The sequence below is a fragment of the Bos indicus genome, chromosome 3 (genome assembly GCF_029378745.1).
Source record: "Bos indicus isolate NIAB-ARS_2022 breed Sahiwal x Tharparkar chromosome 3, NIAB-ARS_B.indTharparkar_mat_pri_1.0, whole genome shotgun sequence".
NCBI lineage: Eukaryota > Metazoa > Chordata > Mammalia > Artiodactyla > Bovidae > Bos > Bos indicus.
Window position 1 is genome coordinate 43,874,550 of NC_091762.1, and position 288,358 is coordinate 44,162,907.

Here is a 288,358-nt window from a genome sequence, read left to right on the forward strand (position 1 = left end):
ATGAATTTTGAAGAGCCAGGAGTGGAATCTTTGTGTCCCATCAAATTCATATGTTGACGCCCTAACCCTCAGTGTGATGGTATTTGGAAATAGAGACTTTGGGAGATAATTAGGGTTAGATTAAGTCATAAGGGTGGGGCCCTCAGAATGAGATTAGTGGCTTTACAAGAAGAGGAAGTGAGAGACTTGCTCTTTCACAGCAAGGGAAGGCCAGGTGAGGACATAGAAACAAAATGGTAGTCTGCAAGTCAGGAAGAAGGCTGTAATCAGGAGCCAAATTAGCTGGTACCTTCATCTTAGACTTCTCAGTCTCCAGAACTGTGAGAAATACATGTCCATGTATTATTTAAGCCATAGAGTTGACTCATTGGAAAAGACTCTGATGCTGGGAGGGATTGGGGGCAGGAGGAGAAGGGAACGACAGAGAATGAGATGGCTGGATGGTATCACTGACTCAATGGAAGTGAGTTTGAGTGAACTCTGGGAGATGGTGATGGACAGGGAGGCCTGGAGTGCTGCAATTCATGGGGTCGCAAAGAGTCAGACACAACTGAGTGACTGAACTGAACTGAGTCTATGGTATTAATGTTTTTATGCAGAGCAGACTAAGAGTACAGGGAACACTTACATTATATTGCAATAGGGAGCATAAAAAATTAGAATAGATAGGAGAAATGAAACCAAGGAAAATTTTGTCAAGATGGGAGAAATACATGTTTGTGTGCCAGTGGAAATGAACTTGAGAGTGAATCAAGCCCCTCTCTGAATGGATGTACTAATTCTAGGCACAGTGGAAAATAAGACTGATGATCTCTGCTGTCTTGACATTTACATTTTAATTGAAACATGATGTGTATGTGTGTGTGTGTGTGTGTGTGTGTGTGTGTGTAAGGAAGACAATGAACAATTAAACAAACAAAAAAACACCAAATGAGTTCATATCTGAGTAATGTGAATAATACTCACAAATCAGGCTATGTGATTCCAATAAATGGAATGAGTAAGAGACTGGATGATACTAAGGATACTGTGTGGAGTGCATTTACTTCTTTATACTGTAAGAAACAAAGAAGATTCTAAGAAACCCCAAGGCAAAACAGTGAAACATTAAACACTATGGAAAAGTCAATGCTCCAAATGTGAAGCAACACAGAATTGTCTGATTTATAACAATGGGTAGAGCAGTAAGAAAAGAGAGTCTGTATTGTACATTGTCATGCTGAGTGGCACTTGGATCAAGACTTTGGAGACATAAATTAGGAAATCTATCCTGAATCTTCAATGAAAAATGTTAAAATAATAATTGTAATATAGATGTTGGTGATGGACAGGGAAGCCTGACATGCTGTAGCCCATGGGGTTGCAAATAGTCAGACACAACTGAGTGACTGAACTGAACTGAGATGTCTTTATTGTTTTCAATTTTGAAATAAATTTACAGGCAAAGCAGGCAAGACTTAATTATGGTTACAGAATAGAATGTAAATGTTATTCACCTTGACCAAGTTATTAACAGAAGACAGGAGGGGATGGGGAAAAGAATGAATATAGCATGCTAGAGGTCCTATTATCCCCATCTACTATAGGAGAAATTCAAAGGATGATGTCTGTATTTGAGACTATTAGAATTTTATATATTAAGTCACACAAGCAGCCAGTGAAAGTGAAAAGTGAAAGCAAAAGTGATAGTTGCTGAGTTCTGTCCAATTCTTTGCAACTTCATGTAGCCCGCCGGGCTCTTCTGTCCATGGAATTCTCCAGGCAAGTATACTGCAGTGGGTTCGCAGGCTCTTCCCCATAGAACTAAAAATAGTAATATGAACTTATAGGGGGAAGAAGTGAGCAGAGTGGTAGGAAATTAATTAAAAATGTCTTAAGATATATCAAGAAATAGTAGGAAGAGTATATCATTAAGAAAAATGATATTAACCACCAGAAGAACCAAAGCAGATACATATAAAAAAGATTTTGCCCCTAGGTTTGGGAACTGATGGTACCAGACAGAAGAACACAGAATGATTGCTTTTCATTATTGTTGTTGCTGTTGTTCAGTTGTAAATCATGTCCAACTCTTATGTGACACCATGGAGTTTGCCCTCCAGGGTCCTCTGTCCATGGGATTTTCCAGACAAGAATACTGGAGTGGGTTGCCATTTCCTTCTCCAGGGGATCTTCCTGACCCAGGAATTCAGCCTGCATCTCCTGTTTGGTAGATGGATTCTTTACCACTGAGCCACCTGGGAAGCCCATTGCTTTTCATTCTAAGGCTTCTATACTACTTGGATTTTAAAAACCATGTTTTATTTTGATAAAATTTTAAGAACTAAATATGTACAAACAACTTGCTGCAATGAGAAGAATGTCTCCTTCTCTCTGAGTAAGCTGTTTACAAAGAACTTTTCTTGGGGTGGAGTGGTGTAGGCAGAAAACCTCTGAGTTAAAACTATACCCACCATGCGTCCATCATTTCTGTAATGCTGAATTAATATCCTTATATATTACCAAATGATGTCACAAAATGAAATTTCCTTCATTGTTTAAATCCTCACATATTGTTGGTTAGAATGAAAAAAAAAATGGTACAGTCACTTTGGAAAACCGTTTGGCAGTTTCTTGTTAAGTTAAACATACAGATGTAAATATTTATAGTGGCTTTATTTCTAATTGCTGCAAATTGGAAACAGCTCAAATGTCTTTCAGGTGGTGAATGGATAAACAAACTAGTATATACATACACTGGAAAATTATTCAGCAATAACAAGGAACGAACTTCTGATGCGTGTAACATGGATGAATCTCAAATAACTATGCTAAGTGAAAGATGCCAGATGCAAAAGGCCATAGAGGCTATGATTTCATTTATGTATGATATATATGATATTCTGGAAAAAGCAAATCTATAAGGAGAGAAAGCAGGTTAATGATATTATGTGTTGCCCCAAAATTCACATGTTGAAGTCCTAGCTCTGGGATCTCAGAATGTGACCTTATTGGAATAGTGTCTGTACCAGGGAAATCAAGTTAAAAAGAAGCCTTTAGGTAGACCCTCATTCAGTATCACTGCTATTCTTGTAAAAAAGAAAAATATGGACACAGAGACATAGCGGGAAGATGATGTAAAGAGACATAGGAAGAAATCAGTCATTTATAAACAAAGGAGAGAGGGCTGCAGCTGATTCTTCCCTCTCAGCCCTTGGAAAAAACCAAACTGGCTGACTACTTGATGTTGGATTTTGAGATGTAGATTTTCTATTCTTTAAGAAATTCAGTTTGTGGTAGTTTCTTACAGAAATCCTCACAAACTAATACAAACGGTTTTTAGGGTGGGAGTGTTGACTAAAGGGTCATAGAGGGACTTTCTGAGGTGATGAGAACGCTCTATTTCTTGATTGTGGTGGCTATATAATTGCATATGTTTCATGCATATGTCAGAAATCACAGAACTCTACACTAAAAAGGGAAAATTACACTCTTTTTAGAATTATACTTCTATAAGACAACTTGAAAAAATTAATAAAAATGACATTAAAAAAGATTACTTTAAAAAATTAAATATTGGAAAAGTGACCCAGAATGTATGTATATACAAAGATGTTTATATTAATGTTGGTCATAATAATGAAACAGCAGAATGAAACACAATGTCCAAAATAGGAGATTATTTGAACAAATGGTTAAAATCAGAGACGAAAGATAAACTCTTTCCCTGACAGATCTTACATTCTAGAAAATAAGATCGCCAATACACGAATAGAGAAATATATAGACATAATGTCAGGTAGTGATAAGTTCTGTGAAGAAGTTAAAGCAGAGTAAGGAAGGAGAGTTAAATGGAGCTGTGTTTTAGATACAGTAGTATGGTGTTTTGGAGAAGGTGATGGCACCCCACTCCAGTACTCTTGTCTGGAAAATCCCATGGGTGGAGGAGCCTGGTGGGCTGCAGTCCATGGGGTCGCTAAGAGTCGGACACGACTGAGTGACTTCACTTTCACTTTTCACTTTCATGCATTGGAGAGGGAAATGGCAACCCACTCCAGTGTTCTTGCCTGGAGAATCCCAGGGACCGGGGAGCCTGGTGGGCTGCCCTCTATGGGATCGCACAGAGTTGGACACGACTGAAGCGACTTAGCAGCAGCAGCAGCAGCAGTATTGTGTTGACTGTGCTAGGTTATAATCCCCAGTTATTCCATCAAATACTAAGCCAGACATTGCTATGAAGGTGTTTTGTAGATGTGGTTCAAGTTCATAATCAATTGACTTTCAGTGAGAGAGATTATCCTAGATATCTGGGTGAGCATGATGTAATGAGGAGCATGCGAAAAGAGCTTAATAGCAAAGACTTCCTTGAAGAAGGCGATATTCCAGCTATGGTGAGAGAGAAAACTTGAGAAATATTTATTATCTCTAAGACCGTGTTATCCTTGAGTTTTATTAATTAAGGAAGGGACTACAATTTTTTCTTTGTCATGGTTGCTGCTGCTAAGTCACTTCAGTCGTGTCTGACTCTGTGCAACCCCATAGACGGCTGCCCACCAGGCTCCCCCGTCCCTGGGATTCTCCAGGCAAGAACACTGGAGTGGGTTGCCATTTCCTCCTCCAATGCGTGAAAGTGAAAAGTGAAAGTGAAGTCGCTCAGTTGTGTCTGACTCTTAGCGACCCCATGGACTGCAGCCTACCAGGCTCCTCCGTCCATGGGATTTTCCAGGCAAGAGTACTGGAGTGGGGTACCTAAGTGTTTTTAATTGGAGAATAATTTAATTGGACGATTTATGTGTATATGTGCCTGTTCTTCCCAACCTCTAAACGTTAGTGAACTCCAAAGCTCATTTTGTCGGATCTCTTCTTTTTTCCATCCATGCTCACTTTGTAGTACCAATGACTCAAATGTTTATTTTCATACATGTCTATCAACAGATAGCTTCACTTGGCTATTTTAATGACATTTAAAACTTAAAATGTCCATCACTCAGCTCTTGCTTCCCAACCTTCAAATCTGCTCTTTCCTTTTCCCACTAATCTTCCCATACTAATAGATGCTACCACTTCCAATTCTTCCTCTTCCCCTCAAATTTCCTGTCTTGGGTTCATCAGTTTTTCTCTGTTGATCAGAATTGACTCAAGAGATACAGTTCTGGTTATTGCTTCCTTTGCTCTCAGAGAAGTAAAGTTATTAGCGATTCAAGTTAGGAATTTATTCGGTGTTCGAAATTTAGAGTCTTATTGTCAGCATCTTAAAAGCAAATATCTCATTTTTAGGCTACAGAAGAACAAACTTGGCCTACTGGGGGCAGCAGAGAACAGTGTGTTAAATATTTAGACCCAGAGAAGACTCTGGAAGCATTTAGTTACAAGCAACTCTCCCAAGCACTCAGATCACTGTGATCAGTAGTCAGCTCTTTTGTCGGATGATGGGAGGTAAGAGACCGGAGGGGAGTATTGGTGCACGTGTGCCTATCAGAGCTGGAAACCAATGGACAGACATGGCAGCAGTTTGCTCCATGGGGATTATCAAATTTCCTGGAGAATCCATAACCTACTGAGATTTTTATCTTTGTTGACTCCCTCCAGTTGTTCAATGGCACACTGTCCAGCCTAGCACACTGATAGTTAGCTACGAAAAGATTCACTATTTTTAGACTGCTTGGTGGTGTTTTTTTTTTTTCCTTTTTTCCATATTTGCTTTCTTTTACACGTTCTGTTTTTGCGTTTGGTCCTCGATAGTCTAAAGTCTGTGGAAAGAAGGCCTACATGTTAAGTATTATAGGGGTGAAAAATTTGCCACCCCGAAATCCTCTTTGGCATGAGGATTAATTTAGGTTGATCATTTTTAAGTAAGAGAAGGCTCAGGAAGTCTCTCTTCTACAACCTGTTGGCTGTCTAAATAATTTAAAGGGCCTGTTCCCAGAATAGAGCTATCGCCAGAGATATGGGGGGTGTTGAGGGGGAACTCAGCTGGGCCCAGGGGTCAGAGTCCACTCTGCATCCCACAGCTTCTACATGGCCCATTTACCAAACGTTTACTATTCTATCTCTATGTCAGTTACCTTCTTCCTCTTTAAAGTCTCCAACCTATTACTCCCAACATCCTCATTTGTCTTTAGCTGAAGACAGAATTCAAGGTGAGCATTTAGGTCATTTTGGCAAGTAACTCAGTTTTCCTGCATCTCTCCCAGGGGCACACTTTATTAAACTTTTCTTGTTTTTCTGTCTCATGTCAGTTTAATTCTTAGACCATTGTGAAGAATTTAGAAGGACAGAAGAAAGTTTTTTCATCCCCAAAAATATTGAGAAAGAAGGAACTGATAACTGGCTTGGGGAGACGAAAAGCAGTTGGTTTCAACATTTGGGGCTGTTACCCACAGTGAGAAATACATCTTATCTCACAAACCAGGACATATCTACTCATAATCAGAAAAGCTCATGAAACACCACTTACTTACCCTTTTCGTATAAAGGTATCTTCTCTGATATTTTCTATTTTATTTCCCTAACATTTTTTTTCTGATTGTGACCACTAAGATTATATAATCCACTAACAATTTGGTTGTGGCACTGAGATGAAAAATTCTGAGCTATAAAATATGAAAAAGACAAAAAGTTGAAAGTCATCTCCAGGTTTAGCTTGTGTGGTGAGGAAAATAGGTACTGCTAATTGAAAAAACAAAGAAGAAATTGGAAAGAGAAATTGATCAAGTTTCCTGTGGCTACTGTAACAGATGTGAAACGAAAATAAAAGAACGGAGTTGGTTTTGCTAAGAAAACTCTCTAAAGTGGACCAGGAGGCCACTGAGCAGGTGTGAATTGTGTGCGTCTTGGCCTGGATGAGATCTGGCCTTTTGATTCTTGTCCTACTCAGCATCCTTGTCGGACCATTGTTACTCTACAGGACTCTTGGCAGCCTATCTGCCTGCTGGGCCCTTGCCCTAGAGCAGCTCGTGATTCCTCGAGGACAGACGTTTCCTGCCTTGTGTCAGGGGCAGTCATGGTTCTTTGGCAGGCTGTGTGGCTTTTATGTTTGTGGGTCCCTGACTCTTTCTCTTCTCCAGAACACTGTTTTGGTTTTCTCCCAATCTGTGTCTCCCAAATTGAAGTTCCTCAGACCCCCAATAAAACTCTTTGTTCTTTGCAACCTCAATATTTATTACTGTTCAACACAAATTACCATAAACGTGGTAGCTAAAACAACAGAAATTTATTCTCTCACGGTTCTGGAGACCAAAAGCCCAAAACCAATACCAGCAGGCCAAAGTCAGGAGGTTAGCACACACCCTGCACAGGCTCCAGGTGAAAATCTGTTCCCTGCTTCTCCAGTTTCTGTGAGGCTGCTGTCATTCTTGAGTGTTTACTTCCAGGGTCACACTGTCTTCTCTCCTTTTGTGTGTGCTCTCCTGCCTCTCTTTCCAGGACATTTGTGATTGCAGTTAGGGTACACCTGGAAAATCCAAGATAACAACTCAGTGACATCTGTAACACTCCCACCCCCCGCACTATTTTTGGCCTTGTAACATTCATAGGTTCTGGAGATTTGCATGTAGATAACTTTTTGGAGACTTATTATTCAGCCGACTAGGAGAAAAATAGAGTGAGTTCAGTTTTTGAATGGAGAGATGCTCAATTAGCTTGAAAGCAAGAAAACAAGACTGAAATTGATTATTATATAAAAGATGAGGGCTATAATTATATTTGGGGTGTTTATTAACATCAAGGGAAGTTGAAAATCTAAGAATGCAGGTGTTTGTGGAAGCCTGAACCAAATTTATCTTCATAAAATATACAGTGTTGTTCAGTTCAGTCGCTCAGTCATGTCTAACTCTTTGCGACCCCATGAATTGCAGCACGCCAGGCCTCCCTGTCCATCACCAACTCCCAGAGTTCACTCAAACCCATGTCCATTGAGTCGGTGATGCCATCCAACCATCTTATCCTCTGTTCTCCCCTTCTCCTCCTGCCCTCAATCTTTCCCAGCATCAGGGTCTTTTCCACTGAGTCAACTCTTTGCATGAGGTGGCCAAAGTATTGGAGTTTCAGCTTCAACATCAGTCTTTCCGATGAACACCCAGGTCTGATCTCCTTTAGGATGGACTGGTTGGATCTCCTTGCAGTCCAAGGGACTCTCAAGAGTCTTATGGGACAAATTACATGCTCAGATGTCTGGAAAACTACAAGACTGCATGTCTACAGGCACATGCAGTTTTACCAGGTAATTGTGCCCTTCCCTTATTCCCTTTCTCCTCCTTTCCCTTCCTCTTTCCTTCCTTCCTTCTTTCTTTCTCACCCACCTAGGAAGACACAATATATTATAGTAGATTTAGAACCTCCTTATACAAATATAGGTTAGTGCCTAGTACAATCTTTGAGATACAGTAGGTTAGTTGACAAAATATTTGTTGGATGTGATAATTTTTTTTAAACTGACCACCTAAAAATCTAATATTTTTCTAGTCCGTTATGTGCCTCTTCTTGGCCACCAGAAACTGCATTCAGAATTTAATGTGACACCTTAAAGAATATATGATTCTGGTTGTAACCCCTCACTTTTACTTTTGAGGTAACAAGAGCAGAGAGGATAAGTGATTTGTCTAAAATGATCTAGTGCTCTTTTCACCACACTCCTTTGCCTTTTCACCTTCATTTTAAGCCAAGCTTCTCTCGTTTACCTGCCAACCTGAAGAAGCAGTGCATGCATGCGTGCTAAATCTCTTCAGTCATGTCCGATTCTTTGTTATATTATGGACTGTAGCTCACCAGGCTCCTCTGTCCATGGGATTCTCCAGGCAAGATTACTGGAGTGAGTTGTCATACCCTCCTCCAGGGGATCTTCCCGACCCAGGGTTCACACCTGCATCTCTTATGTCTCCTGCATTGGCAGGCAGGTTCTTTACCACTAGTGCTACCCGGGAAGCCCGAAGAAGCAGAACTATTACTAAAATGGGGTAATACTCTGAGTCTTTCCCCTGTTGGCATTTATTTTCTTCAAAGGCAAAATGCTTCATTCCGTTGGGATCGGGAGTGACTCATCTAATCACAGCCTTACACAGTGGAGTCACTCTCATACCTTATATCTTCTTCCTGCTGCAACTTTGGAAATGTGCAGTGGCATTTTTTTGATTATCATTAGTAATAGGTAGAACAGGGCTTCTATATTAATAGCTGGAGAATGGAAGGCTTAGACTTTCTACAAAGAGCAGTACAGTATAGCACAACAAGGAAATATCTCACTGGAAAAGAATTATTATCAGAAAGCAAAGTCCTATGCCACAAAGAGTTATCCTCTATGTATTTACATTGGAGTAGACTTTTTTGACTTCAGATCATCTCCAAGTTTTTTTATAGTGAAAAGAAATTATGGTGAAATAAAGATTTTTTTCAAGAGATTAATTTTACCTAAATAAGTCAAGACTGGGTCTCAGTAACAATGTTAGTTACCTTTTGAAGACACAGATAATTCTAGCCAGGGGTTGGGTGAAGTGGCAGATACTGTTCAGGATCATTGATCATAGAGAAGTCAAATTATGTTGAGTAATTTAAGGAGTAGGCTGTGTTTAGAGGAGCATACTGTGAAGTGACCTGGAACTGGTGGGAAGAAAAGTATGAAGAAGAATATTGCTACTACTAATCTAATGCTGAGAATGGCTTTGTGTTGTCAGAGAACACGTAAAATGTGGATTTAATGAGCAGAGTTTGGTCAGAAGTTTATGGGTAATTTTGGAACAATTTCTTATTGTCAGGCATGGGAAGATGACATGTTTCATTTACAAATACTTTTGTGGCAGGCACTGTGATTTACAGATATTATTTCATTTGACTGTCAATCTATGGAATATGGACATTCATTCATTCAGTAGTAAGTGAAGGTTTTTTGAGAATTACATGGTATGGGTTATACTTTAGGAAGATTAATATGATAGCATGTGGGATGGCTTGTTAAGTTAATGAGAAACTGGAGGTGCTTAGTAGATAATGACCATAGTCCTGCTGAGAAGTAATGAGGATGTAAGCCAGAATGAAGGCACTGGAGATAGAGAAGAGGGGATGAATTTGGATGAAATTTGATGAGATATAATTAAAGACTGAGTGAAAATAAGTTTATTTTAGACAGTGGATTTGGTTTTATGGAGTTGTACAGTCCATGGAATTCTCCAGGCCAGAATACTGGAGTGGGTAGCCTTTCCCTTCTCCAGGGGATCTTCCCAACCCAGGGATCGAACCCAGGTTTCCTGCATTGCAGGCAGATTCTTTACCAACTGACCTGTCAGGGAAACCCTTTATGGAATTGAGGCAGGGTCTAATCAATTGGAGATATTGTACCTGAATGTAATTTTTAATGACATGCTGACTGCAATAGGAAGATTTATATGTTTGGCCCATCCACCCTCATTCATACTTGGCAGTGGGACTCAGTATATGGAGAGTCAGTAGCTCTGGCTTAGATCCCTGTCGGCCACTTTTATCTGCCTGACTTTGGGCTATTTACTTAACCAGGCACAGCCTTAGCCTTCTCAGCTGCAGTATGTCCATGACAAATACCTTTTGCCTAGAGTCCTTGTGAGACTTAGATATAATTCATGTGCTTGTTCAAAATGGAAGCCTAATAGATGGTTATTATTGCTCATGCTATACTTTATTTGCCTTATTCATTCTCTCATGAGTGTGCAGTGGGTTTTTCCAGTGACTGCACGATGTGTTGTATTGGGTTGCAACAGACTGAATGGAGAAGCAGGTATGAGAATCCAGCTGTCTTTTATTAACCCAGGCACAGAAGAAGTTTGTAAAAATTTAAACAATACTACTCTTCTCACTGAATTCTTATATTTGAAAAACACTTATAACAGCAAGAGGAAAAAATATTAAGAGTAAAAAAAAATTGTATGTTATGAGTTCATTATTGTCATTTGTCCATAAATAAATATGTGGAATTTGTGAATAAGTATTTAAATATATCTCATTAAATTTTTTTAATACAATAGATATTGACAGATATCACCCCCATAACCAAACATCTCTTAGGGGCTGTAATGATTTTTAGGAGTTGCAAAAGGGTCCTGAAACCCCAAAATTTGAGAACTGCTAATTTAGAGACCTGAGAGTGGGATCCAATGGGCTGGTATCTACTTCTCAGAGTCCAGTGTCCATTGAAGACTCTAATAAATAGCGTTTCTTTTCTGGCAGCTGACAAGTAGTTCAAGAGGTGAGCTTCTGGGAGGGAATGATAAAGGGAATTAGGACTGGGGACTTTAAGGGAAATGATAAGCCTGGAAAAGGTGGTTTTAGATAGTGCTAAACCTCTCCATTCAGTTTTTTTTGCCATATCATACTGCTTTCTAAGATTGCTTTAGGATGAAAGATTGATAGCATATTCTAAGAATTATTTGTTTTATAGACTTTTTATCATGCTTTTGGCATGTAAAGTGTTCACTGGGGACTATTCCTGGAAAGAGTCTAATTATAACTAGAGAAAGTTACGTCACCACTTGACCCTTAATATGGGAGTACTGAAGTTCAACTGACTCCATTTATGTTCATTCACGTTCCAAGCAGCTTTAGGATAGAAAATCAGAGTCTTCTTTATTTAAAGCTTCTCTCTAAAATCCTGTAAAGGGGGCTTTTGTTAATTTGTGGCAAGTTCCTAAAGATTAAAGTGATGGTGTTCTTTCCCTACTCTTTTCCCTTTTAGAAAAGTTTTAGAAAATTTACTAATGTGATTGCCAACTAGTGATCACAAGTCAAGGCATGTGTGACAGTCTGTTTTTCAGTCTGCACATACTAGTCATCGTCTGAAGTATTTACTATTGTCTTTTCCTAGCCCTGTTTTTTTTTTTTTGACAAAAAAATCTTGGCAAAACAAAGCCTAAAGTCTTTAAAAAGAAACAAAAACAAACAAAACTCCTGAATTCCAAGGTGTGCATGCTCAGCCTGAGTCTGTCCAACTCTTTGTGACCCCCATGGACTGTAGCCCACTAGGCAACTCTGTCCATGGGATTATCCTGGCAAGAATACAGGAGTGGGTTGTCATTTCCACCTCCAGGCGATCTTCCCCCCCACCCAGGGATCCAACCTAGGACTCTTAAGTCTCATGCATTGACAGGTGGATTCTTTACCACTGAGCCTCATGGGAAGCCCCAAAGTAAAATTTGCGTAATAAAAGAATTATTTTGCATTATGTCACTTGCACTTTCAAAGGTGTCATTTTAATGCAGTCTGATTCTATTACACCTTTTGTAGTTAATTGCAATAGTCTGCTAATTATTGTTATTCCCTAGATAAGGTTGCCAGATAAACTAAGCTAAACTAAGCTAAGCTAAGTGAAAGTCGCTCAGTCATGTCCGACCATTTGTGACCCCATGGAATATACAGTCCATGGAATTCTCCAGGCTAGAATAGTGGCCTTCTCCAGGCGGTCTTCCCAACCCAGGGATGGAACCCAGGTCTCCCGCATTTCGCAGGCGGATTCTTTACCAGCTGAGCCACAAGGGAAGCCCAAGAATACTGGGGTGGGTAGCCTATCCCTTCACCAGCGGATCTTCCCGACCCAGGAATCAAACCGGGGTCTCCTGCATTGCAGGCAGATTCTTTACCAACTGAGCAATTAGGGAAACCCTGTCAGATAAAATAGAAGGTAAATTTGAATTTTAGGGAAACAATGAATCATTTTTTAATATAAATGTGTCATCAATATTGCATAGGATAATGCTTATATTAATGAATGATTGGTTGTTTATATGAAATTTGAATTTAACATCCTATGCTTTATTTTGCTAAATTTGGCAACCCTTACCTAAGCACAAACAGGTTCTCTGTCTTTACTTAACATTATACAGAGCAGGTTGTATTTCAAATGGTTTTATAGTTAAAGACAAAAATTTAATTTTCTCAGTGAAACAGTGATTAGTTGGTAATGGTAAAATTGTTTCTTTGTGTAGAACAGAAGGGTTAATTCTCAGAAACAGAGTCCTGAGACTAGTGCCGGTCTTGCAAATCCTGTTTTGCTGCTTAGTTTGGGAAACTCTCTTCTTATGGGTAAGCTGGCTCCACCCAGCTGCTGAGAAAGAGATACGAGTTGTTAACAAAACCGGAAGTTGGATAGGCTGCCTTTGCTTCTCAAGGTAAGTGTCTCCTGTTTTCTTTCTGCCAGAGCTTTTTGCAAGGCGCTTAAGAATTAATTCCAGCTCAGTGACTGTACTGAGAGAGCAGTCGCTTGTGCTGACCCAGGCTGTCGGATACGCAGGATGGATGTCTTAACGAACTGTGTTCTGGAGCTTGTGAGCTTGTGTTGAGCTAATGAGTGTTCACTAGCGAGTTAGGTTAATAATATGTTCCATGACTTTGACTACAGAGCTTTAATCCCATGAGACATGTTTGGGATCATGAAAAGCACTGACTTTATTCATGCATCAGTGTTTTGCCCTTAATTTTTAGCAATGGAAGCTCCCTTTTTACTTAACCTAATGGCATCCTTTATTTGATTTTTAAAGTGTCTTTTAATTTAGCAATCTTAGCTCCCCCACTCCCAGCTCTGGTGTGCCTTTAGAATTTTAGAGAGGCTCTGGGGTGACTAGGTGTTACCTCTGCCTTTAATTTTTTTTTAATATCTTGTCGTGCTGTCCTAGGGGTAAAGGGGGGAGTTTTCAGTTTGTAAATGTATTATCAGAAATAATTCTTTATAAAGCTAAACTTTTACTTCAGATATTTTCTTCTTTCTCTGAATTAGAGAAAAGGTGGAAGAAAGCTTTGAATGTTTACTTGAATAGTGCAGAGGTGGGAGGCTAAAACTTGGTCTGTTGATTTACTGAAAACAATGAGCTTAACTTTTTGAAGGACTTTTTTTTTTTTTTTTTATTAAGGGGAAGAGTTCTACTAAGTCTTTTAATAAGCCAATATGTTGATTCTTTTTGCTGACCGTACCTTCTGTTTCACACCTGTCCGCTTAGGTAATGTCAGATTCTCTGGAAATCACACTGTTGCATTGCGTTGAGTGCTGTTTTCAAGGTTGTCTGCTTAGTCATTGTGAAAGGAAATCAGGGAGTAGGATGCCTTTGCTTCCTTAAGACAAGTCAATCAGTTGTGGCAAAAAAAATGCATTAACGTTATTTATTAGCAAAAAACTACAGCTTTTGGAGCCTCCCAGAAGAGACAAGTTATTAAAAGTTGGTGGAATTAGGCAGTATTCCAAGGAAGAAAGGATTTTATGGAAGATCTGGTTTGTGGTAGACACTGTGCTAAATGTTTCACAGATGTTATTATATTTAATCTTCACCAAGGCCCATGATGTTGGTATCATAGTCTAACAAAATAAGAAATTTTGCCCAGTGAGATTAAATAATTTGCCTAAGGTCAGTCACTAAGGTGGTGCCTGCTGGATTCAAACCTAGGTCTATGCGATTTCAGAGTCCTTACTACACACTGTCTCATAGGACAGAGTGGTTGATAGCATTTTAAATGGACCTTGAAAGAGGCGTGGAGGTTTTATGAAAACAAAACAAACAAAAAACAGTAAAAGTAATATAGAATATTTGAAAATTGAAAAAAAATTCTAAACATCTTACAGTTTATTTAATGTTTCTTTACAGTCTTCACATATGCATGTTTGTAGTCTATTTTAAAATTACAAAGCACTGCATGCTTAAAAAAAAATACACAATTTAAAAAGGATTAAAAAGAAGTCCACTCCTCTTCCCATATTGAAAACACTTTCCTAGCGGGTAACCGCTATTGAGACTGGTTAAACGATGGTGTTTTTTCTTTTGTATGTAACTTAAGTATCCTTTTGTAGTATGTTTTTCATTCATCACTATGGCATGAGCATGTCTCCACCCAAGTGCATGTAGATTCATGTCTTAGGATTTTGTGAAAAAAGTTTATATTTGCAAAGCATTTAAAAGAATTCCTGCCTCCTAGAAAGCAGTCAGTAATTATTAGCTGTTATTCCTGTAATTATTTACTCTATTTCATTCTTTTAAATGGATACACAGTATTTTATTTTATATTTTATTAAAGTATAGTTGATTTACAATGATATGTTAATTTAAGTGTACAGGAAAGTGATTCAGTTATATTTATACACATATATATGTTTATATGTATCTATTCTTTTTCCTTATAGGTTATTACAAAAAATTGAGTATAGTTCTCTATGCTATATAGATATCCTTGTTGATTACTTAAGTTATACATAGTCGTAGGTACACATTATTTTAGAGTTTGGGGATAGCATAGAATAAGGGGCATCCCAGGTGACTCAGTGGTAAAGAATTCACCTGCCAATGCAGGAGACACAGAAGACACAGTTTCAATCCCTGGGTTGGGAAGATTCCCTGGAGAAGGAAATGGCAACCCACTCCAGTATTCTTGCCTGGGAAATCCTGTAGACAGAGGATGGGCCACAGTCCATGGGGTGGCAAATAGTTGGACACGACTGAGAGACCGAGCATGAACATGCATAGCATAGAATATTTTTGTAAACACCTAAATTGTCTTAAATTTTTGTTATTACAAATAATCCTTGCATAACTGTGTGGACTTTTCTTTTTTAAAAATTGAAGTATAGTTGGCCTACAATATTATATTAGTTTCAAGTATACAACAGAGTAATTAGAATTTATATAAACTATACTCCATACAAAGTTTTAAAAAAACTATTGACTGTATTTCCTGTGCTGTTTGTTGTGTGGGGTTTTTTTGGTAGGATAAATTCCTAGAAGTGAAATTCCTCAAAGGTTAAACATATTCTAGTTCAGTAGGAGATTGTTACATTTCCTCCAAAACTATTGCAGTGATGTAGACTCTTCACTGTATGAGAGCACTTACTTCTCCACATCCTTGCTTATATTGGATATTACTAGTCTTTTGCATTTTACATGAAATGATAGGCAACTTACCTTTTTTTTTTTTTAACAGTGTTCAGATATTTCTGTGTCTTTTTTTTTTTTTTCCATTTAACGTATTTCTGTTTTTACATGGGTAGGAATTGGATGTGTAGCATAATGGAGGTCCCAGTTAGAAGACAGAACAAGTGTAGAAAGAAAGTGAAGTACTTGCTCCAGAATGGTACATTGTTGCTGGAGCATGGATTGGGTTAAATACACATTAAATGCATAGTGCTTTTGTCCTTAATGGAATAAGTCCTGAGAAGCTGTAGAAGGTTTTTGGAGAGAGGAGTGATGTAATGAGAATTGTGCCTTGGAGAAATGATCTTGTGGTGTTTTGTAGGACAGATTAGAATGGAGATGCAAAAACAAGGAGGCAATGGAAAGGATTTCACTAATCTGGGTGACAGGTAATGAAAGCTTTATGCTTGAAGGTGTTGTTGGAATGGAAAGCAGCAGACAGATATAATAGAATGAAAGGTAGAAGAGAGAAGCTGAAGGGATAAGTAGGCGAATGGAAGAGTAGAGGTGGAATCTGCTGAGCTTGTTTGGAAATTGGGGTCTCAAAGAGTGCTTGGAGTCAGATCTTGAGAATTTGGGGTTTCAAATCTGTTGACTAGAAATGTTTATAGGCCATCATCAAAATAGGAAAGTCAGATGCAAAAGCTAGTTTGGAGGAAAAAATAATGAATTTCATTTCAGAAAAAAATGAGCTTATGGTCATCCAAACAGAAATCTATAGATACTAGGAAATCTGAGTTGAAGCATTATGGAAATGTGGGATGGGGGCAATTGAAAGATTTGGGAATTATTCAGGGGTAATAACTGAGGCTATGGAAGGGATAGCCTGTAGAGAAATGCAGGGGTAAGGGAAAAAGTCTTGGGGATGGATATCTTCCCAAGTGGCTTAGTGGTAAAGAATCTGCGTGCCAATGCAGGAACTACAGAGGACGTGGGTTCAATCCCTGGGTCAGGAAGATCCCCTGGAGAAGGAAATGGCAACCACTCCAGTATTTTTGCCTGAAAAATTCTAGGGACAGAGGAACCTGGTGGGCTACAGTCCATGGGGTCGCAAAGAGTCGGACACGACTGAGCAGTCACACACTGTGTGTCCAATGACAATGACATCTTCATGTAAGAGAAAAAGCCTTCTGATGATGCTGTGATTAGGGGAATCAGAATTAGACTGGAGAGCTTCCGGTTCTTTTTCTTCAGTGGTTTTCCTTTATCTTTTCTTTTACTTAAACTCTAAATTCTTTTCGACCATTTTAGGTTGTCATCACACCTGACAAATCTCAAATTGACTGTTAATGTGTCATTTTTTAAAATGCTCTTTGTTTTTTAGAACTTTTACTGAAAATGTCATAACTCCAATTGTTAATTTTAAAAAATTGTTTTTCTCTGTACTTCCTGCTGTGAAAATGGAGTCTGAAACATTTTTATCTGGGAAATTGGAAATACTTGACCTGGTTTTCAATTTCTCTAAAATTTGAGATTCAGTTATCAAAGTCAGTTTAACTCTTGATATGGAAGCTTTCTATGAAGGTGAAGTTAAATTACTAGCAAGAAGGGGAACACATTTTCTGAAATATTTCAAAAGGCTTGAACAAATTAAATGCAGATGAAAGAAACACATGGAAATCTCAATTGTTTAACCACAATGGTGTTCATCAGAAACTTAGCACATAATGGCAATATGGAAAGTGACTAGTGATAATAAATGATGACAATTATCATTTATTGATGGTGTTTTTAAGCATTAAACTAGTTGTTTTTATATCCATTGTTTCAGGGGCTTTTGTTTTATGAGAGAAATCTCTACATTGCTTCTTAGACTCATATAGTAGACCCAACATTCTGAATAAAGTAGGCTAATTTCGATTTCTCATTTGTCATAATATGCCCCCACTCACATTGTTTGTTGTGAAATTTGGATTCTCACTGCACCTTCCAGATCCTCTGTCTCCAAGGAGGGAGCAAAGATTTGAAGTGAAGAGAATGCAAATGTTGGAGTTAGATTTGGATTCTAATCTTAAAAGTGTACAGGATTTTGTGTACATTTCCTGGTCTCAGTTTCTTCATCTCTAAACTGATGCTTGTTGTAAGGATTATATTAGATGTAGTCTCTACTAGTTTATCACCAAATATATGTTTCTTTGTCTTCTTTTTCACACTATGTCCCCTTTCTTCCCCCCTCTATAGTAAAACTAATCCTTTCCTTTCTTATTGCTATAGAAATTTCATTGCTTTCTGTGTATCTCTTGCGCTTAGTCTTATCTGATTTTGTCAGTCTCCTTATCCTTCTCTGGTTCTACCTACTTTTCTAAAACTCTTCATGCCTAGCTCTGCCACTGTAAGGTGAACACCTATGGGTATCTTTAACCCCGGTCCCTCTAGCTTTTGGTCATAGGCTTAACAGTTTTGCCCTAGCTCCTAGATGAAATCCTGAAATTACACATACTGTGTCCCAAAATTAATTTATCATTCACCTTGGAATTTCAATTTCATTTTTTAATGGAAGCATTATTAAAAAATGGTGCTTCTGTTTCTAGGCTAAAACATAAACAAAAACATGTTTAACTTATAAGCAAATTGAAAATTTTTATACTTATAACAAAGTAAAAGAAAATGATGCCATTGTAATTTTAATTAGTAAAATAAAAGCAATTTTGAATAAAAAGTAGTTATTAATTTTAAACATTATGGAATGTGCTTGATGGAAATTCTGAAAGGAGCATTCAAGTGCTTTAGGGATTGCAATGTCTTTATATTATGGTTACGATGAAATAAATATTCATATTTTATGCCAGAGAAGTGAAAGTGAAAATGTTAGTCACTCAGTCATGTCTAACTCTTTGTGACCCTATGGACAGTAGCCTGCCAGGCCCCTCTGTCCATGGAATTCTCCAGGCAAGAATACTGGAGTGAGTTGCCAGACAAGGAACATTTAAACATAAACTTTTTCTCTGCCCCTTTTGGCCACCTATCTCACCTCTAGTGTGCACTGTGCATTTGTATTATGGGTTAACCAGACAAATACCTCCTCAACAATAAAGATCGATTTTTCTTCTGGCACCAGTCATGCTACTCTTTTAAAGATAACATTCCTTTCTCAATCCAGTCAGGAGTTGATTACCCAAGGTTGATTACCTTGTACATGCAGACATCTTTAGTGAACTCAGACGGTGAAGAATTCACCTGCAATGCAGGAGACCCAGGTTTGACCCCTGGGTTGGGAAGATCACCTGGAGAAGGGAATGGCTACCCACTCCAGTATTGCCTGGAGAATTCCATGGACAGAGGAGCCTGGTGGGCTATGGTCCATGGGGTCGCAAAGATACAACTGAGTGACTAACACTTTCACTTTTGTGTATGAAGCCAGTATATTATTTCTCCTAAAGACAGCGATTGATGTAAAACAAACTGGTCAGATGACCTGGGGAAATACTGGGTTGCACCTGATGAAAGTCTTTAGCTTAAATACTCACTGATGTCCTTATTTATGTTACTAGCTATATTATTTGTATTCTGCCTATTTTACATGATTATTGTTTTTTGCACTACCAAATGTGTCACTGACCTCAGGTAAATTCAGTGATGATTAGGAAACCTGAAATGATTGACCAACTATGTAGTACTATAAGCTCAACGATTATAACTAGTAGTGGGAAGAAGCAATGAAAAGGAACCATTTCTTGGACCATAACAGACTAGTAAGACAGGTGGTCTGGAGACTTTTGGCTACTGTTAACTGGGCTTAGTTCAGTAATAGCACATTGAGAGCCTATCAGTGAAATCTTTGCTGATCTGGGAATGAGCCTTCCTACTACTGGGGGGCAAATTTGTCACAAAATGCTTACTAAACCCTGGTTGAAGTTAAGATAGAAAGGGAAGGGATTGTAAAGAATGTTGCTCAACCTCGGAATCAAGTCATCAGCTGCTTCAGTCGCTGACCCATGGTATACCCTGAAAAAAGTTCACAGTGAAGACCAGCAGGAGGCACTCTGTGCTCTGGGGAAACTGGCAGGACAGGCCTGCAGACAGATTTTTCTAGGGGAGAATTTTATGAACCCAGTTTCTTTCATCTTCCCATACTTAGAGGAGCACTAAAACCATTCACTAAGATATCTCCTCCTTGAGAAAAACAGTACATTTTACCAAGATGTGTACTTGATTGCACATACCCTCCTCTCTAAAAATCATGTAATACTGATCTCTCCGTTTACCTCTTTGGAACAGTTTTCAGATATCTAAGGAAAGCTAATTTACTAGCCATATTTATAGTTTTTGTTCAGGTTTACAAATGATATAATACAGAATCAGACTTTTTTTTCCATTGAATAAGTCCATCTCTATCTCCAAAATCCTCCTTGTGGCTTGGCTTATATACTTATATACTCTTCTATAGTTCTGAGAACTCTCCTTTTTTTTTTTTACCTGAAATCCCTGATCCTCCTAAATTAGAACTTTCAAGACTGAACTTTAATGGTCTGGTCTTTATGTGCCATGAAATAATGTTTTCAAATTGCAGGTTAGAGTCATTGGTAGATTACGAAATAACAATTCAGTTGGATGTAACCAGGGCTTCCCTGGTGGCTCAGTGGTAAAGAGCCTGCCTGCCAATGAGGAAACATGGATTCAATCCCTGGGTCAGGAAGATCCTCTGGAGAAAGAAATGGCAACCCACTCCAGTATTCTTGCCTGGGAAATCTCATGGGCAGAGGAGCATGCAGGGCTATAGTCCATGGGGTTGCAAAAGAGTCGGACATGACTTAATGACTAAACAACAACAACAACAAGGATGTAACAGGATAAAAAAAAGGAAGGAATAGAAAATATATGAGTTTATCATGTGTGATACAAGTAAATGATGGCTCTTGAAATGTTTGTAAGGTCATAAAGATATTTCTTAACCTTGGGTGTGGTAAAAATATTAAAAATACCCACAAGATATAGCAAAAAATATATTTCCCCAAATTTTTATATTTTTTATAGTAAACTCTTCTGGTTCGGTTTTTACTTTTTTGTGACTTTTCATAATTGAGAAAACCTTTTTACTTCACACCTATGCTTTAATTAAGACTCTCAGTGCCTGCACTCATTTCCTGTTTGATGTGGAGTAGGTGTTACTGGCGACTTCCCACAGTTTTTTGTGTCTGGGTTAACTTTTGAACTCCTTTGATGCTTTCATTGAAAATAAATGACTGGTAATAAAAGCTAGAGCTTTAATGAAATATAACTAGGCTTGATTAGTTATTTGCTAGCTTACTCATCTCACATGGTTTTCAAAGACATGCTTTCCTCCGTATTTATTTTTCTCACATGTTCTTAGAGTAACACAATTAAAAGATGTTTAATGACTGCTTTATTTAAAAGTATCCTTAATTAACACATAATAATTCTTCTTACATGTATTTTCAATTGATTTCTTCTCATTTTACCTGAATTTTACTTTGTTGTAATAAATATGTTGTCTTGATTAATCTCTGTAGTTCACAGTCACAATAATAATAATTACATATTCATCCAGGTACAAGAGCTTAGTATTTAAATAATAAAGTTAATTTTCATGTGAGATGTATGTAGAGTGTGGTAAGTGTTAGTCGCTCTTTGCAACCCCATGAACTGTAGCCTGCTGGGCTCCTCTCTTCATGGAATTCTCCAGGCAGAAATGCTAGAGTGGGTAGCCAGTCCCTTCTCCAGGGGATCTTCCCGACCCAGGGATCAAACCCAGGTTTCCTGCACTCTAGACAGATTCTTTACTGCTGAGCCAACTGAGAAGCCCAGAGCATGTAAAGGCAGTCATTATACCTTTTTACTAAGTACCTGTCTTCCAGGCAAGAAAGAAAACTGTATAAATCTCATCAGGTTTGGTAATTTTTCAGTTAGAGAATCAGGATAATCTCTCTTTTAAAGGAAGAGGTCTGTCGTCCTGGGATGACAAAATCCAAGCTCTGGTATCTTTTCTTTTGTTCTCTATATCATACTCATGGTAGAATGTGAATATTAAAAACCTGCAAAAATCATACAAAATTGGTGGGAGTTTTTCCAGTGCTTGAAGGGTGGTCTTGTAATATAATAGCTCATTATCCGCCTTCCACACTTTTAGCTTAAATGTTTCCATATATAACTCTTTATTCTTTTTCATAACTATACAGTCTTGTTAGCATAGATTGGTTAATGGATTAACATTATTTTTAAAAAGTTGTTACTTAAATCATTAATTGGAAAATTGTCATCGCCCATTGGAATGAAAATAGACTTTACCTTGAATGGTCAGTATCTGACCAAGGACAAAGAAATTGCTGTTTTCTATTTCTCTGTCTGACCTTGTTATATTTTCCTAATGAATGACAGTAGTGAATGGTGTCTTAGTCACTTCCCTTTCTCATCTTGTACAGTGAGCTCTGATAATTCCCAGTATGCTTTTCCACTTTGCTTTCCTAAAATTGTAATGTTAGGATTGGACCTGGATTTATTCCAGTTCACTTATTGTGTTTTGCAAATGAAGAAACTGGAACAGAGATTAAATGAACTGATTGATGTTACTCAGCTACTAAATGCACGTGTGCTGTTGCTCAGTCATGTCTGACTCTTTGCGACCCCAGGGACTGTAGCCTGCCAGACTCCTCTGTCCATGGAATTTTCCAGGCAAGAATACTGGAGTGGGTTGCCATTTCCTCTTCCAGGAGATCTTCTCCACCAAGGGATCAAACCTGAGTCTCTTGGGTCTCCTGCACTGACAGGTGGATTCATAGCAGAGACTAAAAAATCTTGTTTCCACTTTCATCTGACACAAAATCAGTGACAAATAAATATTAGTTAAATCAAACTAACTGTTCACTATAGTGAATATATTCACAATATTCACTGTATTCACAAACTTTTCATTGTACTATTCTTTAGGTGAGGCACATTTGTGCATTTAATTTTCATAATAACTTGGCCAAGATCACATGGTTAATATAATGACCTTGATCCTCTCCAGTAAATCTTGTATGGCCTTAAAAGCTGGTCTGTCCTAAAAAAGGATCTGGAAGCCATGTTTGAACATAAAATTTTTCTACTGCTCTAGCAGTTGTTTTCTTAAATATTGTTTCCTATAGTAATTAACTATTTTCAGAGTTACTGCAGAAGATGACCGTAGCCATGAAATTAACAGACTCTTGCTCCTTGGAAGGAAAGCTATGACCAACCTAGAGAGCATATTAAAAAGCAGAGACATTACTTTGCCAAAAAAGGTCCATCTAGTCAAAGCTGTGGTTTTTCCAGTAGTCATGTATGGATGTGAGAGTTGGACCATAAAGAAAGCTGAGTGCCAAAGAATTGATGCTTTTGAACTGTGGTGTTGGAGAAGACTCTTGAGAGTCCCTTGGACTGCAAGGAGATCAAACCAGTCAATTCTAAAGGAAATCAATCCTGAATATTCATTGGAAGGCCTGACGCTAAAGCTGAAACTCCAATACTTTGGCTACCTGATATGAAAAACTGACTCATAAGAAAAGACCCTGATGCTGGGAAAGATTGAAGACAGGAGGAGAAGGGGATGAGAGAAGATGAGGTGGCTCGATGGCATCCCTGACTTGATGGACATCAAGTTTGAACTTGATGTCCATCCAAACATGACTGAGTTTGAACAAGCTCTGGGAGTTGGTGATGGACAGAAAAGCCTGGTGTGCTGCAGTCCATGGGGTCGCAGAGTCGAACATGACTGAGCGACTGAACTGAACTGATTTTCAGAGTTATGCTTTTCCTCTGAGTCTACAGAGAAATCTTTGCTGTTGTTGTTTAGGTGCTAAGTCGTGTCTGACTCTTTGCAACCCCATGGACTGCAGCGAGTCAGGCTTCTCTGTCCTTCATTATCTCCCGGAGTTTGCTCAAATTCATATCCATTGAGTCAGTGATGCTACCTAACCATCTCATACTTTGCTGTCCCTTTCCCCTTTTGGCTTCAATCCTTCCCAGCATCAGTGTCTTTTCCAGTGAGTCAGCTTGTCACTTCAGGTGGCCAAAGTATTGGAGCTTCAGCATCAGTCCTTCCAATGAATATTCAGGGATGATTTTCTTTAAGATTGACTGGGTTGCTCTCCTTGTGGTCCAAGGAGCTCTCAAGTGTCTTCTCCAGTGCCACAATTCCAAAGCATAGATTCTTCAGCACTCAGGCTTCTTTATGGTCCAGCTCTCACATCTGTGCATGCCTATGGGAAAAACCATAGCTTTGTCTATTCAGACCTTTGTGGGCAAAGTGGTGTCTCTGCTTTTTAATATGCGGTCTAGGTATATGCTTCTCTTATGATACAGAATTTTTCAGAAGCTTTTGATTGGTTCATTTGTCCTTTTAGCTTATCTTCAAGTGAGAATAATTCTATCTAGCTTCAATGTGTGTAAAGGATAGGGGTATAGAATTGGTTGCCAGGCTACCTAGTTGGTTACCACTGGTGTAACATGTAGGGCCAGTTAAAGAGTGTAGCTCCAACACAATTTCTTGTGTCTAGTAGGAATTTTTGTAGCTTAGCTCTGGTCCAGTGTGTGGTTGTAATTTACATGATTATAAAAGGATAATTTGTTCTAGTGATTGTAAGGGTGCTTTTATTTTATGACCAAAGTTACAGTATAAAAAGCTCCCATTTCTATGGAGAATGCACTGCCTCTTGAGCTCTTTTCATCTGTAGCCTGTCTACTTTGTGAACTTTGCTGCCCTATAACATTTCCTACCCATTTACCTCTGCTGTGCTGTGCTGTGCTTAGTCATTCAGTCATGTCTGACTCATTGGGATCCCATGGACTGCAGTCTGCCAGGCTCCTTTGTCCATGGGGATTCTGCAAGTAAGAATACTAGAGTGGGTTGCCATGCCCTCCTCTAGGGGATTTTCCCAATCCAGGGATTGACGCAGGACTCCCACATTACAGGCAGTTTCTTTTACTGACTGAGCCATCCAGGGAAGCCTAAGAATACTGGAGTGGGTAGCCTATCCCTTCTCCAGAGGATCTTTCTGACCCAGGAATCGAACAGAGTCTCCTGCATTGCAGGTGGATTCTTTACCAGCTGGGCTACCAGAGAAGCCCACCTGTCTACCTCTAGTCTTATTAAATACTGTGATTTTCAGGTTCTGAATGTATGCACAAAGTGAGTGGTTGATGTGGACTAGACAAGGGTGGGACTAGTTTTCTGTTAAGCAGGTGGTAAGAGGCAGATAAATTGGATGAGAGAAGAAAATTTCGTTGGCTAAGGATTCAGAAGTATCTGGACTATTGTTTAGTTGCTAAGCTGTTTACTGCTCTTTTGCGACCCCATGGACTGTAGCCTGCCAGGCTCCTCTGTCCGTGGAATTTCCCAGGCAAGAATACTGGAGTGGGTTGCCATTTCCTTCTCTAGGAGATCTTCCCGACCCAGGGATTGAACCTGAGTCTCCTGCATTGGCAGGTGGACTCTTTCCCACTGAGTCACCAGGAAAGCCCATTTGAGCGATAGGTAATGGAAATACTGTTTCTTACAATTGTTGTTATCCTCAGTTTTCAGTGCTACAAATAAAACTGTCATTATGAGTAGCTTAATGGGAAGCTAGGAGAATTCATATCAAAGATTTATTCAGATTATGATATTTAAATTCAGAAGAAACAGTTCTTATTTGTTTAAATTTTCTAGTATGAAATGGAGCAAAACCTTTTGCTTTTACTGGATTATTTTATTATTTCCCGATCATGCTAACGAAAGCTAACATTATCTTCCTTTTCAGACTTTTGGTTGTATCTATTGTAGATTTTATTAAAATAGTTTTGAAAGGAGAGTTTTCGTTTCCTTATTTTTCAGGTAAGAAAGGAGGCTTAAGTGATTTACCTAAAGTTTCACAGTTAGTAATAAGAAAAGCTGAGATTCAAATCCAGGTCAAGTTTCATACATCACATTCTTTATATTATATACTTTTGAGAATGTGGTTAAATGATTATTGAAAGCAAATAGTTGTCTAGAACTTACTGTCCTGTGATATGAAAGGTCTTGTATTTTAGTTACCTTTGAAAATAGTGTACTTTTAATCTTCTTTTTAAGATGACAGCTCCTGGATTTACCGTCAGTGCCTTCATCCTTCTGTTGCATGTTAGTTTTGTGGCTAATTATCCCAGTGGAAAAGTAACAAAGTCATGCGGTGGAATGATTCCTGAGCATGGTCATACCCCACAGTCTCATCCCGCTCACAACATTTCAGTGAGTCAGAAGACATTCAGGCCAGGAGATCAAATCAAAGGTATTGTGCTGCTATTAACAGTTTGCATTTTTCATTTTGCTTTTTTTACTATACATTGAATCTTTATTACTGCTGGATTGATATAGTTTCATTTAATTTGTTCATCTGCTTTCATAAGATACCATAATCTTACACTTCTCATTTTTGTGTTTAACTACTACTGATGACTATATTATGTAAGCAGTATATTTACTATCCATTCAGACTAGGTTTTTTTTTTTTTTGACCACACTATGAAACTTGCAGGGTCTTAGTTCCCCAACCAGGAATTGAACCCAGCCCTGCAGTGAAAGTGCTAGATGCTAACCACTGGGGAATTCTGCAGAATAGGTTTTAAAATATTTTTGTCATTATTTAATATCTTTTTATTAACAGTACTGTTTACTCAGTAGAAGAGGAAAATAAAGCTTAGGGATTTCTTTGGAAGGAATGATGCTAAAGCTGAAACTCCAGTACTTTGGCCACCTCATGCGAAGAATTGACTCATTGGAAAAGACTCTGATGCTGGGAGGGATTGGGGGCAGGAGGAGAAGGGGATGACAGAGGATGAGATGGCTGGATGGCATCACTGACTCGACAGACATGAGTCTCAGTGAACTCTGGGAGTTGGTGATGGACAGGGAGGCCTGGCGTGCTGCGATTCATGGGGTCACAAAGAGTCGGACACAACTGAGCGACTGATCTGATCTGATCTGATTAAACCCTTATCCTACTTAATATTGTATAGTTTCATATGTTTCCCTAATTCTTCTGGCACAAAGTAGGCTGAAACTTAAGGATGTATCTATAAGAGCATTTTACAAACTCCATTTTCTGCAATATTAGAAATGCAAAATATTAATAGATATTTTCTAACAAAAAGAGTTTATGGAAAAAATAAATTTAGAACACTTTATGGGTTACATGGATTCTATTTCTTAGAGCTTTATAGGATATAGTAGGTTGTTAAAACCCTGAGGATCTGCAGTCAAGACACAAGTGTACTTTAAACCAGCATTTTTCAAGCTACTTTGGCCCCGTTAACCACACTCCGACCATAACCAACCTTTTCTTCCCTGTGGAATAGCTATTACACCTCATGGAATAATGTCCTGTGGAACATGGTTTAGAATTTCTTTGACTATGAGATGATTTCTACTGTTTTCTCTCCTAGAGTAGTTTTGTATATGTACACCTGATTTTGTGACATGTTTCCTCTAACAGTCTTTTTGGGGGATGTTGCTAAACTCCTAACTTACCTTTTTATTTGTTTCTCAGTTACTTTGTCAGGGCCACCATTTAAAGGCTTTCTCTTAGAAGCACGTGACGCTGAGAATTTGAGTGGCCCTCCTGTTGGCTCCTTCACACTGATTGACAGTCACGTGTCACAGCTTCTGACCTGTGAAGATGTACAGGTTTGTGTTTAGTTTGAAACTGATTTCTATCAGTTTCCATGGGTCTTTTCACTGGAGTGGTGTTTGCAAGATAAACGATGACATTACCTATGTATTGCAGACATCTGAATAGAGTCACAATGAGCAAAGTTTCCACTTAATTTTTCTACTGGCAATATATTTTTATACATCAACATCCTAGAAAAGGTAGGCTCATAGTTTTGTTTATAGCTTTTGCTATTTTATCAAAATATTGTTTCTTACTGTACTGAATTTTGAAGGATGTTGATATTGAAGATAGAGTTCTAGAGTGAAACAGAGGTCTGGCTTTTGTAATTAATTAATTAATTAAATGAACATTTACTATACCAGGAACTTTCCTGCAAGGGATATGGTGATGAACAAGATTTGTTATTTGATGAGTTCAGAGCCTTACACATAAGCAAAGCATATGGACATATGCTATGTGACACATAAGCAGAACATATGGATATAGGACAGACACATTAGTAGGATAGTATGATGACTCAGATTAGAACCATACACAGGGTGGGTGAGAAGCATGGCAGAAGTGCCACACTGACTGTAGGGAATTGAGTGAGTGCATTTCGGAAGAGCTTATCTAAGCTAGACCTCAAAGGATGAGTATCCAGATAAATGAAAGTGGGAAATAAGATTGTTCAAGAGAAAGGAATTACTAGAAGATAATGCTACATATTTGGAGGCAGGAATTTTTTCTTTTGGTGAATATTCTGTATTCTATTTGTATATATTAATAGAAAACCAGAAGCTTACAGTATAAATGAAATAATGCTTCTGCTGCTGCTTAGTCGCTTCAGTCATGTCCTACTCTGTGCAACCCTATGGGCTGCAGCCTGCCAGGCTCCTCTGTCCATGGGATTCTCTAGGCATGAGCACTGGAGTGGGTTGCCATGTCCTCCTTCAGGGAATCTTCCCGACCCAGAGATTGAACCCAGGTCTCCTGTATTGCAGGCAGATTCTTTACCACTAAGCCACCAGAAAAGCCCCACATAAATGAAATAACCAGCAGACTCTATACAGCATCAACACACCCAATGTTTGTAACGCTCTTCAGTTCTTACATTTCAGCTGACTCTACAGCCAGCTACTAATTTGGTGTCAACCAATCAACATGTTTTTATTGAGCACCTGAGTCCTTGTGTTTAACAGAATACCAGAGTTGTACAGTGATAAATGGTTGTAGTTCCAGCTATATTGAGCTATTGAGTAACTGAATGGTAGTTCTTTTCCATTTTCTTTCAGGGATCAGCTGTAAGTCATAGAAGTCCATCAAAGAAAACAGAAATCAAGGTCTTTTGGGATGCTCCAAGCGGTGCCCCAAATCACATAACCTTCCTGTGAGTAGAAGAATTTGCAACTCTGTAACTAGTATAATTGAAATAATGAGAGTCTGCATCATTTTTTATAACTACTGAACAGTCACCAGTATGTCAGAGGTTTAGGATAGTAATGACACCAGTTTACTGATATAAGTAGTTGTTTTGTTTATTTTTTTCCAGCAGTATATACTGAGTACCTAGCACAGGACCCAGGACCTAATAGACACTTAATGGACATTTGTTGAGTGAATGAAGTGTGGTAGTGCCTTCAAACTAGTAAGAGCCATCAGTTAATAACTTGAGTCTGTATGGTGTATGGATGAATACTTTTAAAAGTTCTGTTCCTGTATTAGTACGAGAATATGAAAAAAAGCAGTCCTGAAATTTGAATGACTTTTTTCTCATTGTTACTACTTGCAGATTAGATTGTCAGAAAAGTAAGATTCTGTGTGTTCCTCAGAATTATGAAATTCAGTAGAATTAGAACAGTACTTCTCTCTTAATCTTACATGCAAAGAGGAAATGGACTGTCATAAAGGGGGATGTCATGAACGTCATTTAAGGGAAGAATTGCTCTCCTACCCTGTCTCTATTTTCTGCTTCACTTTGTACACAGAGTACACTTTGTACACTGATCTGTGTACACCTGTGTGTTGAGTGGAATGTGAAAAAGGAGATTTGACCCCAGTAAGAGCTGATGGTTGCTTGTGCAGCCTCTGTATAGCTTCTTTCTTAAGCTGCTTATTGCCGTTGCTAAGTCACTTCAGTTGTGTCCGACATTGTGTGACCCCATAGACGGCAGGCCACCAGGCTCTCCCGTCCCTGGGATTCTCCAGGCAAGAACACTGGAGTGGGTTGCCATTTCCTTCTCCAATGCATGAAAGTGAAAAGTGAAAGTGAAGTCGCTCAGTCGTGTCCGATTCTTAGCGACCCCATGGACTGCAGCCTACCAGGCTCCTCTGTCCATGGAATTTTCCAGGCAAGAATACTGGAGTGGGTTGCCATTGCCTTCTCCATAAGCTGCTTATTACACATGCCTTTTGGAATAATTTGAATGACCACTGTGAAAAGTGTAATAGTAGTATGTCATGTATATGTCAGGAGTAGAAGTCTGTGCACTTCAGTCCCTGGGTCTAGCATTCATAGCTGCTGTGAATATGCCCAAAGAACAGATAAGACAAGAGAGAGAGAACAATCAAAGTTGAAGAGAGGTTGAAGAGAGTCATTAGAGATTTGCCTCCTACAAAACTCTGTCAGGTAGTATAGGCATTGTTGTTTTATTGCGCTTTGCTTTATTTAACTTTACAGATAGTTTGTTTTGTACAAATTGGTTTGTGGCAGCCCTGCATTAAATGAGTCTTTGGGAGCCATTTTTCAAACACATTTGCTCAATTTGTTTCTCTGTGCCACATTTTGTTAATTGTTATAACATTTCAAGCTGTTCCATCAATATTATGTTTGTTATGGTGATCATTCATCAGTGGTCAGTGATCATTGATGTTACTACCGTAATTTGCTGACGTCTTCGATGATGGTTAGTGTTTTTTAGCCAGAAGGTATTTTAAAATTGGGCTTCCCTGGTGGTTCAGTGGTAAAGAATCTGCCTGCCAATGCAGGAGACAGGAGTTTGGTCCCTGGGTCAGGAAGATCCCCTGGAGAAGGAAATGGCAACCCATTCCAGTATTCTTGTCTAGGAAATCCCATGGACAGAGGAGCCTGGTGGGTTAGAATCCATTGGGTCGCAAAAGAGTGAGACACAACTTAGCAAATAAAACAATTTTAAAATTAAGGTATAGATATTGTTTTTTAGATATAGTGCTATTGCACACTTAATAGACTACAGTGTAGTGTAAACACAACTTTTATATGCATTTGGAAAGCCCATAATTCTGTGACTCACTGTATCATAATATGTGCTTTGTTGTGGTGGTCTGGAACTGAACCCTCAATATATCCAGGAAATACCTGTATCAGGTTGTATGTTCCTAGTTAGTTACCTTTTTTTGGTTCGCTTTATAATGAGCCACAATCATGGTTCTTTCTAATCTCGCTGGAACTGCATTTCAGAGCCACAGTCGTTGAGAAGTACAAAATCTACTGGGTGAAGATTCCTGGTCCTGTAATTTCACAACCAAATGTACCTCCTTTTACAACACCTGAAGCTACAATAGCACCCATGCCAACGGTACCGTCAGTCTCCCATTTAACAAGATCAGTAAGTAGAGTTTTTATAGTTTCATGAAATACAGTCTAAAGGAACAGCTTCCTTAGAAATTGTGGTTCTGTGCTTGCGGATGTTTGTAAAGGAGTGGCTGTCCTGGGTTATGGAAGCAGGTTTTTGAGTGCCTGTCAGGAAATCAGGAGGGAGTCTTCACTGCAACTTTACGACTTATAGGTTAGAATAAGAGGAGTGCAGGACCCTAGATGTTCAAGGTGTGGTTGTGACGTTCACGTGTAGTCTATACTAGCAGTGCATATGTTTTCATTTGAAAATAAATCTGAAGCAGCAGGGTTTATTTTCTTTTTTAAAATACAGCCAAATAGCAAACCTGAAGAGGGAACTTAAAGCTGAAGCTAAATTTAGGTTTCAGCTAAACTGGGAAGGGGTGTGGGGGTAGAATCTTGAAATGGTGATATAGTTCTTCACTTTTATTTCAACTAAGGCCAATGAGTACTGCAGAATTCTACAGGTTGAACTCTTGCAAGCTAATCAGCTAGAATTCTGTTTAGGCCCTCTGATTCAAAAGAAGTACAGTTAAAAAAACACATCTTGCAAAGGGTTATTCATATTACAAACATTGGAAAGGCTTTACTGAAAGCAATTCGGATGAATTAGACTTCTGAATTCAGAAGTGACGATAACAAAAAATGTCTTAAGGAAGGTTATTACAGTTAGAAGAACAAATTTGGGCCTGAATTCTGATTCGTCTAATTTCTGTTTGAGTTTGGACAAATTACTTAAATCTTAAAGTCTCAGTTTCTTCACCTATAAATGAGAAATAATAATATCTAATTCTTATAGAACCATATATATTACTGTGAGAACCAAATAGAATGAATATAAGATTTCTGATTGATTTGTACTTAATAGGTATTTAGTAAACATTCGTTCATTTTTTCTCTTCCTTCCACTTTCTTGTCTCTTTATAGCTCTTTTTTCTCGTAGGGAAGGCTAAATCTCCTATGCCCCTATACAGTGTCTTGTTTTGTTTACCTTCTTTTCCACATTATGCAATATGTGATGAGCCATTTGATTACATTATTATGAACTTTTGTTTGACCAAACAATTCGATTTGTTGTTTGCAGTAATTCTCAGGTTGTTTAGTCTCAATGTTTATGTATTTTAAAGTTGCTTTGGGGGATTCCCAGTCATTTTGGATCTGAGCTTCCCAGGAGGACTCTATTAACAATCTAAGAAAAGATTGTTATCTTTTCTTATATTCGTATAAAAGGCATTAGCTCTTGTTGGAGATTTTTTATTGTATCTCTGTACCAAGTTTATAATCTCCAATTATGGAGAGATTCATTCAGAGTCACAGGATGTTGGCACTTGTAGAGAGCTAGAGGAGGCCTCAGGGTCCCTGTTGCATAGTTAAAGATAAACAGACCCTGAGAGAGAAATTCTGCAGCAAACACGATGCAACGGTGGAGTAAAGGGGAGAACAGAGACAGACCAGACCCATGTTTCCAGGCTTCTAGTGGCTTATTCTCTCCGTTCTACTATACTTTCTCTTTAAGTTCCTGTGAAATAATAAACAAAAATTTATATATATATATATATATATATATATATATATATATATATATTGGTCTCTGCTTGGTTTCTGTTAATAGTTGGCCTTTTGACCCCAGTTCCTAATACAGAGTTGCTAAATCCCTTGGAATTTCCTGAATGATGGGGTATCTTTTGTTCTAATGAGGTGACTCTTGGGTGGACTCCTGTATGGGGGCTGGTCGCCCAAAACACTGAGCCATGATTAGAAGCTTGCTGCTTTCAGCCCACTGACCCCATTCTCCAGAGAAGGGAGAGAGGCTGAAAACTGAGCTAATAATCCTTCATCCCACATGATAGTGGTGGTGGTTTAGTCGCTAACTTGTGTCCGACTCTTGCGACCCCATGCACTGTAGCCTGTCAGGCTCCTCTGTCCATGAGATTCTCCAGGCAAGAATACTGGAGTGGGTTGCCATTTCTTTCTCCATCCCACATGATGGAGCCTCCATAAAAGTTCCAAAAGTGTAGGTTTCGGAGAGCTCCTGGGTTGCTGACCACATGGAGGTGTGGGGAGGCTGGTGCCTCAGAGGGGTCATGGGAGCTCTGCACCTGCCCCTTCCTGCATACTTTACGCAGCTCTTCCATCTGGCTGTTTGTGGGTTGTTATCCTTTTATAATATACTGGTAATCTAGTAAGTTCTGTGAGCCATCTTTATAAATCACCTAACTCAAGGAGGAGGTGCTGAGAACCTCCAGTTTATGGCCAACAATTCAGAAGTACAGGTGGCAACCTGGGGCTTGTGATTGGCATCTGTGATGGGCATCTGAAGTGGGTGCAGTTTTGTGGGACTGAGCCCTTAGCCTGTGGGATCTGACACCAATTTCAGGTAGATAGTGTCAGAGAAGAGTTGACTTGTAGCACACTCAGTTATGTCTGCAGAGAATTTCAGAATTGCTTATTGTGGAACATGCCCACACCTGTTTGGTGCCCAGAAATATTGGTAGAGTAGAAGAAGAAATGAGAATTTTTCTGTACAGTTCCCATTAAATCCTGTTACTTAAACTCATGTTTAGCTCTCTTCTGAAATGTGGTGTCATACCTCATTCTAACTCAGTATGACTGCTTGTTTGCTCTGTCAAATTGTAGAGCTGACATTTTTCAATAGTCTTTCTTATTTGCAATACCAAGAAGCTCTGAATTAAATAATCATAGATTGTTTTTGCTTCTTCTCCACTAAATTGTTATTACTATTATTTGGAGCAGTGGTATATATGGGAGTAACCATTTTTTTCTTACATTATTTTAATGTCAAACTTGAATTCTAGAGGCAGAGTCCAGGATCTAAATATAAAAACTTGCTAAAGGTTTGTTTGTTTGGTTTTAAAAATTCCATCTCTGAAAGCTAGAGGATATCCTTTAGGCAAGAATGTCAATGTGGACTTAAATATTCCCTAAGAAATTTCTCAAAGTTTACTCGAAACTTTGCTCCAGAACATAATTAATGTGAAGTATTCTGTGTATTAAAGGGATCTTAATACTCGTGTGTAATTATAGTTCAAGTAATGTTGTGTCTTCCAAATTTTAATTAATATTAATTAAATTTAAAAGTTTACAACCTAACTACTGCTTTGATAATTTTTAATTTGGGATGTGGTCTTTTTCCTGTCGTTTGAATCCTTATTATGAAAATGTATTCTTGTTAAAACCCATACTTCAAGGTAGAAGCTCTTCTGTCATTGGAGATGAATTGCCTGTTTGATAATTAAGTCTTTCCCCCCTGTCATTTTTCTAGTTCAATGCTTCAGACTGTGGGAACAAGAAGTTCTGTATCAGGAGTCCTTTGAACTGTGACCCAGAGAAGGAGCGTGCCTGTGTCTTCTTGTCCTTCACACGAGATGACCAATCAGTGATGGTTGAAATGAGCGGTCCTAGTAAAGGCTATTTATCCGTGGCATTTTCTCATGACCGATGGATGGTTTGTACCTCTCACTTACATCAGTGGTGATGAAAGGAGAGTCACTGGAGTGAGTGATAATCAACAGCAATTTAGCATTTGTTCCAGAGTCAGATTCTCATACTTAGGGAGGAATGGGAAGGGAGAGCAGAGAAACTAACTTGGATTCTCAGTTAAGCAGCATTGAGTTGAGCCATTCCATATTAATATCTCTAAGGACAAGGCTGTCCTGAGGAAAGTTAGGAAAAGCATTTTGTTTCCAGTGGATTTGCCACTTTATCTGTCTACCTCTGTCTCTGTGATAAAGCAGGGAGTGCAGTTAAGAAAAAGTTGCTCTTCATAAAATCTCATGCTGTTTTTGATGCTCTTCAACTCCTGGTTTTCTCAAGTGACTACAGCCTGGATTGCTGCTCTTGTTGTCCCCATTTTGATGGTCATGGCACATTTCCCCAACAGGGAATTAAACCTAGTGTCTCCAGGCATAAGTGGCTTCTTTACCGGGTCTACAAAATGTCTCACTCTCCTTGGGTAGTGCTGAATGGATTAAGAGATTCTGTAGGTGGCAGCCTTGTGCTGTGGTGCGGAAGAACAGAGTCCTGCATTAGCATTCTGATTTCCCAGGAGAGGAAGAAGGCTATTAAGGCCAGGACATGTGTCTATCCTGTTCCAGCGGAGCTGACTGTGGAGGGGGTTGGCTACAAATGGAGAAAGCCTCTCATTTCCACATTAACAAATGCAAGAAGTCTTTTCTTGAGAGTTTTCTTCCTGTTAGGCTTTAAACATCACTTTTTAAGGAAATCATTATTTTTTTAAAAAGAAAAGGAACTCTGAGATTCTGTGATAGAAGAACAAATATTTTCCTTCAAAGTGCATGCTAATTGCAGTAATCCTTGTTATGCTGGCTGCAAATATTTCAGGGAGCCAGGTGTGACTTTTTTGGGGGTGGATGACATTGCAATATGTGATATGACCTGTATATTTTAAAATGTAGTTTCACAATGCACTCATTATCTTTTTTCATTCAACACAGGGTATACCTTAAACCTATGAGATAGAAGATATTTAATAGGCTTCTAAAAATACCATAAAAGAAATTGTGACTCTTTCCCTTTTAAAGTTGCTTTTATGGCAAATTTTATACTTGATCAAATGATGTTGCAATTCCTCAAAACATTTTCCCCATTTTTCCTTTTATGATTACCATTATACTTACAGCATATCCTTTTGTTCTCAATTTTGGCAAAAATGAACCTTATTCATACGGTGCATGAGGAAGCTGGGTTAAAAATAAGTGTGACTGTAAAGCCATAAGGAAAGATGGTGGTAGTGCCTGTTATATGAGTGGAACTGGCTATGAAGGAAACTGATGAGTCCAGCAGGGGTTAACAATGATAGCCTTATTGGAATAAGTGTAGGTTTATTAAGGTGCATGTGTAAGGTAGAGTACACATTTAGATACGTACTCTAGTCACTTAAATAAAAGAATTCTAGCCAAACTCCCTGCAATAGTACACTAACATGTTTCCTTTCCTGGTCACATAAAATCTGTCAGCCAAAGGAAAAGACTATTGTTACACAGAGTGTTGTGATGAGGAGCCTGCAAGTACCACAATTAATTCTGTTCTAAGTTGTAGGCATAGATGACACAAAAATGTTTACCTCTAATTCAAGATATATTTATCTTACTTAGAAATCTTATGTTTCTAGTATAGTACTCATCAAACATGTTTATAAAAAGACTTAATTATACAGGTGCAGTTAATTTATGGAGCAAGCCTATTTGATGATTAAAATCATCTGTACACCTGTTTGCCTAAATTGAGGGAAATAAATCATCACCAAAAATATTTGTAAAGTAGTTGTTTCTATTTTTGATTATTTTTAAATTCTTAGGATATTTTTATGACCTGCGATTTCTTATTAGTATGTCATGTAAGTTCAAATACCAAAGGTATCTGATGTTATGAATACTGATTAGATAAGCTAAATTATACCTTTTTTCAATTTGGTTTGTACATGAATGATAGCAGTTCTGTTTTGCTATTAGACCTCATTACTAAAATTGAAAGTACAACTTTCCATATTTTTCCTAACAGTATTTGCTAATATCTGAATTTTAACTGAAACTCAGAATATGCACGTCTCCCTCATCTTAGATATTTTTTTGTTCTCTGAGATAAAGTATTCAAGTATACACACTGTATTAGCTGCTGTTCTCTGTTTCCCCACCCAGTGTTGTCTTATTCTGTACATAATTTCTTAACACTCCAATTCCAGAGTGCTCCCAGTGCTGGCCTCTCTTGTATGTCCAGTGTGAAATTTCCAGCTTCTGGGTGGTTACTTCCAGATGAGTGTTCTGGACAACACAGGCCATCATCTACCAACTGAATTTATTATCTACCCTTCTAACATCCTTTTGTGTTTCCCATTCTTGGTGATCAGCAACAATAGGAAAAAAGTAACTACTGTTATTGATCTCTTGCTTCTTTTCAGATACTGTCTGGGAAGCCTATGGACTGATTATCTCATTCATTGCTGCCACCATCTTCTCTGGTGTTCAAGAAAACTTTGTGACTTAGATTCCTCTCTTTTAGTCACCTCTCAGGTTCTTCTTTTACCCACCCTAACTTTTTGTTTTGAAAAGTTTTAAACCTATGTGAAAGTTGAGAGACTAGTATAATGAACACCAGTAAACCCTTCACCTGCATTTGTCACTGTCTCTCTCTCTTTCCTTGTGTGCATATGTGTAGATTAACTTTTTCACTGTATATTAACACACATTTTTTTCCCTGCACTATTTGAAAATTAAGTTAAAGCTATCATGACCTTTTATGTTTCCTTTTCAGCATGTATCTCCTAAGAAGGATATTCTCCTACAATTATCATAATATCACCATCAAATATATAATACAATAATTTTATTCAATGTAGTGTATATTCAAATTTCCCTAATTGTCCCAATAAAGTCATGTATAAAATCTCTGATCCAGACTAATCAGTTATCACTCAGTGCATTTAATTGTTATATCTCTTTAATCTCCTTTTCTTTAGAATGCTTACTCTTACCTTTTTTCTTGATTTTTTTTCTGGCTGGTTGTTTTGTAGAATGCCCTGAAATTTTTACAATAGATTCAGGTTATGATTTTAGACCACATTTGAGATAACCTCAATGCTAGCCCCCAAAGCATTGGTGAACCTTTAGTAGTTACAGGGAAATATTTTTTTCTTTAACGTATTTTTGAAACTTTTCAAAGTCCTTGTTGGTATTTCTGGCCTTGTCCTGTATATGTTTTAGCTTTGTGCCACCTGTTTCCTAAAGTTTCCATATACTTTTTATGTTTCTATATCTTTGGCCCTAGAAGTTCCTCAGTTTTAAAAACCTTTCCCTTTATTGCAGCTCTACCTTATCCACATGTATTTTTTATTCTCTGAAGCATAGTTAATGCTATCTTTTCTGATAAGCCTTTTTCAATCCTTTGACCCTACCTAATTTGTCTTTCTATAGCACTTTGTTTAAATCTCTATTTTATACATACTATTTTAATTGTCTCCTCTATTAAAACATAGTCTTTGATCATAAGAACTATGTTGTCATCTTTGTTTCTCCCTCTTGATATTTTCTTATAGAGTGCGTTCTAAATGCTGGAACTGAGAGGAGCAAACAGGGGCAGGAGGTTCTGTCTAATTCTGGGGTTTGGTTGGAACTTCTCATGTGTGTTCTACCATGCTCAAAACTTGGGGTGTCTACAGCTGCCTGAAGCATAAGGTCGTCATAGCACCTTCTCTTTCCCTCACTGTAGAGCCATGAAAACTGAGTGTTACCTCTCCTTCATCCTCATCACCTCACCAGTATTTGAGAGGTTTGCCTTAATGACTTAGTTGACTTACCATCAGTTTGCCTCAAATCAACCATTTTGCTATATTAAATTTTGTTTGAAATAACAAGAAAATTCTATCGTTTCATTGATGATAAACATTCTAGAAGATACACATTGTTTGTTTAAATCAGAGATCAGCCAACTTTTTCTGCAGAAGGTTAGATAGCAACGACTTCAGAATCTGTGGGCCGCCTGGTCTCTTTGCAGCTACTCAGCTCTTTTATAGTGCTAAAGCAGGCACAGACTGCTGTAAATTAGTATGTGTGGCCGTGTTCAGTCAAACTTTATTTATAGGCACTGAAATTTGGATTTAATGTATTTTCACTATCATGAATTATCATTCTTAAAAAACCATTTAGATATGTAAACACCATCCTCAGCTTGTAGCCTGTATAAGAACAGGCATCAGACTAAAGTTGGTCTGTGTGCCACAGTGTGTGGTGATTTAAATTATGATAACTCCAAGTTTCTTGAGTTGCACTAATTCTGATTTGAGCATAAGATGTGTAACAGGGAACTTCTTTGCTAATGTTATGTACTTGAGAGTTAAAACTGGAACTTTTTACAAGAAATTTCAAATTTTTTGTAAATTTTACAAATGTTAGAAAATCATATTGGTATTTTTAACAAGACTTTAATTATAGCTTGTTAGTCTTGGGTCTTGTTTAAGGAATTTAGTGACAAGAGCTGGTTAAAGACCTTGTTAGATAGTTTATGGAAAACAGTTTAGAATAGATGAAAGAACCAAAACTGTACACAATAACTTAAAATCCATATTATTTATTTGGTGGTGGTAGTGTTGTTTCGGAGAAGGCAATAGGACCCCACTCCAGTACTCTTGCCTGGAAAATCCATGGATGGAGGAGTCTGGTGGGCTGCAGTCCATGGGGTCTCTAAGAGTCGGATATGACTGAGCAACTTCACTTTCACTTTTCACTTTCATGCATTGGAGAAGGAAATGGCAACCCACTCCAGTGTTCTTGCCTGGAGAATCCCAGGGACAGGGAAGCCTGGTGGGCTGCCGTCTCTGGGGTCGCACAGAGTCAGACACGACTGAAGCGACTTAGCAGCAGCAGCAGTGTTGTTTATCGCTAAGTCATGTCCAACTCTTTGTGACCCCATGGACTGTAGCCCACCAGTCTCCTCGTCCATGGGATTCTCCAGGCAAGAATACTGGAGTGGGTTGCTATTTCATTCTCCAGGGGATCTTCCCGACCCAGGGATTGAACCCACGTCTCCTGCATTGGGAGGTGGATTCCTTAACCGCTGAATCACCAGGGAAGCCCTGTCATTCATTTGTACCATAACTTAAATGTGCTTTAAGGATACAGTCTGCTGTCTGATAATCACTGTAAATAAGATTTAATTTTTAGAGCTAAGGAATATTGGAGATTAAAGGAGAGATAAGAATTAGACTGACAAACAATGCTCCCTTGTTGAAATTCCCTTGACCTTTTTTTCATTTGTCATTGTTTTTCAGGGTGATGATGATGCTTATGTGTGTATTCTTGAAGATCAGATTGTTCACATACAACCTTCCCATTTGACAGGGCGAAGTCATCCTATAATGGATTTTGGGGTAGGTGTGAGGATTCTGGAATTGCCACCTGGCTGGTCCATCTTCTGGCTATACGACCAACAGTGCCATGGCTGTGGTGCAAAATAGCTTCCAAACCTGCAGCTAGCAGCAAAGACCAAACAGGGTCCTGGGAGCAGAGTTCCTATCTTACAGTCTGGGAGAAACCTTTCTGCATTTTATTATATATGTGTGTAAATTGTATGTACTTAAGTTGTATAGCATGATGTTTTTATATCCCTCTCCATAGTGAAATGATTGCTAAAATCAGGCTAATCAATATATCCATTGCCTCAGTTACTTTTTTCTTTTTTTGTGATGAGAACAGCTGAAATCTACTCTCTTAGCAAATTTCCAGTATACAGTCCAGTAATATAAACTACAGTTACCATGCCCCTTTTCTATGCTTTAGCAAGCACAGGAAAGTTTTCTTTTTTAGTAAAAGATGAATTCTTGTTTGTTTCACTTAAATTCTTTTTTATTGCATCTGTTAAAAATATTTTATAATTTGTTAAGAGGGTCAAAAAAGCTTGCAGACAGATTTTTAAGAGGTTTGTTAGTGACACAGAATTTCTTGACTGATGGGAAAGAGGTGGATATATGGTAGGTGCTGGTTCAGTGCCTTGGGCAATTGTCTTAAGTGCCCGATGTTGACATCTGTGCCAAATGTGGCCTATTTCTGGTAGAGAAGTGTCATTTTCACATGGCAATTGACATGAAAATGAATTCCGAAGGGGCAGTAGCTACCACCTCGTGACATGTTCTCTGCATAGCTTTCTTGTGAGGTTAGAGCTTCTCACAAGTTGCATTTTGGCTACTAGTGTATTACTTGCTAAGTATTTCTTTAGTGTTGTTGATTGTATATTAGGGGCCAGATGGAGTTAGTGCATCTGCCAAAGTTTCTAGCCTAGGTAGTAAAAATACTATTTTTGCCAAGTGGGATAAACACAAATAAACTGGGAGAATGTGTTTCTTGTCCTCTTCAAAGAGGAAGTGGAAAAACAATGACACTGCAGACAAAACATGCACAGAGGATCTTAGAGAAAGGAAATTGAACAGGTCCAGGATTTTGATCACATCTTATTTTTAGCAAATATTTGGAATGTGCTGAGAAGACCCATTGTGTGTGTTTGCAGGATCCTCTTGAGGACATGGCTTGGAGGTTGGTTGATGGTGTTATGCAGTGTTCTTTCAGAAGAAACATTACCCTTCCTGGGGTTAAGAATAGATTTGATCTAAATGCAAGCTACTACATATTTGTAGCAGATGGTGCAGCTGTTGATGGTAAGTATATTGAAAGAAAACTATCTTTTTAAGGTTTGTCTCTTATTTTTTTCCTTTCCCTCATTTTTTTGGAGAGACTATGGTAATTGCTCTTTTTTTGAGATATGCATTTGTGAATAAAGAGTTATCAAATTCTTTTCCATCTTTGCCTGACAGTTTGACCTCAGTTGACCTTCTAGCTTTGTTTCCCTGGAAACTAGGTAAAGGTAGTGTCAACTATGTTATCAGGCAGCACAATATATGTGATTTCTGGCTGGTAAACTGCATTTGGACCAGGGAAAACTGTAAATACCTGATTGGATATAGTGACTTTGGCAGTTTCCTTGCAGGGACCCTAAAGGCAGGACTGTGTGGGGTTTTTGCAGGACATATCGGCTCTTGTGGATGACCTGTCCAATACGAATCTCATCTCGTTGGACCTGAGCTTTCTCCAGGGTGGAAGAGAGGGGTAAAGGGAATAACCCTTAACAGCTGAGTAAGCTTCTACAGGACCTCCCTTTGAAAAAGGATGCCTCGTGGTGCCCTGCAGGTGAACTGTGTTTCCTGTCTCACAGCCTTCTAAGTCAGTCGGATGCTAGGTATAGCTCAAGGAAGTTTTATGAGTTTGAATGTTTAGTTTATCTTTAATACAGCCCCGGTAGGTACTGAAACACATTAAAAAGAATAAAGAGATTTTGTTTAAGGTCTTAGCTAATGATATTCTGAAGAATTGCAGGAAATGCCAAGGTAATGTTGTAGTTAGTGACTCATCTCCCAAACTTAATATCCTCAAACTTGGAGCATATGGCCTACTCTGAAAGTCGTGAGGCACTGGGCACACAGAATGGAAGAATGGGGGTAAGAGAGGAGGAGGAGAAATGTGGTGTGGGCAAAATTGTGAAAGCCTTGCATAGTCTATCATGTGGTTTATTTATTTTTAATTGAAGTACAGTTGATTTACAATGTTGTGTTAGTTTCTAGTGTACAGCAAAGTGATTCAGATATAGATTTGAAACTATACATGTATTTCTGAAAAAAAAATGTATTCTTTTTTAGATTCTTTCCACTATAGTTTATTTTTTATTTTTTTTAGTGTTTTTATTTTTTAAATTTTTTAAAATTTAAATTTATTTATTTTAACTGGAGGCTAATTACTTTACAATATTCTATTGGTTTTTCCATACATTAACATGAATCCGCCATGGGTGTACACGTGTTCCCAATCCTGAACCTATTATAAGATATTAAATATAGTTCCCTGTGCTATGCAGTTGGACCTTGTTAATTATCTGTTTTTGTATATAGTAGTTTATATTCTATTATGTTGTTTAGATTTTATCCTATAGGTAAAGTAGAGGTTCAAAAGGTTTTAAAGAGGATGAAATATCTACTCAGTGTTAGAGAAAATTTAGGAATATTTGCAGGTTTAGTTGTGGGTGATATGTTTGGTTATCTTAGGCAAATCGTGTATTCTTACTTGCACCAACAACAGCAAATGTAGCTTGAAAATAACTTTGGTTAAATGATAATAATGGGTAAAATTACTTAGTATATAATGAGGCCAATTGTTGGCTCAGCACTATCATTAAGGTTTTCATTTTATCTTCATAGAAACCTACACAAGATATGCGTTATTATTATCCCTATTTTACCTGGAAGGAGACAGGCTTCAAGAGGTTAGGTCATTTGCCCAGATAAGTAAACAGTGGAGTTGGAATATGAACCTAAACTCTTTGAGCTCACAGCCTCAGTGTTTAATACCTTCTAACATGGGAAATGTAGGAAATGAATTTTTAACGAGGAAAAACTCAAACATTTGCATTTTAAAACATATTACTAAAGTGCAGGTAATTGTATTATTGTTATCTGCAGCTGTCACTTACAATAAATTATATGTATCTCAGTATTTCTTACAGAAGTTTTTTTTCTTTAAACTATACAGTTTAAAAAATACAACTTATTAAAACTTTCTTTTAAGGTTTCTATATATATATTTTTAAATTTATTTATTTATTTACTGACTGTGCTGGTCTTCCTTGCTGCGTGGGCTTTTCTCTAGCTGTGATGAGCGGTGGCCACTCTCCAGTTGTGGTGTGCAGGGTTCTCACTGGGGTGTCTTCTCGTGTTGCAGAGCTTGGGCTCAAGGGTGTGCAGGCTTCAGTAGTTGCAGCGCAAGGGCTCAGTAGTTGTGGTTCCTGGGCTCTAGAGCACAGGCTCAACAGTTGTGGTGCACAGGCTTAACTGCCATGCAGCATGTGAAATCTGGGATTGAAGCCTGCATTGGCTGGTGGATTCTTTACTACTGAGCCACCAGGGAAGCCCTCACAGAGATCTTATGAATAGATATATTGCCCGTTTGTAGAGATAAGAGAACTAGAGCCTAGAAAGGTGAAGCAACTTGTTCAAAGTCACACAAGTAGCAGACTCAGGAGTTAAACTCAAGCTGATTCCAGTTACAAATGCTGTGCCCTTTTCATCATATCCAGCTACTTCCTTTAGTGCCCAGAATGTCATAGGTACTCCAAAAATGATTATCAACTTGAATGGATGACTTAAATTGCTAGAAGACTTAACAGTTTGCATTTATACTTTTAAAAAGTTCATACTTTAAAAGTGTCATTTATTTTTAAAATTTTCTTTATTTTTAATTGAAGAATAATTGCTTTACAATACTGTGTTGGTTTCTGCCATACATCAGCATGAGTCAGTCATAGGTATACATATTTCCCCTTCCTCTTGAATCTTCCTCCCACCTCCCACCCCTTTAGGTTGTCACAGAGCACCATTTTGAACTTCCTGAGTCATACAACTAAGTCTCACTGGCTATTTTACATCCATGGCACCCCACTCCAGTACTCTTGCCTGGAAACTCCCATGGGTAGAGGAGCCCAGTAGGCTGCAGTCCATGGGGTCGAGAAGAGTCAGACACGACTGAGCGACTTCACTTTCACTTTTCACTCTCCTGCATTGGAGAAGGCAATGGCAACCCACTCCAGTGTTCTTGCCTGGAGAATCCCAGGGACGGGGGAGCCTGGTGGGCTGCCGTCTGTGGGGTCGCACAAAGTCGGACACCACTGAAGCGACTGAGCAGCAGCGGCAGCAGTGTATATGTTTCCCTGCTGCTCTCTCCATTTGTCCCATCCTCTCTTTCCTCCCTGCATCCCCTGTGTCCATAAATCTGTTCTCTATGTCTGCATCTCCATTGTTGCCCTGAAAATAGATTCATCAGTACAATATTTCTAGATTTCATGTATATGCATTAATATATGATATATGTTTTTCTCTTTCTGACTTATTTCACTCTGTATAATAGGCTCTAAGTTCATCACCTCATTAGAACTGACTCAAATGCATTCCTTTTTAGGGCTGAGTAATATTCCATTGTGCACATGTACCACAGTGTCATTTAAATAGGTGAATTCCATTGTACTATAAGTTATGTGTGTTTTGGGGTGTACGGTGATTATATCTGTTTCTTCTTAGTCCAGCATTGTAGTAATTAGAATGCATTTTCTGATAGAAACAGTATTTTAATTAATTAGTATTTTCCTGGAAAAACCGAGTTTGTGGATGATACATGTGCAGAACAGAGCATTGTTTTATCTCCCTCTTCTGCTGGTGTTGCTATGCTCATGGCATGGTAAGGAGAGTCTCTATCATGTTTTGTGGTATTTTCCAAAGTGTGGGGATCAAATAACTTGCTTCAGAACCACCTGGAATGACTGCTGAAATGCACATTCCTGAGCTCCATCCCAGACTCACTGAATCTCTGTTGTTTATGCTTGGAATCTGCATTGTAACAAACATTTCAGGGGATTGTTCTGTATACTGTGGTTTGATAACTTAGTGCTCTAGGACAGTGTTCTTCCAACGAAGGTGTACATATTGTAAGACAGTCCAGGGGATACAGAAAACAAGCTTGAACTTTCTATTTAGATTTATTTTATCTCACTAAAAGTTTCTATTTTAATAGTGTTAAACAGATTAAAATAATAGTACATGAATATGTTTATTAACAAACATATACATAAATCATAGACTTTTTTTTTTTAACTGGTGGAGTGCAAAGCAACAAAACCAAACTGCAAAACAAAACAAGCCAACCTGGACATTATCAGTTCAGGGAATTTATTTTTTAGTTCCTCTGTTCAGTTCAGTTCAGTTGCTCAGTGGTGTCTGACTCTTTGTGACCCCATGAATCGCAGCATGCCAGGCCTCCCTGTCCATCACCAACTCCCGGAGTTCACCCAAACTCATGTCCATTGAGTCGGTGATGCCATCCAGCCATCTCATCCTCTGTCGTCCCCTTCTCCTCCTGCCCCTAATCCCTCCCAACATCAGATTCTTTTCCAGTGAGTCAACACTTTGCATGAGGTGGCCAAGATATTGGAGTTTCAGCTTTAGAATCATTCCTTCCAAAGAAATCCCAGGGCTGATCTTCAGAATGGACTGGTTGGATCTCCTTGCAGTCCAAGGGACTCTCAAGAGTCTTCTCCAATACCACAGTTCAAAAGCATCAATTCTTCATCATTCAGCTTTCTTCACAGTCCAACTCTCACATCCATACATGACCACTGGAAAAACCATAGCCTTGACTAGACGGACCTTTGTTGGCAAAGTAATGTCTTTGACTTTGAATATGTTATCTAGGTTGGTCATAACTTTCCTTCCAAGGAGTAAGCGTCTTTTCATTTCCTGGCTGCAGTTACCATCTGCAGTGATTTTGGAGCCCAGAAAAATAAAATCTGACACTGTTTCCACTGTTTCCCCATCTATTTCCCATGAAGTGATGGGACCAGATGCCATGATCTTTGTTTTCTGAATGTTGAGCTTTAAGCCAACTTTTTCACTCTCCTCTTTCACTTTCATCAAGAATCTTTCTAGTTACTCTTCACTTTCTGCCATAAAGGTGGTGTCATCTGCATATCTGAGGTTATTGATATTTCTCCCGGCAATCTTGATTCCAGCTTGTGCTTCTTCCAGCCCAGTGTTTCTCATGCTGTACTCTGCATAGAAGTTAAATCAGCAGGGTGACAATATACAGCCTTGACATATTCCTTTTCCTATTTGGAACCAGTCTGTTGTTCCATGTCCAGTTCTAACTGTTGCTTCCTGATCTGCATATAGGTTTCTCAAGAAGCAGGTCAGGTGGTCTGGTATTCCCATCTCTTTCAGAATTTTCCACAGTTTATTGTGATCCACACAGTCAAAGGCTTTGGCATAGTCAATAAAGCAGAAATAGATGTTTTTCTGGAACTCTCTTCCTTTTCCATGATCCAGCGGATGTTGGCAATTTTATCTCTGGTTCCTCTGCCTTATCTAAAACCAGCTTGAACATCTGGAAGTTCACAGTTCACGTATTGCTGAAGCCTGGCTTGGAGAATTTTGAGCATTACTTTACTAGCGTGTGAGATGAGTGCAATTGTGTGGTAGTTTGAGCATTCTTTGGCATTGCCTTTCTTTGGGATTGGAATGAAAACTAACCTTTTCCAGTCCTGTGGCCACTGCTGAGTTTTCCAAATTTGCTGGCATATTGAGTGCAGCACTTTCACAGCATCATCTTTCAGGATTTGCAATAGCTCAACTGGAATTCCATCATCTCCACTGGCTTTGTTCATAGTGATGCTTCTTAAGGCCCACTGGACTTCACATTCCACTATGTCTGGCTCTAGATGAGTGATCACACCATCGTGGTTATCTTGGTCATGAAGATCTTTTTTGCACAGTTCTTCTGTGTCTTCTTGCCACCTCTTCTTAATATCTTCTGCTTCTGTTAGGTCCATACCATTTCTGTCCTTTATCGAGTCCATCTTTGCATGAAATATTCCCTTGGTGTCTCTAATCTTCTTGAAGAGATCTCTAGTCTTTCCCATTCTGTTGTTTTCCTCTATTTCTTTGCATTGATCGCTGAGGGAGGCTTTCTTATCTCTCCTTGCTATTCTTTGGAACTCTGCATTCAGATGCTTATATCTTTCCTTTTCTCCTTTGCTTTTCGCTTCTCTTCTTTTCACAGCTATTTGTAAGGCCTCCCCAGACAGCCATTTTGCTTTTTTGCATTTCTTTTCCATGGGGATGGTCTTGATCCCTGTCTCCTGTACAATGTCACGAACCTCTGTCCATAGTTGATCAGGCACTCTGTCTATCAGATCTAGGCCCTTAAATCTATTTCTCACTTCCCCTGAACAAAATACAGTTCCCCCACACATCACTGTTGCTTTCGTTGTTTTTGTTGTTGTTTAGTAGCTCAGTTGTGTCCGACTCTGTGACCCCATGGACTGCAGCACACCAGACTTCCTGGTCCTTCACCATCTCCTGGAGTTTGCTCAAACTCATGTCCATTGAGTCAGTGATGCCATCCAACCATCTCATCCTCTGCCTCCCCCTTCTCCTGCCCTTAATCTTTCCCAGCATCAGGGTCTTTTTCATGAATCAGCTCTTTGCATTAGGTGGCCAAAGTATTGGAGCTTCAGCTTCAGCATCAGTCCTTCCAATCAATATTCAGGGTTGGTTTTCTTTGGGACTGACTGGTTTGATCTCCATGCTGTCAGGGGACTCTCAGGAGTTTTCTCCAATACCACAATTCGAAAGCATCAGTTCTTCAATGCTCAGCTTTCTTTATGGTCCATCTCTCACCTGCATACATGACTACTGACAAAACCATAGCTTTGACTATGTGGACCTTTGTTGGCTAAGTGATGTTTCTGCTTTTTAATATGCTGTCTAGCTTTATCATAGCTTTCCTCCAACAAATAAGCGTCTTTTAATTTCATGGCTGCAGTCACCGTCCTCAGTGATTCTGGAGCCCAAGAAAATAAAGTCTATCTCTGTTTCCACTTTTTCTCTATCTGCTTGCCATGAAGTGATGGGAACAGATGCCATAATCTTAGTTTTTTGAATGTTAAGTTTTAAGCCAGCTTTTTCACTCTCCTCTTTCACCCTGATCAAGAGGCTCTTTAGTTCCTCTTTACTTTCTGCCATTGGAGTGGTATCATCTGCATATCGGAGGCTATTGATATTTCTGATGGCAATCTTGATTCCAGCTGGTGATTCATCCAGCCTGGCATTTCACATAATGTACTCTGTATATAAGTTAAATAATAACCAGGGTGACAACATACAGCCTTGATGTTCTCCTTTCCTAATTTTGAACCAGTCCATTGTTTCAGTCCATTTGTTGTCTGGTCATATATGTGTGGATCACTTATATGCTGCACTCTGCTTAAAAACAGTGAGACTTTATGAGGCTGAAACCCTTTTTCAGAGCAATAATATCTCTGTAACCCATGTAAACATAAATAGAACAAGGTCATCCTGGGCAAATTTGACAAGCTCAGGAGACATTGTTTAGTAATGCAGACTGAAGGTCAGAGGGACTGTGATGCTGAATCAGAAGCTTCTGATGATTCTTACAGACTATGCTAAGCTCCAAAGGACACTACGTTATTAGCAAAAACAAAAATTAACCAGTTTCTTTATCCAAATATATCACTTCATCCAAAAGTGATTCAGCAAAAGTGATCAATATTAATATACAGATGAAATTGCTTAATGTTTTCAGATTTTCATTTTCTACTAATTTTTCTTGTTATCCTCATATTTGGTGTTAAGCTGGCATATAGCTATCTTTCTGTTCTTTTTCTGACTGCTGAGGTGTTTTATTTTTCTTACCTTTTCACAGGAAATTTAATTCTCTTCTCTGGGTATCAACAGTGATTGTAGATTACAATTTGAAACATTCAGAAAGCAGATACCTAAATATTGTCACATTTCTTTACATCATGATGTTCAGTAACTAAGTCAAACCATAGCTTCGACTATACGGACTTTTGTCGACCAAGTGATGTTTTTGCTTTTTAATACCTTGTCTAGATTTGTCATAGCTATTCTTCCAAGTTACTAAATCATGATGATTACATGACTGTTAAACATTCATGTCTACTAAATGCAGTGAACAAAATGGTATAAATGTTTACCCAATTCCCTTGTAAACAAGGTTGTTTTGCACAGTATTAACAAATGGAGTTAATGTATAACACAATGTCAGTGAGGAAAAAAACCTTCTCTGTAAATAAATAATTCTATTTATATAAATATATTCTGATTTTTTTTAGCACACATTTACAAACTGGATCAATGAAAAGAAACAAGATATATATTTTACTATAAGAAGAAAAACTTGAGAAATGACCCACAATGGGAGAAATCACCTAGGAAAAGGGGTCAGAAGCAAACAAAAGATAATTGAGAGTTAAAAGTATTGTCATATTTAGTAAAACCCATTTAAAACCTTGTTCTAACTACTATTTTACCCTCAGAAAGCTTTGTCTTATCGTGAAATAAGCCATCATGTGAAATGCTGAGTCCGAACTGAAAGACAGAACTCATCTGTGTGAATAAATTATTCACAATGAGAAAATCTACCAATTTAAATAATTAATGTAGAGACCCCATTATCACATGACCTGTTATTTTGGCAATTTAGGAATAATACTGCAGGAAGTGAAGTGAAAGCATTGTATGCATATGCTAGGTTCTGTCTGCCTCTTTGTGACCCTATGGACTGTAGACTGCCAGGCTCTTCTGTCCGTGGGATTATCCAGGCAAGAATTCTGAAGTGAGTTGCCGTTTCCTTCTCCAGGGGATCTTCCTGACCCAGGGATTGAACTTGCATCCTCTGCATTGCAGGCAGATTCTTAACCGTTGAGCCATCAGGATGCTAAACATGAACTCAATGTCCCTTAAGGCAAAACACCAAATTTATAATGGAGCCATGCAATGGAACACCAAAATTATATGGATTTCTGCTTTAATGAAGGTTACGTTCATGTTAGTCCATGGCTTCATGGTACTTCAGTTTTAAAACACTTTTCTTCCAACTTGATTCTCAGGCTGTTAAGAATGTGGTCTGGTTTTTAATACTACCACTGTACTAATCCAATATTTTTAGGTTCTTCAAAGCCTTCCTTGTCATTTTCAATAGTTTTTTTTTTTTTTCATTATCTTCTATTTGACATTTTTGTAGCTTCTGATAGCTATTGTCTCCTTTTTCTTGACACTAGTCTATAGGTATTCATTATAAAAACTTCTCATTTTCTGTTTTATCTCTGATCTTCTCTGGTATAACAAGACATGATATAATTGTATTCACCAAATGAATAACCAGGTGTCCAAACACTAGTTTTTGAACAGTCCATTTTTCCTCTGTTTCTAAAGGCTCTTTATCATACACTAAAAATCTGTCAGTAAATCACATTATTTCTAATTTATTCTTCCATTGATCTATTTGTCTATTACTATACTGTTTGAATAATAGGTTGTAAGTTTTGATAAAGCATGATTCCCCTCCTAGCTTTCTTTTTTCAGGAATTCTTGCCTCCTCTTTGTGTATCTGCTCTTCTAGATAGAGTTTAGAAATGATTTGTCAAGTTTCATTAAAAATCTTATTGGGTTTATGGTTGGAATTGAAATTTTAGATTAATTTGTGGGATAATCAACATCTTTGAGTCTTCCTATCCAGGAATATATTGGGAAATTGCATTGATTCATATCCTGAAGTATTCTTCATGTCTTCCTATAGGGCTTATTTATTTTTGTTACCTTGTTCCTAGGTATTTTATAAATTTCTAATACATACTATTGTGAATGGAATTTTTTTTCTGACATTTTCTCAATTTGTTGATGTTTAGGAAAGTTATTGATTTTTGAATGCTTATCTTGAAAGTAGCCAGCTAGTTTTCCAAATTAATATCTTGGATTTTCTAGATAAAACATTGTGTTTTGTGCAAATAATGATATTAGCAGCCCTCGTTTTCTTTCTTTTCTTGTTTCACTGCATTTCTTACTTCTCCCAGAGTAGTGTGGAATGATAGTGTAATATGGCAAATATTCTTGTCTTATTCCTGATTTTTATGGGATTGCTTCTAATATTCAGTGTTGTCTCATGTTTATTGTATTTTTCTGGGGGATATATTTTATTGTGTTTAGGAAGTATTCTGTTCCTACCTTTACAAAGAGTTCTTGTCATGGGTGTGTGCTGAATTTCATCTACTGTCTTTCAGGCAGCAACTGACATGACAGTTTATCATTACTTATGTATATTTCTGAACAGTGAACAATTCTCACTTTCCTGGGATGAAAGTGCTCGGTCATGTCTTGTTATTCCCTTAATGCAGATTAATATAATTCACTAATATTTTATTTAAGCTTTTTGCATCTATATTCATAAATGTTTTTGGTGTATGGTTATGGGATTGTGTGTGTTTTTGTGTGTGTGCATGCCTGCCTCATGTTGGTTTCAGTGTTATGCTAATCTTATAGAAAGAACTCAAGAAGAGTTTAAATAAACATGAATTTTTGAAGTTAAAAAAATTTTAAAGTTGTATGATAGAACTCATTCACATAACAGCCTGACTTAGGGATGGAAATATTTGACTAATTAAATAAAATTTTATTGTTATTATTCTCCAGATTTGCTACTACTTTGATCAATTTTTGTAATTCTAGATTTTCTCAGAAAGTCATCTACTTCAGTTAGATTTTGAAATATTTTTGGCTGACTTAAAGTTGTATATACCATTTTTATATAATTTTAAGGAATATCTTCATATCAGCAGCTATGTCATTGTTTTCATTTCTAATATTGTTTGTGATTTTTTTTTAATCTTGTGGTCAGATTTATCAAAAACTCAATTTTATTGGCTTTTACAGAATTAATTTTTCTCATTTTTAGACTTATTAGTTTGTTAATTTCATTCATTTATTTTTAATCCACCTTCTTTTCTGGTTTCCTAGGTTATGTTTTGTAATTTTAAATGCATCTTTAATTAAATTATTTACTTCAAAGTCTTCTTAAATTTTTTTAAGAGAATGCTTTAGAATGATTAAAAACTTTTGAATAGTACCTTGATTATATCACCTGTGTTTTGATATAAAGTGCCTTCATTGTTATTTGTTTAAAAAGGTTTGTAATTTTAGTTTTGACTTCCTATGTATCCTAAGGATTATTTAGAAGAGCTTTATAAGTATCTAGCTGGACCACTTTTTCCTAGCTTTCTTTTGTTAATTTTTATTTTGCTTAATTTTAGTTAGATAAATAACTTGTAAACATATTTCTTTTTGGAAGTCATTGAAGTGTAGTCTGTGGTCTAATACTTACTTGAGACAAAGATTCATACCATATCAAATTTCTTAATTATTTTAATTCTTTTTGACACTTGTATTCTAAAAATTATGTATGTTCCATAATTTGTTTACTCATTCTTCTAATGATGGACATTTAGCTTGATTGAATTTGTATGGCCAGTGTAAAGAAATGTTTCTATGAACATTCTTGTGTATATATCTTTGGTTAAAAAGGGAATATTTCTGAAGGATTGATTCCCAGAATGGACACACGTCCATTCATAGCAACATAAACAAACTAGCTGAAATAATTCTATACATTATAGATTTTATTTTATAAATAATGAATATTATTATAATATATTAAGGCTATATATATTAATATTATATTAATACATGTTGCATATTAATATAATATCAGTATATAATAGTATATATCATCTCTACTGAAATTTATTTTTTATTACCTTAAGAAATTTTGTTTTCAAGCCATGTCATTGTCTCTCCATTCCTTCTCTCCTGAGAAAGTAATTCATCTTCATTTTCTTAAAAAATTTCAGGTCGAATTCATAAGCATTCTCAGCAACCTTTGATTACATATGAAAAATACAATGTGACAGGCGATCCAAAGAACATAGGAGGATCCCATTCTTTACTCCTTCTGAAGGTTCATGGTAAGTTACATGTATATTATTACTACTTTGTGGAATAAACTTAACTTTGTGGGATAAATTTAATGCTGGCTAGATTGAGAAGGATAACAGGCACAATTTAGCAAATATCCATAAATCTAAGTTTAGGCAACAACATTTGCAGGTAGCATTATCTATCTTAATGTTTACTATTTTTTCACAAAAAGAGAGTAGGGATATTTCAGTGGTTTTAACCCTGACTTATATTAAAATCACCAGTGGAGCTTTTAAGGCATTTATCAATAGAATTTTTAAAAAGTACACTAGTTTCTAATTGCAGCCAGGATTGAGTATTATTGGGTGAATTAACTTTTATGAGACTTTAATTATGCCATTTATTAAAATAAATGGTAATAAATTAGTAGTTTGCGATTGTGATTGTTTAATTATAATAGTAGTTTGGTTTCAAAGCTTCCCTGGTGGCTTATATGGTAAATAATCTGCCTGCAATACTGGAGACCTGAGTTTGATTCCTGAGTTGGCAAGATCCCCTGGAGAAGGGAGTGGCAACCCACTCCAGTATTCTTGCCTGGAGAATCCCATGGACGGAGGAGCCTGGTAGGTTATAGACCATGGGGTCGCAAAGAGTCAGACACAACTGAGCAACTAACACTTTCACTTGGTTTCAAAGATGTAATTTTTGTTGTTGTTGTTGAAGAACTGGTCAATGTACAAGAATTTGAGGGTATACAAAGTAACTCAGTGCTATCATTATGTATCACATACTTAAAATGAAGGGAATCAAGTTGGAAGAGCAGTAGCCTAGAAATAAGGCTCTGATGTACTCTGGTTGTACAAGTAAAAATTGATTTCATTTGAAAAGCAGTCCAGTTATTGTTGAAAAATGAGGTTAAAAATAGGAGAATAGTGTAAGTGTATACTGTACTATACTCTACTTTTATAAAATATTAATACTGGCAGGGGACTTTCCTTAATTGGTATATTACCTTTATATACTTCAGAATTATCCATTCTAGTGGGAGTTTCAGTAAAACTTGAAAATATCTTTATTGTTGTTATTTCACTTCTACTAGTAGCTCTAGTTGAGCAGTAATTGGATTCAGAAATAATGTGCCTATTTGTTTTCCATTATTTTTAGGAGTAAAATGTGAGACGATTCTGAGAAAACTATAGATAGGTTGTATTAGTGTAATGATTAAGAGCACAATTAATTAAAAAAAGACTGGATTCAAATTCTGACTTATAACCTTGGGCAAGTTACTTAACTTCTCTATGCTTTCCTTCCCCATATAGCAGAACTGGAATAATAATTGTAAATATTTTATAGGAATTGTTGTTAGGATCAGTTAGATTAATATGCATAAAGTACTTGGAGACAGTGTCTGGCATGAAATAAGAGCTTTGAAAGTGTTGGCTATTAGAAGTAGTAGTGGTGGTAAAAGCATTGATCTTTAGGTTGTATTTATTATGTCAGCTGAATGTCTTGTTGATTGTTTACATTTTCTAAGCATTTGGATTGGTCATTTAAGAAATAGCTTGATTAGATTGTGTTGTCAACCATTGCATTTTCTCACCTGTAGGTGCCTTAATGTTTGTGGCATGGATGACCACTGTTAGTGTAGGTGTACTGATTGCCCGGTTCTTCAAACCTGTTTGGTCAAAGGCTTTATTTGGTGATGCAGCTTGGTTTCAGGTAGGTGGAGAAATAGTTTAATGCAATTTCCATATTACTTGAATGTTGCAACATGAAAACACATGAATTAAGTGGATTTTTGGATGGTTATAGTTGTAATTTTGGAATCCTTATAATCTCTCTTTGCCCTTTGGTTTCCTAACCAACTGAGAATAGACATAAGATACTTGATGGAGATAAAAATAAAGACAGCTTTATGAAGGATCAGGCTGAGTTGGAGAATGTATCATTACCATGTGTGTTTTTTTGGAACACAGACCTTGAATGCATGTAACGTGATCTTGAGTTACATGTCTAGTTGCAAAAGAAGATTAGAAGAGCATTCATCCACTGCACTGAGTACAGATGGGTCCAAGAAGGCAGTGCATGCATGCTCAGTTGTGTCTGACTTTCTGCGACCCCATAGACTGGTATCCCACCAGGCTCTTCTGTCCATGGGGATTCTCCAGGCAAGAAAATTGGAGCGGGTTATCATTTCCTTCTCCAGGGGATCTTCCTGACCCAGGGATCAAACCTGCATCTCTTGCATCTCCTGCATTGACAGGTGGGTTCTTTACCAGCTGAACAATCAGGAAAGCCCAGGAAGGCAGCAAAGCAGAAGAAAGAAACTGGTTGCTCACTATGCTGCAAAGCAGCGGTCCGTCCTCTGGTTGATGGGCTAGTGAAGGTTAGGCAATCCCTCACTCATCAGTCAGTTCAGCTCAGTCACTTAGTCGTGTCCGACTCTTTGTGACCTCATGGACTGCAGCACGCCAGGCCTCCCTGTCCGTCACCAACTCCCGGAGTTTACTCAAACTCATGTCCATCAAGTCGGTGATGCCATCCAACCATCTCATCCTCTGTCATCCCCTTCTCCTCCCGCCTTCAATCTTTCCCAGCATCAGGGTCTTTTCCAATGAGTCAGCTCTTAGCATCAGGTGGGCAAAGTACTGGAGTTTCAGCTTCAATGTCAGTCCTTCCAATGAACACCCAGAACGGATCTTTAGGATGGACTGGTTGGATCTCCTTGAAGTCCAAGGGACTCTCAAGAGTCTTCTCCAACACCACAGTTCAAAAGCATCAATTCTTCAGCGCTCAGCTTTCTTTATAGTCCAACACTCACATCCATACCTGACTATTGGAAAAACCATAGCTTTGACTAGATGGGCCTTTGTTGGCAAAGTAATGCCTCTGCTTTTTAATATGCTATCTAGGTTGGTCATAACTTTTCTTCCAAGGAGCAAGCGTCTTTTAATTTCATGGCTGCAGTCACCATCTGCAGTGATTTTGGAGCCCCCAAAAATAAAGTCTGACACTGTTTCTACTGTTTCCCCATCTATTTCCCATGAAGTGATGGGACCAGATGCCATGATCTTAGTTTTCTGAATGTTGAGTTTTAAGCCAACTTTCTCACTCTTCTCTTTCACTTTCATCAAGAGGCTCTTTAGTTCATCTTCACTTTCTGCCATAAGGGTGGTGTCATCTGCATGTCTGAGGTTATTGATACTTCTCTCAGCAATCTTGATGCCAGTTTGTGCTTCATCTGGCCCAGCATTTCTCATGATGTACTCTGCATGTTAAATAAGCAGGGTGACAATATACAGCCTTGACTCATCAGTCAAGATTATGTATTTCCTGTGTAGGTGGGAAAAGAAATTGAAAGTGTCCTTTTTCATGCTGTCCCTTCCCTGGGGGATGAGGAAGCAGTCTTTTAATAGAAACATGGGCAAGGGTCAATAACTGACCCTCAAAACAAAATAAAACAAACCTTACCTTTCATTTGTCATGTAGTACGGATATTTGCGTATACAGTGAAAGATCAACAGATATGTGTTGAGATAGAATGTGCATGTCTGCTTGTAGAAAAAAAATATTGCTTATTGTAACAGTTTTGACTTTAGAAGAAGGTATTATTGAAACTTCATATAAATTTGTAGCTTTTAAGATTTACCTTGTCTAATATCATTTCTCAGTTTTGGCTGGCAGTGTTAATCTGTTTTATTTGTTCTCACTACTGATTGTCATATGTCTTGCTCCTGTCTGTCTCTGCCTTTGATTGTTCGCTCTCTCTTTTTCCTCTTCTCACGTGGATATTCCCAACTGGAAAACTCTTTGTCTCCCTTTCAACCAGTTCAAGTCCTCCACTGTCTTCAAAGCTATAATATCTGCACACATTGCCTGACTATAGGTCCTACTTTCTGGTGACTATATATATGTGTATATTTATACTATATTTAGTGACCATAGGTCCTGCATTCTCTGGGGTAGTTTTGGTTTGCACCAGTTATCCTGGAATAATCCAGTATCAGTGCCCATTTTCACTCTCAGTATTCTCCTTGTTTGAATGATGAATTATACATTTCAAATATGTTTCTCTTATCTGCGCAATTAAATCCCAAGCTCCCCAGGAAACAGTACTTTCTGTTTCCTTGGAGTTTCATTGTATGTAACCATTTTGCTTGGTGGTGGAACTTAATAAATGTGTTTGGAAGGAAATGAGTTTGGCAGGTAGGTGCTCTCTGTGTGTGAAAATATCCATTCCCGCTGTTCTGTGCAGGTGAAGTCTTGGCAGATGCTTTTGAGTGATGAGGTTGGCAGCTTAGACTTTTCTTTAAAGTTCAATGGTATAGTAAGATTTTTTTTTTAAACTGACAATGAACTGTGGTTAGATGTCAACTGAATGGGTACCTTCTGTGGATCTCAGCCGGTGATCTTCATGGTTACACCAGCTTCTTTCTCTTTCGTGTTCGCTCTCTTCTCATTTATCATTTCACTCTTGCAGGTGCATCGAACTCTCATGCTCACTACTTCTGCCCTCACCTTTATTGCTTTCCTTCTGCCTTTTATTTACAGAGGAGGCTGGAACTGGGTAAGTAGATCTTACACAGAATGTTTTTTTATTATATTCATATGTTTAAAATTCATTTTGATGCCAAAGGAGATTGCTGCTTTTTTTCTCAAATGATGCATGAAAAGATATATCTTCATGTCCCTCTTTCTCTCCTTTTTGAATCATCTGATGAGTGTTTCACATGGCTGGTGTCAGGGATGGAGTTAGAATATTAGTGCAGATTACTTGGTAGTGGAATGTGTTTTTAGACAGTCTCAAATTTTAACTATATACTATGTAGCTTTAATGAGTTTTCTCACTATAGAACGGTGAAAGTTGAAAGCATGATATCTAAGGAACACGAACACTTTAAGTGGTTTTCTCTAATACTGTGACTATCACTGTTAACATTAGTTGTATTCCTACTATGTGAGCAGCTGTGCTAAGTGCTTTACATGTGCTATCAAAGTTAAACTTCAAATAAAGTCGTTACTGATGATAATCCCATGTCATTAAAGAAGAAATGGAGGCTTATTCTCAAATGTGGATCTCAAGTTTAGACCTTTACCCTGACTTGGAGACTCAAACATCCAGCTGGCTACTCAGAAACTCAACTTGTGTGTCCAAGACATCTCAAGCAGTTCCCTTCTTGGGCCAAAACCTTGGAATTATTCTTAACTCTGCTCTCTTGCACACCCTGTGTCAATTCCATCAGGGAATCCCATTGGCAATACATGTCAAATAAAAGCACTTTTAACCATCACTGGCTACTCTGTGGATTTGAGCCAACATCATCTTTTTGCCTGAATTGTTACAACAGGTACCTAGTTGGTCTCTCTACTTCAACCCTTGCCCATGTGCAATCTGTTTTCAATCAAGAAGCAGAGTGATTTTTTAAAAATGTAAATCAGATTATATCATTCCTATGTCCCAAACTGGTTTCTCTAATGTCTCAGTTTTACCCCAAGTTAAAGCTAAAGTCCTCTATCACTGGTTCCCAGTTACTCTCTGGATTGGTCTCCTCTTCCTTTCCTCAACCTTAGCTCATTTAATTTCATATTTGGCTAATTCTCAGCATGTTACTGATTTGTAGTCTTTACAAAGATTCTTTCTTTTTCCTAGGTCATGTGTCCTCTACTCCCTTACCTTCTGCAAGTCTTTGCTTAAATCATAGTTTCTCAAAGAGCCCTGCTCTGCTCTATTTTTTTTTTTTCTAAAGAAATGTTTACCTTATGTAATTTAATATAATTTACTTAAATAATGTATTTTTTCTTTTGTCTTCTCACACTAGTATGTGAACTCTGTGAGTGATGGGATATTTATGGGTATGTTTGTTAGTGTATCTATAACACTCAGATCAGATTCTGGTATGTGACATGTCAGTAAATATTTATCAAATGAATGAATGAGGCTTACTGAGAATCAGAGATGTACCTAAGGTCAGAGTCTGAGTTTCCAGTATACTCTTCTAGTTTAACAGCCAGTTAAATTTTGATATCAAAATTTGATATTTCAATTTGGGCTGTTGCCAAAAGGGTAAATATGGATGAATCTTGGGTCATAGATATTACTAGGAAACCTCCTTTCTGCTTTTTAAGTATTTTTAGACTGGTCAACCTATTTTTTAAAGGAAATTATGAAGATTTTCTGATATGACTTGAGACATTGGGACTTTATTTTCTCCAGGTACTTGTGACAAGTGTAATGCTTACTTTACAAACTTCGTAGCTTGTAGTCTTCATAGTTGTGACAAGGGTGGTAAAAAGGTAAAAACATAATTCTATAGCTGGATCCTTGGATTTGAATCCTTGTGTCATCACTGATTGGAGAAGGCAATGGCACCTCACTCCAGTACTCTTGCCTGGAATGTCCCATGGGTGGAGGAGCCTGGTGGGCTGCAGTCCATGGAGTTGCTAAGAGTCTGATACGACTGAGCGACTTCACTTTCACTTTTCCCTTTCATGCATTGGAGAAGGAAACGGCAACCCACTCCAGTGTTCTTGCCTGGAGAATCCCAGGGATGGGGGAGCCTGGTGGGCTGCCCTCTATGGGGTCGCACAGAGTTGGACACGACTGAAGTGACTTAGCAGCAGTCATCTCTGATTACCTGAGACATCTTGGGCAAGTTGCTTAACTTCTCAGTCCCTCAGTTTACTCAAATGAAGATAATAGAGTATCTATCTCATAGGCTTTCTGAGGGTTGATATTTAATTAACTGAATGCACTTAAAAGAGTTCCGGGCACATTCTAAACAAAATAATTTTGTTCACTGCTATTACTATTTTTTATTCAGTTGAGTTCAGTTGCTCAGTCGTGTCCGACTCTTTGCGACCCCATGAATCACAGCACGCCAGGCCTCCCTGTCCATCACCAACTCCCAGAGTTCACTCAGACTCATGTCAATTGAGTCGGTGATGCCAGCCAGCCATCTCATCCTCTGTCATCCCCTTCTCCTCTTACCCCCAATCCCTCCCAGCATCAGAGTCTTTTCCAATGAGTCAACTCTTCGCTTTAGCATCATTCCTTCCAAAGGAATCCCAGGGCTGATCTCCTTCAGAATGGACTGGTTGGATCTCCTTGCAGTCCAAGGGACTCTCAAGAGTCTTCTCCAACACCACAGTTCAAAAGTATCAATACTTCAGCACTCAGCTTTCTTCACAGTCCAACTTTTACATCCATACATGACCACTGGAAAAACCAAAGCCTTGACTAGACAGACCTTTGTTGGCAAAGTAGTGTCTCTGCTTTTGAATATGCTATCTAGGTTGGTCATAACTTTCCTTCCAAGGAGTAAGCGTCTTTTAATTTCATGGCTGCAGTCACCATCTGCAGTGATTTTGGAGCCCCCAGAAATAAAGTCTGACACTGTTTCCACTGTTTCCCCATCTATTTCCCATGAAGTGATGGGACCAGATGCCATGATCTTCGTTTTCTGAATGTGGAGGTTTAAGCCAACTTTTTCACTCTCTACTTTCACTTTCATCAAGAGGCTTTTGAGTTCCTCTTCACTTTCTGCCATAAGGGTGGTGTCATCTGCATATCTGAGGTTATTGATATTTCTCCCGGCAATCTTGATTCCAGTTTGTGTTTCTTCCAGTCCAGTGTTTCTCATGATGTACTCTGCATATAAGTTAAATAAACAGGGTGACAATATACAGCCTTGACATACTCCTTTTCCTATTTGGAACCAGTCTGTTGTTCCATGTCCAGTTCTAACTGTTGCTTCCTGCCCTGCATACAAATTTCTCAAGAGGCAGATCAGGTGGTCTGGTATTCCCATCTCTTTCAGAATTTTCCACAGTTTATTGTGATCCACACAGTCAAAGGCTTTGGAATAGTCAATAAAGTCTGCCATAAGGGTGGTGTTATCTGCATATCTGAGGTTATTGATATTTCTCCCGGCAATCTTGATTCCAGCTTGTGCTTCTTCCAGCCCAGCGTTTCTCATCATGTACTCTGCATAGAAGTTAAATAAACAGGGTGACAATATACAGCCTTGACATACTCCTTTCCCGATTTGGAACCAGTCTGTTGTTCCATGTACAATTCTAACTGTTGCTTCCTGACCTGCATATAGGTTTCTCAAGAGGCAGGTCAGGTGGTCTGGTATTCCCATCTCTTCCAGAATTTTCCACAGTTTCTTGTGATCCACACAGTCAAAGGCTTTGGTATAGTCAATAAAGCAGAAATAGATGTTTTTCTGGAACTCTCTTGCTTTTTCGATGATCCAGCGGATGTTGGCAATTTGATCTCTGGTTCCTCTGCCTTTTCTAAAACCAGCTTGAACATCTGGAAGTTCACGGTTCACATATTGCTGAAGCCTGGCTTGGAGAATTTTGAGCATTACTTTACTAATGTGTGAGATGAGTGCAATTGTGCAGTAGTTTGAGCACTCTTTGGCATTGCCTTTCTTTGGTATTAAAATGAAAACTAGTCTTCGGTGGGCTTCAAATGGCTGTGCTGGTGTTGCTGCGACTGCTGCTGCTTTTGCTGCTGCTAAGTCGCTTCAGTTGTGTCTGACTCTGTGCAGTCCCATAGACGGCAGCCCACCAGGCTCCCCCGTCCGTGGGATTCTCCAGGCAAGAGTACTGGAGTCGGGTGCCATTGCCTTCTCCGGTGCTGGTGTTAGCGGTCATCTAACGTACTGGTGGAAGGGTGCAGCATTCCGTGATTGGATTCCATCACAACCATTTATGCACTATGTGGACCTGGGTACATTACTCACCATCTTAAGCCTCAGTTCCCTTGTTTGTGGAAGTGGGATATTGATAACTAATCATTAGGCATCAGAGTGAGCGTTAGTGATAATGTGTATAAAGTATGTGCCTGGCATAGACACTCAGTGAACAGTGTTTATTATTATTATTAAATGTTTATGGCTAGAGAAAAGCCCTAAGAAACTGCTTCTGTGTGTATTATTTTTAATTTGCAGATTTGATGGGCAGGATTAATACCATTAAAATGATGTATCTTTGTTCAGCATGCAGGTTATCACCCATACCTTGGTTTTATAGTGATGGTTTTAGCAGTTCTTCAGCTTCTTTTGGCAGCTTTCAGACCACCTTTACATGACCCAAGGTACTTGTAGTCTTTATTTATTAATGCCCTTAAGGTAGATATCCTTAATTGGCAAGCCAATTCTTTTTTTTTTTTTTGCATTTTATAAAATTCAGTGATAAATTATATTTACTTAAAAAGGTTTTAAAATGTATTTCAGATAGCTGATGCCTAAGCAATAAGGGAAATTACATGCTTTTTATTCTCTTGGGAATTTATTGTAGTTCCATCACTTTAAAGAATACTGACTGGTTCTTTATTTGGTAGAAGGCAAATGTTTAACTGGACTCATTGGAGTATGGGAACAGCTGCTAGAATAATAGCAGGTAAGTAATTGTGATGCCACTTATTCATATATAATTGAAAATTGTTTATACTGCAAGTTGTAATTTGGCTTAAATGATTTTTAGATACATTAGTAACTGGAGTAATTGGTTGTTGAGGAGAAATCAGTCTTAAGCATTGAAATCCAGAAAGCAATTTCTAGAGGTAACTATTTAAGCTATTATTTCAGTTTCAAGGTTTTAAAAATGACTTTAAAACCCTCCTTTTAAGACTTCTTTTTAGTGTTTGCCTTTGCCAGCAGGATAAGTTATGCTGATGACCAAATATATAAGCAGCTCAGCTTGAGAGTCTGTCATGGATTGGGCTGAATCAGGCTTGGGGACCCAGCCCTCTGTCGCCAGGTTTTCTCCTTGGGAATGGTACCTTCCAGGGCAAGGTGTTTTTTAAACGTCAAGTATGATTTTGTAGTATTTTTTAAATGAATTAATTAATTTTAATGGAGGATAATTACATTACAATATTATGATGGTTTTTACCATACAAAAACATGAATTGGCCACTGGTATATATGTGTTCCCCTCCCCCAATCCTGAACCCCTCTCCCAGGTCCCTCCCCACTCTATTCTTCTGGATTGTCTCAGAGCACTGGCTTTGGGTGCCCTGCTTCAGCCATCAAACTTGCTTGCACTGGCCATCTATTTTACATATGACAATGTATATATTTTAATGCTATTCTCTCAAATCATCCCACCCTCCCCTTCTCCCACTGAGTCCAAAAGTCTGTTCTTTACATCTATATCTCCTTGTGATGCTTTATGTGATAAATACCTAAGCTGATCTCCTGCCCTCACATTTCTATGTTCTATAGAAATCGTGGAAGAGGAGGTATAGTCAGAAGTGGCTTCCATACTTTTCCCCTCTCCTTCATTGTAGACTTAAAACTTTGGGCACCTCTTTCTTAACAATTGGAGGATTGTAATTATAATTTCCCATCTTAGCCTTTCTAGTCTTACAATAAAGACTAAATTAACTACTTGTTCTTAATTATTAATCTAATTCATCTCATAAACTCTTTTAGTATATTTCACTTGATATAATTCACACATGTATGCACACACATACATAGTTACCTCTTGAATTGTATTTTAACATGTGTATTTTCTTATAAATGTAGTGGCAGCAATGTTCCTGGGAATGGATTTGCCAGGACTGAATCTTCCTGGCCCATGGAAAACCTATGCAATGATTGGATTTGTAGCCTGGCACGTTGGGACAGAGATTATTCTGGAGATACATGCTTACCGACTCTCTAGGAAAGGTAACCTGCTCAAAGAGCAGTGTTGTAGAATCACTTTTATACAAACTGTTGGAATATAATTAGTTTCTCAACACTAATGGTTGACTCTTACATAGTACCTTACTAAAAATTTATTTCCATCACTCAGTCTATGATAAAAATAGTGGAAATTTTCTGCCTTTGTTTTTTATATTCACTAGTATTAGAATTTGTGAGTAAAATGCAAGGAAAAGATGGAAGCTTTTAGGGAAGATGCCTTCTTTGTAAGTACTTTTTTACTTTGCATGCTGCTCTGACGTGGGGCTACAATGAACTGAGAGCCCTAAATGACTGGAGCTGAGAGACCCCTGAGACGGAGGAGGATGAGATGCTCATCCATAGTCAAGACAGGGCAAAGCTGCAGATGAATTTTACCTATTCAACAGACTTCCTGAGTGCTATCACTTAAGTTGCCATCTGCACTGTATATAGCTAGCTAACCAGCGTGCTACGTAAGAAGGACTTAATACTTTGCCAGTGCTCTCTAGTGGCAAGGTCCATTTTGGCCCCAGTGCCAGGCAGGGTAAGATACCTGTAGCCATTAGTAGTGGAGAGATTAGCAGAGAATCAGTGACATGTTAGCCTGGTTTCTAGGCTAACTTCCTTTGTGTCCTAAGGTGGCCTCCTAAAAACAAAACCTCTTTGTTGTCTAGCGTGTGTGCTCAGCAGCTTTTTTGGAACTGAGTAGTAAAAACTGTCCTACCGTTTTCTGGGTCTTGATAGGGTAACATACATAGGATTTGAGTCCTTTTTTTTTTTTTGATTGGTATAGTTGATTTACAATGTTGTGTGGGGTTTGACCCCTAAAGGGACTTTTGATAACCACTAGATTATGGCTTGCTATTTAAAAAATATATATGTATTTAACACTTGGATTGTTAGAACTCTGACTAGAAAAAAATCCTTTCACATGTATGCTGTAGCCAGCTTGACCTGATTTGTAAGAGCCTTAAATATGCAAGAAGTTTGCAACATTTGGTCACTTGAAATGCAAGAATGTACATCTTGGAAAATTGCCAATGCTTCAAATCAGAGCTTTCTTTGAGAATGAGTTTACCTGCATACACACTGGCCTTACAAACTTTTGTTCTCGTTCTTGACAGTTGAAATACTGGATGATGATAGAATTCAGATCCTCCAGTCGTTTACTGCAGCTGAAGCAGAAGTAAGTTCTTTCTTCTTATTTATTGGCACAAACCTTAGTGATCGGAGTTTCCTTTTTTCATATCTCATTTTTTTTTTCTTTTAGGGTTATGTTTTTAAAAAGGTGGTGTTAGCAATTTATGTTTGTGGGAATTTGACTTTTCTCACTATGTTCTTATCTGCAATCAACCGTCTATGAGTGAGTGAAGACCTTGGCTTTTGCAGACCAGGTGATAATCACCATCAAGCCAAAAAACGTGATGCCTGTCCTGACTGCCTGGAATGTATTCATGAATTCTAATTAGGGAAGATCAGATCATGTCTATAGAGAAATTCTGAAATCTGGTCTTTAGAGATCAACATTCAGTAGGGTCCCATGGACTATAAACTGATGTCAAGGTTTATATATTATTCTGAGTCTTAATGGGAAGGTTGTGTTTGAGGAGAAGTAACTCAAATATTTTTTATGCTGAAATTTTAAGAATGTTAGCATTTAAGAAAAGAACTGTTTTAGAAAAACAAAAGGATGTCATTAGGACAAAATGGAGACTGTATTAAGGTAAATATCTTTTGGACTTAATGGTGCTGTTGTACTTTAAAGAAAACATTTATTTTTTACTAGTTTCTATGAATGGTCTTTCTTAGGACTTTTTCCCTTTCCCCTTTCCTTAAGAATTTTTGAGAAACATATTTTTCAGTCCAGTTTTTTAGACATGTCCTTTGTTTCATGTATTTTGTTACTTCCCTGATAAAGGTAAAAGTGGGGTTAACACCATTTCATTAACATTTGAATATATTATTAATATTATAATTTCTTTCTTAGCAGTGAAATGCACATGTGCATCTTTTGATTGCGTGTCTTCATATATTTAGCTACATAGCTAAAATGACATTTTATATGTTAATTGTTTTGACTATGAGATAAAGTCTTAGTATTTGGAGATTGTAGACTGGCATTTCAAAATTAATAAAATTCTTGTTAGCATTTTAAGAGTTACTCTCTTTCTTTGTGCTACTAAAATAATACGGATGATTCTGTTTTGTTAGAAGTTTCTGATACTAACCATGAATTAGAATCATCAATATTATTTTCCTTCCTATTTCAATAATTTCTCTTTTATGATTGGCTCTCATATTTGCTATGGGGATTTCTAGCCAGTGGGTGGCACCGTAACACTACTGCTTTGTTCCTGTTTCCTTGTGCTGATTCATTTTCAGTACTTAATATCTCGGGGTGGCATACCCCTTAAAATTCACCAGCTTTTAATATTTATTTGAAAAATTTCTTCCTTTGAGGGAATGATCACAGTTATAGGTTAGAATTGAAATTAGGGACCAATGTTGTTATTTTCTGGTTCTAATTTGTTTTCTAACCATGTTATTTAATAAACCATTGTTTGATACTTCTGTTTACATTTCTGTGACCTGGTAACAAATGAACACAACTATGTTAGATAGATAAAACAAGCAAAACTCTATATTCTTAAAATAAAAAGTTTAGGGAAGCATAGTTTAAACTTTTTTATGTTAAAAAAAAAAATACGATTGGTCCAAGGACCTAAATTCTATCTGGTATAAATAATAGCCTCAGTGATGTATCTTACACCTTTTTCTGGGTAAAATGATATGTTTTTGTCCTTTATGTAGGTGTTTATCATAAGTAGCTTAGGGTTTGAGATGTGATGTTTATGTGTTCATGTTCTATAAGTGCCAGGCTACTTACAGTCTACGCTTTCTTTTTGAATGTCTTTATATAAAAGCATAGGGCTTCCCAGGTGGCTCAGTGGTAAAGAATCTGCATGCAGTGCAGGAGATGCAAGAGACTTGCATCTGATCCCTGGGTTGGAAGATCCCCTGGAGTTAAAAAAATGGCAATCCACTCCAGTATTCTTGCCTAGAGAATTCCGTGGTCAGAAGAGCCTGGTGGACTACAGTCCATGGAACCGCAAAGAGTTGGACACGAGTGAGTGAGCATCCCTTTTTATTGGCTCAGTGGTAAAGAATTCACCTGTAATGCAGGAGACTTAGGTTTGATTCCTGGGTCAGGAAGATCCTCAGGAGGAGGTATGGCAACCCACTCCAATATTCTTGTCTGGGAAATCCATGGACAGAAGAGCCTGGTGGGCTACTGTCCCTATGGTTGCAGAATTGGACATGACTAAAGTGACTGAACACGCATGCATACACATTTAAAGCATTTAAAAAAATATATAGATCACAGAGTTGGACACGACTGAGCAACTGAGCACACACACATAGAAATTTAAATGTATACTAAAATGTTTTTCTCTAATTTTCAATTATGAGGGGCTTAAAGGTTAATAAATTACATTTGACAAGGAAAGATTTAAGGGAAAGATGAACCTTGGTGTGTTTGGTTTTCAACTACATAATCTTACTGGATTTCCATTGCTGAGGCTAACCTGTTTTACTTTTCTTTTTACTAATTTTGTCTGTTGACACTGGAGATATCAATTGACAAACAGAGTTGTCCAAAGAAGTCTTTACCATTTAATTTTAGTAGACCAACAAACCTTTTCATTAATATCAAATTTATGATTCTTCTGCTTATGAATGGTTGATCTCTACAAATCGAAAATGCCTATTCTTTTTTTTTTTAAAGTAAGTATGGCATCTCTGTGCTCCAATAGTCTAATACATATTATTTTTTATTTATTTATTTATTTGGCTGCACAGGGTCTTTGTTGTAGCACACAGGATTTTCGATCTTCATTTGTGGAATGAGGGACTTTTTTTTTTTTTTAGTTGTGGCATGAGGGATATAGCTCCCTGACCAGGGATTGAACCTGGGGCCCCTGCTTCAGGAGCATAAAGTCTTAGCCACCAAGGAAGTCTCCAAAATGCCTAATCTTTACTCCTCTCAATTTTCCTTCATGTTTTTGTAATAAACAACCTATTTTTTGAAAAAAGGTATCTTTTTATAGGATTGATTATTAAACTAAATGCCTTTATATTTTAAACCATGTTGCCCCTAATAGCAAAGCCATGGATTTTGTTCTTCAAGATGGATTCTTCTATAAGATAAAAATAAGTTTTTTTCTGGAATTGAGCTGTAGGAGTTGCTTGTATATTTTTGAGATTAGTTGTTTGTCAGTTGCTTCATTTGCTATTATTTTCTCCCATTCTGAAGCCTGTCTTTTCACCTTGCTTATAGTTTCCTTTGTTGTGCAGAAGCTTTTAAGTTTAATTAGGTCCCACTTGTTTATTTTTGCTTTTATTTCCAATATTCTGGGAGGTGGGTCATAGAGGATCCTGCTGTGATGTATGTCGGAGAGTGTTTTGCCTATGTTCTCCTGTAGGAGTTTTATAGTTTCTGGTCTTACGTTTAGATCTTTAATCCATTTTGAGTTTATTTTTGTATATGGTGTTAGAAAGTGTTCTAGTTTCATTCTTTTACAAGTGGTTGACCAGTTTTCCCAGCACCACTTGTTAAAGAGATTGTCTTTTCTCCATTGTATATTCTTGCCTCCTTTGTCAAAGATAAGGTGTCCATATGTGCATGGATTTATCTCTGGGCTTTCTATTTTGTTCCATTGATCTATATTTCTGTCTTTGTGCCAGTACCATACTGTCTTGATGACTGTGGCTTTGTAGTAGAGCCTGAAGTCAGGCAGGTTGATTCCTCCAAAATGACCCAATCAAAAAATGAGCCAAAGAACTAAATAGACATTTCTCCAAAGAAGACATACAAATGGCTAACAAACACATGAAAAGATGCTCAACATCACTCATTATCAGAGAAATGCAAATCAAAACCACTATGAGGTACCATTTCACGCCAGTCAGAATGGCTGCGATCCAAAAGTCTACAAGCAATGAATGCTGGGGAGGGTGTGGAGAAAAGGGAACCCTCTTACACTGTTGGTGGGAATGCAACCTAGTACAGCCACTGTGGAGAACAGTGTGGAGATTCCTTAAAAAACTGGAAATAGAACTGCCTTATGACCCAGCAATCCCACTGCTGGGCATACACACTGAGGAAACCAGAAGGGAAAGAGACACGTGTACCCCAGTGTTCATCGCAGCACTGTTTATAATAGCCAGGCCATGGAAGCAACCTAGATGTCCATTAGCAGATGAATGGATAAGAAAGCAGTGGTACATATACACAATGGAGTATTACTCAGCCATTAAAAAGAATACATTTGAATCAGTCCTAATGAGGTGGATGAAACTGGAGCCTATTATACAGAGTGAAGTAAGCCAGAAAGAAAAACACCAATACAGTATACTAACGCATATATATGGAATTTAGAAAGATGGTAACAATAACCCTGTATATGAGACAGCGAAAGAGACACTGATGTATAGAACAGTCTTTTGGACTCTGTGGGAGAGGGAGAAGGTGGGTTGATTTGGGAGAATGGCATTGAAACATGTATAATATCATGTATGAAACGAGTCGCCAGTCCAGGTTCGATGCACGATACTGGATGCTTGGGGCTGGTGCATTGGGATGACCCAGTGGGATGGTATGGGGAGGGAGGAGGGAGGAGGGTTCAGGATGGGGAACACATGTATACCTGTGGCGGATTCATTTTGATATAAGGCAAAACCAATACAATATTGTAAAGTTAAAAAATAAAATAAAAATAAAAAAAAATAAGTTTTTTTTTAAGAAACAAATTCTGGAATGTTGTGGTTGGGATAACATTCATAACTGATGCTATTTTTGTTTGTATTGTTTTACTATCTTTGGAAATTATTCTTGGGGACATAGGTAACCTATGGCATAAGTTATTGAATAAATGACTCAAACTCACTTTAATTCCTACTTGGTTATCCAGATTTTGGCTCAAACATGTGTTAAGTGATATTCATCCCACCCACCTCCTGCCCCAGTACAGGCTGCAATGGGAGAAGACAGATGCAGCAGATGCCAACTAGGAAGCCCTAGGGGCACATGTAAATTTTGACTAAAGTTCTATTTATCTGTATATTCTGGTAAAGCAAGAAAAAACAAAACAAAACAAAGGTCCTTGTTTAAGATAATCCATTGTAGATGGGAATGAAAGAAAGATTTCTTCTAAACTCTTTTCAAATCAGATTAGGCTACATCCTGTCACTCTGTATATCCTGTTTCTCTCCTTGCCCAATACCCACCAGGCTAATCTCTGCACCCAGGTCAGATGGTCACCTGCCTGGAATGCCCCTTCTGTTCCCCTCTTCCTAGAAAAAACGAATTTATTAAGTTCTGGCTCAAAATGTTTCTTCTTTTTGGAACGTTCTTGACTGTTTCTTCTACATAGGTCTCTGCTGACCATCCTTATAAAGGGTGGGTTGGAAGGCAGCTAATCCTGTAACTACAAAGGACTGGGAGTTCGGGAGTGGAATTGGAAGACCTGAATATATACGTTTGGTTTATGAGACTCATGTTGTTGAGCAAGTCACTCATCTCTGAGCCTCATGCCTTCATCTGTAAGGCCCATCTCACAGGGAAGTTGTGAGGAAGAAATGAAGTGGTGCCAGCAAAAGATACTTTGAACAGGTTGTTGATGATGTCATTGCTTTTGATTACAGTGTTAAACTTTGGTAGCTTTTAAGCTATGAAATGTGTAGTTGTTATTTGGTAAAAGATTTGATGTTTACCTTGAAAGCATGATGCTAAGTGAAATAGCCAAACAAGAAAGGACAGCTATTATGTAATATTTACTTGGAGTATCCAGACTAATCATATTCATAGAGATATAAAGCAGAATGGTGACTGCCAGGGGCTGGGTTGTGGGGAGGGAGGAAAGAGGACTTATTGTTTAATGGATACAGATTTTCTGTTGATGATGAAGTTGTTTTGGAGATTTACGGTGGTGATGCTTACTTGTGATGATGACATTGTGAATTGTATCCATGCAAGTAGTTAAAATGGAAAATTTTGTGTTACATATATATTTTATCACAATAAAAAATTGATGTTTATAGGAATACTATCCATAATTGTCAATTGATAGAAACAGCCCATCTGCAGATAAATGAATAAGAAAGTTGTGATACATACATTCGATGAAATAGTATTTGGCCATAAAAAATGTATGAAATACTGATATGTGCTGTCACATGGATGAACCTTCAAAACATATGCTTCTCCATGGCTACCAGAGACATTGAAGGACTAGAATAAGAGGAACAACAAACAAACAACAAAAAACTATTATGCTAAGTGAATCAGACACAAAATGTCACATATGATGATTATGAAATATCCAAAATAGGTAAATGCATGGAGACAGCAGAGTAGTGATTGCCAGGGCCTTGAGGGGAGGGAATAGAGGAGGGAGTGAGAGTAAATGCCTAGTGGATATAAGGTTTAATTTTGGGGTGAGGAAAATGTTTTGGAGATAGATAGAGGTGGTGGTCATACAACATTGTGAATATAAGAAATGCTACTTTAAAATGCTTACTCTATCTTTTGTGAATTTCTCCCTAGTAAAACAAATAATTTATCTAATTACAACTCTTGGATTATACCTTTTGCTGGCCTTAAATTTGTTATCAGCTTAATTTCTTATTTCATTATCAAATAAGTTAATGTAATTTTATATTGTGCCTGGTTATGTAGCTTTAGTTTAAAGGAGAGGTAGTTCCTAGAACATATCTTTAGAAGTATATTGTCTTCATATGATATTCTTATTCACATGTAAAATAAATTCATATTACATTCACATGTAAAAGAATTCACATTAATATGTCTTCTTATTCACATATAAAAGAAATTGTACTGTACTCTGGGTTTCTGAGTTGGTGATGGACAGGGAGGCCTGGTGGGCTGCAGTCCATGGGGTCGCAAAGAGTCGGACACGACTGAGCAACTGAACTGAACTGAACTGGATTTCTTGCAAGAACCTAAAGAAATTTTTTGATTCCCAGTCAGATGCTAAGACATAGTAATCAGGTTCTGGGAATAAGAATTTCCTGAACCCACACATTCTAAATATGTGATTTCTACTGCCAGTAATGGCTAAGATCCTGCAAAATAGACTTTCCTTCAGAAAACTAGGATAAACTTCAAAAAGCAGCTATCTAAAAGAATAAGGAAAAATTTCGGAAAGAGAAATGACCAGAATCCCAAGGCCTGTTAATGATAGCATCTTCAGTATTATCTCAGGAGAGGAGGAACTAAGTTAATAATGACTGGAAAATCCCCAAATTTACTAAAGGCCTAACTTTACTGATTTATGATGCAGGAAAACAACTCAAGCAGGAGAATGTCGACAGTCATGCTTATACAAATCATTGTCAAACTCTTGAAAGCAAAAATTACAGAGCAAGTCTTGAAAGCAGAAAGAGAAAAATTAAGCATTCCAGACAGGGGAACAATGATTTGGTTAACATTTGACTTCCCTGGTGCTCAGACGGTAAAGAATCTTCCTGCAGTGCAGGAGACCGGGGCTCAATCCCTGGGTTGGGAAGATCCCCTGGAGGAGAGCCTGGCATCCCACTCAAGTATTCTTGCCTGGAGAATCCATGGACAGAAATGCCTGGTGGGCTACAGTCCGTGGGGTCACAAAGAGCTGGACACAACTGAGCAACTGAGCACAAGCACAGCACAGGGATCTTATGGAGCCCAGACAGAGTGGAATCACATCCAAAAAAGAAAAAAAGTCAATAAGAATTCTAGTTGCAGAAGAAATATCCTTCAAGAACGAAACAGAAATGAGAGGACATTTAAGAGAATTTGTTAGCACGTATGCACTACAAAATGCAAAAGGTTCTTCAGACTGAAGAGAAATGACAGCTGGACCCTGGGAAAGACATGAAGAAAACTCAAAATGATAAACAATTAGTAAATAAAAAATCCCTTTTGGACTTTTATGACCTAAGTTCTTTATAACAAATATGCCTGATTAAAGCAAAAAACAGTCTACATTTTTTTGTGGGGTTTATAATGTATGCAGATATAATGCATATAACAAGTTAGCATAAGGGATGGCAAGAGATAATGGACTCATACAGTTGAAAGGTGTCTGCATTTTATATGAAGTTATACAATGTTAGTTCTAAGTGAAAAGTTCAAGATGTATATTGTAATTCTTACAGAAATAAAAAATAAGACATATATAAGAAGCCAGCGGAAAAAATGATATAAAATCTCAAAATTATTTGCTGCTGCTAAGTCACTTCAGTCTTGTCTGACTATGTGCAACCCCAGAGATGGTAGCCTACCAGGCTCCTCCGTCCCTGGGATTCTCCAGGCAAGAACACTGGAGTGGGTTGCCATTTCCTTCTCCAATGCATGAGAGTGAAAAGTGAAAGTGAAGTCCCTCAGTTGTGTCCGACTCTTCGTGACCCCATGGACTGCAGCCCACCAGGTTCCTCCGTCCATGGGCTTTTCCAGTCAAGAGTACTGGAGTGGATTGCCATTTCCTTCTCCATAAGATAATTTAATTTAAAGGCTAGAAAAGAAAAATACAGGAGCAAAAAAACAAAAACAAAACAAAACAAAAAAACACAGTGGGGATAAAGAGAGAACAAGTAATAATATTGTAGGCCAAAATTCAACCACATTAATAATTACATTAAATGTTAATGGGCTAAAAACTCCAATTAAAAGCAGAGAAGGTCAGATGGATAAAAAAGTAAAACCCATGATATGATTTATTAAAATATAAAGGGACGGATAGGTTGAAAGTAAATAAATGGAAAAAAGCATAGCATGAAATAATAAGCTTGAGAAGGAAAAATGTCTGTTTCCAGCCAAAGAGTATCATCAGAGATAGACTCTACTTTTTATTTTTTGAGATAGACTCTTCTTAATTGATTATAGCATTAATATATTGAGAACTCAGTAAGTAACTCAAGAGTAGTGTAAACATCCATGAGCCCATACTGATTTAAATTAATGATTGAATAAATCAACAAATGAAGGATAATAGACAAATCTGTATAGAAGAATTTGAAATAATTGATACAGATACTCTGTCCTCAAGGAAAGTGAGCCTAACTTCCTATTACTTAAGTGTGGGCTGTGCGTAGTGACTTCCTGCCAATGCAGACAGCAAAAAGGAATGATTTTACAGTGAAGTAATCTGACTAAATTATATCAGCCAGTTTATCAAGGTCAACATTAACAGTGATAAATCATGTTGAAAGTATGTATCATTGACATGATCTGATAAAAATGGCACTTTACCTCTTTAGTCTTCCTTTCACAAACTTATGACCTCAGCTTAATCAGGAAAGTAATATCAGACAATTTGCAGTAGAGAGACATCTTACACAATACATGGATGGTAATTTTCAAAATTGTCAAACTTATCAAAAAAAAGGAAAGTCTGAAAAACAGTCATAGCCAAGTGGAGCCTAAGGAGACATGACAACTAAAAGTAATGTGGTTTTCCTTATACGATCTTGGAATTGAGAAGTACATTAGGTAAAAACTATGGAAATCTGAATAAACTATGCTGCTGCTGCTCCTGCTAAGTCGCTTCAGTCGTGTCCGACTCTGTGCGACCCCATAGATGGAAGCCCACCAGGCTCCCCCATCCCTGGGATTCTCCAGGTCCTGGAGTGGGTTGCCATTTCCTTCTCCAATGCAGGAAAGTGGAAAGTGAAAGTGAAGTCGCTCAGTCGTGTCTGACTCTTAGTGACCCCATGGACTGCAGTCTACCAGGCTCCTCCGTCCATGCGATTTTCCAGGCAAGAGTACTGGAGTGGGGTGCCATTGCCTCCTCCGGAATAAACTATGAGACCTTAATTAATAATAATGTATCATTTTTGATTCATTAATTATAACAAATGTACCATACGAATGTAGGATGTTAATAATAGGGGAAACTGGGTGAGGAGCATATGGGAACTTTATATTATCCTCTGAATTTTTCTCTTAATCTAAAGCTGTTCTTTGAAATAATGTTGAATATAGTTGACTGTAGATAAAACAACTCTGGAGCATGTGTCTCCTCATCTCGGGGAGAAGGTGAGTTCTTTGTATAAAGGATAACTGTCTCTTATTAGATGAAAACAGTTGTCTTTTTAGTTGCTTGAATAGTTGAATATATGTAGAAGGATAAATATGGAAGCTGAGTAGAAAAATGGCTGGACGGTGCCAGTTTAATGCCTCATCTTTATCTTCATCATTTAATGCCTCATCTCCATATCCACCTTCTTTGTCCTGTTTTGTTATGTAAGCATTTCTCCTTTGCCAGCTGAAGCAATTGTAGAAGGTGTGAAAGTGTTAGTCGCTTAGTCGTGTCTGACGCGTTGCTACCCTATGGACTGTAGCCCTCCAGGCCCTTCTGTCCAAGGGATTCTCTAGGCAAGAGCAGTGGAGTAGGTTGCCATTCCCTTCCCCAGGGGATCTTCCCAACCTAGGGATTGAACTTGAGTCTCCTGCATTGCAGGCAGATTCTTTGTTGTCTGAGCCACCAGGGCAGCCCATGTTACACTTTGTCAATAGAGAGTACTAGAGGGATGCTGCAAGGGCAAGGAAGCACCTCACTTCCATTTTCCAGTTTTCCCTCCTTTTCACTGAGTACAGGGACCAGTGGATGGGTGTGTGGATGGCCCAGTCTCACCCCAGCAGCTCTGACTGACCCGCTCCAGCTTTGCACTCAAGCCCCATCCTGCCTACCTGAGAGCCAGTTTCACAGCAACTCCAGCTTCATCCCCAGGCAAAAGGCAGCTCCTGCCTCCCACACCTTCTGGCTATGCTGGGCCACTTCTACATACAAGCCCTGGTCCATGACTCATGGTTAGTGGCTAGATGATCTGCCAGTCAGATTCTGGCTCATGTTGCCTAAGACCAACTGGTGTTACAAAGCCTCCCCTTGTAGATTACATCTTCCCCCTTCTGAACTGTTTACTGTATTCATTTGTTTGTTGACCACTTCCTTGGTGCTAAGCAGTGTTCTAGTAAATTTTTGTGTACAAAAGCAAAACCCAGTGATTTATTCACAAGCATGACAGAGCTACAAAAGAATGTGCAGATTTGACATGTCATTTATGCTAAAGCCAAAGGCATGAAGGGAAGGAATGGTACCCTTGGACCTGGGATAGGGGTGTTTCTGTGAAAGTGCTTCTGAAATTTGACCCTTCAGGTTTCCCAGAACATTTCAGGCCAGCTGAGGAGTTCTTTCCTCTTAGAGAAAAACTGCCCTTTGCAAACAAATCATCTGAGGTTGATGCTCCCCAGGTAAATTCTTGTCCTCATCAGGATCTGCTTCTTTTACTGCTCATTACCTCCACATCAGTAGCTAAGATAATTTCATCATGGACTTACCAGGGAAATTCAGTGTTTTCCCTGAGAGAGAAAAACAGACTATTCACTCAAAGACTTGGCAGGGCCTAGGTAATTTGCACTGGGGATCCAAGGAAAGATGTGTTTGAGTGGATTTTGGAGGCTTGTTGGATAGAAGACAGAATAAGAAGGTTGAGTAGGAGAGAACTGTTATGGGAGTATCCTTCAAATCATGATTTAACATCTTGGCAAAAAATACTTAGGAATTAAGTGTGGTACACTTTATTAGTAAGTTTTAGCATTAGGATTATGACTTATTTGTAAGAACTGGTCGAACATTAGACCAGATTTGTGTTGAAATTTGAGAAGTCCTCCATCCAACAGCCTTGGGCCATAATCAGTCTCTGTACCCTGGAATTCACATTGAAATGAATGAAAGAAGATATTTCAAGAAGAACGAACATATTGGTTATCAACTTTAAAGTCATGTACACTAATAATCTAAATCCAGTCCCCAAATAAGAGGATAATTATTGCATGCACCTTTGAAATGTATGCAAAGAGCTTTAAGTCTCAATTGAATTGTTCCTTGACAGGGGATGTAGTTGCCTGAGTCCTTGTTGCCTTGGGATGGCACATTTACTCGTCAGAGTTGAAGATGAATATTTCTGTGATAAGGCACAGTGACTTCCTATAATCTCTCAGTCTTTGTGTTAGCAAAATTACAATGTCAGTTAATAAAATATAGTTGGGCTATTTTAAATACCTTTATTTGTAAATTTAACAAGCTCTTATTAGAAATGCTTTGGTATCAATACAATAAAAATATGTTGGTTTCCCCTCCACTGAATTATATCAAGTAACTGGAAAAGTTAAGCATTTGTTCTCCCCAGCATTTTTTGGAATTTTTTCAAATAATGACTACTGCTTATCCACATGGCATAATATGGCTATAATTATAATTTTTTTGTATCTTAGGGAAAAGAAACAAAATATCCAGAAGAGAAATCTGCAAATGTTTCTTAGTTTCTTCTTCAATGGATGTTTATGTAGATGGTACACCTCTCAGATAACCTTTTTTCCCAGCTTTGCCATTCTCATCCTTAATGCTGTAAAATAAAGAAAAAAATAGAGAGTTATAAAAAGCTTTAATTTTCACTCTAAATGACCATTTCATAGATTGCAGGAAAGTTTGAAACATACCTCAGATGATTTTATCCAACAATGTGAGCATTGTTTTAGTAGCATAAAAAGATAGTAGAAATAATAAGCTATGGTTAACTTAGGGAAGAAGCAGGTTCAGAACTAGAAGGAACCTATTTCTACAAATATTAATAAAGCAAACACAGCATAAGTTGAGTAAATACAGGACTAGTGCACATTAACAGTATTAGCCATAGATAAATAGCTATGGGTCAACAACTGTGTTTTGTGCATATTTCTGAGCTATGTTCTACAAAAAGAAAAAGGCATTGATATAAGCCCTAATTCATAATGGTTGGGTTATTTTTTAACTCATCAAATCTAGTTGTCGAAAGGGGCTTCATCCTTAGGTATAGAATGGCAAGAACACATTTTTTAAATAATGAAACAATGTGAACTAGTAATTAGGAGTTGGAGTCATTATGAAATGTCTTTGTCAAGATAGAAGTACTTTCAAATGGCAAATTTATCTTTTTGAGAATATTTCACTCTTAATGATGTATTAGGTATAGAAACCATTTTTAAAATTTGATTTAAAATTCATAACACTGGTATCATGCTCTTAATAGTTAAGACCTGATTATAGCTGCCTCAGTCATGTTCTAAAAGTCGAGAGATGCTTTCAAGGCACCAGTCATTGCATTTACGTGTAATATTGCCCAAGCACCAGCTATTTAGCTGTTTGAAAAATTTTGCTTAATAAAAAAAAAGCAAAAAGGAAATCATATTCTCTCATTTCACAGTTATATATTAGTTATGTATTGAAAAATGAAGTGACCCTATTTCTAAGAAGCTCTTTTTCACAATACGGGAAAGTTTGGGATCCAACACTATAACAAGACCATGGTCAATTATGTTGTCACTATACTTATATGAAATGTTGTCATTTAAATGAAACCAAAGAGCTTTATTTGCCTGGAAACTTTAAGGGAAATGATTATTTTCAGTGGCAAGATCAAGAATATTTCCTTGAATTTAGGACCAGCTGAGATAATTTTCCTTTGCTCTGTAGCCAGGAAGAGGGTCCCAATTGCTGGGAGATGTTAGATGGTGAAACCTAATGACGGGAGTGTACCTCCACATCAAGAAGCCAACTGAAGGCAGAAAGCAAGTCTTTATAGTTTTTACTCTGAGTCTTTGGACCATTACCTTTCCCGTACCAAAATAAGAGCAGGGGCAAAGTCCATTTTAAGGGACTTTTTGAAGGTCTCTTTTAAGGCAAGGGCAAAGTCTCCTCCCTACAACTACTCCTCAACTTAGATTCAGTGAAGCAGGCCTACCCAGTTGCTATAGACCGTCAATGAGTTGTTACAGGACATCCTGGATGTATGCATCCTCAGCAGTGAGGCAATCCAGTAGCTCATGGTCCCATTTCTTAAGGTAAAAAAAAAAAGAATTCTAGATTGTTAGACTCTGCTATTTCTTTCTTTAGGCTTATGGTAAGTGAGTTCCAAGTAGCTGTGTGGGGACAGGCAATGAGAAAGCCCCTTGGTATAGCAGCTAAAAAAACCTGACTTATCACCTCTCTTTTTCCTTTTCCTTTCTATTCTTCTCTGAGCTCTATTTCCTCTCCGTATGGCAATCCAGACACAGTTTTGATTGTTTTTAACTTGACAGAAGAGAGCTTGCTTCCTTACTTTCAGTATCCCTTGGCTTCTAATGGTTGCCACAGGTTGGCAATTCTGGCACCAGTAGCTTGTGAATCCCCTGGAGCTGAGGTTCTCGACCTATTTATTCTGAAATACCACTGACATCTATAAGAGGGGAGAACAGAGCTAGAAGTACAAAAGTAGGTAGGTGAGGATTACCAAAGGGAGCCAATTGTTCAGTTGGTGGGGATAGTAATAAAGTCCCAGTAAAACATTACATGGCCACTCATTGGTGGATGTATTTGGCATTGAACCAGATATTTTAAACATGACCCTGTGTTATACTTACTTTAGCAAATGGATGTAACTTTGCCTAAATTTTCTTGTCATATCTCATCCTGTTCAAAGTTTTAACTAAATCTGGTCTTTAGGATCCCCAGGTTCCACTTTTCTCCATCTTTCTTTCTCCTTCATGCTCTTTTCCAAGTTAAAAATTGCTCTTAGATAAGACTTTGATAATAACATTTGCACAAATGAAAAGAGACTTATAGTTCTTAACTATTACTGTGCCTACTAGGAATGTTTATATTTAGTAGGGTATCTATACCATAAATAAAGGAATTGAATTAAATGGTAGATTTCCAAGTATCAATATGCATTTTGGGGGAAGGGGGATAGAGAGAAGCTTAACCTACTTGGTGCTTGTGAAATTAAAATGCATGGATGGCTATAAATTCTATGTATATGGATGACCCTGAGGTCAATATGATATGCTTATTTTTAACACACATTTAAAAATATCAGTTCTGTAATCCACATGCTGAATTGGAAAACAAGAATGTAAAACAGTATTATGATAGAAAGCAAGGAATTTGGAGGATTCTGTTTATAAGATGCTTTGATTGATAGAACATAACTTTGTATTGTTACTTTGTCTGGAAAAGTCTTCCTGTTTTCATTATTTTAGCTCAATGGCATGATTAGTGTTGTCTGGAAACATTAGTCACTTCCTATATTTTTCTCTGTGGTAAATGTGTTGATACGAGTAGGGGAGAAGGAATAAGGGAGTTCAGGAGGAGTTGGCTAACATCCAAGTTAAAAAATAGGAGGTTTTATAGTGGGTAATGTCACTGCTCTTGACCATAAAGGGTGTGTTCCTCTTTTCTAAGTTTTCTATGTTGTTCTTTAAAAAATGGATTTAAGATGCAAAATGAGATCAATAAACAAAGCTCATTCTCAAAACAGAAGAACTTTTAGTTTTAGTAAGTTTCTTTTGTGGGGACACACCATTAAACTCTGATTTAGGTAGATAATGTAAGTGTACAGTTACTAATAGGTTAGAAATTCTTCAGATAATCAAATTTACAGTTGGTATGCCTAATTGAACTACTTAATAAAAAGGGAAGAGGTCCATTTTATTGTATCATTGGCAACCTAAGACTAGGTTGCTGGGTTACAGAGGAAAAATCCTTCCTGAATTGTCCTGCCAATTAGTTCCTACCACAGTTCTACAAGATTATCAGGTTCTTTGATTGCTGGATAAGCTGGGACTTAATAGTTACTGCTTTTTAATGAGAATTCTCTCATTAGAACATTTAAAATTACTATCCCTTTCACAGATCCAGTACTTATGTCTGGATAATTTATGTCTTTAGGAATTGTAAGTACAGCTATTATATTTAGTTTGATCATATTTTTATTTATTGTTCATAAATAAGTAGAATACAATATTCAAGTGATAATAAAGAATCTAAAATTGATGAGCTATCACTTGTAGAAAAAGTGTTATTTTCTATTCAATACTAAAAAAGCTAGATAGCTATAAAACTTTAAGGGAATGAGAATGTATGGAATGCAAATATTTAGAAAATAAAAAAATAAAATGTCTAAGTTAGGGAAGATTATGTGACATAAATATTATAATGTAGAATAAACTGATACCTTTTGTAAAATGTAGAAAAATGAAGGACATAAAGTTAATAAAATTATAAAAGTGTAGAGAAACAAGATATAGCAAAGTAATAAAATATCACACTAAAAATAAAATTTGTTTTGTGTTTTTTTCTTGCAAAATTAAGGCAATTTGTTAACTTAAGTAGGAAATCTAAACCACAAAGAGGCACAAAAAAAGGGCTGGCTTCATTTCTTCTGGGAAAAGATCTAATATTGATGACAATGTGATAGTGATTCAAACGCATCCATACACAGTACCATACCATGGTAGAAAACGAATTTCAAGTTACTAAGGTCAATCAATGCAATGCCTAAATAAGGCAACAAATTTTTGTTTCACTTTCTCTTTTGAAGTGACTTAATCACTTCGATTATGATAATAATAACTCATATCAACATTAATAAAACAATCAGCATCAGTTAGTCTCTGAAGCGTCAGAAAAAGCTGAGAGCAAAAAGGCTTGGTAACAACGCAAAGAGAAGATTGTCACATGACTAAACAGCAGTGACAAGCCTTGTCATGTCTGTTACCTGTTAAGGATGGATCCTCAGTCCCGTCGCCTGCTATCTGAACGTCCAGTGGAGAATGGTGGATGGGGCTCCCTAAGCTTTCTTCTTGTTCCTTCAGGGATATGGAGTTTTTATGGGGAGATTTATGGTTTGTGTTTTCATGGGGATTGACTTCTGCTCTCTTTCTCGGGAGCGGTGTTGGCTTGGCAGGCTGGAAAACCTGACTGTGGGGAGCTATGGGATGGTAGGCTGGTTTCTCAGCTTCCCCTTCACCCTCCTCCTCGTCGTCAATCACAACCAGCTCAGCATGGATGATCCCATCATACCCAGTCAGAAGCTTCTTTTCTTCCTCATTGTCTTCTGCCTGCTGATACCCCATGAATATCATTGTCACGGGCTCTTTCTCATCCAGGTCAGAAGGCAGGGAATGAACAATATTATATCTAATGTCTTTCTCATCCTCCTGGCAAGGGGGTGAAGAACTCTGGCGTTCTGACTTCTCAACTAGTGCTCTGCTGGGACTCAGTCCTGACTTTGGAGAGGGAGTATATTTGTCCTGCATTACATTTGGTTCTTCCCAAGGAGTCATCAGCCTCTTTTGTTGGATGTGGGGCATCTCCTCTGCTTGCTGAATCATTGATCGGGGATGAGGTATCGGCCGAGCTGGGCTGATGTGATTGACACTGTTACCTCTCTCCTCTGCAAGTCCATTGTCCATGTTGTGTATGGATCCATTCACATCGTTACCCAGTCCATTAGCTTTAATTTTTACCCTTTCTTGAAAGTTTGGTCCAGGAGTTACCTTCTCTCTCTGTGGAGTTGTAGGTCTGCAAAATGGATTGGCATATACAGGTTCGTGGTACTCTGTTGGGGATTTAGAATTTCTCTCTGAAGCCTGTCTTAAAAGTTCCTCCACTTCAACTGGTGCCAGGCCATCGGTGCCATTGTATGCTGCACTGTGATTAGAGCTTACTGCATAGACCGACTTTTGCCCGTCATCATAAACTTTTATCCCTGTACCTTTAAAGTCATCTGATGGGAGAGGTATTGAAGACAGGACTGTACTTTCTCCGGTCTTCAAGTCTTTTTCAACTTTGATTTCCATGGCATACAAAGCTGTTGAGAGACAAATTTGATCTCCGATTTAGTCAGTTTTTCCTGTTGTAAAGTAACTTGCTTTCATAGTGTTTATGTCCAGTATACCTGTTGACATTCTTTTATGAGAAATCTTTTTAAAATTTCTGATTTATTCATTAAATATATAAAGACTAAAACTTTAATGACATGGGATTTTGTGCAAGGATGTATGAAATTACTAAAAAATGGGAAAGACTGAAGAAGGGAAGCTGATTGTTCCAAATGGTAAGGATTTTCACTAGGAGACCAAAAGATGTTCCCTTTCTAATGAGAAAATCTGACACAACAGATTTACATTCTTTTATATTGCTCAGTAGGAAGAATCAGAGTTTTCTTTTTAATAAGGAAGAATATGTTACTCTGTGCATTACTGTTGGTAAAGGCTGAGCAAGGTATATTTTATTATGCTACACCCTTGTTGCACAGCCCTGCAACGTGTTGAAATTAGAGAGGTGTGTTCTAAAGTTTTCATAGCTAAGAGGTGGTTAAATATTGAACTGGTATCGAAGAGGGAGGAAGAAGGCTAGAATCACATGCTTCTCATTTTCCCTTATGTTTCTTTTCATTTTCACTCCCACTTTTAAGAAGAAGGGCTAAAAATAGAGCAGTATCAGCTGTATTAAAACAACGGAACGGAAATGGTTGATTTGGGGGAAGCTGAAATCTGTTTCATGACCCCGGCAAGATCTCGATGCATGTATGCATGCTCAGTCGCTCAGTCGTGCTGACTTTCAGTGACTCCATGGACTGTAGCCCACCAGGCTCCTTTTCCATGGGATTATCCAGGCAAGATTACTAGAGCGGGTTGCCATTTCCTCCTTCAGGGAAGATCCTAATGGCCAGGATCGTGACTGGCAGAGTAAAGCTAACGGGATCCTGGGCAGCATAACAATGTGGCACTGACTGTTTTTGTGTCCCCCATCTTCCTCTTTGGAGACATCTTGCATTTCATCTTTCCCTCACAGCCCGGTGGTTCTTGGCCTTCCCTGGCTACCCAACTAAAATTGTAATACACTCACCCACATGTGCCCTTTCCACCTTCTCTGCATTAGTCTTCCCTTTAGCATTTTTGCTTCCTAATATATTTCATTTATTTACCTAATTTTTAATCTATTGTCTCCCTTAGAATGTCAGCTTTTATTCTCTCTTAGAATGAGGGCAGAGATTTTTGCTGTTTTATTCACTACTGTGTTCCTAGTGTGAAAACTGAGCTTGGCATTGAGCTTGGCATTGAGTATTTGTTGAATGAATGAATGATTGCTCCCTGAAGGTAAAGCATCACTTCTCTTTCACTCTAAAATTCAAAGGTTCCCTCTCTGCCCCTATACAAGCCTTAATTTTCCCTAGGCCATTGACATTAGTTTCATGCAACCATTCTCACATAGGGGCAAATGCCTGACCTCAGGGAGAATACTTTTGTTCATTCATTTAATCTTATTCTAATGTCTACTATACAGAATATGTTGGGAGAGATATTTTTGAGCAAGGGAGCTTTGTTTCAAGAGCTTCTTGTCTCCTTTAGGTCTTTATCTTCCCTGTCCTTACCTAGTTTGCTGAGGAATAAAATGCATGAAAGAAATACTGTAACCCCATTGTTGCTACTTATACAAGTGACTTACCTCATGGAACTTTGTAAAATGGACCAGTACTTAACCTGGAAGGATAGGATGTTACAGCAAGTTGCTAATATATGATATTGTAAAATATGAATTTGAGAACCTACCACTGAAGACAAAGTTTTCATATACCTTTTCTATTTTGTTCGTCATCTTCTATTCCTTCATTTCTTTCCTTCCTTAACCTGGAAGGTATGTAGGATTTTGGAAGGTCGGGGATATTAGCATAGATGTCTTCAACTGACTCTGTAAAATTCATATTAATTCAAAATACATTTAGAATATACTTACAATAGAGAAAAATTTCAGCAGGCTAATCAAAAAATATCTTAGCTCGACATAACATAGACTGCTCAAGACATACCTCCTGATGTTTCTTCCTTTTCCACCTTCACAGACTATAAGAGAAAAGAATTCTCCATGATTAATACAGTTTAAAAATAAATTCTAAATGTGAATATACTTTGAAGAATTATATACTATTTGTGGAATCATTTTGGGAGGGAGTCATAATTTTCAAATCGGCTAATGCTCACCCTTATTATGTCTTCTGTTGTCCTCTCAACTGATTTCAGTTTCTTTAAAATTGCTTCTTCATTGGTTGAGATTTGCAGTTCAGCCTTTTCAAGATCTTGGATCTCTTTCTCAAGTCTGAACAAAGATATATGTTATATTGTTTAAAACAATACAAATACAGAGCCCTCACCGATACAGTTCCCATATACCAGCTTTACTTGGAATACTGCATGTAAGTATCCAGATACCATATAAGAACTTAGCATCACACCAAACATTACAGTAAGTACATAGGAGATACCCAATACCTGACTTTGACTTACTTTTCAAGTTGTGTGTTTTTGACAAGGGGGATTCTCAGGTAAAATATTTGACCCTTGGTCCCATTTTCTTCATTACAACTACTAATGTTACTTCCAAATGAAACTGAGAGATTTCTCTTACAAAGAGGCATAAGTTTAAAGTTGGACCAAAAGAAATGGTCCATCTGTCATTAATACTGTAGATTGCCAATTTTTCTTACCCAAGTTTTCATAGAAATTACTTGGAGAAATATTGTAATTTTATTTTCTAGCCAAGCAATACTTTATAATATAATTATCATATTTGACTTAAAAATCATAACTATTTAACTCTTAAAACCCCTGCATATCCCAACACTGAAAATGACACTTCATTTTCATTTTAGTTTTCTAAAAGTTGCTATATTATAGTGAGTAGTGTTCTATTACAGTGAGTGAAGAGGTGAGAAATGGACAAAATCTAGTACAGTGGCCTCAGTTGCTGTTGTTTATAGAGGCTACGTTTCCTAGATTAAAAAAAAAAATTATCACATGGTCTAACAAAGTGTAAGGGAACTCATAGGAACAGAAACAGACATTTGAAATTGGATTGTCACATCCTGAGCTGGTATCTTGACTAGTTTAGAGCTGTGTGTCAGATTCAAGTTAATTCCAGGGTGTGGCATCATGACCTCTATCCTGAATAAAAGCACACCACCACTGGCATTCACAAAGTTAGAAAAGCTGGCCCTTGGCATCCATGAAACACACATAATTTCTCAGGCAAATACTCTGAGCTCTAAAATCAGCTGCCTCAATGGATGGCTGCTTAGACATAGCAGCCAGTTCAGGAGATGACAGCTGTGGGTATTAGTGTCAGCTGAGATAATTGTCAGTTTTCTTGACTTCTTTCTTTAAGATGATCATGCATCTGGCAGCTCAAAATCCCTGTGCTATTGTCACACCAATAAAAGTCCAAGATATGGTCAAGCAGATCATTCTACTTATTGCTTTCATTTCAAAGTTCTGACTTGCCTGCTGCCTATAACTGTTGGTAGTTGGCTGTTTATAGCTGAGGTGCTCTTGCACATCATAAAACTCCAAGTAAAATGCAGTACTTCTGGTTTCTTAGAAGTTAGTAATGTGTGATGCCAATCTCTTAAAATCCCTCCATATCCACAGTACTATAGTTGCCCTTCGGTAGAGTTGTGGGGCTATATGTTGGTTGGTAGAATGGAAAGTTGAATACTAAAAGGGGTAGATCTGGACTGTTCTGTTTCTGCTACTCACTACTTGTAAAAGCCAATTCTTTAAACTTTCCTGAAACTCAGTTTTGTAATAGATAAAATGAGGATGTAGTATACACCTTACTTGATGCAGAAACTTGGTAAAGCTAAGAAGAGGTGATGTCTTTGAAAGCACATTAAACATAGTTGAGGGACTTCCCTGATGGTCCAGTGGCTAAGACTCTGTGCTCCAGTCTGGAGTTCAATCCCTGCTCAGGGAACTATATCCTGCATGCCGCAACTAAAGCTCTGGCATGCCATAATAAAGATGGAAGATCCCGCATGTCGCAGTGAAGTCCCACAGGCAAATAAATATTCAAAAGTAAATATAATTGATATCAGATGTAAATGTTATTTTGGTGTAATTATCAAAGGTTTTCTGCAATACATCATGTCTCTCTTCCATTGTCTTATTCTGCAGGTTCCTTTACCTGATAGCATGTTCAGTTCAGTTCAGTTCAGTCGCTCAGATAGCATGTTAGAGATAATCTAATGGGGAGCCTTTGGGTAGAAAACAAGAAGGCTCAAGTCATTGCTGCATAAAGCTCTCAGGATCCAGCTGTGGAATCAAGTGGACCTGGGCTTGAATCCTGGTTCATCTATCAAGTTTCTGGGTGACTCTGGACAAGTCACAAGACCTCACTAAGGCTCATTGTTTTCATTCATTTAAAAATGTTTGTTTAGCATTTACTTTGTACCAGGCACTATCCTGCATGCTGAGATGTAATGGTGAACGCAGCAGTTCCTGCCCTCCAGGACTACATTCTAGTGGATAGTGTACGAATACAGGAGCTGGCAACCTTTTCCTATAAAGGCCAGATAGTAAATACCTTAGGTTTTGCAGGCCACATATGGTTTATGTTGCTTATTCATCATTATTTTTAAAAATTTTTACAATATTTTAATAGTGTAAAAACCATTTCTAGCTCATAGCTATACAAAAAGTTGGCCATGGCCAAATTTGCCAACTCATTAAAATATGTATATATTTTATATATATATATATGTATGGTCCAGGATCAAATCTAGCCCTGAACTTTACACACACACACACACCCCTCATATATTTACTTATAACTACACATATACACATATATATACATAATAAACAAATGTGTATATATACATACATACATTTATTTATAAAGAAAAATATTTCCTTGAAAAAAGAAGCTAAGGGTTATAAACAGAAGAATAGAGGAGACAGAGGGTGCCTAGGAAGGGTGTTCTATTTTAGATAGTGTGGTGATGGAGAATCTCTGACAAGGTGTCATTTGAGCAGAGACATAAAGGAAATGAGGGAGAGACACACAGGAGTGTTAAGGGGAGTATACTTCACAGGGAGGAAAAATAACTTCAAAACTTGAAATAATAGCTGAGGGATTAAGGAGGCAAATGATGAGAAATGAAATCAGAAATGGGGTGGCCGCCAGATCATACAGGGCCTTCTGCATGGTAATGCCTTTGGGAATTCTGAGAAGAATTCAAACCTGCTAGGACTTGAAATTTAAACAATTACATTGGCTGCTGTGTGGAGAATAAACGGGAACAAGCAAACACGGAGGTCTCAGTTGTAATAATTCAGATAAAGATGGCTTAATTCAGGGTCCTTGCTGGTTGACGAGTGAAAAGTAATTGGATTCTGGAAATATTTCAAAGAAAGAAACGCCAGGATATGTTGATAGATTACATGTGAGATGTGAAAAAAGAGAAATGTCCAGAGTGATTTGAATGTTTGTGATCTAAACAATTAGAAAACTGTGAATGCAAGTAGTCAAATAGTAATCTGGGAAGGAGAAGGAAGGAGATTGGTGGGGGATGTGTTAAATTTGAGACAGTCATATGGTGACATGGAGAAGACAGATATAAAAGTTGGGAGCTTAACTAAGCCTGGGTTTGAAGATATAAATTTAGGAGTTGGTATTTATAGCCATAGGAATGGATAAAATTTTCTAGAAAGTCAGGGATTCCAAAGACTGAATCCTGGGGCAATTAAACATTTAGCAATCTGGGCAAAGTACTTCGTAGGGTTTGTGTGTGTGTGTGTTAGTCACTCAGTCGTGTCCGACTCTTTGTGACCCCATGGACTGTAGCCTACCAGACTCTTCTGTCCATGGGATTCTCTGGGCAAGAATATTAGAGTGGGTTGCCATGTCTTTTTCTAGGGGATCCTCCCAACCCAGGGATTGAACCTGGATCTCCTGCAGTGCAGGCAGATCTGTAGGGTTTAATAAGGAATAAAAGAAATAGTGAACACTTGGCTAATGCTGGTTTTCTCCTGTCTCTGTTCCTTTCTATTCCTGGGGTACAGAGACAGAGCTCTTGGTCTGCCTGTGCAGTTCCATCTCAGGGAAGTATGGAATGCACTGGTGTTTGTAGTTGCTTTCCTCTGTAAAGAGGCCCATGGATAATGTAATGTCAGGTAGTCCTCATGAATATCTTTAGATTAATACAGTAAGAATATGAGGTTGAAAGCCTGTCAGCATCATCAGAAGAGCTGCTAATGAATGTTTCTGGAGGTTTTCAAGTCTTTGGTAAAAACTGCTTTAATATGAGGCTGCTGTCAAATGACACATCATGATGCATGCGTGAAAACAAAGTAGATGCAAACACACACACTTTTCTCTCCTTTATCACTTAGTTACAACCAACTCTCTGTAAAATAGAATAATAAGGAAGCACCTTGGTGCTAATTCTTGGAATTGCAAAATTCTGTAGATGCTTACTTTTACAGAAAATTTCTTAAAATTCTCACTTTAATATTTTATTTTGATATGTTGATGTGATACTTCTGTATATTATTTGTGGACAACATAAATATAATTAAGGGATAAATGTTAGAGTTTTTTTTTTTTTCTTTTGAAAAAGCTTTCTAGAAGATTAGGATGTCAGTGGGAGTAATGGGAGGCCCAGGGTAGGGAATTGGCGTCTCTCCCGTGGTTCTTCTCACAAGAGCAGAGCTCTGAGGGGCAGGTGCTGCAGTAGCCCAGCAGTAGAAGAGGAGGTCTCACAAGCTCTATAGCAGATAATGGATCAAGCTCTTGAGGAATGAGGATTTTAAAGGAATATATAAATTACAACTGGTAGGTAGGTGCTATTTTGTATAGCCAGTACAGTGGGTCTCAACTGAGGGCGATTTCTTCCCTGAGGTCATTTGGCAATGTCTGGAGATATTTTTGGTTCTAACAACTTAAGAAGTGCTACTGGCATCCAGTGAGTAGAGGCTGGGGATGCTGCTGAACATCCTATAATGCAGGGCACAGGCCCCACAACAGGACTTATCTCATTCCGATTGTCAGTAGTGTTGAGGTAGACAAGCCCGCGACACCTAATACACTGCCTAGTCTAGTATAGGCACTTGACACATGCTTTATAACGGATGTTTAAGTATTTGTCTTTGGGATATTTTTACTTTTTCCTCATTATTTTTCTCTTCCACTTAGCCATAACATAGGATCCAAATTTATTACTTGTTGAAAAGAATTTGATCATCCTATTTTTATTTAAAATTATTAATTGGGTTAACTTGCTTTTCAAGTCTCTTTCTGTCTATATATATAAATCAGTCTGTGTGTGTGCTCAGTCGTGTCTGACTTTTTGCAGCCCCACAGACTGTAGCCTGCCAGGCTCCTCTGCCCTCTAGGCTGCTCTGTCCATGGAATTTTCCAGGCAAGAATACTGGAGTGGGTTGGCATTTCCTACTCCATATATATATATAAAAATTTATGTACATGTAAATATATATTTATTTATTTCCTGACTCAGTGACTATTCATAATTAAGTGGATACTTAACTCTGATTTGAAGCTCCAAAAATGCAGGGCTTACATTAGGGCCTCATATCTAATACTTTTCCAAAGATTTTGGTGGAGAGAAAATTTAACAAGTATAAGTGAAGAAGTGGAGTAATATATATGTCTATATCTGTATGTGTGTATAGTACATTTGTATATGCACATTTATGTGTACATCTATTTTTTATGTGTGCATAACATTTTAGTTTTACATGTAAATATAAATCTATGGTGTATACACATGTATATGTAAAACTAATTTTTTTTAACTTGGAAAGCTTTGGGTAGATCACAGGGGATAATTCTCTAACCTTCACTTGCTTTTCTTTCAGCTGATGGGCTAGAATTTCCATAAGTGCCTGCCATTCCCATGTTTAGAAGGTATTACTTTTCTCAATGGGAACTGAGTTCCTAGAAATGCTGATTCAGTTTGGTGAGAAACAGGCAGCAGAAAAAGAGAAATGTCCTTCCTGGTGCCTCCTGGGCTGTTAGGTGGGGCCTGATGGATGAGTTAGTACCTTTCTCCCTCAGTTTCTGAGAGATGTTAAGCAGGTATCACATGCCAGTTTAGATAAGCAAACTACCCGAAAAAGGATTTGTAATGCTTTCCATTATTGGAATTTTTCCTCTCCTTATTTGTTGGAGAAAAATAGGGTTATTTTCAAGAGCTCCCTAGGTGAAAGCAGGTAGCTTTCATTTCATGCACTGTTCTAGTAATAACTTCCCTTAATCATCGTGAGATAATGTCCCCAGTCCAATTCCAATGTGCAATTTTTTTGTCTTAGAAAAAGGACAGCACAGAAATGCTAGATGCGCCAAGAAAGGGTTATTTCAGAGGGCAATTTTTTTCTGCTGCTGAGGAGTCCATTTATCTCTTTCAGTTTTTGGTGGCATTAGCAAGGACTAACAACCACTCCAGTACTCTTGCCTGGAAAATCCCATGGATGGAGGAGTCTGGTAGGCTGCAGTACATGGGGTTGCTAAGAGTTGGACACGACTGAGCGACTTCACTTTCACTTTTTACTTTTCACTTTCCTGCATTGGAGAAGGAAATGCAACCCACTTCAGTGTTCTTGCCTGGAGAATCCCAGGGAAGGGGGAGCCTGGTAGGCTGCTGTCTATGGGGTCACACAGAGTCGGACACGACTGAAGCGACTTAGCAGCAGCAGCAACAACCTGATAGAGTTTGCTATTAGGGGCCAAAGGAGAATTCAGAGAAAAAAAAATTTTAAGAATCTATGCCCTACCTTACAGCACTTCACTTGTTAGCAATTATAATAACATTTAATATGTATTGAGTATTTACACTTTACTAGGCACTGGCCTACTTAGTCCTCATAACAGCCCCCATGAGTCCTGTTATTAGTTCCATTTGACAGATGAGCAAGCTGAGCCTCTAGAAAGGCAACTGATTTTTTTAGACAGCCTGTGGCAGGATGGAATTTGAAATCAAGTCTCTGCCAATAGAGCCTGAGCTCTTAACTCCTTGCTAATTAGCCACTGTGGGAACAAAACTTTTTTAAAAATGGATTCTTACGAACTTACAAACAACATTCATTTGCTAATCAGTATGAAAGGATTTTTTACTTTCCATAATAATAAAGTGAGGATTGAAATGCTAGCTGGAGTCTACCAACATGTAACAATGTTGACTCATTAACTCTAAAGGTAATATTTCTTTCCTGATCTTCATTAGAATGATTTTGCTGTGCTGAGAATGTCTCTGCTTAGTGGTCCAGTCAGTATGACCAGGATTAAAGTCCAGGCTTCATCATTTTTCTCTTTGGTTGCTTGAGTTTGGTTTTTGGTAGGAGTGCTTAGAATATACTTTTTCAAAGAGTCTGAGGTTTCATAAACTAGTGCTACTTTATAGAGACACTTTATTTGCTTGGTCATAAGATTATTGTTCAAAGTAATGGAAGCTTTAGCTCTTAAATATAAAACTGGTTATGCAATTTGATTATAATACCACAGTTTGAATGTAATCACCAATGCTACGTTTGAAATTAAATTTATGACTGGTTTTAGCTATTTACTTTGAAAGGACTGAGGAATTACCTGTGTCTTGGTATCACAAGCTCTATTATTAAAGGTAGGACTATGCCCAAAGAGAGGTCCCAACTGACACTTCTCTGGGACGGCCTGAGCCAGCAGGTCTTAGATCCAGGCCAGGCCGCTACTGATTTACCTCTGAGAATAGTTGGTAGAGGTGCTAGGACCACCTCTCCAACCCCACCCCAAACTGGATAAGGAAGAATCCAGTTTCTTTTGGGGCTCACAGGCTCTCAGAGAAGTTTGCCTCCAACAAGGTATTGAATTCAATGAGGAATGGTGAGCAATTTTACCCATTGACTCTTCCCCCATAGGTTCTTTCCTTTCCTCCGCACTGCATCTTGGGAGAACAGGAGGTGGCTGCTGGTTTATCTATGCTTTGGAGTTTTTTGTGTGTGAAAGTCCACTTTTTCTCTTCCAGCCCTACTCATGGAAATAGAAAGTGAGCTCTTATCAAAACCAACACACTTGGCTTAAATATTAAACCCCTTCAAGCTTCAGTTTCTTCATTTGGGGAATAATAATAGTGGTCATGCATGGACTATGAAGAAGGCTGAGCGCCGAAGAATTGATGCTTTCGAACTGTGGTGTTGGAGAAGACTCTTGAAAGTCCCTTGGACTTCAAGGAGATCCAACCAGTCCATTCTGAAGGAGATCAGCCCTGGGATTTCTTTGGAAGGAATGATGCTAAAGCTGAAACTCCAGTACTTTGGCCACCTCATGCGAAGAGTTGACTCATTGGAAAAGACTCTGATGCTGTGAGGGATTGGGGGCAGGAGGAGAAAGGGATGACAGAGTATGAGATGGCTGGATGGCATCACTGACTCGATGGATGTGAGTCTGAGTGAACTCCGGGAGTTTGTGATGGACAGGGAGGCCTGGCGAGCTGTTGTTCATGGGGTTGCAAAGAGTCGGACATGACTGAGTGACTGAACTGAACTGAATAGTATTCACAAAGGGTTGTCTTGAGGAGGTAAATGAGATAATGTTTGTAAGTTTTTAGCACAGGGCTTGGCATAGAGAAATTCATCCATAGGGCCTCCCAGATGGTGCTTGTGGTAAAGAACCTGCCTACAAATGCAGGAGATGCAAAAGATGCAGGATTGATCCCTGGGTGGGGAAGAGCCCCTGGAAGAAGGCATGGCAACCTACTTCAGAACTCTTGTCTGGAGGATCCCACAGACAGAAGAGCCAGGCGGGAAATGGTCCATAGGTTCTCGAAGAGTCAGACATGACTGAAGTGACTTAGCAACAGCAGCAGCAGCAGCATAGGTTTGACATAGAGGAATTCCTCAATAAGGGTTAGTTACCCCTCTCTCCTCCTCAGTTTTCTAAGAAGAGGAGGGCCATCTCTGACAAATCTAGTGAAGAAGAAAATCTACAAGGTCCATTTTTAGATTTGATCTTCAACCTTAATATCAATGATTTTAGAGCAAGCATTGTGCTACTATAGCTTCAGGGACATATCCATTCTTGAAAATACGGTTCTAGTCAGAAAACAATAACAGTGCTCCAGCATTATTAGAATATTCATGATATTTATGGGAATAGTGTCTGTTTAATAAATGATGTCTAATTTATGAAAGAATGTGCTAGTCTGCCTTGACAACCTGCTGATTCCGTACCCTCACCCCAAGTCCATTCCTTCTGTTCTTTTTAGTAATAGAACTCCCTGAGTTTTATTTGTCTTTCTGCTGCCCTGCTGCAGATTATATTTCCCATTCTTTGCATTTAAATGATATCATGTGACTAAATTCTGGCCAATAAGATACTAGCAGGAGTGACCTCTGCAATTTTCAGGTCATATCCTTAAAATAGAGCTGTTTGCCCTCCATTTATCTTCCCCTTCCTAAGCTGAAATGCAGACGTGGTGAGGTCAGCTTCCTTTGATCTTGACCAAGGGCATCTCTTAGAGGGTAGCAAAGCAACAAGACAGAAAGAAACAGGGTTTCTTGATCATGTTACATAACGTTGCTGCTCCCTTCCCTTGAATTTCTCCCAGCTAGGATAGGTATGTGTAGGAGGAAAATGAACCTTTCTAATATTGTTTAAGCCACTGTTCTTCTAGAGTCTTTTAAGGCAATAAAACCAGTATGCAAATTATTACATAACCTTATGGAGGATGAATCTTGATGTGACAAATTTTATGAATTTTTTTCATAACTTTTTTGTTGATTTGCAGAATTAGTCATTAGTATATTACACTTTAGGTAGTTCGCCAGTGAAAATAGAAAATAAATCAGTTTTTGCTCCTAGTAGTAAAGAATTTACATGTTTCTAAATGACACATCAAATCTGACGTGGTTTGTGTTGGCAATAACTAGTTAATACTGAAAGGCTAAGGTTTGCAATGAAAAAAGGAAATCTTATTTTATTTTATCTTTTAGTCATAACTGATCTAAAAATAGCTCAAATTGCAATGGATACGGTTGAGTATATATAGCTGATGACTTCAGTCAGATATTCTTGACTATAGTATGTTGATCACATGTCATGGGCAGCTACATTGTTATAATGGGTCAGAGATTATAGATATTTTATCTTTATAGATAATGTGGCCAATGAGAATGTCAAGCTGTATTTTCTCAATAAAATTAAAGGTATGTAATCCAGATGAATATAGGCTGTTTAATTTTTAAAGTTGAGGTTCAATAAATTTCTTCAAATATTTAACAAACTTTTAAATGTCAGGCACATTTTATTCACCAAGCTGAAACAAAAATAAATCGAAAAAGGTGGAGATTATCCCTCTGCATGGACATAGGAGAAGAATTGCCTTACAATCAGCCCCTGCTGAAGAGCATGGGTATAATAAGAAAGCTCTAACCCACCAGTGCAAATAATCACATGCCATGGGTAAGTCTGCCAGAGAATTAAAGGGCATTTGGCATACAGCAAACACTGTTTTCCCCAAGCCAGATCTACTGCCTCTAATCCTGAGCACTGAAGAACAGGACGAGCAAATACAGCACAGTAGCTTCAAGATAACTCCAAGCGGAGAGCGGGCCTGACAGTGACATTGAAACAAGTGTCAGTTTGCTCTGATAATTGGGAACAGAGTAGATATTTAGAAAAACTGAATAATTCATACTTACATGGGAGCAGTTTATGCATGGGTGAATATCATCTCCTAATATAGCTCTATAAATATTAACAATCATCTTATGGGCAGACAATACTCCCATGATTTGAAACTGCCTGCTGGGCAGGTAATGTCAAAAGAGAATGACTTAGCAGAAAAGCAAACCCTCTTACTCAGAATATATTGTAAATTAAGGGTTGCAAGTGCCATGAAAAATAAGACACCAAACTGGTTTTCAGAGAATCAGGTGCTTTTATGTCCAAGTTACAAATGTAATTTTCAAATGAACGCGAATAAACCCACACCCTGGAGGTTGGTGTGATACAGCAAATTGGTTACTTTTGAGCTTCTCAAATGTTCTGCCAGACAGAAGCAGGGTGTGTGGTTTTAATTAGAGCCTGGAGAGAACCTTGCAGGACATGCCAAACACTTATTAAGAGCTGAATAACTGTAATAATAATTCAAATTGACCTCTACATAGGTGGCATGAATTTCCTGAGTGACCTTCAAATACTGTTGTAGCTAGGTCATGGGAAGTTAACTGCAGATACACTTATTCATGATTTTGGAAAGTTTTTTTCCTTAAAAAAATAAGTCATAAGGGAAAAATATTTTAGTAAATATGCTACTTGTTTATTATAAAATAACAAAACATATTCAATGATATATACAGCCAGTGACTGTCTCCATTCAGAAATAATTACTGGCTTTGTGTCTTGTAGCCCTTAACATTTATCTCTAAAAGTATTATAGAGAAGGCACTGTATTTTTCACTTCTACTCACTTCATTTTTACTTTGCTCCTAGTGTTAATTTTTCATACTTGATGCCAAGAACAGGACTCTTATTATTGGAACACCAAAAATATAAATCCCAACCTCAATATAACACAGAATAACCAACAAAGAGCAGTTAGCCTTGGGTGGTCTAAATGAACTAAGTGACATTTGCTTTATGTCAGACAAAAGAGGCATTGCAAGGGGGTGGTGTGGAAGTTTTCCGAGCTGTAAATTGTCTCTGGGGACTCTCCTGGGGAATGGGGAGGCCTAGGCCCCATGATAACATAGAGCCGCCTTTCTCTCACATGAGCCTCTGCTTCTGAACCTTCTTTCCTCATGCCCACTACCTGGAAGATGGAGAACTGAAACAAATGCCCTTCCCACTTGCTGGATTGTTCAGTTGTTTCTTTGTTCTTTCTTTACTCACATTCATACTTCTATGACATCCCTGATAATAGCCTTAAATTTGTGTCTCAAGTTACTGAATATTATTTTGAATGGGATAATTAATGTCAAAGTTCTTTGAAAAGTTAAAGAATGTAAAGAGAGGTAAACACAAATAAAAATTTGCTTTGAGGAGTTTATGATTCTTGAATTGCTTCTGAAAGAATAAAGACATATGTGGCAGGTTTTTAATAAATGCTCGTTATTTGTTAAATAAGAAATAAACAGCGTGAAACATGATGGACAAGGTCTGGAGTCAGAAAGATCTGTGTGTGACTTCTAGGTCATCTGTTAAAAGGTTCATGGCTTTCTGTGCTTTAGTGAGCTTATGTGTAAAACAAGCCTAATTAGATTTCCCTCAAAGAATTGTCATTCTCAAAATAATGCTTATTATGTAATATGTACTCCATAAAGGATAGTTGTTATTGAATTGCAATCGGGTGATGGGAGCACTCTCAGAGGTGACTGTAATCTGCCTTTCAGCCTACCATTGTTGTGGGGGAGTGTTTATTTTAGGTGAACATTTAAATTCTTATTTCTACTAACATATAAATGAGATTGGCAGGTATGAGCAAAAGAGAATGCTGGGAAGTGAATATAAGAAAATAAAAAGGCACATTAAAAAGGGGGAAAGGTAAGAAGGTGAAATGATGACAAGATGGTAAAACATGCCATCAACAAGGGTCTCAAATCCAAGGACACTACAGCCACATAACTTTGCCCTTAACTCGAGATATGGATTTTTTTTAAATTCAAAGCTTTCCTTTTTAGTTTACTGATGTACAAGTTATTGTCTAATCTTGAGATGGCCTTCTCATATATGTAGTATTTTCAAGTCCATCCATCCATCCGTCATCCATCATTCATTCATTAAGCTATGTATTCATAGATATTCTTATTATGTGCTAGGAGTTGTACTTTTCTGTGGGGGAGATAGATTTTTTACCTTTTTTTTTTTTTTGCTGAAAATTTGGTTAATCACTCCTTTTGTTAAATTTAAAAAGCTTCTGAGTTAAAAATAATCAGAATATCTGGGAAATTAAAAACAACAACAGATGAACTATTACAAATCTGTAAACCAGTTAGTCAAATATGCGGAATGAAAAACATGCTTGGAATGATTTCAACTGAAATATTTGCCTCAGAATAATTTCTTGAGTGTTTCCAGCCTACAGCAAATTTGAGAAGAAACAAATGGTGGGGAATTTTTTCCTCCCTTTTTGCCATTTTTTTCTCTTTATCTTTGCTCTTATGTTGTCACAGAAGAGCGGCTTGTCTGTCTCCCTGCAATGTGATGTTAGATGTGGCTGGCTGGGTCAGAGCAGGAAGGCAGAGATATTTAGCAGGCAATATATTCCATGTAGCATGTATCACTGTGTTGATGAGACATTCATTTCATTAAGGGGTAACTGGTTTGCAGAGGGAGACAAGAGCATTAGGTAGGGGTTAAATTTGGATAGAAATAATAATGAGCTGCTGCTGCTGCTGCTGCTAAATCACTTCATTGTGTCCAACTCTGTGTGATCCCATAGATGGCAGCCCACCAGGCTCCGCCATCCCTGGGATTCTCCAGGCAAGAACACTGGAGTGGGTTGCCATTTCCTTCTCCAATGCAGGAAAGTGAAAAGTAAAAAGTGAAAGTGAAATTGCTCAGTCGTGTCCAACCCTCAGTGACCCCCTTGGACAGCAGCCTTCCAGGCTCCTCCGTCCATGGGATTTTCCAGGCAAGAGTACTGGAGTGGGAATAATGAGCTAAGCTTTGATAAACCATAACCAGCAACATTTGCACTCATCTCACACACTAGTAAAGTAATGCTCAAAATTCTCCAAGCCAGGCTTCAACAGTACGTGAACTATGAACTCCCAGATGTTCAAGCTGGTTTTAGAAAAGGCAGAGGAACCAGAGATCAAATTGCCAACATCTGCTGGATCATTGAAAAAGCAAGAGTTCCAGAAAAACATCTATTTCTGCTTTATTGACTATGTCAAAGCCTCTGACTGTGTGGACCACAACAAACTGTGGAAAATTCTGAAAGAGACGGAAATACCAGACCACCTGACCTGCCTCTTGAGAAATCTGTATACGGGTCAGGAAGCAACAGTTAGAACTGGACATGGAACAATAGACTGGTTCTAAATCGGGAAAGAAGTATGTCAAGGCTATATATTGTCACCCTGCTTATTTAACTTCTATGCAGAGTACATCATGAGAAACGCTGGGCTGGAAGAAGCACAAGCTGGAATCAAGATCGCCGGGAGAAATATCAATAACCTCAGATGTGCAGATGATACCAGCCTTATGGCAGAAAGTGAAGAAGAACTAACAAGCTTCTTGATGAAAGTGAAAGAGGAGAGTGAAAAAGTTGGCTTAAAGCTCAACATTCAGAAAACTAAGATCATGGCATCTGGTCCCATCACTTCATGGTAAATAGATGGGGAAACAATGGAAACAGTGACAGACTTTATTTTTGGGGGCTCCCAAATCACTGCAAATGGTGACTGCAGCCATGAAATGAAAAGACGCTTGTTCCTTGGAAGAAAAGTTATGACCAACCTAGACAGCATATTCAAAAGCAGAGACATTACTTTGCCATCAAAGGTCCATCTAGTCAAAGTTATGGTTTTTCCAGTAGTCATGTATGGATGTGAGAATTGGACCATAAAGAAAGCAGAGCGCCGAAGAATTGATGCTTTTGAACTGTAGTGTTGGAGAAGACTCTCAAGAGTCCCTTGGACTCCAAGGAGATCCAACCAGTCCATCCTAAAGGGAATCAGTCCTGAATATTCATTGGAAAGACTGATGCTGAGGCTGAAACTCCAATACTTTGGCCACTCCAATACTTTGAGTCAGATGTGAAGAACTGACTCTTTGGAAAAGACCCCAATGCTGGGAGAGGTTGAAGGCAGGAGGAGAAGGGGACGGCAGAGGATGAGATGGTTGGATGGCATCACCGACTCAGTGAACATGAGTTTGAGTAAACTTGGTGAGTTGGTGATGGACAAGGAGGCCTGGCGAGCTGCAATCCATGGGATCGCAAAAAGTCGGACACAACTGAGTGACTGAACTGAACTGAATTGAACCAGTAACTGCATTAATGCTTGGGTTCCTTTCTGAAACTGAATCTCGCCTGCTATCTTTTGAGTTAACTGAGTAGATTATTGCTTTATATACTGTTGAGCAGAATGCATTTTCTACTATTCTGTCTCCACTTGTGGAAGAATTTTCCTTAAGTGATGTGGGATGCCTATAGCTACTGTAACAGCCTGCTTTCCAGGTTTTCTCATGATATACAATCCCATAGAAATCCAATGCTTCACATGCACCTTCCTATCAGTACTATACATGGAAGGCAGTTTCTACCTCTTTGGAGACAAATGAAAGTGCATTAAGGAAAAGCAGAAGGTCAGAAGAGTACTTTGCAATATCAAAACAAAAATTCTTACTTGGGAACATTTAATCACAAGTAGATAATATTTCTTAAAGGGAATGCAATGTATTTGTATCATTTTCCTTGACAGTTAACCTTTTGCATTTTATGCTTATGACATTTCTGTCAGGCACTCTGTGTGCTCCAGTTGAAGTCAGGAGTCTTTGGACACAGTTCAGAAAATAGCTAGTGTCTGGTAGGGAGCTTGGTGCAAGGCAGTTTGGCAGAGGGAGTCATGGAGAACCTCAGGGTAGCTGGATAGCAAAGAAGAACCTGGCAAGTGAATGACATAGTTCCTTTGGACTCTTTTTTAGTGCTTGTGGTGTCTTTTGGCTCTAAGTATTTTATGGAGGAAAGCAACAGAAGTGACAGAACAGGATTTCTAAGCCACCAATAATCTGTGCACACAGATGTTTGGATGAGAAGTCAGTGCCGGACTTGCACCTGTGCCTACAATCAGGAAGTAAATGGTTCAGTGGTCACCCAAGGGCTCATTTGGGAGGCAAATTGAAACCCTAATTTGAACAAAGTGATTCAGAAGATGTTCAATATAGTTTTTCTCCTGGGAACATTTCCTCCTGAGGTATTAATCAGGGCACCAGGCAGAATGCTCATGAATATTGTTCCAGAGCTGAAGTGTGACTCAGAAACAAAAACCATGGAAACCCACTTAGTTTCTGAAATGTTGCCTCTCTCTGAAAGGAAAAACAAGAGGATAAATGTGCAGACATACTCTACTTAAAGGTTATGTGTGAGTCAGGGAACCTATGAGTGTTTTTAATATGATAAAGAGTCAAAAAATCTCTCTATAAAATGATGCATATACAAGTGAAGTCATAGCATGGATTGGAAATTAAAAATTCTGTGCATGCGTACTAAATTGCTTCAGTCATGTCTTACTCTTTGCAACCTTGTGGACTGTAGCCTGCCAGGCTCCTTGTCCATGGGATTCTCCAGGCAGTAATACTGGAGTGGGTTGCTGTGCCCTTCTCCAGGGGATCTTCCTGACCCAGGGATCGAACCCGTGTCTCATTAGGTTTCCTGCATTGGCAGGCGGGCTCTTTACTACTACTAGCGTCACCTGAGAAGCCCAAAAATACTATAGAGAATAGCTTTTACAGGATTTAACTTTTGGAAAATTTCGCTGTTCATCCTGAACACAATTTGTTTTTATGATTAGGACTCTTAATTTGATTTTATATTCTGGCTCTTAAATTTTTAGCTGTATGACATGGGGCAAGCTAGCCTCTATAAATCTCATCTGTTAAATGTTATCTATCTCATAAGATGGTTGGGAGAATTCATGAAATAATATAAATGAAGTGCAGAGTCCAGTGCCTAGTCTACAACAAATGTTCTGTAAAAATTATCTGATATTATTAACGTTTTAGTCTTCAAACCATAAAGAAAACCAATCATTTTCCAAATGGAAAGAATCATAGTTGGGGGATAACCTTAGACTACTCAAAGAGAAAGATTCTTTGTCTTAGCATAAAGAAAGGTGTGGGTTGCCATTTCCTTCTCCAGGGGATCTTCCTGACCCAGGGATTGAACCCAAGTCTCCTGCATTGCACTGGGCCACCAGTGAAGTGCAAAGAAATAAGTCTTGGCCGTAAGATGAAAATCTCCAAAGCTCCAGGCACTGTCCTTATTTAAATTATTTTTGATTCCTAGTAAGAAATAGTATCTAATGTTTTTTGCACGCCTACCATGTATCAGGCACTCTTGAAGTTGCTTCACTCATCCCAGCCCTGTGAAGTGGCTTATGATGGTCTGCTATTACAGACAAGGAAACTGAGGCCCGGAAGGATGAAAGAACATGGCCAGGCTTATGAACTATGGTTGGTAGAACAGGGATTTGAATGTCAAAGACCATGCTCTTTCAGTTGATCTCATGAAACCATGGAAGTAAAAGAAATGCAGACTTCATGGGTAGTTTGGCTTTGCTACAGACTCTGAGGTAATAGCAACATTTCTATTTTGATGTTCCTATTAAAATCTTATCCTGTAGCCGAGAGACCTGGCAGATGGCAAATGTTACCCTTAAGCAGGCACCTAAGTTAGTGATAAATCACATCCAGGGATGGAGATACCTCCTCTGCTTAGGGAAAGAAGACGGCTCTGCCTAGTTCAGCCTCATCAGTTGGTTGCCATTCAGAGCTTACAGGAAAATGTACTGTATTTAGCAGTAATAAAAGCTCCTTAAGTACTGTGGGTGGTTGTTTCTGAAAAAGAATGAATTTTAAAACATGCACCTAATTATTTAGCAGCTTTAGAAATATCTGTGAAGAAACTGTTCAGTTACCAGGTAAAGCTGCTTTGGAACGTGGTTTCTATAATGCTGGGCAGTAGTGGAGGCTGCTTAATACTGTCAAAGCACAGATAGGTATTTTTTGTCTCTGTATGTTGCCTTAGAACGTTCTGTTCCCTGAAGATTTTAAATAAGATAGACATGCCTTTATGGGTCACAACGATGTAAATTCTTTACTAGATCTTTGCAAATACATCTTTTTAAGCCTATTCCTTAAACAATGCAGTCTGCTCTGAGGTGTTGCACTGCTTTCTGAGCATTTATTCCTATAGCTCCCTATTAATTTTGCAGCTGGAGAGCATTGAACCCGACTTGTTTTGAGACCCAAATCTATCCTCTACTGGCTCTGTGATCTTAAAGAAGTCCCTTATCCTCTCTGAGCCTATTTCCTCATCTATGATATGGAGGTGTTGATGCTTTCATTCTAGGATTGTTGTGGATATTAACTGACTTAATGGAAGTCCAAGTGCTTTATAAATTGCACAAAGCTATTTAAGAACCAACAATTACTGCTATTATTATTTATACTTGAGGATTAAAATCATCTGGTGATGGTTTAATGACATTCTAAAGATCTAAAATAAAGGCTCGATGAGATGCCAGAAATTGGATAATAAACAGACATTTAATTGGTAATTTAACAAAAGCATTAACTGGGTGCAGAAGAAGGTCCCGAGTGTTGTAAAGGCTTTGTAGAGAAAGGAGAACCAAGGGACATTACATGCTGCAAAAACTTCCAATAAGATCACGCCTTTTCAGTTCACAGAGGTTGCTGTGTGCCATTATCTTATAGGCAGCACTGGATGGTTTCTTATTTTGCCACTTCCTAACAGTGTGAGTTCTTTATTCTCTTTTTAAAAAGTGAAGATTATAACATCTGCCTTACAGGGTTATGAGAATTAAATGGGATGATATATGCAAAGGGCCTGGTGCATAATACGACTCGGCAAATACATTTTCCTTCTCATGCCTCTCACTTCTCTCCCTCTTCTTTCTTTTTCTTATTCTTTCTGTCCTTCCTCCCTCTTCTCCCTTCTCTCCACTTCCTTCCTTCCTTATTTGGTCACATAGGAGCTGTAACTAGGCAAGTCACTACCAAAACTACTAGAAGCTTATGTGCTTCTCAGAGCATTCAGGCAAGGCCTGAAAGCAATCAGGAGAGTCCTAGTAAATTCTCTGGGATTACTCAGAAGCAGCCAAACTTGTTAATGGAGTTGGAGTATATGTAGCCACTTCAACTATCATCAGATGCAGAGAAAGTTGGAGGTGTTCAGTATGTGGAAAGACTTCAAAGAAGGGGCTCTGAGGGAAAGCAAGGAACTATCTGTGCAGGATGTGGGTTTACAGGGATTAAATTCAGGGTTCCTTCAGAGATAAGGATTGTGTATGGAGGAATGAGGAAAGCAATCATCAGCGAAACCAGACTATGTTAGAAAGCTTTTGCTAAGAGATGCTTTACGAATAATCAAGTTTTCCAAACTGTAGAATTCATTTATTGAATTACTTTTTGAAGTATAGTCTATCTGTCATTCAGAAGCAGATGTATCTTTGAACAAACAGCTAAGAGGTTTATAAACATTTCAGTGACAAAATATAACTTTAAAAGAATTTGTAATTTAAAAAACATCTGAATCAGAATGAACAGTAAATGATTTTAGCTATTAAATACACAAGTGTATGAAATTAAGCTAGTAAAATAAAAATCCGTTGAGAAAAAAAGTTTTTTCCCATGTTTTCAATTTTAGGCCTAATGCAATCTGATTGCACAGAGTGGTACATTTGGACAAAAAGTGGTTATAGCACAACAACTGGATATTTTTATTTTCTAGATCTTTCCTATGGTCCTCACTAAAGATAACAAATTTGTAGTGAGTAAGGTTTTGAAAGACATCTAGGCTTTAAATTATTGTCATTATTATACTACAAAAAAAAGTCCATCTTTTTTCTATGTGTGGGTTAAAAAATGATTTTTGACATTTCTCATATCTCTTTCTTCTATCTTATTTATATTTTGTAATAATATTAATAATCCCATCTTATGTTTGAGCTCTCCAGTTTTTTTCATGTCCAACACCTCATTTTAAACCATGCCAATTTTATTTGCTATATCAGAAGTTGCTGATGCTTTACTATTGATAATTATAAATTATGGGCAGGGAAGGACATTGAGAAGTGAAGTCAACCCCCATGACCAACCAGGGAAGTAGAAGAGGGAAAACGGTAGTGAAGTAGTCCTGTAGTCTCTTCTCTTCCAAAGTAGCATGGTTGTGACTGGGGAGGGCCTGGGAAGAGGTGATAAGGGGGAGCATATGTGCACACACCCTTATAACCATCACCTATCCTAAGGTGAGAGAGAAGGTTGAGGCTGTGAAGAATTGTTTTTTGATCTCCTGCCAAGTTCAGGTAACTGCTAATAGTTTAGCATATGCATTTTTCATCTGTTCAATAATTCTGAAAGATGGATGTCATTAACACCATTTTGTAGATGACAAAACGGGCTGAGAGCTATGAGTAAGTCACCCATATGTATTTTAAAAATAAGTTTCGTGGTGCTATGTGTTGGGGACATTTACAGCAAAATATATGCTGTTTCTTTGTGGTGTGTTTTCATAGTCTTTATCAGAATTTCAAATGGAAGATATGATTATGAGCCTAAAAAAGAAAATGGCTTTTATGCATTCAATCTGGGACAAAGTCAAGATAAACGTATTTGTGGAGAATCTCAGAGAGGGCCATACCTGAGGATACTTTGTTCTAGAACCTGGATCTGGTGCTGGTCTTGTTGATTTTGCTTCTTCATCTCTTCCTGCTCTTTTCCACTGCTGATTCCATCTAGAAGCCATTTTTCCCTCAAAGCCTTTTTCTGTTATCAGGAAACATAAAGAAATGTTCTTATATCAATCAAACATTCCAAAATCTCCAAAAGCAAATTCTAAATGCTTTCAAACTTATTATTTTTAATAGTGGATATATTAAAGAGAATTTTTTTCTCTCACTGCCTTGCCTGAATAAATCTGATAGTTTCCTACCTTGCACCCTTCTTGACCCTCTTATAAAGCCAGTGTTTATGTATCTAAGTCCTATGTATATTCTAAGGTCTAGCTCAGGTCCTATTTCTTTATGGAGATCTCTTTCCTACCCCTGCATCCCTCCCCCTCTGACAAACCCACTTCACCCTCAGAGAAATCTTTCTTCAGAGTCACATGCTGCTGCTGCTGCTGCTAAGTCGTTTCAGTCGTGTCCGACTCTGTGCTACCCCATAGACGGCAGCCCACCAGGCTCCACTGTCCCTGGGATTCTCCAAGCAAGAACACTGGAGTGGGTTGCCATTTCCTTCTCCAATGCAGGAAAGTGAAAAGTGAAAGTGAAGTTGCTCAGTCCTGTCCAACTCTTAGTGACCCCATGGACTGCAGCCCACCAGGCTTCTCCGTCCATGGGATTTTCCAGGCAAGAGTACTGGAGTGGGGTGCCATTGCCTTCTCCAATATTTACATCTACTATATGCTTACTATGTGTTTAACATTATATAGGAAACTTATCATGGTAGTGCCTTAATATTATTTGTTGGGTTGATAGATGCATATCCGATGTCAAAGTAACAAGTTCCTTGAAGCCATTTGCTATGTATCCCAGTGACAATACACAGTGACTGCTCAAAAAAAAAAAAAAAAAAAACTTTGGTGGAATTAATTGAATTGGTGGGCAAAACAGGAGATGGCTTTGTGTCTTAAAAGGGCTCCCCTGGTGGCTCAAATGGTAAAGCATCTGCCTGCAATGCAGGAGACCTGGGTTCAATCCCTGGGTTGGGAAGATCTCCTGGAGAAGGAAATGGCAACCCACTCCAGTACTCTTGCCTGGAAAATTCCATGGATTGAGGAGCCTGGTAGGCTACAGTCCACGGGGTGGCAAACAGTCAGACACGACTGAGTGATTTCACTTTCCTTTCCTTTATTGTATCTTAAACTAATTCAGTGATAGAGTCTGTGGTTGACATTTATTGTTTTACCTACCCAGCACCCCCCCTACTTGTCCCAATAATATAATCCACAAAATTCATCAATCTGTTTAAATATTAGTGAGTTGAACTCCTGTCAACTTGAACAAAACAAAAAAGATTTATGTTTCATCAGATGGAAAAAAGTCTCCTTGAATTTGCATGGAAGAATTACATTCCTTGACTTGAGCTTCAGAAGACAAAGCAAATGAAGAAGACCTATACATTTCAGAGAAGTTTTAGTTAGCTTCTTGTCCATGTGTCAAGCAAAAACTGTTAAATATTATTTTCAAAGAGTTTCAATTTCTCTTTTTCTCCCTGAAGAAAAGTGCTGTCACTATATATCTAATCCACTTTAAAATTATTTGTTCAATGATTGTTCCCTGGGAACATACTGTGTCCAAAATGGTGAGGAGAGAAGAATGAGAATTTTCCTTATTATTTTGAGACTTCTTTATCTAACACCACTATTAGAATGAAAGCAAGTAAGAAGAATTTTTGTCTTTTTTTAAAAAAATGCTAAAATTAATACAACTGGATTACAAATATCTCTGAATTTAAAAGAAATTTAAACAAGTCGATTGGGTTAGATAGTTACCAAAGGACATTAAGAAATTACACTGATTACAAATACATATTATTTGGAATTACAACTTATAGAGTAGATGAAATGTGGTCTGTTCTAGTTGAAACAGTGAGAGGGCCTGGAAACCTATAGAGGTTATAATAGCCTATAGAGCCTATTATTAAGTCAATAATAACCTCACCCCAGATCATCATATTTGTGTTGGCTTTTTCAAAGTTTCAAGCAATTGCATGTGGACAACACACCCTGTAAGAGCAGTTTGTATTATTGCAATTTGTAGCCAGATTCTTTCTCCCAATGTTATCTTTTCCCTTAATTATAGTTGTTTAGTTGTTTATAAAAATATGTTCCCACAGACACAGTAAATATTATTAAAAAGTCAAGATTTATCACTTGATAATATGTGAAGAAAATCTGAGTATATAAGCACTTAAGAATTTACCTTGATTTTAGTTTATTTTTATTTGATGAAATATGATGATAGCTAATGCACAGCAAAGAAGATAGATGACAACCATCAAAGCAAATTACAGTTCTTACAAACTACCTACAAGGATAGTTTCAGTCAATTACCTCCACATCACTATAAGAAATACTCAGATGGGATGGTCTCATGATGCCAAGTTACAGAGGGTGGTGAATGGTTCCTGTGACATAATTAGGTTATCTTGGGCTACATTCATGGTTCTCAGTCTGGTTAGGACTAAAAGTAATTTTAATTTTACCCTTAAAAACTTCATTCATAATTCAGGAATTATCATTTAACTCTAGCAGAGAATTTTTTGCATCTAAATATAAAATATGTAATTTGGATGGGCAATCAACATGATATGGTACAAACTGTAGAAATCACAACAGTTATTTTGCTTTTATGTCACAATTTAGACTTACATTTCAGTCTGTGAGGATGATGAATAGAATAAAATCTATTTCACAGCAATGACATTCAGGATCAAAATCTATAGTAACTAAATGAAAATATAAGTGACATGCATGTAGTAGATCTTTTGGCAACTTTTCCCCAGCACTTCTATATTCTACATAGCAGTTACAGAGACTTTAGGAATAAATTAGTTTTTTATACCATGATTTAAATAGACTTCCAGATAAGAAAAGTTTTCTAGGTTAAGTATGCTTAGGTTAGTGTGTTTCTAGGTGGCATGAGATTGTGATCATGATACTAAGCGAGATGATACACAGTGGACAAGCCTCAGGAGTGTTTGAATGTGAGAATGCTGATAATGGCCCTGGAAACTCCTTTCCAAGAATGTCATTGGTATGAATGTCAAGTTCCGGACCTATAGGATATTAGAGTGAATTCCCGCAACTATTTTGAAGTGTGTGTGTGCTGTTGATACAGAAGGAGCACTTTGAAAATATTTACATTTGTGTTTTTTAAAATGGGTTGCTGAACTCTAATGAAATAATTTGCAACCAGGAAAGTGCTGAGGATGGTCACGGGAATGGAGACAAGTAGATGAAGAAGAAAATGAAAGACTGGTAATTGCTGAAGCCAACAGAACTTTTTTGACTTGGTGAACATATTTTAGAATCGATTTTTTAAATACTTCTGCACATTTTTGAATCCTGTTGTGGAATTATGCCTAGTTGCTGTTTGGAATAGCCAACCATTTTCTGCAGAACTTGGAAGAATATGATTACTGGAACAGCCACTCTGTGTTCCCTTTGCAGTTGATGCCTCAAATATAGTGTTCATCACAGTATAAATTATAAATGTCATTTTCAGTTCAGGTGTCTGTTACCATTTTAAGGGTACAGATCAAACATATTTTATATTCTTAATGCTCATCTTAGTGCTTTGCATGTAATAATAAGTGCTTATTTAATAAATGCTTATTGACCAAAAGACTTTCTATTTATCTGTTAAGACTCAGGTTAAATCCCATACCTTTAACAGAACATTTTTTGACCACCCCAGATTAAAAAATTGCTGTTTATACTTATGTTTAAATTAAAAAAAAAACATAATTTAACTTGTCCTAATTATTTATTTAACCTTGAATTTCCCACTAAGTTGCAAGCAGAAGGGCTGAAACTCTCAGGGCCACTAATATTCTCTAAGGCATTAATATGCAAATTAGGAAATTAATATGCAAACCAGGAGAGCTCCCCACTCCTACCCGGCCAGGTCAGTGCACAGCTTGGGAAGGTGGACTGCACTTTTGTGCAGAGAGAAACTTCGTCCAGACAGAAGCAGCCCTATGCTAGGGTGCACAGTTCCAATGAAGTATGGGCAGGATTTCAGCACCCCTCTCTCTCAGGTATCTTTACACAGTATACAATCTGCACAGCTGTGTACTGCAGTCCAAAGCATAAAACATGCTTTGATGACTGAATTATATTAGAGGAGATCTCCTGGGTTCCAGAAGGCAAACCTATAGAGAAGATTATATATTACTTTTCAGACTTTTTTTTTTTTTTGGTTAAGTATTGAGATGAAGCATCAGCTCAGAAATGGACTTCTCAGTATGTTAGAGTTTTCCTGTGTGAAATTTACTTCCTACAAGAACAGAGGAGATATATTAACCTTTTCTCCTAATGTGAACTCTTCTGATGTTTGGCTACCCATTCTGCAAGGATAGAAATTACTCAGAAACAGTAATTAGTTCACTGTGAGATCCAAAATATGTGTGTCTGTGTGTGTGTGTGTGTGTGTGTGTGTGTGTGAGAGAGAGAGAGAGAGAGAGAAAGAAAGAGGGAGAGAGAGAGAGGAAAAAAGATTTTGCAATTAGAAATTGCCTATCTAAAAATTTTTTGTATATATATTTTTGACTTCATTTGACTTGTACCAAGATAACTTGGTAAAATCTGTTACTTCATTGATTTTTCTGAGAGTACACATTGCATTTCTTGACTATATTTCCTACTCAGGTAAATTCAGTGTGATATACTGTAAGGATAGCAGGCTGACTATACTTTGAAATTATTCATCAAACATTGGAAATGTCAATTGTATAGGACTGACGAAGCAAATAGAATCCAGAGAAACGAAGCTAACTGGAATCTTAAATTGTATCTCTTCTCTCAAGAGGTGATTACTTGATCCATCAGAAAGATGGATTTAGCAGAATTCAACAAGTTTAGCAAAAGACTGTAGACCCCATGAATATGTGGCACTGTTTCACTGAGGGACTTATTATGTCCACTGATAGAAGTCCTGCCAGATAAATAGTTTCCTGCTTAGGCCTGTTCACAAGGAGCTCCTGTTTGTTATTGGGTTGCATCCTGTGACTAAGCTACATAATAAAATGTTGAGACTCAATGTGCTTTTATTACAAAATGACCACACCCATGAAAGATGTAAGGTCTGATTTTAAAAATGGAGGTTTATTTTTGGTTATGATCTCATGTTTTGTCAAAACAAAATAAATATTACCTTGAACCACACTCAGACAACACTGAGTCCTCTGCACTGAACTCTTAAATGTGAACATCCTTGAGCAGGCCAGACAGTTGTTCTTTACACCCCCTGGGTAAAGGCTGGCATTTCATTGATTTCAAAAGGAACTTCCCAGCTGGATCCACTCCCAATGGATAATAAGCAAGACTGTACTTAGGGCCAAAGTGTTAAGACTGAATTCTTAAGGTTACCAAGAAAATGAGGAAATGCAGTAATAAAGGATAAAAGTAATAAAACCATATTTTCAATTTTCCATGTTTGCCAGAGGTATTAGTCTCCTATGCAAATAATACTAGCTTGTTGTTTTCCCCTATGGTTTTTATGGTGTTAGTATAAGTCTGTTGGGATTTTTTTTTCCTTCCTTAAAGCATCTTTACTATTGAAATTTGAGCACAATTAAAATATTTGAATCAGAATCACTGAAATGAAGTTAAAGTCATAAGTTACCTTCAAATGCTGGTGCTTTAATTTTTCTTCCTCTATTTTCAGACGCTTCTGTGAGATTTCTTCTTGTATTTTTCTTTTATCCTGAAATAAAAAATATTCCAGCATGATCAGTTTTTTTAATTTGCTTAAGTATGTTTCCTGGGGATGTTGTCATTATTGAATGGCTGGCTAGTGGTATGCTCTTGGCATTGGTATGAAGCTGCTTTGGAAACCCTTATTTCAAAGCAAAAGAGAGTGAAGTGGGATATGCAAAGCATCTTACTGACGGAAAATGATATAAAGAGCTTATTCAAAGAGAATTTAAAAATATTTTAATGACTTTCCTTCCCCCCTCATCTTTTCTATCTTCCCCATTGAGTCTAGCAAGATTGAGCTACTGAATGATGCAATGGAAACTGTGAATTTTAAGGTGGGAGTTTTGAAATAAGCATGAGGAAATATTGTGAGGAGAGAGATTGTTCTTGGCGCAAGACTGAAGAAGCTGCTGGGTAAAAGGGCTGCTTATGTGTGAAAACAGGATCGCCTACAGAGCATTAGAACACTAGGGAGCTAGAAAATGTGACCGTTTCCTCCTGTAAATGTTGCTATGGGAAGAGAGAGAGAAAAAAAGATCAGATAATGCATGTTAACACTAAGAGGACTTCTAGCAGAGGTTAAAAAAATTCATGAAGAGATATAGTATCTTTCACCACATTTATTATTTTTAGTTTTATTGGGTATAATTGATTTACAGTGTTGTGTTAGTTTCATGTGTACAGCAAAGTGAATCTGTTTTATATATATATATATACCCACTCTTTTGATTTTTAGATTCTTTTCCTATGTAGATCATTACAGAGTATTCAACAGTTTCCTGTGCTACACAGTAGGTCCTTAGTAGGTATCTGTTTTATATATAGTTGTGTGTATGTGTCAATCCCAATCCCAAAGGAGAGTGTGTCCCTACTCCCTTATACCTGGTAACCATAAGATTATTTTCTACATTTGTACCTCTATTTGTGTTTTGTAGATAAGTTCATCTGTAGGCTCATTTTAGACTCCACATACAAGCACTATCGTATTTTTATTTCTCTTACTTCACTCAGTATAACAATTTCTAGATCCACCCATGTTGCAGCAAATGGCATTATAATGTTCCTTTTACTAGCTGAGTAATATTCCTTTGTATGTATGTACCACATCTTCTTTATCCATTTCTCTGTTGATGGACATTTAGGTTGCTTCTGTATCCTTGCTATTGTAAACGGTGCTGCAATGAACATTGGGTGCATGTATCTTTTTAAATTATGATTTTCTCCAGACACATGCCCAGGAGTGACATTGCTGGGTCATATGGTAGCTCTATTTTTAGTTTTTTAAGGAACCTCCATACTGTTTTGGTGTATGGTGGCTGTACCAGTTTAGAACATACCCTAACATCATACACAAAATAAACTCAAAATGGATTAAAGACCTAAAGGTAAAACCATAAAAACTATTAGAGGAAAGCATAGGTAGAACTCTGTATAAATCGCAGCGTGATCTTTTTTGATCCACCTCCTAAAGTAATACAAATAAAACCAAACAACAGGACCTAATTAAACTTAAAAGCTTTTGCACAGCAAAGGAAGTAAATAAAACAAATAGACAACCCTCAGAACTGGAGAAACTATTTGCAAACAAAGCAACCAACAAGGAATTAATCTCCAAAATATACAAAACAGCTCATGCAACATCAAAAAAACAAATAACCCAACTGAAAAATGGGCAGATCTAAATAGATATTTCTCCAAAGAAGCCACACAGATGGTTAAAAAGCACATGAAAAGATGCTCAACATCTCTAATTATTAGAGAAATGCAAATCACAAGTTTAAACTACAATACCTTAAAATCCCAGAGAGCAAAACTGTTGATACACAGAAGTTGTACTTTTTAAGAGCTATAGACTGCATACTAAGTAGAAAGCCTGGTTTCAGTTTCCGGCTCTGCCATTTACTAGCTATGCATCCTGGGACAAAAACCCTTAACTTAGTGTCTCATTACCTTTATCTGTAAAATGGAGGTAGTGAGGGTACCTACATCATAAGATATGAGCCTTAATGGAGCGAATATATGCAAAAGCTCTGAGAACAATGCTTGACACATAGTGTTCCATAAGTATTTGTTTAATAAAATTAAGTAAATAAACACATAACCTATTAATCACACAGAAGCAACACATTAACTCTGATAGTGGTTGCACTGATATGAAATGCTTTAGAACTTTCCTGTCTGGAATTGTTTGAGACATTTTACAAGCTATGCAAAAAGGCCCTTATTTCCTTCTTTTTTGACCAGAGGTGACATTATTCTCCATCTTACTTATAAAAATTGGTGCTAAATCTGCTTTCAAAATGGAAAACTCCCAAAGGTAAACATTTGTTGCCAATAAAGACCTCTAAAGGAATGTGAAACAGGCTGAGAAGGTAATTTAGAAAGAAGAGCTCCAAAAATATTTGGCAGCAATATGGAAACAAGTGCATGGCTTCCTGGTGTAACTCCTTTGAAGATAAAAACTCATTTTTGATGTATAAATTCAGGTACATTTATTGAATGTAACAGAAATCATTTGAATGTACATTGCTGTCCAAATATATGCCATGTTTCTCTTTGTGTGTAAGAAGCGTATATGACCTTATCAGTGTTTTTTTTTTTTTTTTTTTAAGCTTCATGAGCAGTTCTTTTGGAGGAAAAAAAGAGCTTGGCAACAAGCCTGGGTTTTTAGATTCACTTGTTTATTTGGATGAAATCTGGTTGTTTAGGAGTAAAAACTGTGAAGATCTCTTTGAGTCAATTCTTCACTATATCTTGAAACTGTTATTGAGCAAATCTTAGTAATATTTTAAACTTATTGTGCCAAACATTTGGGTAAGTATTTTTCAGGCACTATTTCACTTAATAGTCATAATAACAGAGATATAATAATATTACACTTAGTAGTTATGATAACAAAGACATAGTGTAATAATTTTCATTTTATAGAAGAGGAAATGGAAGTTTCCAGAGATTAATTAACCAATCCAAGTTCTCACAGCTGGTGCCTGGTGGCTCAGTGGTAAAGAATCCGTCTGCCAATGCAGGAGATGCAGGTTTGATCCCTGGGTGGGGAAGATCCCCTGGAGAAGGAAATGGCAACCTACTACAGTATTTTTGCTGGGAAATCCCTTCCACAGAGGAAACTGGCAAGCTACAGTCCGTGCCATCACAAAGAGCTGGACATGACTTAATGACTAAAAACACCACCGTGGCAGAGCCAGGATTTGAACCCAGGCAAATAGAGTTCAGCCTCTTAGCTAATTCACTACATTATTTCCCTGAGTGGGAAATTAGCTTCCCCAGTTGTTCTGTCTATTGTGAACCACTGAGGTGTGTTGGCAGTGCCACGACAGCCAGTCCTGGAGGGGCTTCTCATTAGAAAGGCATACACACACTTTCAGTTCCCTGTGTGCTGGTGTGGAGCTGTCCACCTCTCTCCATGGACAGCCCTAGAGAAGAGCACATTATGTACGTGTGGCCATGACTGCTGAACCCAGCAATGATTGCCCACCCTGCTGGTAGCCAGTTTGTGCTGGTCGTTTCATCCTGGGTTAGTAATAACATAATGAAAGCTGTGTGTAGAGGCAGGGCATCTGAAGTGTTTTGGCAACAGGATGCTTATAGAAGGGTTGCACAGGATGCTTATAGAAGGGTTACTGCTGCTGCTGCTAAGTTGCTTCAGTCGTGTCAGACTCTGTGCGACCCCATAGACGGCAGCCCACTAGGCTCCTCTGTCCCTGGGATTCTCCAGGCAAGAGTACTGGAGTGGGGTGCCATTTCCTTCTCCAATGCATGAAAGTGAAAAGTGAAAGTGAAGTTGCTCAGTCGTGTCCAACTCTTAGCGACCCCATGGACTGCAGCCTACCAGGCTCCTCTGTCCATGGGATTTTCGAGGCAAGAGTACTGGAGTGGGTTGCCATTGCCTTCTCTGAGAAGGGTTGCTAAGGAATCCCAATGTTTTGTCACTCAAAGGTAATGTAATGCCTTTCTCATGTCAGTGTAGTAGTTAAGAAGGTAATTTTCTAATATTATAGGCATGACTCTTTTAAGATATGAGTACATTTTCTTCATAAGATATTCATCAACTGCAAATTGTTGTCCTTTTGCCAGATTTCATGAAGATCTATAAGCATTACTGAAAACTAATATGGCAACAGTTTAGTTTCATTATGGCAGGGTGAACTATAATACCAGACCACCTGACCTGCCTCTTGAGAAACCTGTATGCAAGTCAGGAAGCAACAGTTAGAACTGGACATGGAACAACCGACTGGTTTCAAATAGGAAAAGGAGTACATTAAGGCTGTATATTGTCAATCTGTTATTTGACTTATATGCAGAGTACATCATGAAATGCTGGGCTGGATGAAGCACAACTAGAATCAAGATTGCCAGGAGAAATATCAATAACCTCAGATATGCAGATGACACCATCCTTATGGCAGAAAGTGAAGAGGAACTAAAGAGCCTCTTGATGAAAGTAAAAGAGGAGAGTGAAAAAGTTGGCTTAAACGTCAACATTCAGAAAATGAAGGTCATGGCGTCTGGTCCCATCACTTCATGGGAAATAGAAGGGGAAACAGTGGAAACAGTGGCTGACTTTATTTTTTGGGGCTCGCAAATCACTGCAGATGGTGACTGCAGCCATGAAATTAAAAGATGCATACTCCTTGGAAGGAAAGTTATAACCAACCTAGACAGCATATTAAAAATCAGAGACATTACTTTACCAACAAAGGTCCATCTAGTCAAGGCTATGGTTTTTCCAGTAGTCATGTATGGATGTGAGAGTTGGACTATGAAGAAAGCTGAGTGCAGAAGAATTGATGCTTTTGAACTGTGGTGTTGGAGAAGACTCTTGAGAGTCCCTTGGACTGCAAGGAGATCCAACCAGTCCATCCTAAAGGAGAACAGTCCTGGGTGTTCATTGGAAGGACTGATGCTAAAGCTGAAACTCCAGTACTTTGGCCACTTCATGTGAATAGGTGACTCATTTGGAAAGACCCTGATGCTGGGAAAGATTGAGGGCAGGAGGAGAAGGGGACGACAGAGGATAAGATGGCTGGATGGCATCACCGACTTGATGGGCATGAGTTTGAGTGAACTCCGGGAGATGATGGACAGGGAGGCCTGGCGTGCTGCGATTCGTGGGGTTATACAGAGTTGGACACGACTGAGTGACTGAACTGAACTGAACTGAAACTATAAGTTAAGCTTAAGATGTCATGTAGTTTTATTGTTAGTATACCAAAAGTTACTACAGTCAACTAATTGCTTCTCAGATTATCATGGAACAAATATTAATAGACGTGAAATGCCATCTGCTTCCAAGAATTTCCTCAGAAACTGAAGCATCTCTATATACACCTATCATAATCCAACACATCAGATATTTATTCATGTTAACCAATATGAATAAACTACTGTTTTCTTCTCCAGTGTTCAACTAATAAAGACATTTGTTCAATGAATTGCCTAGATGTTCAGCTGTCTAAATTGGAATATTTTAGCAGCTGACACCCACAAATTTCAATTCTGTAAAAACCTACATCTTAACTGTTTTGAAAATTTATTTAGCTTGTACGGCTACACAGCTGTTGCAACTGTCTATGATCATTGATATTATTGCAATCACACACTTAATAAAAGTATCCTGATACATAAGAGTATGAGTATTTCAGATGTATTACTGATTAACAATTAGCTAATATTCTAAAATGCTTGAATCTGTCAAGATGGCAGGATTGGTCCTGAGTTATTTAATTTTTAATTTATTCAATAGTTAGTGACTTCTGTACAAATGCTTTTGTCAAGGCAACACTGAGCTGTTCAATGTTTGAAGATTACTCAGAAGTAAATACTTTCACCAAGGAAGTTACATGTCTTAAAGGAGGAAAATCATTTGTGCAGGGACCTATAAGATATAAAGTGATAAATGTCATCACTAAGGCACAAGTGAGGTATGGCGAGAGTTGAGGTGAGACAAGAAGCGATGATATCTTGATCATGATATGGTTAGGAGAGGCTTTGAAGAAGCATCCAAATAAAATAATACTTTGGGTAGTTGCTAGGGACTGGAGGGCGGGGAGAAAAGGCATTCAAGCTCATTGTGAGCAAAGGCCTGATGTAGAAAATTGGGACATTATTCGGAATAAAAAGTCTGGAATCTAAATTGCTAAAAAGAGAGTAGTGGGAAATAAAATAAGAAAATGAAATGAGGCTAAATCCTCAATAGAAAATACTGAAAGGCAGGGCATGAAGTTTAGAATTAATTTACATGTTGAGATAGAGAGTAATGAAAGGTTTTCAGAGGGAGAGGAATAATAGAGTTTAAATCACATTTTAAGAAGTTTAAAATTAGCTTGATTGTGTAGATATTGAAGGAGGACAACTTGAAGGGGATGATCATTTACAACTCATACATAAAATCAAGAGACCTGAAACAAGAGCTAACAGGAGGTGTGGATTTCAGAAATACCAAGGAGTTAAAATTAGCAGGACTTGGCAACTGACAATGTATGGATGCAGGAGAGGAAGAGGTCAAATTGGAGTACAAGTCTTTGATGCCCAGGTAACTGAGAGGAGAGCAGAATCATTCATTGAAATAGGTACTTCAGGAAAAGAGTTTGGGAGGAAAGATGGTGATTCACAGCAAGTTTGAGGTGTCTTTGGGAAAACCAGATGGAGTAATCTGGCTGGTAGTTGAAATATTAGATGGAGAGAGATCAGAAGTGAGAAATAGAGATAAATATGCCAGAGTTTTGGAAGGGATAGCTGAGACCAGGAGACTATGTCAAAGCATGACAAGAGATGTATTTACGAAAAGTAAGGGACAGCTAAAGACAGAACCTTATGAAGCATCTACATTTAGGGGTATTGGAGGAATGGAATCCATATGGAAGTTTATTTGGGGACCAATGAGATATTATTGATAATAGCACTTGGTGAATTGGGGCCAATTCAGTTAGGCAAATGGTTTCAGATTCATTCTGGTAGCAGTATCTTATAATCATGACTATCTTTGCTGATATTTTCATTATTTAAGGTCTCAAAAGAACAATAATAGAGGCTAATTGTTTGGATTTGAATACTATCAACAATGCAGAACTTACTGGTGAAGTGCAGATAATAGTAACCTTGAAGGAAAGGGATGCCCTAACCCAATATTCACAGAAAAGAATACTGAGCATAGTTACAGGTTTACTACACTTCAGTGAAAGTAGATTTTTTAAATTCTTGAAAAAAATTCTTGAAAAATTGTTGTAAAGATTTGTTGAAAAAGAGTCAAACATTTCAGGCGGGACCATAGATCATGAAGCATAGGCAATTTACAAACGGAAATATTGATACACAATTAAAAAGGATCTCAAGTAAAAAGAAAACTAAACAAAACCAAACTAAATACTTTTTTTTTACTGGGAGCTTCCCCAAAGTTCATGAAACCAAGAATACAGAGGAACAGGTGGTTACCCATTTGTAAGAGTGTAAATAACGTACAGATGCAGGGTGATGAGAAGATGTGAAGCATGTGGGAAACACTAAGGGTACAAAAAGCATGCGTGTAAAAATGAATTATATAAAAAGTTATGTTGAGAGCAAAAAGACTACTGCTGAGATACACAGTGTAATATTAGCAAGATGGAGATAAACCAGAACAACTTTACTCCTGTTGCTGTTGCTAAGTCTCTTCAGTCGTGTCCGACTCTGTGTGACCCTATAGACAGCAGCCCACCAGGCTCCCCCGTCCCTGGGATTCTCCAGGCAAGAACACTGGAGTGGGTTGCCATTTCCTTCTCCAATGCATGAAAGGGAAAAGTGAAAGTGAAGTCGCTCAGTCGTGTCCGACTCTTTGCGACCCGGTGGACTGCAGCCTACCAGGCTCCTCTGTCCATGGGATTTTCCAGGCAAGAGTACTGGAGTGGGGTGCCATTGCCTTCACTCCTATTTTACTACAATTTTTTTTTTTGACTAAGGAGAATAACTTTAATCCTGGAAATTGTAGAATAAATATGCTTAAAGGAAACTCAAAGCCCAAGAGGAAATAAACCACTGAAGACACAGCTGCTCAGACTCTGATGGGTTTCAATTCAGGGAGCAGAAACATTTCTAGACACAACAGGAAAATGTCAAATAGTCTTGGAATCTTAGGTGAAGTGAAGAGACATCAGAAGGCTGAAGGTGGCGTATGACCTATTTTTTCCCCCAAACTTATTTACTTTTAATTGAAGGAAAATTGCATCACAATATTATGCTGGCTTCTGCCATACATCAACATGAGTTAGTCATAGGTATACATAACTCAGTTTTTTGAACAGAGACAAAGGTGAATTAGGAATATTTAAAGACTGTTAAATGTATTGATTAATCCTTTTTCAAAGTTGTAGAATGAATTATTAAACAGTCTTGTTTTTAGACAAGGAACATCTAAAAGATAATATTTGATTATGAAAAAAATTTAAAAGTATTTCTTTAGCTTAAATTTTTAAGATCTGCAGATGATGATGATTAGCTGTTTATTGAGCTTTAAGCCAGCTTTTTCACTCTCCTCTTTCACTTTCATCAGGAGGCTCTTTAGTTCTTCCTCATTTTCTGCCATAAGGGTGGTGTCATCTGCATATCAGAGGTTATTGATATTTCTCCCAGCAATCTTGATTCCAGCTTGTGCTTCCTCCAGCTCAGCGTTTGTCATGATGTACTGTGCATATAAGTTAAATAAGCAGGGTGACAGAAAGTGAAGAAGAACTAAAGAGCTTCTTGATGAAAGTGAAAGAGGAGAGTGAAAAAGTTGTCTTAAAGTTCAACATTCAGAAAGCTAAGATCATGGCATCCAGTCCCATCACTTCATGCCAATACATGGGGAAACAATGGAAACAGTGGCTGACTTTATTTTGGTGGACTCCAAAATCACTGCAGATGGTGATTGCAGCCATGAAATTAAAAGACGCTTACTCCTTGGAAGGAAAGTTATGACCAACCTAGACAATATATTGAAAAGCAGAGAGATTACTTTGTCAACAAAGGTCTACCTAGTTAAGGCTATGGTTTTTCCAGTGGTCACGTATGGATGTGAGAGTTGGACTGTGAAGAAAGCTGAGTGCCGAAGAATTGATGCTTTTGAACTGTGGTGTTGGAGAAGATTCTTGAGAGTCCCTTGGACTGCAAGGAGATCCAACCAGTCCATCCTCAAGGAGATCAGTCCTGGGTGTTCATTGAAAGGACTGATGTTGAAGCTGAAACTCCAATACTTTGCCCACTTGATGTGAAGAGGTGACTCATTTGAAAAGACTCTGATGCTGAGAAAGATTGAGGGCAGGAGGAAAAGGGGACGACAGAGGATGAGATGGCTGGATGGCATCACCGACTCGATGGACATAGGTTTGGGTAAACTCCGGGAGTTGGTGATGCACAGGGAGGCCTGGTGTCCTGCGGTTCATGGGGTTGCAAAAAGTCGGACACAACTGAGTGACTGAACTGAACTGAACTGATTGAGTGCTTTATGCGTTGGGAATACTTAATGAACTTAAATATATCAATTACTTAATTTTCCCCAAGTTGCCAGGAAGTAGGGATCATGTTTATTCCTGTTATGCAGGTAAAGCAACTGAGGAGCATAGGTATCTAGATCATGAGAATTTATAAGTATATCTTGGTTTCAGCATGATTTTTGACAAAATTTCTTATTTTTTTCTTTGCTAAAATTGCGTAAATGTGAACAGAGAGGAATACTTATTTGAAAGTAATTGTCCTAACATTTTTTTTAAACTATAGAGATAGAAAAACAAAACCAAGCCCAATAAGCAAGTAAACATAAACGTGTTGAGCTAATTCTTTGAGCCAGAGATTTCAAGGGTGAAGTCGGGGTGCACTGGATGACTTGTTGCTAAAAACTGCTCCAGATGACTTTAATGAACAGCCAGGTTTGGGAAGCAATGAAATAAAAGATGACCAAGGCAAGATTTCAAACATCTTGTCTGTTAGGAACGAGGAATCCAAATTAATGATTAATTTTATTATTAATAAGGGTGAACTATGAAACTTATAGGATGTTAATTGCATGTTTGAATGTTTGAAAAATCTAGACAACTTTAAAGAAAAATATAAAAATCTCCCATAATCCCACTACTATAGAAATAACTATTATCTACGTTTTCATACATTTTATTCCAATATTTTTTCAAAATGTTTAAAACAGATAATTATGTTTATAAAAACACATGCACAAACCACACAAGAGGCCCCTATGCAGTTTTTTTTTTTTTACCTTTTGCACCTAATTCTGTGTCATGAACATTTGTCATGTAATTGAATTTTATCAATAAAATAACTCAACTTTATTCAGAAGAGCATAACTTGCTTAATCAGTTTCCCTTTTTCTGCCCATTAGGTTGTTTTTAATCTTTTGCTGTTATAAGTAGCTGTATGATGAAATTCCTTGTTTATAAAATTTCAACAAGTTTTGTCTAGGTATTTCCTCAGAATAGGTCCCTAGAATGTAGTTACCTAGTCAAGGGGCATGGATGTTTCCAGATTGGTAAAAAGCTTCAGTGACAAGTTATTTTAACTTACATTTCTGCAAAGCAGTGTATATTACCTCACTCTTATTAAGTAGAAATATTATATGTGAAAGATCCTTAAGCAGTATAAATAGAGCAAAATTAGTCTAATTTTGATCTCTTAATGAGATTTATAGGATTACTGTGGTCAAATATTATATTGTGTATAATTTTCTTGGCTATTTGTATTAATTATGTAAAAACTTTTTGTGATGACTATCTGACAGTGATGGTTTAGTTGCTAAGTCATATCTGACTCTTTTGCAGCCCCAGGGACTATAGCCCACGAGGTTCCTCTGTCTGAGGGATATCCTAAGGAAGAATACTGGAGTGGATTGCCGTTTCCTTCTCCAGGGGATCATTTTGACCCAGGGATCAAACCCACATTTCTCACATTGCAGGCTGATTCTTTCCACCAGGGAAGCAGTGATGTCCACCTATTTTTTGGTAAAGTGAAAGTGAAAGTCACTCAGTTGTGTCGGACTCTTTGCAACCCCATGGATAGTCCATGGAATTCTCCAAGCCAGAGTACTGGAGTGGATAGCCATTCCCTTCTCCAGGAGATCTTCCCAACCCAGGGATCGAACCTAGGTGTCCCACATTGCAGGTGGATTCTTTACCAACTAAGCCACCACGGAAGCCCAAGAATACTTCTCCAGGGATCTTCCTGACCCAGGAATCTAACTGGAGTCTCCTACATTGGAAGCGGGTTCTCTACCAGCTGAGCTACTAGGAAAGTCCTTTTTTTTTTTTTTTTTTGTAAAGCCTATTAATTTTTAAATTAACAATTTGAAAGAGTTCTTTGGAAGAAGGAAAAGGCAACCCAACCCAATATTCTTGCCTGGAGAATCCTATGGACAGAGGAGCTTAGCAGGCTACAGTCCATAGCGTCACAAAGAGTCTGAAGTGACTGAACACACACATATACACACACAAGCACACATACATGGGTTCTTTGAATTAAGAATAGCAGCCTTTTGTTTGCCATCTCTTGGTTCTCCTGCATTGGCAAGCAGATTCTTTACCACTGGTACCACCTGGGAAGCCTCCTTTGTTTGCCATACTTGGTTGTAAATAATGTCACCTAGTTTCCTTTAATTTTTTAAAAATCTATGTTGTTTCTAGAAGCGCTGAAAGTTATTTTTCCTATGTGCTGTGCTGTGCTAAGTCATTTCAGTCCTGACCGACTCTTTGTGACCTTATGCACCGTAGCCTGCCAGGCTCCTCTGTCCATGGGGATTCTCCAGGCAAGAATACTGGAGTGTGTTGCCATGCCCCTCTCCAAGGGATCTTCCTGAGCCAGGGATGAACCCTTGTCCCTATGTGTCCTTCATTGGCAGGCGGGTACTTTATCAGTAGTGCCACCTGGGAAGCTCCCCCCCTTTTTTTTTGCTTTTATATTTTTAGTATCTTTTACTTTTTGAGATACAGTAATTATTCATCTATATTTTCTTCTAGTTTTCTAAAGAGTTTTTTAAACACTCTTAAATCCAGCTGAATTAATTTTGACTTATGGTAAATGCTGAGGGTCTTAATTTTGACTTATGGTAAATGCTGAGGGTCTAATTATTTCCCCCCAAATTTTAACTACATTTGAAACTTGATCAAACAATTCTTTCTTATTGGTTTACTTTTTTTATTTACTAATTTTATCATTTACGTTTAAAAATTGTACACTAGGGTCTGGCTCCAGTTTATCTGTGTGTGTCTTTAGTTATAGATTTTTGTACTAATACTATGTACCACCAATGAGATAAATTGACATTTTATTGGGCAAGTTTTCCTTCGTTGCTTTCCTCTAAAATATCTTGATTAGCAGCAGTACTTTATTTTTCCCATTGAATTTTGCAATCATTTTATTTAATTCCGATAGAAACTAAATGGAAAATTCAGCCTGTTCCTTATGCTTCATCACTGTCTACTAAACCAAAATTACCAACCAACAAACCAGCCAACCAAACAAACAGCCAAAGAAGCAGATAAAAACTCACGTACACTGGTAGAATTTTAAAAGTTACTCCTAATAATAATTATCACTATCCAGAGATAATCAGAGATTGATACTGTTATATATGATTTAAATCTGCATGATATGTTATACCTCATATAAAGCTGGAATTGTTTGTTACACATTTTGTAATCTTATTTCTCTTAATATATCATGAAATGATGATATACCACGTCGTTAGTCTTCTAAATTATTTTTAATGGAAACTTATTATTCCATTATATATATATATATATGTACATATTTGCAAGTATATTTACAAACCTGTATATGTGCACTGTATTTATTCAGCTAATCCCTACTTTTGGACATTGAATTGGATTCCGCTTTTTACTAAAAACTCTGAGAAATGATTTTGCTATCTTATGAACGTCTTAAGAATACATCTTGTATGCATCTCTTATTTTTGTTTAGTATTTGTTTACTTGTTAATAACATTCTTGGTCAAATGGTAAAACAGTTTCTGAGTTTTCTTGTACTGATTGCAGAATTATCCTGTTTTAACAATTTCATTGTGCCACCAGAAGTGAATAAGAATGCTTCCTTAGAGATTTTGATTGGAATTGCATTTGAAAATATGTAAGAACATTTTTTGTCTTCAGACTTTACCTCAAGAAACAGTGTGTCTCTCTAGACATATATATCACTTAGTAAAATTTCATTATATATATCCTGTGCAGTTCCTTAGTAGGTATAAAACATAAAGATTTCTTCATATAAATTCTTCACATTTCCTAAATAAAATTATTTTTAGGCTTTAACTGTTTTTTTTTTTTTCCTAAATGTAGCTATCAGGAATGGATTACTTTCACATTACATCATGCATGGTTGGTCATGTCTCACTTTTTTACATTACAATTTCTGACTGTTGTTTTTCAGGAAGCTTTTGATTTTTGTATATTCACTGTATATTTGAATATTGAGTTTTCAATTTAATTGCTATTAGTTTTAGAGACACTGATGTGAGGACCAGAGAGTTTATCAGCATCCCCAAATCATAAGGTTGGTCTAGTGTTGGAATTGGTATCGAGCCTAATTTTCTATAAATTCCAAAGATAATGCTTTTTATACCACCCTGTATCACTTCCCAAATATATCTGTAGAAATTCAATTCGCCAAACAAGGGAGATTATATACAGCATTAAACATTTTGTACAGGTCAGTGTTCTATTCAACTCTCAGCACCAAATTTTAAGAGTGACATGGACATTAAAAGCTGGTAAAGAATCTGCCTGCAATGTGGGGGAATTGGGTTTGATCCCTGGGTTGGGAAGATCCCCTGGAGAAGGGAAAAGCTCTCCCACTCCAGTATTCTGGCCTGGAGAATTCCATGGACTATACAGACCATGGGGTCGCAAAGAGCTGGACACGACTGAGCAACATTCACTTTCATTTTCTAGAATGAGCCTGTAATATGAGGAATGATTGAAATCAAGAAAATGAAGGTATACAGCTTCAGTGACTAGAGTCAAGATGACTGGGAAGAAGTTAAAGGAAACTGGATTCTGGCACATTATGTCAGAACACAGCACAGAGAGTTTTTCTTAAATGGAATAGGGTATTTTGAGAGATATTAATCCACCTGATTTTGGAAGTGCTCAAGGAGAAGCTGGATGAGCATCTCTTGAGCCTGTTGTAATGGGGATGGGAATGTGGACCAAGAAATCCCCAAGTCTTCTCCTGGTCCTGTGATTATTTCTGAATTTACCTTTGAAAAACCCTAATTCTTATGTTAGCCATGGGATTTGGATGTAGTTATCATTACTACTTATGTGGTGAGTTAAAAAGCACAAAATTTCTAAACCTCATTTTATTTAGTAATCTTATTCTTGTTTCCTGGCTTTACAACAAATTTTGACAGATCTCTAAATAGAATCCAGTTAAAGTTCTACTCTTTTATTCCTTTGTCTATCTTTTCCTGTTTGTTCTAATGAATAGTGACAAAATAAAATAAGAATACACAACAAACACAAAATAAGCCCCTGAATAATCAAAGGGTGATGCTAAGCTGTGACCATGTCTTCAATAAAAAAAATGTGTTAGCTGGGCAAGCAATCATTAGGTTTCTCCCCCGCTTTCAGCTTGACAATCTTTATTCACTCACTTATGCATTCATGATGGTTTTTTGTGATTCAACTAGTGTTGAGGGGCTATGAGAGATGCAACAGTGTCTTTGCCTTAAGAAATCCTGGTTGGAAGGGAAGAAACTATGTCACAACAGTGGGGTGGGGAGAAAGTAACAGAGGCTTAGAATATGAGGTACTCTGAAAAGTGGTTCTTCAAGTGATAACAAATGCTTCTGAAATGGCATTACATTCTTTCCTTTCCCACTTCTACTTCTAACAGTTTGGGGATGAGGATAAGAGACTGTAGGATTGGGTTAAAAAATGTGATTAAGTGAAGAAAGTTTGGGTTAGAAAATGTGATTGAATGAAGAAGAACCTCCAAAGATTCTTCTCTTTGCTCCATTTCAAACTTTTATTAAGAGTGAAAAACAGAGGAAGTTCTGAACAAGGGTGAAGATTGTAGTTTTAGTGTTTTTTAGAATTTATTGTGATGTTATGAGCAGAGACTGCTATCTTCCACTATTTAACTAATTCCTTTCCTCGATCTTAGATTCTTCAACTATAAAATGGAAATGGTAACATCTACTTTTGAAAACACTCATAGGACTGTTTGGACAAATAAGATAATGAATATGAATGTTTTATTTTTATTTTTTAAGCCTAAATGGTATGCCAAGAATAGGTGCTGCTATTGTTATTTTATCTTTTTAAAATTTAAGTATAGTTAATTAACAATGCTGTGTTAGTTTCAAGTATACAGCAAAGTGATTCAATTATATACATATATGTGTTATACATATAAAGTTATATATATACATATATATGTATATGTATATATATATATATTTTTTCATATCCTTTCCCATTATAGGTTATTACAAGGTATGGAGTATAGTTCTTTGTGCTATACAGTAGGTCTTTGTTGTTTATCTATTTTATATATAGTAGTTCAGTTCAGTTGCTCAGTCGTGTCCGACTCTTTGAGACCCCATGAGTTGCAGCACGCCAGGCCTCCCTGTCCATCACCAACTCCTGGAGTTCATTCAAACTCATGTCCATTGCATTGGTAATGCCATCCAGCCATCTCATCCTCTGTCGTCCCCTTTTCCTCCTGCCCCCAATCCCTCCCAGCATCAGAGTCTTTTCCAATGAGTCAACTCTTTGCATGAGGTGGCCAAAGTACTGGAGTTTCAGCTTTATCATCATTCCTTCCAAAGAACACCCAGGGCTGATCTCCTTTAGAATGGACTGGTTGGACCTCCTTGCAGTCCAAGGGACTCTCAAGAGTCTTCTCCAACATCACAGTTCAAAAGCATCAATTCTTCGGTGCTCAGTTTTCTTCACAGTCCAACTCTCACATCCATACATGACCACTGGAAAAACCATAGCCTTGACTAGACGGACCTTTGTTGGTAAAAATATGCTATCTAGGTTGATCATAACTTTCCTTCCAAGGAGTAAGTGTCTTTTAATTTCATGGCTGCAGTCACCATCTGCAGTGATTTTGGAGCCCTAAAAAATAAAGTCTGACACTGTTTCCACTGTCTCCCTATCTATTTGCCATGAAGTGATATAGTAGTATGCATATATTAATCCCCAAAGTTATTATTTTTTCTATTTTTAAAAAAATTGAAGTATAGTTGATTTGCAAAGTTGTGTTAATTTCTTTTTTTTTTTTTTCTGATGGGACATAATCTTCTTTGGTTCTACTTTAATCTAGGGCTTTCTCCAACCTTGTATGGATGCACTTGCTCTATCTTTTTACTTCTTTTTGTATCAGAATTCTTTTTTTTCTTTTAGTGAATTTTATTTTATTTATTTATTTTTAAATTTTATTTTATTTTTAAACTTTACAATATTGTATTGGTTTTGCCAAATATCGAAAGAATATTTTTAAAATGTATAATGTACATATAACTTAATCTCTTTGCTGTGCAGTTGTGTTAATTTCTGATGTACAGCAAAGAGATTCAGTTATACATACATGTATACATTTTATAAATATTCTTTTCTATCTCAGGATACTGAATATCCTGAGAATATCAATATCAATATCTCAATATCAATATCTCAGGAATTGAATATCAATATCTCAGGATATTGAATATCCTGAGAATATCAATATCTCAGGATATTGAATACAATACTCTGTGCTATACAGTAAGACCTTGTTGCTTATCCACTCTATATGTAATTGTTTTCATCTACTAACCCCAAACTCCCCAAACTATATAATCCAGAAGATAAAAAAATAAAAAGATACATGCACCCCATGTTCATTGTTGTTTAGTCAATGTCATTCTGACTCTCTTTTATGACCCATTATGGATTGTAGCCTTCCAGGCACCTCTGTCCATGAGATTTCCCCAGGCAAGAATACTGGAGTGGGTTGCCATTTCCTTCTCCAGGGGATCTTCCTGACCCAGGAATTGAACCAGCGTCTCCTGCATTGGCAGGTGGATTATTTACCACTGAGCCACCAGAAAAGCCCATGTTCAGAGCACCACTATTCACAATAGCCAAGACATGGAAGCAACCTAAACGTCCATTGACAGATGAAAGGATAAAGAAATGTGGTATATACAGATACTTAGCTGTAAAAAGAATGAAATAATGCCCTTTGCAGCAACATGGATATACCTAGAGATTATCATACTAAGTGAAGTAAGTCAGAAAGAGAAAGACAAATACCATATGGTACCACTTATTTGCAGAATCTAAAATATGACAGAAGTGAACCCATCTACAAAACAGAAATAGGCTCACAGAGATAAAAGAAAACAGACTTGTGGTTGCCAAGAGGGGTGGGGTAGAGAAGAGATGGACTCGGAGTTTGGTGTTATTATTTTTAATTGCAGAATTCTTGTCCTTGAGATGTCTTTATATCTAGATTTGGTAGTATAGATAGATTTTGAGTAGCTGTTATGTCTCCGTTTAACATGTTGTATCACTCCATGTTAATTATTGATGCAGTTACACATTGAAAACTTCATGCTTAAGACAGAAGCTAGAGGTTCAGAAAATTGCCTGGCTGTATGTCTAAAATGATTTGAGTGAATCTCACTCAGTCACTGGGGTTTTACATAAAAACTGTAAGTATGGATCTCACTCAAATTATTCCTATGGTGTTTTAGGAAAGTTGACATGTCACAGGGCTCCTGGTGAGGAAGCTTCTTGAGTTTCCCAGAATGACACCACTGCCATTTAAATAAGTTGAATAAATTAAAATATTCTGATCATATTTTTAGAGAAGCTAGGTAGTTTCAGTCTGTAGATTAGGAAGTGGAAACTCTGCTTTGGTTCTAGCCTGAACTACACTGTATTGTTTAGACTGTTGTTAGATTTAGTCACTTAGTCTCTGGCTTGTTTTAATCACAGTTTTCTAAAGAAGCAGCTTTTCCTTTTCACCATCTAGTAATGTTGAGGAAGTTCATGGGGATCCTTGTCAGTAGAGGGCTTGGCAGAGTAGCATTATCACTCCATAGCACACTGGAAAAACCATCCCTGATTATCAAAAAGTAGTTTCCTTAACAAGGCATCAAAATTATTGTACCTCATCACATGGTCTCCTTTGTGGGTGGGCTATTATGTTTGGCAAAGAAATGTGGCATAGCACTTTTGTTTTAAGAAACCTTTCCCTCTCTGGAAGAAACCTGTAATCTTAGCATAGCATTGTGGAAAATTGTGCAGAGGCTTTATTGTTTGAGTATACTGGCACAGGACATCTTTGCTTAGGAGATTCCTACATCTCCACGTACCATCTTTCTGTGGATGTCTTGGGACGGTCATGACAAATTGGGAGTTCTTTCCATAACTGTCTTAACCATGAGGTGCAGTGAAACAATGGTTCACTATGCTTCCTTTTAGTCATTATTATTTTAAGGTGTCCTTAGAATTCTAAACAACACAATGATCCAAATACATGTTAGGGTCTAACTTCTGTTGACATACAGGCTGGTTTGCACTTGTTTTCATGCTCTCATTTGTACAGAAGGAATGAATAGGAAAGAGATGGACTGGGCTTCTTGGACATATGACCTGGGAAGTCATACATGGCAGCACCACTCTCAGAGGGGCCCAGAGCTTCATTTGAATGTTTTTAAACTTTTGCTGTTACCACCTTGAAATTCTGAATACTTTTTGAACAAGGGTCCCCACATGTTCATTTTGTATTGGGCCTCACATATTATGTAGCAGATCCTGCTTCGAGGTCATTAACTGTCATATGAACTGTTAGAAAATACCGGGTATTGGGAAAAGTGAATGAGATGAGGTGGAGTGTCCAGTGAGAGGAGGCATGTGCTAAAGAAGTAACTAGAGGGACTTCCCTGGTGGTCCAGTGGTTAAGAATCTGCCTGCCATGCAGGGGACACAGGCTTGATCCCTGAGCTGGAAGGATCCCACATGCCAAGCAAGGACTAACTAAGCCCGTGTGCCACAACTACTGAGCCTAAGCTCTATAGTCAAGAGCCTGAACACTAAGCCCACGTGCTGCAACTAGAGAAAGTCTGAAGGTAGCAACGAAGACCCAGCACAGCCAGAAACAGAATTAATGAATTAAAAAAGAGAAGTAACTAGGATCTATGTGTATTTATCTTACTGTTTTAATAGTGGTCTTTGTATTGACTCTTGGAGAAGGAAATGGCAACCCACTCCAGTACTCTTGCCTAGAAAATCCCATGGACGGAGGAGCCTGGTGTCCATGGGGTCACAAAGAGTCGGACATGACTGAGCGACTTCACTTTCACTTGTATTGACTAGATTTCTGTTTTATTCAAAGAACTTTCTGCCTCCTACATTCCTATGTTTACAAGTCTAGAAAAAATTCCTTGGGAGTGGAACCAAATAGGGAGTGGATCTGGGGAAATGTAGAGCTCTTGATTATTTTGCGTCATGAGCAGCTTTGGCTGGCAAATCTGGCTCTGTTGCTCAAATTCCAGTGTCAGGGCTTTATATGGCTCATTACCAAATGGAGTCAGTCCTAGGCAGGTGCTTGTTCTTGTGATTACTGCCATTGTCTAACTTTTGACAAGCTCACCTCCTTCATCCATGTTCAAATGTCACCCTTTCCTTGAGGCCCTTCCTGACCATTTTACTACAAATTGCAACCTATCCCATCTCACTTCTTACACTCCTGAAAGTGAAAGTGCAAATTGCTCATTCGTGTCCAACTTTTTGTGACCCCATGGACTATACACTCCATGGAATTCTCCAGGCCAGAATACTGGAGTGCGTAGCCTTTCCCTTCTACAGGGGATCTTCCTGACCCAGGAATCGAACCGGGGTCTCCTGCATTGCAGGGGGATTCTTTACCAACTCAGCTATCAGGGAAGCCCCTCTGACACTCCTAATTCCTCTTATTTCACTTCTTTTCATTTAAAAACATGAGATGTAAATAAATATTGTATGTTGTTGAGGGTTTTCCAGGTGGCTCAGTGGTAAAGAATCCCGCCTGCCAATGCAAGAGCCACAAGAGATATAGGTTTGATAAATGGGTTGGGAAGATCCCCTGGAAGATGAAATATTCATGCTGAGATAATCCCACAGATGGAGGAGTCTGGCGGGCTCCAGTTCATGGGGTTGCAAAGAGTCAGACATGGCTAAGAGACTGAGTACATATATTGTTGAAGTGAAAAATGAATGAGGTTTGGCACTTAGTAAATGCTCAATAACCTTTAATTGAAAAACAGAATGAGAGAATGAGTGGATAATGTGCATTTCTAACAGCTAAAAGTTAAACCTGAATGAAGTAAAAATGTCAGCTTTATTCTTACCCATTTTCTCCTCAGCTGGGTTTGTTCTCTATATATTGATTCTAGTTCTCAGGATTTTTTTGAGCTCACTAACTGTCCCCCAACCCCAGCCCCAAAGTACTACTTTTGTGCACTTGTATGATCTCCTGCAGTTTAAGATCTATGAGTTTTCCAGCCTGAGTATCCCCTGTTATTTAGTAACAATATTTTCCTAATGCCACCATGGGAATGGAAATAAGAAAATGTGTTGCTTGGGAAGGAGGGTAGGAACGGTATATAGGATATTACTGATTATCAGAAGATATTTCTGTTTTTGTGGGAAATTCCACTTGGGCCATTTCATCATTCTTCGAGGTGTACCATGTCTACTTCCAGAGAGGAACTCTGAAGAGATAACTCAGTCCTTCATGTCATTCTTTCAGAGAACACTGGAGACATTGGTAGCCTCAGTTCTGATAATATTTAAAGTGCATGTCTACTTTCTAGCCTTCTTTAATAGTTCTCCTTTAGTATAAAAATCAGCTATTTGTTAAAATACTGTCTTCTAACTTAAGCCTCAAGAGACTTTTTAATCAATATAATATTTACTTAGTTTGAAGTATTCTGTTTTACATTTATAATTGAAAACTTAAACTCTTTGGCTAAGAGATACTTAGAGATTAATTAATTTATTAATTTAGTAAGTTAAAAGTTGGCACAGATGTACCCCGTTTTATTGTGCTTCACTTTTATTTCGCTAGATATATAGTATTTATTTCCATAGATACTGCTTTTTTAAAACAGTTTGAAAGTTTGTGACAACTCTGTACAGAGTAAGTCTATTGGCACCATTTTTTTTAAACAGCTTTTGATCACTTTTACATTTTGGTAATTCTTGCCATATTTCAAACTTTTTCATTATTATATTTGTTATGGTGATGTATGATAAGTGATCTTTGTTCTTGTTTTTTTCCCTTTGTGAGCAGTCTTTTTTTTTTTAATTGAGGAAAGGCAATGGCACCCCACTCTAGTACTCTTGCCTGGAAAATTCCATGGATGGAGGAGCCTGGTGGGCTGCAGTCCATGGGGTCACTAGGAGTCAGACACAGCTGAGCGACTTCACTTTCACTTTTCATTTTCCTGCATTGGAGAAGGAAATGGCAACCCACTCCAGTGTTCTTGCCTGGAGAATCCCAGGGACGGGGGAGCCTTGTGGGCTGCCGTCTATGGGGTCACACAGAGTTGGACATGACTGAAGAGACTTAGCAGCAGCAGCAGGAGCAGCATAGTGACTTGAGGGCTGTCCTGGTCGCTCAGTGATAAAGAATTCTGCCTGATAATGCAGGAGACGCATTTTCAATCCCTGATCTGGGAAGATATCCTGGAGAAGGAAATGGCAATCCACTCCAGTGTTCTTGCCTGGGAAATCCCATGGATAGAGAAGCCTGGTGGGCTAGGTCAATGGGTCACAAAAGAGTTGGATATGGATTAATGACTAAACAACAACAACATAGTTAGCCTACAATATTATATTAGTTTCAGGTGTACAACCTAGCAATTCAATATTTTTATAGATTGTACTCATACAAAGGTATATAAAATATTGACTATTTCCTTGTGTTGTACATTATGTCCTTATAACATTTATTTTTTAGCTAATAGTTTGTACCTTTAATCCCCGTTACCCACTTTGCCCCTACCCAACCCCTTTCCCTATTCTGGAAACCACTAGTTTTTTCTCTGTATCTGTGAATCCACTTCTGCTTTGTTATAATTGTTCATTTGCTTTATTTTTTTAGGTTTCACATACAAGTGAAAACATACACTGTTTGTCTTTGTAATCAGTGATCTTTGATGCTACTACTGCAAAAAGATTACAACTCTCAGAAGACTCAGATGATGGTTAGCATTTTTTAGCAGTATTTTTTAAATTGAGGACTTCCCAGCTGGCGCTAGTGGTAAGGAACCTGCCTCCCAATGCAGGAAGCTTAAGAGATGTGGATTCTATCCCTGGGTCAGGAAGATCTCCTAGAGGAGGGGATGGCAATCCACTCCAGTATTCTTGCCTGGAGAATCCTGTGGACAGAGGAGCCTGGAGTTAAGCGTCGTAGAGGAGAGTCGGACACAACGGAAGAAACTTAGCACTCACGCATGTGTGTTATTTTTTAGACATAGTAATATTGTGTTATGTTACATAGTTGAAACATAACTTTTGTCTGCACTGGGAACTGAAAAATTCATGTGACTCACTTTATTGTGATATTTGCTTTATCAAAGTGATCTAGAACCAAATCTGCAGTATCTCCGAGGTATGCCTGTACCTGGATAAGGTAATGAAGGAGAAACATGAGAGTGAGTATACAAAATAGAATCCATACTTGGTATACCCAAATGAAATGCATGTTCAGTTGCTCAGTTGTGTCTGATTTTTTGTGACCTCCCCGGACTTTAGCTCTCCAAGCTTCTCTGTCCATGAAATTTTCTAGAAAAAATACTGGACTGGGTTGCTCTTTCCTTCTCCAACCAAATAAAGTACCCTGTGTAAGCAATTGTTTCTGTGTACTTTCATAATTTTTTCTTTTATTCCCTTTAAGCCTTGGGAAGCCTTCTAAACAATCTAAAATTCAACTTACTGGTATGAGAAATAAAGGCACCATCACAGTGATTTAGTTTTCAATCTGAAAGCCTAATGTCACATTCCACATACTTGCTGTGTTCAATCTGTTTCTTTTCAAAAGAGGAACAAGAAGACTGGCACTTGATTCTATCAAGTTTCAGGCATATACATTTATTTTTTAAATTTCTTACAGCAGAAATAATGACTTTTTGGACCCTCAAAATCACGTGGAATAAATATTGCAGTGAAAATTATTTCATTTCTCAGCTAAGAATTAGAGGACTAAATTTTAGTATGAAAATCAAATAGATCTTAGAATGTTGAAAATTTTGTTTTCTAATAAAGTGAAGTCTGAATTGCTGTGTTTGGTTCCATTGGGCAACTGTCTTTTGATTTTGTTCTTAAAGTACAAAATTCTGTTCTTAAAATATAAAATATATTTCAGTGTAGGGAAATAGAATTAAAACAATTAAGATGAGATTATTGTCTCTGAATTTTAGTCTAGGTCTGAGAGTCTGAAGATTTTAAGTGCTTCTAAAAGCGAGACAATCCCTGAAAACTCTCTGGACACTGTGTTTTCATTTCCCTAGGGGGAAGGGGAATAGCTGAGGTGGCTTCCTGGGTAAGGCAAGGGTGGAGAGAGCTGGCATTTCCCAGGGCGTCCGGGAGGGAGATGAGTGGATGTGTTGTTTCCATGGACACACCAGTGCTCCATTTGTTCATCTTCAGTGCTGACCTATGTGACTGGACTTGGTCCAGTGAGGTATAGACTAGGGGAAATTTGTCCCCATAAACTTTTCTCAATTTTTTCTCTACAATTTTATACAAGTGTTTTACTTCCAAAATATAATTATTTTGTAATTTTGCTTTCTAGATATGCTTATTCTTTCTAATGGGATATGGTTAAGCTAACGAAATAATCCAAAAACTAGTTGTTATTATTATTGTTTTTTAATCATCATAAAAGTACACACCAGTATATTCAGGAATCTATTTACTCTCTGGTCTGCTTGTAAGATATTTAAAGCATTATGACTTTTGTCCTAGTTTTATTTGAAGTTGGAACCCTCCGTGAAAATTCCGTTTTCCTGAGTGCGGTCTTAACCTTAGAACATGCGCTGCTTCAGTAGGAGTTGTAAAGTGCAGCGGGCGTAATAAGGGCTGAAGTAAGGGTAGGCTGCGATTCAAAAAGGAAAATGTGGAAGAAGGAGCTACGGGTGGATTTCATCGGATATATGATTTAATTTAGTTAATTAGAAGATAGAAGGGTCAGGAAAAGCAGAGCTTGTGCCCACACAACTCACACAGTCTGATAAAGTAACCTTTAGACAACAGCTGTAATGTAAAAGGCCCACGCCAAAAACAACAGAGCAGGGCCCAGTTCCTGTCCCTTAAAGCAAGACAGCTGAAACAGTGGCTGAGTTTAACAACAAAAAGAACAAAGCAAAACAAACAATAATCCAAACCAAGGTTTTCTGAAGAAAGGAAAATGAACTAATTAGGAGTTGGACATTTCGAGAGCACTGCCTTATGGAAAAGTGCCAACTTTATCTGTGGACTTTTGGTTCCTAAACCATTGGCTGAGAAAATATTTCAAGTTACTGAATGCTTTCTGAGGGGAACTGAAACTTTGTATCTGTTTAATAAAAATTCTAAATTGGGCTTAGCATAATAATAATTTATGCTATGAGAATTTGAAGAGCAAAGAATAATACCTTTCTATTCACTCTAATTTTGCATCAGTTTTCTTTTCACAAGACAGGAAAGAGTTATTTTTATAGATAGTAATGTCCAATATACATTTAAATTAATAAACCCACATCTGTGATATTATGCATCAGTTTTTGAACAGTACTCTGACAGCTAATTTCAGTGTCAGAAAATGCTGAAAAAATGGAATGTTGATTTCTAAAGTGTTTTTTCTTTAAAAAAATTATATAATAAATTGTAGCCAATGATAAATGATTGTGCCAGAGATTTGCAGGTGACTGCCAAATAGAAGACTTTGTAAAATTGAAAAAAAGCTGGATCACTTAAGGAAAGTAATTCATTTCATACTTTGACTCTTTCCCAGAACAAACATAAAAAATGCACTCACTATTCTCCTTCCTGGTATTAACAAAATATTTTCCAAATCCATTGCATTGCATGCATTACATTCCTTTATCAGGATTTTATTCAGTTTGTGACTCTGCTGGAAACTGATATCTTAGAATTAATCTGATACATGCTTTTACCTACTTTTCTCTTGTTTAATCCTTAGCTAAAGTACAACTACATTCGTTTGAATTCTGTGAGGCTTTGTGGAACATACCACCACAACTACAAATAAAAAGCATCAAGTTGTTTTCTTAATTTCTTTTTTCTTCTCCTTTTAAAAGATTTTCACTTTTTGGTGAATTAATTGTTCTAAAAAGTTTCCAAGTTGAAGATCAGTTTCTTGATCTAGTATTTGTCAAATATAAATGTAAGGAAAATCTGTTTTTCAGGTACACGATAGTGTAGCCAAAGTGCCTTAAAAGCTTCTGACTGCTATTTAAAACATAGGTACGGTTTTTGTGAAAATCAAGAACATTTGCTCTCTACTTAGGTTCGGAAGCCCAAGAGTTACAGAGGGTCATCAGGGTTAAGAGAGCGGCAGAGACTTGCCCGTGAAAGGTGACAGTTCTGTTTTTTCACTAATGGGGCTCAGCAGCAGGGGCAGCAAGCAACGTGTCTGTCGTCCCTGTAAGCAAGCGCCTCTGTGAGTTATAACTAGGCAGACTTACTGTGATGGCCTGGAGTCTCTCCTTCACCAGCTCAGCTTCTTCCATTCTAGAAGTCGGGGACAGGCAGCCAGTGAGGGAAGTCCAAAGCTACCATAAAGCAGGAGCCTCCTTGGGGAGAGGAGTGGAGGTGACAGAAGAGAAGCCAGGAGAGACCCACTCCTGCACTGGTGGAGAAAAGCAGAAATCCCCGACTCGGCAGGAGCGCCTCTGAGCAGATGTACAGATCAGCCCAGACAGACACATGTAATGAGGGTGTGCCGGGGAGGCAGACGCTGAGGCTGCTGGCACAGGCTGACTGACAAGTTTGAACGGCAGCGGCACAAGCCCTTTTCCTTCAGGAGCTGCCAGCTCTTTGTTGCAACGTGCACAGTGAGCAAGGCACAGTTTCTTATTAACTGTTCCTTTCCCAATTCATTCTTCTCTAGGAGTAGCACCAGGAGCCCACGCTGTGTGTTTCATCAGCCTCTGCTCTAGCCACACACAACCAGACCTCTGCATGTGTGGGTTTGTACAAAGTTGGTGACCCCTACTCTCTCTCTACCAGACGGAGCCTTACCTTGACTGGGCCAAGTCACTTGCTTGCTTTTCTTCCTTTGATTGCTTTCAGATACTAATACAAAATTCTGGAGCAACTTTAGAATTTAATCTAGTGGTAAATTTACATCAGGCTGTCCTCACCTCTTCCTTCTCCTCCTATTCCAGCAGTGTGTTTCAAAGTTTGGAATCTTTAGGTCATGGAGAAATTAAAGACAGTGACGTGACTCTGTTAAGAACTTGGTCCATCAGCCGTGTTCAGTGCAGTTTAAATGTCAAGACCACTCTCTGTTATTTCTGTCTTGGACTTCTGTGGGATGGATTTCTTTCTTGCACCTTGTTCAGCAATGACACTCAGGAAGGTGGCCATTTTGACCTCACCAGTTACACAGGAGAAAGGAGTGTGGAGACTTTGAAAGTGTGATGAGACATTCTGTAACTCATGTAGTCTGACACCATGTGAGAATTCCTTGGCCCTTTGGCAAAAAGAAGTCAAGCCCAGTGAAACTCTTAGCTCGAAGCAGTCTTGGAAGCTTTATGATTGACTTTGTCTGTTTTCTTTCCCCTACCCTTTCTTTAATTAAATTTTGATGCAATAAATCCTAATTACCATCTACCTCATTGTTATATGTGTAGATGCTGTCAAGCACTTTCATATCAATATTCAGCTAAAGAAGTTAAAAGGATAACCCAAACATCGAACAAATGGTTTACTTTCCTTTGCATTATCAATATCAGTAATAATAATGGCTAATATTTCTTGAGTACCCTCTAAAGGCAAATTCTTTACGTTAGATTTATCTTACAAGAGGCTGGAAGATTTTAGCCCTATTTTAAAAATGAGGGAGCTGAGGATCAGAGAGGTCATTTGCCATACAGATAATAAACAGCAAAGCCAGGACTGGAACCTGGATTTTCTAACAGTCATTCATCAGGTCTGCCCAAGATAGGCTGAAGATTACATCCACCTTTGTGAGAAAGAGTTGGGCCCCCAGCTTCCTCCTCCATCTAGCTTCCAGAACACTTAGAGCTGGGCTTAAACCCCTTAGTTGGAACCCTGTAGGAATCTCCTTAAGTAAGCTTAGTGGCCCCAGTGAGAAAAGACTTCCCCATACTGTCATTTAAAGCCATCCCACCATAGAACCCTGTTTCCAGAATCTGAAGTTATATTTGAGAATAGTTTGTCCTTACTCGTCCATTCTCAAGAGACATTTAGGGAGACTAGAGAATGGGAGAATTGATCAGGTATGGACCAAGTTTGATTGCTATTGGATGAATATTTAACCATCAAAAATTTCAGTTTTGTTTATCTGCAGATCCTGGCTGAAATTAAAGACAAGAGAATGATAGTGAGAAATATCTCAGTCAAAATTGCATATTGGCTGCCCAGAACAGATGGCAGTCATCCAATTATTAACCTGGATCTTTTCCTAAAAACAATTTACCTCTCAAATCTCATTTCTGTAATGGGGAAACCCAAGTATTTTCTAGTGTAAGGGAAGGGCTAGATTAGATAAGAGAATCAGGGAACTGAGGAGGCAGCAAAGCTGTGATAACGGATTGGGATCATCATGTGTTTATTCAGTTATTTCATTGATAATATGAATTTGCTAATTTGCTAATTGTAAGCCTTTGCTGTCCATTTATTCTGCACAAATTTGTTGAGCACCAACAATGTACTAGGCATTCTACTAGATGTTTGACATACATGGATAAACAAAATTCCTGCTCTGCTGGAACTTACATTCTAATGGGCAGTAAAACATAAAATATAATAAACAAGCAAAACACAGGACGTGAGAAGATGACTATGTTGGTCTGAGTCCAAGATGGATTAAATATGTTTGATTTTATTAGGAGACTGACAGTGTGAGAGAGAATGGAGAGGTAGACAGCAAAGGCTGGAGATGGGGAGGTCTGGGAGAGTGGTCAGAACATGGTGCAAATCTGACTAGAGTGAAGGAAAATCGGGTGGAAACAGCCCAATTTATTGTGCAGTTCAAGGAAGATTGGCAAGTCTATCAGAGAGCACTGGAGCCAAAGTCAGCCACCAAGATGTCCTGTGTCTCCCAGGAATAAGCCTACTTTAGCATTCTTGCTAGATTCAATCAACGGCTGGGAGTAACTCTTAAGAGGCATGAAGTGATGTCGTTCAGTCGTGTCCAACTCTTTGCGACCCCATGGACTGTAGCCCACTAGGCTCCTCCATCCATGGAATTTTCCAGGCAAGAGTACTGGAGTGGGTTGCCATTTCCTTCTCCATAAGAGGCATGGTCTTAGAGCAAATACAGGGATGGATTTCAGAGTACAACAGCTGGGACCCTGTGGTCAATTATTTTCCAATAGTTGGATGTCTGAGAGGCACATTCTCATGATAGCCACTGTGATAAATGCTGTGGAAAACAAATAGAGCAAAAGAGGAGAATAAAGATCTCTAAAGGCTGACACCAAATCCTTTGACTGTGTGGATCACAACAAACTGTGGAAAATTCTGAAAGAGATGGGAATACCAGACCACCTGACCTGTCTCCTGAGAAATCTGTATGCAGATCAAGAAGCAAGAGTTAGAACTGGACATGGAACAACAGACTGGTTCCAAATAGGGAAAGGAGTACGTCAAGGCTGTATATTGTCACCCTGCTTATTTAACTTCTATGCAGAGTATATCATGTGAAATGCCAGGCTGGATGAAGGACAAGCTGGAATCAAGATTGCTGGGAGAAATATCAATAACCTCAGATATGCAGATGACACCATCCTTATGGAAGAAAGTGAAGAAGAACTAAAGAGGCTTTTGATGAAAGTGAAAGAGGAGAGTGAAAAAGTTGACATAAAACTCAGCATTCAGAAAACTAAGGTCATGGCATCCGGTCCCATCACTTCATGGCAAATAGATGAGAAACAATGGAAACAGTGTCAGACTTTATTTTTGGGGGCTCCAAAATCACTGCAGATGGTGACTGCAGCCTTGAAATTAGAAGACACTTTCTCCTTGGAAGAAAAGCTAAGACCAACCTAGACAGCGTATTAAAAAGTAGTGACATTACTTTGCCAACAAGAGTCTGTCTAGTCAAAGCTCTGGTTTTTCCAGTAGTCATGTATGGATGTGAGAGTTGGACTATAAAGAAAGCTGAGCACCAAAGAATTGATGCTTTTGAACTGTGGTGTTGGAGAAGACTCTTGAGAATCCCTTGGACTGCAAGGAGATCCAACCAGTCCATCATAAAGGAAAGCAGTCCTGAAGGAAGGACTGATGCTGAAGCTGAAACTCCAATACTTTGGCCACCTGATGCAAAGAACTGACTCATTGGAAAAGACCCCGACATGGACAAAGATTGAAGGTGGGAGGAGAAGGGGATGACAGAAGATGAGATCATTGGATGGAATCACTGACTTGATTCCATGCATTTGAGTACACTCTGGGAGTTGGTGATGGACAGGAAAGCCTGGCCTGCTGCAGTCCATGGGGTTGCAAAGAGTTGGACACAACTGATCAACTGAACTGGACTGATCTCCAAACTGCTGTTTGAAAACTCTTTATTTCTGATAGAATCATTAAGAGCATCTTGGCCCTCAGATTTATTATGTGATCAGTTCAGTTCAGTTCAGTTCAGTTGCTCAGTTGTGTCCGACTCTTTGTGACCCCATGGACCAGTCCATTTCTATTCTTGCTCTTGACTCTTACTCTCCCGTATCTCTGGACCATGTGAGTATTTTCACATCCTTTTGGTCTCTAGTATGGGGTGGGATTTAACTGCTATACACAAGTAAGAAGCAGGTATGTATTAATAAGGGCTTCCCAAGTGGTGCTAGTGGTAAAGAACCTGCCTGCCAATGCAGAAGATGTAAGAGATGTGATTTGATCCCTGGGTCAGGAAGATCTCCTGGAGGAGGGAATGGCAACCCACTCCAGTATTCTTGCCTGGAGAATCCCATGTTCAGAGAAGCCTAGTGGGCCACAGTCCATGGGACCACAAAGAGTCGGACACTACAGAAATGACTTAGCACACACATGTGTTAATAAATGGGGTGATCACATAAATTCCAAGAGATTCCGGATACTGCTTTATAGTCATGCTAGGATTTTCTATATAGTTGACTTGACAATATGCCTATTTCTTTGTTAGGTAATTTGAGCTTTATGATTTAGAGGCTGAGTGAGGGAAATACAATAGGCTTTAAGACCATCTAAAGGGTAGATGTTCATCTTACCTGAACTATTCACTGCATTGGGCAGAGTTGATTCCTCTTTCTGTCTTTCTTCACTGGGGCTCCAGGATATGCGCCCTCTTGATTTTACTCCTACCTTACTAGTCTCTCCTTCCTAGCCTTCTTTGCTGATTCCTTCTCTTTTCCCCAACCTGAACACCAGGGTTCTGTTGTTGGTGCTTTTTCCTTTTCTATTATTCTCTACTCACTCCCTAGGGATCTCATTTCATCTCATTCTAATGCCATTTATACGCCAAGACTGCATTTATTTATTGGGCTTCCCAGGTGGCTCAGTGGGTAAAGAATCTGCCTGCCAATGCAGGAGACACAGGAGATGCAAGTTCCATCCCTGGGTTGGAGGAGGGCATGGCCATCTACTCCAGTGTTCCGCCTGGAGAATCCCATGGACACCTAGAGGAGCCTAATGGGCTACAGTCCATAGCGTCACAAAGAGTCAGACATGACTAAAGTGACTGAGCATGCATGCATGCATTTATTTGTATCTACAGCTTAGACTCTCCCCTTCTGCCCTAGGCTCTTAGGAACTCACTTACTCCAAATACCTGTATGGCTCATTCTCTCACCTTCTTTTAAGTCTTTGCCAAGATATCACCTTCTCCATGAGGTCTCCCCTGACCACACTATAGAAAACCATAAACCTCTCTCTCTCTCATTCTAGCAGTCCCCCTCACCTTGCTCTATTTTTTGCCATGTATTTGTTGCTCAGTCGTGTTCAACTCTTTGTGACTCCATGGACTGTTGTCCTCTAGGCCTCTCTGTCCATGGGATCTAGGCATGAATACTGGAATGGATTGCCATTTCCTTCTCTAGGATTTTTTTTGCCATAACCCTTATCATTTTTACAATACTATATAATGCACTCTTTTTGACTGTTGCTTGGTTGGATTATTGTCTTCTTTCACAAGAGGTGCAACTCCTACATAGTGAAGGGTTTTGTCTGTATTTGGACATCAACACTTGAAAAGATTCAGTAACCTATCAGGGAATCACATATTCAGTGCACAGTGAGACCAGGATTTAAATTTGGGCTTGTCTAGACCCAAAGTTCCACCCCAGCCCATTACATCATCCTACCTCTATTTTCCCTCAGTTGTAATGAGACACCGCGACACCACGTTTAACTACATATATTAATACATGCCTAGAATAGCATACTATGCATGACAAGCCAAGTCAATCATTTTGGTAATCTGTGGAACTGAGTTTTTAAAACTGCTCACAATCTATAACTATTTTTCCTTAGGAATTTGTTTAAAGATTACAACTTTTTTGTAAGTGAAGTATTCAGAGGTATCAGTTCAGTTCAGTCGCTCAGTCATGTCCGACTCTTTGTGACCCCATGAATCGAAGCACGCCAGAAGTATACTAGTCCCAAAATTCTACTAGTGGATATTCGAAGAGTGTGTGTAGTTAAGCATTCTGTTTTATCTTTGAACAACTTAAAGTTCTTTCACGCTGAGTTTCTTAGAATTAAAATAGCTACTTAATTTAGTGAGAAAGAATATTTAGAATAATTGTTGGACTTTTTGGAGATGAAGAAAACATCCATTTTCTGAGCTCAGCTTCAGTTATCTAATAGCCTGTCCAAAATAGCCACAGGAAAACAAACAAATCTATTAACAAATGAAACATACATAGCAAAATAATTCCCCAAGCACCCATCAAACAAAATTCGAGTGTCCCATCATTTCTTTTCTCATGTGCACATAAAATGAGAAGTTAATATTTAACACATTTATAATCTTATATTTTAGTTTCCTTTGACTCAGTTTACAAATAGACATGAATATAATTAGCATGGTAAAAAAGTGTTAGCAGTGATTTAAATCATAGAAAAGCAAAAGTCTAGAGTCTACAATTACTGTTCCACCATGATCAAGGGCTATCGGTGTCTCAACAAAATAAATTCAATTCGCCACTCGCACATCCAGACCTCGTGGCTTTCATAATCGTGTACACTGTGCACCATAGAGAGGATAAAAGGACCATCTGAGTTGAACTCGAAGTGTATTGTTTTGAGTCAGAGCTTTTGGTGAGGACGTTCACCTTATTCATTTTCCTGCCTTTGTTAGCAGTGTAAGGAAGCTGCCCTTCCCTTGGCATTGTTTTCGGGTTTGGGTGTTTTCAAAAGTGCTGTTCCACTGTGATACCTTCGCTTGAGGCTTTCATTTTCAGTCAGTCAATGCAAGACAATATTTAAAATATTTGGATCAAGAATGTTCTTGAAGTCATAAGTATTTTGAATGGTGTTCACAATACGTGATACTACACAAACTGAACTGGGTACTGAAACTGTCTGGTTTGCCTCTGTGTGGACTTAGCTGCTCTTTAAACTTGAAAAGTTTGAACTTTTTTTGTTTTGAAAAATTATTTTGTATTTTTTCCTCAAATTTGTGATTTTAGTTTAGAGAGTGATTGCAAGTTTTAACATTTGTGTAGTTGGAAGTTTTTGTTCTAGATTTGCACAAAGAAATATTGAGTGGGGGCCCTTTAAAGGAGTGGGTAGCCATTCTCTTCTCCAAGGGATCTTCCTGATCCAAGTACTAAACCCTGGTCTCCTGCACTGCAGGCAGATTCTTCACCATCTGAGCCACCAGGGAAGCTATCATCTGGCCCCAGAATTTTTGTATTATCTTCTTACTTTCTCTTTAAGTTTGAATCTCAGGTTTTGTTGGTAAAGCAAAATGAATAGCCTTATATCTATATTAGGATCATAATGACAAATGGAGAAATTGAAATTGATCATTGAGGAACTATCTTCCCCATAAAGTAGTCACTGATTCCATCATTCTGCTAGACTGTTGAATTCAGACACTGGAATTCCTGGTTTTCATATTTAAATCTTAAATACCTGTATTCCCTAAAAGTTTCAAAGATCAGTTTGGCTGTCACAGGAATCGGTTATGGAACTGGATATGAAATTGTAAAGGGGTGTCACTGCTACATGGAAGCCCAAGTACCCTGAGTTCTGATCATTTGTTCATTCTCCTCTCCATACATCACACATTGGTTAAACATCTACTGACTATGTAACTAACTTCATGCTATTTGCTAGAGTCAGAGATGAATAAGACAATGAACTCTTTTCAGTGGAGAAGACAGGAGGTAAACAAAAGACAAGAAAACACTGTGTGAAAAGTGCTAGGTCACCAAAGTCAGACACTGGACAGAGGGGAGACCAGAGTTCAGCCAAGTCGTCCTAGCAAAAGTGAGAGCTGAGCCAAATGTTTGAATCTTTTAGATTTGGACAATTAGGAATTAATTAATCAAGAGAATGTGTCAGGTTGGAGGGTGGGAAGGCAAAAGGGAAGTTGTACAGTAAACAGTCCTTGATTTTCTAGATCATCATAGACAAACTGAATATTCTCCCCAGATATAGATTCCTTAGCAGATGATGGAATGACTTACTTCCCAAATTGTCCACATACAGGCTTATAAGACCCCAGTTTATTATGTAAGGTATGTGGTATTCAAAGGCTATGCATATTTATACACATATTATAAATATGTTTGTTTACATAGATACACACATATTATAAATATTAGGGCTTCCCTGGTAGCTCAGATGGTAAAGAATTTGCCAGCAATGCAGGAGACCTGGATTCAGTCCCTGGGTTGGGAAGATCCCCTGGAGAAGGGAATGGCTACCCACTCCCAATATTCTTGCCTGGAGAATTCCATGGACAGAGGAGCCTGGGCGGGCTACAGTCCATGGGGTCACAAAGAGTCAGACTCAACGGTTTGACTAACACTTTCACTTTCATTATAAATATTAATGATCCTTAACTAATTCATATACATCAAACTCTTGATATCCTCATTAGAAAGTTAATGTAGGTGGTTTAGGAATCAGAGAGACTTGGGCTTATTTTCCAACTTTTCTACTTACTAGATGAGTGAACCTGGAAAAATCACTATCTCAGAGAGTCTATTCCTGATGGTAATAATAGTTCTCATAAATTTTTTTATCAAGGTTAAATGAATATTTAGTTAATCATGGAGCATAATAGTTGTTTAACAAATGGCAACTGTTAGTCTTAATTTCTTATTGTTCAAGTCAGTTTCTTAGAAAGGTTTTTAAATCTTACAGGCACCGTATTATTTCTTTCAGTGCTTTCACATAACTGCATCTTTCTCAACACATAACCTAACACTGTGATTGACTTGCTCAGGAGAAAGACCAGAGACTCATCCTTCTCTGTGAGCCAAGAAGCTATCAGATGGGTTCATTTCTAACATGGGGAAACTGAGGCTTAGATGGACTGACTAATTTGAGCAGGGAGCCAGTTCACTAAATGGTAGCACTATCTGTCCAATAGTCTTTCCATTAGACTGTCTATGGAAATCTTGGAGGTCTTGGTCTGATTCTTTGTTATAATGGAAATATGCTATAAGCTTATCCAATTAGATTGGCTACTAGGCAGAGCCATCACTTTGAAAGCTAGGGTGCAAGCCAGTTATGTTAAAGAGGATTTGCATGGCAAAGCAAGAAAGGAGCCAGCTGTCAATGTGTTTACCCATCAGCCCATTTTGCTATTAAGAGTGAAGGCTCTGAGGTTTTTACTGACATATTGGATTCCAGACAATGGTAATTCTAGCCTGAAGATTTTTGGAAATAAATGTTTTGAAAGATGCCAACTGAAAGTTTACTTCTAAAATATTTAATGGGTCTCTCTTTGGAGAGATGGATGTTATGTAAGGGCCAGTGATTACTGCATGCTTTAGACAGGCCTTTAAAAAAGAACCTGAACAAAACCAAACCAAAAAATCCCCAAACCTTTTCATTTAGGAGGTTTACTCTATTTTAGCACAGTATGAAGAATCGCTGTTTTGTGATTAGACCTGTTATCATTAGATTTTCTCCTCTCATCTCCCTTCTCCTCTTTCCCTCTCACGACTTCTCTCTGGTGAGATTCTAACTGTAGGAGTTAGATTGCTTAATGCCCGCCCAGGGCAAAGACTGAAAGAATTGCGGTATGCAGTCATGCAGTGGTGTGGGTGGGGTGAGAATTTAAGAGAACATTAGGTTCCAAGAAATATAGTTGCCACAAACAGATTTGTAGGACCTCCCTTAGAGCTGGTTAATTAGAATCCTTATTTCCTATGAAATTTGAAGTTCTAAGAATCTAGTCCAAATAGTGACAGAGATAGCTGCCACGTTATACCTACACCAGTTGTCCAACAGCCACTTTTTTTTTTTTTTAAAGATCTAAGCAACAAAAATATCCCTCTGTATATATCTGATTTTATTTTAAAATGTATTTGATTGAAGTGTAGTTGACAACAATATATATCATTTAGTTTTAATCTTATTCTATAAAAATTATTTTCAGAAGAGAAATTTAAAAACAAATTACATAAAAATTTTCCTTCAAAGTGAAGTCCCAAAGAGCAGTTCACTCTGTTCCTGAGACTGGAATTCTTAAAAATGAAACTCTAAGCCATTATGGTACCACAATAGCAACCAGCCCTCTGAAGGCAGCCCCTGAATAGGGGAAGAATAGTAATTCAGTTGGGAAAGAAAGGTCAAGCCAGATGACTATCTCTAGTTAACTTTGTCCAAGGCTTTATTAACTTACTATGGTTTGCCCATTTGACATTTGATTTTTTATCAAGTTATATTCTTATCTGCCTCTTTTATTTCCATATCTTTTTTGGAAATGGATATAAATGAAATAAAAATCACATCCTTTTGGGGTATGGGGCAGAGCCATTTTCCTTTGTTTGAATTTACCAAATCTCCGTGTGTGAAGAAGACAGAAATGCATTTTATGATGGTTTAATGAAATAAGTATTATGTTTCCTGGAGCTAGTAGTCAGCTCACTTCCAACTGTGAGATGTAAACACTTTCAATTTTGTGTCAAGCTTTGGGTGATTGCTGGTCTTCTCTCTCTTCCCACAAATCTCCCAAGTGCAAATGCACATGCTGATGAATGGAATGCAGAGAAATGGTATGCCATGGGTACACAGTGGGTGAGAGGTACAGAGAAGCACTAAGGGAGTTACAAATAGTAGCCCCCAGTGGCAAGTTATTGACTTCCTAACATAGGGCTCAAAATAAAGACGGGCTTGTCCACAAAAAAGAATGTGGTGATTCAGTTCTGTGCATTTGTTTACTGATGATCACTTTTTCCCCTTACGTCTTGACATTCCACCAAAGCAAATTGCATGATCTTCCCTTTGGGAACTAATCCAGAGCTTAGCTTTATTTAAAAGTTTCATTATACTAAAAAGCAAAATGTTCTCGCTGATTGAATAGATATCATGTTGCAGCCCACTAATTTCTCTATTTGGGAGAAATATTTGACTCCTATAGAAAAGTCCTGAATGTTTAGCTGATTCACAGTTAGTTTTGTTTTTATACTTACCGCAGCCCAGATCAGATCAGATCAGATCAGTTGCTAAGTCGTGTCCGACTCTTTGCGACCCCATGAATCCCAGCAGGCCAGGCCTCCCTGTCCATCACCAACTCCCGGAGTTCACTGAGACTCACGTCCATCGAGTCAGTGATGCCATCCAGCCATCTCATCCTCTGTTGTCCCCTTCTCCTCCTGCCCCCAATCCCTCCCAGCAGCAGAGTCTTTTCCAATGAGTCAACTCTTTGCATGAGGTGGCCAAAGTACTGGAGTTTCAGCTTTAGTATCATTCCTTCCAAAGAAAACCCAGGGCTGATCTCCTTCAGAATGGACTGCAGCCCAAACCACTACATTTCCTTCCTTCCTTCCTCTCTCTCTCCTTCCATCCCTCCCTCCCTCCCTTCTTTCCTTCCCTTCTTCTTTTTCTTTTCTTTCTCTCTCTCTCCCTTCCTTCCTTCTTTTCTTTCTTTTCAGTTTTGTGTTTCGTACTTCAGGGATCCAAGAGGATGAGAAGGATTTTGACTTTTGGGAGTGGAGTGACATCACAGGCTGGAAGTTCCAGTGTCAAAAATCATTGCAATGCATACTATATCCTTGATAGTCGCCCTGGCTCTCTAGGACAGATGTGGCCTGGGGAAGATCTTTTAGCACACAATGGTTACTCCAGTATTAAAATGTAAATTCAACACTCTACAGAAAAAACATTTTTGAAAAGAGGCTAGGATTTTTCCAAAGTCACTTTGATAAGGTATTACAATACTAGTTGAGAATCCTTGCTTCTCACAACACTTTTACTGCAGCTTTTATTTCTGCTTCTGTCAATAGCTCTTGGTTCATTCCACCAAACCAGTGCTAGCTCATTTGAAGCTTATAGCCAACATTGTGATTCAAGCAGCATGTGGAATTAATCTCACAGCGTGGCCAGAATTACTTTCTCTCTCTCATCCAAGTGGGCACAGAACTCTTGATTACTACCTGTATCCTCACTACTCAAAGTCCATCTGTCCCTCTCTCTTTCTCCTTTCTCCCTTTTAACCATAGCATTGTTATTCATAGGTAAAACATAACTAAATGGGCCTAGGTAGTGTTTAGGTCAATCTGAATGATGTATTTAGGGATGAAAACACTTCCCATAGTCTAAAAGGAATGAGAGCTTAAGCATTCATGTTTTACTGAGTGCTCAACTCATGTACAGAAAGAAGTAATCCTTCCCCTAAGAAACTCGCTGGACATCAGTAGGACCTTTGTGTGAATTACAGCCTGCATATCACCTGTGTGTGTCAGCTGGTGTTGTATCAGTGCCTCTGTGGTGAGCTGGAAAGATGAATCACTTGGAATGACAAATAAAATCTTGGTTCAAACATGTTGATGGAAATCAAATGATGACTAAAAACCTTTTGAGTTTTAAAAGTCTGTTCAAGTGTGAACCTTTTCAGTGCTATGCACCTTGGGGAAATGACTGTTGTGGCATGGTTAAATTCGTGTACTCAGCCAGCATTCGTTGTGTATTTGCCATGACTTGGGCACTGTACATGTGGCTGGCAAGAGGGTTCTAAGTAGCACTGATGCCATCTCTGCTCTCTTGAGCCTTACATTTCAATGGTGAAAACAGACATGAGAAAAGTCAACACACTTTACTTTTATCTAAAAGCACAGTTTTACATTATCCTCAATGGTGAAAAATTGAAAGCATTTCCTCTAAAGTCAGGAACAAGACAAGGGTGCCCACTTTCACCATTACTATTCAACATAGTTTTGGAAGTTTTGGCCACAGCAATCAGAGCAGAAAAAGAAATAAAAGGAATCCAGATTGGAAAAGAAGAAGTAAAACTCTCACTATTTGCAGATGACATGATCCTCTACATAGAAAACCCTAAAGAGTCCACCAGAAAATTACTAGAAATAATCAATGACTACAGTAAAGTTGCAGGATATAAAATCAACACACAGAAATCCCTTGCATTCCTATACACTAATAATGAGAAAACAGAAAGAGAAATTAAGGAAACAATTCCATTCACCATTGCAACAGAAAGAATAAAATACTTAGGAATATATCTACCTAAAGAAACTAAAGACCTATATATAGAAAACTATAAAACACTGGTGAAAGAAATCAAAGAGGACACTAATAGATGGAGAAATATACCATGTTCATGGATTGGAAGAATCAATATAGTGAAAATGAGTATACTACCCAAAGCAATTTATAGATTCAACGCAATCCCTATCAAGCTACCAACAGTATTCTTCACAGAGCTAGAACAAATAATTTCACAATTTGTATGGAAATACAAAAAACCTCGAATAGCCAAAGCGATCTTGAGAAAGAAGAATGGAACTGGAGGAATCAACCTACCTGACTTCAGGCTCTACTACAAAGCCACAGTTATCAAGACAGTATGGTACTGGCACAAAGACAGAAATATTGATCAATGGAATAAAATAGAAAGCCCAGAGATAAATCCACGCACATATGGACACCTTATCTTCGACAAAGGAGGCAAGAATATACAATGGATTAAAGACAATCTCTTTAACAAGTGGTGCTGGGAAATCTGGTCAACCACTTGTAAAAGAATGAAACTGGACCACTTTCTAACACCATACACAAAAATAAACTCAAAATGGATTAAAGATCTAAACGTAAGACCAGAAACTATAAAACTCCTAGAGGAGAACATAGGCAAAACACTCTCCGACATACATCACAGCAGGATCCTCTATGACCCACCTCCCAGAATATTGGAAATAAAAACAAAAATAAACAAATGGGACCTAATTAACCTTAAAAGCTTCTGCACATCAAAGGAAACTATTAGCAAGGTGAAAAGACAGCCTTCAGAATGGGAGAAAATAATAGCAAATGAAGCAACCGACAAACAACTAATCTCAAAAATATACAAGCAACTCCTACAGCTCAACTCCAGAAAAATAAACGACCCAATCAAAAAATGGGCCAAAGAACTAAATAGACATTTCTCCAAAGAAGACATACAGATGGCTAACAAACACATGAAAAGATGCTCAACATCACTCATTATCAGAGAAATGCAAATCAAAACCACTATGAGGTACCATTTCACACCAGTCAGAATGGCTGCGATCCAAAAGTCTACGAATAATAAATGCTGGAGAGGGTGTGGAGAAAAGGGAACCCTCTTACACTGTTGGTGGGAATGCAAACTAGTACAGCCACTATGGAGAACAGTGTGGAGATTCCTTAAAAAACTGGAAATAGAACTGCCTTATGATCCAGCAACCCCACTGCTGGGCATACACACTGAGGAAACCAGAAGGGAAAGAGACACGTGTACCCCAATGTTCATCGCAGCACTGTTTATAATAACCAGGACATGGAAGCAACCTAGATGTCCATCAGCAGATGAATGGATAAGAAAGCAGTGGTACATATACACAATGGAGTATTACTCAGCCATTAAAAAGAATACATTTGAATCAGTTCTAATGAGGTGGATGAAACTGGAGCCTATTATACAGAGTGAAGTAAGCCAGAAGGAAAAACATAAATACAGTATTCTAACGCATATATATGGAATTTAGAAAGATGGTAACAATAACCCTGTGTACGAGACAGCAAAAGAGACACTGATGTATAGAACAGTCTTATGGACTCTGTGGGAGAGGGAGAGGGTGGGAAGATTTGGGAGAATGACATTGTAACATGTAAAATATCATGTAAGAAACGAGTTGCCAGTCCAGGTTCGATGCACGATACTGGATGCTTGGGGCTAGTGCACTGGGACGACCCAGAGGGATGGTATGGGGAGGGAGGAGGGAGGAGGGTTCAGGATGGGGAACACATGTATACCTGTGGTGGATTCGTTTTGATGTTTGGCAGAACTGATACGATTATGTGGAGTTTAAAAATAAAATAAAATTAAAAAAAAAAATAGGATAATGGCTGATACAAAAAAAAAAAAATAAAAGCACAGTTTTAGATTGTGGCAAGTGCTATAGAGAAAACAGCGCAGGGCTTTTGGTGAAGTTCCTGGTTGGGGTTAGCAGCAATGGTAGGTGTATCTGACTTTGAGGTCCCACGGCCTGTAGCCCCCAAGGTTCCTCTGTCCATGAGCTTTCCCAGGTAAGAATACTGGAGTGGGTTGCCAGTTCCTTCTCCAGGGGATCTTCCCAACCCAAGGATCGAACCCCTGTCTCGTGCCTCCTGCATTGGCAAGCAGGTTCTTAAGGCGAAGTCATAGGGTATTTATCTAATTTAGACCGAGCTGTCAAGCAAGGCCTCTCTGAGAAGATAATATTTAAATTGTCTTAAGTTGAAAACTCAGGGATCTTTTTGAATTAGATCCCTCTCCTCATAGTTCTGGATCAATGATGCCTTACCTTGTTGGCAGGTCAACTGCTATCCTCAAGGTCCTTCCTATGATGTTTCAGAAGACATCCATTAGGGATAAGCTATGAGTTTATTTCCACTAGAGGCTTGCTCTGGAGGTCACCCAGTTCTGACCCTTCTCCTTAATGAATAAAATAAAAATATAGGTCTAAAACACAATTTTAGAAACACTTTGAAAAGTTTATAAAAGATAGTATTTGAATGAGACACAGGTGTATAATTGTATGGCTCAATTATGACTCATTCTTTCCCAGATATTTATAGAGAGGGAGCCTGAGTAGGCAGGGGGAACAGATTGTGATACAGGTCTGCCACCTGTGAAAGGAGATGGGCAAGGAAAGGATTGTGTAGAAAGACTTCAGAGCTCACTACAATTTTGAAAGAGTCTTGCATAGGCTGATGGGGAGTTCCTGGGTCAAGGGAGTCCCATGTCAAAATAGCCTGCATTTGATTATTCAGTCCATGTCTCTGCTGGGGGGCCCCAAGGTGGAGACAGAGCTGATTTAAGAGAGCTCCATGGTGTATGACAGAGAAGGCAATGGCACGCCACTCCAGCACTCTTGCCTGGAAAATCCCATGGATGGAGGAGCCTGGTGGGCTGCAGTATATGGGGTCGCTACGGGTCGGACACGACTGGGCGACTTCACTTTCACTTTACACTTTCATGCATTGGAGAAGGACATGGCAACCCACTCCAGTGTTATTGCCTGGAGAGTCCCAGGGACAGGGAGCCTGGTGGGCTGCCGTCTCTGGGGTCGCACAGAGTCGGACATGACTGAGGCGACTTAGCAGCAGCAGCAGCCTTGTGTATGACAGGCTTCCCAGGTGGTGCAGTGCTAAAGAATCTGCCTGCCAATGCAGGAGGCCCAGAAACTCGGGTTCCATTCCTGGATTGGAAAGATCCCCTGGAGAATGAAATGGCAACCTACTTTAGTATTCTTGCCTGGAAAATTTCATGGATAGAGAAGCCTGGCAGGCTACATGTAGTCCAGGGGGTTGCAAAGCCCACCAAAACTTATTTTAAATTTCTTTTTTTCTAAAATGACTTTATGGAGATATGTCACATATCATATAATTTACCCATTAAAGAGAATTTTTAGTATATTCACCTTTGTTTATCCATCACCACAATCAATTTTAGAACATATTTATTACTTCAAAAAGAAACCCATGCCCTTTATCCATCACCCTCAGTCTTCTTGTATGTGTAGCACTGATACGATTTCTGTCTCTATAGATTTGCCTGTTCTGGACATTTCCTATAAATGGAAGTATGAAATATATGGCCTTTTGTTTCTGACTTTTATTTAGAAAAATGTTTTTAAGTTTATTCATGTTGTAGCATCTATCAGGACTTCATATATTTTTGTGGCCAAATAATATTCCATTGTGTGAACACATCATATTTTATTTATTCATCAGTTGATGGATATTTCAGTTGTTTCCACTTTTGGTTATTAAAAATAATGCTGGTGTGAATATCTCTCAAAATTTCTACTCCATCTTTCCATTTTTCTACCCAGAGCTGCTTCTTCCTCATATCTAAGTCCAGAGATAGGAAAGCATGAGAATAGTCTAACAATTACAATGCATACTCAGGGGTAGATAACTGAGGCACTAGATGCATTTTAAAAGAGGAGCATTTATGACTCAAGTAAATTTTGAATTAAAGAGGTAGGTGCAGATAGTTCTTTTTGAGAAATGAAACCTTCCTAGTGCCCCTTTCTCACAGTGTCTGCCACCTGTCACTGTTCTCTCCTCACCCACAAAATTTCCAAAGCAGTTTAGCAGTCATTTCTGAAAAGCTGCAGATTCTTTCAACAGTTCTGTGTTTTATCCTTTCTTATTTTCTTCTGGTCACATCCTAATTTTCTTCTCTATAGTAATTTTTTCTGGGTGAATAAAAAGATTATTATTCTGAATCTGATCATTACCCATAATTGTAATGTTTTCATCATCTCTTCCCCCTCTATGACCATTACTTCCTATCGTCGACCTCCCTTCTTCTGGAACTGTGATTCCAGCAATTTGATTTTACCTAGACCTGCAATCCATGGATGTCACTTACCTTTTCACTGTCACCCTCTCTATGATCTCTCTTCACTCTTGATCAAGCTTGAATTCCATTTGCAAACAGGATATCACACCTGTGTATATTTCCCTGCCTGTTTTGACTTCAGTGTTCTTCCTCATAAAAGCCTCTAAATCCATTTGTCTCCTACATACTTACACCAATGAATCAACAGGACAAGAGGAGAAAAAAATACCTTGTCTCCCTATATAATTTGCACTGATTTGTCCCACTGCAAATTGACTACTTCACGTGGGCCTCTGATGCTTGATATTTCCTGGAAATGGAATGATTCCTGGAAATGGTTTTCCTAGTCTACTGGCTTTCCCAGTTTTCTAGCTAATTTTTTTTTCATATCTCTCCTCAAACCTCAAATACCTCCCCCATCATCCTCAGTCACATCCGAAGGAAAGTTCTCCAGCCTCTAACCCCCAGTATATCTGTCTGCAGCATCTGCATCCTTTAGCTTGACCTATACATGTGTTTCTATTGTTTCTCCTTAGACAGAAAGCTAGTCTTCCCACTTGTGTGATGGATCCCACAATGTGATGGATCTTTTTTTCCGGCCAAAGATCATTTTGTTATTGTTGTTCAGTCACCAATTCATGTCCGACTCTTTGAGACCCCATGGACTGCAGCACGCCAAAGATCATAGTCCCAACAATTCTTCCCTCTCTCTGCTTCCTCAGTTTTCCACTTTCTTAGAACATTGTTACCAATATACAAATATACTATTTATTATATTTTGTATCTTAAAACAAATAATGAAAACCAAAGCTTTCTACTCAGTCCGCTCTTCTTGCTAGTTACCACTCCATTTCTTTGGTTTCTTTTGCAGCAAAACTCTTTGAAATAGTTGCCTCTATTTGCTGCCTTCTTGAAATCTCCACTCAAAGAGCTAATCAATATCACAAACAGTATATCCAAAATTGAGTATCTGGTCTTCACTCCTGCAATACTTCTTTTCCATTTGTCTCCTTCTCAGTCGATGGAAACATCACTGTTTTAACTGCTCAGAACCAAGTTGATCTTTTTCTCTCTTGCCCTTTCTCTCTTGCCTTTTCTCTCTTGCCTCTCATACCCTTGATCTTTTTCTCTCTTGCCCTATATCCAGTCAGTTGGAAAATCTCGTTTGCCCTATGTTTAATCTTTATGCTTTATCTGATCAATTGTCATCATCTCTATCATTGGCACCCCAGTACAAGCCCTCTGTTGTCTCTCTCCCCGCATTGGTCTCCCCATTTCCATCCTTGCTTCTTACCATTTGTTCCGACAAGGATTGATCCTTGTAAAGCATAAGGCAAATCATCACTTTTCTGCATATAACCTTCAGTGTAAAAGCCAAAATACTAACAACAGCCTACACAGCCCTACATGAATTGAGCCTCTAATAATCTCTGACCTCATCTTCTCCTTTTTCCCTCCCACTTACACAGCTGATGTGCTCTACTTCAGGGCCTTTATACAGGCCTCTGCCTGGAATTCTCTTTCTCTAGAAATCCACATGGCCAGCTCTTTCACTTCTGGGAGCCTTTCAAACATCACTTTCTCAATTATGTACACCTAAATTCCTCTATTTAAAATTGTAAAGCATCTCCACCCAGACTGTCTCACCCTGTTCTATTTTTACATAGTGTTTGCCACCTTCTAATATACTATATACTTCTATATATTATATCATCTCACTGTCTTTAATTTAATTACTTGATTTTAAACACTTTTAATTATTATTTTTGTCTGTGTTGTGTGTAGCACTCAGGATCTTAGTTTCCCACCTAGGGATTGAGACTGTGCCCCCTGCATTGGGAGCATGGAGTCTTAACAGTGGATTGGCAGGGAAGTCCTCAAATGGTTGTTTTTTAATGTTGTTGTCGTTGTTTTTTTTTTAATTGTCTGTCTTTTTCTACTAGCATGTAAACTCCATGAAGTCTGGAATTTTTGACTGCTTTATTCATAAGCATTTAGATGCTCAATTACTATTGGATCAATATTTGATCATAAATTACTCTGGGAAGTTGAGAAATTTAGTATAGCCTATTAAATTTAATGATCAAATTGCTCTATTATGTGAAATATCAATTTTTCTTTGAAAGTTTGGTGCAAGAATTACATATTAAATCTGAAGCTTATTTTTAAAAGATATATATAAATATACATATTATATTTATCAACTACATTGTCATAAGCTTTCATTGAAATGTTTGCTGTTTTCAGTTTGCTATAGAAAAATATTTGTTTTAACTTACATTATATTTAAAAGCAGCATTTGTTTGATAACTAAGACCTAAAATCATGCATTTGTTTTAAAAAGAGAAGTTTAAAACAGTGGTATTAGCTTTGTGTCCTGGAATTTGGCATTGAGGACTCCCTGGAATTCTCCAACTGCTGAGACCTAGCTGAGAGCTAAGAATAGTGCAGAGCATAAACTTCTATAGAGGCAACTGTGAAAGGAATTTTTAGAAGCAGTGTGAGACTGTAGCCTTGTCAAAGAGTTTGGAAAATGGCAGACTTTGATTGTCAAATAGAACATATTTTTAGTTTTATATTTTACAGTCCTAAATTTGTAAGGAAATTTGTGAAAAGCTTGTAGAACCCTGCCTCCCAGTTTTATTAATTCTCTATTCATTCACATTTTATTGAACATTATTATGAGGGAACATAGGGCCAAATCTATATTTGGCAAAAGGCATATACTTATTGCCACATTTTACGGAGTACCTTCGAGGTTCCCCAGAAATGCATGTGGCAATTTTGTTTGACATTGGATTATAGCTTGTTGAATTCACTTTAGACCTGGGATCCTCATTTTTGTTTGTTACCTTCCAGGCTAGATTCAAGGAATGTCTGGCAGAATCTGGGAAATGAAATGATACTGATTTGGTTTCCTTCCATCTGCCCTTCCACTGTTCTTATTTTCTCTTTCAGCGTCTTGATCCCTGTGGCCAGTTTCATCATGAGAGAATCCCACAAAGCTCTGCTCTCCCCAGAAAATGTTTGTGTCCTGGTCCTACTTGCCTCTTTCCCCTTCAGTGGAAATCTTTTCTTCTTCTTCTTTCTTTTTTTAATAATGTATTTCATTTTTGGTTGCTCTGGGTCTTCGTTGCTGGAGCGGGCTTTCTCTAGTTACCATGAGCAGGGGCTGCTCTTCTCTGTGGTTCATGGGTGTCTCATTGCAGTGGCTGCTCTGTTGCAGAGCACAGGCTCTAGGCACACACGCTCAGTCGTTACAAGCATGGGCTTTACTTGCTCTGGGACGTAGAATCTTCCCAGACAAGAGATCAAACCTGTTTTTGCTGCACTGGCAGGAGGATTTCTATCTACTGTATACCACCAGGGAAGTCCAGAAATGTGTTCTTAATGGGCTGATAGTTGGTGGGGGGCGGGGAATGGGGAGTTAGTCTACATTTTTATTTTGGTAAAATAAGGAAATTGGTCTAGATGCTAACCAAAACCCCTTCCTGCTCTAAAACCCTGTGACTCTGTGATCCTTTCTTTTCCGTTCACAGTGAAAACTACTGATAATAAACTTTCCTGAGAAAACTGCCATTTTCACCATGTTTGTGAAATTATCCTTTTTGTTTTGTTGATCTCTCTCTCTCAGGAATATTATTTGGATCTAAAAGAGTATTCTGCTGATAGCACATTTCATAGAAGACTGGTCAGTCGCAGGCCTGGTTTCTAGGTGTTTGGATTTCAAGCTCATAATGGGACTGCTGGGCAGTTTGGTGCATTTCTCACTCTTGGTAAAGTTTCTGATTTAAAGCCACTCTGCATATGCTTCTCCATTTTTAGACTTAGCATGGACGACTGAGTGATCTATAGAATCTTTTATTAGAAGGTGCAATATTGCTGCTACTATGATGGCTTACTCCTTGGAAGGAAAGTTATGAACAATCTAGATAGCATATTGAAAAGCAGAGACATTACTTTGCCAACAAAGGTCCGTCTAGTCAAGGCTATGGTTTTTCCAGTGGTCATGTATGGATGTGAGTGTTGGACTGTGAAGAAAGCTGAGCACCAAAGACTTGATGTTTTTGAACTGTGGTGTTGGAGAAGACTCTTGAGAGTCCCTTGGACTGCAAGGAGATCCAACCAGTCCATTCTGAAGGAGATCAGCCCTGGGATTTCTTTGGAAGGAATGATGCTCAAGCTGAAACTCCAGTACTTTGGCCACCTCATGCGAAGAGTTGACTCATTGGAAAAGACTCTGATGCTGGGAGGGATTGGGGGCAGGAGGAGAAGGGGACGACAGAGGATGAGATGGCTGGATGGCGCCTCTGACTCGATGGACATGAGTCTGAGTGAACTCCGGGAGTTGGTGATGGACAGGGAGGCCTGGCGTGCTGTGGTTCATGGGATCGCAAAGAGTAGGACACGACTGAGCAACTGAACTGAACTAATGATGGTTTTCTAGGCTTGGTTCCTGCAAGCAGTTCACGTGAGTGCACACCATAGACTGCTGCTGCTGCTAAGTCACTTCAGTCGTGTCCGACTCTGTGTGACCCCATAGACGGCAGCCCACCAGGCTCCCCCGCCCCTGAGATTCTCCAGACAAGAGTACAGGAGTAGGGTGTCATTGCCTTCTCCCCACATATGCTGCTGCTACTGCTGCTAAGTCGCTTCAGTCGTGTCCGACTCTGTGCGACCCCATAGACGGCAGCCCACCAGGCTCCCCCATCCCTTTGATTCTCCAGGCAAGAACACTGGAGTGGGTTGCCATTTCCTTCTCCAATGAAGGAAAGTGAAAAGTGAAAGCGAAGTCTCCCAGTAGTGTCCAACTCTTCGCCACCCCATGGACTACAGCCTACCAGGCTCCTCCGTCCATGGGATTTTTCCAGGCAGGAGTACTGGAGTAGAAAGAAGTAAATGAGAAGCATTGTCCGTGCTGAAACTCATAGGCCTCTGCTGAGATTAATTGTCGGCAAACTCCCCTTAAGATCTGTGAATATAAAGTACTCTAGGGAGTGCAAAAGATTATAGTCATTACCCCGATGAAAAGCTGAGCTAATTTTGCCTGGTTCTGCTCCTCCGGTTTCAGGGAGTCTAGCTATTCCAAACCTGTTACTTAGATGACACACCATGATGACGACATCCAGTGTGATCAGCTGCTCATCAGATGCTGGGCCCCCCAGCATTTCCTTTCCAGCTCACAGATATTCCTATGGAATTTAAAACACCTTCTGAAACAGGGACCTTCCATCTCTTGTCAGTCATCCCTGCTTTGTAGCTGGTCAGTCGCTGTCCCCAGAGGGTGGAAAGACATACAGTCTCAGACACATGAATCCACAGTGAGCCCTGTGGAGCCTCAGGGGGAGAGGAAAGAGCAACAGGTGCTGGGACCCAGGGCACAGGCGGAAATGTGCTGTCACAGTGAGGGATTGGGGGTATGCAGGCAAACTACCTGCCGAGCAAACTCATTAAGTTTCATGTTCTTTTCCAGAGCTTTCTTCTTTTGTTTCTGTATGACTGGCAGACACCCACAGTCTCGCTTGATTGTAGTATTACTTTCTTCGTTACCAAGGCAGCTTTATTACCGAAACCCAGTGAAATATTATAAAGAAAATAAAGAGCCCCAATGAAGGAAAATAAATTCTTAATAAAAGAGAGGTGATGATTTAGATAAAGGTTTCTTAACACTGGATAATGCTGTCTTTGGGATACAGCATGAAATTGGAAGGCAGTGGGGAAAGGATTTGGAATACAATGTTTTAGTTAAACTATTGTTTCAGTGCAAGGATAAAAGTGGGGAGTTGAGGTTAACCAGAACTTAAATGACTGGCAGTATTCACTTAGGTAATACCTGTTAAAGGGACTGGCATTTCCTGAAGAGGAGGAGGAGAAAAAGGGCTAATAGTTCCTAAAATCCTCCCCGCCTCCGAATGGTTAATCCTCAGGAAGCAGCTTCCTTGGGTCATCACTGCTGTGAGTGAGAGGGTAATTTACAAATAATGAAGGTCCAGTTCAAAGGCAGAGTGTATAGCACTGCACGGTATCCCTGAGTGCCCACCCATCAAGATTTCTTTGAGGAAACTTGCCCTATCCGAGTCCTGTTCATGGTTCTTAATGGCAGGATACTTGGTGTATTCTTTGAGGAGTTTAGTTTCACTGGTGTACACTAATGTGCAGAACTTGAGTGAAGTTTGGAAGACAAGATAAGAAAAGGGACTTATATGTTCAAGTATCAGCACAGAAAATCCATATAGTATATTAATTGTGTTTTATTCTTTATAAAGTGATTCCATCCTTCACTCTACAACTTTTTTTTTTAAACACAAATCTTTTTCTTAACTAAAATTGCCTTGCTGTGACTTGCTCACTCCATTAGAGAAAGCCTATTTATAACACATATTGCTTAGTGTGGATTGGAAATTCTGACTCATCCATTCTCATTTTTAATGATTACCTAGACTGAATATTTGCCTACTGGCAGCGCTCAGTCTTTGCTATGGAAAAGGGACAGTGACCAAATTTTGGTTCTAAGGCGCTAATAAGAGCTAGAAATCATTTTGAAAACAATATTATGCTTAGCTTGTATCTCTAAGATGTTTTCCACCCTCTTGAGATGTAGTCTTGAATGTAATAATAGTGATAATAACATTCAGTGAGAACTTGCTTTGCACCAGATGGTGTAAATTCTTTACATATGTTGACACACTTAATTTTCAGAACAACCCAGTGAGCTAAGTCTTATTAGAAAGACCTCAAGGGAAGGGCTGAATGGCTATTGCTCTGGGTTTAATAGATGGATCAAGTGTTAAAGGAGGGCAGACTGATGCTGAATGTCAGGTGGTGGATGCCTTTTCAGATCTAGTTGCCCTGGAACAAGGTTCTGTTCTTGGGACAATGGCTAAGCATGTGAGGATTAAAGAGGTATAATACTGAGATGCAAGTGTGGGGAAACACTGTGGCCATGACTGAAATTTGGTCCAGTGTGGATGTCACTGATCCCACATTAATTAATTAATAAAATAAAATAAATAAAATGCTCACCGCACTGATATTTGTCTTTTATTTTATTTGTTTTAATTTTCTTGGCTGCCCCACACAGCATGTGGGAACTTGGTTCCCAGACCAGGGATCAAACCCAAACCCCTTCCATTGGAAGGTCAGAATCTTCACCACTGGCCTGCCAGGGAAGTCCCTGATACTCATCTTTTAGAGAGTTCAGGGATTCTGTGACAGTGAACCCAGTTATAGGCCTAGTAGATTGATGGGTCTTTCCATTCTCTCCTTCTGCTAGCATTTAGGAGAACAAATGACCCCCTGAACTGAACTGTGAAAGCCCTTAGAATTCTTGGATAATTCAGGGTTAGGATAGGATGCCGTTTTTAGGAGAGAGATGCTAGACTTCCTGCTAAGGCAGATACAGTTTCTGTCAACAAGTTGGAAAGGTAAAATAAGTCTGACTATATTTATGCCAGAGGCTGGATGTTCCTTCATGAATATCCATTTCTATGGGTCAATGCCTTGGCTAGAAATCTCCAATGACCTTCCATTACATATGGTACCAACTTAAATTCCTCCCACCAGCCCCCAGAGTACTTTGCCTCTAGTTGCTCTTTTGGGATGCAGTATGGACATTCTGTTGAATCCAAGCACAGATCTTCCACTATTATGGGGTTATGATAAACTCATGGTCAAAAGAAAATATTGTAAATTGAAAATGGATTTAATACCCTAACCTACCAAACATCATAGCTTAACCGAGCCTACCTTAAATGTACTCAGAATATTTTTATTAGTCTACTTTTCACTAAGATCATCTAACAGAAAGCCAATTTTTAGTAAAATGTGACTGTCTCATGAAATTTGTTGAATTACTCTACTGAAAGTGAGAAACAGAATGGTTGTCTGGGTGCAGAATGGTGGTAACTGTGTTGGTTATTTATTCGCATGATCGTGGGGCTGACTGACAGCTGTGTCTCACTGACGCTGCCTAGTAACAGGAGGGGGCATCTACTGTATATCACTAGTGTGGAAAAACAGCAAATTTCACAATTTGAAATGTTGTTTCTACTGAATGTGTATAACTTTTACACCATCACAAAGTTGAAAAGTTGTCAAGTAGAACCACCGTTAGGTCCTACAGTCTCACTTCTGTTTCCAAAATATGCTGTGCTTCCTGACTTGAAACTTTGCTCATGATTTTTTCTGTATCTTCAAAAGGAACAGTTCCTCCTCTCTCATAATCCAGATTAAACTCCTCCACTAAAACCCCCTGTCCTTGGGGAAGTTTTTCTCTACTGCAAGCAAATCTCTTCCATCTCTAAATTTCTACGGCCTTTACTATCCACACTGGTCCTTTGTTTCCATGAGAATAAAGTGCTAGCTACCATTAATGACCTACTTTGTTTATTTATATATTTTCTTTTAAAATTGTTATTTACTTATTTATTTAATTTTTGGCGGTGCTGGGTCTTTTCTCGTGCTTTGCTCTGGTTGCAGAGAGCAGGGTGGGGTGGAGTTGGATGAGGGGGTAGGGGTGGGTGTGAGGGGACTATTCTCCAGTTGCGCTACCAGGGTTTCTCATCTTGGGAGCTTCACTTGTTACAGAGCATGGGCTCTAGGGCACTCAGGCTTCAGCAGTTGTGCCTCCTGGGCTCTGGAGCACCGGATCAGTAGTTGTGGCTTAGTGGCTCGGAGTCCTGTGGGATCTTCCCAGAAACAGGGTGGAACCCTTGTTTCCTGCATTGGCAGGCGGATTCTTTTACTACTGAGCCATCAGGGGAGCCCTTTATCTTTTCTTTTTTTAACAAAGCTTTAAATTCTGAGAGGACAAGACTACAGAACTATTATTTCTTTTATATTCTCCAAGTGGCAACTTGATCAGAGGGAGGAAAACTATGCATTGAACCAGAAGATCTGGATTTCAGCGATGCCTCTGCCAGTTTCCTATTGTGAGCTTAGGTGACTTTTTTAAGCCTCAGCTTCTTCATCTATAAAATGGACTTAATAGTCACTCTTTGACAGGGTTACTCTGAAGATGAAACATAATAGGGTATCTGAAAGTAACTGTGCAAGAACCAGGCACTTGTAAATTATTAAGAATGTGTGATCATAAAATCTTTTGAAAATGAATGACTATTATGCAGTCATTTTTTTTTTTTCTATTTAGTTAAATAATTTGGCTGCTCCAAGTCTTAGTGGCAACATGTGGGATCTAGTTCCTGGACCAGGGATCAAACCTGGGCCCCCTGCACTGGGGTCATGTAGTCTTAACTGCTGGACCACCAGGGGAGTCCCCAACCATACTTTTCTAACTGCAAGAATTTACGCCATTTCAATATCTTTATTAGGGACAGCAGAATATCTTAGAATACTTTGTCTTCATTTTAAACTTCCCAGTGAAAACCATGACCTTCCTTTGAGCATCATTTGTTTTCTTAAGCAGCCTGGCCCCTGTAGTTAGTCACACCAGAGGTGTCCTATCTATCATCTTCAAGTTCTTTCCCCTGCTGTTCTCCTACATTTTCAATTTTGCTGTGTTTGTTCTCTATTGCTGCATAATAAATCACTCCAAAATGTGGTGCCTTAAGAATCACTTATTATCCCTCATTGTTTTGTGGAATTTAGGAGGAGCATATCATGACACTGCAAATCAGATGTCAGTGTGGCTCCTGTCATCTGACGGTTTAGCAGGGGCTGAAGATCCACTTCTAAGATGGTTTAGTTGCATAACTGCTGCCTGGGCACCTCTCCACATGGGCCTCTCCACAGGACCAGAGTTTCCTCATGGCACTGTACAGGAGGAAAATCTTTTTTTTCCCTTCTAAATTCTAAGCCATATCAGAGATGTGCTATCTATCAGCTTCTAAATTCTAGTCTGGGGCACCTGTAACAGAAGACAGATTAACAAGAAAAAAATAGAAGTTTATTAACATGTATATTGTTGGGGAGAAAGAAAAATTCTTCCTCTACCTGTCTAGGTTTTTTGGCTGTTCTAAAAATAAAATTGACATAAGACAGATTAATAAGACAAAAATAAATTATTTACATATGTGCAGGGACCCAGAAAGACACTGACACCTAAGGGCAGGTCTGGCCATTGTGGTTAATATATCCTCTTGAGCTAAGGAGTGGGATAGGAGCCTGGGGCTTCAAAGGGAGGAGGGTGATTCATAGGACAGTAAGAAAAGCACATTTGGTAATTGGGTATTTGTCTGGCCACCCAGATAGGTCACTCGGATAAGACGTTCTCTCTGGTGATACTGTCCCCTGGAGAAGGAAATGCCAACCTGCTTCAGTATTCTTGCCTGGGAAACCCCATGGACAGAGGAGCCTGGTGGGCTACAGCAAAAGAGTTGGACTCAACTTAGTGACTGAACAACAGCAACTGGTAATACTGCAGCTCTCTTTCTGGGCTAGGTCCTTATCTAAATTGTCTACCTGTCAAAGTGGCATATTTTGGGGAGGCTGATTCTGAACCCCTTCAATATCTCACACTGTTCCTCTATATCTGAAAACCTATGAACAAGTCTTCTGTCCCCTACAATGCCCAGTACCCAACAGACATTAGACAGCCACAGGATAATAGCAATTCAAACTCTTCAAAAAGGGCAAAAACACGAAACACACAGAGTCAGTGGTCTATAGCAATTTCACATCCAGGTAGGCACACATTGACAATTCTTTGATGAGTGCTCAGCTCTACTGCCTTGGAAGGATACTCCAAGACTCTTGCCTCTGCTACCTGGGCTTTGGATTCTGTCTTCTGAGCCTTCCTTCCTCTTCCATAAGAAATGCCTGGTATTTGCACTTGAGTGGTTTTCTCAACCTGCTTCTTGACCATAGTAGTTCAGGGATCCAAAGGTCTCTCATTTACCATCTCAGTCCCTTAAATTCAAGAAGACATAATTCTTTATAAATTTTGTGAGTTTTTAGTGACTCAACTATAATCCACTCTATTAGACAAAAGGCACATGTACAGTTCTTTTCAAGATAGCACTCTCTTCACCTTGAGCTTCCTGTGAGCATACTAAGAGACGTCATCTTTCAGGGTCTTAGAGGGATTTTTTAAAAGAAATGAATTTGTGAGACTTAGTCTCAGACCTTAGAGGACCTTTTGTCTGACTGAATAACTTTCCCAGGTACTGTCTTAGATCTTTCTAAGTTCTTAAAAAAGGATCTTATAATATTTTTACTGTATTTGATCTCTGTTCTGAAGTCTCTTCTTAATTTGAGAAGCTTGGAAGTGCTGAGAATAAGATTTCAGTTTTGAACTCAGCAAGTCTTAGCTTCTTTTTACAGTTAAATATTCTTCATTCATCTCTCCTGTTACATTTTACTATGAGGGACACAAAGAAGCCAGGTGGCACTTTTCACACCCTGCCTAGAAATCTCCTTTGCTAGATTATTCAGTTCATCAGGTACACTTTCTACTTTGCCCATCACTGCAGGCAGCAGACGCCTAAATTACCTGCCACTCCATTATAAGGACACTCTTTCCCCTAGCTCTCAACAACATTTCCCACGTTTTCTTTTTTCTTTTTCCCTTTAAACTAGACCTTATTTTTTAAAAAACAATTGTGTGTGTGTGTGCTCAGTTACGGCCTACTCTTTGTGACTCCATGGACTATGGAGTCCTACCAGGCTCCCCTGTTCATGGGATTCTTCAGGCAAGAATACTGGAATGGGCTAGAATCACCAAAGAATTGTATGAAAAGTACTGAGAGTTCCCATGACCCCACTGTCCTCACACATAGACACAGCTTCCCCACAGTTGGCATCCCCTACCACAATGAGACATTTGTTACAGCTGAGGAACCTACACTGACACTTTATCACCGAAGATCATAGTTTATATTAGGATTCACTCTTGGTGTTGTATGTTCTATGGTTTTTGACAAGTGTATGATAACAGGTATCCACCGTTATCCTATCAGGCAGAGGATTTCACTGTCCGTAAATGACAGAGGATGAGATGGTTGGATGGCATCACTGACTCAATGGACATGAGTTTGAGTAAACTCCAGGAGTTGGTGGAGGGCGTGCTGCAGTCCATGCAGTCACAAAGAGTTGGACACAACTGAGCGACTGAACAACTGAACTGAAATCCTCTGTGCTCTATCTATTCATCCCTCCTTCCCCTCTATCCTCTGGCAACTACTAATCTTTTTACTGTCTCCATAGTTTTGCCTTTTCCAGAATATCATACACCTGGAATCACACCATACATAGCTTTTTTGGATTGGCTTCTCCCACTCAGTAATATGCCTTTAAGGCCCCTCCATGTCTTTCTATGGCTTAATAGTTCATTTTTTTTTTTAAACTGTGGAAAAATGTATACTTTTTTATTTTCATTGTCTGGCTGTTCCACAGTTTATCCATTTGCTCGATTTCTTTTAAACTCTCATTGAAATCCTCCCTCAGGATTTCATTATCAGTGTCTTCTAGGTCCCTTAGGCTCTCACCAGCATTCTTCTCAAGATCCTTCTAGTTTCTGCCTGTCATCCCATCTCAAGCCGCTCTCCCATGTTTCACATTTTTGTCACAGTAGCATTCCATTTCCAGGTTCTTAAATCTGTATCAGTTTGATCAAAGAACAAACCTCTCTCTCATCTATATAATCTATATCTATTTCTATATCTCTTAGTATATAAAAATAAGCACACATTATAAAGGGATTTGCTTCAGGAATTTGACCATATGCAATTTGGGGAGCTGATTGCACAATTTATAGGAGGTTTTTGTTTCTTTGTCTGGTAGAGGAATTGAAAATTTACATGTTGGGCAGTTGGAAAGGGATGAAAATACAAAATGGTCCTAAAGACAGATCTGCACTGACTTCCTGACATTAAGCTTTTAACTTGGGTGATGGGTGTATCCTGCAAGAGAAGCTGGTAACTTCTGTCACAGAGCTAAACCTGCACCTGTCCCAGGATTTGGAGAAGCTGAAGCAGGAGAAGTGTGCTTGGCTGCTGCCCTGTGCCGATCAGTGGAACAACAAGAAAGACATGCCCAGGTGCCGCAGCAAAGCCTTGTTTGGCCTTGACCTTTGCAGCACAAAAGGAGGATGACAGCTCTTTCTCTTTCACTTTTCCAAATGTCATGCACTATCTTTTGTGCTCCAAACTCACCTGTCCTAAGGAAGGGAATTCTTGGAAATTTACTTAAAGTGACAAAATGCAAACCTGATCCTCTCGACCATACACTCTCTCTTGACCTCTTCCCCACCCTATACACACTTTGGGGCTTCCCAGGTGTCCAGTGGTAACGAACCCACAATGCAGGAGATGTAGAAGACAAGGATTCAATCCCTGGGTTCAGGAAGATCCCCTGGCGCAGGAAATGGCAACCTGCTCCAGTATGCTTCCCTGGAAAATTCCATATAGAGAGGAACTTAGCAGACTACAATACATGGGGTCACAAAGAGTCAGACACAACTGAGAATGCATGCATGCACTCATACATTCTTTATTTCTTTTTAACTGCAGGAAATTTGAAATGAGATGCACAATTTTTGCACATTGGATAGTTGAATATTATTACAGGACATGTTTTTTTTCACTTGTTCAACTCATTTAGCTCTCAGTAAATTTATTACAGCAGCTGTCTTAGACTTTTTCTAAACCCTTATTATATTTCAAACACTATTATTGCCTCATACTTCTCTCTCCTATTACTGATGAAAAATAAGGTGAAGGGATATAGGGTAGGCTGGTGGTTTTCAAACCTTAGTGTGGTTGAGATTTTGCTGGAGGCCTTATTAAGACAGTTAGGCCCCCCCTCTCTCAATATTTCTGATCCAGTAGGTCTAGGTGAAGCCTAAGACTGTACTTCTAACAAGTTCTCATGGGATGCTAGACTCCAAAGATCTTTACGAACTAGGGATGGGGGATAGAGATTGAACCAGGATGGGCTAAGCATGGTACTATGGTAGTGAGATTTGAGGAAAGAGCATGTGTTTTAAACTTTTGGTAGGCTCCCTTGGCCCTAGTGTCACACACCCTGCTATAGCTAGGATTAGCTATGGGGTTTCTAAGAGTAGCTGAAGATTATTCCATGTGTATTTTGGTTTTGGCAAAAAATAAGATGTACTTGAATGAATGCATATCTAGACCCTTAATGAAATGGTGAAGACATGAGGAAAAGAAATTCACATTTTGCCATCTTATTGTAGCCATCTGGAAATTACTTTGCTGTGCAGTATTTCATGTTTGTGGCAGCTAATATGAGTGCCCACCCCACCCACCCCCACCCCCGGCCTTGCAATCTGCTGGTGTTTAGACATGTGGTGTCCTCAAAGTACTGCAAATCCCTGGGGGGAATTTTCATTCTTTAAATAAATATTATTTTCCTAGTCTTTACCTAAATATGGAGAAGAATATTCTTTTTGTATCTGAGATTGTTGTTCATATTTGAGCATCTTGCTTCTCTAACATAGTATATTCTGATGAAAGTAAGGGGTAGGTTTTAGCGAAGGACACAGACAGGTATGATAAACTTTAGAGAAGCTTCACTGTTTAATGAAAAGAACACTGTCTAATGAAAAGAACACTAAGTTTCAGCTCCAAATCTGCAAATAACATGTTGCAACATTTGAGCAAGTCATTTAGATAATCTGGTATTAGTTTTCTGGACTGTAAAATAAAAGAGATGCATGAGATAATTCCAAAGGTACTAAGCCTAAAATCCAATGATGATTTTAATGGAAAACCAGTTCATCAAGTAACAGGATTGATGTCATTATTCTGGGAAGTAATACAGAGTCATGTTAGAAAGGAACAAATTTGCAAAGTAGATTGGAATAACCTACTGAAGCTTCAGAACCTTGATCTGAGTCTTATAGGACAAACTAATCTTCTAACTGGTTTTAAGTGAATTGAACTTCTTGAGGTAGGGTGAGAGGGCTGGCTCTAAGGCTGTGCACCTTGGCACACCAGTCTCTTGTTTAATGTCATTTCCTCTCAAGGGCCAATGTCAACAATCAGGCACACACAATGAAAGTCATTGAGTCAAAGTTTCAATGCTTAGGTGACTGTGGCAGGGTAAGTTTTGATGGTGGAATTTGATAAAGCATCTAGATTGTTTACTCAAAACCTGCATCAACTGAAACCTAATTATAAATAGCTCCGGACACATTTGACATTGAATGTACCCTGTGATGGCATCCTTTTGGAATTTACTTACATCATTTGGTGATGATAACAGCATGAAACATATTTTAACCTGATTTCTTCATTGAAAATTCATATTTTTAAATGGAGTAAGGGGCTTCCCAGGTGGCTCAGTGGTAAGCAATCTGCCTGCCAATGTAGAAGACATAAGAAATGCAAGTTTGTCCCCTGGGTTGGTAAGATCCCCTGGAGGAAGAAATGTCAACCCTCTCCAGTATTCGTGCCTGAAGAATCCCATGGACAGAGAAGCCTGGCGGGCTATCGTCCATAGGGTTGCAAAGAACTGGACATGACTGAGCACGCACACATACTCTCAAATGGAGTAAACCATGTAATTTAATATTCCCCTTGAATGATGATGAATTCAAATATAGCTAATTTTTTTTTTTTTTACCAAGGAGAGTAAAGGTTCACAAGCAAAGTTAGATTTAAAAAGCTTCTTTTTACTTCTTCTGTCTTAAATAGTGAGCAGAAGGAGAAAGCCAGAAGAATCAGTCCAAGAGGGAGAGATGTACATTTATAGGGTTTTGGTGAGGTAATTAGGTCAGTTCTTGAAAAATCGTGTTTTTGGTGCACTTTGCCTATCTATTTTTATGCATTTCCAAGCAACTTATTCATTTAAATTATTTATTGATTGATTTTTGGTTATACTGGGTCTTGGTTGCCACGCATGAGCTTTCTCTGGTTGCGATGAGTGAGGGCTATTCCTTGTTGTGATGCACAGGCTTCTCATTGTGGTGGCTTCTCTTATTGTACATCATGGACTCTAGGCACATGGGTTTCAGTTCTTGGAGCAGTGGGGATCAGAGGTTGTGGCACATGGCTTTAGTTGTCCGAGGCATGTGGAATCTTCCCAGACCAGGGATAGAACCCATGTCCCCTGCACTGGCAGGTGGATTCTTATCCACTGTACCACCAGGGGAAGTTCTCCAAGCAGTTTAATAAAGGTCTTCCAAGTGTAAAGAACCTATGTACTGGAATCTATTCTCAATGCCTTTGTGTTTTTCAGCTAGGATATAAATACATGTGATGAATTTTGATGGTAATATGGAAAAGTCAAAAAGAACCTTGAAGTGAGAATGGTCCAGAAAGGGAGGGTTTAAGGAATATTTAAAGTCTTAATCACTCAAGAGTGTATATTTTTATAGACAGAATAGTTCCAAAATAATATAGAGTAGAAGCCATGTTTTTTTGTAATTTTACAAAAATTTGCAGGGAGTTATCATCTCTACTATTAAAATAAAATTAAAAAACCAAAACCCTGAGCTTTAGTGTTTAAATAACTTATGGTGAATGGCGAATATAGGATTCACACCCAAATCTACTAATGCCAAATCTCATCCATCGCACCTTGTTCCCTCTGATTTCAAGACCGGGAACAGATTGCAAGATATAGCCCCTTAAATCAGTAGCCTCTTCATTAATCTGGGCCGTTAGAAAGTTCCAGTCTAAATATAAACACTGCAAAGGAGTGTTTTGGCTATAACGCCCCTCCTCTCTTTTTTCCCTCCCTTCCCCTCATCCCTGACGAATAAGGAGAGAGAAATTTATAGAATTGTAGTCTTTGCAGAACCAAGTTGGCTGATTCATGAGTCTATGATCCTAAAAATAGAATCTGGTAGAAGGAAGAAGTATGGATGGTTGTGCAGAATGCCTTTACAATGCCTTGATTATTGATTAAAATATGATTTTAACAGGACTGGTTACATAATTTTCAGGGTTCAGTGCAAAATGAAAACGAAGGCCCTCTGAATAATTCAAAAATTATTAAGAATTTCAAGAGAGAGACAGCAGAGGGTTAAACCAAACACAGGGCCTCTGTAACTCTGGAGACTTTGTGACTGCGCGAGGTTGCACATCTCTGAAATGGGTCCTGGATCCTGATTTCAGAGAAGAAATTACCTCTCAGTTGTTTTGATTGATCCACATTGATATAATGATCCAGCTTGATATAATGATTAAAAGATTATTCCCATTAATAAAGTTGTGAAGTGAAGAGCATAGTTCACATTGTAAATTTAAAAATTTTAGTCTGTGTAAAATGTATAGGCACAGACAAGTTCTAGAATGGTTAGGTCTACAGTTTTGTATTTTCTTGGTGGGGGGAGACAAAAGTGGGAGAAATATATTTTAATAAATACATTTAGAATTAAAGTCCATTATTATCTCAGCTGTTCAGAAACTGCATGTGAGTTAATGAACAGAGGAGGACAATACCTTTTATTTCTATTGATAATCTACAATTTTTTTCATCTTCTCTCTTTGAAGGATACAACAAAAGAGATAGGCAGCATGTAAATTACACAGCTGAGTATTTGAAAATGTCTGCTTATTTGTCATTGGACTTTCTGACACTGTACAGTAAAGTAAATAAATGGAAGAAATGGTCTTGCCTTTCAAAGAAATGACAATTTAGTTTATATTTCAGCAAATAGATTTAGAAAAACACTTAAAGTGTGTGATTAGACTTAAAGAAGATTCAAGATGATATGAGAATAACATGCAGATATTTTAGGAATAATTTAATCAGGAGGTCAGTTGAAAGTGCTATGTAAGATATACAATCTACAGAAGAAGTCTTCATTGATAATTATGAGAAATCATTATTTAGTTTTTTTTTAATTAATGATGTAGTGCCCTTATCTTTGAGAAGCATGATGCTTTAAAGTAGGACAAACAGGCTGCTTATTAATATTTATAGAATTTTAATATGCTTTCTAGAGAATTACCACATTATTCATCTGAAATTAGGTTGTCTTTATGAATTACCAACTTGGTTATAAACATCCTCAGGACAAAGACCATTTAACCCAGTAATTCTGTGTATAAGTAATATAACACTGTTTACAAATGATGTTAACTGCATATAATTGGCCTGAGATCCTCCAGTCACCAGTGGTTGTAGATCTTCTTAGATGAGCTTTTAACTATGGTTTCTAAAGTTTAAGTTTTAAAGTTAATGATTATCACAATAAGTTTAGTGATCCATCATCTTGTATAGATACCAAATTAAATAGAAGAAATATTTTTTCCTTGTAATGAGAACTTTTAGGATTTACTCTCTTAACACAACTTTCATACATAATATCTAACAGTAGTAATTATATTTATCATGTTGAATGTTGCAGCCTCAGATTTATTTATCTTATAATTGGATGTTGTACCCATTGACCACCTTCATCCAAATCCTTCTCCCCTGTATGTGTTTTTTGGAGTATAATTGACCCATAACACTATATTAGTTTCTGATGCACATCTTAGTGAATCAGTAGTTCTATGCATTTCGAAATAAGCACCACAGTAAATCTAGTTACCACTTGTCACCATACAAAGATATTACATCATATTGACTATATTCTCCACACTGCCCATTTCATGTCTATAACTAATTTGTTTTCTAACTGTATGTTTTTACCTCTTAATCTCCTTTACCTATTTCTTTCTTCCCTCCAGCCTCCTCCCCTCTGGAAATCACCTGTTTGATTTTTCATCTGTGACTCTGTCTCTGTTTTGCTATGTCTTTTCATGGGTCTTGTGTTTTAGATTTCACATATTAGTGAAATGATATGGTATTTCTTTCTCAGTCTGACATTTCATTTAGCATAATACCCTCTAGTTCTACATATTGTTGCCAATTGCAAAATAACATTGTTTTTGATGGTGGAGTAATATTCTATGGTATACATACACCATATCTCTCTGACACGTGAAGCTGGAGCCAGGGGGATCCTAAGCTTGCTTCCTTCTGCTGGGATAGGGCTAATCTACTGGTAGGTGGGACTTAGTCCTAGGGTAGTGGTGGTGGTGGTGGTTTAGTCACTCAGTTGTGTCTGACTCTTTGTGACCCCATGGACTATAGCCTTCCAGGCTCCTCTGTCCATTGGATTTCCCAGGTAAGAATACTGCCATGAAACGAATCACCAGTACAGGTTCCATGCAAGATACAGGAAGCTTGGGGCTGGTGCACTGGGATGACCCAGAGGGATGGTATGGGGAGGGAGAAGGGAGGGGGGTTCAGGATTGGGAACATGTGTATACCCGTGGCGGATTCATGTTGATGTATGGCAAAACCAATACAATATTGTAAAGTAATTAGCCTCTAATTAAAATAAATAAATTTAAAGTTAAAAAAAAAGAAAAGGAAAAAAAAACTGTCTGAAAACAGCAAAAAACAAAAAAACAACTGGACTATTAAAAAAAAAAAGAATACTGCAGTAGGTTGCCATTCCCTTCTCCAGGAGATCTTCCCAACCCAGGGATCGAACCTCTGTGTCCTGCATTGCAGGTCAATTCTTTACCAGCTGAGCCACCAGGGAAGTCCTGGGGTGGCTGGGATTAAATGGGGGCCTACAGCTACCCATGGGTGGGTCTTTGGGTGGGCCTTTGGGTGGTGGGCCTTTGTCCCCACAGGGCTGACTGCTTGGCTTTGGGAAAGGTTGTCCCAGGACAAGTGCTGACTGACTCATGGGTGGGGCCGGGTCCCAGTGCTAATAAGTCAGAGCGAGGACTCTGAAGTGGCACTTACCTAATGTCTTTGTGGTAGGATGAGCTCCTCCAAATAGCTGCATCATCATCTATATCCCCGGGTAATCTTGGTTGCTCCTTGCCTCTCTGGTAGGCTCCTGAAGATTAGCAAGTAGGTCTAAGTCAGACTCCTCTGGAATGACTCTTTCTATCCTGGGTCTTGGAATGTGTGAGATTTTATGTGCACTCTTTAAGCATGGAGTCTGTTTCCTACAACCCTCTGGGTCTCCTGAAAGCAAGGCCAGCTGGCCTTCAAAGCCAGATAGATGTTCTAGGGCTTAACTTCAGGACTCCTGGGCTGAGGAGCCCATTGTGGAACTTGGATCCCTTGTTCCATGGGGAGGACTTGTGTGATTGTCATATTCCTTCCCTTTGTGGGTTGCCTACGTGTGAGTGTCTTGATTATACCGTGTCTCTGCTGCTCCTATCCATCTTATTTTAGTTTCTTCTTTATATCTGTTCTGCTAATCTTCAGGTTGTTCTTGTTGATAGTTGCTCTGTAAATAGTTGTAATTTTGATAGTTGCTCTGGAAATAGTCTAATCTTCAGATTGTTTTTGTCGATAGCTGCTCTGTAAATTCTTGTTCATAGTTGCTCTGTATATGCTCCCATGGGAGGAGGTGAGCTCAGGGTTTTCCCATTTCACCATCTTGGCTCCTCTCCCAACAATAAACTATTAATGCTGCAATTTAACTTTATAGCTGAACTGGTTTAAAAATGATTTGAATTCTGCCATCTATATCATAACATTTTAAAAGGCCCCTGTAAGACAGTTTGGGAATTTCTCATAAAGTTAAACAGATTTACTCTATGACTCTGTAATCATACTCCTAGGTATTTTCCAACTGAATTGAAACCTCTATTTAAACACAAACTGTATATAAATGCTTATAGAAGCTTTCTTTATGTTCACAAAAAATTAGATTTAACTAAAATGTCTTTTATCTGAAAAATACATAAATTGTGGTATATCCATTCAGTGGTACACTTTTCAGCAATAGAAAAGAATATGTAATTGATTTACCCAACAACATGATGAGTCTTAAGTGTTTTATACTAAGTGAAATAAGCTAGATCACAAAGGCTACATATTGCATCATTCCATTCATATGACATTCTGGAAGAATAAAAGTATAGAGACAAAAATATTAGGGGTTGCCAGGAGTTGGTCTAGAAGTAGTTGACTACAAAAGGGATGCACAGGAAAAGTTTAGGGTCATAGAATTATTCTGTATGGCACTGGGATGGTGGATGCATAACCCTGCATTTGTCACAATGTATAGAGTGTATATCACATATGGGAAACTTCAGTGTATCCAATGAAGATATTAGAGATCCCAAGATGAAATGCAGACTTTGGCCAGTGATTCTAACTATAGTATAAATGTACAGCATGACTGCATTAAAGAGTGTAGGAGGGGGAAAAAAAAAACTAGCTGAGTTGAAAAACAGAGTTTGGACTGAAATTGTAAGGTTGAAGACAAAAAAGAACTATATGTGAGCACTGTATTCTAGTTGGTAAATTTGTTTCTTATAGAGGTATGAGTTAATAATTATGAACCTGCTTTACATATACACTGGGGCTGAACAAATAAGTGAATGGAAGCCATGTTTCTCACTGTTGGAGTGGAAGGTTCCAGGCAAGCACGAGGGGAATGTTAGAATGAGCCCTCTGGTACTGGATTAGAGTCAAAGACATTAGCGTGAACTCATGTGGTTTAATATACAGAGAGACGAATTAATACAGAAAAAATTAAATGTGTATTTAGGTTCACATATATATATATACACACACATATATATATGGAGAAGGCAATGGCACTCCACTCCAGTACTCATATATACATATACATATATCCATATATCACCTAGCTCTGTCCACTGAGACAAGAGTCCACGGAGAGTCTAGAAGCAATAACATCTCAGGAGAAACATGTACTCTCAGTGCACAGACCTTGATTTCTCAATAACATTTTGCTATAAACTCACCTAGGGGTCCTTAGAAAATGGTTGACTCTAGACCTGGTTAGGGAAAATACAAGATAAGCCTGGAGCATCTTCTACTACTAAATAGTAAGGAAATATTCCAAAAATTAAAGGATGGAGCATGTCAAAGAAGCATGTCAATAGTCTGAACAGCAAGATAGATCATAATATAGGATTATAATATAAAATATGAATACATTAATAGTGACATACATAAATGGTTGAATAAAAAAGTAAATGGGGAAAAAGAGAAAAATCTCCAAAAGAAGAATTCCTAATAATTTATGTGGGGGCTTCCCTACTCCACTTTTTGAATGTGGTTGGGACTTACTGACTCACTTCCAAAGGGTAGGGTAAGGAAGGAGCAGAATAGTAACTTTACTGTGGAGAAACCTGGCAAACACTGTCTTTACCACATGGCCAAAGTTAGCATCACCAATGTCGTCACATGCATATCAAGTGTCCTTTATATGAAATAAGGAGAAAGATGCTTCACTTCTGCAGCTTTCTTTTCAAAACCCATAACCTTTGATTAATTATGAGAAAAACATCAGAAAAAACCAATTCTATAGATACTTTACAAAATGTGTAACTAATACTCCTTGAAACTCTCAAAGTCATGAAAAATAAGGAAAGACTGAGAAACTGTCACACTAACGTGAAATGACAACTATATGCAACGTAGTATCCTGCATCAGGTTCTGGAATAGAAAAAGAATGTTAATGGGAAAATTTATTGAGATCTGAAAAAAGTCTGGAGTTTACTTCAGAGTAATTCACTGATGCTGGTTTCTTTAGTTGTGAGACATATACTCAGTCAGATGATAACATTAGGGCAAACTGAAACTGGATAAGGGCCTATCAGAATTCTTGGTACTATCTTTGCAACTTTTCTGTGAACCCAAAACTATTTTAAAAATAAGCCATTTATTTAAAAAGCAACTCTGATGTTAAAAGTGTTAACTTTATTCAACAAGGAGCTACTGAAGCCTACAATCTTTAGTCAGTGAGATAATAATGATGAACAAGTCAGATGTTGTCCCTGTCCTCTCCAGGCTGACAGCTTAGTGGTGGATAAAGACAATAGGCAAGTTCAAATGTAATTTGATAAGCACTCTGAGAAAGTGCCAGAGGTTGAAAAAGTATTTTTAACTCCTTTATTAAAGTTAATAAGCATGGTATGCTAACTAGACTCTGGAACATAGAAAACCTATTAGTCCAAAAGTAATATCCCTATTGAATATTTTTCATATGAGATAATCCCTAAACGGAATGACCTGCCAGCTATTTTAGAAGACTTTTTTATTATATAAATTTCCGGATATTCTTTATTATACTCCATTCACCAAGGAATTATGCCCTTACCAAGTGGAGAAATGTTTCCCTTTTTTCATATTCAAAATGAAGAGTTAGTGGATACATTCTTAAGTATTTCTTTTAATTTAAAAGTCAATGAGCTTTGTCAAATATGTGGCATTTTCTTGAGTGTTAACTAGTTCATGAAGGTTTACTTATTGATCACATAAAAATAAACGTCATTATATTTTCCTTTTATCATCAAAATTCCTATTTTTTCAGTTTATTGCAAGTAAAAACATGTATCCCAAAGAAGAAAGATATTCTCATAGCAAAAAAGAAAAACAAAAAACACCCTATATTCCCTTAGGTAGGCAGCATACCGCATGAGAACGAGAAACCACGTTCCTTTCATAAGAAGGCTGGGCCTTGAAAGCAACACCTAAATCACAGACTCTGCTCTTGCCAACCCTTGCCAGCCTACCTTAGTTCTCAAAACCCTCAGGAATGGGTATTTTAAAAAGAAACACTTTGTTTTTTTTTTTTTTTTGGTGGATTTGTGATTTCTCACTGCAAAGAAATCCATCTCAGTTTAAAACATTTTGTGGGGGTCAAAGTCAAGACTTATTTGGGAATGCTGGATGACAGATGCTCTGTAACTCTTTTGATGAGATGTAATCCCCCAAAGGACTTATAGTCTATGGCTGTGCATGAAGGCAGCTCCTCTGAGGGGCTCAAATATATGTACTGGGGGAAAGGCAGGGGGTGGTGAACATGAAACATGATGCCCAATCATGAAATCTGCTTCTTTAGCCACAAATAGAGAAGTTTTGGGAGAAGGAAATGGCAACCCACTCCAGTATTCTTGCCTAGAGAATCCCGTGGACAGAAGAGCCTGGTGGGCTGCCATCTGTGGGGTTGCACGGAGTTGGACACGGCATTTCTGCTTATTGACTATGCCAAAGCCTTTGACTGTGTGGATCACAATAAACTGTGGAAAATTCTTCAAGAGATGGGAATACCAGACCACCTGATCTGTCTCATGAGAAATTTGTATGCAGGTCAGGAAGCAACAGTTAGAACTGGACATGGAACAACAGACTGGTTCCAAATAGGAAAAGGAGTACATCAAGGCTGTATATTGTCACCCTGCTTATATAACTTATATGCAGAGTACATCATAAGAAACGCTGGACTGGAAGAAGCACAAGCTGGAATCAAGACTGCCGGGAGAAATATCAATAACTTCAGATATGCAGATGACACCACCCTTATGGCAGAAAGTGAAGAGGAACCAAAAAGCCTCTTGATGAAAGTGAAAGTGGAGAGTGAAAAAGTTGGCTTAAAGCTCAACATTCAGAAAACGAAGATCATGGCATCCGGTCCCACCACTTTATGGGAAATAGATGGGGAAACAGTGGAAACAGTGTCAGACTTTATTTTTGGGGGCTCCAAAATCACTACAGATGGTGACTGCAGCCATGAAATTAAAAGACGCTTACTCCTTGGAAGGGAAGTTATGACCAACCTAGATAGCATATTCAAAAGCAGAGACATTACTTTGCCAACAAAGGTTCCTCTAGTCAAGGCTATGGTTCTTCCTGTGGTCATGTATGGATGTGACAGTTGGACTGTGAAGAAGGCTGAGCACTGAAGAATTGATGCTTTTGAACTATAGTGTTGGAGAAGACTCTTGAGAGTCCCTTGGACTGCAAGGAAATCCAACCAGTCCATTCTGAAGATCAGCCCTGGGATTTCTTTGGAAGGAATGATGCTAAAGCTGAAACTCCAGTACTTTGGCCACCTCATAAGAAGAGTTGACTCATTGGAAAAGACTCTGATGCTGTGAGGGATTGGGGGCAGGAGGAGAAGGGGACAACAGAAGATGAGATGGCTGGATGGCATCACTGACTCGATGGACGTGAGTCTGAGTGAACTCCGGGAGTTGGTGATAGACAGGGAGGCCTGGCATGCTGCGATTCATGGGGTCGCAAAAAGTCGGACACAACTGAGCTACTGAACTGAACGGAACTGAACTAAACTGAAGCGACTTAGCAGCAGCAGGAGCAGAGAAGTTTTACAACCAGAGGCTGGAATCTAAAGCTAGAATAAGATGTAACAAGGGAGGAGTTTCCAAGAATGCACTGGGGAAGGAAGGGGGTGGGACAGTGACCAGATTTCCTCTAAAGAAAAGGAGACAATAGAAAAGGAATTTCTAATGGGGTAGGGGAGACAAAAAACCCCACACGCAAACTGAAAGAAAACCACTTACAGTTGAAGCAAATTTGTCTCTTTTTAAAATTAACCTTTTGCCGAATAATTTTGTTTAAACTTCCTGTCACTAATTTCTCCCTCCTTAAGTTTATTCTGCAAACTGTTTTCTGAATGATTTAGAGATGATGTAACACTCATGGTCAAAAACTTTCAATAACTCATCACTGTCCCAGGAAAAAATCCAAACATGTCGATTTTAGTTTTCAAGTCTTTATAGCTTTTAAATTTTTTGTATTTTTTCAAGCCTTTAGATCATTAGCCAAATCACAAAACTTTTCTATGTATTGTTTTCATTTGTAAAATGACATTGACTTATATAGAAACTTATAGACTATCTCAGCAGACTGGGCCAGATTTATATCCAAGTACTAATTTAAAAAATGGTTCAGAAGTAGTATTTTGCTATCTATCTAATCCTCAATCTTCTAGTATTAGCATTAGTAGTTTATACTTAGGGTGACTATAAATATGGGATATAAGTTATTCGTTTCCAATGTTACATTGATTTACCTATACAAGTGATTTTTAAACATGCTAAATAAATAAAGATAATATCCAAAAGAAAAATAGTGACACTTCTACTTTTTATTACAACTTAGACTAACCCTGCTGCTGCTGCTAAGTCGCTTCAGTCGTGTCTGACTCTGTGCGACCCCATAGAGGGCAGCCCACCAGGCTCCCCATCCCTGGGATTCTCCAGGCAAGAACACTGGAGTGGGTTGCCACCCTAGGAATATTAAAAAATGAGAATTTTTTTTTGATGCCTGCCATATATTTTCAGGTTTAGTAAATAACTGGTTTAATTTAATCTTTTAATCTTCAAAAATCTCTTGAGCAAACTCTGGATTGCATCTGCTTTCAGTAGGTTAATTATAAAATAATTAGATCCTAACGAGGCTTTTGCTTCCTTACTCTGTTTACCGGCACAATTTCAACATCCTCCTATTGATATGAAACCTGTGGAAACATAATTTTTTTTCTTCTCTTTTTAATCTTGATTCTGGAAGTCCTGGTAGAATAGTTAAGGAGATTTCTGAACAGTGAACAGGGGAAGTCTTTTTTTCTCTTTTGATTTTGACAGTACACAAATTAACTTGTTTCCTCTACTGAGCTGGGAATTCAGAAAAAGAAACTTGTTGGACATATGAACATTCCTTTTCTTCCTGACTCTAAAGTTTCAGCAGAAAACTTTTTGCATTACATAACTTCTACTGAAAGGAGAATGGAGGCAGTGTTAACAAGAATGTTAATGTAAGAAAAACAATGTGGAATCACTAATCACTCACATAACAAACAACATAAACACCACTGTTTACGGAAATGGTGTAATTCTGAAGTAGAGTTTTAAGTTTATTTCAGGTTTCCATTGAAAGAAGGGTATGAATTTGAACCAGACACCTACCCTCTGTCAGGCATGATGTTAAAGCATTTCCCCCATTTCATGTCATTTAATTCTTATTGCAGTGCTGTGGCTGGGTAGTTTTTCAATCCAAATTATTAGAGATAAGGAAATTGAGATTTAGGGAATTAGAGCAACATGTTTTAGGTCACACGTCTACTGAATTGCAGGGCTTAGATTTGAGCCACGTTTGTTCGAAGCAAAACTGATGTAATTTCCACTACGACACCTTCTTTGTTGGGGTTTTTATATCCTTCAGAGTCCAGTTTCCTGGTTTATGGGACTAGCCTGGTAATCTTGATCTGCTTTGCAAGAATGAATAGGTTAAAGAATTGTTAATTGTAGATTTCTCTGGTACTTGTGGAGAACATGTATTGTTGAAACAAACCCATAACATTTTATAGTTACTTTTTCAGATCTTTTTGGTTCAAACAAACCTTATTTGATGCTATCCCTACTCCCTTTTCAATGACATGATGTAATGGAAAGTGAACAAAAATTTCCAAGAATTTCCTAACACAGTTAACTCATCCTTTTCTGCTACTAACTTCTCTCAAACATTTAGATTCATGGCGACACCAAGGCCAGACTGCCATCTTATTAAATTCTTCCTTAGATAATATATAAGATGGAAATGAGAAAAATGCTAAAGTTTTATAAAGACCACCTCTGAATTTTATAACCCTACTTCAGAAGAGTACATCTATAGGATATAAAGTGATGAAAAGGAAGCAGGCACAACTGTATACATAATGGGGCTGCAGTTTTGTAATATATAAAACAAAAATATATTTACATAGAGAAAATACATAGAGAAATAGATATGCCCAAATGTGAGCCATTGGTCACCTGTAGGTGAAGAGCTCATTAACTCATCTAATTTCATTTAGAAAATATTTTTCTGTATTTTCTAGTTCTTAAAAAAGAACTATATATTTCTTCCCTAATTAGAAGAATGCAATGAATTTTCTTCCATGTTTTTAAGACACGTTCTTTTGAAAACAGCTCTGATGGAGTGTGAGGGTGAGAATATTCTCAAATGGAAACAATTTTGTTTGTAAGGGAATTCAGTTTTAAAATGGAAGCAGGGCATTTGTCTCTCTGATGCCATGGCAACCAGAGGAACACTGCAAAGTCCAACAATGGTATAAAAATGTGCCTCAAGAGTGGGTAAGAAGGAGGCAACCTTGGACCTCTTTTCTTTTTTTTCCATTTCCCCTAGAACAGAAGCCGGCATTGTGTTTTTCTAGCTGACTCTATTGCTTTCCAGTTAGGCTGCTGCGATAGGAAAGAACAAACAACAATAATAACGTTTTTCTTGTGAAATTTTGGACCTCTCCAAAAAACTGTGTGCTTTCTCTGTGTAGAGAGCTCAGTTTCTTTTGAGTTAGTTTATCTGTTTCCCCTCCCCTTGACATCTTCATATTCAGTCATGTTTATGGTGAAGTTTCTCAATCCTCTATATATTTCCTTCTCAGACTTCCCCTTTGTTTGCTGTCCTCTTTGAAGTTGAGGGCTGGATTGATTTTTTCTCTGTGGTTACAGCTTTCTACAATCCCCATGAATTTCTTCTATGAATGGCCTCTCTTTCTCAGACCTCAAACCTCAATATATTTCTCTTGGTCTCCAAGGACTTGGCTGTCTGATACTATTAATATCTTTTCATTCAAAAACTTCTTTTTTAAGCTTAATTTTATTCTTCAGGTAAATCAAATTTCTCCAAGCCACTAAATATTGCTAAGGGTCCTCATTTTGGTGGTACTAATGCAGATATTGGGTTGTTAGAGACTTCCAAAGGATTTCTTCCCCATTAGACAAGTAAGTAGTGATGTTGCAAAGCTTTCTCTTGTGGCCTGTGTCATGTTACTACTGATCTGACAGCAGGATCAATGACCTCCGTGCTAGATTTTATTTAAGAGTCTAGTATTTGGGTTTAAAACTTTAGTCAACTTGGAAGACCCTAGGAACTTGAGCAAGTGGTCCTCTAGTTTTATCCCTCATATCAATGTTTTTCAAAAAATATAAAGAAACACTATTGGGAAGAGAGTTTCTGGGGCAATTAGAAAAGTAATTTTGAAGAGATGTTGGTCCTCAGTGTGGCAGCCAGAGATTCCGTTGTGGGACTGGAGGATCCTCTGTGGCAAAGCTGATCCATGCCCCAGTGTGGCCCTCTGGCATTAGAAACCACAGGAGAGTTGTGGAGCTGCCTGGCCTCTGATGGTCATTCCAGAAAACTGGCACCAATGGTGTCATTCCTAGGAGCATGGTCCAGCAAGAAAAATGAAGATTATAGCCAGGAGAAAGCTAACTGTGGAGGATGGAGGGTTCATGCTATTCATTTTTTGAATCTGATGACAATATTAGAAGACTTTCCCAGGTCAGATAAATTTAGATTAACATAAGGTTTTATCAGAATGGTACAAGACTTGATATACAGTAATGGGAACAATTTAACAACCTGTGTTCTTTTTCTCATTGATAAGAGAGCAACAATAGGGTATGAAGCTATGTGAAAGACTGTAAGAATTGAGTGGTCAGATCTGCCCATCCTCAGATCATTTGATAAAATGTTCTGGGGTTGGGCATGTCTTTCTATTGGGGGAGAATGGATACATGTATGTGTATGGCTGAGTCCCTTTGCTGTTCACCTGAAACTACCACAACATTGTTAATTGGATATACCCCAATAGAAGACGTTTTTGGTGTTAAAAAAAAATAAAAATTTAAAAGTTCAAAAAAAAAATGTATGTGGTTGGCACAGTGCTGGTACTTACTAGTTTCTAAAATGTTAATAAGATATAATAATAATAAATAATAAATTATGCATGACTCTTGGAGAAGGCAATGGCACCCCACTCCAGTACTCTTGCCTGGAAAATCCCACGTACAGAGGAGCCTGGTGGGCTGCAGTCCATGGGGTCGCTAAGAGTTGGACACGACTGAGCGACTTCACTTTCACTTTTCACTTTCATGCATTGAGGAAGAAAATGGCAGCCCACTCCAGTGTTCTTGGCTGGAGAATCCCAGGGACAGGGGAGCCTGGTGGGCTGCCGTCTATGGGTCGCATAGAGTCGGACACGACTGAAGCGACTTAGCAGCAGCAGCAGCAGCAGCATGACTTTGTTTTGTTTTTCCCTTTTGTTTTGTTAGTCTTGAGTTGTAATTTCCATATAGCTTTTGGCTGCCGGGTTATTCTGCCTGCTTGCTTGGTTCTTGATATACTAGGTGCTCAATATAATTTGTTGAAAGGATAAATGAAGGAAGGAAGGCTTGCAGTGGTTCTCTGTATTTATTTCTGACACAATGTTAGTGTTCTCCATTCCAGAGGAGCTCAAAATGATTCATATTTATTAGCATCAAAATTTCCCTTAGTCGTGTCAATTTAAAGTCAAAATAACCATTATGGCTTTCTTTATCATCTCCTTCTTGTTTTCATTTTTCCCCTTCTTTATAGATTTTATTGAACAGTCCTTAAAAATTGGGATGGTTCTATCTCTTAAAGTTGGCAGTTTTAAAAGTCATTTTATTTTAATATACAAGTACTATTGAAGATAAAGTCAGGCGGTAGTCAAAGTGGTAAAGGCAGGTTTTCATCAATGATATATAACTGTAATAAAGAAAAGAGTCCAGGATGAATTCAACTTCAATTTATAAAAAGGTAACTGGGCATTTTAAAGGCAGAATGAGGGAATAAGGAGAGGGATGGGTGGGACTCAGAGTGAGAAAGTGAACAATTACAAAAATCAAGAAGGAAGGGTTGATCCAAGAGAATCCCATCTGAGTTAGTCAATTGGCACTTATTGGATCATGCTCTATGATAGCTAATTTTACATAAAAGGCATTATTTACTGTCAAAGGTATTAATATTACCAGTTTAGCCATACTTTTTGTCTTTATGGAGCTTATGGTTAGCAAGAAAGAAGTTATTACAAATGTGATGTGTTCCTTTTTCTTCCTTTGGAAATATTTCCTTTGATTTTTTTGACTTCTCCCAGTTCCTAGCAGGGAAGTTGTCTTTTTCTCTTGCTACATCAAATAAAAGTAGAGGACATCTTGTTAAAAATTTCATGTAGGTTTGGCGAGAATTGGCATTTCACTGCACACTAGGTCCAAAATTTAGGGCAATGTTGATTCAGAGTGGCAGCTTCTCAGACACTGGGTTGGGATACGGTGCTTGAAGATATTTTCTTGCTAAATATGATATTGAAAGTACATGGTTTGGAACCTTTCAAAAGAAAGAAAAAAAAAGCTATCAGAAGGTCTGGCACCCCTTATGTCTAAGCAGGTGTAGCTTTTGTATAATTTAAAGTCAAACCAAACTACCTTATATTTATGGTCAAATTTTGTCTTTCCAAGTGTAACTGAAAATGTTATTATCATAGGACTATTATGCTATGCTGAAGATTATAAGCTGAAACCCTCAGACTAAATTTTAAGGCACTGTTTTGAATTTAAGCTATTGCTGTTTGAAAATTCTAAAAGCTATAATAACATTTTACATTTTGTACTTTTTCATCCAGCAGGATTGTAGAATTTGACCCCATTTGGTAAACAACAGTATGACCAGACTTCTTTTCAGAGCTTCTTTCAGTCTTAGAAGTTGTTTCTCCTAGTGTACTCATCTACCAGGAATATTAAACACTGATGAGAATGGAACATAAAACACACTTCTTTCTCTCCAGAGTCCCAGGAAGTTGGAATTCTGATTTTAGTCTCTATATCTTTGTAATGCACCTGTGAAATTCCCTGAATACCTTACCCTGGAAGGCATTAATACCTAATATAGACTCTTTATTCCTGAATCTAAGCTGCCAGTTTCTCAGCATGGAAAAAGTAAAGTGGTCCGGAAGCTCATGCCACCAACTCAGACAAAGGCGGTGCTAACTCCCAGGATAAGCTGTCTGTTTATAAGAGGAGGAACGATCTTTAGCTGGTATGGGGGCTCTTAGAACACTGTTTCAGGGTAAGAGATTTAAATCCAACAGGGATTGAGTATTTATTATGAACTGGGCCTGTGTAACACACTTGAACATTATGTCATCTAATCTTGAGAGACTAGCATTAAGACTCACTATCATTACTATTTTACAGAGAAGGAAATTGACACTTATATTTGAAACATGAGAGTTCTTTTGATTAATATTTTCAAGATGTATCTTTTCTAGACCTTTATTTCCAAACTTTCTATGCATTTTAACAAGTCTCTTGCAAACTATATATTTTTCTTTCTTGATAATCTCTATTATTTGGGCTTCCCAGGTGGCTCAGTGGTAAATAATCCACTTGTCAATGTAGGAGATACAGGCGATGCAGGCTGAACTGATCCCTTGGTTGGGAAGATCCCCTGGAGGACGGCATGGTAACCTACTCTAGTATTCTTGCCTGGGAAATCCCATGGTCAGAGGAGCCTGGTGGGCTGCAGTCCATGGAGTCGCAGAGTCAGACACCACCGAGCACGCTCACACAGTTCGGTTACTCTTTTTGCATTTATTATGACTATTGGCACTACTGGATTTGCTTCTACTATCTCAGCTCTGCTTTCTGGTTATCATCCTTTCCCTTTGTCCCTACCCTTCTCCCCGCTTCCTTCTCTTTCTCCATTCCTTTCCTTCTTTCGTCCTCTTTCTTTCTTTTTTTCTCTCTTTCTTTATTGTTGTGATAGTTCTAGACATACTCCCTGTTTTTGTTCCTCTCTTGGTGTGGAAACTAAAATTGTATAAACATGTATACACATATACATGCAGTATACATGTGTTTTATACAAATATGTGTGATTATATACAGTTTTACATGTATGTTACACACATAACAACTTTGCCTCTATTTACACAAAAAGATCCTTGTTTACATAGAGTCTATGGGTATTTTTATTATGTCTGAGATTACTTTTATTTTGCTTCTACTCTTGAAAGATAATGTGGCTGAGTATAGAATTTTAGGTTAAGCATTCTTTCCCTAAGGTTTTAGAAGATATCATTATGTTATTTTCTGGCATCTATTGCTACTGATGAGAAATCTACTGATAGTGAAAACATTAAGAAACTTGTTTATTGTCATTACTTTTAGGTGTTCTCTCCTTTCCCCTGGTAGTTTTAAAAAAATTTCTCTTTACATATTGATAGTCTGTTGATTTACTCTGATGTCTAGATGCAGACTTATCTTTGTTTATCCTGCTTGTACTTAGAGTGCTCTTTTAATAGTGCTCATAGACTTCTTCATATTTTAAGCCATTTTATCTGCCTTATCTTTGAGTATTGTATCAACTGCATTCCTTCTAATACCCTTCCTGGAACTGCTGCTGCTGCTAAGTCACTTCAGTCGTGTCCGACTCTGTGCGACCCCATAGACGGCAGCCCACCAGGCTCCCCTGTCCCTGGGATTCTCCAAGCAAGAACACTGGAGTGGGTTGCCATTTCCTTCTCCAATGCATAAAAGTGAAAAGTGAAAGTGAAGTTGCTCAGTCGTGTCCGACTTCCTGGAACTACTGTTAGTCAATTTGTCTTTTGTCTTTTAACTACTATTTCATATAGAAATAATTTTTTCATCATGCTATTCTGAATTCTGATGAATTTTCCAGTGCTTCTACCTGCTAGATGCCAGTAGTACACTTAACCCTGCCAGTTAAGATGATCAAAAATGTCACCGGCTATTGCCAAATCTCTCTTGGTTGGGTGACTCAGTGGTAAAGAATCTGCCTACAATGCAGGAGAGCCAAGTTTGATCCCTGAGTTGGGAAGATCCCCTGAAGAAGGGAATGGCTACTCACTCCAGTATTCTTGCCTGGAGAAGTCCATGGACAGAGGAGCCTGGTGGGCTATAGTCCATGGGGTCACAGAGAGTTGGAAACAACTGAAAAACTAACAGTAAATTTATGCTCTGTTGATTTTTTTAAAGTAACTTTTTTGAGTGTTAATTTTCTTTGTGTATTTTGGAATTTGATGTGTAGATTTATTCTCTCACCCTCTCTGCCGTTTAGTGCTGTTGTGGTCACCATCACTGACCCCTTGGCTCAAAGACCAGAAGCAGTTCTTATGTTGGTGATTCAAGTCCCTGCCTCATTGTGACATTAAGGATATCACAGATTCAGGCACTGAGTGGCTAGGCTCAGGTACTGGTCAATATTTATGTATTTTTACTTTACCTGCCTGGGCATTCAGCTTCCTGCAAGACATTGCTTCAGAGAGTTCTGTGTAGCAGTTTTTCTCAACTTATTCTTAAAACCTGCTTTTATACAGTGAAACTTGGTTTCTTTTCCCATGTCTCCATTGTGCACAGGAACCAAACTCATGGCTTCCACTGCACCTATACCCAGAGTCTGGAAGGCACTCCATTTCACACGGCTGTCTGGTTCTGTGCTATGGAGATGCTTATCTTGATTGTAAGCAGAGTTTGGTGTTTTTTAAATTCTCATTCCATAGGTCATCTATCAGTACTATGATTGGAACACAGGCTTAAGGAGGATGAAGGGGGTTCAAAGTGTGAACTTAGATGATAAATGTTACACTTTATTTAAAATTCATGACTGCTGAAAAGAATTTAAGTTCATTTTTTGGTGTCACTAGTCCAAGATTTTCCCACCTAAGACATTAACATTTGGGGCCAGATAATTATTTATTAGTGTGAGAAGAGATGTCTTGTGCATCATAAAATGTTTAGCAGCGCCCTTGTCCTCTATCAGCTAAATGTCAGGGGCAGCATCTCCCCTTCCTCTCAGTTGTGATGACCAAAAATATCTTCAGATCTTGTCAAATATACCCTGGGGTCAAGATCGCTCCTAGTTGAGAACTACTGCTCTTGTCTGTGAATTTCTCTTCTTCTTATCCTTGGTTACATAAAATCAATACTTGATGCTTTACATATGTGAAGAAAATGTAAACTGATTTTTTAAATTTAGCTTACCTTTTTAGAGTATATATTGTTATAGCACTGGATTTACAATGCATTCAATTAAAAAGAGTTTCAAGATGGTATTGTCTGATTTTGCTTTAAATTGGTTTTAGATCTTGGTGACTTGGAAGAATGTTCTGGAGGGCAGCAGAAGCACAAAAGCATAGTGGCCTTGAATTCTTGCCCTTTGTCCTTGACATTTTCTTGTCTAATTCCTCTGACAGAACTGCATCTAAGATACAATATTACTTTCACAAGTAGTGTCATTTACTAATTGCTACCCACACCCAGCCCATTGTTAATAGATGATTCTGTCAAGCTAGGGCTTTGGGAAAAATACATGGAGGCTGAGGTTGTTGTGTGACAGACTCTTTACTTCTCCCAGCTTGAGTGGGGTAGAAAAGCAACATACTTAGTGCATTAGGGGCTCACTGGCCTGGCCCCTTCCTGAGAGCTCTACTCATTCTTTCAGGAAATTTAAGACTGAGGCTTGGCTTTGACATGACATTTTGCAGTAAAGAAGAGCAGTTCTGCTCCTGTTGGTGAAGGGCTGAGACATGACCTCCTCTGGTCCTAGACTAAGGTTGGAGTGAGGGGTAGACACTTGCTACCTTCCCATAAGAAGGAATGATGGTACGGAGCGCTCAGGCAGGTGTCTGGTAGGTGGCAGTTTAATTGATGCCTGCTGGCAGGGCTCAATGAGGTTAGCCTGAAGAAGTGAAGCCAGATGGGAAGATGGAAAAACCAAGGGGAACATGTCCTCTCCCCAGGGGATACTGGCCTTGAAACACAAGCCCTTCTGTTTCTGTTCTCTCGGTATTACAAAGGAAGCTCTTTCTAACAGACACTCACTGTTCTTCTTTTGTCAGGCAGGTCCTTCCCTCAAGGTCTGGAGGGTGTTCTTCTACTCAGGTATTAGATGACCGTGTGAACCAAGGTGTGGCTTTTGTGGACTTCAGGTTGATGAATGACAATGTTGTTATAGATTAGTCAGTTGCCAAGAAACACTTCCTCTCTTCATGATTCTATATATTTCCTAGCTTCATAGGGCCTCAGGTTCCAGAATGCAGGCATTATTAATAGAAAAAAAAAAAACCAAAAACAAAAAATGAGACCTACCTCTCTCTACCTGTTGCCATCATAGAGCTAGAGGCACAGTAACTTAATGTCTTTGTTCAGAGGACTATTTATTGGGTTTGCTGTCAGTTCCACTTCTTGACTTCTTGGCTTGGGCTCTTTCCATGCCCCAGCATTTACATTGTCTGAACAGGAAGGACGTGGATTTGCTGCTATCACTGATCCAGATACTCCCAAGATTTTTCAATATGAATTCTGTTAGTCAGGGCCCAGACAGTGAAACAGAGACACTATGAGTGTTATCAAATCACAGATTTATTGGAGGAATTAGACTTTAAAAAACTGTAGGAGGAGATGAGATATTGAACTTCAACAAGAGGGAACTTGAGAATAAGGAAAGTGGCTAACTCATCTTCTCAAGGCACTGATGCAGGTGAATAAGTTGGAGTCATAGGGAAAAATCTGAGAATCAAGGTATTTCCAGCCATTGAAGCAGGAATGAGAACAGGAAGTTATGTAAGGTCTATGAAAAGCTGATGATCTGTACAGTTGCTACCTCTACAGGTCCACAGCCAAGTGCCTGGTGGTGGGCATGGGCAGACAAGGAAGAGCTGGAAACCTGGTGGAGGAGAGCAAAGATAAGCCAGGACCTGCTGAGCAGCTGTTCCTCACTGTATCTCTCCTCAATGGTCTTCGTGGAGTAATGCCCACTGCTTCACTTCTGGTGACCAAATCCCATACTCATTTCTCTTTTGGCCAACTCTAACCTGGTGGGCTGCCATCTCTGGGGTTGCACAGAGTCGGACAGGACTGAAGCGACTTAGCAGCAGCAGCAGCGACCTGGAACAATATAAAGGAGGGGATACTGAGGACCTTGGCTTCCAGCTTAATAATGTTAATATTAATATTAGGTATGTTAATAAAGTCTACCATCAAGAAATGCCCAACATCCTATAGGGGAGACTGCAAAAACATCTAGTTACCACACACATTGTATCATCTAGGAGTTCATTCAGATTTACCTCTAAGTGGCATTGTAGATTGTATTTTATAAAGATGGCCATACAATTAGGTTTATTCAATTCTCTGTGCTCTCTTTATAGTGTGACTTACACCGCTGAGAGGTGGGGCTCCCAAGTGGTCGATCCTAGGTCTCCATCCTATGAATCTAGGTTCTGATTAAGTATGGCAGAAGTGATACCTTGTGACTTCTGAGGCTAGGTCATACAAAGGATACAACTTCTGCTTTTCTTTTTTTCTCTCTCTCCTGTCTCTCTCTCTGGACACTCGCTCTTGGAATCTAGCCACCAGTTGTAAGGAAGCCAAGGTTATGTGGAAAAACCACAGGATGATCTATCCCCTGGCCTTTGCATCTCCCAGCTGAGGTTCAGACTATGAACAGAAACAAGCCATTTCCTCACAGTGCCCTGTGCATTGCTTATCCACAGAAGATCTGAGATATAATAATCATTTTTTAAACGATTTTGTTTATTTTTGGCCCTGCTGTGTCTTTGTAGCTGCATGGGCTTTTCTCTAGTGGTGGTGAGTGGGGGCTACTCTCTAGTTTCAGTGCATGGGCTTTGTAGTTCCTGGGCTCTAGAGCACAGGCTCAACAGTTGTGGTGCAAGGGCTTAGTTGTTCCGTGGCTTGTGAGATCTTCCCGGACTAGGGATCAGACCCCTTTCTCCTGCATTGGCAGGTGAATTCTTTACCACTGAAACCACAGAGAGGCCCACTTATTATTAAGTCACAAGGACTTTGGGGTAATTTTTTATGTAGCAACAGATAACTTTAACAGGTGGACCCTGGAAATCTCCTCTTCCATCTGTCCCTACAATTCCCCATCTTCCTTTTATATCCCTCTGACAGCATTCCTGGCTCCATCCTATTCCCATCAAAATATACTCAAGGCCAGTAGAATCCATTTTTGGTTCTGTCCTAGAAAAACTAAGATATAGGCTCGTAATCATTAGATTGCAACTCCTACAAGCCAATAACCCATTTACTAATACTGATAACCCTTCATAGCATAACTTTAATGTTATTAGGTTAGGTAATTAACCTCTAGGAAGTAGGATAGGGAAGAACAAGAAGGGGAATAGGAAAAAAAAAATCCTTTTATGATACTGTTTGTGTGGCAGAGCAGCGACTAGTGTCTAGTGAGCGTTTAATAAGAATACACTGAATAAATGGACACATTGCTAAATGATGACTTAAGCATTAGGAGAAGACTCACATGAATTTGTGTGGGGCATTATTGCAGTTTATGTAAAAGACAGTTTAGGTAGTAGATGGTGCAGGAATTCTGCCCCGCAATGGAGGAGTTGAGAGATCTAGATTGGGCCTAGACATGACTAGGTGGACCTGAAGTATTTGCATTTATTCTGAGGCAGGTTGAAGAATCTGTAAGACCAGTGTGTGTTGGGGGGTGCTTTAAGTGCAGTAGTTACTCTATTTATTTGCAGGTTTACTTTGCATAGTTTCAGTTATCTATGGTCAACCACTGTCTGAATATATTAAGTGAAAAATTTCAGAAATAAACAATTGCGTGCCATTCCAAGTTGCGTGATGCAGCCCCATGTTGTCTCACTCCTTTCTTCCCTGAGAATTGAATCATTCCTTTGTCCAGTGTATCCATGCCATGTAAGCTACCCACTTGCTGGTCACTTAGTAGCCATCTTGGTTATCAGATCTACTGTTGGAGTATTGCAGTACTTGTGTTCAAGTAACACTTATTTTACTTAAAAATGGACTCAAAATGTAAGAGCAGGGAGGTTGGCAATTCAGATATTCCATAGAGAAGCCAGAAAGTGCTTCTTTTAAGTGAAAAGGTGTAAGTTCTTGACTTAACAAGGAAAGAAAAAAATTGTACTCTGAGGTTGCTATGATTTACAGTAAGAATGAATCTTCTATCTTTGAAATTGTGAAGAAGGAAAAAGAAATTTGCTCTAGTTTTGCTGTCACAGCTCAAACTGCAAAAATTATGGCTGCAGTGCATGATAAATGCTTGGTTAAGATGGAATAGGCATTGCATTTGTACAGTATGATGTTTTGAGAGAGAGAAATTACATTTCCATAGCTTTTATTATAGAATAAATAGTTGTTCTATTTGATTATTAGCTACTATTGTTAATCTCAGAGTACTTAATTTATAAATTAAATTTTATCTTAAATATGTATATACAGGAAAAAAACAGTATATTTGGGGTCTAGCACCACCTGCACTTTGGGGCATCCACTGGGGCTTTGAAACCTATCCTTGGAGTGAGGGGAGACTGCTGGAAGTGTTATCCATACACAAAGCAGGGGATTTTTTGATTGCCAATTATGTAAGGATAGGTCATAAATTCTGGGATTACTTTGGACTATAATGAGCAGCATTATAACCTTGTAGGCTCGAGCATCCACATTCTTCACCAGCAGGGCACTGCAGTCTGTTTATTATAAAAGCACATGAAGAGACAGTTTGATGCTCTTCCTAGGCAGATGCTATCACAGGTTTTTAAACTAATATCACTCAAGGATGGAGGTTCTAGGAATCTTGAGCCATATGGGCTCTGACCGGGAATTTTGTGGCCACCTAGAGTGATAACAGTACATCAGAAGTCTGGGTGAACCTGGCCAAGGCCTTGGTTCTGGAGTCCAACAGAACTGTGTTTAAATCTTAACGCTACTGCTACCTGTGATTTTGAGCAAACTACTTAGCCACCTTAAACTTTAGTTTCGTTATCTTTAAATGAGGCTAACAGTAGTAAGACAATGTCAAAGAATGTTGAAACTACCGCACAATTGCACTCATCTCACACGTTAGCAAAGTAATGCTCAAAATTCTCCAAACCAGGCTTCAACAGTACATGAATCGAGAACTTCCAGATGTTCAAGCTGGATTTAGAAAAGGCAAAGGAAACAGAGATCAAATTGCCAACATCCACTGATCATCGAAAAAGCAAGAGAATTCCAGAAAATCATCTACTTCTGCTTCATTGACTGTGCTAAAGCCTTTGACTGAGAGGATCACAACAAACTGTGGGAAATTCTTAAAGAGATGGGCATATCAGACCACTTTACCTTCCTCCTGGGGAATCTGTACGCAGGTCAAGAAGAAGCAGTTAGAACTGGACATGGAACAACAGATGGGTTCAAAATTTGGAAAGAAGTACATCAAGACTGTATGTTGTCACCCTGCTTATTTAACTTATATGCAGAGTACATCATGTGAAATATTGGGCTGGATGAAGCACAACCTGGAATCAAGATTGCAGGGAGAAATATCAATAACCTCTGATATGTAGATGACACCATCCTTATGGCAGAAAGCAAAGAGGAACTAAAGAGCCTCTTGATGAAAGTGAAAGAGGAGAGTGAAAAAGTTGGTTTAAAACTCAACATTCAAAAAACGATTATCATGGCATCCAGTCCCAAAACTTCACGTATTGCTGAAGCCTGGCTTGGAGAATTTTGAGCATTACTTTACTAGCGTGTGAGATGAGTGCAACTTTGTGGTAGTTCGAGCATTCTTTGGCATTGTCTTACTTTGGGATTGGAATGAAAACTGACCTTTTCCAGTCCTGTGGCCACTGCTGAGTTTTCCAAATTTGCTGACATATTGAAAACATATTTGACATATTTGGAACTCTGCATTCAAATGGGTATATCTTTCCTTTTCTCCTTTGTTTTTTGCTTCTCTTCTTTTCACAGGTATTTGAAAGGCCTCCTCAGACAGCCATTTTGCTTTTTTGCATTTCTTTTTCTTGGGGATGGTCTTGATCCCTGTCTCTTGTACAATGTCACAAACCTCTGCCCATAGTTCCTCAGGCACTCTGTCTATCAGATTCCAAAGAATAGCAAGGAGAGTTAAGAAAGGCTTCCCCAGTAATCAGTGCAAAAAAATAGAGGAAAAGAATAGAATGGGAAAAACTAGAGATCTCTTCAAGAAAATTAGTGATACCAAGGGAATATTTCATGCAAAGATGGGCTCAATAAAGGAAAAAAATGGACCTAACAGAAGCAGAAGATATTAAGAAGAGGTGGCAAGAATACACAGAAGAACTGTATAAAAAAGATCTTCATGACCCAGATAATCATGATGGTGTGATCACTCACCTAGAGCCAGACATCCTGGAATGTGAAGTCAAGTGGGCCTTAGGAAGCATCACTATGAAAAAAGCTAGTGGAGGTGATGGAATTCCAGTTGAGCTATTTGAAACCCTAAAAGATGATGCTGTGAAAGTGCTGCACTCAGTATGCTAGCAAATTTGGAAAACTCAGCAGTGGCCACAAGGCTGGAAAAGATCAGTTTTCACTCCAATCCCAAAGAAAGGCAATGCCAAAGAATGCTCAAACTACCACACAATTGTACTCATCTCACACGCTAGCAAAGTAATGCTCAAAATTCTCCAAGCCAGGCTTCAGTAATACTTGAACCATGAACTTCCAGATGTTCAATCTGATTTTAGAAAAGGCAGAGGAACCAGAGATCAAATTGCCAACATCCGCTGGATCATGGAAAAAGCAAAAGAGTTCCAGAAAAAGATCTACTTCTGCTCTATTGACTATGCCAAAGCCTTTGACTGTGTGGATCACAATAAACTGTGGAAAATACTGAAAGAGATGGGAATACCAGACCACCTGACCTGCCTCTTGAGAAACCTGTATGCAGTGATGGAAGCAACAGTTAGAATTGTACATGGAACAACAGACTGGTTCCAAATAGGAAAAGGAGTACGTCAAGGCTGTATATTGTCACCCTGCTTCTTTAATTCTTTAACTTTGTAAGCAAAGGTCCATCTAGTCAAGACTATGGGTTTTCCAGTAGTCATGTATGGATGTGAGTTGGACTATAAAGAAAGCTGAGCACAGAAGAATTGATGCTTTTGAGCTGTGGTGTTGGAGAAGACTCTTGAGAGTCTCTTGGACTGCAAGGAGATCCAACCAGTCCATCCTTAAAGGAGATCAGTCCTGGGTGTTCATTGGAAGGACTGGTACTGAAGCTGAAACTCCAATACTTTGGCCACCTGATGCAAAGAGCTGACTCATTTGAAAAGACCCTGACACTGGGAAAGATTGAGGGCAGGAGGATAAAGGGATGACAGAGGATGAGATGGGTTGGATGGCATCACCGACTCAATGGACATGAGTTTGGATAAACTCCAGGAGTTGTTGATGGATAGGGAGGCCTGGCATGCTGCGGTTCATGGGGTCTCAAAGAGTCAGAAACGACTGAGTGACTGAACTGACTTACCCATCACTTCATGGCAATTAGATGGGGAAACGACGAAAACAGTGAGAGACTTTATTCTTTTGGGCTCCAAAATCACTGCAGATGGTGACTGCAGCCATGAATTAAAAGATGCTTGCTCCTTGGAAGAAAAACTATGACCAACCTAGACAGCAAATTAAAAAGCAGAAATATCACTTTGCTGACAAAGGTCTGTCTAGTCAGAGCTATGGTTTTTCCAGTAGTCAAATACGGATATGAGACATGGACCACAAAGAAAGCTGAGCACTGAAGAATTGATGGTTTTGAACTGTGGTGTTGGAGAAGACTCTTGAGAGTCCCTTGGACTGCCAGGAGATCAAAGAAGACAATCATAAAGTAAATCAGTCCTGAATATTCATTGGAAGCCCTGGGAGTTGGTGATGGACAGGGAAGCCTGGTGTGCTGCAGTCCACGGGGTCACAAAGAATCAGACATGACTGAGCGACTGAACTGAACTGAAAAATAGAATCTGAACTTATTGTGTAGATTAAATACCGTTTCATATATGTAGATGTGACAGTATATTGTGTACCTTACACACACACTCATTAAATGGTACCTCTTCCTATTATTAAGATGTATTCTTTGGCAAAAGTCATTTCCTATCCAATCATCCCTTGAAAACATCAAAAGCCTTTCATTATGATGCTCTTGTTTTCCTACTTTCTGATTTTTTTCTACAATGCAAAACACTATCAGTTCATCTTTTGAGGTCAACTTCCTTCATGAAGTTTTCCCTGACCTTTCCATCTCACATCTTAGACAAAACCTTACTTTTGTCACGACTTGTTCTTCTCACATGGCTCTGGGTGTGGCCTTGTCCCTTTAATAGAATTTTAAGTACCTTGAAGTCAGGGATAATGACTTACCACATTTGTACCGTCTTGGAGTGTTCTAGACAATGCTGGGCAAAGATATGGTACTCAGTAAACAATGGTTGATTTCACTTTCTATTTGAAAGGTGATTAAAGTAAAATTCCTTCTTTGGAATGGATCAAAAGGTCAAGTCATGAGATGTCACTGATAGCTCTGGGCTGAGTCTAGAGAGAGGACCCCTGGGCTTCAGGAAGACTAAAGGGCTTCTGGTCACACAACACATGCACACAGGATATGTGAGGAGACCAGGGAGCATTCAGTAAAGGAATGTGGTTTAAACAAACCAAATGATTACATATCCTGGGCTCTGCCCCTGCCTATGGCTGGTTCAAAGCCAGTGGTATGTGGCTGGTGAGGTGGGGAAGGCTTAGATGCCTGGCTTTATGGTACACACCATTAATAGGAGTCTTTTTTCTAACAGCTCCCAGATTTCTGAACAGGCCAAGGGCAGGGCCTGGTCTAGAATAGAAGGTTGACAGACAACAGATCACCATGCTTAAGTCGGACTGAGAGAATGGAAAAACTGATCCACAGGAGGTCCACCCTGCCAATTCAGCGGCAGTTGGAGGAAGTGCTTTCAAAACATAGTGTGTGGAGGTTGGCAGGTCAGCACAAGGAGACATGCCAAAGCTTGAAAGTTCCCTATCTGAAACAGGGTGGATTCTATATGGCTAAATCATACCTTTTCAAAAGGTATGGTACCTCCCAACTATCTTCTGTATCTTGCCAATCTTTCAGTATAATCTGGACTGATTGACATTGTTTAGGCAAAGACCAAAGAGAGAAAAATCGTTCAAGTGCACAGTGGTGGACTTCCAAAAATAATCATAGATATCCTGTTTTATGCTAATTTTTCTATCCTCCAATGGTGAACTTCATGAGTGCAAATAGACTGTAGAAGGTAAGCACTTAAGTTTCACAAAGTTAGTACTTGCTTGCATCATTGAATAACAGGTGAGTAAATGGGGCTGCATTTCTAGTGCCTTCTGGTTCAGTCTCATAGGTCACATACTCAGTAATAGATCTCTAAATGGCTACAGCTTACAGTGCTATCTTATGGAAGGGATTGGGCTGGTTTTTCTTGATTGGGAAGAAATGAACCTGTTTAACTAGATGACTTCATCCTTATTCCAGTGGCTGGGCAAAAAAGACAACAAAAGACCAACATAGGCAAGAATGATGCCCATTTCCCTGGAGAAATTGGTGGGGAGGGTGATAGTCTTAGAGGGACAGGTTATGACCTGCTTGGAAGAGATGAAATAAAGTTGTGATTAACACTCACAGAGTGTTAACCTTAGGCCTAACAAGGTTAGGTTTTAAAAGAAAGCAAATTCATTGATGTGAAACGCTGTGATTATTGGCTTCAGATGACAGAGAAAGTGGAGACGTGATTTGGAAGTAGCAAACACGTTAAGCTTATTCTGCCTGATTCATGGAAATCTGTTTTTCTATAGTACTTCATTAACCATTTTATGAAAAAAATAGAAAGGACTTTCTACTTTATTCTGTAGAAACAGAAACATGTCTCTTTTCATCTCATTTCTGCCAAACACACACATAGATTCCACACTCACAATGAGGAAGAAAACTTCATAGACAAACATGAATAACAACTGTTGGACAGATTTTTTTTCCTTTACCATTGGGTTCAGGTTTCCCTGTCTTCCACATCTGTGATCAGAGAATACCTGAGAAGTCTTTTTAAGGAAATGCTACACTCTGACTTGTCACATGTGTAGAGCAAGTGAAATAGTGGCCTGGGAGAAAATTCCGTCCTTCTCTGTGAGCTGGTGGTGATTTAGTTACTAAGTTGTGTTTGACTTTTGCGATCCCATGGACAGTAGGCTGTCAGGCTCCTCTGTCCATGAGATTTCCCAGGCAAGAATACTGAAGTGGGTTGCCATTTCCTTCTCCAGAGGATCTTCCTGACCCAAGGGTCAAATTTGGGTCTCCTACACTGCAGGCAGATTCTTTACTAATTGAGCTACCAGGAAAGCCCCTCTGTGAGTTGAAGACTTTGATAAACTCTCAAGACTGCTAAAAATATTACCTTTTCCTTAGCTGTTGATGTTTAGTCACTCAGTTATGTCTGACTCTTTGCTATCCCATGGACTGTAGCCCACCACGCTCCTCTGTTCAGGGGATTCTCGGGGTAAGAACACTTAACTCACTTCTTAAATGAGTGGAGACTCTTAGTGCATTTCCTATCAGTGGAGGGGCTGGAAGATGGGATTTGGTGGGGTGGCTGGGCAGGAAAGCTGATACTTTGGGGGAACTTGTGTGGCTCTGAAGTGATTTTTCAGAACTTCAGAAACGTGTATGAATGTCCTGAAATATCATTGTGTGAATATTTGTGTTAGCAGTACTTTCTGAATTCAAATGGCCATGATTGGCAAACAATTTAGGAGTAGAGAGAAAGTGAATTAAGATGCAGAATTAATCATCCTGAGGTTATTGATGAATGACACTTGGGAAAGATATGGTGTTGGGGAAAAAAAGTTCTTATTCTACTTGGTTTGGGGAAAACCAGAACAAAACAAAAAGTATGGCTATTTAATGTCAATTTAAAGTTGAAATAGATTAGCATTTAAATGTAAAAAAGGCATAATCATAGTGGAAGAAAATACAGGCAAGATTTTCATAACCTAGGGACGGAAAAGGATGTTACCTAAAAGTGACATTTAGAGCCAAAATCCAAAGAAAAATTCAGGTTGGTTATATAAAAATATCTCCACGAGATATAGAAAGCACTATAAACAAAGTTAAAAGACAAAAAGTACATGGCTTTATTATAAAAGAGAATTATATAAGAAGTTTATAAAATCAATAAGGGGATTGTGAATACTCCAGCAGAAAAGCAAAAGACAAATTACAAATGGCCAATAATCATATGAAATAAAATTTAAAATCACCAATGATGAAATAAAAGCAAATTAAAAGAATGCTTACCATCCTATCAATAGAAAATGCTTTTAAAAATTAGTAACCAATGTTCAGCAAGACTGTGAGGAAATGGGCCCACTCATGCACTGTGGAAGGTAATGCTGTGCTATCTGACTCTTTGTGACACCACGGACTGTAGCCCGCCAGGCTCCGGTGTTCATGGGATTCTCCAGGCAAGAATACTGGAGTGGGTTGCCAGGCCCTCCTCCAGGGGATCTTCCCAATCCAGGGGTCGAACCCAGGTCTCCAGCATTGCCAGCAGGTCCTTTACCAGCTGAGCTACCAGGGAAGCCCATGGAAGGGAATATATTACTGCAAATTGTATTAAGAGTAATCTTGCAAGTGTCTCAAAATGTAAAGAAATGTGCATTCTTTGACCTGGTATTTCTACTTTTAGGGATTGTATATGGAAATAATCACGTACAAGTAAAGATGTGTATGCAAAACGCCTATAGCATTAATTTAACATAACAACAAACGCAAACTATCTAAACATCTGTAATTGAGAATTAGTCTTAAAAAGTTAAAGCAAAGCCATGGACTACTTTTGAAAATAATATTGCACACATACCTTTATTGCCATGGAGAAGTAGCCATGATATACTTGGTGGAAAAAGGTACCAGAAAAACACTTATAGTATAATAGGATAATTTGAATGGGAATGCTCAGGTTATACACATAAGTTTGCATAATTCTCAACATTTCATTATAAATTTTTTAAGCATACAAAAAGGTGAAAGGATATTAAAGATCCTTATGTTTTCCACCTAGATCCAATAACTGCTAACATTTTGCAATATTTATTTCTCTTTTTCTGGACATATACATAGACACACACACACACAGAAACACCACATATATTTGATTTTAATGAACTGCCTGATTCACGAATCTTCTATAATCATTAAGGCCCAGAATTCTGTGAAGAAGTTGTGAAAGCCTCTGTCTCACGAAAAGTAATGTATTTTGTCTTTAATTGCACTCTCCAAGAAAGTTTCTGCCTAATTTGGATTAAAATCAACTTTTTTTTTTTTTTTTTTGGTGGGAGGTTATTTATTTTTTTACTCTTTAAAAAGTATTTTTTATTATTTATTTATTTTTCTTTTTCTATTCTTTTTCTTTTCTCTTTCTTTTTTTTTTTTCTTTAATAGAAAATTATTTAATTAGTATACATGTGTTCCCCATCCTGAACCCTCCTCCTTCCTCCCTCCCCACACCATCCCTCTGGGTCGTCCCAGTGCACCAGCCCCAAGCATCCAGCATCGTGCATTGAACCTGGACTGGCATCTCGTTTCATACATGACGTTTCACATGTTTCAATGCCATTCTCCCAAATCTTCCCACCCTCTCCCTCTCCCACAGAGTCCATAAGACTGTTCTATACATCAGTGTCTCTTTTGCTGTCTCGTATACAGGGTTATTAATTCAAGGATAATTGCTTCGCAGAATTTTGTTGTTTTCTGTCAAACATCAACATGAATCAGCCATAGGTATACATATGTGCCTTCCCTCTTGAACCTCCCTCACCATCCCACCTCTCTAGATTGATTCAGAGCCCTGTTTTAGGTCTCTGAGTCATACAACAAATTCCTGTTGGTTATCTATATTCTACATATGGTAATGTAAGTTTCCAACTTACTCTTTTCATACACCTCATTCTCTCCTTGGAGGGAGGTTATTGACACTATAGTTTGGGAGTCATTGTTTCTCAGATAGAAGGATGCTGAAATAAAAATTTAATAATTTAAGATAAATTGGGAATAAGTTCTAATTTTTATGCTACAAAAAGTAGCAACATTAATGTCTTTGGAAGATTTGCTTAAAAGTCTGAGTAAGGCTTTAGAAAGAGAGCTCTATCCATTAGTCTATCTCTCTTGACCTAAACTGGAGGAGGGGTGGGAAACAGACATTTTCACTTGCTAGCCAACAGCTTTCCTTCTTACAGTGATGTTGAGCAACCACTGTGCTCTGGGACTATTCCAACCAGTCAGGGAATCAGATGCTAGATAAGAAGATGCTGACAGAGTTCCTGTACACATACAAGCTCCCCTTCCGAGTTTCCCTCTTTTGTCTTGATCACCCCACCTCCATCACCCACCCCATTTCACTAGGCAGGGCAAGGATATTTTCCTGCCACTTTTCTGTGGCATCTCAGTGTAAATTATTGTAATCAACCCTCTTTTGTAATCTAACCTTTTTAGAGTGTGTGGTGTGTGTTTGTGTGCACATGTGTGTGAAAAAGTCCGGGGTGAGAAATGGCTTTCTGGAAGTAGGGAGATGGGTTTCTCTGCCCTCCTGTTTCCTACAAAGTTCTCAGATTTGATCTTTGTTACTGTTGTTGTCCTTTTAGTTTCTTACTCCCCTTTTCCACTTCCTGCTTCCCATCTCATGCTACACTCCTCTCCTCACTGGGATTTTCTCTTGATATTTCTCTTCTGCTAAAGCTGTCACTCATCTCAACTTACCTGGGCTTGGTAGTTCAATTGTGAAAGCTGATTTTCTTCTTTAGAGTTGTCTGTTAGGTTCTCTCACAATGTTCTTTCCAGTTCTGGCTTATCTCAGAATTTCCAGCAGGACAGAAGTTTCCTAATGTCTCTTAGTGCAGTGGTGCCTGAACTCAAGGTTAATGAATATTGGAGACCTGGGCAGGGATTTGATCACCAGGTTAAACGCTGGATTTCCTGTTCGTCTTTAGGAGTCCACCATGTTTGTTTTAGGATTGGTCTCTAGAGATCATGCTTTGAGTTAACATAAAGGTCAAGTTCCCCAGACTGGATATAGTCCAAGTTTATAATGGACACAGATAGGGGAAGGCTTTCAGCTTTTATTTGAAGTTTTTTTTTTTTTTATAATCTTACATTGTTATAGATTGATACATTAAAAAAAAACTGGAAAATTTTCACTATCATCAGTTAATTTGTCATGGTTTTTTTGTACTCATATGGTATTTATCCCTCTCCTCTGCCTTCCAAAGTCAGAATTCATGGTAAGGTCCAGAATGTTTGTCAATCTCATCATATATTTGTTTTATGGATTTTTCAAGGTGAATTTCTATATCAAAATATAAAAATAAAAAAAAATAAGAGGAATTGGTCATTCAAAAGGAAATGGGATAATAAAATTAGAGAACATTTGTTAGCTCTGCCAAAGTAGCAAATGAACTAATACCTGAAAGATTCAAAGCTTTAGAAAAGTTTATATTGCAGTTATCTGGCAACTATGGAGGGGCAAACATGTACCAAAATATTGCAACTAAAACAATATGCTAGAGTTCCTGAGGAATGACATGTATAATACATTAAACAGTTTAAAACAATTGTAGACATTATAGCATTTACACTACGTTTACACACAACACGGCTAAAAGATCATTTAACGCTGATGTAAAGTGATGATTAACAATCTCTCAAGGCATGTTCTAGTATTTTATTTTTAATAATTCTTGCATTTTATGTTTTGTTGTTTTTCAGTTGCTCAGTTGTGTCCAACTCTTAGTGACTCCATGGACTGCAGTATGCCAGGCTTCACTGTCCTTCACCATTTCCTGGAGCTTGCTCAAATTCATGTCCATTGAGTCGATGCCATCCAACCATCTCGTTCTCTGTTGCCCCTTCTCCTCCTGCCTTCAATCTTTCCCAGCATCGGGATCTTTCCCAATGAGTCAGTTCTTTGCATCAGGTGGCCAAAGTATTGGAGTTTCAGCTTCAGCATCAGTCCTTCCAATGAATATTCAGGATTGATTTACTTTAGGATGAACTGGTTGGATCTCCTTGCAGTCCAAGGGACTCTCAAGAGTCTTCTCAAACATCACAGTTCAAAAGCATCAATTCTTCAGTGCTCAGCCTTCTTTATAGTTCAACTCTCACATCCATCCATGACTACTGGAAAACCATAGGTTTGACTATATGGACCCTTGTTGCAAAGTAATGTCTCTGCTTTTTAATATGCTGTCTAGGTTTGTCATAGCTTTTCTTTCAAGGAGCAAGTGCCTTTTAATTGATGGCTGCAGTCACTATCTGCAGTGATTTTGGAGGCCAAGAAAATAAAGTCTGTTATGGTTTCCATTGTTTCCCCATCTATTTCCCATGAAGTGATGGCCTGGAAGCCATAATCTTCATTTCTTGAATGTTGAGTTTTAAGTCAGCTTTTTCACTCTCCTCTTTCACCTTCATCAAGAGGCTCTTTAGTTCTTCTTTGTTTTTGCCATAATGGTGGTGTCATCTGCATATTAGAGGTTATTGATATTTCTTCCAGCAATCTTGATTCCAGGTTGTGCTTCATCCAGCCCGGCGTTTACATGATGTACTCTGCATACAAGTTAAATAATAGATTGACAGTATACAGCCTTGATGTACTCCTTTCCCACTTTTGAACCAATCTGTTGTTTCACGTCCAGTTCTAACTGTTCCTTCTTGACCTGCATACAGATTTCTGAAGAGGCAGGTCAGATGGTCTGGTATTCCCATCTCTTTAAGAATTTTCCACAGTTTGTTGTAATCCATACAGTCAAAGCTTTAGCATAGTCAATGAAGCAGAAGTAGATGTTTTTCTGGAATTCTTTTGCTTTTCTATGATCCAACAGATGTTAGCAATTTGATCTCTGGTTCCTCTGCGTTTTCTAAATCCAGCTTGAACATCTGGAAGTTCTCAATTCATGTACTGTTGAAGCCTAGCTTGGAGATTTTGAGCATTACTTTGCTAGCATGTAAAATGGGTGCAATTATGCAGTGTTTTGAATATTCTTTGGCACTGCCTTTCTTTGGGATTGGAATGAAAACTGACCTTCTCCAGTCCTGTGGCCACTGCTGAGTTTTCCAAATTTGTTGGCATATTGAGTGTAGCACTTTCACAGCATCATCTTTTAGGATTTCAAATAGCTCAGCTGGAATTCCACCACCTCCACTAGCTTTGTTAGTAGTGGTGCTTCCTAAGGCTCACTTGACTTCACATCCAAGATGTCTGGCTCTAGGTGAGTGATTACACCAGCATGGTTATCTGGGTCACTAGGATCTTTTTTGTATAGTTCTTTTGTGTATTCTTGCCACCTCTTCTTAATACTTATGCTTAGATTTTGTGTAATTTTTATTGTGTAATTATTACTCTCTCAGCACCAATTATAGGTCCATACAGATTTTGATAAAGATATCTATACATGAACTAAAAAATTAATTTTATCTGATTCACCTGTCCACATTTGCAGATTATTTTAGTGAAAATATTTCATGTTTATTGAAGATGATAGCACTGGTTACAGTTCTATGTAAGTTGGCAGCTCTGCAGGGAACACCCACTGTGTGTATAATAGCATGTTACAAGGTGTAGAAACTATAAAGACAGATGGTCAGTCTTTGCTCCTAGAACTATATAGTCTATTATTGGCATACTAATTGGCTACATGAAACTCCAGTACTTTGGCTACCTCATGCAAAGAACTGACTCATTGGAAAAGACTCATGCTCGGAGGGATTGGGGGCAGGAGGAGAAGGGGACGACAGAGGATGAGATGGCTGGATGGCATCACCTACTCGATGGACGTGAGTCTGAATGAACTCCGGGAGTTGGTGATGGACAGGGAGGCCTGGTGTGCTGTGATTCATGGGGTCGCAAAGAGTCGGACACGACTGAGTTACTGAACTGAACTGAACTGAAAATACAAATTAGGGTTTCTGTGGTTGCTCAGTGGTAAAGAATCCACATGCCAATGCAGGAAATGTAGTTTGGATCCCTGGGTCGGGAAGATCCCCTGGAGAAGGAAATGGCAACCCACTGCAGTATTCTTGCCTGGAAAATCCCGTGGACAGTGGAGCCTGGCAGGCTACAGTCCATAGGGTCACAAAGAGCCAGACATGACTTAGTGACTAAACAACAACAACCAACAAAACAAGATGCAAATAATCAGTTGTGAAAGATAAATATTAGTACAAGATAATATAAGTGGCAAGTGAAAGACGCTGCTAATGAGTATAATACCAATAGAAGGAGATAGTGTTTTGTATAGTGAACATGACTGACTATTTTCTAAAGACCAGGACTTTGAAAAAATTGGAGTGTTTTTACACAGAATGGGTATGCTAATAAACCACAGATCTGCTCTGAATGTAAGGAAAAGATGAATTTATATCATCTTATTTACCTTTTGAACTCAGCCTTTTAAATGAGGATCCAGCCAAGGCAGGAGACATGCATTTTGTCCAAATTAAGAAACTTGGCCACTTTGCACTTTATATGCAGGATGGGGGTGTCGACTATTTAACAGATTCATCTACACATAGCTGCTGTGTTTTCTTTTCGTGGTATTGACTCAAGGATTTATATTCTTGTATACACATTTCATTTTTTCACAAATATTTGGCTAAGCTGATCTCACTTGTTAAGCATTTTTATGTAGAATTTTTTTAGCAAAGTTACCCACACAAATCTAAATTCAGGGAAGTTTTCTTTAAAAGGAAAGTTAAATACTCAGAATTCTAGGCATGTTCTATATAAATATTTGACTCTATGTAACCTTCACCTAATCTGTCTAGTATTTACCAATTTGTAGTAACATTGATTTTCTAATTCATTGCAGTTTATCAATCTGTTATAGGTTTTAAGGCTCACTATTGTTTCCCCAATCAATCATGCTAAAATCATCTTATATCAAGGAACTTTTACAACTAACTGAAGAAAGTAAAAACTCTATCAACCAGAAGCAAGATTTTTGAGACTGCAGATTTAAATCTTTCAGTCTAATTTCATATCTTACTAACAGCCATAGTTTGGCTAACTATTCCTAAGTAATTTCATCCAAATGGGTAGTCTACAGGAGAGACAGAGTACATTAACAGGCTAGGACTTTGTAAGAAAGTATGCATTAATATTTTGTAGGATAACATGTACCTCTGTGATATAAAAAAACCACACAAATGAAACAAATAATGGAGACATCTATTTAGAGACAAAGACAAGGCAGAAATATTCCTCTATCATGTCGTTGTTGTTTAGTCGCTCAGTTGTGTCCGACTCTTTGCGACCCCATAGACTGTAGCCCATCAGGCTCTCCAGTCCATGGAATTTTCCAGGTGAGAATACTGGAATGGGTTTGCCATTTCCTTCTCCAGGGAAACTTACCGACCCAGGGATCGAACCTGTGTGTCCTGCACTAGCAGGCAGATTCTTTACCCCTGAGCCACCAGGGAAGCACCCTCTATCATAATGAATGTGGAAATGTCCATTAAAAGGTCTGTTGGGAAATGAAATGCTAAACTTAAAGGCAGGACCCTGTCTGGTGTGGGGAGGACCATTGGTGGAACTCTCTTTTTGATCCATGGGAGGCTTTTGGGAATGAGGAATAGGAGCTACAGTTTGACAGACCTGGGCTCAAACTCAGTCTCTGTGCCTTAAGAGCTGTACTTGGTCTTAAGCATAATACTTGCCTCTTGGTGCCTCTATTTCTCCATCTATAATATGAAGTTACTACTATTCATCCTAGAAGAAAGTTGTGAGGCTTTCCCATCTGTAAAGAACCCAGTATAAATCTCTGTAACTGTCGAAGGCCCCATTTCTCCCCTCTCCACTTCAAGCAAATGCTCAGTGCAACAGCGGCATGACCAACCACGGTCTATACACTTTGAGAAGATGTCTTCTCACAGTAGGATAGAGAGCAGCCTTAGCTGGCTTCAAAAATAAAATAAATCCAGAGGAAATATTTTCACAAGTCTGTGAAGATAGAAGGGAAAGGCAGTCAAGTGAGAAAAGATTTTTGTTTCAAAAAAAAAAAAAAGCTTGGATGGAAATGAAAGAAGCTCGAGGTGGTACTGGGAAACAGTGGGTTGATTGTTAGAGTAATTAGTGGCAGAACTTAAATGTCAAGTTGTTTTTGGATATGAAAATTCCCACAATAAACCTGCGTGAAGGTTTTCTCTGTGGGTGGCAGTTGGCCAGGTCTGAGTGCAGATATTTGAGTTTCTTGGAGACAGGAAAGGATACTGTGTGGATTACTCAGGACTCAGAGCTTGAGGCTATTTGGTAGGCTGGTAGTACTCATCAAGAGCCATCTTTTGGGGACTTCCCTGGTGGGCCAGTGGTTAAGAATTCACCTGCTAATGCAGGAGACCCGGGTTTGATCCCTGGTCCAGGAAGATTCCAGACGCCTCAGAGCAGCAAAACCTGCGTGCCATGACTACTGAGCCCAGGTGCTCTAGAGCCCACGCTGTACAACGGGAGAAGCCACTGCATTAAGCCTGCACACCACAACTAGAGAGTGGCCTGTGTGCAGCAACAAAGACCCATCACAGCCAAAAAAACCAGAATCAACCTGTGCGTGAGCAAGAGAGGAGACTACCTCTGTTCTGTGATCCTGTTTAGACTGAGATTTGACAGAAATCTCTAAAAATATTTCCTCACCTGTTGTCCTCTTGTTGCAAGTCTTGCTCTAAAGCATTTATTTCTTTGGGTTAAGGTATTATCATTTTCAGATGTTCTCTTCTAAACTGGAAGAATCTATAAGAGGGTCTAATACAACCCATTTTTGTCCTATTCCTTCAGTTAGTTTTAATTCCCCTAGTGGAGAATTAACTTGAACCTGGGCTTTGCTCCTTCTAAGGCTCAGGCACTGCGGATGTCTGATGCGATCCTGGGGCAGTTCACAGAGCTGTTTGTCCAGGCTGAACAGGTTTGGGTGGAAACGTCATTCAAAAACCAAAAAGAGTCAGATCCTATGCTTAGTTGAGCCATAAAGGCTTAGACACTGAAGAGGAAAATGATTGTGAATATAAAAGGGGAGTGTTTCTCTTTTGACAAGGAAAGAGCAGAAGTAAAAATAGAAAAATCTATTTCTCTAAACAGTGAAGTCTGAGAAACAACTCTAAGTACTCCAACCCTTAGAAATTAACCCAAGTAGAAGAGAGGCATTGTCTTATGAGCTCCCATAGATCACCTCAGAAGCCCTGGTTACCTGTGGATCAGTGGCCTTGGGGCCACTTGGGAGAGTGGGAGTTTGGGAACATGGAATTGGCCTGGGGCTGGAAGTTCTTTGTTAAGAAGTGGGGGAATCTATGGAGTTAACTCAGGTTGCAACTGGAAAATATGTTTGTATAATCAGATACAACATTGAACATATAAGGACAGAGAAAACAAAGACACAGATTTTAAAATCCAATTGTGTTTCAACTTCCTGAATAAAGGGGACATCAAGATTCAGTAAAATAGGGAGTCAATGTGAAATAATAATTAAAGGTTAAAATCAGTTGAGGAAAGAGCATTCTAATCTTTTGTTGACCAATTTTGGTCAGAGACTAATCTTTAATTAAAAAAAGGACTAGATCATTAAAGGTGTGGAAAAAATTGCAATGGAAAAAACATTTAGAAACATTTGCCAAAATCCTGTCAGAAAATTTTACCACACAGAAAATTAAGTAAATAAAAATACTTGGTAGATTTATATACCTTGGGAGTGGTATTTTTTACTCTAAGAATTATTTGGTTCAATTATGTAATGAATATGAATTGATGCCTTTTTAGGTTGGTGTTTTATTTTTCGAAATGAAGTCAGGTTTATACAAAGTTGGGCTCAGTGTTCTCTAAAGCTTATATTCTCATCATTGGCACTGTCTATTTGGTGGCAGTAACTTGAAGGATGAGGTAAAATTCCTGGCTGGAATTTATAAAGTCAAACCAGGACTTACCTCAAAATACTCAAGGGGTCAAATGATGTGACAGGGATATATGCAGAGAAAAAACTGTGAGTTGTGTTAGTCATCAAGGTATTAATAATTAAAATAGATGAGAACAGGACCCTTGGGATTGGAATTTTTGATGGGGAGAAGAGTGAAGCTTGCTAAAAGAGGTGGAAAGGACACAGTGGCAATGTGGACCCAGATGTGTGTGTTTGGGAGCTTTGGACAGCAAGCACTCCCAGGTGTAGAGGATGGCTCCTGGATGGGTGGGGGGCAGAGAATAAGGAACAGAAGGGGTCAGAATGGTGCTACCCATTGTAACACTCAGCTTAGACACATTCCTTAGAGACACACAGTTAGGATTTCCTCGGAGATTCATGTGGCAACTTTTTATGACCTCTTAAAAGTAAGCATCCCACTTCTTAAAAACTGAAGCTTGGTGTTTTTCTTTCTGGCTTACTTCACTCTGTATAATAGGTTCCAGTTTCATCCACCTCATTAGAACTGATTCAAATGTATTCTTTTTAATGGCTGAGTAATACTCCATTGTGTATATGTACCACTGCTTTCTTATTCATTCATCTGCTGATGGGCATCTAGGTTGCTTCCATGTCCTGGCTATTATAAACAGCGCTGCGATGAACATTGGGGTACACGTGTCTCTTTCCCTTCTGGTTTTCCTCAGTGTGTATGCCCAGCAGTGGGGTTGCTGGATCATAAGGCAGTTCTATTTCCAGTTTTTTAAGGAATCTCCACACTGTTCTCCATAGTGGCTGTACTAGTTTGCATTCCCACCAACAGTGTAAGAAGGTTCTCTTTTCTCCACACCCTCTCCAGCATTTATTGCTTGTAGACTTATGGATCCCAGCCATTCTGACTGGCGTGAAATGGTACCTCATAGTGGTTTTGATTTGCATTTCTCTGATAATGAACCTATTATACAGAGTGAAGTAAGCCAGAAAGAAAAACACCAATACAGTATACTAACGCATATATATGGAATTTAGAAAGATGGTAACAATAACCCTGTGTACGAGACAGCAAAAGAGACACCGATGTATAGATCAGTCTTATGGACTCTGTGGGAGAGGGACAGGGTGGGGGGATTTGGGAGAATAGCATTGAAACATGTATAATATCATGTATGAAACGAGTCGCCAGTCCAGGTTCGATGCACGGTACTGGATGCTTGGGGCTGGTGCACTGGGACGACCCAGAGGGAGGGTAGGGGAGGGAGGAGGGTGGAGGGTTCAGGATGGGGAACGCGGGTATACCTGTGGCAGATTCATTTCAATATTTGGCAAAACTAATACAATATTGTAAAGTTTAAAAATAAAATAAAATTAAAAAAAAAAACTGAAGCATTTTTAACATATATTGTACATAGCATTCATTGGAGAAGGCAATGGCAACCCACTCCTGTACTCTGGCCTGGAAAATCCCACGGACGGAGGAGCCTGGTAGGCTGCAGTCCATGGAGTTGCTGAGTCGGGCACGACTGAGCGACTTCACTTTCACTTTTCACTTTCATGCATTGGAGAAGGAAATGACAACCCACTTCAGTATTCTTGCCTGGAGAATCCCAGGGATAGAGGAGCCTAGTGGGCTGCCGTCTACGGGGTCGCACAGAGTCGGACATGACTGAAGCGACTTAGCAGCAGTACATAGCATTCAGTTATCATGCTTACATTCCAAACGAACCAGTGCAGCTTTCAGGAGTTTTGAAAACTTGTGGCTTTAGCACTTTCCCTCTCTTCCTTAATCCAACTTAAGAAATGTTAATGAGCCTCTGGACAAATAAATATAAGTAATAAATGAATGCTTGAAGTTTTAGACAATGGGTGGGGTGTAGATAGATGGATGGGTGTATAGAGATCGATGATGGTTTGGAAGCTTTACTAAAAAGAAAACACTTGTCAGGTAAGGATGAGAGAAAAGACTTTTCAGATAGAGTCATGGCTTCTTCAGAAAATAGAAATTTGGTGAAATTTGAATACAGGATATTGAAAAGAATCTAGTGAGAAAAACAGTAAATATAATTATAGCTATTATTTGGTTGAGCAGCTTTTTGGTACATGAAACTAGATTAAAGTCATATTGTAAGGCCTGAAATGTTATGCTAATAGGTTTACTTTATACTGTATTCTTAGAATAAATAGAGAATGATTCCCTGTAATCGAATTGTGAAGGAAGTCACAATTCTGTAGTGATCTAATCATGGCTATAATTACTGAGTATTTATTTTGTGTCAGGCATTGGGCTAAATATGTTAAACATTATCTCATTTATTAGATTATATTAGTTATATTAGTATAACAAGACATGATAAGGGCCTTGATTAGATTTCTAGTGATAGTGAAAGGGCAACAATTTAAACAGTTGTGGAGAAAATATTTCAAGAAGATGATCATTCATTCATTCAGTCAAAAAGACATTTATTAAAGCACTTACTCTTTCCCAGGCTCTGAGCCAAGTGCCAGAAGCTAAGTGTATGTGGTGAGAGCTTACTATGTGCCAGGAACTGTTCCAAGTGCTTTGCAGGCAGGTGCCTTATTATTATCATTATTATAGGTGAGAAAATAAAGACACATAGAAATCAAATAACTTGTCAAGTACAGTAAGCTGCCGCATAGGATCTGACCCACATGATCAGGCTCCAGAGTTGTCATTCTTTCATACTCTGTACTACCTCTCACAGGTGGATAAGACCTCAAATCTCAAACATGTCAATTTTTAGTTGGAGAGAAGGATATGGAATAAATAACTAAATTGCCCAAAGTATATAAAATGATAAAGTGCCATGTGTTATTTCCAGTTTTGGGCTGTTACAAAGAAAACTGTTACAAATATTCATGCACAGGTTTAATGTGAATGCAAGTCTTCATTTCTCTGAGATAAATGCCTAAGAGTGCAATTTCTCTGTGTTAGTTGCTTTAGTTTTGAAGAAACTGATAAAGTATTTTCTAGAGTGGTTTTGCCAATTTACATTTCCATCACCAAAGTGCGAGTGATCCAGTTTCTCTGTATTTTGATCAGAGTCTGGAATTATCACAGTTGTTAATTTTAGTTATTCTCATAGGTGTGTCAGTGTATGCCATTGTGCTTCTATTTTGCATTTTTCTAATGGCTAATAACGTCAAACATCTTTTTGTGTGCTTATTTGCAATCTGTGGGGCTTCCCTGATAGCTCAGTTGATAAAGAATCCACCTGCAATGCAGGAAACTCCAGTTCAATTCCTGGGTTGGGAAGATCTGCTGGAGATGGGATAGGCTACCTACTCCAGTATTCTGGCATGGAGAATTCCATGGACTGTATAGTCGATGGGGTCGCAAAGAGTCAGACACGACTGAGTGACTTTCACTTTTTTGCAATCTGTATATCCTCTTCAGTGAAATGTCACTTCATGTCTTTTGCCTATTAACTAGATTTTTTTTTTCTGTTTAGTTTTGAGAATTATTCACACATTCTAGTTACTGGACACCAGTCAGTCATGATACCAGTTCTTCATTGGTTATGTGGTTTGCAAGTGTTTTGTCCAAGTCTGTAGCTTGTCATTAACAAGATATTTAGTATAATGAAAGTTTAAATTTTAATAAAGCCCAATTTATCAATTTTTCAATTTGTATCAAGTCTAAGAACTTTGAAGTATCACTATGAACAAAGCTAGTGAAGGTGATGGAATTCCAATTGAGCTGTTTCAAATCCTAAAAGATGATGCTGTGAAAGTGCTGCACTCAATGTGTCAACAAATTTGGAAAACTCAGCAGGGGCCACAGGACTGGAGAAGGTCAGTTTTCATTCCAATCCCAAAGAAAGGCAGTGCCAAAGAATATTCAAACCACTGCATAATTGCACCCATTTCACATGCTAGCAAAGTAATGCTCAAAATCTCCAAGCTAGGCTTCAACAGTACATGAACTGAGAACTTCCAGATGTTCAAGCTGGATTTAGAAAAGGCAGAGGAACCAGAGATCAAATTGCTAACATCTGCTGGATCATAGAAAAAGCAAGAGATTTCCAGAAAAACATCTACTTTTGCTTCATTGACTATGCTAAAACCTTTGACTATGTGGATCACAACAAACTGTGGAAAATTCTTCAAGAGATGGGAATACCAGACCACCTGACCTGCCTCCTGAGACACCTGTATGCAGGTCAAGAAGCCATAGTTAGAACTGGACATGGAAGAACAAATTGGTTCAAAAGTGGGAAAGGAGTACATCAAGGCTGTATATTGTCAATCTATTATTTAACTTATATGCAGAGTACATCATTCAGAATGCCGGGCTGGATGAAGCGCAACCTGGAATCAAGATTGCTTGGAAAAAGATCAATAACCTCAGATATGCAGATGACACCACCCTTATGGCAGAAACAAAGAGGAACTAAAGAGCCTCTTGATGAAAGTGAAAGAAGATAGTGAAAAAATTGGCTTAAAACTCAACATTCAGAAAATTAAGATCATGGCATCTGGTCCCATCATTTTATGGGAAATAGATGGGGAAACATGGAAACAATGAGAGACTTTATTTTGGGGGGTTCCAAAATCACTGAAGATGGTGACTGCAGCCATGAACTTAAAAGATGCTTGCTTCTTGAAAAAAAAGCTATGACCAAACTAGACAGCATGTTAAAAAGCAGAGACATTACTTTGCCAACAAAGGTCCATCTAGTCAAATCTATGGTTTTTCCAGTAGTCATGTTATGGATGTGAGAGTTGGACTATAAAGAAAGCTGAGCACCGAAGAACTGATGCTTTCAAACTGTGGTGTTGGAGAAGATTCTTGAGAGTCCCTTGGCTTGCAAGGAGATCTAACCAGTTAATTTTAAAAGAAATCAGTCCTGAATATTCATTGGAAGGACAGATGCTGAAGCTGAAACTCCAATACTTTGGCCACCTGATGGGAAGAACTGATTCGTTGGAGAGGACCTTGATGCTGGGAAAGATTGAAGGCAGGAAGAGAAGGGGACGACAGAGGATGAGATGGTTGGATGGCATCACCGACTCGATGGACGTGAAATTGAGTAAGCTCCGGGAGTTGATGACAGACAGGGAAGTCTGGCGTGCTGCAGTCTATGGGGTCACAAAGAGTCAGACACGACTGAAGGACTGAACTGAACTAATATTTCTGCCTAGTCTTAGATTCTGAAGATTTTCTCATATGTGCTCTTCTGAAAGTTTTATAGTTTTATGTTTTCTTTTTAAGAACAGTTTTTGCAATTTTTTTGCACTGCTGCTGCTGCTGCTAAGTCGCTTCAGTCGTGTCCAACTCCTTGCGACCCCATAGACGGGAGCCCACCAGGCTCCTCCGTCCCTGGGATTCTCCAGGCAAGAATACTGGAGTGGGTTGCCATTTCCTTCTCCAATGCATGCATGCATGCTAAGTCGCCTCAGTTGTGCCTGACTCTGTGAGACCCTATGGACAGCAGCCCACCAGGCTCCTCCGTCCACAGTATTCAACAGGCAAGAATACTGGAGTGGGCTGCCATTTCTTTGGAATGAATGATGCTAAGGCTGAAACTCCAGTACTTTGGCCACCTCATGCGAAGAGTTGACTCATTGGAAAAGACTCTGATGCTGGGAAGGATTGGGGGCAGGAGAAGGGGACGACAGAAGATGAGATGGCTGGATGGCATCACTGACTCGATGGATGTGAGTCTGGGTGAACTCTGGGTGAACTCTGGGAGTTGGTGATGGACAGGAAGGCCTGGCGTGCTGCAATTCATGGGGTCGCAAAGAGTTGGACACGACTGAGCAACTGAACTGAACTGAACTGAAGGTTTTGGTCAAGTTTCTTTCTCCTCCTCCTCCTCCTCTTCGTTCCTGTCCTCCTCCTCCTTTCCATCTCTCCCTCTTTTTCTCCTTCCTTCTCTCTGTTTCCTTCTTCTTCTTTTTTTTTTTTTTTGCCTATGGCTATTCAATCACGTTAGCAGGAGTTGTTGAAAAGACATTCTTTTCTGCACTGAGCTGTTTTTGTGCCCTTGTCAACAATCAGTTGGACGTATTTGGAGTTTTCTTTTTGTTCCGTTGATCTATGTGCTTATCCCTCTAACAATATCACAGTCTTGATCACTGTAGCTATATTGTAAGTCTTGATTTCAGGTAGACTTTATTTTTTTAAAATTGTTTTAGCTATTCAGTTTCTTTGCCTTTCTGTATAAATTTGAGAACAATTTTGCCTATGTTTATGAGAAATCTTGAGGATGTTTGATGAGAATTGTATTAAACTTTACATCTCAGTTTGGGGAGAACTGACACCATTTTATGCTGTCTTCCAATCTTATTAATGGGCTTTCCAGTTGGCTCAGTGGTAGAGTTTGCCTGCCAGTGCAGGAAATGCAGGAGTGAGTGTCAGGTTCTATCCCTGGGTCATGAAGATCCCCTGGAGGAGGAAGTGGCAACCCACTCTGGTATTCATGCCTGGAGAATTCCATGGACAGAGGGCCCTGGAGGGCTATAGTCCATAGGGTTGCAAACAGTTGGACACAACTTAGTGACTGAACACTTCAATCTAGGAATATGGTATGTCTCTCCATTTATTAGAGCTTTCATTTCTTTCGAAAGTATCTTATAATTTTCAGCACATAAGTCCTGTGCTTGATGTTAGAATTATATCTAAGTATTTTAATTTGGGGAGCAAATATAAATGGCATTGCATTTTAAATTTCAGTGTCTGTATGTTCATACAGAAATATAATTAATGTTTATTTTATTTTTTGTGTTCTTGCTGAACCCATTTAGTTGCTCAGTCGTGTCTAACTCTTTGAGATTCCATGGACTGTAGCCTACCAGGCTCCTCTGTACATGGAATTTTCCAGGCAAGAGTAGTGGAGTGGGTTGCCATTTCCTTCTCCAGGGGATCTTCCTTACCCAGGGATCGAATCCAGGTCTCCCACATTGCAGGCAGACGCTTTACTGTCTGAGCCACCAGGGAAGCCCCACTTATTAGTATTGCTGCTGCTGCTAAGTCGCTTCAGTCGTGTCCGACTCTGTGCGACCCCATAGATGGCAGCCCACCAGGCTCCCCTGTCCCTACTACAAGTTCTTTTGAAGATTCTTTAAAGTTTTCTACATTGACAGTCACGTCATCTGAAAATATGAGCAGTTTTACTTTTTTTTCTCCTTTCCAATGTCTATGCCTTTTAAAATTCCTTATTAGCTAGAACTTCCAGAACTAGGTTGAACAGTGGTGAGATGGCATTATTGCTTTGTTCCTGATCTAGGTGGTGGTTCTGGTGGTGATGGTGGGAGTGTGTACATTTAATCTTTCATCATTAGCTAGAGACTTTAAAAAAAATAGATGTTCTTTATCAAACTGAAGAATTTTCCTTCTATTCCTAGTTTCCTTTTATCATGAAAACAATATTGATTTTTCTCAATGTCTTTTCTGCATCAATTGATAAGATCAAATAATTTTACTTCTTTAGCCTATTAATATGGTGGATTATATAGAGTGATTTTTAAATATCTAATGAGACTTGCATTCTTAGGATAAACCTCACTTGGTCATAGTGTATAATTCTTTCTATATATGATTGAATTCTATTGTATACTATTTTGTTAAGAATATGTGTCTATGTTAATGAGGAATATTGGTCTAAGTTTTCTTTTCTTTTTTATAATGGATTATATGGAATCCATTATATGGAATTTTATAATGATTATATGGAATCAGTATTAATTGTTTTTTTTAAGTTTGTTAAAACTCTCCAGTGAAACCACACGCACCTTGAGATTTCTTTTGGGAGTTTTCCAATTGTGAATTTGAATTCCTGATTAGTTATGGGGATATTGGAATTATCTAGTTCAGATTAGTTCAGTTGTTGTAGCTTCAGGAATTGGCCTGCTTCATCTATTTTGACAAATTTACATATGTAGACTTATTCATAGTATTTTTGCATTTTCTTTTTGGTGTTTGCAGGGTCTACAGTGATGTCTTATGTTTCATTACATGCATCTACAGTTTGTATCTTTTCTCTTTTTACTTTAGTTTTTCTAGAGGTTTGTCAATTTTATCGATCATTGAAAAATAACTGTTTCATTGATTTTTCTCTTTGTTTTCCTCTTCTTAATTTTGTTGATTACTTTTCTTATATCTATTATTTCTTTCCTTCAGCTTGCTTTCAGTTTGCTCTTATTCTAGGTTCTCGAAGTGGGAGATTAAATTATTGATGTGAAACATTTTTATCTTTTCTAATGCATACATTTCATGCTATAAAGTTCTCACTCAGCACTGCTTTAATTGTGTCCCACAAATATTGATATATTTTCATTTTCATTCAGTTCAGTTTTTTTTTTTTAAGTTCCCTTGAGACTTTCTCTTTCATCTATGTATTATTGTGTTGTTTAGATTCCAAGTGTGTATATTTTCCTGTTATGTTTCCCTTACTGATTTCTAATTTGATGTGGTTGGAGAATGCACTGTATGATTTAAGGTCTCTTAAATTTGTTGAAATTTCCTTGGATACTTCTGACATCAAATGTGTGAGGTTCTCTTTCCCTCACAGGAACCAATTTCCCAACTTTCCAGACAACTACTAAGTGTCCTATACTTTATTTCAACCTGACAGTAACTGGTCATAGTTAGTGTCAGATTCCATAGGCCCAGGGCCTAGTCCCACAAGACTTCTCACTTCAGAAACCAGCTGCAGTCATGGATCCCCAGGGGAGCCACAACTTTGTCCAACGTAGCTACAAAGTTGGGTTACCCACAGCCTTCCCTCAGATTTGAAAATTTGCTGAAATGGCTCATAAAATTCAAGGAAAGACTTACTTATGATTAGCAGTTTATTATATACAGATGAAGAGGCATGAAGGCAAGGCCCAGAAACATCCTGAGAGCAAGAGCTTCAGCTCTCATGAAGTAGGGTATATCACCCTCCTGAACATGAATGTGTTCACCAATGTGGGAGCTCTATAAACCCTGTAGTTTAGGGAGTTTTATGGAGCTTTAATCATGTGGGAATGGTCAATTATTAACTCAGTCTCCAGACCCTCTCCCCTCTTTAGAAAATGGGGTTGGGGCTGAAATTTCCAAGCTCCTAATCACAGCTCGGTGCTTCTGTTTACCAGTCCCCATCCTGAAATTATCCAGGAGCCCACTGAGAGTTGCCTCTTTAGAACAAAAGAAATGAAGGAGAAATCAAGACATTCTCAGATAAAGGAAAACTAAGGATTTATCATTAACAGACCTACTCTAAAAGAAAGTTGTTATTTTATAACCCAGGGAATTCCAAATGATTTTAGGAGCTTTGGGTCAGGAACTGGAGTTAAAAAACCAATTATTAGTTAAAAAAAAGATGCTCCTAGCATTTGTATCACTCAGGGAATTAGAAGGGTTTTAGGAGCTCTGTGTCAGGAACCAGGGACAGAGACAAAATATCTATTTTCTCTTATGTCACACTTGCCTGTGCGGTTTTATTTAAAGTGAATATACTGATAATGAGCCTTCCCAGGGGGTGTTCGCGGTAAAGAACCTGCCTGCCAGTGCAGGAGACATAAGAGATATGGGTTCGATCCCTGGGTTAAGAAAAATCCCCTGAAGGAGGGCATGGCAACCCACTACAGTATTCTTGCCTGGAGAATCCCATAGACAGAGGAGCCTGGCAGGCTACAGTCCACAAGGTTACACAGAGCTGGACACGCCTGAAGTGACTTAGCACACACACACGCATGTATACTGATGAAGAGGGTGATGAAGGAGGTAAGAAGGAAAAATGGCAATGGTTTGGGTTAACTACCAAGGAATATATAAGAAGGAGACTAAATAAAAGAAGGCCCACTAATGGTTAAGAATCTTAAATTTTCAGTTGCAAAAATCCATACAGTGTCTTCCATTTTGTGTTCTTTCACACTCACCCCTGTCCATCCCCAATTTCGTACTTTCAGAGAGGTAGGAAAGGAATCAAGGTTCACATAATAGTGAAGAGTGAAAGTTGATTCAAGTCCAGATCTGTCTGTCTGTCTTCAAAGTCTATGTTAAAGTCTATAAGTTAAGGAACTGTGAGGCTGGTTATCGGAGTACAGCAGAATTACGAGGAAAAAGAAGATACAAGCCCAAATGTGAGCAATAAAGAAGATAGAGAAGAACAGAGGAAATCAGAGGACATTGCAATTTTCTGATTTTATATGTCAACTGTTTATTACATTTATAATGATAATAATATCCACATTTTAATATTTCTATAAAAATAGGGCATAATATTTGTAAAGCATGTAGGGTAATGCACAAACACTTACATGTTCAGATATAATACTATTTAATGTCTTTGAACATAACTGCTATAACTACTCTGTTTAGCAAAAGGGAGCCAAGTTAAAATAAGTGGAACTCTTTAAAAGTAGAACTAGAGAAAAATTTATTTGTATGCACTTTTATATGCACAAAATCTCTGGAAGAACAAATAGGAAATTTATTATGATGGTTCGTTGTTGCAGGGCGGGGTTCAGTGGTACAGGTATTATGGTTGTGGAACTGGACAGATGGGTTGGAGGGGTCTTTTTAATAGTATCTTTTTATAATTTAAGCAATTTAATTCCTATGACTGTATTACTTTTTCAAATTTTTTTTAAAATGATAAAAAGTAGAATTGACAATCTTAAGAATTTATCCATTTCCTTCCTTGAAAGTGTTAGGTTGAATGTCCATGCCCATTAAGGAAGTTGTAAGCAGATACTCCTTCCACACGTGAGACGTAGAATTTGTCCTCTAAGGGAGTACCTTGGACTGCAAGGAGATCAAACCAGTTAATCCTAAAGGAAATCAACCCTGAATATTCATTGGAAGGACTGGTGCTAAAGCTGAAACTCCAATACTTTGGTCACCTGATGTGAAGGACTGACTCTTTGGAAAAGACCCTGATGCTTGGAAAGATTGAGGACAAGTGGAGAAGGGCGTGACAGAAGATGAGATGGTTGGATGGCATCATTGACTCAATGGACATGAATTTGAGCACACTCCGGGACATAGTGAAGGACTGGGAAGCCTGTCGTGCTGCAGTTCATGGGGTCACAAAGAGTTGGACATGACTTAGTGACGGAACAACAACAACAATGTCCTTGTATTGTGATTACTTGAATGTGAGTAGGTTCTCTATTCTTCAGCCCATTTTCAAGAAATATACATTAAGTATGTGGTGGATAGGGAGTCTGTTAACTTAGTCAGATCCAGCAAACACTGGTTCTAATTGCAGGTTTTATCCACTTTTTATGTTGACTAGAGTACTTTGTCAATTAAAAAGGCTTTGCATTAAAGATTGTTCTACACCTAATATCATCCAGCTAACATTGAAAACATTGTTCTGCCAGTGTTTAAGTGCCAGATATGGCCCCTGGATTGGTGGGGGCAGAGTGACCTAATGACCCACATTGACATCATCCAAAGACCATGGCTATCTGTCAGTTCTCCTTTTATAAAGGAGACAGATGGCCCAATGTCTTTATTCATTTAAAGTTTTACCCTTACGTGTGGAAAAGATCTGATCTGGGTGCTTACCTTTCTTAGTTTGGCTTTTGTTCTGACTTGTGAACCCTGTTTTGGACTCTAGTTTTAGTGTTGTTGACTCTTGTCTGCTGGTCCTGAACTATGCTCTGTGGTTAGGTTTGCTATTTGCTTTTTCTCTGCTCAGAATTCTACTTTCTTTCCCCTTTGATCTGATAGGGCTTCAAGATGTTTTTCAACTTCCCAAAGAGAATAATTTTCTAAATCACTGTTATTATGGAGTTGCCTCTATCATTATTTCAGTATTTAGTTTCATTCTCTATACAACAATAGCCTTACTGCATGATATAGAAGACGTTTTGTTATTGTCATCAGGTCAACCCAGTACTGGTGTGGAATCTTGTGATCTTTTACCATGTGTTGGAATTGGAAAGAAATTTTGTGTATTTTTGAGCATAGTTCATTGTTTGATAAAATAAATCACAATTATCCAGGAGCACTGTGTATCAGATCAATTTTTCTTCATCTCAATTAATCTGGGAATGAATATTACTAAGACAATATTGGAAAACTTTACCAATATTGACCTCATCTGACTAGTGAGTGGGTAGTGAATAACTCACCTTTTAGAGATAAATGAATCCTTTCAGATAATGTTGGCACTGAACAGTATACTGTAGACATGTATTGTTAAGTGTGTTAAGCAATTTATGATTGGATTTCCCTCAGTTTCAAAAGCCTGTGCTTCTAGATACCAGTTCAGTCATTTTAACTGATATCAGATAGAATTCAAGTAAGATTTAGGTTAATTGGCTTCAACAGGAGACATCTTTCTATAGAGCCTTGGAATTGCAAAATTTTTTCATCAACTTTTGAGAAAGAATTTTGTGAATTTTGAGCATATTTTACAACTAAAATTTTTTCTAATAACTGAACTTATTTCTAATTGATTACTTAGTGCCACATCACTGGGCAAAAATTCCCCAGAGTTCAGTTACCTCTTGGTCACATCTAGTTTGATAAGAATATTTAACTGAGCACACCAAATATTTGCTGTGTCTTGTTCCTTGAAACTTATTTTTGAAAGCTTACTTAAAGCAATTGTAGGATACATTTTGCTTTGGATTTTTGTAGGCTAATAAGTATCTTATTTACAAGTTCTAAAGTATAAATATAAAATACATCAAAACCATTTTTATTACTGAAAAGTAAAACATTAATATAAGTACCATACATTTTTGTATTCATTTTTTTTAGTTAATAGTTTACTAAGGAAAATAACTTTCATAGTTTGCTTTTGAATTTACGCAAATGGTATTTAAGGCTAGTTATAACATTCTTGGGCTATGACTGAGAATTCTGTAATTTTCTTTTCTTTTAGCATTGATTATGTCAGAAGAGTCTGCTAAAGCTAGCTGATTTCAACTGCTTTGAAAGAGACTTGCTCAACGACTTTCTGCCTCATTATTTTCTGTTCTTCTGGGACTTCAATTACAAGTGGTTAGGCTTTCTCACTGTATCCCCTATATCTTTTACTCTCTCTTTTGTATTTCATCTCTTCATGTTTCGTGTTGATGATTTTATTCCAATATTGCTTCTTGTTCACTCATTTCATCATTAGCTGTGTAGAATATAGTTTAAGATTCATGTACTTAATTTTTAATATCAGTTATTATCTTTTTCATGTCCAGAATTTTTGTTTGATTTCATTTTGTGGATTCTACCTCTTTGTTAAAATTCTTAATGTTGTATTTTGTCTTTTTCAACATGTTGATAAAGACTTAAAGTCTGTATATAACACTTTCATCATTTGAATCTCCTGCAGCTCTAAATCTGTTTTCTCTCATTACTCTTGGTTTTTAATTATATTTTCTGGTTACTTTTGATTGTGCTAAAAATTGGATGATGAAAACCTAATAAATTAATTTGAAGCATATCATAGTGTTATCACAGAGCTTATTAATTGTATGTTTTCTTTTGGCAAGAGCCTAGGAACACTAGCAATCCCAGATCATCTCATTCTAATAATAGAAATTAATATGATATGAAGCTACGCTTTAGTCCTTGGAAAGGTTGAACTGTTTCTGGTATATGTTTACTCCTAGAGCTTAGCCTTGTGGAGTTATAACCCCCAATATGGGGTATTTTACCTGAGAAATTTAGTTCTTTTATCCTGAGAGGCTTTTAAAAATCTGATCAGCATCTCAGATTCTTTCCTAAAAGAGGTAGAAATTCACACCGCACCCCCCCCCCCCCCCCAAAAAAAAAGTCCTGAATGCAGGGCTTTCTTCTCTGGGTTTCTTTCTTCTCATGATCAATTTGTAGTCATGGAAAATGCTGATGAACTAAAAAAAAAAAAATAGAATCTTGTTTTTCTAAACCTTTGTCATATCATTTCCCCTATCCACCTCCTCAGAAGCTTGCTTTTCAGAAACTTATTGATGAAACTTCAAAAATCCATTCTGGATCTGGGTCCTTCTTTGACCACATAATTACATTGCCTTGACAAATGTGTAGGAGCTATATAATCTTTCAGTCAGTTCAGTTCAGTTCAGTCGCTCAGTCGTGTCCGACTCTTTGCGACCCCATGAATCACAGCACGCCAGGCCTGCCTGTCCATCACCATCTCCCGGAGTTCACTCAAACTCATGTCCATTGAGTCAGTGATGCCATCCAGCCATCTCATCCTCTGTCGTCCCCTTCTCCTCCTGCCCTCAATCCCTCCCAGCATCAGAGTGTTTTCCAATGAGTCAACTCTTCGCATGAGGTGGCCAAAGTACTGGAGTTTCAGCTTGAGCATCATTCCTTCCAAAGAAATCCCAGGGCTGATCTCCTTTAGAATGGACTGGTTGGATCTCCTTGCAGTCCAAGGGACTCTCAAGAGTCTTCTCCAATACCACAGTTCAAAAGCATCAATTCTTCAGTGCTCAGCTTTCTTCCCAGTCCAACTCTCGCATCCATACATGACCACAGGAAAAACCATAGCCTTGACTAGACGAACCTTTGTTGGCAAAGTTATGTCTGCTTTTCAATATGCTATCTAGGTTGGTCATACTTTTCTTCCAAGGAGTAAGCGTCTTTTAATTTCATGGCTGCAGTCACCATCTGCAGTGATTTGGGAGCCCAAAAAAGATAAAGTCTGACACTGTTACCAGCTGAGCCACAAGGGAAGCCCATATAACCTTTACAAGCTATATAATCTTTCTTAATCTTATTGACATTTATCAGAATGAAGATTTAAAGGATGAGTCTCCCTAGGGATTTAGGAGGATTTCAAACAATTTGTGAGAGAGGAAAGCTTAATTTTACTGATTTTTACTTAAACAAGCTTCGCAATTGGTGGAATTAATAATTTGATAGTATGTTTACCTTGTTTTGGATAAATAATGTAGGTCATAGGAGTGGACACATTTGCCTTGAAAAGAGTTAGGAAGCATAACTATTCAAAATTTTTCCTCCAGAGTATTTTCCACAAAGGGTTTATTTGTAATTTTAAAGAATGACCAGAATTGTATGGCCTGTTTGTAGGCCACAAATACAAAATTGTCCTAAAAGTAATTAGGTCCCAAAAAGTAATTAGGGCCCAAAATGAACTTTGTAGTAAAGTCCAAATTAAAACTTAGCTACAACTTGCATGAAATCCATTGGCTGATCTAGCATTATCCATTTCATAGCACTGCTGGGGCCAACATGATAGAAAAATGTGATAATACAATATTGAGCCTTCTGATTTTTTTTGGTCACCTAGTGGTTCTCTAAACAAAGATAATGTAAGTGAGCCTCATTTTATGTAGTTGGAAAAGTACTTGGAAATATATTTAAAAATATATTAAAAACATCTAAAATGTACTTTTAAAAATATTTAAAGACTGCTGATCTTTTACAAATTAAAAAAATGCTTGAGAAACATCACTCATGATTACTACATTTGTAATTTAAATATTTTTTCTATTTCTTAAACTTCAAAAACTTTTGACATAGCCGTTTAATGCTGAGAGTGTCAATGGGACGTAAATGTTAGGTATAAGGAAGGCGGGGAGGTGGTTAGTAGGGGAAGGAGTCAAGACCTTATCTGAAGTCAGAACACTTCATCGCAAGCCTTTGAATAAAAGGAGGAAGACAGGTCACAGGGCAGCTGACAAAGGTGAAAATCTTTAAGGTACGGAATAGAAAGAAAGCTAACAATGCTATTAAGATAAAGACTTTTCCTTGTGCACTACTGAGAGTGAGAGTGAGAGTGAGAGTGAGATTACAAACTGTGTCTATCTGGTGAGTCAGGTTAATCAGTCACTATTCTTGTAGGTATAAGCAAAGCAAGCTTACTTATAACATGCAACTAACATTTCCCTTGTAGTACCTCATTCAGTGCTGATGGCACCTCAGAGTAGCATTGTTTACAAAGCTCAAAGCACGTCATGGACATTTTCTGTTTCTTCAAATCCCTTATTCTCCCAGATAAACCCACATGCATCTGTACCTACCCAGTCCACAGTGGAAGTTCGACCAGAGTTATTGACTAATAGACTAAGCATATGAAGCTGCCCAGCTTCCCAGGTGGTTCAGTGGTAAATAATCTGCCTGCCAACACAGGAGGTGCAGATTCAATCCTTGGGTCAGAAAGATCCCCTGGAGAAGGAAATGTCAACCCACTCCAGTATTCTTGCCTGGGAAATCCCATAGACAGAAGAGCCTGAGGGGCTATAGTTCAAGGGGCTGCAAAAGAGTCAGACACTACTTAACAACTAAACAACATGAAACTTCTCAGCCCTGCCTAATGCTGGATTTGCAACTAGCAAGAGATGTGTTGGAAGGTTCTGCTGGGGTCTTCCTAATCATTTCTCCATAGCCTCTCTGAATTTGCTGATACCATCTGCCAAGGTCTGTGCTAAACTACACACTTGGAAAGACTGAAAAACTACTTTTCAAGATCAGTTACCATATGATAATCTTCCCCACCCTCACCTGTTCCCTTCTCGCTATCACTATTTTCCCTAGAAGGTGATGAGAATGTTGATTTCCTAGGAGGAAATCTGAAAGCCCAGAGACTATTGGCTGCATCTCCTGGTCATCAAACCAGGCTTCCCTGATAGCTCAGATGGTAAAGAATCTGCCTGCAATGCAGGAGACTTGAGTTTGAACTCTGGGTCGGGAAGATCCCCTGGAGAAGAGAATGGCAACCCACTCCAGTATTCTTGCCTGGAGAATCCCATGGGCAGACTATGGGGTTGCAAAGAGTTGGACATGACTGAGAGACTAACTGGTCATTAGTAACTGTAAAAGAAGAATCAGAGTTTCCTCTGTCTTCCTCATGTGTCTTAACTCTTGTATAACTGCCTCCTTATAGATGACTGACTTTCAATAAACAGCAGATAATAATTTCTTTGAAGAGGCTTAGAAAGCATGAGATACTGAAAAAACAAGGAGTTTGGGTTCAGAAATCTAATAGTTGTGTGATAACACAGCACTTACTAGGTAGTTGACCTTGTGCTTCGTTTCCTAATATATAAGTTAGGAATAATAAAACCTAACTCATGGGGCAAGGAGAACATTGCAAGAGTGCTAAACAGTGAGAGTACTCCATAGATCACAAAGGTTTTATAATATTGTTCATTATTATTTGGATGTTTGATTTTGTAGATACCTTTTCATAAAAACTCAGAAAAGTTAGAATTTTCTGGTAATATTGGATGCCTGAAAAGTTGAACACTTTTTACCATTTGATTTTGGAGCAGGGAAAGGCAGAAGGAAAGTGGAAAAAAAATTTTCTTCTTCACCCTTCCATGTCTTCCAGGTGATTGCAGTTGGTACTATCAAAAGTTTAGCATCTAGAAGAATACTAGTTTAATTAGCAGTTCTTATTGGTTTCACTTGTATTGCTGCATGGCCGTGGATTTGGGGAAGTTAAAAGCAGTGATAACGTTAAGGTTCAGAAGAATTTATTGCTGTGATGTCCAGGCCAAATTTCTGATAGAGTCCTCCAAAAATCTATAAAGGGATCATTCTTATAGAGCCTGCCTCAAAGAATTGTTCTTTATTTGCCATGCAGAACTTTGTAAATATTTAACTCTCTTTAGAGTTTGGAATGTGCAAGTGTGATTTATTGTTTCTAATGATTGAAAAGAGGCTTGGTATGAGCAAACAAAGGTATGAATTGAAAGAGAATTCATTATACAATATGTTTCTTTGTAAGTAATAAGCAGACCAGCATTTTAAAAAAGAGAGTGATTCCCAAGATGACTTGTCTCTCAGCAATGCCCAAGAAGTGGGGCTTCAAGTGATAACAGCTTTTATTCTCTGCATGTCCACTGTGTGCCAAGCTCTGTTTGGACTAAGTGCTTTATGTGTGAATTCTGCTCTCTGCAATATAACACTGATGAGTAGAGGGTGCAAACTGGATTGTGTTGAGAATGTTAGTGATCTATTTTGGTATGTTATAAAGGAAATTTTTTTCACTTTCTTTAAATAATAAATTTAAGATTTAGAAAGAAAAAGAGGACTGAGAGATAGCCATACATACAATAGGGACAGAGGGAAGGAAGGAAAGAAGGAGAGAAGGAAAGAAGAAGAGAGGCAGAGAGAGAGAAAAGGCAGGAACAGATTGAGCCAAGAGCTAAGAGATTAGTTGTGAGATTCAGGCCTTTGTGGAAAAACATGACTCATGACATGTAATGAAAACACAACTTTATTATTGTCTCCCTAGCCTTGCTTCAGACATTCGGTGAGAGTAATTATCTCTTGCTGCTGACTCAGAACTTGGGAAGGCTCCATAACTTTTTAGCTCACACTTAGGTATTAGTATATCCTACCGTCTCTCTTAAGAAATAAGCCTAGTCTCTGTAAATGAACCAGAGTTACCAAGTCTAAGATGTCAATACAAACTGAATTTGATTCAGCATCAGATGTTTTCCCTTTTCCCAACTCAGGCTTTCTTCTTGTTGACAGACATAGTGGGGTTGGCATGGCTGGTTTCTGTCATTCTATGCTTTGTGTTTTCCTCCTCCCTAGCACTCTTTTGTCCCAGCTTTTGAGTTTGTTCCTGACCCTGTTGAAGTTTTAAAGTGAGGTGATAGAAAAGGTTATAAACTGGCCCTCTTGGTTATATGTACAACCCTAAGGTGATTATCTCCTTGGTGACCAGTTTGTGGTTTTTCTCTATCCCTGAAGACCTCTCACTTTCAGGGTTGTTTACCTGTCAGATCCATCTCTGCAGTGGATGGTCACTTTGACTCCCCACAAGAGTCCCCAAGAATCAAGGTCTTCTACCTTCCTGTTCTACCTTTTCTCCTCCAGATGGCGTTACCTCACATGACCATTTGGATGTAAGGCCAGTGCTTTCTATCAAAGGACTTGCAACTCCTCCACCAAAAACATTCATAAAAATTTCTCACACCAGAAATTTGGGAGAGTAGGTCAGTCCCCTTGGGACTAACCCATTGAAGAGTTCCTATCACAGGTCACTCTGACTCACTCACACTTGAGTCAAGCTTCAGTCTTTCATGCCATTAGATGCAAGGGAATACCTAGTTCTTCAAATGGAGCCATGAAGTCCATTCACTTAACTGGAGAGACATGAGAAAATATCAACGCTCTTCTCTCCTGGGTAAGTGGGAAGAAACTCAAACTGTAGCTCTCTCTGAAGAAATCTCTTCTTAAATCCTTTTCCATTTTCATTCTCTCTCTCCCTTTCTTCTTTTTGTGTTTTTCAAAGTAACTCAGGTGGATTCATGACTTAGGACACTACTTCTCTTAATTTTTGGTGAGGACAGATTCTGGATATAGCAACCTGTCCCACACTCAGTTTGGCATCTGAAATAGATCATATTGGTACATCAGTACAAATCAAGGCAAGAGAAATCTCCCTATATTTTAGCAGCAACCGTCTTCACTTTCAAATAAGCATGAAATGGAAATAAGCAAATTAAGTAATTCTAATGATTTTATTTGTCTTCCGGAAGCTGGCTCAGTGGTAAAGAATCCATCTGCCAAGTAGTGGGTTCAATCCCTGGGTTGGGAAGATCCCCCGGAGAAGGAAATGGAAACTCATGCCAGTATTCTTGCCTGGAAAATTCCATGGACAGAGGAGCTTGGTGGACTATAGTCCTTGGGGTCACAAAGAGTTAGACATTACTTAGCGACTTAACAGCAACAACAGATGATTTTATTGATTGTAATCTCAGAGCCTAGGACAGAAAGAACATAGTAAATGTTTCCTTACAAGAGGAGGGGAAGAAGAAATGCAGATAAGTCACCTTTTATCATCTGGTGCATGCATATGCCAATGCCCTGCTCTCTTCCTTTAGATTCTGTCAACTTTGACCTTGATTTTGTTCTTGGTCCCAGTGGTCACATATACTCTGCTTACTTGTATAACTCTCCCTTGAGTAACTAAGTATCTGACCTTGGTTGTCTCTCTAACTTCACATTTGCTACAAAACCTAGATTTGGGGTGAGCTCACACTCTTTTGATAATGAACACTGATTTACTTTATTTTTATTAATTTATCAAACAGTTACTGAGAACCTGCCGTAAGTCAAGCATTAAGTAGGTACTGAGAATACAAAGCTTAAATGATAGTCTTCACGTGTTAACACAGATAACTGATATAACAGACAGACACTAAGTATTTTGTGGGGATCATCTTACTTACTATTAAAACTAACTCTGCAAGTAAATATCATTATTATCATTTCCATTTTACATATCAGAAAATAAAACATAAGAAGGCTAAATAAATTCCCCGGGCTCCCATAGGAATAAGCTGGAGCTGACAGTCTAATTCTTGACCAATCAGTCAGTTCAGTTCAGTTCAGTTGCTCAGTCATGTCTGACTCTTTGCGACCCCATGAATCGCAGCACGCCAGGCCTCCCTGTCCATCACCAACTCCCAGAGTTCACTCAAACTTACGCCCACTGAGTTGGTGATGCCATCCAGCCATCTCATCCTCTGTCGTCCCCTTCTCCTCCTGCCCCCAACCCCTCCCAGCATCAGAGTCTTTTCCAATGAGTCAAATCTTCGCATGAGGTGGCCAAAGTACTGGAGTTTCAGCTTTAGCATCATTCCTTCCAAAGAACACGCAGGACTCATCTCCTTTAGAATGGACTGGTTGGATCTCCTTGCAGTCCAAGGGACTCTCAAGAGTCTTCTCCAACACCACCACCCAATAAGCTATGCAATTTCTGCCTATTAAATAACTTCAGTCTGTTTTTGGCATAGAGCTAATGAGTTGACCATGGGGCTGGAACTGGAGCTGGTGATTATAATGAAGCACCTAATGAAAATTATGGAGATGCACTATTGTGTGGTGGTACAGAGCACTTTCTTCAATTTAAGTCTGAATTTGGCAATAAGGAGTTCATGATCTGAGCCACAGTCAGCTCCTGGTCTTGTTTTTGTTGACTGTATAGAGCTTCTCCATCTTTGCCTGCAAAGAATATAATCAATCTTATTTCAATATTGACCATCTAGTGATGTGTATGTGTAGAGTCATCTCTTGTGTTGTTGGGAGAGGGTATTTGCTAAGACCAGTGCATTCTCTTGGCAAAACTGTTAGCCTTTGCCTTGCTTCATTTTGTACTGCAGGCCAAACTTACTTGTTACTCCAGGTATCTCTTGACATCCTACTTTTGCATTCCAGTCCCCTATGATGAAAAGGACATTTTTTTTGTGTGTGTGTCAATTCTAGAAGGCCTTGAGATCTTCACAGAACCATTCAACTTCAGCTTCTTCAACGTTAGTGATTGGGGCATAGACTTGGGTTACTGTGATATTGAATATTGAATATCCAAGAATATTTTGCCTTGGAAACAAACAGAGATCGTTCTGTCATTTTGGAGATTGCACCCAAGTACTACATTTTGGACTCTTTTGTTGACTATGATGGCTACTCCATTTCTTCTAAGGGATTCTTGCCCACAGTAGTAGACATAATGGTCATTTGAATTAAATTTTCCCATTCCTGTCCATCTTAGTTCATTGATTTCTAAAATGCTGATGCTCACTCTTGCCATCTTCTGTTTGACCACTTCCAATTTACCTTAATTCATAGACCTAACATTCCAGGTTCCTATGCAATATTATTCTTTACAGCATCAGATTTTACTTTTACCTCCAGACACATTCATAACTGAACATTGCTTTTGCTTTGGCTCAGCATCTGAATTCATTCTGGAGCTATTTTTCCACTCTTCTACAGTAGCATGTTGGGCACCTACTGACCAGGGGAATTCATCATAAATATTTTATGGGGACATAGATCAGTACACATCAACCATGTTGAGTTGGTTGGATATATTCTGAAGTATCTGCAAGTTCTTAAGCCACTGAGCAGCAGAATAAGATCACAGTGTATGTTTCAGGAAGATGATCTACAGTAAGAATGACTGAAGAATGATTATAACATTCTTGATGCAGAAAGATATGAACTATGGATGGAGGAGAGTTGACGACAGATGAGATGTCATGGATTTGGAGTAAGGCACTGATAGTGGGCTTCCCTGGTGGCTCAGTGGTAAAGAATCCACCAAAGCATGAGCTGTGGGTTCCTTCCCTGGATGAGGAAAATTCTTCAGTATTCTTACTGGAAAATCCCTCAGGCAGAGGAGCATGGGGGGCTACAGTCCATGGGGTCGCAAAAAAGTCAGATATGCCTTAGCTACTAAACAACAACAACTGATGGTGGGATCCTAGAGAAAATCAAAGATTCATAAAAACTGAAGAATCAACAAATTTGGGTAGCTATTTAGATATGAGGGGTGAAAGGCATTAAAATGCCTCTGAGATTTTGATCTTCTGTAAAAAGAAGAATAGTGGGGCTATTGGTAGATCAGGGAACTCTAAGGAAAACCCCCACAGCTGATGTGCACAGGATGAAGTGTTGAAGGAATAATCCATTTTCCTACCCCAGTCATGTTGCACATGTGTGTGTATGCATCTATGTCTATGTTCAACTAAATGAAAACATGCGCCTGTTGACAGCTGAAGTCTATATTTCCTATGAGGTGCAAGCATTAATAAATTAAGCCCTGAATTAATAAACTAAATACAACAAATATTTATTGAGCAGTCTCTGTACAAACAGTCTCTGTACAGCAGTCTCTGTGTCAAGAACTGTAGGAGAACCAATAATTAACAGTCTTTGTCATCTAGAAGCTAACAAGCTATGGAAGGGATCATGGACTTAAATAACTTGAGTCTAAAGTAGACTAAGGATTTTATTCCAGTAAAGAAAATGTGTTCTATAATGGTAAATATTGTGGGGAGCGGGAAGGAGGTTGATTTAGTATTTTGAAAAAATTCTATTTGGAGACAGTAGGACAAATGCTCAAACTACTGCACAATTGCACTCATCTCACATTGCTAGTAAAGTAATGCTCAAAATTCTCCAAGCCAGGCTTCAGCAATATGTGAACCGTGAACTTCCAGATGTTCAAGCTGGTTTTAGAAAAGGCAGAGGAGCCAGAGATCAAATTGCCAACATCGCTCGATCATCGAAAAAGCAAGAGAGTTCCAGAAAAACATCTATTTCTGCTTTATTGACTATGCCAAAGCCTTTGACTGTGTGGATCACAAAAAACTGTGGAAAATTCTGAAAGAGATGGGAATTCCAGACCACCTGACCTGCTTCTTGAGAAACCTATATGCAGGTCAGGAAACAATAGTTAGAACTGGACATGGAGCAACAGACTGGTTCCAAATAGGAAAGGGAGTACATCAAGGCTGTATATTGTCACCCTGCTTACTTAACTTCTATGCAGAGTATGTCATGAGAAACGGAGGGCTGGAAGAAGCACAAACTGGAATCAAGATTGCCAGGAGAAATATCAATAACCTCAGATATGCAGATGATACCACCCTTATGGCAGAAAGTGAAGAGGAACTCAAAAGCCTCTTGATGAAAGTGAAAGAGGAAAGTGAAAAAGTTGGCTTCAAGCTCAACATTCAGAAAACGAAGATCATGGCATCTGGTTCCATCACTTCATGGGAAGTAGATGAGGAAACAGTGCAAACAGTGTCAGACTTTATTTTTTTGGGCTCCAAAATCACTACAGATGGTGACTGCAGCCATGAAATTAAAAGACGCTTACTCCTTGGAAGGAAAGTTATGACCAACCTAGATAGCATATTGAAAAGCAGAGACATTACTTTGCCAACAAAGGTCCACCAAGGTCCATCTAGTCAAGGCTATGGTTTTTCCAGTGGTCATGTATGGATGTAAGAGTTGGACTGTGAAGAAAACTGAGCACCAAAGAATTGATGCTTTTGAACTGTGGTGTTGGAGAAGACTCTTGAGAGTCCTTTGGACTGCAAGGAGATCCAACCAGTCCATTCTAAAGGAGAACAGTCCTGGGTGTTCATTGGAAGGATTGATGCTAAAGCTGAAACTCCAATACTTTGGCCACCTCATGTGAAGAACTGACTCACTGGAAAAGACTCTGATGCTGGGAGGGATTGAGGGCAGGAGGAGAAGGGGACTACAGAAGATGAGATGGCTGGATGGCATCACCAACTCGATGGACATATGTTTGGGTGAACTCTGGGATTTGGTGATGGACAGGGAGGCCTGGCATGCTGCAATTTATGGGGTCGCAAAAAGTCAGACATGACTGAGCTACTGAACTGAACTGAGGGAGGCCTGGCGTGCTGTGATTCATGAGGTTGCAAGGAGTCAGACACGAATGAGTGACTGAACTGAACTGAGGGCATGACCTGTTCCTTGAAAAATGGTTGGACTCGGCAGAAATGGAGAGATTATTTCTAGAAAGAAGGCATAACATGCATGAGCAAAAATTCAGAGATGAGAAAATGAGAAAGAGCTTGGTTGAGGAAGAAGACCAGAAAATCAGGGGTTAAGTGTAAAAGTAGATAGAAGTGCTCAGGAGAGGAAAGTCATCTATCCTGATAATCAGGTATTTTCAATGGGGCAATATTACTCCTAAGGTGGTAAAAAAAAAAAAATGGTTCTTACATTTTTATGTATAAATCACAGATATATATATACAATGAATCATCAGATGCATAGTGACTGTGGCATTAAAATAATATGTGGAAAAAAAAATAAAATAATATGTGGGTGATTAGAAAAAAATATACCTAAAATGACTCCTTAAAGGTATTATAATAAAAAAAGTTTGAGGAACACTACTATAGATGCTGCTGCTGCTGCTGTAAATCACTTCAGTCGTGTCCGACTCTGTGACCCCATAGACAGCAGACCACCACGCTCCCCTGTCCCTGGGATTCTCCAGGCAAGAACACTGGAGTGGGTTGCCATTTCCTTCTCCAATGCAGGAAAGTGAAAAGTGAAAGGGAAGTCGCTCAGTCGTGTCTGACTCTTAGCCACCCCAAGGTCTGCAGCCTACCAGGCTCCTCTGTCCATGGGATTTTCCAGGCAAGAGTACTGGAGTGGGGTGCCATTGCCTTCTCCGCTACTATAGATGGACTTCTGCAAAATGGTGAATTTTATGGAGGCCTGTGAAGAAAGTAACTTGTCTTGCTTAAGTAACTTGCCTTGCTTTAAGCTCTGGTTCTAGTCCACTTCTTGAAGACAAGTTGAGGTGAGTCAAGGTAATTTGAGTAAAAATACTGCACAAACTCAATGTGTTAATATAATTTTGGAAACTGTATGTGAGATAAATGATACAAAATTGTTTTTTTCCTGACTCATGGAAAAAATGATTTCCAAAGTAATTTTTTTCCTTCCTCTTGATTTTGGCGGCTTGGCATTATAAAGCACATGGAATTGCAGGATGCTTTCAGAGCCCATTATAGTCATTAAATAATGAACACTCTCTTCTCCAATCTCACAAATTCCATTAAGACTGACATCATCACTTTTAAAACCCAAAGACATAGACCTGCTTTTTAAAATTGAAGAATAGTTTGATTATAGAGCTAGGATTGAAGCCTATTATTTTTAGTCTGGGAGAGGCTCTCAGCTTATTTTTAATCATATTATTAGCAAGTATTTATGGAAACATAAATGTATAATTATTGTAAGTGCCAGGCTCCATGGGGCAAAAGATTTAGAATACTGAAGATACATTTACTGGTCTATGAAAGAGTTAGACAAACAGCAAATAAACTCATGAGATTTTGTGCTAGAATAAATTCATGTTGTAATCTGATAACCTAACTCTGGTAAACAAAACAAAACTTTAGTCTTTTTTATAATGTGGGTCCTCTTTGGGGCAGTAATACTGTATTCCAGACTGCAAAACTAAGCAGGGGTCATAGAAGGACGCATGATAAAGACAATTTACACTTACCTTGAGAAATTGAATCTATTGAAACTCAGTAGAAAAAAATAGACTCAATATATTTGCAACAGGAATATGTCATTGATTATATCCATATTGATCAAAAACTATATTCTCACCTTCTGAAGACTGGCTTGGGTGTGTGTCTTTTAGCTAATGAAGGTGAGTGGAAGTGATGTGTGTCACACTCAGGCAGAAGCTTTGAGAGTGGGTTAATTCTTTGCAACAATCTGTTTCTCTGCTGTGATGCCAATGATATTTTAGATGGAGGTCATTCTTTCAGGTCAAGTCTCAAAATGAGAAGAGGTTCAGTTAATCTCCCTTGACATGCGCCATGAATAAGAAATGGAGTTCTGCTCCTGCAAGCTAATGCAGTTTGGTTTGTTACTGCAGCATAGCCCTGCCTAAGCTGACTGCTGCTAAAAACTAGGATGGCAAGACATCAATGAGTAAATACAATTCTGAAGCGGCTGATTAATAACTGTAAACAATCCACTCAAAGAAAACCAGCTGGCTGGAACGCAATAGGAGAGGCAATGATTATAATCCAATGATCCTTAAGTAGCTAAGACAGAGTACACATGGTTGGTTATATTTTATGTATATATTTGTGAATTTACTGTGTATTTATCTATTTCAGTTAGCAGAGAAAGGAATGAACTAATTATTAGAGGGGGAAAATAAGTAATGAAAAATTGTTGTGTATTACTTTATTATTTTTCATCTATGCAAGGCAATTTATATTAATTTGCCTCCGTCAGAAAGTGGGTAGTTTCAGGAATGAAAAGCCTGACACAGTTTGCTTGTCTGTGAATCTCAAGGCAGAGTTTTTCTATCATTCATTCAGGGAGAGCTGTTGGATATTCACCCATACATGCTCTGCACCATCCACTTCTCTGCTCTAAGCTGGTATTAGGGGAAGCCCTGGTGATAATGGCTTTTCTGAAGTGGTTCAGACAGGCTTCCCTGGTGGCTCAGAGGTTAAAACGTCTGCCTGCAATGCGGGAGACCTGGGTTTGATCCCTGCGTCGGAAGACTCCCCTGGGGAAGGAAATGGCACCCCACTCCAGTATTCTTGCCTAGAGAATCCCATGGACAGAGAAGCCCGGTGGGCTATAGTCCATGGGGCTGCAAAGAGTTGGACACAACTGAGTGACTAACACTTTCAATTTCACTGGTGATAATAGGAATATTATAGGTGGATGTGTAAATTTGATCTTACTTTGATCATTACGTTGTCTAGTTTCCTTTCTAAATTGATCTCCAGCAGAACTAACATCAAACTAAAAAACCTGTTATGCTTGTGTTTGTTTTTTGATGAAAGCATTGGAAGGTGGGAAAGTCAGAAGCTTAGATAATCCAAGAATTCTTTAATTAATTCTTAATTCTCCCCTTCCATTGGCCATAATAAATATAAACAGGTATCCAAGGAAATAATATTTATATATCTTCCATACATATAAATATATATGTATCTATCTTTCCACGTATAAAATTAAAAAGAATATTTTGTCTCAAAATTTATGTTAATAAATGCAGAATATCATTGACTGTCATCAGGGTGCCAGCTTTGGAACCAGGCTGTTTAGTGTTAAATCCTGTTTCATCTTCTTGGTGGTTGTGTGACCTTGGACAATTTAGTTAACTTCTATGTACCGCAGTTTCTTCAACTATAAAAAGAAGAACATTTCAGTTCCTACCAGTTCAAAGTGTTTTGACAGTTGAAGATTTCCACGAATATAAAGGCCTGAGAACAGAGTATGAACCACAGTAAGAAACTGATCACTATTCATTATTATTAATTTTATTAGGCACAAATAATATTCATGCTGCTGAAGAGGCAAATTTGCCTGCTCAAGGGTATTTAAAGACAGAAGTGTAGAATTTAAATGTATGGCAAGCAAGAAGCTTGCCCTTTCTCAGCACAGAGTCAAATAAATATTGTGAGAGGACAGTGACACAAGAGAACCTTAGAATTGGGAGGTAAATTGAACTCAAAACTTTGAGAGTCATCCTTTAAATGATAGCTTCGGCATGTGAGACATTTACAAACCATTCTTCTCTAACAGAACTGATTTTGGTATTGTCTTATTTCCTGATCCTATTCTCTCCCTGGTGATCTGAGCCTGACGCCCTCTGACTTTCAGATTTACCAATGCAAAACTTCTTTCCAAATGTCAGAATGTCTGGGTGCTCACCATTGACTACATGCCATAGCACAGGAGGTATCTAAGTGACCTATAAATAGAGCTGTGTCTGGGTTGGTGCCAATTCTTCCTGCAACAGAAATATTAATAATCTCCTGCTGAAAATTTCAGACTAGGCTTCCTAGCAAAATAGCAATAATCAGTTCCATCACACCTTAACTTTATTCTGGATTGCTGTCTCTGAATACAAAGGACTTGTTTTTGTTAAAAGAATGAATTGATATATAGATGCAGGAAAGATTTACCCTATTTAGTTCATAAAATATAAAAAAGGAAAGCAATGGAAGAAACTGGCTGGTAAATTTGATTTTAAAAGCTTAAAAACTCACAGTGTAAAAAATTATAAGCAATATTAAAATGTAGATGATGCATTGGAAAATTGTATAAGTTATGACAACTGAGAAATTAATTTCTCAAGGTTTAAATAGCACTTATATGCCAATAAAGAAATTGAAAATGGAATAAGGATGAGAAGAGATAATTCAGAGTAAAAGTAATTAAAATCAATAAACATGACAAGTTTTCAAATTTCACTAGGAATCACGAAACAAATAATGAAGAGATGCTTTTTTTGGCCTGTGCTATTGGTAATAATTAGAATAGGTAATCCTGACAAGACTACCATAAAATTGGTTTTCTTTTAGAATATCTAAACCTCACTACAATATTGTGGGAAAGTACCATGCTTTAAGAATATAATCTTACAATATACTAGCAAAAGCCTTAGAAAAGTTCATACGCTTTGATCCAATAATCTCAGCTCTAGAAATCTTCTCTGTGGAATTAGTGATTCATAAAAAGATTTTTGCACAGAATATTCACAAAAATCTTATTTGTAATAGCAAATAAACCCAGTAACATCAGCAACAAAAAACAACCAAACCAAACCAAAACCAAACAAATAAAAAACTGGGAACAAGTATTCCTAATAAGTTAAAAATAGGGAATGATCAAGTCAACTATAGTTTATTCATATGGTAATATTATTAATCAACATATTTCCAAATGCAGCCATTATTAACCATGCTCAGAAATAATTTTTAATAACATGAAAATATATGCGAGTATACCTCATACTTTGTTATATATCATATATGATAGACATCATATAAATTGTTACTAACCATGCTTTGGGAGAACTTTTATTAACCTATGGGTTGTTGTTTAGTTGCTAAGTCATGTCCAACTCTTTTGCAACCCCATGGATTACAGCCCACCAGGCTCCTCTGTCAATGAGATCTTCCAGGCAAGAATACTGGGGCTGGTTGCCATTTCCTTCTCCAAACCTAGCAGCACATACGTATGTCATAATAGATGCATGTATCATAATAAAATGCACGTATTTTGTATATCTATACATATGCTATGCTAAGTCACTTCAGTCGTGTCTGACTCACATATATACATACTCTAAGAAAAAACTAGAAGAAAATACATGAAAATCTTAACAGTACTTATTGCTGACTGATAGGAAAGAAAGGACTACAAGAAACTCTTGAGTTCGTATGAACAATCCTGCTACAAAGGTGCTTTATACAGAATTCATGCATCCTTTTAAATCTGAGACCCAATACAATATTGTGGGTAAGTGCAGGCACGTATTATTTCCCCCTTTTTATAGACAAAGATGCTGAGGCTGAGAGAGATGCTTGGTTTAGTCAGGGTCACGTGGAAGCTAACATTAGGCAGAGCTGAAATTTGAACATGGCTCACTTAATGCTGTATCTGGATGCACTTTCACCAAACCTGGTTGACTGTAAGATCACATGGCTAGAAAATTTATAGCTATAGAGAGGCCAAGAAACAGTGGGAACCTCCAGCTACAATTCTGAAAAGTTTTAGGAGCATGAATAAGACATAGGAAAGGTCAGTTGAGATTCTAGATAAGTGTCTATGCAGATGAAAGTTTCTGCAAGCTTAAAGAAAATTATTTATTATTGAAAATACCTTAGTGCACTGGCTTAATTGAAGAGCCTTTTTTATGAGTCATCCCTGAGAACTTTGAAGGAAAGTAAGTAGGTGTTAGTCCTTCTATACCAAGGGAAGAAAACTCATAAATAAGGAAGAATACCCTTTGTGATAACACAGTGAAATGGTGGACAAGAGTGAGGTCCACCTCCCAGTTTTGATGTCTATGCAGTGGCTTTATATTCCCATCACCCCAAATAGGGTGCATTACTGAGGAAGTACACAGGGCTTGTTTCCAACTGAGCAAATACAATGATCACTGAGTGTATTCCATTTGTGTTCCCAAATAAGAGATTGAGCATTCTTAGCCAAGAGTTTTAGAACTAGAAAAGTGAGCATTGGGGTAATTTCATCAGGAAACCAGAGCAGGTAACTTTATTCCTCTTGTGTTTGAGAAACCTATACTGTAGTTGGTATACAAAGTCTCTTTGGGGTCGGAGTCTCCTGGGTGCCATTTATTTTATCTCTCAGTATCAGGTTTTGTTTCATTTCATCAATAAGTATTCATTTATGCAATTTGGTCTCACCTCTTAAAACTTTATCTACTTTGTTCAAACTAAAAGTTTTTCCTCCATTTTCTAAGTTTGTCTGGTTACAGTGCTTTTCCTTCTGAATTTTCTAAATATGTTTTTAATCCACAGAATCTCTTTGCATAGATAGACTAGTGTTCCTTATCCTTGAAAGGTAAAATACTATGTTAGTTTATTTTATGTTTGATTCTACTTTGGAAAATTGATGTGGCACGTTGCTATGGAAACATTCTGTACAAAGAAGACATCAGTAACTATTAATAGCTGATTGGGAACTATTATGACTCATACATATTTAGAATACTAATGTTAATGTTTTAGCAGACATTTTATACATTATGAGAAAGGAATGCTTTGTTAAATCTTGATGGCTCATATCAACTTTAAAGGACTTCCCTGGTGGCTCAGTGGTAAAGAATCCTCCTGCAATGCAGAAGACATAGGTTCGATCCCTGGGTTAGAAGATCCCCTGAAGGGCATGCCAACTCACTCCAGTATTCTCGTCTAGAGAATCCCATGGACAGAGGAGGCTGGTGGCTACCATCCGTAGAGTTGTAAAGAGGCACAACTGAAGCAACTAGCATGCATGCAACTTTAAAAACATAATCTAGTATCCCAGAATTAAATGTGTTCATCTCTGGTCACAGCTTCATGGCCATTCAAACTCAGGCCTTGTCATTCTTCAAATGGGAATAATTTGTTGGCTGGGTTAGTCTACTGTACATAAAAATATGCTCGGTGATAAAAGGGTATCAGCAACATATACTCGTGTTATAAGTACCAGTTTTTGTGTATGTCTACAGAATGTGGGTGCATTAGTTTAGGCTTTTTGAATAGTTCTGTGGCTTTAATAGGGTGATAATATACTTAGGGAAGGAAATTGAGCATACTTATTTACCATTAAAGAGCAATATAAAACAAACAGCAATGAAGACAATATACAATATACCAAAATATGTTCCGAAGGGGAGTTTGGTTTAGATTGGGAGACATTGCTCTATTGTGGAATCAAGAAAAATGTTTCATGGAGAGTTGATGAGAGCAAGAGGAACAAATGCAGTGTAGTAACAGCATCAACTTTAGGTCAAGGCAGGCCTGCATTTGAATCCAGGCTTTGTGATCCTGAGCAAGTTATTTTACCTCTCTGAGCTTTGGTTGTCTTCTATTAAACTGGGTTAACAAAATTTATTTTGCAGATAATTTGGAAGAATTATGAAAAATAATGTATGAATAACATTTGGTTTAGATCTTGGTACACTGTAAATGCTGAACAATGGTAGGTGCTATTAAGTAAATTGGAACGTGAACGACAGGTTGTACATATTTTTATGTGTAGTAGTTTAACCCAGCCAAATAAGTGACTACCATTTGATGAGTCCAATTGCAGGGGATTAAATGACAAGGCCTGAGACTGAGAGAGCCATAAAGGTGTAACCAGAGATGAACACATCTACCTCCAGGGCTATGATTAGGTTATGATTTCCATGGTGGGAGCTAGGACTGAGGGATCAGGACAGACAGGGCAGAAAAATGAAGTGAAGGCAGAATAATAAAGACAGAAGATCTTGCTGGTGGAGCAAAATGGTAAACAAGAGTGGTGGTGGCATTGTGTTAGCTGCTAAGTTGTGTCCAACTCTTTTGTAATACTGTGAACTGTAGCCCACCAGGCTCCTCTGTCCATGGGATTTCCCAGGCAAGAATACTGGAATGGGTTGCATTTCCTTCTCCAGAGGATCTTCCTGACCCAAAGATTGAACCCACATCCCCTGCATTGGCAGGTGGGTTCTTTACCAATGAGCCATCAGGAAAGCTGTGAACAAGGTGGGAAGGCCTAAATATGCAGATATGTGTAAGCAGAATGTAACTGGACCAGACTGAAGATTTTGGGGGGCTGAAGACGTTACACTATTTGTCTCGAATAGAGGCCATTTGCTTTAGATTATAAGCTACTTGACCTTAGCAGGTGGCTTGGCATCTCCCTTTTGAATGCTGAGATGCTGCCTTCTGGCAAGGTAAACATTCTATATTTATTCAATTTCTTGCTTTACGGCACCTTGGGGTGTCTTACACATGATACAGTTCTTATATAACACATCTGTGAGAGGGGAAGAGCTGTGAATAAAAATGTCTGATGTGGACTGAATGACTCACAGCAGGTGAATGTGCTGTGGAGAAGGGCCTGGCTCTAGGTTTTCTTCCTCGCAGAGCCTTCCCGTAAAAGCCCATGTGGCCAGTCATGGCATTTACCATCACACATCTGCTCTGGAGGAGAGTGAAAGGAAGAGAACTGAGCACTGGCAGGACTTAAACAAGAGGCCTCAAAGTCTTCTGCAAATGAGTCATGAAAGCAGTTTTGCTGATACACCGTAATGGAAGAGAATATTTAAAAAACATATGTATAACTGAATCACTTTGCTGTACAGCAGTAATTAATACAACTTTGTAAATCAACTATACTTTCATTTTTAAAAGGAAACAGTTTTGTTTTATATATACGAAGTACAGATCTGTTAATTATGAAACCATTTATGCACAATTTTTGCAACAGCAAGTTGTCAAGAGACTAGCGCTTCCTTGTGTTTGCAAAGGGGTTCATCCCACTTCTAAAATGTTTATTTTTATGAAATATTTCATGTCAGGCTTGTGATTTTCTTTGGACAGATAATAGCTCTTTGTCCTTTTCCTGTGATAAACGACTAGGTGAGAAAAGATGGCAAACATCTTATGAAACGATATAACGTTTGGAGAAGATTTGTATCCACCAATGTCACAAAACTAAAGCAAAAATCGTCTCGTTGGGTTTTCCTCAAGTTTTATGAGCAATGAAAGCAGAAGACTGACTAAAGGAAATGTTTCCATGGAAGATTATAGAGTTGAAGACCTTGGGCTGGAAGGACATTCAGGGATCATCTAACTGATGTTTATTTTTACAGAAGAGAGTTGAAGCCAAGAGAATGTAAGTAAATGATTCACAACCTTGGCTGCTATTGGAATCACCTGTAGAGATTTAAAAATCACTGCTTGCTGGGTCCTATCTCCAGCATCTCGGAAGTAATTGGTTTGGGGTATAGTTAGGACACCTAGAGTTTTAAAATCTCCTCAGGCAGGTCTTCTGTGTAGCCCCAAATTGAAAACCCCTGTGTTAAGTGAGATATACAATACTACTCATGCCCATATGCTCTTAATAAGACGTCAATATGAACACCCAGATATGTCAGTAGGAGCCCAAACGGCTCGATCTGAAGCTATTTCCTCAAGCCTCTAAACCTCTTTCTGCATATTCCTTTGTTTGTCTATTTACTTTCCTTCATAGCCCATGGAATTTTCCCACTGTCTCTAAACTAGCAAAACAAGTCATTAGAAAAGGGACCAAGACAGGCATCATTCTAAGTGTAACTGACTAATCCGTAATGCCTCTCCTAGAGGTACTTGTATCTGAACCAGAAACAAAGACTCTGCTATAAAAAAGCCTTCATGATAACGATGAAATAATAACCCATTGGCAGTTGCTATCTATGGAGAGGCAATCCAGTTTTCTCTATCGGGTTGACTAGCTGCATTGTCCAGGAGAGCTGCAAGGTCTCCAGCTGTAAACACATGCATGTGCAAGCTTACCTGGCAATTGGCATCTGAGAACAGAAAGCCTGTCTCTCCAACTCTGAAGACCGGGATTCTTTCTACTCAGTGTGGATGTCTTCTCTCGACACCCGTCCTTTCTGAAAAGACGAGAGGACCTGAGATCAGTGTCCTCATCCTGGAATAAAACTGAAGGATGTCTGGCTGGCCAAAGTGTGCCTCTTCATGGGCTATGCAAATCTGGGAAGCTACGTAGAGTTTGCTAACCTTAGACCTAGAACTTAACCTAAGAAATCTACTTTGTACCTCCATGATGTGTTTGTACTATTGTCTTTATTCTTTGTCTGGTTATATCTTTCCATAAGGTTGCATTTAAGTAGTTAGGCAATGATGAAAGCTGTTTATAATTCATACTTCCCAGAGCATCGCAGTAGGTAGGAAATCTAAGTATCAATTTATTCATTGATTAGAATTCCTTCTGTCAAGGTATTATAAGTTTTCTTCTCTAGGATGATAGTTTGTTGATTCTTCGAGTAGCAGGTCTATAGTTATTATTGGAAGTATTCACTGGAAATATACTTTTATTATGTTCTAGTTAGTAAGGTCTAGAAATAGAAGAGAGAAGGGGATATGGAGAAGCAAGGAGATGAATCATGAACACTTAACTCTGAATTGAAGAACTTTATGCATGACCTTAAAATTTGGCCATGATTAAATAGCTTGTATCAGACTTTTCCTTCCACCAGAATGTATATAAATATGAACAAATATATAAAACAATTATGTGCAGGAAATGGGCATCAACCAATGCAACACTAAGAACTCGCGAAAAAGGGAAGCACATGAGCTATATCCTCGATGCCCCCTGGTTTCTTCCTGGGTGCAATTTCCAAATCATTGTATGGGGGAATAGCCCAAGAAGAAAATAGAAGTTTTGCTGGCAGAGGAAACAGAGACTGTATTATGAGTTAACCACACTAATGATTAGGATTTGAGAGATAAGGTATTAGACAGGAGAGAGCTTTAGAGAAGGAGTGTCAAAAATCTACATAAAAATCCGCACTGAGTCTTTGGCTGTCTCATAAAGCTGAGCTTTCACAGAATATAATTTCAAGAGATGGAGCAGAGAAAAATACAGGGAGGCTAAAATATAATCAGGAATTTCAGAGGTTTCACAGTTTTCAGGACATTAAAGTTTAGGTTCAACTGATGAATATCTTGGGCATGTTGTCATTGTTGTTGAAACATCACATCCTAAAAGTTGGGAGAATGCTAGGAGTATGCTTTGAGTGCTAGACTCTAGGAGAAAGGGCAAAAGTGATACAGACTCACACTAACAAAGACTAAAACCAAAAGTTGTGGCAGGATCAGGGAGATCCTTTAGTAATTTAATTGCTTGTGTGTTAGTCACTTAGTCATGTCCAACTCTTTGTGACCCCATGGACTGTAGCCCACCAGGTTCCCCTGTCCAAGGGATTCTCCAGGCAAGAATACTGGAGTAGATTGCCATTTTCTTCTTCAAGGGATCTTCCTGACCCAGGGATTGAACCCAGATCTCCTGCATTGCTGGCAGATTCTTTACCGTCTGAGCTATAGGGAAGTCCAATTTAATTGCTTGTCAAATAAAATAATTGACACTCTCTAAAAGATGATAATATTTTTCAGAGCTTCTACAATATATCATTTATGACATCTGTGCTAAGTCACTTCAGTCATATCCAACTATTTGCAACCCTATGGACTGTAGCCCACTAGGCTCCTGTATCCATGAGATTTCCCAGGCAATACTAGAGTGGATTGCCATTTCCTCCTCCAAGGTATCTTCTCCACCAAGGATCAAATCTGGGTCTCATGTCTCCTATAGTGGCAGGTAGGTTCTTTACCACTAGCACCACTTAAAAATGTATTAGACATGCAAATAAGCAGAAAAAGAGCAAATAAGAGATAAAACAGAAAATAAATAAGGACCTAGAGGTGATATAAATATTGCATTTAGTATGTTGAGTTCAAAATAATCCTAATGTGTTAAAAATAAAGAAGATCTAAATGAATAAAAAGATGGATTTTTCTTGACAAAGTTGGGCTCTATTAAAAGAATCTAATACAAATATGCATCTGCAAAGTACAATATTTGAAATTAAGGACTTTAGGTCTGACAAGACTAATTAGCCTAGAATCTCATGGTAATCACATTTACCTGCCACACAGGATAAAACCTATGATGTGAACATAGAAACCAATAGGTGCAGGTTGATGGATGGTAATGAATAGTAATGAATGGTAATGAGAGCCTGAAGTTGCATATAATAAAGAGAAAATTCTTTTTGTGAACTATACTGTACTTTGACCGACCAGATGAGACAACTATGAAACATGATATTTAAATGGCCAGAAATACATAATTCAGATCAGATCAGATCAGTCGCTCAGTTGTGTCCGACTCTTTGCGACCCCATGAATCGCAGCACGCCAGGCCTCCCTGTCCATCACCAACTCCCAGAGTTCGCTCAGACTCACGTCCATCAAGTCAGTGACACCATCCAGCCATCTCATCCTCTGTCGTCCCCTTCTCCTCTTCCCCCAATTCCTCCCAGCATCAGAGTCTTTTCCATTGAGTCAACTCTTCGCATGAGGTGGCCAAAGTACTGGAGTTTCAGCTTTAGCATCATTCCTTCCAAAGAAATCCCAGGGCTGATCTCCTTTAGAATGGACATTCTAGGAATCAGCGAACTGAAATGGACTAGAATGGGTGAATTTAACTCAGATGACCATTATATCTACTACTGCGGGCAGGAATCCCTCAGAAGAAATGGAGTAGCCATCATGGTCAACAAAGGAAATGCAGTACTTGGATGCAATTTCAAAAACGACAGAATGATCTCTGTTCGTTTCCAAGGCAAACCATTCAGTATCACAGTAATCCAAGTCTATGCCCCAACCAGTAACGCTGAAGAAGCTGAAGTTGAACGGTTCTATGAAGACCTACAAGACCTTTTAGAACTAACACCCAAAAAAGATGTCCTTTTCATTATAGGGGACTGGAATGCAAAAGGAGGAAGTCAAGAAACACCTGGAGTAACAGGCAAATTTGGCCTTGGAATATGGAATGAAGCAGGGCAAAGACTAATAGAGTTTTGCCAAGAAAATGCACTGGTCATAACAAACACCCTCTTGGGTGGACATGGACATGGACATGGACATCATCAGATGGTCAACACTGAAATCAGATTGATTATATTCTTTGCAGCCAAAGATGGAGAAGCTCTATACAGTCAGCAAAAACAAGACCAGGAGCTGACTGTGGCCCCGATCATGAACTCCTTACTACCAAATTCAGACTTAAACTGAAGAAAGTAGGGAAAACCACTAGACCATTCAGGTATGACCTAAATCAAATCCCTTATGACTATACAGTGGAAGTGAGAAATAGATTTAAGGGCCTAGATCTGATAGAGTGCCTGATGAACTATGGAATGAGGTTCGTGACATTGTACAGGAGACAGGGATCAAGACCATCCCCATGGAAAAGAAATGCAAAAAAGCAAAATGGCTGTCTGGGGAGGCCTTACAAATAGCTGTGAAAAGAAGAGAAGTGAAAAGCAAAGGAGAAAAGGAAAGATATAAGCATCTGAATGCAGAGTTCCAAAGAATAGCAAGAAGAGATAAGAAAGCCTTCTTCAGCGATCAATGCAAAGAAATAGAGGAAAACAACAGAATGGGAAAGACTAGAAATACATACTTAGTCTATGTTAATTTGCTAGGACTGCTGTTACAATGTAACACGTACTGGGTGGCTTAGGCAACAGAAATCACACAGGATTCTCCCTGTGTGTGGTGTGTGTGTGTCTTTGCCTAAAACTTTTGTTCAAATTAATTGGAATTAAGTTACTATTGCTTTCAACCTAAAAACCTAATCGTTAAAATAACTGGAACAACACATAAGCCTTTGAGACTTCAGCATATTTGGAAATGCTCAGGATGGAGCAAAACTTGTACTTCCAGATGGACAAACACCTATTTCCTTGATAGCCAAAAGAATGAATAGCGAGGAGTCTGGAATGGCTGGAGGAAAAGATGGTAGAATTAAGAGGAAGATTGATTTTGAGCAGAAATATGCAGGAGAGGCCTGATTTCAAAGTCTAGTTGTTGGGCAGGATCCTAAACTAAAGAAATTCTAAAATCTACCTCCATGTTTAGATTCTCTAATTTGATCACATGGTATAGTTATTATTGCACATTGTTCTCTAAAATAGCTTGCTAATATATTCTTACACTTGCAGCCCTTGGCTTTCCTCCAAGTTAGCTCTATTTCTTTTTAAAATACAGTTTTCATGAAGTAACAACATGGCTGGAAGTTAATGTTCACATTCATATCTTGGCACAAAGTTATACCTGGGCCTCTAGATTGTCTACATCAGAAAATACATCAGAATGCAAGCAAAAATAGTATTCTTGAAAAACCTTGGGTTTTCTTTACACCCTTTGTGTACTGATGAATTGCACCTTGCCCAAGAGAGGGCTGTCTTCTTCCTTCAGCTTCTGTGAGGTAATCTCTAAGCCCTTGCAATGCCATGCCTCAGAGTAGTGTCTTTGTGTGATTGAGGGTTTTGGGATATGCCAAACAGTCTAACAATGATATTTATGGTAGAAACTTTGAGTCATATGGTATCAGCTTGACTGCCAGTGTCTGGAAATAGAGGACACCTATGTAGTGGTAAACCATAGAGCTCAAATAAAGACTCTTGACACCACTACTTGGTTGACAATATTCCATGTATATAATCATACACTGTTGCTAGGAAAATAATGCCTTCCATGACTCCATGAAGAGAAAGCAACTTCAAGCTCTCGGAATCTCTCCTTCATTCTGTGCTATGTGCCTCTTCTCTTGGCTGATTTTAATTGTATCTTTAAGCCTAACTTAATCTGTGTCCTTCAATTTATGGATGTGAGAGTTGGACTGTGAAGAAAGCTGAGTGCCAAAGAATTGATGCTTTTGAATTGTGGTGTTGGAGAAGACTCTTGAGAGTCCCTTGGACTGCAAGGAGATCCAACCATCCATTCTGAAGGAGATCAGCCCTGGGTGTTCTTTGGAAGGAATGATGCTAAAGCTGAAACTCCAGTACTTTGGCCACCTCATGTGAAGAGTTGACTCTTTGGAAAAGACTCTAATGCTGGGAGGGATTGAGGGCAAGAGGAGAAGGGGACGACAGAGGATGAGATGGCTGGATGGCATCACTGACTCGATGGACGTGAGTTTGAGTGAACTCTGGGAGTTGGTGATGGACAGGGAGGCCTGGCGTGCTGCGATTCATGGGGTCACAAAGACTCAGACACGACTGAGCGACTGAACTGAACTGAACTGAATCTGTATCCTTGGGGCTTCCCTGGTGGCTAATGGTAAAGTATCTGCCTGCCAGTGCAGGAGACGTGGGTTTGATCCCTGGGTTAGGAAGATCCCCTGGAGAAGGAAATGGCAACCCACTACAATATTCTTGTCTGGGAAATCCCATGGACAGGGAAGCCTGGCAGGCTACAGTCCTTGGAGTCGCAGAGAGTTGGACACGACTTAGTAACAACAACACAGTGTGTATCCTAAATCATAATCATGAGTGTAAGAGATTCCAGTGATTCCTCTGAGTCTTTCTAGTAAATTACTGAACTTGCAGTTGGTGTCAGAAGTAAGCCTGGTCTGATAGACCAACCCCTTAACTTCACACTCTTTCAAAAATAATGTATAAGCTATGTTTTTATAATTGCAAATCATGACAAGTTACCTATGAAGAATTGCTGAGCAACTGGCATGAGAATAATACTGATGGTTATTCATTATAAGGAAGAGAGTTTGGGGTTTAAAATACCTGACAGGTCCTCTAAGTACCGGGGGGGGGGGGGGGACAATGCAAGCCCAGTTTTGAACTGTATGTTGTAGCAGAAAAGAGCACATGAACAGGTTTGGGATTTACTTAGTCACAGAGACTTCAATTATGGCTGCTTTTGCTGCCTTTTGTTTTATTAGTAGAATACCAAAGAGATTTGGCTCTTGCATATACAGAAGTGCAAAGCCCCAGAGAAGGTGAAATTGCATTTTGTAATCTCATGGCTTTTAGGCAGAAGGATTATGAAGCAGCTGTTGAGAGTAAAATATTCATTAGTTTAGTCTGTAGCAACATTCAAACGTTTAGACCGTTTCTCATCTGTGGTAGCTCAAGCCCTTCCCTAGACATTTTAATTGTGCAGAATATATTGAATAGGCAGAACTACACGAATCTTTGGTAAATCGCTTATTTCTGAGACTTTCTTCCTCCTCATGAAAATGTATAGATATTAGACATTAGTCTACCCAAATTTATGGGATGAAGGCAAGAGACAGCAAAACATGAAAAGCCAAGCTAACATTTTATAAAATTAAAATGCTTTCCCCTGAGTACGTTAAAAAAAGCCATGTTACCTCAACATTTATCTCTGCACACCACTGCCTACAGGCAGTTTAGCTGGTGTAGGCCACCACACTAGTCTCTTCCAGGTAATTAGACCTCTATCTGACATGACACCTTGGGCTCTTCTCTCTTATTTCTCAAAATTAATGAATCTGTTGGCTAGCAGAGTAGATTATATTATATGAATTTTAAGTAAAATGCTAAAATTTACAAGGCTAGACAGTGGCAGATTTAACCACTGTTCCTCTTCAATGGAGTCATGGTCTCCGAACTCTAAGAGTGTGAAGTAGAATTAACAGGGGAAGCTTGCAGTACATGTGTGTGTCTGGGTGTGAACACACACGGATGCTGATTCACAGTCTGGTGCATGGACCAAAAATCTGCATTTTTAGCAACCACATTGGTAATTCTGAAATAGGTGATTGTAGGACAACACCATAGGAATTATATATGAAGGCTGCTGGTAGCAAAAACTATAGTTTATTCCTCCATTGTTTAAACATTATGTGCTGTTTAGGGTTAATACCATTCTCTATGGTGTAGAAGAAAATAGAGCTGGTTTCCCTAAAGGAGAAATGACGTTTTATTTTTCTCAGCCTTGCTGATGTCCCTGCTAGATGGGCATATAACACTTTTGAAAGTTTTAGGTCGGAACTAAGTTTTACCCTTGGAATACCCGGGAGTGGTTTCTATTTGTGGTGCTCATCCTGCATTTAGGGAGTGAACATGAATATAATAGAATCAGACCAAAGCTTCACCCATGAAATATCCCTCTTCCTGGATAATCCACTGATATCTTCTGCAGCCACTAATTCAATGGCTGTGTCTGTGTTAGTCTCTCAGTCATGTCTGACTGTCTGCAACCCCTTGGACTGTAGTCCATGAGGATCCTCTGTCCATGGAATTCTCCAGGCAAGAATACTAGAGTGGGTAGCCATTTCTTTCTCCAGTGGATCTTCCCGACCAAGGTTTTGAACCCGTGTCTCCCACATTGTAGGTGGACTCCTTACCGTCTGAGCCACTGAGGAAGGCCATCTGGATTCCTGCTCTGTGTCTGGTCTCACTGACTCCTACCAACTTCTGCAAGTAGTTACGAGGAAACAAAATAGCATGTTTTTCTGCAGGTCCACCGCTTCTGCTCAGAAATATCTTAGCAAGCCATCTCATGAGAATAAAAAATTGCTTCTGGGATCATACTGGTCATCAGTCTCCAGAGGACAGCAGTTTCTGCAGGAACTTGACACTCCCACTTTGTGCTGAAGTTGGAAGCTGCCACCTTTCTTTATAAAGTTCAGTTTTTGGCATAAGCTTAACCTCAGGTTTTTCTGGTCCTAATGGGAATTACTGTCCATTCCACAGTGCAAGTGCTAGATATATAGTATCAGAATAAAATCTCACGTTCTGTAGGGCTCCCAGGAACCATCATTGTGTCACAGAAACAACAAAACAAGCTAATGAAGCAGGTTGTATTTCTATCAGTAAACAGTCTGCAGATATATATTTCCTGAAACTAACAAAGATGATACATTAGGAAATTTCTTAGCAATGTTCTGAATTGTATGATTGTATTTAATAGTCTCATCAGGAAAATGTAGAAGGTGAGAATAGATTGTGTGTATGCTCATTCAGTCATGTCTAACTCTGTGACCACATGGACCGTAGCTTGCCAGGCTCCTCTGTCCATGGGATTTTTTTAGGCAAGAATACTGGAGTGGGTTGCCATTTCCTCCTCCAGGGGATCTTCCCGACCCATGGATCGAACCCTGGTCTCCTGCATTGCAGGCAGACTCTACCGTCTGAGCCACTGGGGAAGGTAGCAATAGGGAATCAGAAAGTTTGTGATGACTCTCAGGCCCCGATGATTGGGTCCAGAAGCCAGATTCCAAGAGGAATAAAAAAGGGAAAGTAAAGGAAGACTTGTAATTTTAGAAAATTGGCAATTTAGTGGAGAAAAATGGGATGGTTACATCCAACTTCCAATTTTTTTTCATTTTCTCTACACGGAGCACTTGAAGACAAAATAAAAACAAAAACAACTGAGATAAAAATATCCTTTCCTAAGTTGATCCTTATGTTACTTGGCAAGACTGGATGAGTTAAACATCAGAAATTACTCCTACATAAAAGCAAGTGTTTCACTGTGTGGCAGAAATTCAGTAGTCTTGAGCCCAGTTCAGTGAGTGACAGAATGGTCACTAAAGTTTTCTTTTCTGTGATTGAGTGTTGCTTCAGCATCACTGAGTTCATTGTTCTTTTACTGTCAGAACAAGATGAAATTAAGAAGCCAGTTTGTTGGGAAGTCGGTTCTTGCTGTCGTGCAGATCTAAGAGAAATGTTGGAGCCATTGCTATTCCCGAAAACATACCGAGTCTGGAGAATTTTGTTGATTTTACTTTTCTCATAAACTAGGAGAAATGGATCAAGCCTGGCAGAGTTCAAAGCACTCTGTCACTAAAGAGAAATATTTCCAAGGGCCAGAAAAATAAGAAGACAGTGTGTTTATGTCAATCCTTAAATTAGAAAATATCACTGGCTGACATTCCAAACTATGTATTTCTGTCTCCAGCCATCTGAGTGAGAGCTGGGAACCTGGTGCTAACTTTGAAGAGAATTGGAATGCTTGCTTCTTTTTGCAGAAACATATAAATTGAACAATTGTTTTAAAAACAGACAGTGTAATGCAGAACTTAAAAAAAAACTCATTTAGAAATAAATACCATATGATTTCACTCATATGTGGAGTCTTAAAAAAAGGAATAAACAAAAATCATGGATACAAAGAAGAGACAGGGGAAAGGATGTTGGGGGATGGGCAAATGGATGAAGGAGGTCTGCTGTATGGGATGTGATGGTAACTTGACCTTTAGTGGTGATCAGTTTGTAGTGTATACAGATATCAAGTTATAATGGTGTACACCTGGAATTTATATAATGTTATGTACCAATTTTCTTCAGTGAAAAAGAACTTTGTATTTTAGAAGCCTTACCATGTAGGACACCTCTAAGATTAAATAAATAAATATCTTGGGTGCTCCATTATGAAAAGTCGAGTGTAGGTCAAAGATCTTTTAAGACATTCTTAGATGTTTGAAAATAGTACTTTAAAAATAGAGGAAAGTATGAACTATCTGTATTAATTTTAGTGGTATCATGAATAATGAGCATCCACCAATAATCAGTCTCAAACCTTAAAGGTATTATAAAACGTTCAATTTTCTGTCAAAGCCAAATTTGTTTCAGTGTGGCTAATAAATTTCAAACTATTATACTTCTATATATTAAATTTTTTTTTCCATTTTGCTAATAGTGATTTGTCACCTGCTCAAATGATTGTTATTAGAAGCAAGGAAGTGTACCAAATATCTGGATAATTTGTTCACCAAGTTGTATAGTCATGGCTTGGCAAAAATAATGTAATTCAGTGACTTAATGAACACGGTGATGGTGGGCAGTTTCTAGTATTTTGAGATGATACTGTTCGTCTGTCCTTTACTATAATTTTTCTTGTACTAATCTTTTCTATTAACTGATCTTTAAAAAGGAATCTTAAAAACTGCTTACAATATTGTAGTAGGTCCTAATTAGTTCATTATGGAAGAATTGAAGTTCAGTTCAGTCGCTCAGTCGTGTCCGACTCTTTGCAACCAATGAATCAGAGCACGCCAGGCCTGCCTGTCCATCACCAACTCCCGGATTTCACCCAGACTCATGTCCATTGAGTCAGTGATGCCATCCAGCCATCTCATCCTCTGTCGTCCCCTTCTCCTCCTGCCCCCAACCCCTCTCAGCATCAGAGTCTTTTCCAATGAGTCAACTCTTCACATAAGGTGGCCAAAGTACTGGAGTTTCAGCTTTAGCATCATTCCTTCCAAAGAAATCCCAGGGCTGATCTCCTTCAGAATGGACTGGTTAGATCGCTTTGCAGTTCGAGGGACTCTCGAGTCTTATCCAACACCACAGTTCAAAAGCATCAACTCTTTGGTGTTCAGCCTTCTTCAGAGTCCAACTCTCGCATCCATACATGACCACTGGAAAAACCATAGCCTTCACTAGATGGACCTTTGTTGGCAAAGTAATGTCTCTGCTTTTCAATATGCTATCTAGGTTGGTTATAACTTTCCTTCCAAGGAGTAAGCGTCTTTTCATTTCATGGCTGCAGTCACCATCTGCAGTGATTTTGGAGCCCAGAAAAATAAAGTCTGACACTGTTTCCACTGTTTCCCCATCTATTTCCCATGAAGTGATGGAACCAGATGCCATGATCTTCGTTTTCTGAATGTTGAGCTTTAAGCCAACTTTTTCACTCTCCTCTTTCACTTACATCAAGAGGATTTTGAGTTCCTCTTCACTTTCTGCCATCAGGGTGGTGTCATCTGCATATCTGAGGTTATTGATATTTCTCCTGGCAATCTTGATTCCAGCTTGTGCTTCTTCCAGCCCAGCATTTCTCATGATGTACTCTGCATAGAAGTTAAATAAGCAGGCTGACAATATACAGCCTTGACGTACTCCTTTTCCTATTTGTAACCAGTCTGTTGTTCCATGTCCAGTTCTAACTGTTGCTTCCTGACCTGCATACAGATTTCTCAAGAGGCAGGTCAGGTGGTCTGGTATTCCCATCTCTTTCAGAATTTTCCACAGTTTATTGTGATCCACAAGTCAAAGGCTTTGGCATAGTCAATAAAGCAGAAATAGATGTCCTTCTGGAACTCTCTTGCTTTTTCGATGATCCAGCGGATGTTGGCAATTTGATCTCTGGTTCCTCTGCCTTTTCTAAAACCAGCTTGAACATCTGGAAGTTCACGGTTCACATATTGCTGAAACCTGGCTTGGAGAATTTTGAGCATTACTTTACTAGCATGTGAGATGAGTGCAATTGTGTGGTAGTTTGAACATTCTTTGGCATTGCCTTTCTTTGGGATTGGAATGAAAACTGACCTTTTCCAGTCCTGTGCCACTGCTGAGTTTTCCAAATTTGCTGGCATATTGAGTGCAGCTCTTCCACAGCATCATCTTTCAGGATTTGAAATAACTCAACTGGAATTCCATCACCTCCACTAACTTTGTTCGTAGTGATGCTTTCTAAGGCCCACTTGACTTCACATTCCAGGATATCTGGCTCTAGGTCAGCGATCACACCATCATGATTATCTGGGTCATGAAGATCTTTATTGTACAGTTCTTCTGTGTATTCTTGCCACCTCTTCTTAATACCTTCTGCTTCTGTTAGGTCCATACCATTTCTGTCCTTTATTGAGCCCATCTTTGCATGAAATGTTCCCTTGGTATCTCTAATTTTATTGAAGGGATCTCTAGTCTTTCCCATTCTGCTGTTTTCCTCTATTTCTTTGCACTGATCACTGAGGAAGGCTTTCTTATCTCTTCTTGCTATTCTTTGGAACTCTGCATTCAGATGCTTATATCTTTTTTATTTTTTTCCTTTTGCTTTTCGCTTCTCTTCTTTTCACAGCTATTTGTAAGGCCTCCCCAGACAGCCATTTTGCTTTTTTGCATTTCTTTTCCATGGGGATGGTCTTGATCCCTGTCTCCTGTACAATGTCACGAACCTCATTCCATAGTTCATCAGGCACTCTATCTATTAGGTCTAGTTAAATCTATTTCTCACTTCCACTGTATAATCATAATCACTTTCACTGTTCGTTTCCAAGGCAAACCATTCAATATCACAGTAATTCAAGTCTATGCCCCAACCAGTAGTGCTGAAGAAGCTGAAGTTGGATGGTTCTATGAAGACCTCCAAGACCTTTTAGAACTAACAACCATAAAAGATGTTCTTTTCATTATAGGGGACTGGAATGCAAAAGGAGGAAGTCAAGAAACACCTGGAGTAACAGGCAAATTTGGCCTTGGAATATGGAATGAAGCAGGGCAAAGACTAATAGAGTTTTGCCAAGAAAATGCACTGGTCATAACAAACACCCTCTTCCAACAACACAAGAGAAGACTCTACACATGGACATCACCAGATGGTCAACACTGAAATCAGATTGATTATATCCTTTGCAGCCAAAGATGGAGAAGCTCTAACAGTCAACAAAAACAAGACTAGGAGCTGACTGTGGCTCAGATCATGAACACCTTATTGCCAAATTCAGACTGAAACTGAAGAAAGTAGGGAAAACCACTAGACCATTCAGGTATGACCTAAATCAAATCCCTTATGATTATACAGTGGAAGTGAGAAATAGATTTAAGGGACTAGAATTGTAGTATCATTGCTGATTCATCCATCTGATCCTTTCCTTTATCTGTACAATATTTATTCAGTTCTGAATTAAAAAGATATTTATCTGGTGCTACTGTTAACTACTAAGCACCAATAGTTAACTTTTCTTAGAGATTCTAAGTCATTTTTCATGTTGAACTCAAATCTTTGATTAGATTTTCCTGATTTTCTCCATAGGTCATTCTTAGACTGATGATTGAAGACCTTGTGTTTTAGGAAACATTGGTTTAGTATGCACTGACTGACATAGAGCAAACCACACACATGGTAGGCTTCTAGAAATGATTTTGAGCTTGTATTATTTTAAATAGACTATTCATTTTGGCTTTAACTTCTTTTTTAAAGTTAAATCTGACATAATTTTATAGACAACTATTATTTAGCTTATATGCAGAGTACATCATGAGAAACGCTGGGCTGGAAGAAGCACAAGCTCGAATCAAGATTGCTGGAAGAAATATCAATAACTTCAGACATGCAGATGACACCACCCTGATGGCAGAAAGTGAAGAGGAACTCAAAAGCCTCTTGATGAAAGTGAAAGAGGAGAGTGAAAAAGTTGGCTTAAAGCTCAACATTCAGAAAATGAAGATCAGGGCATCTGGTCCCATCACTTCATGGGAAATAGATGGGGAAACAGTGGAAACAGTGTCAGACTTTATTTTTCTGGGCTCCAAAATCACTGCAGATGGTGACTGCAGCCATGAAATTAAAAGATGGTTACTCCTTGGAAAGAAAGTTATGACCAACCTAGATAGCATATTGAAAAGCAGAGACATTACTTTGCCAACAAAGGTCCATCTAGTCAAGGCTATGGTTTTTCCAGTGGTCATGTATGGATGTGAGAGTTGGGCTGTGAAGAAAGCTGAGGGCTGAAGAGTTGATGCTTTTCAACTGTGGTGTTGGAGAAGACTCTTGAGAGTCCCTTGGACTGCAAGGAGATCCAACCAGTCCATTCTGAAGGAGATCAGCCTGGGTATTCTTTGGAGGGAATGATGCTCAAGCTGAAACTCCAGTACTTTGGCCACCTCATGTGAAGAGTTGACTCATTGGAAAACACTCTGATGCTGGACTGAACTGAACTGAAGATTCCTATGCTACCTATTAGTTGCCCCAAAGTATTTATCTATTTTTTTATTTCTTAAAAAATTTATTGAAACATAGATCATATACAAGGTTGTGTTTGTTTCAGGTGGACAGTGTAGTGTTTCAGTTATATTTTCTTTTTTGCATTCTCTTCCATTATAGGGTATTACAAGATATTGATTATAGGTCTCTTTACTATATAGTGGATTCCTGTTGGTTATCTATTTTAAATATAGTAGTGTGTGTATTTTAATCACATACTCCTAATATATCCCTCTCCCAAAACTTTCTCTTTGGTAATCATAAGTTTGTTTTCTATGTGAGTCTACTTCTATTTGTAATTAATACATTTGTTTCTTTTTTAAGATTCCACATATAAGTGATGTCATACAACATTTGACATTTTTTTTTTCTTTTTCTGTCTAGCTTACTTCACTTGATAATAATCTTTCAGATCAGATCAGTCGCTCAGTCGTGTCCGACTCTTTGCGACCCCATGAATCTCAGCATGCCAGGCCTCCCTGTCCATCACCAACTCCCGGAGTTCACCCAGACTCATGTCCATTGAGTCAGTGATGCCATCCAGTCATCTCATCCTCTGTCGTCCCCTTCTCCTCCTGCCCCCAATCCCTCCCAGCATCAGAGTCTTCCAATGGGTCAACTCTTTGCAAGAGGTGGCCAAAGTACTGGAGTTTCAGCTTGAGCATCAGTCCTTCCAAAGAAATCCCAGGGCTGATCTCCTTCAGAATGGACTGGTTGGATCTCCTTGCAGTCCAAGGGACTCTCAAGAGTCTTCTCCAACACCACAGTTCAAAAGCATCAATTCTTTGGCACTCAGCCTTCTTCACAGTCCAACTCTCACATCCATACATGACCACAGGATAAACCATAGCCTTGACTAGACAGACCTTTGTTGGCAAAGTAATGTCTCTGCTTTTCAATATGCTGTCTGGGTTGGTCATAACTTTCCTTCCAAGGAGTAAGCGTCTTTTCATTTCATGGCTGCAGTCACCATCTGCAGTGATTTTGGAGCCCAGAAAAATAAAGTCTGACACTGTTTCCACTGTTTCCCCATTTATTTCCCATGAAGTGGTGGGACCAGATGCCATGATCTTCATTTTCTGAATGTTGAGCTTTAAGCCAACTTTTTCACTCTCCACTTTCACTTTCATCAAGAGGCTTTTGAGTTCCTCTTCACTTTCTGCCATCAGGGTGGTGTCATCTGCATATCTGAGGTTATTGATATTTCTCCCGGCAATCTTGATTCCAGCTTATGCTTCTTCCAGTCCAGCGTTTCTCATGATGTACTCTGCATATAAGTTAAATAAACAGGGTGACAATATACAGCCTTGACGAACTCCTTTTCCTATTTGGAACCATTGTGTTGTTCCATGTCCAGTTCTAACTGTTGCTTCCTGACCTGCATACAAATTTCTCAAGAGGCAGATCAGGTGTTCTGGTATTCCCATCTCTTTCAGAATTTTCCACAGTTTATTGTGATCCACAAGTCAAAGGCTTTGGCATAGTCAATAAAGCAGAAATAGATGTCCTTCTGGAATTCTCTTGCTTTTTCTATGATCCAGCAGATGTTGGCAATTTGATCTCTGGTTCCTCTGCCTTTTCTAAAACCAGCTTGAACATCAGGAAGTTCATGGATCACATATTGCTGAAGCCTGGCTTGGAGAATGTTGAGCATTACTTTACTAGTGTGTGAGATGAGTGCAATTGTGCAGTAGTTTGAGCATTCTTTGGCATTGCCTTTCTTTGGGATTGGAATCAAAACTGACCTTTTCCAGTCCTGTGGCCACTGCTGAGTTTTCCAAACTTGCTGGCATATTGAGTGCAGCACTTTCACAGCATCATCTTTCAGGATTTGGAATAGCTCAACTGGAATTCCATCACCTCCACTAGCTTTGCTCGTAGTGATGCTTCCTAAGGCCCACTTGACTTCACATTCCAGGATGTCTGGCTCTAGGTCAGTGATCACACCATCATGATTATCTGGGTTGTGAAGATCTTTTTTGTACAGTTCTTCTGTGTATTCTTGCCATCTCTTCTTAATATCTTCTGTCTCTGTTAGGTCCATACCATTTCTGTCCTTTATCGAGCTCATCTTTGCATGAAATGTTCCTTTGGTGTCTCTGATTTTCTTGAAGAGATTCCTAGTCTTTCCCATTCTGTTGTTTTCCTCTTTTTTTTTTTAAATTTTTTTAAATTTTATTTTATTTTTAAACTTTACAGTGTTGTATTAGTTTTGCCAAACATTGAAACAAATCCGCCACAGGTATACATGTGTTCCCCATCCTGAACCCTCCTCCCTCCTCCCTCCCCACACCCTCCCTCTGGGTCATCCCAGTGCACCAGCCCCAAGCATCCAGTATCGTGCATCAAACCTGGACTGGCGACTAGTTTAATACATGATATTATACATGTTTCAATGCCATTCTCCCAAATCTCCCCTTCCTCTCCCTCTCCCACAGAGTCCATAAGACTGATCTATACATCAGTGTCTCTTTTGCTGTCTCGTACACAGGGTTATTGTTACCATCTTTCTAAATTCCATATATATGCATTGGTATACTGTATTGGTGTTTTTCTTTCTGGCTTACTTCACTCTGTATAATAGGTTCCAGTTTCATCCATCTCATTAGAACTGATTCAAATGTATTATTTTTAATTGCTGAGTAATACTCCATTGTGTATATGTACCACAGCTTTCTTATCCATTCATCTGCTGATGGGCATCTAGGTTGCTTCCATGTCCTGGCTATTATAAACAGTGCTGCGATGAACATTGGGGTACACGTGTCTCTTTCCCTTCTGGTTTCCTCAGTGTGTATGCCCAGCAGTGGGATTGCTGGATCTAAAATCAACACACAGAAATCCCTTGCATTCCTATATACTAATAATGAGAAAACAGAAAGAGAAATTAAGGAAACAATTCCATTCACCATTGCAACAGAAAGAATAAAATACTTAGGAATATATCTACCTAAAGAAACTAAAGACCTATATATAGAAAACTATAAAACACTGGTGAAAGAAATCAAAGAGGACACTAATAGAAGGAGAAATATACCATGTTAATGGATTGGAAGAATCAATACAGTGAAAATGAGTATACTACCCAAAGCAATTTATAGATTCAATGCAATCCCTATCAAGCTACCAACGGTATTCTTCACAGAGCTAGAACAAATAATTTCACAATTTGTATGGAAATACAAAAAAACCTCGAATAGCCAAAGCTATCTTGAGAAAGAAGAATGCAACTGGAGGAATCAACCTACCTGACTTCAGACTCTATTACAAAGCCACCGTTATCAAGACAGTATGGTACTGGCACAAAGACAGAAATATTGATCAATGGAACAAAATAGAAAGCCCAGAGATAAATCCACACGCATATGGACACCTTATCTTTGACAAAGGAGGCAAGAATATACAATGGATTAAAGACAATCTCTTTAACAAGTGGTGCTGGGAAAACTGGTCAACCACTTGTAAAAGAATGAAACTAGAACACTTTCTAACACCATACACAAAAATAAACTCAAAATGGATTAAAGATCTCAATGTAAGACCAGAAACTATAAAACTCCTAGAGGAGAACATAGGCAAAACACTCTCTGACATACATCACAGCAGGATCCTCTATGACCCACCTCCCAGAATATTGGAAATAAAAGCAAAAATAAACAAATGGGACCTAATTAAACTTAAAAGCTTCTGCACAACAAAGGAAACTATTAGCAAGGTGAAAAGGCAGCCTTCAGAATGGGAAAAAATAATAGCAAATGTTTTCCTCTGTTTCTTTGCATTGATCGCTGAAGAAGGCTTTCTTATTTCTTCTTGCTATTCTTTGGAACTCTGCATTCGGATGCTTATATCTTTCCTTTTCTCCTTTGCTTTTCACTTCTCTTCTTTTCACAGCTATTTGTAAGGCCTCGCCAGACAGCCATTTTGCTTTTTTGCATTTCTTTTCTATGGGAATGGTCTTGATCCCTGTCTCCTGTACAATGTTATGAACCTCATTCCATAGTTCATCAGGCACTCTGTCTATCAGATCTAGGCCCTTAAATCTATTTCTCACTTCCACTGTATAGTCATAAGGGATTTGATTTAGGTCATACCTGAATGGTCTAGTGGTTTTCCCTACTTTCTTCAGTTTAAGTCTGAATTTGGCAATAAGGAGTTCATGGTCTGAGCCACAGTCAGCTCCTGGTCTTGTTTTTGCTGACTGTATAGAGCTTCTTCATCTTTGGCTGCAAAGAATATAATCAATCTGATTTCGGTGTTGACCATCTGGTGATGTCCATGTGTAGAGTCTTCTCTTGTGTTGTTGGAAGAGGGTGTTTGCTATGACCAGTGCATTTTCTTGGCAAAACTCTATTAATTTTTGCCCTGCTTCATTCCATATTCCAAGGCCAAATTTGCCTGTTACTCCAGGTGTTTCTTGACTTCCTCCTTTTGCATTCCAGTCCCCTATAATGAAAAGGACATCTTTTTTGGGTGTTAGTTCTAAAAGGTCTTGGTGGTCTTCATAGGACCGTTCAACTTCAGCTTCTTCAGCATTACTGGTTGGGGCATAGACTTGGATTACTGTGATATTGAATGGTTTGCCTTGGAAACAAACAGAGATGATTCTGTCGTTTTTGAGATTGCATCCAAGTACTGCATTTTGGACTTTTTTGTTGGCCATGATGGCCACTCCATTTCTTCTGAGGGATTCCTGCCCTAAGTCCATCTATTTTGCTGCAAATGGCATTATTCATTCTTCTTTATGGCTGAGTAACATTCCATTGTGTGTGTGTGTGTGTGTGTGTGTGTGTGTGTATCTATACATATATAGAATAACATTTTCTTTATCCATTACCTGTCAGTGGACACATAGGTTGCTCCCATGTCTTGGTTATTGTAAATATTACTGCTATTAACATTAGGGTGCATGTACCTTTTTGAATTACGTTTCTGGATATATCCCAAAGAGTGGGATTGCAGGATCATGTGGTAGCTCTATTTTTAATTTTTAAGAAACCTCTGTATTGTTCTTCATAGTGGCTCTACCAATTTACATTTCTATCAGCAGTGTAGGAGAGTTCTTTTTTCTCCACAGTCTTTCCAGAATGTTTTAAATTTGTTTTTTAATTGGAGGAAAATTGCTTTACAACATCGTGTTGGTTTCTGCCACACAACAGCGGGAATCAGTCATAATTATATATCGCCTCCCTCTGGAGCCTCCCTCTGCTCTCCCCATTCCAGCCCTCTAGGTCATCATGTAGTGCCAGGCTGTGCTCCCTGTGCTATATTGCAACTTCCCACTAGCTATCTATTTTACACAAGATAGTGTGCATATGTCAATTCTACTTTCTCAATTTGTTCCATTCTCTCCTTTTCCCTCTGTGTCCACAAGTCTGTTCTATATGTCTGCATCTCCATTCCTTCCCTATATATAGGTTCATGGGTACCATTTTTCTAGATTCTATATATATTTGAGTCTTTCTCTTTCTGGCTTACTCCACTCTGTATAACAGGCTCTAGGTTCATCCACCTCACTACAACTGACTCAATTTTGTTCATTTTTATGGTTGAGTTATATTCCATTGTATATATGTACCACATCTTTATCTATTCATCTGTCACTGGACATCTAGGTTGCTTCCATTTCCTGGCTATTGTAAATAGTGCTGCAATGAACACTGGGGTACATGTGTCTTTTTGAATTGGGTTTTCTCAGAGTATATGCCCACTAGTGGGACTGTTGGATCATATGGCAGTTTTATTCCTAGATTTTTTTTAAAAAGAAGTCTCCATACTCCTCTCCACAGTGGCTGTATCAGTTTATATTTCCACCAACAGTGCAGAAGGGTTCCCTTTTCTCCACATCCTCTCCAGCGTTTTTTATTTGTAGGTTTTTTTGATGATGGTCATTTTGATTGATGTGAGATGATACCTCATTGTGGTTTTGATTTGCATTTCTCTAATATTTAGCAATTTGGGGCATCTTTTCATATGCCATCTTTGTTGGAGAAACATTCTTTTAGATCTTCTGTCCATCTTTTGATTGGGTTATTTGTTTTCTGAAATTGAGTAATTGTCAAGGAATGATTAACAGGAGGATTCCTACATGCTGTTTCTCATAAATCCTCTGCTCCTTGTTAGTTTCTGTTACCAGAAACCAGTGGGGCGGCATGCCGCTCCCAGGACTGAGGTCATAGGATGAGACAGGCTTGAATCTCCTTCAGTAAACATTCTCCTTACGACAAAACTGCTTAGTCTCGATCCTCTTTCTTGAGATATGGATTGTTTCCTCACCTTGTGACCATTGTTAATCCCTTGTTCCCTTGGTAACGGTTGCTGTACATTTGGCTTTCTGATCTTTATCATTGTCAAAAGAAACTTCTTGTACAACAGCCTATATATACTCACAGAAAGATCATTAAAGCACCTTTGCTCCATCAGAGCTTGGGTCCCTGTGTCTTTCTTTCTTTCTTTTTCTTTCTTTCTTTCTTTCTTTCTTTCCCCCCACCTCCCCTGCCCACCCCCACCACCCGGCTCTCTCTTTCACTTTCTTATTGTTGACTCCGGACCACCAGGTTCCGGTCCATTAAAGAACCCCAACAAGTAATATGAGCTGTTTGTACACTTTGGAGATTAATTCCTTGTTAGTTGTATCATTTGAGAATATTTTATAGCATTCTGTAGGTCATCTTTTGGTCTGTTTATGGCTTCCTTTGCTATGCAAAAGCTTTAAGTTTAACTAGCTCCCATTGTTTATTTTTGTTTTTATTAATTTCATGATTCTAGGAGATGGATAAAAAATATATTGCTACAGTTTATCAAAGAGTGCTCTGCCTATGTTTTCCTCTAGGAGTTTTATAGTAACATTTATGTTTTAATCCACTTTGAGTTTATTTTTATGTATGATATTAAAGAATATCCTAATTTAATTCTTTTACATGTAGCTATTTTGAAAAATTGCAGAGGAAGGAACACTTCCAAAATTATTCATTGAGGTCACCATCCACCTGATACCAAAACTAGACAAAGGTATCACAAAAAAAGAAAATTTAGGCCCATATCACTGGTGAACATAGCAGTCCTCAACAAAATACTAGCAAAATGAATACAGCAATACATTAAAAGGATCATACACTATGGTCAAGTGGGCTTATCCCAGGAATGCAAGGATTTTTCAATATCCACAAATCAATCAGTATGACATCTCACCTACTTTTCTTGGTGACACGGTATTGACTTTAGAAGTGAGCCAGTTACCAAGTAGTTTATTCAGGTGCTTATTAACTGAGAACTTCCAGATGAACAAGCTGGGCTTTGAAAAGGCAGAGACATCACAGATCCAATTGCCAATGGTTGTTGGATCATGGAGAAAGCAAGGGAGTTCCAGAAAAACATCTACTTCTGCTTCATTGACTGCACTAAAGCCTTTGACTGTGTGGATCACAACAAACCGTGGAAAATTCTTGGAAGAGATGGGATCACCAGACCACCTTACTTGTCTCCTGAGAAACCTGTATGCAGGTCAAGAAACAACAGGTAGAACAGGACATGAAACAACAGACTGGTTCAAAATTGGGAAAGGAGTATGACAAGACTGTATGCTGTCACCTTGATTATTTAACTTATATGCAGAGAACATCATGCAAAATGCCAGGCTGGATGAATCACAAGCTGGAATCAAGCTTGCCAGAAGAAATATCAACAATCTCAGATATGCAGATGATGTGACTGTAATGGCAGAAAGTGAAGAGGAACTAAAGAGCCTCTTGATGAGAGTGAAAGAGCAGAGTGGAAAAGGCTGGCTTGAAACTCATCATTAAGGAAACAAAGATATTGGCATCTGGTCCCATCACTTCATGACAAATAGAAAAGGAAAAAGTGGAAGCAGTGTCAGACTTTCTTTTCTTGGGCTCCAAAATCACTGAAGATGGTGACTGTAGCCATGAAATTAAAAGACACTTGCTCCTTGGAAAGAAAACTATGACAAACCTAGACAGTGTATTAAAAAAATAAAGACATCACTTTGCTAACGAAGGTCCATATAGTTAAAGCTATGGTTTTTCCAGTAGTCATGTACAGATGTGAGAGTTGGTCCATAAAGGAGGCTGAGTGCCAAAGAATTGATACTTTCAAATTGTGGTACTGGAAAAGACTCTTCAGTGTTCCTTGGACAGCAAAGAGATCAAACCAGTCAATCCTAAAGGAAATCAACCCTGAATATTCACTGGAACAGCTGATGCTGAAGCTGAAGTTCCAGTACTTTGGCCACTTGTTGTGAACAGCTGACTCATTTGAAAAGACCCTGATGCTGGGCAAGATTTAAAGCAAAAGGAGAAGGGGGTGACAGAGGATGAAATGATTAGATAGCATCACCAAATTGATAGACAGGAATTTGAGCAAACACCGGGCAATAGTGGAAGACAGAGGACCCTGGCATGCTGTAGTTCATGAGGTTGCAAAGAGTCAGGCAGGACTTAGTGACTAAACAACAACAACAACAATTATTTTTATGGTTTCATGTAAAGAAATGAAATCAAACAAACTCTGAATTCACAGGTAGGCTTGTGTATATATCATTAGAATAAGAAAGTAGTTCTGTAATGTTATTTCAATTCTTAAGGTAAAATTTACTTTTTGAGGATCTGTTTGTCATTTTTTAAATGTTACTCATGAGGATCTATTTATCATTCTCTTTGGTGTTAGTCATGAAAACTTAAAATGTAAATATGCTATGCTAAGTCATTTCAGTCGTGTCCGACTCTGTGCAACCCCAGAGACGGCAGCCCACCAGGCTTCCCCGTCCCTGGGATTCTCCAGGCAAGAACACTGGAGTGGGTTGCCATTTCCTTCTCCAATGCATGAAAGTGAAAAGTCAAAGTGAAGTCGCTCAGTCGTGTCCGACTCTTAGCGACCCCATGGATTGCAGCCTAACAGGCTCCTCCGTCCATGGGATTTTCCAAGCAAGAGTACTGGAGTGGGGTGCCATTGCCTTCTCTGAAAATGTAAATATAGTAGACAGTATTACTACCTACTAGCAATTTCTCTTATATTGAGACAGTTTCACTTGTACTAAATGTATGAAATTGATAATTATATGTGTGAATATTTAATTAATTAAAAAACTGATTATTGAGGCTTTCATATTTGTTTTGAAAAACAAATTTATTCTAAATATTTAAGTATGTTGAAACATTAATCTACCCAGGTTTCTGCTAGAATATTCCAGACATAATGTTACTTGCTTGAAAAATCTTGTTCTTGCTATGGGAGCAATCAAACTCATATTTACCAGAAGAAAAAAAGATTTAGCTCATATTGAAACAACTTTTCTTATAATCCCAACTAACTAATATTACATTTTAAGGCAGCCAGTCCAAGTGAAACAAAGCAGGACCCTATGGTCCTTGCCCCACCCGCCCTCTCCCATGTCCTTGCTGCCTTTTGTCTGTGGAAAACTTTAGTCAAAGAATAAGTTTAATCAGAAAAGTGAGAAATGTGGAAGCAAAGAAAAACAGTCAGAGGAGACTAAATAATAATAATAATGTAGTCATTAAGCATAGTCAAGGACATTTAGTTCTTTCTAAAAGGGCTGTAGATAATATTCTGAGCAATATCCTGTGAGCTGTTTTATAGATACTAAAACCCCAGGTGGAGAAGTTAACTACGTAATGACCAGGCTGTATACAGGACATGAACTGCAACAATTCTGAGAATTGACCACAAAGAGATGGGAACAAATGCACCCAGAACTGAAGATTAACTGTACCTAAAACAACCAAGATGATGCTAGTCAGATGACTGATGACCAATTTGAAGATGACTGTTAGAGATGATGTGCTGTTTCAGGATGTAGCACCCTCCTGACTCTGTCTATAAATGCTCTCACCCTCTGCTTGTTGGAGGAGGGGAGTTGGCCTTTTGACAGATGTCTACTACCCTCCCCACCACCCAGTTGCCAGCATCTGAAATAAAGCAAACTTTCCTTTCCACCACCCTGGCCTGTTTATTGGTTTTTGAGCAGTGAGCAGCCAGACCCCCCACACATTCCTTTCAGTTACGTAAGTATGTTTTCTACTGCAAAGTTTAAATTCCAGATTTTAAATTATGCTGAGAATTATCATAGAAGGAAGCAGAGCTTTTTTCTAGAAAAATCAGACATTGTACTTTTCTTTGGGTGAGGCAGAAGAGTAAACATTCTCAAAACTGATATTTAATTTCACAATAAAAATTAATTTCTCATAGTCAATATTTTAAAATTTCTATATCTTATTTTGTGTGTGTATTAAAATTTTTGTCCTTTACTTTTATATAGAGATACAAGATAAAGGACAATTTTTAACATGATTGATGTAATAGCAGTAGTCATTTGACTTATACAAGGTATGTTAGCATCACTAAGAAGCACCTACCTCTGAACATAATTAGTTCTTAACTGTTAGAATGTTGGTCTTTTTTTAGTACTTGTTGTGGGCTGAATTATGTCTCTCCCCCCTCCATCCCTTTTAAATTTGTATGTGAAGTCCTAACACCCAGTACCTCAGAATTTGAGTATATTTGGATATCAGATCAGATCAGTCGCTCAGTCGTGGCCGACTCTCTGCGACCCCATGAATTGCAGCACGCCAGGCCTCCCTGTCCAGCACCAACTCCCAGAGTTCACTCAGACTCACGTCCATTGAGTCGGTGATGCCATCCAGCCATCTCATCCTCTGTCGTCCCCTTCTCCTCCTGCCCCCGATCCCTCCCAGCATCAGAGTCTTTTCCAATGAGTCAGCTCTTCGCATGAGGTGGCCAAAGTACTGGAGTTTCAGCTTGAGCATCATTCCTTCCAAAGAAATCCCAGGGCTGATCTCCTTCAGAATGGACTGGTTGGATCTCCTTGCAGTCCAAGGGACTCTCAAGAGTCTTCTCCAACACCACAGCTCAAAAGCATCAATTCTTCGGTGCTCAGCCTTCTTCACAGTCCAACTCTCACATCCATACATGACCACTGGAAAAACCATAGCCTTGACTAGACGGACCTTTGTTGGCAAAGTAATGTCTCTGCTTTTGAATATGCTATCTAGGTTGGTCATGACTTTCCTTCCAAGGAGTAAGCATCTTTGAATTTCGTGGCTGCAGTCACCATCTGTAGTGATTTTGGAGCCCAGAAAAATAAAGTCTGACACTGTTTCCACTGTTTCCACTGTTTCCCCATCTATTTCCCATGAAGTGATGGGACCGGATGCCATGATCTTCGTTTTCTGAAAGTTGAGCTTTAAGCCAACTTTTTCACTCTCCACTTTCAGTTTCATCAAGAGGCTTTTGAGTTCCTCTTCACTTGCTGCCATAAGGGTGGTGTCATCTGCATATCTGAGGTTATTGATATTTCTCCCGGCAATCTTGATTCCAGCTTGTGTTTCTTCTAGTCCAGCATTTCTCATGATGTACTCTGCATATAAGTTAAATAAACAGGGTGACAATATACAGCCTTGATGAACTCCTTTTTCTATTTGGAACCAGTCTGTTGTTCCATGTCCAGTTCTAACTGTTGCTTCCTGACCTGCATGGGATCTCTAAAAAGATAATTAAACTATAATGAGGTCTTCAGGAACCCTAATCCAACATGACTGTTGTCCTGATGAGAGGAGGAGATTAGGACACAAGCATACAGAGGAAAGATCATAAGAAGACAAAGGGAGAAGAAGGCCACCTACAAGCCAAGTGGAGAGTCCTCGGAAGAAACCGGCCCTGCTGGCACCTCCATCTTTGACTTACAGCTTCCAGAACTGTGAGAAAATACATTTCTGTTGTTTAAATCATTCAATCTGTGGTACTTTGTTATGGTAGGGCTAGCAAACTAATACAGTACAGTTATAGCTATGGAAATTCCAAGACCAGTCTTCACTCTTTGGAAAGATTTAATGAATTCCAGCCCTGATGGTAGTTAACTTTATTTAATGAGCTTGTCTATTTCCTCTGGGGCTTTCCACGCGGCGTTAGTGGTAAAGACTCTTCCTGCCAATGCAGGAGACATGAGTTCAATCCCTGGATTGGGAAGATCCCCTGAAGTAGGAAATAGGACCCATTCCAGTATTCTTTCCTGGAAAATTCCATTGACAGAGGAGCCTGGTGGGCTACAGTCCATTGGAGTCTGTAGCCATGGAAAGAGTTGGACACGACTGAGCTACTGAGCATACATTTCCTCTGACTCCTTGTCAAGTAAATAGAGATGGGATGTTACAATGGATGATGAGAGTTTGATGTGTCCCAAAACATCTGAACATCAAATCTGTTTGCTCTATAGCTCCATTTGTTTGTGTAAGAAATAAGTCTGAATGTGTGTTCGTATGTGTGTGTTTGTGTGTGTGTGTGTACTGAAGAGGTATTAGATGTTAAGAGCCCAGACTCTGGAACTGGATGGAGTCTAACTCTCTGCTACACATTTATTTACTGTGACCTTGGGCAAGTCATTTCACTTCTTATCTTTAGATTGCTTATCTGTTAAATGGTTCAGTAACAGTCCCTACTTCATATGGGCATTGTATAGATAAATTGGTTCAGGTATTTAGAATGGTGCCTGACACATACTAAGTGTTGAGGAAGTATTAAATAGGGCTTCCCAGGTGGCTCAGTGGTAAAGAATCTGCCTGCTAATGCAGGAGATGCAGGAGACACAGGTTACATCTCTGGGTTGGAAAGATTCCCTAGAGGAAGAAATGACAACCCACTCCAGTATTCTTGTCTGGAAAATCCCATGGACTAGAGGAACCTGGAAGGCTACAGTCCATAGAGTTGCAAAGAGTGGGATGTGCCTGAGCACAAGCAAGTATTAAATGCTATTATATGCCTTTTTGCATTTGACTGACAAGTGGCTTCAAAAGTGGAACAAAAGTCCCAGTGGTTGGTGATAAATGAAACAAACAGAAAATTAAAATATCCATTTTGTAAAAAAGAGAATACATTCCTTTCTTGGTTTCATTCATTAATTCATTATAAATAAATCTTGATTTACTATAATTGATGTTATACTTCTTACATTTTCCTATTTTTATAACACTATTATGTATTTTATTATAACACTATTGTGTCTTTTATGAAACAGTATTCTTAATTTTAATGTGGTCCTATTTTAATTTTATTCCTTTGTGGCAAACTGTTTCCTGTTTGGGAAATCCTTAGCTTAGCCAAAATCAGAAATATATTCTTTAGTTTTTAGATGCCAAAGTTATGGTTTCAGACTTAAGTCCTTAATCTGTCTGTAAATTTGTATATTATATGAGGTAGGAATTCATCTTTTTTTTTGTTCTTATGTTGATAATTATTTGTTACAACATCATCTAAGTAGATTTTCCCCTTTCCAGTGATCTCCAAAGCCATCTTGGCTGTCTATCAGATATCACTTAATCCTTACAGAGAGTAAATTGAACATCTTCTATGCAAAGTAATTTGCAATATTAATCAAACTTACGAACAAATAATTTCCATATCAGAAATTACTCCTGTATGCTTGCACTTGTGAAAAGTCATGTGAATACAATTATAAAAAACCTTGATTTAAATCCTTGCCCTGCTTGATTTGGGACAGCTTTCTTACCTGTGAGCCCATAAACTTTAGTTTCCTCAACTGTAAAATGAGGATAATGATCCTACTTCATAAGGTTATTGTGAGGATTAATGAAATGATGCAATGGGTTTGAAGAACCTTACATGGAGCCTAGAAAGTGGGAGGTACTGAACATCTCTTGCCTCCTCTTTCATCCTCAATATTCTATTAATCTCAATAGGGTGCTTACTAAGGTTATAGGCTCTAAGAAGGGAACAAAGTGTGAGAACTGGGAAAGCACTTGGAAATCAAACAACTGAACTGCTCATGAACAGGTCTGTGAGGCCAGGTCAGAGAGGACTGCAAACTCCCTGTCTCTCCATTTTTCCACATTGACAAACTCTCCTCTCATCATGCACTCTTTTGTTCCTCTCTCTTCTCTCCCACACAAGGGAGAGACGAATTCAAAACAATCAGTAGTTTGAAGAAGATAGAGACTGACAGAAGAAACCAGATATTGGTAAGGACTTGGCAAAGGTTTTACTGTTTTTCTTAGTCTATGAAATGTGAACCTGTTTTATTTTTCATAGGATTATGGCTATCAGTCTTTTAGAGGTCCAAGTGCTAAATCTCTGAAGGTTTCTTCCCTGCCCTCTGAATTCCTTTTTCATAACATTATTGATTTTCTGGTATATGCCTACCTTCCCTTGTTAATTCAGGGTGCCAATAGTCAACCACAGGGAAAATGCATCAAACTCAGTTTTCTGTCTGAATCTAGAACTGAATCTAGAGCCCATCAGCAGCATGTGGCACAGTGGCTGATTTGCAATAAGTTTCTTTGCTGGTACAATTTATTATCCAATTAATTTCCATTTTAATCTATTTATGAGCCTAACACATTGTAGACAAGCAAAGGAGAGTCTATTGATAAGATTAGGAATTTTTCAGTTAAACAAATGCAGTCCACCCATATTTCAGTTCTTTTTCAAGGGAATGCAAAACTCTGATAAAATTGAAAATGACTTGAGAAGGAAAGCTTGAAAATTTTTCAAGAGGCCAGATGGTGGCAGCAGAGAATGTGAAAGAAAAAACTCTTCTGAACAGTAATGTTTTAAAGGCATGATAAGAAATGTTGCAAATCATTGTAAAACTAGTTATTGATGTCAATTAAAATAAGGAAACTGATTAAGGACCTGGGCTTCAATGCTACAGATATCTGAATTTGACTCAATGGTAGTGAGAACTCTGGCAAATCATTTAACTTCTGTCTTGTTTTCTCTGTTTGTGGAGTGAGGAAAGTAATAGGTACAGTGTCATTTGGGATTAAGAAAAATAATGTAGGTAAAAGGTTTATCTCGTGCCTAGAAAACAGTACTTACACAGAGAGAGAGAGAATGAATCAGATCAAATATAAGCATGATATCTAAAAAGAAATTTCTACGACTTATTCTAAACCAGTGGGGGTACCATGGGGTGAATGGAAGCAGTCAGCTCCTGGGTGAAGGCTGAAAGGAGATGCATTGTTTGTACAGAGTTTAAACAGTAATAATACCAACTAAAATCATTCTGCATTAAAACGAATCACTCAGATCAGATCAGATCAGTTGCTCAGTCATGTCTGACTCTTTGCGACCCCATGAATCCCAGCACGCCAGACCTCCCATCCAACACCAATTCCCGGAGTTCACTGAGACTCACGTCCATCCAGTCAGTGATGCCATCCAACCATCTCATCCTCTGTCGTCCCCTTCTCCTCCTGCCCCCAATCCCTCCCAGCATCAGAGTCTTTTCTAATGAGGCAACTCTTCGCATGAGGTGGCCAAAGTACTGGAGTTTCAGCTTCAGCATCATTCCTTCCAAAGAAATCCCAGGGCTGATCTCCTTCAGAATGCATCAACAATTCTAAATCAGGTGGATGCTGGCTCAGTGGAAAAGAATCTACCTCCAATACAGGAGATGGAGGTTTGATCTCTGAGTTGGGAAGATCCTCTGGAGAAGGAAATGGCAACCCACTCCAGTATTCTTGCCTGGGAAATCCCATGGACAGAGGATCCTGGTGAGCACAGTCCATGGGGTTACAAAAGAATCAGACATGACTTTAGCCACTGAACAACAAAGTGATAGAGTACACTTCCTCTTGGAAAGTCCTCTGTTCCTAACAGATTGAGATTTTTCTCATCAATTAGGCATTTTAAGACCCTTTACTCTCTGGCTTCCAACCTGTCTCTTTTCCATATTTATCTCACACTGAATCCTCCTTTCCAATTTAATTGGGATAACCATTTAAAGAAGATACTCTGCACATTCTTGCCTCTGCATCTTTGATCATATAGTTTCCACCATCTGAAATGACTTGTTCTTTCCATTTCCTTTATTTAGATCTATTTTCCCTTCATGGACTCAAGATAAGGCATACATTTTCTGGAAAGCTTTCCCCATCTGCTTGATTCCCAACGACCTCTCCCATCTTTTGTACGTAGCTATTTCTATCTCGACATTTAGCATCAGCTGTCTTGTATTGAAATATATTGCCCCTCCCTCCCAATGTAAAGGAGGAACTCATTCATGGAATTTTTCCATCTTCTAGGCCAGCTTTAGGTTTTGATATCTTTTCTTACTTCACAGAATAAACCTAACTGGTGGATATCTTTTATTTTGAACTTCCTCTGAAACATGTATATGTTATCTTAAATACTGTATATAAGGTAGTATCAATCAACACTGGATGATTAAGAAAGAAGAAATATAACTGTATTATGGGCTTGGAGGTGAGTGATTGGGGTCTATGTCTTAGCACCAAGATTAGTCTGGAAGGCCCTATGTATGAGCTCTGAACCCAGATTCCACAGATCCCATTTTCTGTGGGATCTAGAACTGTTTCAATCTCTTCTTTGCTTGTGCAAAGTATAAATGAAAGTTTTAACAAGTGATGTCCATGCCTATTATTGATTGCATAAAAAATACTGAGTCTTTGCATTTAACCCTTAACCTTGCTTCTATATTCTAACCAACTTCGGCAAACAGTATACTATCAACACTCACTTTGATGTTCCAATAGAGAAATACATTTTTAGGAGGACACATCAGATAACAGACTATTTAAAATGAATTGAAAAATTAAAAAAAAAATAAAATGAATTGAGAAGATCATTAGAGAAAATGTAAAATGTCAGAATAAAATATCTTTCTTCACATCCTCATATTCAACAAATTAGCTTTATACTGTGAGGGTCTTTGTGTAAAGAAAGATCCTGGGTTCCCAGCCAGATCCTGGGATCAGAGGCTCAGTTTCCAGAAGTACAGAGATCTTAGAAGTTCTGTGCTCTAAGAGGTGCTCTCTATAGAAGGAAGCATTTTCTGGGGTGAGGCGGCTCCGTTTCAGGAGGGATTTTGGAAATATGGTTTGGCTTCATTCCTCTCAGACTCTAGTGAAGTTGGACCTGAGCATTCAGTCTCTCATTGCTTGTGGGAGTAAAGTGAGGAGAACTCTGTCTCATCTCATCACTGATTAGAATTGCTATCTTAATTGTTTCAGGAGCCTTATTTTGAGAGTGAACCAAAATTCATCATTACCAAAGGTACATAGACAATGTGGTAAGGGAGAAAATAGCAGATGTTGTTAGCAGACAGTAGGGAATCTGCCTGCAAGGCAGGAGACCCAGGTTCGATCCTTGGGTGGGGAAGATCTCCAGAGAAGGGAATGGCTACCTGCTCCAGTATTCTTGCTTGGGGAGTTCTGTGGACAGAGGAGCCTGGCGGGCTACAGTTCATGGGGTCAGAGAGTCAGACATGACTAAGCGACTAACAGTTATTTGAAAGATTGCTATATGAAAATGAACTAAGGTTTATTGTCTGTATAAACCCAAGGAATAAAACTAGGAGTAATGTTAATAGACTTCAGTTCAAAATAAAGAGTAGAACTTTCTAACAGTTGTCCATAGATCGAATGGACTGTAATGTTGACACTGAGTTTCCATGATGGTGAGACAGTCACATAAGTGGGAATTCTACAAGGTGTTCATGTATTGGGGATTGATGCGAATAAATAAATAATAAAGCTCTTTTTAGTCCATAGTCTGTAGTTTTATGATTCTGCCACTTATTTTCCCAAATCTTTTTGATTAGCCAGTCAGAATTTTTTGGACATGTGAAATTCAAAAAAATCAACATACGAAGAGCAAACTATCTTTCCTCTCTCTCTTTCTTATTCTTGTTATTATTGAAGACTTTGGTCTTGTGTTTTAACTTCTACCAGTTAGGGAAATAGAAGGAATAACCTCTAAGTAGAAAAGTATATGGTGTTAAAATAGTAGGCATATAAAAATCACATGAGATTTTGGAAGACTATGCACAGAATTTCACATTTTCCCCCCTTAAAGCTTAGTAAGAGATACAGTCTTGAAATTAAGCCTTATGTGGCATGTGAAATGAGAGATTAGGAATTTGGTTCTCCTCCTATGCTTTCCCATCAATGGGAAGCTTTATTCATACATTGAACAATTCTTTTTCCCAACCTGGGTGGTCCCGAAGGATGGATTCAGTGAAGAATTGGTGGGAGGCACAAGTGTTCTTTCTATTCTGCCTTCTATTCATGAGGAAAAAAGAAAATTGAAACTCCTCTGGGTGTCTGACTTACATTTTATATGCAGGTGCCATATGGCAATTTCCTGTATGACCAGAAAAAAATATAGATGCCCCTTCATTTTTTAGAGTGGAGTTAAGAGTAGGCATTGCAATGAAGTGGTTTGAAGATCCTTAGAGGGAGGACAGTATACATTTTTTTGTATGATAGTCAAACCACCAGGTCAGAGGAAGGGATTTGTGATTGTATCAGTCTGTGTCTATCAGGAAACAAAAACTACACAGTAACTAGTCATTTGAACAGGAAAAGTTACATATGAAGAACTGTTGACCATAATAGAGGATTCAAGTAATGAGAGATTGGATAGTATGAAGTAAGGAGAACTCTAAAAAATATAAGAATAGCAAATATAAGAAATGGTCACTACCTGTAGTTCTGAGATACACACTTTCTTGGCAAGGACATAGTTATGGGTCAGTAGATGGCTGAGACGGAGAAGGCAATGGCACCCCTCTCCAGTACTCTTGCCTGGAAAATCCTATGGACGGAAGAGCCTAGTAGGCTGCAGTCTATGGGGTCGCTCAGAGTCGGACACAACTGAGCGACTTCACTGTCACTTTTCACTTTCATGCATTGGAGAAGGAAATGGCAGCCCACTCCAGTGTTCTTGCCTGGAGAATCCCAGGGACGGGGGAGCTTGGTGGGCTGCCATCTCAGGGGTCGCACAGAGTTGGACACGACTGAAGTGACTTAGCAGCAGCAGCAGCAGCAGCAGCAGCAGCAGCAGATGGCTGAGAACTCACTGTGAAACTGCATGGGTGGAACTTGCTGGAAATCTGAACCCAGGGTCCCAGGGAAAGCTCTTTGTGAACAAGTGTCTCACTGGAGGTACTCTACAGCGAAACCACCCAAGGGAGGTGCCAGGGGAAGTTGTTGGCTGCTGAATCCTGTCAGTTGCTTTTGATTTCATTTATTACATTTGTTGTCTTCATTTTTTTTTAAATTTTATTTTATTTTTAAACTTTACAATATTGTATTGGTTTTGCCAAATATCGAAGTGAATCCGCCACAGGTATACATGTGTTCCCCATCCTGAACCCTCCTCCCTCCTCCCTCCCCATACCATCCCTCTGGGCAGTCCCAGTGTACCAGCCACAAGCATCCAGTATCGTGCATTGAACCTGGACTGGCAACTCGTTTCATATATGATATTATACGTATTTCAATGCCATTCTCCCAAATCATCCCACCCTCACCCTCTCCCACAGAGTCTAAAAGACTGTTCTATACATCAGTGTCTCTTTTGCTGTCTCCTATACAGGGTTGTTGTTACTATCTTTCTAAATTCCATATATATGCATTGGTATACTGTATTGGTGTTTTTCTTTCTGGCTTACTTCACTCTGTATAATAGGCTCCAGTTTCATCCACCTCATTAGAACTGATTCAAATGTATTCTTTTTAATGGCTGAGTAATACTCCATTGTGTATATGTACCACAGCTTTCTTATCCATTCATCTGCTGATGCGCATCTAGGTTGCTTCCATGTCCTGGCTATTATAAACAGTGCTGTGATGAACATTGGGGTACATGTGTCTCTTTCAATTCTGGTTTCCTCAGTGTGTATGCCCAGCAGTGGGATTGCTGGATCATAAGGCAGTTCTATTTCCAGTTTTTTAAGGAATCTCCACACTGTTCTCCATAGTGGCTGTACTAGTTTGCATTCCCACCAACAGTGTAAGAGGGTTCCCTTTTCTCCACACCCTCTCCAGCATTTATTGCTTGTAGACTTTTGGATCACAGCCATTCTGACTGGTGTGAAATGGTACCTCATAGTGGTTTTGATTTGCATTTCTCTGATAATGAGTGATGTTGAGCATCTTTTCATGTATTTGTTAGCCATCTGTATGTCTTCTTTGGAGAAATGTCTATTTAGTTCTTTGATTTCTGCTCTTTTTATTATTTCCTTCCTTATATTTGGTTTGTGATTATTTTACTCCCTTTTTCCTAGTTTTCTTAGATTGGAATCTTGGATCATTGATTTGAAAATTTTCTTCTTTTCTAATGTGTTTAGTGCTTTGAATTTGCCTTTAGCACTACTTTCCCATCATCCAATTAGGTATGATAGGCTATGTTTTCATTTCTATTCAATTTAAAATCTTCCTTAATTTTCTTTGTGATTCCATTTTTAAAAACAAATTGACCTTTTCTACTTCTGTTTCAATTTGGCTGGTTTCTACTGACTTCTTTTAAAGTTCACTTCTTTCCGTAGTTGTTTGAAATCTACCAATGAACTTGTTGAAAGAATTCTCATCTGTTACTGTATTTTTTATTTCCCTGGTGGCTCAGATGGTAAAGAGTCTGCCTACAATGCAGGAGACCTGGGTTCAATCCCTGGGTTGGGAAGATCCTCTGGAGAAGGAAATGGCAACCCACTCCAGTACTCTTACCTGGAAAATCCCATTTACGGAGGAGCCTAGTAGGTTACAGTCCATGGGGTTGCAAAGAGTCAGACACAACTGAGTGACCTCACTTTCACTGTATTTTTTACTTAAAGCATTTCCTTTTCATTTTTTCTTATAGTTTCTATCTCTTTGCTAAAATTCTCATGTGTTCATGCATGCTGTACAACTTTCCCATTTTGCATTTTAAGTGTAGTTGTTTTTAATTCCCTGTCTAGTACTTAGGCATCTCAGTCATATCTGTGTCTGAGATTTTGTTGATTACTCTTGACAGTGGATTTTTTATTTAATTGCTTCTTCATGTACCTTTTAGGCTTCACATGCATGGTACTAATCTTGTACAGGAATGTAGAGACTGAGGTAAATGGAATCTGGGAGTAGGAGCCTGAAAATTGTTGCAAATCTTACTTTGCTGAACCTTGTGCATAGGGATTGAGTTCATGTAGTTGGAGACTGAGCTGGGTTTGTGTCTTGCTGCTATTAATTATTGTCTGAACATATTCTTCAGTGCCCTTGCATATTCCTGTTATAAGGTCTTCCTACCAGCCTCATCTTCCAGTGCATAGCTGCTCATTCTACTGAATCCAGTAGTTCTTAATACAATAGATTACGTTTAACTGTATTATGCTGAAGTTGAAACTCCAATACTTTGGCCACCTGATGGCAAGAGCCAACTCATTGGAAAAGACCTTGATGCTGGGACAGAGGAAAGGCAAAAGGAGAAGGGAGTGGCAGAGCATAAGATAGTTAGATGGCATCACAAACTCAATGGACATGAATTTGAGCAAACTCTGGGAGCTAGTGGAGGACAATGGAGTCTGGCGTGCTGCCGTCCATGGGGTCGCAAAGAGTTGGACAGGACTTAGTGAGTGAACAACAATTTTGTTGGTCTGGGCTTGTGGTAGTCTCCTCTATACAATATACTTGTATATTTGTATATTTATACATATATGTATACATACATATATATATACACTTGTGTATATATATATATATATATATATATATATACACAATATACTTGTATATTTCTCTTCTAACTGATCGAAGTAAAACCAAGTTCTGTGATTTATGCCTGAAATTCAGAAGCAGAAATTTAGTTATATATGCTCACTCCCCACTCCCACCCCCACCCCTTGCTGCATTCACCCCTCCTTCAGAACACACAGGCACTTCTACTACATGCTCATTCTCTTTGGTTAATAGTCATGTTGATTTCTTCTTGGCCTCTTCATTTCAACCTGGGGAGATGAATGTCTTTATTTCCTTCTTGATTTACAACCTGATTGCTCCTCTTTGTGAGAACATTAAAAATAAATTGTCATTACTACTTTTCAGGACTTATACACCTCTATTTATCAAAGACAAAATATGCTCCCTTTCATTCAAGAATTTATTTATTCTATCTTCCTTGTAATGATAGTGGATGGCTTAATAGTTTAAAATTTCATATATTTCTGAGAACAGAAGTTAATGAGGTAGGTAGAAATATAAATGTCCTCTTCCAGTCTTGAGAGCTAAGCATTTTGATGGTCAGGGATTCTGAAACACATTCTTCACCATTTTCAGTGTCAATGCCTAGTAGAGTCGAATGTGGACCATTATTTTATTTCCTTTCATGTTCTGAAGTTCACACAAAGATGCCAGAATTAACACTACTCCACCTGTGGTGCTTGCTACCAAAAGAGGAACATCTTTACTTTTGAATAAAAGCAACAAAAGAAGACAGGATAAGAAATATTGCCTTTGGAAATTATACAAAAACCTTGATTTGGTGTCTCTTTTTATTCATGTGGTTCAAAAAATATTGTATGATGAATAGATTTTCTTTGCTGAACCTCACCATCAATTTCCTTCTTTGATCGTATTTCCTATCTCTTCTCTTAGAAAGAGCTATTATATTCTTCTTTCTTTTTAGAGTACTCTGATAGCATTCTCTAACATCCTGTGAATAAATTTCTTTGAAGACACTTATCAGTAGAGGCAACTGTTCTATTTCTCCACCAAATCCACGATTTCACTTCTGTTTTGGCACCGTAATTCCATTAGTAAGTGACAAAGTTATGTTTTGCCTCCGGCGTACAAGGATATTCATAATGCAGTTGTTCTTATTTAAAAAATGGGTGGTCATAAATGGGCCTTAAGATAGTACAGGTGGCTTGCTAGTCACTGATTTAAGAGATAAACATTTTAGATTAAGTCAGAAAGAGATTCTTTCAGACAACTATCCTACATACTAATCTGTGTAGTCATCATTTCTCTTTCTAAAAAAAATCTCTCAGTCATTATTTCTGGGACTTCTGTCTCCTATTTTTATTTCACATCATTAAAATCTATTAATTCTGGGCCCGTATATGTTATTCCATGTAACATGGTCAAGAGAGAAGCATCAACTAAAAGTGACTTGAAAAATGTAGATATTTATTTCTCTCTTGCATTAGAGAAGTTTAGAAGAGACAGTATCAGACTGAATGGCATTCCATAGGATAAAAGAAAAGTCTGGGCTTCTATGCCCTGTTACCATTCTTGGGCGTAGTCACCATTTTAAGTTTACTGGATGGTCGAATGGGGCTACATTGCAGTCAGAAAGTAGAAAGGGATAAATCAAGGCAAGCACCCTCTCTTTAAGGGCACTTCCTGTAAGATGGTGCTTCCCTGGTGGCTCAGGTGGTAAAGTGTCTGTCTACAATGCAGGAGACCTGGGTTCTATCCCTGGGTCGGGAAGATCCCCTGGAGAAGGAAATGGCAATCCACTCCAGTACTATTACCTGGAAAATCCCATGGACATGGAGACAGAAAGTAAAAATAAATTAGTTGTCTCCTCAGCCTGGAGGTGAAGGGAAAATGGGAACTGACAGCTGATGTGTGTGGGGTTTCTTCTGGGGGTAATAAAAGTTCTGGATTAAAAAAAAAAAAAAAAAAGAAAGAAAGAAAATCCCATGGACAGAGGAGCCTGGTAGGCTACAGTCCATGGGGTCGCAAAGAGTTGGACACGACTGAGCATACTTTCTTTCTTTCTGTAAGATGGGCTTCCTTTGTGGCTCAGCTGGTAAAGAATCCGCTTGCAATGCAGAAGACCTAAGTTCGATCCCTGGGTTGGGAAGATCCCCTGGAGAAGGAAAAGGCTACTCACTCCAGTATTCTGGCCTGGAGAATTCCATGGAGTGTATAGTCCTTGGGGTCGCAAAGAGTCGGACACGACTGAGTGACTTTCACTTCCTGTAAGATGTCTTGTGTGACTTTGCCATAGACCAGCTCTCAGTCACATGCCACACTGATGGGCATGAAGAGAAGAGAAATGTCTACATTTTGAGCTGCTGGGTGATGAGCTAAATTTTGGGGAGTCTGGCAATAAAATTAAAAGGAAGGATGATTTTGGCAAACAGTCATTGGTGTCTGCCACATACATCAACATGTACATTTTTAACAAACATATCACAGAAGTCAGTCAAATTCAGAACTGAAATACCACTTATTCTACTGAGATAATTCATAAATTCAGTTACATGCCATTCATATGTTTGAGCAGCCTGCACACCATAGCAATTTTGAATGCAATTCTGTTCTCACACCTCAATGTATAACTCAGTATAATTAAAATTAATTCATAGTCATTTTTTATACAAGCCTTTTACTTCCTTGTAATAGTTAACATGAATAAATGGAAGTTACTGATTAATATGTCTCAGTAAATTCTATAGCATTTTCAGTACATGTGTTCACATTGTTAGATGTATTCACCTATTATCCTCTCCTTATTGTCCCAGTTTTACATTCTGTGGTATTTATATCCACTCTAGCCTGAGTTAAAAAAAAATCCAATAATCTATAATAGTCAAAGGAATCAATAAGTGTTTTTTTACATTCAAATTAAAATATAAAAGAAATATTTAATTGAGAATTTTTATCACTTAGAATTATATTAACACTATTCTATAGCCTTAAATTGAACCAATTCCATAGCTTTGTCTTTTTGTTAAGAAAATATATGCCAATTTTAAACATATCTATTCAAGATGAATCAATATTTTTGAAATTAACTCAATTATTAAGAAAAATATAAATTTATATATATAAATTTAAGCATTCCCTTTTACCAATATTTATGCAGTTAATTCTTTAGATTGTGAAAAACTTTGTCCTGACCCTTACTTAAATTACTGCCCTCTTCCTCCACTTTTCTTTGGAGAAAAACTCTTTGAACTATTATTCTATATTTTGTGTCTTCAGTCACTCTCCTCCCAGTCTCTCTTGAATCCTCTGCCTTCATCATTCCACTCAGCCTCTGCCAATGATTGTTTCTAAATTCAGTGGTCACTTTTCAGTACTCATCTTATTAATGTGTTTGCAGCACTGGTACAATTGATTACTCCCCTCGTCTTGAAGCTCTTTTTCTCTTCGTCTTTAGGTCACTGGCTTTCTCTTAGCTCAGTGACCCTTTATTTTCAGTTTCCTTTGGTGATTCTGCCTCATCTTACCCTTAACATAGAAGTGCTCTAGAGCTTATACCTGAACTTTCTCTTCTTTCTATGCTCAAGGTCTTAACAAGTCTGGTGGCTTTAAAAGCAATCTGTACACTGATGACTAAGCAGTTTGTAACCTGGGTAGTTCCCCTAAATCCATACTCATTTCTAACTGCCTATTTGACATTTCAACTTAAAGATCTGATAATCATTTCACATGTAACGTGTTCAAAGTTAAGCACTTGATTTTTGCCTGAAGACTCCTTCCACAGGCTTCTTGACCTCAATTAACTCTATCTCCATCATGAGAGTTGCTCCAGCCCGTAGCCTTGGAGCAAGTCTTGAAGTTGCTTTCTCTTATATGCCATCTGTAATAATTTAACATCACCTCTTAGCACTGCCTTCAGAGAATATCCAGAAACTGACCATTTCTCACCATCACCACTGCTACCATTATAAAGCAAGCCACAAACAGCTGTGGCCTGGAGATTCTTGCAGGGGCTACCTCACTTCTCTCTTCAGTTTTCTTGCCCACTGTCAGTTTCTTCTTAGTGGTCATGTCATTTCTCTGCTCAAAACTTGCCTCTCTGCTGCTCTCCCAGACTCCTCATCTCTCTCCTGCCAATGCCAACCCCCCACCCTCCCCCCTGCCCCCATGGAGCTCTGGATTTAGCACTCTAGGTGGAGCAAGAGAGAAGTGAACTCCTTTGGTAGCTTCCCACACAGTTGGGGAGTTGGGTGCTTACTCACATGCTCTCCTTCTCCTTTTACAGGATAAATTATGGGATTGAGGAAGAAATTTCTTGACCCTAGGCTGTAATACCTTGGGAGATGGTGACACAGCTTTTGTCAGACTGTTCCTCTTATCTCCTCCAATGTGTCCAAACTTGGTTTTTGTTTGTTTATTTGTTGCTGGTATTCTTTGGCCTAAGAGAGTCCTGGAATATCTCCCTGGAAACCTATACTTCCATAAATGTTCTCTCATCTATGAATGATTGTCAAATCTCCAGGGACTCCTGGACTGCAGGACAATAGAGGCTGGAGCAAGTTCATGGGCTACTGCAGGGTTCCCAGGGGGGACTGAGGTCTGTCAGCCTATTACTTGATGCCCAGGTAAAGAAGAGTCCTCCTGATGCCTTGGTATATGATGCTGGATCCAATAGTTCCCTCAAAGAGACTTTTGTCTGAGAATGGTTGCTAAATTTTGTTGTTGAGGCGGGGAGCAAAAAATGAGGGACATCTTATGCTGCCATGATGCTGATGTCACTTCTAACTGTAACTTTGTATTTTAGCGCTCCCACTTCTGTGACTTTTTTCTTGTCTCCAGAAGCCAGCTGGGGAGGGACATTTATCATACCTCTGAGTAACAAAAGGATAAAATGCTAAAACTGCAATAAAGCAAACAAACGAACAAACAAACAAAGTTAGCCCCACCAAAGTGAGTTAAAAATAAACAAAACACTGATTCACTAGAAATTTTTGGTAAGAGATTTGTGTTTTGAAATGTCTGCTTGAATGAGTCAGGGGCAAATAAAAGCAATGGAATGGATTATCTATATAGAAAAGATGTTTCACTTAACTCAGTTTAGAGTGTATTACTCTAATTGTCTCTTAGAGTGTGGGAGGGGCCCCTTGGTCAGCTAGTGGCCCTTGGTTGTAAACAGGTAAACTTTCAATGGGGGCTTCCCTTGTAGCCTCAGTTGGTAAAGAATCTGCCTGCAACGCAGGAGACCCAAGTTCAATTCCTATGTTGGGAAATTGCAACCCACTCCAGTATTCTTGCCTGGAGAATTCAGTGGACAGAGGAGCCTGGCAGGTTACAGTCCATGGGGTTGCAGGAGTCGGATGCTAATTTAGCGACTAAACCACCACAAACTTTCAATGTAATTAGGTTAGTTAAGGAAGACTCCTTGGTGAAAAATGTTTGAGCTCCAAGAGGAACTCTTTCCTACCAAGAAGTAATATGGGAAAGCATTCTGAGTAGAAGTAAATGACATGTGTGAAAGTGAGACCACAGAGGACATGTATAGAAAGTGGATTTACTTTTACATGACCACAATAATGTGGATGATTGGAAGATATGTAATTGTCTGATGTTTTGTGACTCAACCAGAAGTCTTATTTTGATCCCATAACAATGTCTGAGAGGGGAAGTGTGTAGTGGTTTTGTGAGAGTGAGGAAGAATTGGGTGGGTTTTTAGTCCTGAGTCTCATGCTAACTGGCTGAGTTCTTAGGTCATTCCATTTCCTCATCCATAAAATAGAGGGTTTATTGCAAAAGTCCCTTTTAGCTTAAAAGTAATTTATAAATAAGCAATGAGTAGAGTAAGAATTCCTCTAAAACTTGAAAGTAAGAAATATCATGTAGTGTTTTTTTAGATAAAAATAAATCTAGCTTATTTATTCAACAAATAATCATTTAATGGCCATTATATACCAGACATGTATTCAATTCTGGGGTATTTTGGGGAAAGAGGGCAGACAAGGTCTTGCCCTACTACTGGAGTTTTTTCTCTTTTTTTCTTCTAATTTTTGCTTTCCAAGGGTGACGTCTAATATCATTCATTTTTCACAGGTCCTGCCCTAGATCTTTGGTTAGTCCATACCTGAGACTTACACAGTTCAGGAAAAATAAGAACAATCCCTGGCTCTGTGTTTATGACCACCATAATTGCCATTGCCTTTTGTCTGATGATAAGATATTTTTGAAAGGTGTCCAACTCTGCAGGTAGCATCCTTTCTTAAGAATCAAGTGTTGTTCTAGGAACTTTGGCCAGCCTCTGTTTGCCTCCATTTCCATAGCAACTCATTCAAAGTCCTAGATCTTGTCCTTTTTATGATGCTGCTGAAACTGTGTAATTCAGATTGAGACTTGAACCCAGCCAAAACCAATACTGAGACTTGAATACACGGCCTTTTAACTGAGATCACATACCTGGTATTAGGAACTAATGAAGCTCAGGTTCTTGCTGTCTCATTTTATGGAGAATTCAGTGAGAGAAAAAATGATAGGTAACAAATGAATTTGAAGTTGTTGATATTTCTCCAAGCAGTCTTGATTCCAGGTTGTGATTGATCCAGAAGAAATAGCAACAACTTCAGATATGCAGATGATACCACACTAATGGCAGAAAATGAAGAAGAACTAAAAAACTTCTTGATGAGGTGAAATACAAAAGTGAAAAAGTTGGCTTGAAACTCAACACTCAAAAAGTAAAGATCATGGCATCTGGTCCCATCACTTCATGACAAATACAAGGGAAAAAATGGAAGCTGTTATAGATTTTCTTTTCCTGGGCTCCAAAATCACTGTAGACAGTGACTGCAGCCATGAAATTAAAAGACACTTGCTCCTTGGAAGAAATGCTATGACAACTTCACAGAGTCAGACCCGACTTAGCAACTGAACAACAGCAACAAGAAGAGAATTTATTTAGAGAGAAATACATTCCATAGACATAGTGTGAGTAATCTCAGAAGACTAGAGTGGTCCCAGGATATAGGGTGGTCAGTTTTTATAGGAGTGGGTAATTTCATAGGCTAATAATTTGGAGGAGTAGTCCAACTATTTTGGGGGAAGAGGTGGGGATTTCCATGAATTGGGCCACTTTTTGACCTTTCATGGTTGGCCTCAGAATTGTCATGGTGCTGGTGGGTGTCTCATTTAGCTTGCTGATGTATTACAATGAGTGTATAATGAGGTTCAAGGTCTACTGGAAGTTGATTTCTCCTCTTCCTCCTTCTCCATCTTATACCTATTTGATTCTGATCAGTTATGTCATGTCCTCAGGCTGTGTCAGTGGCTCATTTGGTAAAGACTCCGCCTGCAGTGTGGGAGACCTGGGTTCAGTCCCTGGTTGGGAAGATCCCCTGGAGGAGGGCATGACAATCCACTCCAGTATTCTTGCCTGGAGAATCCCCCTGGACAGAGGAGCCTGGCAGGCTGCAGTCCATGGGGTCGCAAAGAGTTGAACACGACTGAATGACTAAGCACACAGACTGTGTCATTCTTTTGAAGGTTGTGTCCTGCCCCCTCCTATTTCACTATGAATAAGTAGGCCAGTGTTTGCCACTTCACAAAACCCACCTTCATCCATCTCTTCAGTTTCTGGGAGTCAAGCTATCACGAGACTCTGAACAACCTCTCTGCTTAATTCTCAAGGCTACATGCATGCTAAGTTGCTTCAGTCATGTCGGACTCTTTGTGACCATATGGACTGTAGTTCGCCAGGCTCCTCTATCCATGAGATTTTTCAGGCAAGAATACTGGAGTGGGTTGACATTTCCCTCTCCAGGGGATCTTCCCCACCCAGGGATTGAACTTGGGTCCCTTATATCTCCTGCATTAGCAGGCGTGTTCTGTAACTAGCACCATCTGGGACCAGACTCAAGGCTACAGCTTTCACCATATCCTACATTGGGCAATGTTGTCCTTATCTTCTAAGGCCTAAGGCTCCAAACTAGTGATCCAAGGATTGAATTTGACTCACAAATGGTGGTTTCTTCTCCAATTGTTACCATCTCCATCACTCCCTTTTGATTTTCAACAACATAACTGAGCGTCTATGTCATCATTTTTTCACTGTTGCTTTTTGTACATTTGTAGTTCACTGCACAACTCCAAAATCCAGATTGTCCAAGTTTAAATTCAAGTTTTATCAGTCATTAGCTGTATGGCTTGGTCAAGTTATTTAGCCTTTCTTTATTTCAGTTCCCCTACCTTTCAATTGCAAATAAAAGACCACTATATCCTAAAGGTGTTGTAAGTATTAACTGAATCAGTGTATATGTATCACTTAGAATACTTAGCACATAGTAAGTGCCTTGTAGGGGTTTTTATTTTATATTCTTATTCATTATGCTTTCTTTATTATTACTGATCTGACTTTTATAAACATTTGAATGAGATCAATGGACCAGATCTTTCCACATGAAGTTCTTAGTGGGAATTTTCATCAAAGTAGTTCTACTTTCAGCCACGTTCTACGAACATTTTTGGTCTTTAACAGCAACAAAAATGTTTAACTAGCTCCTTAGCAGTGAACAGAAAGGTCTGTTGGACTTTTTAGTGGGAGGAGGTATGAGAAGAATCATCTTTCATTACTTTGATATGAGATTAATATAATTAAAAAAAAATCACCCTATCACATTTTAGACCAAAGAAAATGTACCCGTTTTCTAACACTAAAGTCTGCACAGATTTCTCTGTTCCCTATGCATCACCAAAAAGATGTTTCTACTACATTGAGAAATTGGCTAAAATTTCCCCCTTATCTGTTTCTTAAGATTAATTGTGGCTTTTCATTCCATATCACTTATAACACAAGGTAATTTGACTGGCTTCTTCAAGTCTCAGGCTTACCTTGTTAGCTGGCTTGTCAGTCATTCATTTTCTGTGGTGAGTCAAAAATGCTTTTCACTTGGTGAATAAAATTTGGATATTTCATTTTATTGAATCATTTACAGTTTCTAGAGTTGAATTGCTGATGTCTTGAGATTCTTTGCACCTGCTTAATTTTGAAATATGACCTTTACACTGCTTTGAAAGTCAAACTTCTAATGGGGAAGATTTTACTTTAATGCACATATTGGCATGTTTCATAGGTTCGTAAGCTCTTTCTTTAATGTGCAGAGAATGAAAATAAATGATCCTTTGACAGCCTGTCAGTCAGAGTTTCATTACCTATGTACAACCATGTTCCTTAGGTAGAAATGGAAGCCAGGAGCAGCTGGATTTTTACTTATTGCTATGACACTTTGTACATATTTAAAAGGCACCATGGTTGTGGATATAAAAATAGGGTACTTATAGAGACCAGGAGACCTAATTTCAGAAACGGCCTGAATGATCCTGTGATGAGATAGGCAGATCTAACCTAACTTCTTATTGCCTTATCTTTTGAGTAAATAAATCCCTGCCGCTATCCAGGGGAGAGAGGAAGGGCCTTTCTATCAGACTGTACCTTTTTCATTTGCACTGTTTCCTTATGCTGGTTCTGCAGCTTACTTCAGGAATGTGGAGACATGTTGGGGAGTTGGTGAGGAAATGGGGAAATCAGGGAAAGGGAACCATTTTTTTCATGTGCTTCAGAATGAAATCTCCAGTGAGATATGTCAGAGAGCACATTGTCATTCATGGTGTTTGTGGTTGCTAGCTTGTTGTTCCATTGCTAAGTTGTATCTGACTCTCTGTGTCCCCATGGACTGCAGTACGCCAGGCTTCCCTGTCCTTCACTGCTGCTGCTGCTGCTGCTAAGTCGCTTCAGTCGTGTCCGACTCTGTGCGACCCCAGAGACGGCAGCCCACCAGGCTCCCCCTCCTGGGATTCTCCAGGCAAGAACACTGGAGTGGGTTGCCATTTCCTTCTCAAACGCATGAAAGTGAAAAGTGAAAGTGAAGTCATTCAGTTGTGTCCGACTCTTTGCGACCCCATGGACTGCAGCCTACCAGG

The 288,358-nt window shown here is 38.6% G+C and overlaps 2 protein-coding genes and 1 long non-coding RNA gene across 5 annotated transcripts; 1 reads left to right on the top strand and 2 right to left on the bottom strand.

The window, feature by feature from the left end:
* The first annotated feature begins 12,975 nt into the window (after window positions 1-12,975).
* On the top strand, window positions 12,976-65,808 carry FRRS1 (ferric chelate reductase 1). Of its 2 annotated transcripts, XM_019957001.2 has the most exons (16): window positions 12,976-13,103; window positions 25,912-26,107; window positions 27,365-27,501; window positions 28,765-28,859; window positions 30,909-31,056; window positions 34,348-34,530; window positions 39,868-39,966; window positions 41,100-41,247; window positions 52,908-53,021; window positions 54,581-54,693; window positions 57,455-57,541; window positions 61,983-62,080; window positions 62,327-62,385; window positions 63,519-63,662; window positions 64,784-64,845; window positions 64,930-65,808. In XM_019957001.2, the coding sequence occupies exons 2-16, from the start codon at window positions 25,912-25,914 to the stop codon at window positions 65,020-65,022; spliced, it is 1,776 nt and encodes a 591-aa protein (XP_019812560.1). In that variant the 5' UTR covers window positions 12,976-13,103; the 3' UTR covers window positions 65,023-65,808. The 2 variants fall into 2 exon arrangements, with proteins under 2 accessions (XP_019812560.1, XP_070642154.1); XM_070786053.1 differs by lacking the exon at window positions 57,455-57,541.
* Window positions 65,809-76,768: 10,960 nt separating this feature from the next.
* PALMD (palmdelphin) lies at window positions 76,769-136,550 on the bottom strand. Its single transcript, XM_019957002.2, has 8 exons — window positions 136,243-136,550; window positions 110,443-110,523; window positions 104,733-104,857; window positions 84,559-84,673; window positions 84,387-84,420; window positions 84,155-84,268; window positions 81,291-82,385; window positions 76,769-77,123 (listed from the first exon to the last, which is right to left on the bottom strand). The coding sequence occupies exons 1-8, from the start codon at window positions 136,285-136,287 to the stop codon at window positions 77,080-77,082; spliced, it is 1,653 nt and encodes a 550-aa protein (XP_019812561.2). The 5' UTR covers window positions 136,288-136,550; the 3' UTR covers window positions 76,769-77,079.
* A 47,509-nt stretch (window positions 136,551-184,059) lies between these two features.
* LOC109556028 (uncharacterized) lies at window positions 184,060-202,141 on the bottom strand. Of its 2 annotated transcripts, XR_011565788.1 has the most exons (3): window positions 201,910-202,096; window positions 189,141-190,205; window positions 184,060-184,626 (listed from the first exon to the last, which is right to left on the bottom strand). It is a non-coding gene; the product is annotated as an uncharacterized lncRNA (long non-coding RNA). The 2 variants fall into 2 exon arrangements; XR_002180336.2 differs by lacking the exon at window positions 184,060-184,626 and having other exon boundaries at window positions 189,659-190,205; window positions 201,910-202,141.
* Window positions 202,142-288,358: the final 86,217 nt, after the last annotated feature.

Coding starts and splice junctions, on each gene's coding strand:
- PALMD (XM_019957002.2), bottom strand. CDS start 136,287: ATGGAAGAAGCTGAGCTGGTGAAGGAGAGACTCCAGGCCATCACA. Junction 84,421..84,558: donor CAACAGAAGACATAATAAGG/GTGAGCATTAGC, acceptor TTTCTCTTATAG/TCTGTGAAGGTGGAAAAGGA. Junction 82,386..84,154: donor TGACGAACAAAATAGAAAAG/GTATATGAAAAC, acceptor GTCTCTCAACAG/CTTTGTATGCCATGGAAATC.
- FRRS1 (XM_019957001.2), top strand. CDS start 25,912: ATGACAGCTCCTGGATTTACCGTCAGTGCCTTCATCCTTCTGTTGCAT. Junction 39,967..41,099: donor ATCCTATAATGGATTTTGGG/GTAGGTGTGAGG, acceptor GTGTGTTTGCAG/GATCCTCTTGAGGACATGGC. Junction 53,022..54,580: donor ACTCCTTCTGAAGGTTCATG/GTAAGTTACATG, acceptor TCTCACCTGTAG/GTGCCTTAATGTTTGTGGCA.